The sequence below is a fragment of the Heterodontus francisci genome, chromosome 8, assembly GCF_036365525.1.
Source record: "Heterodontus francisci isolate sHetFra1 chromosome 8, sHetFra1.hap1, whole genome shotgun sequence".
In the NCBI taxonomy this organism is placed as follows: Eukaryota; Metazoa; Chordata; class Chondrichthyes; order Heterodontiformes; family Heterodontidae; genus Heterodontus; species Heterodontus francisci.
In genome coordinates this window covers 24,073,692-24,329,736 of record NC_090378.1, presented here as the reverse complement: position 1 = coordinate 24,329,736, position 256,045 = coordinate 24,073,692, and the positions used below count along the sequence as shown (strand labels likewise).

The following is a 256,045-nucleotide window of genomic DNA, read 5'->3' as shown; positions in this document are numbered from 1 at the left end:
CAAGCCTGCAAGAGCAAATCAGCTCATCCCACTCCCTGCTCTTTCCCCATAGCCTTGCAAATTTTCTCTCCTGTTGTTTATCCAATTCCCTTTTGAAAACCATGATTGAATCTGCTTCCACCACATGCTCTGGCAGTGTATTCCAGCTCCGAACCACACATTGTGTACAAAACCTTTTCTTCATGTCACCATTCACCTTAAAATTGGCGTCCTCTGCTTCTCAATCCTTCTGCCAATGCGAACAACTTCTCTCTATCTACTCTGTCCAGACCCCTCATAATTTTTGAACATCTCTGGCAAATCTCCTCTCAACCTTCTGTTAGGAGAACAGCCCCAGCTTCTCCAATCTATCCACGTAACTGAAGTCCCTCATCCCTGGAAACATTCTCGTAAATCTTTTCTGCACCCTCTCTAATGCCTTCACATTCTTATGAAATTGTGGTGCCCAGAATTGGACACAATATTCCAGTTGAGGACAAACCAGTGTATTGTAAAGGTTCACCATAACTTCCTTGATTTTTGTAATCAGTTCTCCTATTTATAAAGCTCAGGACCCGCTAGGCGTTTTTAACCACTTTCTCAACCTGCCCTGCCACCTTCAATAATTTGTGCACATGTATTCCCAGGTCTCTCTGCTCCTGCGCCCCATTTAAAATTGTACCCTTTATTATCTATTGACTCCTCTCGTTCTTCTTACCAAAATGTATCACTTCACGCTTCTCTGCATTAAATTTCATCTGCCATGTGTTTGCCCATTCCACCAGACTGGTTCCAGGGATGAGAGACTGAGTGTGGTGGAGGCAGATTCAATCGTGGCTTTCAAAAGGGAATTGGATAATTATCTGAAGAGAACAATATTGCAGGGCTGCAGGGTAAAGGTGGGGGAGTGGGACTAGCTGAGTTGTTCTTAAAGAGTCAGCATGGACACAACGGATTAAATGGCTTCCTTCTATGCTGTAAGTGCCTAATATTGATTGGAACCTCCTTAATGCAAATAGTTTGGATGGAGCAGTTTTTGTCAGGTGTGTCCAGGAAGGTTTCCTGACTCAATATGTAGATAGGCCGACTAGAGGGGAGGCTATGTTGGACTTGGTGCTTGGCAACGAACCAGGCCAGATGGCAGATCTCTCGGTGGGAGAGCATTTCGGTGATAGTGATCACAACTCCCTGACCTTTACTATAGTCATGGAGAGGGACAGGAGCAGACGGGATGGGAAAATATTTAATTGGGGGAGGGGGAATTACAATGCTATTAGGCAGGAACTGGGGAGCATAAATTGGGAACAGATGTTCTCAGGGAAATGCACGACAGAAATGTGGAGGTTGTTTAGGGAGCACTTGCTGCAACTGCTGGATAGGTTTGTCCCGATGAGGCAAGGAAGGGATGGTAGGGTGAAGGAACCTTGGATGACAAGAGATGTGGAACAGCTAGTCAAGTGGAAGAAGGAAGCTTACTTAAGGTTGAGGAAGCAAGGATCAGAAAGGGCTCTAGAGGGTTACAGGTAGCCAGGAAGGAACTGAATAATGGAATTAGGAGAGCTAGAAGGGAACATGAAAAAGTCTTGGCGGGTAGGATTAAGGACATCCCAAGGCGTTCTACACTAATGTGAGGAACAAGAGGATGGCCAAAGTGAGGGTAGGGCCGATCAGGGATAGTGGAGGGAACTTGTGCCTGGAGTCGGAGGAGGTAGGGGAGGTCCTAAATGAATACTTTGCTTCAGTAATCACTAGAGAGAGGGACCTGGTCGTTTCTGAGGGCAGCGTGAAACAGGCTGATATGCTCGAACAGGTTGATGTGAAGAGGGAGGATGTGCTGGAAATTTTGAAAGACATGAGGACAGATAAGTCCCCGGTGCCAGACGGGATATACCCAAGGATATTACGGGAAGCGAGGGAAGAGTTTGCCGCGCCTTTGGCGATGATCTTTGCGTCCTCACTGTCCACTGGAGTCGTACCAGATGATTGGAGGGTGGCAAATGTTATTCCCTTGTTCAAGAAAGGGAATAGGGATAACCCTGGGAATTATAGACCAGTCAGTCTTACATCGGTAGTGGGCAAATTATTGGAGAGGATTCTCAGAGACAGGATTTATGATTATTTGGAAAAGCATAGTTTGATTAGAGATAGTCAGCATGGCTTTGTGAGGGGCAGCTCATGCCTCACAAGCCTTATTGAATTCTTTGAAGATGTGACAAAACACGTTGATGAAGGAAGAGCAGCGGATGTCGTGTATATGGATTTTAGCAAGGCGTTTGATAAGGTTCCCCATGGTAGGCTCATTCAGAAAGTAAGGAGGCATGGGATACAAGGAAAGTTGGCTGTCTGGATACAGAATTGGCTGGCCCATAGAAGACAGAGGGTGGTAGTAGATGGAAAGTATTCAGCCTGGAGCTCGGTGACCAGTGGTGTTCCGCAGGGATCTGTTCTGGGACCTCTGCTCTTTGTGATTTTTATAAATGACTTGGATGAGGAAGTGGAAGGCTGGGTTCGCAAGTTTGCCGATGACACGAAGGTTGCTGGAGTTGTGGATAGTTTGGAAGGCTGTTGTAGGTTGCAACGGGACATTGACAGGATGCAGAGCTGGGCTGAGAAGTGGCAGATGGAGTTCAACCTGGAAAAGTATGAAGTGATTCATTTTGGAAGGTTGAATTTGAATGCAGAGTACAGGCTTAAAGACAGGATTCTTGGTAGTGTGGAGGAACAGAGGGATTTTGGGGTCCATATCCATAGATCACTCAAAGTTGCCACCCAAGTTGATAGGGTTGTTAAGAAAGCATATGGTGTGTTGGCTTTCATTAACAGGGGGATTGAGTTTAAGAGCCGCGAGGTTATGCTGCAGCTCTATAAAGCCCTGGTTAGACCACACTTGGAATATTGTGTTCAGTTCTGGTCGCCTCATTATAGGAAGGATGTGGAAGCTTTAGAGAGGGTGCAGAGGAGATTTACCAGGATGCTGCCAGGACTGGAGGGCATGTCTTACGAAGAAAGGTTGAGGGAGCTAGGGCTTTTCTCATTGGAGCAAAGAAGGATGAGAGGTGACTTGATAGAGGGGTACAAGATGATGAGAGGCATAGATAGAGTGGATAGCCAAAGACTTTTTCCCAGGGTGGAAAGGGCTATCACCAGGGGGCATAATTTTAAGGTGATTGGAGGAAGGTTTCGGGGAGATGTCAGAGGTAGGTCCTTTACACAGAGAGTGGTGGGTGCGTGGAATGCACTGCCAGCAGTGGTAGTAGAAGCAGATACATTAGGGACATTTAAGCGACTCTTGGATAGGTACATGGATGACAGTAGAATGAAGGGTAGGTAGTTAGTTTGATCTTAGAGTAGGTTAAAGATTCGGCACAACATCGTGGGCCCAAGGGCCTGTACTGTGCTGTACTGTTCTATGTTCTATGTAATTATTCTATGATTCTATGTCCCCTTGAAGTCGATCATTATCCTCACAGTTTCCAATACTCCCAAGTTTCATGTCATCTGCAAATTTTTAAATTGTGCCCTGTGCACCCAACTCTAGGTCATCAAGAAAAGCAGAGAGAATCCTAGTACTGATCCCTGAGGAACTTCACTGTATACCTTCCTCCAATTCGAGAAACACTCAGCCAACTTTGTACCTATGCTGCCACTGTCCCGTTTATTCCAAAGGTTTCAAAACTGGCTAAGAATGTTGTTATAGACAGATGAGAGATGATAGCGATGGTTCCGCCTTTTTTCGGCTAACAGAAGACAGCATTTTTTTTTTAATGTTCCAACCCGAGTGCTTTGATTGTCAAGAACAGACAAATGACAAGTTTTCTTATAAGTTTTAAAAGATAAATGTTTATTATTCAACACCCGAAATATACACAACTATACCCACTCTCCCACTCACACTGATACACACATACACTCAAGAAGAGATAGAGGTTATAAAGTAACATGCCTTTAGGTCTTTTGAATTTTTAAACGTTCTCTGTTGCACTTACTTTTCCCTGGGGTGAAGACTTGTAATGGTGCAAGCCTGAAATCTTTTTCCTGGTTCACTGAAGACAAACTTGGGAAGTTAAGAAGGATGGATGCACTGTTGCAAATTTCTCATGCCTTGGTAGTCAAGATACTGTGGTGAAACCCTGGTACAATTGCTCAGATGGGGAGTTCAAGGTCAACTCCAGTCTCTGCCTACATGCAGCTTAAAAGCTTGTGGTGTTCAGCAGGGTCCTTTCTCTTTGACGGCACATACGTTTTCCTCTCTGTTTTTCTCTGCCCAGAATATTTTATTAAAACTCCTTATGAGAAACCTAGTTTCTGTCATGTGACCAGAAAACTCTTCCATTGAATTCATAAATGGTTTCTGATTTTTTGGCCATTGTCAGACAATGAAGTTCGGGTGTCACTCAATCACATACCATCTTGATAAAGTAGAGCTTTGCATACCCATTCAAGCTTAGAGTCAAAAAGTGCCTCAGTATTGTTAATCCAATTGGTTGGAGAAATGCAGCTATTACAAAGGGCCATTTGCTTCTTAATAACCTCTCAACGATATGTCCAGAAAGATTGTTTGTATTTTAATGACTTTGCCAAGACATGTCCTGACATGAAAATTAGTTTCATGTGTATCGGCCGGAAAGAAAAGGTCACTTGACCTCTCAACTCTATTTTGTTTTACAGGAAAGGTGTCCATTTCAGGTTTATTTATTAAGTTTATTTTATAGTTCATAAGTTCGTATTGCCTGATAATGTGACCAATGCATAAGCACTTGGTATTGTGGTATTTTCAATGACTTGCAATGGAAGACTGTGCACACTGTGTTACATTCAAAGGATGACATAAGATGACATTATCTGAGCACTTTAAAAGGACAGTTCTGTGTGTTGACATTGCACCATTCATTTCCAGATCCTGCTTGCCAGGTTTGGTATTTTAATTTAGCATCTAGTGCACCTGGTCAGTTGGTGTTAACCCCACAGCAAGTTTTGAAAATAATTTACACAGATCTAGATTGGGGTGAGATTTCTGGGTTAAGAAACTTAGAAAAAATTAGGTCAGAACTCAGTAAAAGATGAGTTCAAAAGTTATAACAATCTGACCATCAACTGGAACATTTATTGGGAAAGACACAAGTAGAACCATACCGATGGCTAGTCCCCCTTTCAAAAACCTAGCAATTATAATGATTCTTCTAAGAAAATTAACCAGAATTATTTTTAAGCCACAATACACCCAGCAGTTTATTGGATGCATTCTTTGTTCCATTAAAGAATTTGTACTCCAACCTTATTAATAAGCGCCAGCAAAGGTGCGTTATTATATGTAATATTTTAATTCCAACATTTGATTTTCTCTTCTATCATTTGACATGTTTTAACAGTTACTGCGGAGAACAACAATGGTAACACCAGACTCTTACCTGGGTAAGAACCTCACAGTGCACTTACACTTCAATATTCTGCATTGAACAGGAATAAATAAAATACATATGGAGAAAAAACACATGTACAAGGCTTAGCAGTCAGGACATCTTTAATTGCAATCTGAGCAGGCAGGCCCACATTGCAGAAAATGTGTTTTTCAATTCATTCTTGGGATTCGGGCATCACTAGCACTTTTTACCCATCCCTACTTTCCCCGCAGGTGGTGCCAGACTTTTTTGTTGGACTGCCATAGAAGTTTGATACATCGGAGTGGTTTGCTAAGCTACTTCAAATTGACAGCTAAGAGTCAACCATGTTGATGTGAGATTGGAACCACATATAGGCCAGACTGGTTTCCTTCCCTGAGGAAATTAGTGATTCACTTTTACTGATATCAGCATTCAAAAGAAAAATTCCTTGTTTTTAAATGGAATTCAAACTCTCAAACTACCATGGTGGGGCTTGAACTCAAGTTGTCTGAAATATTAGCCCAGGCCTCTGAATTACTAATCCACTAACACTATCACTATACTACCATGTCCACTTAAAGCCTTGCAAAGGAATTCCAACGCTGAAAAAGTCAAAGCAGGTAATTTACAATCTGGTCTCTCTTTAAAATCTGACCGTCCTGGTGAAGTTTCTACTGTTTTATAAACTCCAGGTTAAAAATGGTTTGTGAACAGTTTTGATTGCCATATTATAAAAGGTACTGCAGAAGGTACAATTATAGATTTAATAGAATGCAACCAGAGGTTATACCCTTCAGGAAAGATTGAAAATATTTGGACGCTTTACTGCAAAAAAGAGGTGGCTAGGGGGTGGCCTGATAAAGAAAGATTTGCATTTATATAGCATCTTTCACAACCATTGGACATGCCAAAGTGCTTTACAGCCAATGAAGTACTTTTTGAAGTGTCGTCGCTGTTGTAAGGCAGGAAATACACAGCAAACTCCCACAAAAAGCAATGCGATAATAACCAATTAATCTGTTTATGTAATGTTGATTGAGGGATAAATATTGACCAGGACACTAGGGATAGCTCCCTTGCTCTTCTTTGAAATGGTGCCATGGGATCTTTTATATGTACCCAAGCAAGGAGATGGGGCCTCAAGTTTAATGTCTGATCTGAAAGACAGCACCTCTGACAGTGCAGCATTCCCTCAGTACTGCATTAGAGCGTCAGTCTCAATGGTTGTGCTCAAGCCCTGAAGTGGGACTTGAACCTAGAACTTGTGATTTAGAGACTGAACCACAGTTAACATATATGATAGATGTCGTTAAGATTATGAAAGAGTTTGACAGTGGAAACAGCTTCTCTCTATCTACCTCCTCCTCCTCTAACCAAAAAAAAGGACTCTGGTGTGTTGATAAGGTAAGCTTTTTATTTAAAAAGTTCAGTCCGTCGGATTGCTAAGCGAACAAGTTTTGACTTTTTTTTTTCGTTTGGTTTTTCAGTAGATTTGTTGGGAATCTAGAATAGTGGGAATGGAGGTTAAGGCAGTTGTATGTTCCTCCTGCAGAATGTGGGAGGTAGGGGTCGCCAAGAGTGTCCCTGCTGACTGCATCTGCGGGAAGTGCACCCAACTCCAGCTCCTCGCAGACCGCATTAGGGAACTGGATCTGGAGCTGGATGAACTTCGGATCATTCGGGAGGCGGAGGGGATTATTGACAGGAGTTACAGGGAGGCAGTCACACCTCAGGTAAAAGAAGTAGGTAGATGGGTTACCGTCAGGGGAAGGAAAGGGAACCAGCAGGCAGTGCAGGGATCCCCTGTGGCCGTTTCCCTCAACAACAGGTATACCGTTTTGGATACTGTTGTGGGGGACGACTTACCAGGGGTAAGCAATGGGGTGCAGGTCTCTGGCACAGAGTCTGTCCCTGTTGCTCAGAAGGGAAAGGGGAAGAGGAGCAGAGCATTAGTCATTGGGGACTCCATAGTTAGGGGAACAGATAGGAGGTTCTGTGGGAACGAGAGAGACTCACGGTTGGTGTGTTGCCTCCCAGGTGCCAGGGTACGTGATGTCTCTGATCGTGTTTTTGGGATCCTTAAGGGGGAGGGGGAGCACCCCCAAATCGTGGTCCACATAGGCACCAACGACAAAGGTAGGAAGAGAGATGGGGATTTAAGGCAGAAATTCAGGGAGCTAGGGTGGAAGCTTAGAGCGAGAACAAACAAAGTTGTTATCTCTGGGTTGTTGCCCGTGCCACGTGCTAGCGAAGAGAGGAATAGGGAGAGAGAGGAGTTGAACACGTGGCTGCAGGGATGGTGTAGGAGGGAGGGTTTTGGTTTCCTGGATAATTGGGGCTGTTTCTGGGGTAGGTGGGACCTCTACAAACAGGATGGTCTTCACCTGAACCAGAGGGGTACCAATATCCTGGGGGGGAGATTTGTTAGTGCTCTTCGGGGGGGTTTAAACTAAATCAGCAGGGGAATGGGAACCTAAATTGTAGTTCCAGTGTACAGGCTGTTGAGAGTAGTGAGGTAGGGGATAAGGTTACAGGGACGCAAGAGGGCACTGGCAAGCAAGAACTTGGTTTAAAGTGTGTCTACTTCAACGCCAGGAGCATCCGGAATAAGGTGAGTGAGCTTGCAGCATGGGTTGGTACCTGGGATCCTGATGTTGTGGCCATTTCAGAGACATGGGTAGAGCAGGGGAAGGAATGGATGTTGCAGGTTCCGGGATTTAGATGTTTCAGTAAGAACAGAGAAGAGGGTAAAAGAGGGGGGGGTGTGGCATTGTTAATCAAGGAAAGTATTACAGTGGCAGAAAGGACGTTTGAGGACTCGTCTACTGAGGTAGTATGGGCCGAGGTTAGAAACAGGAGAGGAGAGGTCACCCTGTTGGGAGTTTTCTATAGACCTCCGAATAGTTCCAGAGATGTAGAGGAAAGGATAGCGAAGATGATTCTCGACAGGAGCGAGAATAACAGGGTAGTGGTTATGGGGGACTTTAACTTTCCAAATATTGACTGGAAATACTATAGTTCGAGTACTTTAGATGGGTCTGTTTTTGTCCAGTGTGTGCAGGAGGGTTTTCTGACACAGTATGTGGACAGGCCAACCAGGGGCGATGCCACATTGGATTTGGTACTGGGTAATGAACCCGGCCAGGTGTTCGATTTAGATGTAGGTGAGCACTTTGGCGATAGTGATCACAATTCGGTTAGGTTTACCTTAGCGATGGGCAGGGACAGGTATATACCGCAAGGCAAGAATTATAGCTGGGGGAAAGGAAATTATGATGCGATTAGGCAAGATTTAGGATGTGTAGGATGGGGAAGGAAACTGCAGGGGATGGGCACAAACGAAATGTGGAGCTTATTCAAGGAGCAGCTAATGCGTGTCCTTGATAAGTATGTACCTGTCAGGCAGGGAGGAAGTTGTCGAGCGAGGGAGCCGTGGTTTACTCAAGAAGTTGAAGCGCTTGTCAAGAGGAAGAGGGCGGCTTATGTTAGGATGAGACGTGAAGGCTCAGTTAAGGCGCTTGAGAGTTACAAGCTAGCCAGGAAGGATCTAAAGGGAGGGCTAAGAAGAGCAAGGAGAGGACACGAGAAGTCATTGGCGGATAGGATCAAAGAAAACCCTAAGGCTTTCTATAGGTATATCAGGAATAAAAGAATGATAAGAGTTAGAACAGGGCCAATCAAGGATAGTAGTGGGAAGTTGAGTGCGGAATCAGAGGAGATAGGGGAAGCGTTAAATGAATATTTTTCGTCAGTATTTACAGTAGAGAAAGAAAATGTTGTCGAGGAGATTACTGAGATACAGCCTACTAGGCTAGATGGGATTGAGATTCACAAGGAGGAGGTGTTAGCAATTTTGGAAAGAGTGAAAATAGATAAGTCCCCTGGGCCAGATGGGATTTATCCTAGGATTCTCTGGGAAGCCAGGGAGGAGATTGCAGAGCCGTTGTTGTTGATCTTTATGTCATCATTGTCGACAGGAGTAGTGCCGGAGGACTGGAGGATAGCAAATGTTGTCCCCTTGTTCAAGAAGGGGAGTAGAGACAGCCCTGGTAATTATAGACCTGTGAGCCTTACTTCGGTTGTGGGTAAAATGTTGGAAAGGGTTATAAGAGATAGGATTTATAATCATCTTGAAAAGAATAAGTTCATTTGCGATAGTCAGCACGGTTTTGTGAAAGATAGGTCGTGCCTCAAACCTTATTGAGTTTTTCGAGAAGGTGACCAAACAGGTAGATGAGGGTAAAGCCGTGGATGTGGTGTATATGGATTTCAGTAAGGCATTTGATAAGGTTCCCCACGGTAGGCTATTGCAGAAAATACGGAAGTATGGGGTTGAAGGTGATTTAGAGCTTTGGATCAGAAATTGGCTAGCTGAAAGAAGACAGAGGGTGGTGGTTGATGGCAAATGTTCATCCTGGAGTTTAGTTACTATTGGTGTACCGCAAGGTTCTGTTTTGGGGCCACTGCTGTTTGTCATTTTTATAAATGACCTGGATGAGGGTGTAGAAGGGTGGGTTAGTAAATTTGCGGATGACACGAAGGTCGGTGGAGTTGTGGATAGTGTCGAAGGGTGTTGTAGGGTACAGAGGGACATAGATAGGCTGCAGAGCTGGGCTGAGAGATGGCAAATGGAGTTTAATGCGGAGAAGTGTGAGGTGATTCACTTTGGAAGGAGTAACAGCAATGCAGAGTACTGGGCTAATGGGAAGATTCTTGGTAGTGTAGATGAGTAGAGAGATCTTGGTGTCCAGGTACATAAATCCCTGAAAGTTGCTACCCAGGTTAATAGGGCTGTTAAGAAGGCATATGGTGTGTTAGCTTTTATTAGTAGGGGGATCGAGTTTCGGAGCCACGAGGTCATGATGCAGCTGTACAAAACTCTGGTGAGGCCGCACCTTGAGTATTGCGTGCAGTTCTGGTCACCGCATTATAGGAAGGATGTGGAAGCTTTGGAAAGGGTGCAGAGGAGATTTACTAGGATGTTGCCTGGTATGGAAGGAAGGTCTTACGAGGAAAGACTGAGGGACTTGGGGTTGTTTTCGTTAGAGAGAAGGAGGAGGAGAGGTGACTTAATAGAGACATACAAGATAATCAGAGGGTTAGATAGGGTGGATAGTGAGAGTCTTTTTCCTCGGATGATGATGGCAAACACGAGGGGGCATAGCTTTAAGTTGAGGGGTGAAAGATATAGGACAGATGTGAGAGGTAGTTTCTTTACGCAGAGAGTAGTAGGGGCGTGGAACGCCCTGCCTGCAACAGTAGTAGACTCGCCAACTTTAAGGGCATTTAAGTGGTCATTGGATAGACATATGGATGAAAATGGAATAGTGTAGGTCAGATGATCGGCGCAACATCGAGGGCCGAAGGGCCTGTACTGCGCTGTAATGTTCTAATTCTAATTCTAATACCCTTATGAGTAAGACCAGAACTGGGGACATAAATATAAATTAATCATTAATGTATCATAGGCAATTCAGGAGAAACCTCTTCACCCAGAGAGTGCTGAGAATGTGGAACTAGCTACTACAAAGAGTAGTTGAGGTGAATAGCAGAAATATATTTAAGGGGAAGTTAGATAAGCATGAGGGTGAAAGGAATAGGATACATTGACAGAGTTAGATGAAGAAGGGTGGAAGGAAGCTTATATGGAACATAAACCTATTGGGCCAAATGGCCTGTTTCGTTGCTGTTAAATGTCTCTTTTAATTTCAAAGTATTAACTATTTTATTAATTTTCCACATGAAAGTGTTTATTCAGGTTGGGGTGTGGATGTACAAGTAATCACTCTCCAGTATCTTAACCAAGTAACCATTCTTAGTGTGTGCGCAGGGTACTTGACTGTGGGAGGGTACCAGAGCAAATTCTGATCAACCCAGGTGCACTTTGCAGCACAGGCCACTGATAAGAACAAGCTGGTTTTCCCCTCTGGAGATCAAGGCCAATTGTACCACCACAGTAGTTCAATCAGAAAACCATGAATTTGAATCGTGGAGCTTCTATATTCAGCCACAGACTATTTTCATCAATTTAACTGTTGGGGTAGATATTAATCTCCATTTAGAACATCTGGAGTACCAGTCACATACCTTGCCCAAATGGCCATTATTCCTGTCTGAACTTTGACAATGTGTAGGGTATCATAGCCAAGTCTGACCCTAACACAATAACCATATATATGCACTTTCAACAAGGAACTCTAGATAATGATCAGGAATGGAAACTCTGGCCTATTTTCCTCTTCCTGTTGGACTGAATGTCTTACATCCAGTTCTGGATGAGCTGCAATTTCCTCCTGTTAAACACTGAAACCATAATTTTCAGCCCCTGCCACAAACTCTGTACTCTTGCCATCAATTCCCTCCGCCTCCTTTGCCATTGTCTCAGCTTCTCTATTCTATTTGACCCCAAGCAGCGATCCCATCCCATATCTTCTCTATAATAGACCTCTTACTTCCAGATCTGTAACACCACTGCTTCACCCCCACCTTCAGACAAAACCCTTATCCATGCCTTTGTCTCTTTCAGATTTGACCATTCTAATGTTCCCCTGGCCATCCATCCATCCTGCAGCCAGCATAGTTTTCAACACAGTCATAATTCCACAGCCATCTAGCCCATGCCAAGTTCAATTCAGTAACCTACACTGGTTCCCAGACTCCCAATACCTCAAACTTGAAACTCTCACCCATGTGTTTAAATCCTTTTGTGTCCTCATGCCTCCATATCTCTAATCTAATCCAACCCTACAACTTCGAGAACTTGTCATTCCTCGAATCTGCCTATTGTGCATCCCCCACTCCTTTTGCCCCATCATTGACAGCTGTGCCTTCAGCCACCTAATCGGCAGACTCTGGAATTTGCTCTCTAAACATATTTTTGGCTCCCACTCCTCCTTTAAGACCCTTCTTTAAAATCCACCACTTTGACTGAGCTTTAGGTCACCACTCTGAACATTTTTTTCTTTGGGTCGCTGCCAATTTTTATCTAATTACGCTTTAGTGAAACATCTTAGGATATTTAACTACATTTAAGGCATTCTGATAGGGGGAGGTGGTGGCATCGTGGCAATGTCACTAGCCTAGTAATCCAGAAACCTGGAAAATACTCTGAGGGCATAGGTTCAAATCTGACCATAGCAGCTGCTGAAATTGAAATTCAATTAAATTCAACTGATTAATGAAAAATCTGGAATTGAAAGCCTTGAAACTCCACCGATTGTCATAAAAACTCATCTGGTTCATTAATGCTCTTAAGGGAAGGAAATCTGCTGTCTTTAGCTGGTCTGGCCTATATGTGATTCCAGTGGAAACAACAATGGCAGATGACCCCACAAAGTCCTCCTCACGAACATGTGGGGGCTTGTGCCAAAATTGGGAGAGCAACAGCCTGACACAGTCATACACATAGAAACATCCAAAGTCCCAGACATCACCATTCCTGGGTGTGTATTGTCCCATGGGCAGGACAGACATACCAGAAGAGGCAGCACAGTGGGTTACAGTCAATAGGGAGTTGCCCTGGGAGTTCTCAACAGTAACTCCAGCCCCCATAAAATCTCATGGCATCAGGTCAAATATGGGCAAGGAAACCTCCTGCTCATTACCACCTCATGTGATGAGTCAGTGCTCCTCCATGTTGACCACCACTTGGAAGAAGCACTGAGGGTGGCAAGGGCACAGAAAGTACTCTGGGTGGGAGACTACAATGTCCATCACCAAGAGTGTCTCAGTAGCACCACTACTGACTGACTGGTGGAGTCATGAAGGGCATATCTGCCAGAGAGGGCCTGCAGCAGGAGGTGAGGGGAAAAACCTACTAGACCTTGTCCTCACCAATCTACGTGTTGCGGATGCATCTGTCCATGACAGTACTGGTCAGAGTGACCATTGCACAATCCTTGTGAAAACAAAGTCCTGGCTTCACACTGAGGATATTGTCCGTTGTGTGGCACTACCACTGTGCTAAATGGGAGAGATTCAGAACAGATCTGGCAGGTCAAAACTGGGCATCCGTGAGGCACTGTGAACCATCAGCAGCAGAATTGTTTGATTCACTCCATGTAATATCAAAAATGGCTGAAGGCACTGGATACTACAAAGGCTATGAGTTCTGACAACATCCTGGCTGTAGTTTGAAGACTTGTGCTGCAGAACTAACTGTGCCGCTAGACAAGTTATTCTAGTACACCGACAACACTGACATCTACCCGACAATGTGGAAAATTGCCTAAGTATGTCTTGTACACAAAAAGCAGGGCAAATCCAATCCAGCCAATTACTGCCGCATCGGTCTGCTCTTGATCATCAGCAAAGTGATGGAAGGTGTCACCGACAGTGCTATCAAGCACCGCTTAAACAGCAATAACCTGATCACTGATTCTGCCAGGGCCACTTGGCTCCAGACCTCATTACAGTCTTGATCCAAACATGGACAAAAGAGTCGAATTCAAGAGGTGATGTGAGAGTGATTGCGTTTGATATCAGGGCAGCATTTGACTAGGGGTGGCATCAAGCAGCCCTCGTCAAGTTGAAGTCAATGGGAATCGAGGGAAAGCTCTCCACTGGTTGGAGCCAAACCTCACACAAAGGAAGATGGTTGTGATTGTTGGAGGCCATACATCCCAGCCCCAGGACATTGCTGCAGGAGTTCCTCAGGATAGTGTCCTAGATCCAACCATCTTCAACTGCTTCATCAACGACCTTCCCTTCATCATAAGGTCAGAAGTGGGGATGTTCGCTGATAATAGCACAATGTTCAGTTCCATTCATAACTCCTCAGCAATGACCATCTCCCCTTGCCATTCAGCGGCATTACCATCGCTGAATCCCCCACTATCAACATTCTGGGGGTCACCATTGAACAGAAACTGAACTGGACCAGCCATATAAGTACTGTGGCTACAAGAGCAAGACAGAGGCTGGGAATTCTGCAGTGCGTAACACACTTCCTGATTCCCCAAAGCCTGTCCACCATCTACAAGGCACAAGTCAGGTGTATGATGGAATGCACGCCACTTGCCTGGATAAGTGCAGCTCCAACAACACACAGGAAGCTCAACACCATCCAGGAAAAAGCAGTCCACTTGATTGACACCCCATACACCACTTTAAACATTCACTCCCTCCACCACCAATGCACAGTGGCAGCAGTGTACAAGATGCACAACAGCAACTCACCACACCTCCTACTATGGCATCTTCCAAACCCGTGACCTCTTCCACCCAGAAGGACATGGGCAGCAGACTTGTGTGAATATCACCATCTGCAAGTTCCTCTCAAAGTCACACATCATCCTGACTTGGAGAAATATTGCCGTTCCTTCACTGTCGCTGGGTCAGAATCCTGGAACTCCCTTCCGAACAGCACTATGGGTGTATCTACACCCCAAGGACTGCAGCGATTTAAGAAGGCAGCTCACCACCACCTTCTCAAGGGCAATTAGGGATGGGTAACAAATGGTAGCCTTGCCAGCGATGTCCAAATCTCAAGAAAGATTTTTAAAAATCCAAATGAAAATCATTGTTGTTCCTAAACCAGGGATGTTGGGACAAATTGTGGCACATCTGTTGTCAGCTGTTCAAGAGCAGCTAGCTCAAAATTCACTGAAAATCTTCCTTGAATGGACTCCTTGACTATCACTGGATAACCTCAATGAACCTTCGGGGAAGCCAACCAATCTACTTGCAATAGCGGGACAGTGGCGTCGTGGTAATGTTACTGGACTAGAAATCCAGAAACCCAGACTAATGCTCTGGGGACACGAGTTCAAATCCCACCATGGCAGCTGGTGAATTTAAATCTAATTAATAAATCTGAAATTAAAAGCTAGTCCTTGAAACTACAAGATTGTTGGAAAAACCTATCTTCTTTACTGATGCCCTTTAGAAAAGGAAATTCTTACCCAGTCTGACCTACATGTGACTCCAGACCCACAGCAATGTGACTGACTCTTAATTGTCCTCTGAAATGGCCTAGCAAGCCACTCTGTTGTACCAAACCACTAGTTGAAGAATAAAACTGGACAGACCATCTGGCATTGACCTAGGCATTGGAAACGGCAATGTTTGCAGTCGATCCTGCTAAGTCCTGGGGACTTGTGCCAAAATTGGGAGAGCTGTCCCACAGATCAAAGGTGTCAGCACAGTGGTATTCAGTCAGGAGGGAATTGCCCTGGGAATCCTCAGCACTTATTCTGGACCCCTTGGCATCAGGTCAAACGTGGGCAAGGAAACCTCTTGATTATCACCTACTGCCCTCCCTCAGCTGATGATTCGGTACTCCTCCATGTTGATCAGCACTTGGAAAAAGCAATGAGGGTAGAAAGGGTACAGACTGTACTCTGGATGGGGGACTTCAATGTCCATAAGCAAGAGTGATTTGGTAGCAACAAGACTGAGTTGGCCAAGTCCCGAAGGACATATCTGCCAGCCTGGGTCTGTGGCTGGTAGTGAGGGAACTAACAAGAGGGAAAAACCTACTTGATCTTGCCCTCACCAATCTACCTGTTGCAAATGCATCTGTCCATGACAGTATGGGTTGGAGTGACCACCGCAGAATTCTTGTGAAGCCAAAGTCCCGTCCTCACACTGAAGATAACGTCCATCGTGTTGTGTGGCATTCTTCTTTGGCCTCCTTGTCTCGCGAGACAATGGGTAAGCGCCTAGAGATGGTCAGTGGTTTGTGAAGCAGCACCTGGAGTGGCTATAAAGGCCAATTCTAGAGTGGCAGACTCTTCCACAGGTGCTGCAGATAAAATTGGTTGTCGGGGCTGTTACACAGTTGGCTCTCGCCTTGCGCTTCTGTCTTTTTTCCTGCCAACTGCTAAATCTCTTCGACTCGCCACTATTTAGCCCCGCCTTTATGGCTGTCCGCCAGCTCTGGCGATCACTGGCAACTGACTCCCACGACATGACTTGTGGTCAATGTCACAGGATTTCACGGTGCGTTTGCAGACGTCTTTAAAGCGGAGACATGGACGGCCGATGGGTCTGATACCAATGACAAGCTTGCTGTACAATGCGTCCTTGGGGATCCTGCCATCTTCCATGAGGCTCACATTGCCAAGCCATCTCAAGCGCCGCTGGCTCAGTAGGGTGTATAAGCTGGGGATGTTGGCCGCCTCGAGGACTTCTGCGTTGGAGATACGGTCCTGCCACCTGATGCCAAGGATTCTCCGGAGGCAGCAAAGATGGAATGAGTTGAGACATCGCTCTTGGCTGACATACGTTGTCCAGGCCTCGCTGCCGTAGAGCAAGGTACTGAGGACACAGGCTTGAAACACTCGGACTTTTGTGTTCCGTGTCAGTGTGCCATTTTCCTACACCCTCTTGGCCAGTCTGGACATAGCAGCGGACGCCTTTCCCGTGCACTTGTTGATTTCTGCATCAAGAGACTGGTTACTGGTGATAGTTGAGCCTAGGTAGGTGAACTCTTGTGTGGCACTACCACTGTGCTAAATGGGATAGATTCAGACCAGATCTAGCAGCTCAAAATTGGGCATCCATGAGATGCTGCAGGCCATCAGCAGCAGCAGAATTGTATTCAACCACAATCTGTAACCTCATGGCCCAGCATATCCTCCACTCTACCATTACCATCAACTTTGGTTCAATGAGGAGTGCAGGAGGGCATGCCAGGAGCAGCACCGGGCAAACTTAAAAATGAGGAACAGAACGAGGCTCTGCAGCCCCTGCCATATCCAGTTGTGAATGGTGGTGGACAATTACACAACTAACCAGAGGAGGAGGCTCCACAAATATCCCCATCCTCAATGTTGGGGGAGCCCAGCACTTCAGTACAAAACACAAGGCTGGAGCATTTGCAACCATCTTCAGCCAGAAATGCCAAGTGGATGATCCATCTCGGCCTCCTCCTGAAGTCCCCAGCATCATAGATACCAGTCTTCAGCCAAATCGAGTCACTCCACAAGTTATCAAGAAACAGCTGAAGGCTCTGGATATGGCAAAGTCTATGAGCCCTGACAACTTGTGCTCCAGAAATAGCCGCACTCTTAGCCAAGCTGTTCCAGTCCAGCTACAACACTGGCGTCTACCTGACAATGTGGAAAATTGCCCAGGTATTGTCCACAAAAAGCAGGACAAATCCAATCCGGCCAATTATCATCCCATCAGTCTATTCTCGATCATCAGCAAAGTGATGGAAGGTGTTGTCGACAGTGCGATCAAACGGCACTTGCACAGCAATAACCTGCTCACCAAAGCTCAGTTTGGATTACGTTAAGGCCAATGGGCTCCAGACCTCATAACTGCCTTGGTCCAAACATGGGCAAAAGAGCTGAATTCAAAAGGTGAGGCAAGAGTAACTGCCCTTGACATCAAGGCAGCATTTAACAGAGTATGGCATCAAGAGGCCCTAGCAAAACTGAAGTCAATGGAATCAGGGGAAAAAACTCTTCAATAGTTGGAGTCATACCTAGTGCAAAGTAAGACGGATGTGGTTTTTGGAGGACAAACATCTAATCCTCAAGACATCGCTGCAGGAGTTCCTCAGGGTAGTGTCCTAGGTGCAACCATCTTCAGCTGCTTCATCAATGGCCTTCGTTTGATTATAAGGTCAGAAGTAGGGATGTTCACTGTTGTTTGCACAGTATTCGTGACTCCTCAGATACTGAAACAGTCCATGTCCACAAGTAATGAGTTCTGGACAACATTCAGGCTTGGACTGATAAGTGGCAAGTAAAATTTGTGCCAAACAAGTGCCAGGCAATGACCATCTCCAACAAGAGAGAATCTAATCACCTCCCCTTGACATTCAAGGGCATTACTATTGCTGAATCCCCCACCATTAGAATCCAAGGGGTTACCATTGAACCGTGGCTACAAGAGCAGTAAGTCGCCTCCTGATTCCCCAAAGCCTGTCCACCATCTACAAGGCACAAGTCAGAAGTGTGATGGAATACTCTCCACTTGCCTGGATGGGTGCAGCCCCAACAACACTCAAGAAGTTCAACACCATCCAGGACAAAGCAGCCCACTTGATTGGCACACCATCCACCACCTTAACCATTTACTCCCTCCACCGATGCACAGTGGCAGCAGTGTGTATCATCTACAAAATGCACTGCAGAATCTCTCCAAGACTCCTTCGACAGCACATTCCAAACCCTCCATTTCTACCATCTACAAGGACAAGAGCAGCAGACACATGGGAACACCACCTTCCAAGTTTCCCTCCAAGCCACACACCATCCTGACTTATAACTATATTGTCGTTCCTTCGTGTCACTGGGTGAAAAACCTGGGACTCCCTTCCTAACAGCACGGTGGGTGTACCTAAACCACAAGGGACTGCAGCAATTCAAGAAGACAGATCACTAATATTCTGCTCACTGTTAAACTAGTAAGAATATCTGAAGAGTCAGATGGGTTAAAAGAAAAAGAAACGGGAGCTTTATTAAACATGTCTTACTGTATAGTTTACATCTTCCAAGCCTGTACATGAGGGCTCCACACACGTGGTGTTACATCACTTCCTGTGATGAGGTATACAGCATGGTTAACATATTTAATCCAGTAACAAACCAACGTCCAGTATACCACATCATACTACGTCTGCCCCCTCCCCCCCGCCCCTCAAGTCTCTGGCTTCCATTTTTTATAAAGGCAATCGCTGTGGTGCTTTCACAAGTCTACCATCGTGCCACCTTTTCCTTTGAAGGGGATTGATGTTTCAAGTACTCTGAATAATCTCTCTGACTCTGCTGTACAAAAGTGGAATTGGTAGATGCCTCAGGTTCATCATTCAGGTTGTCTTCTGGATTGGTGGATGAATGCACCATCTCTGGTCCATTAGATTTTGGAGATAACTGACTTCCCTGGATAGGAGGCTGCTTCTGTATTGTCACCAATGCACGTCTATTTCATCTCAATATACCATGCTCTGTCTGGATAAGGTTCTACCTTGGATGTGGTGTCTGCTCTACCACTTCTTCATCCCTATTTTGGTCTTAGATCCAAACTGGCTCTCCTGGTTGGATGTCTGGTAGGTTTTATGCTTTGTGACATCTGTCATGATTCGACCTTTAATTGGAATGATCTCTATCCTCTCTCTCTCTCCCTCACTTTTTCCAAGTCATCAATTCTTACTTGTGGCATAAGTGTGTGTGTGAGAGTAGGTAGTTGAGTTTTCACATTTCTTCCCATTAGAAGTTCACATGGCGCTAACCCATTTTGGAATGGGGTTGAACAATAGCTCAAAAGTGCAATTTAAACATCCTTGTTCTTTTTCAGCAATGCTTTTACTGTACACACTCCCCTTTAGCTTCAGCATTGGCCTGAGGGTAACTTGGTGAACTGGTGGTATGAACAAATCCATATGATGCTGTGAACTCTGAAGTATTATTGGCAAACTGTGGTCCATTGTCTGAAATTACAAGGTCTGGGATTCCACGTATTGCGAATATCTCCTTCAACGATGTAAACACTGCTTTAGAAGTTTGACCCTGCAGTTGCTTGACTTCTATCCATCTTGATCAACTACAATCAGGAACGTTTTAGCTCTGTATTCAAAAGATCCTTCCCAAGATGTTTCCATGGTCTTGATGGAAAGGAAGATGACATCAGTAGTTCGCTTGTCTCCTGACGATGAATAGCACAAGTGACACATCTTGATATCATCTCTTCCAGTGATTTTGAAAGACGCAGCCACCAAACTGAATTGCTTGTTCTGGCTCGACATTTTGTGATGCCCAAATGTCCTTGATGCAATTTTTGTAGTATGTCTAGTCTCAGAACTCTTGGAATGACCAATCTCTAATCATAAATGAGTAAATCATCGACTACATGGAGATGTCCTCTCTGTTGATAGTGCTGTCTGCAAAAAGGATTGTGTGGCATGTATGCTGACCATCCTTTTACGCAGTACTCTCTGACTTGAGCACATTCTTCAACCGATTTCTGTGCATCTCTGATTTCATTCATTCAGTCTCCGAGTTGTGGTTGTTGATGCAAATGTTTCTACCTCTTCAATATAGGATACATCATCGGGTTCAGGTCTTGCAACTGGGATACGAGATAATGCATTTGCTGTGATCTGCTGCATTCCTGGGACATATTCTGTCTTTGCATCGAACCTCACAATCAATCTGAATCTTTGTACTAGTGGAGGCATCTTTGCTAACTCCTTTGCATTTAGGAGAGTTACCATTGGTTTGTGGTCTGTCTCTAGCTTGAAGTTAAGACCGATAACATAGTCTGAAAACTTTTCACAGGCCCATGTAGCCGCTAATGCTTCTTTCTCTATCACTGCATATCTCTGCTCAGTCTCTGTCAGTGAACTGGATGCGTAGTAAACTGGTCTGTGCTTTCCATCTGTCTGTATCTGAAACAGTACAGCTTCCAGTCTTGTAGAAGATGCATCTGCTGTGATGATAGTGGGTAAGCTCAGGGTCACAGTGAGCTAACACATCCAGTGATGTCAGCATTCCCTGGATTCTCTTGAAAGATCTCTGTTGTGCTTCCTCCCAACACCTGTATTGTCTTTTCTTAACAACTGACGTAGTGGCTCATTGACGACAGCTAGGTTGGGCAGAAACTTTCCCACTTGAATCACCATTCCCATAAATCTCTGTAGCTCAGTCACGCTCCTAGGCGCTGGAAACCCCTTGATTGTTCTTGTTCTCTGTGGATCAACTCTTATGCCAGATCCATCCATAATATGTCCAAGGAATTGGCTGCGAGAATTCACATTTGTCATTGAGTGTAAGTTCTGCTTTCTCTAGTCATTGCAGTACTGCTCTCGCTCTAGTGTCATATTGTTTCGAGTGGATTCATGAATCAGGACATCATCCATATGGCATATGCCGCCATCTAGTCCTTCTAGAATGCTCGACATTGTCTTTTGGAAAACTTCAGGTGCTGACGTGATACCAAGGGGTAGTCTGTTGAAACAAAACCTTCCAAAGGGGATGATGAAGGTTGCAAGCAATTTAGACTCTTAATTGAGGGGTAGTTGCCAAAGTTGCATCCAGTTTCATGGAGATTGAGCTCCTCCCCAGTTTAGCCAAGCTCTCATCTACAGATGACATTGGATGGACTTCACATTCCACTGCTTTGTTCAGCTGTGTGAGAGCAACACAGATTCGATAGATCCATTTGGTTTTTGTACAGGAACCATACCTGAACACCAGCTTGTAGGCTCTGTCACAGGCAGAGTTACTCCTTGCTTCATCATAGAGTCGATTTCTTTCTTTCCCTTTGGCAAGAGTGGGTGAGGAGCTTTCCCATGTGTAAACAGACACACTGGCTTTGCTTCTAGCCATAGGGTTATATGGTATGCTGTCTTCAGCTTCCCTAGTCCTGTGAACAGCTTTAGGGATTCAGCTGTAAAATTTCTGGGCTGATTTCCTCTGCTTTCCAGTTCCTCCACTCTGCAAATCAAATGCAAGTTGGTGCAAGCTTTCCTGCTCAAGATTGAACCATTTTGAATCACATCTAATGTCTCTGTGACTTCTTTTTCCCAATATTTTAGGGTTGCCCTCAGTTCCCCCATGACTTAGAGTTCTATTCCATTTGGCCTCTATAATTTCTTGTTTGATGGTTGAAGGATGTTCTTCTCTAACCAGAGTTCAGTATCGGAAAGAACTGAAACTGCGGCTCCGGTAACTAATTTAAAGTGCGTCTTGTTTCCCTCTACAAGAATTTCTGGACTCTGGCAACTTCCGCTTAATTGTTGAATCTTTCGCAGGAAAGGTCTCTCAACATCATGAATATCTTCTACTTAATGGATTTTTCCACCTTTCAAAGGTTTCCCTTTTTGTATGTTCTGTATCAGCCTTTTGCTACGGCACATGGCTTGGATGTGGTTCCTCCTCCTGCACGAATGGCATTCGGCCTCTTTGGCGGGACAGTTTTCCTGCTTGTCTCTCGGCCATCCCTACCGGTTAATCTGGGCTGTTGCTAGATGCTCCTCCTGTCTCCCTTGCTTTTTGCTGCCATCTTTCCCTTTCTTATGCCTAACAAACTCAACTGAATCGGCTGCCCTCACGACGGAACACCCCGTCACATCAGACAATGGATAGTTTATTTTCTGACCTCCACTTGTCTGCTCAGTTGGATTGCCTTTGCAAGGGTTAGATCATCTCTTGACTGCAACTGGTCAGACAAGGCATCAAACACTCCCAACAAGAATTCTATCGCTGATCAGCTCATCCTTCAAGCCACCATACTCTCAGTCTTTTGCAAGTTTGTAGAAGTCATTAATAAATGCATCCACGCTTTCCACTTGACACTGTGTGTTTGTTAAATTTGGCACGCTGCACGATATATTTTCTCAAATTAAAACATGAATTGAGTGCTTTGACTACTTCATATGTGACTCCCTCCTCGTTGATACTTTGCATTACGAGATCATCTGCACAGTCACCCATCGCATACAACAGAATACTGACCTGTTCACTGCTTGGTTTCATAGCTAGACCTGATGCGGTGCAATACCTGGCAAATCTTCCAATACCACATCAGCTATGCCTCAGCTTGATTCAGGCCCGCAACTTTTTCGAAGCTTTCTGGTAAAGGTACGGACTTTTCACCATTCTTGTTCACCGTTGCCACCATATAATATGCTGCTTAGTGTTAAACCAGTACAGAATATCTTAAAAGTCAGATGAGTTGAAAGAAACGGAAGCTTTATTAAACACATCTTTACTGCCATAGTTTACATCTTCCAAGCCTGTACATGAGGGTTCCACACACGTGGTGTTACATAACTACCTGTGACGAGGGAGACAGCATGGTTAGCATATCAAATCCAGTAACAACCCAATATCCAGTATAACACATTATAACTACAATCACCCCCTTCTCAAAGCCAATTAATTAGGGATGTGCAACAAATGCTGGCCTTGCCAGTGATGCTCACATCTCATGAAATGAATACAAATGATAATTAATGTAATTTCTGACTCTTTTGGTGCTGTACATCTGTGATGAACTGCTTTTCATGTGATGAATCACACGTACATGCCATGCCACTCTCATTGACAGAGTATTTCCACTGAAATCTAAATTAAAGAATTGCAATTACTTGCAGCTAAAGGGTTGTTTGCATTTTGGCTGCCCACAGCTCTGATAGCTTACTTAATCAATTATGAAATATGCTTCAAGAAAGTGATGCAGTTTTAATCGTCTGGTCAAGATCCTTCCATTCTACAATGTAAGCATTAGTGAACCTCCTGTGGTATTCCTCGCTGTAAGTCAGAGGGCACTGGGGTGGGGGGGGGCCGGGGGGTGTAATTCTGACTTCAGCTGAGAGTAAAATGCGCGATATCAGCTCGTCCACCCGCTGAACATCTCTCCCTTTTAATGTGAAAAGGAAAAATCAGGCTGTGCTTAATGGGTGGTCAAGTAGATACTGCGCATTTTACATTCTGGACTTAAATCAAAAACTATGTCACTCTGGATTATATCTTGTAATGCATCAATTATACGAAAGCACTGTTGAACGACAAAAAAAAATTAACTTCCTGTAATTTTCAGTGCAATTCGTTGTCTGCCCCTCTACTTTTGCTTGCCTTTCCATGTTTGGCTCCATGATTGAACACTTTTTTTAATGTCTGGATTTATCCCTGTTTCTTTCCCTCTGTTCCTTTCTGCAAGTCTACCCTTATACCTCTCCTAGTCTTTTTTGTACGCGCCTCTCAACAGTTTGCATCTTCTTTATACATATTTCTTTCTGCATCTCTGGTACTTGGCACGTTTTTTAGACTATCTGCCTGTTTTATATCCCCCTTTTCCGCTCATCTGCCTTAGAGCTGAAGACAGCCCAAACAATGAATGATCTCATCGCTCTGAGTGGGGGAGGTGAGACACGTGTCGGAAGAAAGCATGCGGCTGGAGCTTGCGGCTTGGATTAACAGCTCTAATGTACCAATTATTCATTAGTAATGTAATAGTGCGCGTCATCTGCAGTTGATGTATATTACTGTTACACTGCGCAGTGTTTCATTAGTGTTCTATATTACTGACCAGATGCAGTTTTTCTTGCAATCATTATTGCTATCCAGGAGAGGCAAAATGCAAGAGCAATGTGGAGCTGAGAACACTCACAAGGCTAGAAACTAGGACGAAAGGGAGGTAGCAAGGTCCCTGCTGAAAGAAATTAATAAAGTTAAGAGCTTAAGCATGCCTTTTGGTGCATGACTAAAACTCTTATCTATTAGAGCAGTGCAAATCATTGTACTTCCTTCAGTAAAATCAGAGACCATGATCCCCACAATACTACAATCACTATCCAGAATGTCCCAACCCCAACTCCCCAAAAAGTAGGATGCATGTTAATAGGTTAAACACTGTTTCCTAGTCCACTTTATTACCATGCACCCTAATTTTCTTCCTACAGGTAGATTACATACAAACATGCATCAAATTAGGAGCAGGAGTAGGCCATTTGGCCCCTCGAGCCTGCTCTGCCATTTGATAAGATCATGGCTGATCCTAATGTGGCCTCAACTCTACTTTCCTGTCTGCCCCCCATAACATTTGACTCCCTCGTCTACCATGAATCTAACACAGCCTTAAATATATTCAATGACCTAGCCTCTACTGCTCTCTGAGGAAGCAAATTCCTCAGACTAATGACCCTGAAGAAAAAATTTCTCCTCATCTCTTATCTTAAATGGGAGAAATAGTTGGTACAAATTCCCAGTTTTCCTCAGTCATTTACTGTACAAAACTTGAGTACTGCTGAAACAGGACAATCGCAAGAATAACCAATGCAAGGGAAAACTACTTATGCTGCATAAGAGTGTGCTGATTGGTTGGCAAATGAACTCTGATTCGTAGAGGTGCTGCCATGGAGAATGCACCAGTTTAGAGTGACTGACAGTTAACTGCCAAGCTTTGTTGGAAATTTAAACCAGGAAGCTTGACTCTAATTGGTTAAGGCATTGTCTTAAGGAATGAACCAGCAAATGGCTGTCACTTATTTTGTTCAGCTGAAACAGGCGTAATGTTTGTACATGTCTGTCTACAAAGAACAGGGTCCTATGTATTAATATACATAGTTTCCGGTACACGCAAATGCACCACACTGTGAGCCCTACTGACAATCTTAAATTGGCTGTAAGCGTAATTCCTAGCACACTGTGGATTATTTAGCAAATGTTGTCCAATTGTGGAATCACATCTAATGTTGGACACTGGGTTTTGAGTTTTGCAAGCATGGGCTGGTTGGGTACGGCCCGTACCTTGTCCGTTGATAACAGCAGAAAGGATATGTTGTTTGATACGATCTGACAGTCTTTGGGACGTACGGCCTACATACCTAGCATCACATTACTCATTTGAGAGATAAGCAGGACCTCTTTTTGGCTTGACAGCAGCATCCTGTTAGTGGTGAGCACATGTGTTGCTGCTGCATTGTAGCAGCGTGAAACAGCTAGCTTTACCTGTTGCTCAAATTTTTGAGATACATTATCCTTCCACGGTAATGATGTAGACTGGGCACTTTTCAGGGCCGATAAAGAGAGCCTTAGGCTCATTCATAAGTTTACACAATATACAGTGAGAAACAATCTGATCTGGGTAGCCATTGACATGCAGGATGTCTTTGAGTCTCCCTATTTCAGCATCAAGCTTGCATGGTGAGCAAATGGCTTGGGCCCTATTTACAAGGTTGCTGATATGGCCTCTTATTATGCATGGAACTGTAAGAATCCCAACATGTGTATTGACCAGTGAAGGTAGATCTGTGGTAGACCGTGGTAGAGATTAATAGATTTCTCAACTAATACGTCATGGAAAGGGAGCTCATTTGACTTCTCCATTTCAAAGGTGAATTTGAGCGCAGGATGGAGCCCATGAAGAGGCGTAAGGAAATTATTGCATGCAGCTGCAGATCATCTACATATCAGAAATATGCAAGAGGTAGGAGGTTAGGTGTCATTCCATCAAAGCCACGTTTCTCATGGAACCCAACAAAAATGTTTGCGAGAGCTGGGCCAAGAGGGGATCCCATGGCAACACCATCTATTTGGGCATATATGGTGTCATTAAAACTGAACTCAACTGCACAAGTTGCCGAGTTCATAAGTTCAATGAATATTGATTCCTGCAATGGCGGTGGGTCTAAATCGCCATGATACAGTGCTGCAGCACAAATATCTATGGCTTCCTTAAGTGGTACATTGGTGAATAGGCTAGCAATGTCAAATGAGCACACGGCGTTGCTATCAATATGCAAGGCCTGTATGGTCTTTGCAAATGTGAAGGAATACTTCACTGTGTATGTTGTTTGATACGATCTGCCAGTCTTTGGGACGTACAGCCTATATACCTAGCATCACACTAGCATTGAAATTTATATATAACATTACTCATTTGAGAGATAGGCAGGACCTCTTGCTCAAAACTGGTTCTAACAATTCGCCCAACCATTTGGCCAATTCATGTTGTGCAGAAGATAAGATAAGGCGTAGAAGGACATCACTTTTGTGTGTCTTTGGCAGCCCATACATATGTGGACGCAGCAAGCCGTGAGGATGAACCCTGTCATATAGATCACCCAGCAGCAATTAACGACGCCACTAAACACGTAACAAATCTCTCTGACCATGTACTCTTAAAGTGAGGAGTTTGTTCTTGCGCATGGTTTCAATTTTGGTGGGCCTTCATCCCAAATTAAACAGGAAGAGGTATTTGCTGAATTCAAACTCTATTCCCAAATTTCCCACCACAAACCAGCATCCATTGAAGATACTGAATCCTTGAAAGCATGCCTCGCTGATCTAGCGCATGCATATTGCGGAATTCAGAACGACATGTCTGATCTCCACATGTAATGCGAATGTCCGACAGTGTTGCAAGGCCTTAAGACCAACCCGGACATACACATAAGTAAACCTGACAAAGGGATGGGAATAGTCATCCCTAGTAAGCGTGACTAAAGCAACAAAATGCACACCATTCTTAATGATGGATCCAAATTAGTTTCCGTTGGACCTGCCGCTCAACATGACCAGACAGCCTTGCTCGAAAGTAAGCTTAAAAAAAACACTTGCTGGACTTGTATAAGAGCAATGAGCTGCTGGATGATTTATATTACAGGGTTCGTCCTCATGGTTTGTAAGTTATTGTTTTCCCTTACATTGGTTATTCTTGCGATTGTCTTGATGAATGCAAGACGAAAAGCTTCGGCAACATATCTCTATTTTCAGCAATTTTCCTCATTGTAGCCAGGCGTAATAATAGCAACTTCTCAAATACCACAAGCAACAGTGTAAGGTGATGCAAATTCAGAATCCAGGAAATACCAGCAGATAAGCAGTGGGGGCTCGGTGGAACTCCAATCCATAAGGAAAGGTCTTCACAGTTTCAAAGTTTTAAAGAATTTTCAAAGATAAAATAAGAAAATCAATGGCTAAATTTTGTAAATTAGAATGTTGTTTGTTACAAATTTAATTGAAGAGTTTATTGTTATGATCCCATTAGTGTCCTTTAACTTTTAAAAAGAAAGTTGAATTCCTAGTTATTACTGAATTATACTACAAGATTTCACACTTTAAACAAAATACTTTACTAGAGTTAAACAAAGCAAAACACCACTAACACTACAATTTGAAAATACATACTTTAATCTTAAAGTCTTAACAGAACATGAAGACATATACTTTAAACTCTAAATCTCAACAGAACACTTCAGTTTGACTGTTACTTCCACCCCAAGAGTTCCCAGGATCTTGGCGATTTGCTCACTTCTCCTGGGACCAATCCAAAGTGTACCACAGCTCTTAGGAATTCACTTTGAATTAGAATTAGAACATTACAGCGCAGTACAGGCCCTTCGGCCCTCGATGTTGCGCCGACCTGTGAAACCATCTGACCTACACTATTCCATTTTCATCCATATGTCTATCCAATGACCACTTAAATGCCCTTAAAGTTGGCGAGTCTACTACTGTTGCAGGCAGGGCGTTCCACGCCCCTACTACTCTCTGAGTAAAGAAACTACCTCTGACATCTGTCCTATATCTATCACCCCTCAACTTAAAGCTATGTCCCCTCGTGTTTGCCATCACCATCTGAGGAAAAAGACTCTCACTATCCACCCTATCTAACCCTCTGATTATCTTGTATGTCTCTATTAAGTCACCTCTCCTCCTCCTTCTCTCCAACGAAAACATCAAGTCCCTCAGCCTTTCCTCGTAAGACCTTCCCTCCATACCAGGCAACATCCTAGTAAATCTCCTCTGCACCCTTTCCAAAGCTTCCACATCCTTCCTATAATGCGGTGACCAGAACTGCATGCAATACTCCAGGTGCGGCCTCACCAGAGTTTTGTACAGCTGCATCATGACCTCGTGGCTCCGAAACTCGATCCCCCTACTAATAAAAGCTAACACACCATATGCCTTCTTAACAGCCCTATTAACCTGGGTAGCAACTTTCAGGGATTTATGTACCTGGACACCAAGATCTCTCTGTTCATCTACACTACCAAGAATCTTCCCATTAGCCCAGTACTCTGCATTCCTGTTACTCCTTCCAAAGTGAATCACCTCACACTTTTCCGCATTAAACTCCATTTGCCATCTCTCAGCCCAGCTCTGCAGCCTATCTATCTATGTCCCTCTGTACCCTACATCCTTCGGCACTATCCACAACTCCACCGACCTTCGTGTCATCCGCAAATTTATTAACCCACCCTTCTACACCCTCTTCCAGGTCATTTATAAAAATGACAAACAGCAGTGGCCCCAAAACAGATCCTTGCGGTACACCACTAGTAACTAAACTCCAGGATGAACATTTGCCACCAACCACCACCCTCTGTCTTCTTTCAGCTAGCCAATTTCTGATCCAAAGCTCTAAATCACCTTCAATCCCATACTTCCGTATTTTCTGCAATAGCCTACCGTGGGGAACCTTATCAAACGCCTTACTGAAATCCATATACACCACATCCACGGCTTTACCCTCATCCACCTCTTTGGTCACCTTGTCAAAAAACTCAATAAGGTTTGTGAGGCACGACCTACCCTTCACAAAACCGTGCTATCGCTAATGAACTTATTCTTTTCAAGATGATTATAAATCCTGTCTCTTATAACCTTTTCCAACATTTTACCCACAACCGAAGTAAGGCTCACAGGTCTATAATTACCAGGGCTGTCTCTACTCCCCTTCTTGAACAAGGGGACAACATTTGCTATCCTCCAGTCTTCCGGCACTATTCCTGTCGACAATGACGACATAAAGATCAAGGACAAAGGCTCTGCAATCTCCTCCCTGGCTTCCCAGAGAATCCTAGGATAAATCCCATCTGGCCCAGGGGACTTATCTATTTTCACACTTTCCAAAATTGCTAACACCTCCTCCTTGTGAACCTCAATCCCATCTAGCCTAGTAGTCTGAACCTCAGTATTCTCGACAACATTTTCTTTCTCTACTGTAAATACTGACGAAAAATATTCATTTAACGCTTCCCCTATCTCCTCTGATTCCACACACAACTTCCCACTACTATCCTTGATTGGCCCTAATCTAACTCTAGTCATTCTTTTATTCCTGATATACCTATAGAAAGCCTTAGGGTTTTCCTTGATCCTATCCGCCAATGACTTCTCGTGTCCTCTCCTTGCTCTTCTTAGCTCTCCCTTTAGATCCTTCCTGGCTAGCTTGTAACTCTCAAGCGCCCTAACTGAGCCTTCACATCTCATCCTAACATAAGCCTTCTTCTTCCTTTTGACAAGCGCTTCAACTTCTTTAGTAAACCACGGCTCCCTCGCTCGACAACTTCCTCCCTGCCTGACAGGTACATACTTATCAAGGACACGCAGTAGCTGCTCCTTGAATAAGCTCCACATTTCGATTGTGCCCATCCCCTGCAGTTTCCTTCCCCATCCTACGCATCCTAAATCTTGCCTAATCGCATCATAATTTCCTTTCCCCCAGCTATAATTCTTGCCCTGCGGTATATACCTGTCCCTGCCCATCGCTAAGGTAAACCTAACCGAATTGTGATTACTATCACCAAAGTGCTCAGCTACATCTAAATCTAACACCTGGCCAGGTTCATTACCCAGTACCAAATCCAATGTGGCATCGCCCCTGGTTGGCCTGTCTACATACTGTGTCAGAAAACCCTCCTGCACACACTGGACAAAAACTGACCCATCTAAAGTACTCGAAATATAGTATTTCCAGTCAATATTTGGAAAGTTAAAGTCCCCCATAACAACTACCCTGTTACTCTCGACCCTGTCGAGAATCATCTTCGCTATCCTTTCCTCTACATCTCTGGAACTATTCGGAGGTCTATAGAAGACTCCCAACAGGGTGACCTCTCCTCTCCTGTTTCTAACCTCGGCCCGTACTACCTCAGTAGACGAGTCCTCAAACGTCCTTTCTGCCGCTGTAATACCCTACGTGATTAACAATGCCACACCCCCTCCCTCTTTTACCATCTTCTCTGTTCTTACTGAAACATCTAAATCCCGGAACCTGCAACATCCATTCCTGCCCCTGCTCTACCCACGTCTCCGAAATGGCCACTACATTGAGATCCCAGGTACCAACCCATGCTGCAATCTCACCCACCTTATTCCGGATGCTCCTGGCGTTGAAGTAGACACACTTTAAACCAAGTTCTTGCTTGCCAGTGCCCTCTTGCGTCCTTGTAACCTTATCCCTGACCTCACTACTCTCAACATCCTGTACACTGGAACTACAATTTAGGTTCCCATTCCCCTGCTGAATTAGTTTAAACCCCCCCGAAGAGCACTAGCAAATCTCCCCCCCCCCAGGATATTGGCACCCCTCTGGTTCAGGTGAAGACCATCCTGTTTGTAGAAGTCCCACCTACCCCAGAAACAGCCCCAATTATCCAGGAAACCAAAACCCTCCCTCCTACACCATCCCTGCAGCCACGTGTTCAACTCCTCTCTCTCCCTATTCCTCGCTTCGCTATCACGTGGCACGGGCAACAACCCAGAAATAACAACTCTGTTTGTTCTCGCTCTAAGCTTCCACCCTAGCTCCCTGAATTTCTGCCTTAAATCCCCATCTCTCTTCCTACCTTTGTCGTTGGTGCCTATGTGGACCACGACTTGGGGCAGCTCCTCCTCCCCCTTAAGGATCCCAAAAACACGATCCGAGACATCACAAACCCTGGCACCTGGGAGGCAACACACCAACCGTGAGTCTCTCTCGTTCCCACAGAACCTCCTATCTGTTCCCCTAACTATGGAGTCCCCAATGACTAATGCTCTGCTCCTCTTCCCCCTTCCCTTCTGAGCAACAGGGACAGACTCTGTGCCAGAGACCTGTACCCCATTGCTTACCCCTGGTAAGTCGTCCCCCGCAACAGTATCCAAAACGGTATACCTGTTGTTGAGGGAAACGGCCACAGGGGATCCCTGCACTGCCTGCTGGTTCCCTTGTCCTTCCCCTGACGGTAACCCATCTACCTACTTCTTTTACCTGAGGTGTGACTACCTCCCCATAACTCCTCTCAATAACCCCCTCCGCCTCCTGAATGATCCGAAGTTCATCCAGCTCCCTAACGCGGTTCTCGAGGAGCTGGAGTTGGGTGCACTCCCCGCAGATGCAGTCAGCAGGGACACTCTTGGCGACCCTTACCTCCCACATTCTGCAGGAGGAACATACAACTGCCTTAACCTCCAGTCCCACTATTCTAAATTCCCACAAATCTACTGAAAAACCCCCAAAAAAGTCAAAACTTGTCTTAATTTCTTAACTATCTTCCAAGGTATGAGATTTCCTGGGAATTCTCCCACTAGCATCCATTAGACAATCCTCCAGTTCTCTTCCAACACCTCCTGAATATGGACTTCCCAGCTTGAGTATGGACCTGCCTCAAAACAGAAACAGCCCTGGTTCCCGATGGCCGCTTTGCTCCTTAGCCTAGCTGCTTTCAATGCCAATAACTTTCTCCGGGAACAACAGCCTGTCTGAAGCCAACAGCTTTCCAAAAGCCAACTGCGTGTCTGCATCAAGCACACAGAACAAAACACCAACAGGCACCCACTGCATCATCTAGCTCCATAGCAATGTGGTACACATGAAATGTCCCAGATAGCAATTTAAACTAATTATTCCCAACTCCAAATCTATGTTCTGGGAAATCATATGAATAATTCAAACCCCTGATCGAGGCAGCTCCAGACACACCATCTCCATCAAGAAGTTCAGAGGGGTTCCCATTGTTTAGGGTCTTCACACTTCCCATTATGAACTTACTAACATAGGCCACCCTTTGACTTATAGCACCCGAAGTTTGTTTGCCAGCTTCTCAAACCAGGGGCTTTTAATTGTCTTGCATTAAAAAAAATTCAATTCCCAAATTAAAAGTTACCTCTAGAAAATTAATACAAACCATGAACCAAGTGATTGTAACAATATCAAAAGGCAACAAGGACACCAAAAGCAGTTGGAATAAAATATACTACACCAATTTAGTTCAGCAAGCTTGTGAATGAAAAACTAAGAAAATGATTGGTCAGTTGAGTGATTTATTTATTGATTTTCTTAGCTTAAAGTGATTGTAACTGGTTCCTGAGTGAAAAACAATCAGCACAAACTACTAAAAAGGTGTGTCAATTGAACGTGATTTTTTTTTTGCCTCAGATTGCATGAAACCTTTGAGATATGACATTATGGGCCACATGCGAGGTAAAATATTTAAAAATATATAGACAGGATAGAGGGGTTGTGTTACTGATGCTTTTACTTAGATAATGGAGCTCTCTACACTTGAGCACCTAATTTTGATTTACAATAGCTTTTCTTTAAAACATGACTGATGTACAGATAAGGGAATATAGATGTAGTACATTGGGATTTCCAGAACGTGTTGAATAAGACGTTTCACAGGAGGTTTGTTACAAAAATTCAGACATATGGTTATGGTTATGAGGAAATGTAGAAACATGGACTGAGGGAGTAAATAAAAGGGTTATGGTTAATGGTATTGCTCAGATTAGATAGAGGTTTTAGGCAGTCAGTAATGGATTCATTTTTTCTCAGTATGTGCAGATGATTTGGACTTGAGTACAGGGAACACAATTTCCAAATTTGCTGACAATGCAAAAGTAAGAGTCGATAAATGGGGAGGTCTGTAAAAGACTGAAGAAAGTGGAAAAAGTGGTAGATGCAGTTTAATACAGATAACTGCAAGTTAATCTGTGTTTTGGAAGGAAAACGAAAGAAATTTTGACAAAGAGAGAATATGAGAATAGAATGGCAGTTAACATAAAAGAGAACCCAAATATCTTCTTTCATATATAGTAAGCGGGTCGCAAGAGGTGGGGTGGGGCCTATTGGGGCAAAGAAGATGATACTTGCTTCGAGGCAAAGGGCAAGGCTAGAATACTTGATAAGTACTTTGCATCTGTGTTTCCTAAAGAAGTGGATGCTGACAAAATATCAGAAGTAGAGATGGTTAGAGGAAATGGATGAAGTGAAAATGGATAGCCAGCCTATCCAGTACATCCTGCCTATGGTTAGGGTGCTTGTATCGCTTGTATTGAGAAGGGTTTGCCATAATATTACAATATTCCCTAGATACAGCGAAGGTGTCAAGGATTAAAGAGTGGCAAGTGGGACACCCTTATTCAAGAAAGGGTGTAAGGAGGTTCCTAGTAACCACAGGTTGGTCAGTTTAACATCTGTGATGGGTATGGGTTTAGAAACAATAATCAGGGGGAAAAAATCAACAGGCACTTGGAGAGTCTTAAATTAATTAGGGAAAGTCTGCATGGATTTGTAAAACATTGATTGTGTTCGACTAATCTAATTGAATTTTTTTGATGAAGTAACAGAGAATGAAGGGAAAGCAATGGATGTTGTCTATATGGATTTTAAGAAAGCACTGGACAAAGCACCACATAAAAGGCTGTGGATCATGGAATAGGATAGTCATTGTCCGTTTGAATAAAAAATTGGCTCAAGGACAGAAAACAGCAAGTCATGGTAAATGGTTGTTTTTCAGACTGGAGGATGGCAGTGGTGTTCCCCAAGGGTCAATGCTAGGACCACTGCTTTTTTTGATAGATATATAATATATATATATATATATATATATATGCATAAAACCTTTGACATGTGACATTATGGGATACACGCTAGGTAAAATATTTTTAAATATATAGACGGATGTATTAGGTTTCAAATGGAGGGACTGTGTTACTGAGGCTTTTACTTAGATAATGGAGCTCTTCACTTGAACTGATTTTGATTTACAATCGTTTTTCTTAACGTGACTGATGTACAGATAAGGAAATATAGATGCAGATTGGAATAAAATTGGAATACAGAATAAAATTTCAAAATTTGCCATTGATACCAGTGAGGGGATATCAATCGACTGCAACAGGAAATAGACAGATTAGCAGCATGGGCAGACAAGTGGCAGATGGAATTTATAATAGAGAAGTGTGAGGTGATGCATTTTGGCAGAAGGGATAGGGAGAGGCAATACAAACTTAATGGCACAGTTATAAAGAGCATGCAGGGACAGAGGGACTTGGGCACTCATGTGCATAGATCTTTGCAGGTAGCAGTATCCATAGAGAGTGTAATTAACAAAAAATATGGGACCTTGGGCTTCATAAATAGAGGTATTGAGTACAAAAGCAGGGAAGTTATGCCAAACCTTTATAAAGCACTGGTTAGGCCACAACTAGAATATTGCATTCAGTTCTGGTCACCACTCTTTAGGAAAGATTTGAGGGTCCTCTAGAGGGTGCAGAGAATATTTACCAGAATGGTTCAAAGAATGAGGGATTTTAGCTACGAGGTTAGGTTGGAGAAGCTTGGATGGTTGTTCTAGTTGCAACAGAGATTGAGGTGAGATTTCATAGAGGTCTACAAGGTTATGACAGATTTAGATGGTTATATAGGGTAGACAAACAAAAGCTGTTCCCATTAACCAATGGTACAAGAACTAGGAGCCACAGATATAATATTTTGGGAAAAAGATACAAGGGGATGTGAGGAAAACATTTTTTACACAGTGAGTGGCAATGACCTGGAACACTCTGCCTGAAGTGGAGACAATGAATGATTACAAAGGGAAGTTGGATGTGCACTTGAGGGAAATATACTTGCAGGGCGACAGGCATAAAGCAGGGAATGGGGCTAATTGCTGTAGAGAGATGGTATGGACATGGACTCAATGGGCCGAATGGCCTCCTGTGCTGCATGACGGTCAAATAAATGCTGAAGGGTGTATAGAAATACTGCAAATACCCAATTCCTGAAAGGCATGAATGCAGGTAGGTAATAAAGCTACATGGATTTTATAAATAAGGACATAAATTACAAGAGCAAGAACAAAATGATGGCATTGCTGAAAGGATGTTAAAAGCCATAGAGAACATACAGCATAGATTCACTAGGATGATACCAGGGATGAGAAACGTTTGTTGAGAGTTGAGGCTATTTTCACTCAAGCAGAAAAGGCCAACAGTTGTAAAAGTGAAGACAGGATTTGATAGAATGAATAGGGAAAGACTATTGAATACAGAACATAGAACAGTACAGCACAGTACAGGCCCTTCGGCCCACGATGTTGTGCCGAACCTTTAACCTACTCTAAGATCTAAGTAAATACCTACCCTTCATTCTACTATCATCCATGTACCTATCCAAGAGTCGCTTAAATGCCCCTAATGTATCTGCTTCTACTACCACCGCTGGCAGCGCATTCCACGCACCCACCACTCTCTGTGTAAAGAACCTACCTCTGACATCTTCCCGAAACCTTCCTCCAATCACCTTAAAATTATGCCCCCTGGTGATCGCCCTTTCCACCCTGGGAAAAAGTCTCTGACTATCCACTCTATCTATGCCTCTCATCATCTTGTACCTCTCCATCAAGTCACCTCTCATCCTTCTTCGCTCCAATGAGAAAAGCCCTAGCTCCCTCAATCTTTCTTCGTAGGACATGCCCCAGGCAGCATCCTGGTAAATCTCCTCTGCACCCTCTCTAAAGCTTCCACATCCTTCCTATAATGAGGCGACCTGAACTGAACACAATATTCCAAGTGTGGTCGAACCAGGGCCTTATAGAGCTGCAGCATAACCTCACGGCTCTTAAACTCAATCCCCCTGTTAATGAAAGCCAACACACCATACGCCTTCTTAACAACCCTATCAACTTGGGTGGCAACTTTGAGCGATCTATGGACATGGACCCCAAGATCCCTCTGTTCCTCCACACTACCAAGAATCCTGTCTTTAAGCCTGTATTCTGCATTCAAATTCGACCTTCCAAAATGAATCACTTCACACTTTTCCAGGTTGAACTCCATCTGCCACTTCTCAGCCCAGCTCTGCATCCTGTCAATGTCCCGTTGCAACCTACAACAGCCTTCTACATTATCCACAACTCCAGCAACCTTCGTGTCATCGGCAAACTTGCTAACCCAGCCTTCCACTTCCTCATCCAAGTCATTTATAAAAATCACAAAGAGCAGAGGTCCCAGAACAGATCCTTGTGGAACACCACTGGTCACCGAGCTCCATGCTGAATACTTTCCATCTACTACCACCCTCTGACTTCTATGGGCCAGCCAATTTTGTATCCAGACAGCCAACTTCCCCTGTATCCCATGCCTCCTTACTTTCTGAATGAGCCTACCATGGGGAACCTTATCAAACGCCTTGCTAAAATCCATATACACCACATCCACTGCTCTTCCTTCATCAATGTGTTTTGTCACATCTTCAAAGAATTCAATAAGGCTTGTGAGGCATGAGCTGCCCCTCACAAAGCCATGCTGCCTCTAATCAAACCATGCTTTTCCAAGTAATCATAACTCCTGTTTTTGAGAATCCTCTCCAATAATTTGCCCACTACCGACGTAAGACTGACTGGTCTATAATTCCCAGGGTTATCCCTATTCCCTTTCTTGAACAAGGGAACAACATTTGCCACCCTCCAATCATCCGGTACTACTCCAGTGGACAGTGAAGACACAAAGATCATCGCCAAAGGCACGGCAATCTCCTCCCTCGCTTCCTGTAATATTGTTGGGTATATCCCGTCTGGCCCCGGGGACTTATCTGTCCTCATATCATTCAAATTTCCAGCACAACCTCCCTCTTAACCTCAACCTGTTCAAACATATCAGCCTGTTCCACGCTGTCCTCACAAACGACCAGGTTCCTCTCACTCGTGCATACTGAAGCAAAGTATTCATTTAGGACCTCCCCTACCTCCTCCGACTCCAGGCACAAGTTCCCTCCACTATCCCTGATCGGCCCTACCCTCACTCTGGCCATCCTCTTGTTCCTCACATAAGTGTAGAACGCCTTAGGATTTTCCTTAATCCTACCATTGTAAAGCAGAAAATGGAGCAGCCAATTTGCACACAGCAAGATCCCACAAATATAATAAAGGCCTGGTTATCGATATATCACAGTCAATTTTGGGTGTTGGTTGGAGGAGAAATATCAGCTGGGACACCAGCAGAGTTCCCCGGCTCATTTTCAAATAGTGCCATAGGATCTTTTATGACCAGGTGAGAGAACAGTGTTATCCAAAAAAGATGGCAGCTTGAAGAATGTAGGATTTGCTTAAGTACTACACAAAGTGCCAGCCTGGAATGTGTGTTCAAACCTCTGCAGTGGAACTTGAACCCATAACCTTCTGACTCAAGGGGAAAGAGTACTACCACTGTGCTGCGGCTGACATGTATTGCTCTTCTCTCCAATCCATAAGATATATACATATATTACTTTGATATGCAACATCATAAGTTGCCTTTGTTAGTGAAAAGCTGGGTACCAAGATTCCCCTGTCTATTTTTAAGAATGCAACACCAGTTCAAATTATACTACAGCAGCAGGACAAAGAAACATGGATTCTGATTAGCCAGAGGTGAGCTGAAACATACTATCAGGAAGTTCTTTATACACTGGAATAGCCTTCCAGATGGGGTATTGGGGGAAAATGAATGGTTTGTCTCATCCACATTTAGTTTGTGACATGCAAATTAAGTGGAATGGTTTAAAATGGGTTATTTAGACCAGCATTTTTCTATGAAACTTTGGGTGGGCCAGCACGAGAGACCAAGAACACCCAAAACCACAAGCAAAGCTGTTACACAAACACAGCAACTTCTGTCAATAGGTTCTAGGAGTATTATCAAACCTGATTTAATTTCAAAAAAGAAAAGAAAAACATTAGTTAATAGAATAGATTGTTAAACATGACAAAACTCTGTGGAATACATTAATTTATTTAAACAGTTCTCAAGAAAGTATTTTAAACAGTATCTCAACAGTGTTTTTAAAAACAAGAATCAAAGATCAACATGTGCATAAAGATCATTAATTCAAAACCTTGGCTGCTTTCACCCTACATTCTACTTTGCCTGGCAACTTGTCATTTACAATTTTAACCAGATCCTCACACACTGTATACAACTTGAAAAATTTTATGTGCAAGAAAAAACCCTCCTTCAATTGTTCACCTCTTTACTCATATTTGTAGTTTTCCTCACAAAAAGCAGCATATCTAAAAATTACATACAAAGCAAATGCATTACATTACAAACTGGATAACAATCTGCTCCACTTAACTAACTGCAGATTTACAGCTATGAAAAAAGTAGCTTTTCTATTACATTCTAGCACTTTCACAGTTAAGTAGCTGTAAAAATTAAGACAACTCAGATCATACTTAGTGCCTACTTGTAAGATTACTCTACATACCATTGCCAATATTATCATAGTGGTTTGCTTCAGAAATGTACAATAAACAAGATTATGTGCCACCATGTTATAGGGAATTGAGACTGCCAATTTATAGTGAACTACACTTTAAAAACACACATACTGAATACTAGGAAGCATGTATACGTCAGAATTTTTTTTCAATTAGTTTTTAAAATAATCATTTAAACCAAATTCTCCTGAACATTTAATGGTCACTACAGTGGATTTTTGTTAACTCTGCAATCAGTCTGCCAGAAATTATATTCACTTACCAAGAATTCACAGTGAAACAGGAATAAAAATTTTCCGTTACACACTGTCGCCTTTTTTATTGCAATGAAAGGTTTCCACATATTTATCAGCTTTAGCCAGTGACTCATGTTAACCATTGTAAATGGTAGATAATAGTCAGACAATGATTTATGTGGTTGGCATGTGCAATTTGGTTACAAACATTGTAAAATGTTATATCAGAGTGTAAATGTAAATATGTTGTTTCCAGCAATTAATACAATGGATATAGACAGAACATAGTTTCACATTTGTAATTTCAATATAGGCAACTGAACCAGATGCTAGCAAACAGATTTGGGTCAAAGCACCAAATCATATCTGGATAGTTCATCACACTTTTGCTCAGTTTTACCTAAAATTCAATTTTTCAAACTAACACAAATGGTCCTCTCTGCAGCAAAGATAAACCATACAATATTTTAGCTGATTTCAAAAGGTACTACTGAGAACAGTTGTCTTTTTTTCTGCCACTTGATAAAATTCTATTTTAAATGGCCCAAAAATCAAAATCTTTTGAATTTGAGGAATATTTCTGGTGGATAATTCCACAGTTGGTGGGTTTGAAATTGGTTAAAGATTATATATTTATTACAGCACTGGAAGAACTACAGTCAGGTTCACAGATTGAACATGGACTTCAACACAAGAACAAAGTTTGCATTACATGCAGCTTTAAGTATTCTGGGGAACAAAATCTGCACTTACGTTACTGCTCAACAAGATCAAAGTGCACATGGTTTAGGTTACATAAAATATCCACAAGTGTCAACATAGTCACACACTGGCTCGTGTGGCCACATCAGATTCCAGGACCTGCACAAATATTCTGGTTAAACCAGAGCTTCGAATGAACTTGTTATTCATAAGTCAACCAGAATGAAAAAAAATTACAAAATTCTGATTAAAAAAATTCATTTCAAATAAATTGTTAACCAATACAAATCTTTAGTATTAAAAACAATATAAATAATGACTGAAAATTTTAGTTGCACAATTCCTCTGGTATGGTATATTTATATACTAGGTATGACAACATCAGCAGCTGGAGTACCGAGAATATACAAGTCAATCAAAATTGATGAGCTGCCATGAGCCTGCAACAAATGTTAGCCTTGAGAGACACGACTGGAAACAATGACAGTCAGCAGATTTAGGCACTCTTCTGTTAAAACAGTTGATTTAAGGCAGCAGCTGTATAGTGAGATAGTGATAAAATAAAGGTTGGTGTGTCTTCAGAGAGCTCACAATGCACATCTCTCAAGGTTTGTGCCCAATTGTGTCTCTTCAGTGAGCCATGTTTGTTTTCCTGAAGTCATGCTGTTTTTCAGTTGTTTCCATTGTCTTTTGGTCTTCATTGATCAATCCAATACACACAAAAAAAATGCAGGCCAAAAGCAAGGAGGGAGGAGAATTCATAAACTATACACAGACACCAATAAAAAGATGCACGTACTGTTTTGTCAGAGCTCTTCAACACTGGTAATCAACACACCACTATTACCATGCAGTACTGGGAGCAGCACAAATGAAAAAAATGGAATGGAACTACGAATGTGAAATATTAAAAGGGATTATGCTAGATAATGTGGGGATTGCACAACAACAAAACAGACCAACCACAGTACAGTCTAGACATTTCTGAAGTGAATATTTAGTGTGATTTAGGAAAGCATGCAATAGCATGTTAGGACGAGCATATAGGATGGCACAGGCAGACAGTACTATATTTTAAAAATACTATCTGATGGTAAAGCCATTTTGAATGTACTTCACCTGGGTCAGTTAAACCTTTGGCATTGATTAAGACCTATGAAATACTGTACTGTTGATTCACCAGGTACCATATGAACTGTAGTTAGAATGGTGTTTAATCGTGTTAGTAGCAAAGTCAACCAATATCAAACATGCAGTTTCCTCCTCCCTTCTCATCTACCAGCCTCAATCTTTCAGCCAGTGCCCTTTCCCCACCCAGAAAACAGCTGCATGCAACCTCCTTCAATGCCTCGCCCAATGTTTCAAGAACCCACACACCAATTCAGGAACCTGCAATCCAGGGGGAGGGAAAAGAAAGAAAGCACCATTACTAAATTCAGCTGGGACAAAGAAAAGATAAATAAATAAATAAAGGTAACAGGAGAAACTCTACAAATTTTAGATAGAATTTTTTTAACTATGCAACCCCAAAAGTACCACACTTGCATCCAGATTTTGAAAGATGTTAAGTTAAATTAGTTGAAGTCAAATTTTCATCTTGATAATTGGCAAAATACTCAAGTAATAACAGAACATTTCTTCGGTAAAATGGACATTAAGTTCTATTTAAAAAAATTAAACATGAATGTAATGAACACTTTAATGCACCCTCCCACCACCAATACTCAAAAGCTATTTATTGTGAGCCACTTATAAAGGTTTTTTGCTTGAACGTTACAAATTAATAAAAGAACTGTTAGTTTTAAAATCTAGATTAATACTTCTAAAGCTAAAGTTTATATTCCAATAAAAAGTCAAAATTCCTTGGTTTCAATAATGGATTAAAAAAATTATAAAACACCAAGAACCTTCACCTATATACATATATACAAAGGTTAAGGCATCAGGAATAATAAAAAGGATTAATGCTATCATTAACAATACTAGAGTTAAACTGTTTCCAAATACTATGACATGGAATAACCCAAGGTCTGCATTCCTGACAAAGGATAACTTTTAAGAATAAAATCTCAATTAATAAGTTCAGCTCACACGGTGAACAAAGAATTATGCAGTAGGAACACAGAAAGTTTAAGAATTCATACTCTTAATGTTTCTCCACTATTCCTTTAGTTATTTAAATTAATACATTTCCCACATGAGTATAACTGGATTTCCGCATCTTATATTTATATATAGGTCACTGCACCTTTACTGTTTTTCTCTAGAGTAATATCTACATATGATGTTGGCACGTAGCCTTCTTGTCCATTCTGTTTGCGTGCTCTTGTCCAGCCATCTCCTTTATCTTCTTCAATAACATACAGTACCTCTCCTTCTTGCATTGCTAATGTCCCTTCATTTTGACCTGCAAAAGGGGAAAAAAACAGACAAGTCCAAAATGTACTCACTGCAATGTCCTTCACTCAATGAGGATGGCATAGATCGAGGCCATTTGGTCTGCAGTACCTGTACTGGCTCTTTGAAAGAACTACCCAATTAGTTCCACTACCCCACAGCCCTTCAAATTTGTCCTTTACATCAGTAATATTTGTTAATTTGTGGCTGTTCATGGAAAACCATGGACTCCGTCAGTTATGTGTAACACAATGGATGAAGTTCTCAGTATACATGCTAAAAAAAAACCCATCAGATTCATGCAGGTGTTCCTGTATTTTTTTTTTAATGAGTAAGAGCCAAATGCCAAACAAAATGCTACAGATGTTGGTAATAGTCATAGTGATATGGTCAGAGTTATTACAGCACACAAGGAGGCCATTCAGCCTCCATCTCTGTAACCCAAATCCAGAAGCAAAAAGAGAAAAAGCTGGAAATGCACAGCAAGTCAGGCAGCATTTGTACAGCGAAAGAATTTAATCATTTCACATTTCAGGTACTAAGATTCTACCGCAGACTGGTCTGAGAAAGTGTCTTTACATCTTGAAAAAAGATAACTGATTACAGGAAGTCCACCTCCCGAACACCAGCAGCAAACAAATGTGTTGTAGGGCTCAATGGTCATGGCCCTGAAAATCCACAGCCACTCAAGGATACTCCCATTATCATTCCACTGTACTATCCAACATTTTGAAAATTATGACAGACAAAACAGCACCACAGAAACATAGAAGGAACCACAGGAGTTGGAAGACACACTTGGCTCAATGTACCTGCGTTGGCTCTTTGCTGGAGCAATCCAGAACTGCTCCTCACTGCCCTGGTCTCCACACACTTTCCACTTTTGTTGAACAAGTGAGTTACTTGAAACTTATCACAGACCTTCCCTTCCCATCCCCAGCACTTTCCCTGCCTCTGTGCATGCTTAAACACTGTTACATCTTGAACTTCTTGCAGTTCTGACAAAAAGGCATCGACCTGAAACACTGGCCGAAATTTTACATTGAGGAGGTGGCCCCGTCCACAGGCTTAAAAAAAAAATCAGGATGAGCCCGCCTCCGCCGGACCTGGAAGCCACACAGCAATTTTGTGGCCCAAGCTCTTAACTGGCCTTTGTCAGGACTTCTGCCCCTTTGTGGCAGGAAGTCCCGCCTCAAAGAGCTGCCGGCCAATCAGAAGGACTGCAGCTTCTCAGTCCAGCAGCGCCACCAGGAGCGGTGGCTACTGCTGGGACTGCAACCAGCCAGAAGAGGACAATAAACGGCACCCTTCAGGAAAGTAAGTGGGGTTCAGGCTTCACCAGGGATAATCGGCTCTGGCAAAGGGGGTGGGGGCTGGAGACGAGGGCAGTGGAGCTAGTTTTAGTGGGGGCAGCCCGTCCGTGGGGCACAAGGTGCCGGATCAGGAGGGCCCATACCTAGCTCGCAAGGAAGCAACCAAGTATTACAGGGCGGCCTCCTCAGGTGCTGAAGTACCAGTGGCAGCGGGCCATTTGTCACCTCCCCCGCCGCTGGTAAAATAGCAGCAGGGCGAATAGGCAACTCCACAGATGCTGCCACACCTGCTGAGTATTTCCAGCATTTTCTGTTTTCAGCAGCAGTTACAGGATAGTGGTCAGGAACAGGCCTTATGCTTTTATTGCCTATCTAGTTCAGGGGCACTATATTCCAATTATAGACTTTCTAATGTTGTTCTGGTTGATATCAGCTATGTTATCACAGACCCGGACTGCCTCGGACTGTATGGCTCCAAAAAAACCTAGGGAAAGGATGAAAGAACTGGTGTGAATACAACACCTTTCATGATCTCTGTGTCCCAAAGAACTTCAAAGCCAATTAAGTACAACAGTGACTGCATTTCACAAGTAATGGAGGGAGACGGCGTAGTGACAATTCACTGAACAGACTAATGCCCTGGGGACATGGCAGCTTGGGGAATTTAAATTCAATTAATTAATAAAAATCTGGAATAGAAAGCTAGTCTCAGTAATCACAGAATTGTTACAGCACAGGTGGCCGCCATTTGGCCTGACCTGTCTGCGCTGGCTCTCCGAAGGAGCAATTTACCTAGTGCTGCCCCCCCGCCTTCTTCCCATAGCCCTGCACATTCTTCCTTTTCAGACAACAATCCAATTCCCTCTTGAATGCCTCAATTGAACCTGCCTGCAACAGTCTCTCAGGAAGTGCATTCCAGATTCTGCACCCCCTTTAGAATTGTATCCTTTATTTTATATTGTCTCTCCATGTTCTTCCTGCCAAAATGAATCACTTCACACTTCGCTGCATTAAATTTCATCTGACTCTTGTCCGTCCATTCCATCAACCTACGTCCTTTTGAAGTTCTGGTGCCATGTAACTATCATCGACTGTCGTAAAAACCTATCTGGTTCACTAATGTCCTTTAGGGAAGGAAATCTGCCGTTCTTACCTGGTCTGGCCTACATGTGACTCCAGACCCATAGAAATGTGGTTGACTCTTAACTGCCCTCTGAAATGGCCTAGCAAATCACTCTGTTGTCAAGGGCAATTAGGGATGGGCAACAAATGCTGGCCTTGCCAGCGACGCCCAAATCCTATGAAATAATTTTTTTTTTAAATGTAGGAAAATACAGCGAAGTCCCACAAACAGCAATGATAAAAATGACTGGATAATCTGTTTCAATGATGTTGACTGAGGAATAATCTGTTGGTCAGTACACCGGGAGAACTCCCCTGCTCTTTTCCAAATAGTGCCATGATTCTTCTACATCCACCTGACAGGGTGTTGGTTTAACTTCAGCTCAACAGTACAGCATTTCCTCAGTACCGCAATGAGCATCAGTCTAGATTATGCCCGACATCCTAAAGTGGAGCTGGAACCTACGACTTTCTGTTTCAGAAGCTAAAGTGCTACCACTGAGCCAAGACTGACACCTGGTAAATTCAAAAAATGTTTTGTAGAAATCAGTTTCCATTTGGGGTACTGCTTAAACTCAAGAAAACAAACATTCAAAACAAAAGGAGACCGTTAACCAAAAGGGCGATCCACAATTACTTACAGAATTCATGAATAACATTTTTATGGGCCTCGATGGCCTTCTTAACTTGACTAAAAGTTGGATAGATATAAGTAGCCATCTCTTTCAGAATTCTATAACATTACAGATGCACAAATTTAAAAAGCCACCATACTAATGGAGAATGTATAGATGTACTGTACCAATGAATTTCGTTCTCTATGTGCTGCTGGCCTTGTACAGATATACGTTTGACACCAAAAGATCAAAGGATGCTGCTGAACGATATTGAAATTAACACCACTGAAAGTCACACATGGAGTGCTGAAAATCCTCTCTTTTTGGCAGAAAATCTGGTCTAGAGATGTGGAGACATCCTTAGCATGACATCAGCATAGTGCAACTTTCTTTAATTCTTTAATACTGCAAAACTGTCCTTGCACTAGTCACCTAGTGACTAGTAAGGTTCTGAATCCTGCTATTCTTTACTACTGTGATATGTATTGCTTTGCTGAAATGACTACTTTCTCTCAGAAAGAATCGCACACGAACTAAACTACTGGAAGAGCTACATATACAGTTTAAAGCCAGACCTTATGTAGGTCCAGCTCACACTAAACTACTGCATTTTCATTTGATGTGGCAAGTTGAGTAAATAAAAGGTTAAAATTTGAGATTTACTGCCAGACATTATGGGCCTGATTTTTAACTATTAAGTTTTGAATGAGTTAAAATCCTACCTCTTTTTCAGCAATCAGTACATTTTTGAGTTTCATGTTCTTGTTTTAAAATGATTATAGGATTGCACTCAAAATAATTTATGTTGTCAATATTATACAAGAAGCAATAATTAGAGCAGATATATTGACACCATAAAATTGGTGTCAGCCATGGCTCAGTTGGTAGCACTCTCCTCTGAGCCAGAAGATTGTGGGTTCAAGTCTCATTCCGGGACTTGAGCACAAAAATCAAGTGATACTCCAGCGCAGTGCTGTACTGGTGGAGGTGTCTTCTTTCGGTTGAGAAGTTAAACCAAGGCCCTGTCTGCCCCCTCATGGCACTATTTCGAAGAGCAGGGGAATTATCCCCAATGTCCTGGCCAATAATGATCCTAATAATAATAATAATAATAGTAATAACAGATTATCTGGTCATTAACACATTGCTGTTTGTGGGAGCCTGCTGTGCACTAACTGGCTGCCACCTTTCCTATATTACAACAGTGACCACACTTCAAAAGTACTTCATTGCTGTGAAGCACTATGGGATGTTTGGTGGTTGTGAAAGGCACTATATAAAGTCTTTCTTTTTATAAGAGAATTTACAGCACTTAAACAGGCCATTCAGTCCAAAGTTCTATGCTGTTGTTTATGCTCCACACAAGCCTCCTCTCATCTTGCTTCGTCTCACCCTATCAACATCCTTCTATTTCTTTTCCACTCCTGCACTTATCGAGCTTCACCTGAGACACATCTGTGCTATTTGCCCCAATGACTGCATATGGTAGCAGGGTCCACCTTCTAACCACACTCTGGTGGATGAAGCTTTGCCTGAATTCATTATTGGAGGCTGTTATATTTAGACTTGTAGCTTTTGACTCCCCCCACCAGTTTAAACAACTTCGCTGCGTCGACCCCATTATAAATACCCTTCATAATTTTAAAAACCTCCATCAAGTCATCTCTCAGCCTTCTCTAAAGAGCCCCAGCCTGTTCAGTTTTTCATGACCATTACCGGCATCAATCTTGCAAATTTTTCTTTTTTTTAAATAGAAGCTTCTACAATGCCTCAATATCTTTTTTTAAATATGAAGATCAGAGCTGAGCACAGTACAAAGTGCAATCTAACCAAAATTCTGTACAATTCCATTCCTCTAGAAATGAAGCCAGGTGCTTTGCTTTCTTTTTAATGGCTTTGTTAACTTGCATTGCTACTTTTAATAATTTGTGAATCTGTACCTCTAGATCATTTTGCTCCTCTACCGCATTTAGATTCTTATTTTCCTAAGAAGTAGGTAGCCTCCTTATGCCTCCCACCAAAAGACACCACCTCATACCTCTGTGGCATTGTACTGGATTTTTACAAGCTCTTGGACTGCTCAATACCATGCTCACTTTCCAAATCATTACATTGGATACCACGTTACATTCCATTTTAACTCTTCACCCACTCCCACACTCCGATCCTGGCTCAATTCATGGAATGCTTCATGTCTCCAAACATTTAGTCAAATATAACCCATGAAGGAGAACAAAGTAATTTATTAAATCTAGATGTCATTTGAATTTATGCAAGTTATTCAATAAATTGGTACTTCATTGCAACAGGTAATGACTAATTGGAAAATATATTTTACCTTGAGAATAAATTATAAATTCTATTAAAATAATTCAGAAATGGTCTTAAAATGTCTTGGATCATGGATTGATTTTCAAGATTTACAGAAACAATATAGATCAAATAATGCCATTTTTTATGGAAAATGTTTGGGTTTAAAAATAAGCCTCTCAAAATTCAGACCATATGAAGATCTTACCATCAAATGGGTACAGAGCTTTGCAATGGCCAACAGCAGGTAGAGGCTCATCATCTTCAAATTCATCATCAAACTCAGCAGCACGATGTGGTTCTGGATATCTCTGGTTTGTTCTCTGTTCTTGATTTGGATCATCTGTGTAGCTCCCTTCAGGACTGGTGGAAGTGAAACCAGGCGACAAGAATTATTAAATGCTAAGAAACTTACCTGAAATACTTAAGTCTGTAGATGGTTATAGTTAAAATGCATTTAAGTCTAGAAATTAGGCAAACAGGTTATTCTTTAATTAACTAGCCTTGGAATTTGCACCAGTAGTAAATTTATTCCCTCAACCTGCATTTTACTTATCTAAGCTGTATATGGAAGGGAAGCATTGAGGGATGCAGCTTAGATTACTGTCTAGAATGGCACCAGTATCACACTGATTTTTAAGTAAATTTCTCAATTTTCCCCAGCCCGCCACCCTGAAAAACGCAGTGACTCCCACTGGGGTACAGGTCCACTTGTGCCAGTCACCTGCTGGTACTTAGTTCAATTGTCCATCCTTCAGACAAGAACTCAACACTGGCAAGAATTCAACATCAAGACAACTAACTCAGCACACCAGGGACCAAAGCTGGGTTTGTCCTGGACAGAATGGCTCAAACAGGTGAGCTTTGAGAAGCTCAACATTATTATAGGTTTTAAATGTCATGCAGTCTACATATTTTTAAAAGTTTGGACATTCCCAAATGCTGATATCACTTAAATAAGGGAGATCTTGCAGGTTTGGAGTTTTACAAAGCAACACCTTTGATACCCAACTACAAGTAAAAATGTTTGGCAGCTAATTGATATTATCAATGTTTTGCTGCTTTGTATACTCCCTAAAATGTTACTCATTTTATGTTTACTGTCATTAGTAACCATTCTCATTCTTTTTGCAGCAGTACATTTATACCAGCAATGGGTGTCAGAGCTGACACAAAACAGTCTCCCAAAATCTAATCACATTAAGCAAACTGCATGATAACAGGTTTTATTTCCCCATCTATAACTGAGATAGAATATACCGTCTATTGATGCCACAATATATGCTCCATGGTAGAAACAGCAGATGCGTTAATATACTTATTAACCACAGTGTTACAAGTTTCCAAGTACTAACCAGGCCTGAGTCTGCTTAGCTTCCGCAATCAGACAAGATCGGGTGTTTTCAGACTATATGACCTGTCCAACCTATTACAGGTTTTAAATCTGATGATCTTTGATGCTATCTAATTCTTTTTATATGTTGCAGTTTTGATTATCCAGTTTCTGTTGATTTGAACATTTAACAAAAGCTTGTAACTGGAGTCAATTTAGAGCTTTACTGTACAATTTATTGTTCAAATACTTGTTTTTTCAACTGACTAGATGACTAGTTTGCAGAAAATTGCAAAGGAAGAAAAGTAATCTATTCAGTATGCACTATTTTTAAAAAAATCAATGTAACTAAAGCATGCGAATTTTAAGTCTGTAAATTAAATGAATTGTTGATTTATTTTTAAAAAACCATTTGACTGAAACCAGTTAAAGTCCATTAAACTCTGAATGTTGTTACAACTTCATTAACAACTACAGTGGTTGAATGCATACCTCTCTCTCCCAGGTGTTCCATGATGGTTAACTTCAGCAGGTCGCTCGAACGTAGCGCCACCACTTAACCGCCTATCTCCTCTTCCAAATGTTCGGTTTTCAACCTCAAAGAGCCAAGTCTTAGAGAGATTGGTGCATTATCAGCTTTACGGTCAACTCAACTGATTATGGCTTCTGTTCACAGCAGTCTACTTTAACACTGCCCATATAGGTCATAATAAAATAATTAACTGGTTAAATAAATGAACAACTTTAGCCCACGCTCCCTTAAAACACCTTCTAGGGTGGAATCGCAATTATCAGCCCCCAGTCCTCCCCTTCCACCAAAAGGTATTCAAAGTTCCACTGCAAATGACGGAGAATGTCCGAACCTAGGACAAGTAACTTGTTGTGACTAAAGACCCTGAGACAAATCCCACTACTTTTAGGCGATCGTGCAGGTTCCCCAGTCAGTTTCATTATTTATTGCCACTTTAATTCTAATCAGAAACATGGGGCTGGAATTTCAAAACGAGGTTGGGAACAGGATGTCGAGATAATTTCCAGGTCCGTGCCTCAACTGCGTCACTCACTTGATGCTATTTTGAAATGTAAATGCCCTAATTGGGCAGGAGGTGAGCTCAGTGCCCTATTAGTGGCTCTGATCGTCTCCAGGAGGCGGAGCTGCCTACAGAGCGGGAGCGGCCTGTGCTGCCTTGCCAAAAGAGCTGGCAGCTCCTCAGAGGGCCAGCAGCGTAAAAGATGCTGACGTTGTTGAAAAATGAAATAATAAGGTAATGTGCAGAATCCCAAAGGGCCCCATAATTTTTAACCTCAAAAAACAGTTTCCCTTCCCCTGCTGTGAACTCAACAGCTGTGCACTAACATGCACCAGACTGTTCAGGTTCGCCGGAATCCAATTTGAAAATTCTAGTCCTGACCTCCCTGGCCCCTTAACAGGCTCCTATAGGAGCTTAATGGGCTGTTAATTGGAGGTAAGCGGGTTGGTTTCCCTGTTCCCTCACCCTGCCCTCACTTTAAAAATTGGATCCTGTCCTGGAGGAATCAGAATCCGGAGATGCCCTCTGAAAATCGCATCTGCACCTAATCCCAGCTCCGCCGGCCTTTGAAATCCCAGCTCTTGGTTTTAACATGCCAGTGTCCTGCAATATTCTGCCCCACCCAATAGTCAAGCAGGTTTCTGGCTGGAACAATAATCAGCAGCTTTACAACAGCACTGTTTAAAATTAGAGTCTGAAGTATAGAGCCTGAACTGAAGAGCCAGCGTGCAGAGCAGAGTGCATACCAACCGCTGCAGGAATCCAAAACAAAAGCAAAATACTGCAGATGCTAGAAATCTGAGATATACACAGAGGGCTGAATTTCACACCACCCCAGCGGGTCGGATGGTGGCATGGGAGCGGCGATAGCCACCGGCCTTTCCGTGCCCCGGGGGGTGGGGGTGCCATGGCAGTCGGGCACAGGGTGCTTGATTGAGGGCCGCCCCCACTTCCCAACCCACCTCCGGTGGCCCAAGATGCCCCCCCCCTCCCCCCAAACGACTACCCTTTTGGCTGGCAGCACACTGAGGCAGGACCTCCTCCCTCAAGCGGGTGGAAGTCCTGCCTCGGGACAATTAAAGCCCAGGGACCGTAAAATGCAGGTCGGTTCCCCAGGCTAGGCGTAAGTCCCGTCCGCCTATGATAAAATCCAGCCCAGAAAATTCTGGAAGTACTCAGCATGTCCGGCAGCATCTGTGGATAGAGAAACAGAGTTATGGTTTCATGTCTGTGACCTCAGTGTCATCAGCTTTGATGAAAGATCACAGACCTGAAATGTTAACTCCATTTCTCTCTCCACCGATGCTGCCAGAAATGCTGAATATTTCCATCATTTTCTGTTTTTATTACGGCAGGAATCAGCTAGTTCTACAGACTAAGAGGAAAAGAAATAGCTGGCCCATCAAGCTTGTCCCATACTGCCATGGCACAATTTAAACATACCATGATCCCCACCTTAACACCCCCGCCCCAACCCCTCAATGCCAGCAGCACCATCAAGCCGTGCAATCTCCTTGAAGAGACAAATGATTCTGCACATGCTTAGTTTTACTCCACTCACTGGCTCCTTAATTCAGACTAGTTCTAAATCATGTTGTAATACCAACTATTACAGCAGTAGCCAGCTTCTTTACCATTCTACAGAAAGAGGCAGAATACCAGCACTTTAAAATACATTCCTGATTATAAGTGAAGTGTCAGTGAGGGAAAAAACTGACTGGGACTGATTCACACCCACAGTAAAAGTTTTCCGACAACAGCCTGTAATTTCTGGTCATTCTCCCACAACTGCCCTGGTCGGTTTGGCAATTTTATGTTAATTTCACTCTCCCTGCCTATAACCAGTATTTCGCTTGCTATTTGTGGCTGTGTTGCTTTGATCTGGTTTGATATGGAAATTAAATGCTGTTACGTAGATTTTGCAGTTTGCTGTGTGGTTTACTGAGGCTAAGTGGCTATGGAGCAGCTATGAGGTCAGTTTGAAGACACTACCTCCATGTTCACATTGCAATTGCCCCAGGCACTCCACATAACTGACATCACTAGAGTGACCTCGCACAGAAGGAGACCATAATAGAAGTTTTTCATGTCAGTAAGAAAATTGTAATTTATCGCAAAATTATTTCCTTTGATAAAAAGGAGAGTACTGTGATTAAAAATACTTCCTGTGGAGCTTACTTCCTCTCTAGTCATCTTGTGGATTTCTAATCCAAATCGCATAACTCAAGACATTTCCAGTTATGATGGAAGGTCAACGACCTCAATGCTAACTGTTCCTCTCTCTACAGATGCTGCCTGACCTGCTGTCCAGCCTTTCCTGTTTTAATTTCAGATTTCCAGTATCTGAAGTATTTTGCTTTAACGGCAGATACTCCAAAGTAGCTGAGTGCCCTTGTAATCATACATTAACAGGTACCAGGGACTACATCTCACACTGTCTTACTTTCCCTCTTAGCTTAACTCCCTCTGTCCCCCACCACTCCACAGCACAGAAATACTACAGTTGCCAGTCCATGCCTCATTTAATGCAGGTTGGACCAGGAATTGAACATAGTGGGGCTTGTTCCTGCATGCTCCCTTGTTCCAGGGTACTGAACAATAGGCCTTGGAAGTACAAGGCGACTGAAAATCCTGTTGGGTGAAACTGGTTAATTTGGCTTCATACCTCCCAAGCCCATCTTTTTCCAGTTTCTCCTAAATGTACTTACACTTGTATGGTTTCACTGAGCCAGGAGCCCTCTAGAGCTTATTCAAATGGACATTCTTCATTTGGGAGCATAGAGGCTGAATGTTAGCAATCACTTGAACAATATCTTTAAGGGGAATTGACATGTTAGCACTCAAATATAAAATCAACAAAATTAGATGAGTCACACAATTCCCAGAATACCCAATTCTTAAAAGTATTGAGCAATGTACAACACCGATATCTTTTATACAATAAATATATTGCTTTTCAAGTTACCTCATTCTTTTGAATCTCATGACGAAGTCGGTCAATGTTGCACATGGTCTCGGATATTTTTGGGTGCAAACTACCAGAATCACCCATCTGAGGATTTCGTTCATAAACATCTTTCATTTTATTTAAGGCATCTCTGGGGAATAATAAAATAGCATCCTGAGTTATATGGTTATTTCATGTAAAGTGCACTAAATATCATTAGATCTGCAACTGTCCCATTTCTACTTAACCTTTACACTTCCAAATCCTTATTAATAACTGCTTGGTTACATCAGTCTGAGTCAGCTGAAAAATCTACATGACTTTATATATGATCTATATTAAGCAGTATCTTAAATTGTTAAAGAAGCTCCACTGTTAATTATGCCTTTTTTCAGTTAGTGGAGTTTTAAACTGTTACAAAGCACTTACCTAGGCTAATTCAATAAATATGTAGGGATAGCAATGGTATATGTTGCCTGAATAGATTAAAGTGCTGCTCGTTGAGAATCCAGTTAATGACTATTTAAGGCAAGATATGGTCAGTACGACATTTTGTTCCCACACCCCCCCACTTAGACTCATATGTTAAGACTAGTTATTACCTTCATGTTGCATATATAATGAACAGTTTAAAATACATTTTGAAAAAGCTTCAGACTGCCTAACACTTTTGAATTAAACTCAATTTTCTAATTTCATCAAAACCCATTCCAAACTTCACCTAGACACAATAGTTCATTTACGTATAATTGATATTGTGTGGAACATGTTTCACAATGCCATGGCACCAGCTTAGAGCAAAACAAAGCTGTTAGTTTCACACTCTGTCCAGGTTTGACTATACTTTTCTTTAAATAAAGCAAGATCTGAAGTATCTTTTCCAACATTGAAGAGGTTAAAATGGGCTTTAAAACATTCCCAAGTGATCCAAACAATTAGGTGGGATTTAAAAAAATTTACTTGGCACCTGTTGCAGTCAGTGAACATATTAGGAAGCCAAAGTAGTACAAAGCCTCTACCTTAAGGCAGTCACACATAGAATCTGACCAACTTAACTCGAGCTATATTACATTGCTCCTATCAAATGTAAACTGTAGTATAATCAGCCTGTTAGCTAAAATGTGTCTATTTTTGCACCAATTAAATTGCTGAAACCATTTAATTGGCTGTGACACAAAGGAGTCTAAAAATGGATGTTTAGCACTTCATAAAATGATTTAACCAAAATTTGACATTCTTCAGGTAATCTAGTTTTCTTTAAAATTTATGAAACCTCACTACACTAGTTTTGAAATGTTTCCCTGCCCTCCCCCCACCCCCACGCTTGTTGCAACCAATTGCACAGGTTCAAGTACATGCTAAGTCTCACAGAGGAAGTTTAAGGATAAGGCACGAGACTGAAATCCAAGACTGCAAGAAGTGGTAATACTTGGATTGCTTCTTGTGCTCAGCACTGGACAGGTTGAGGAGAGGAAGATTAAGAAGGTCAACATGTGGCTGCAGGGCTGATGCAAGGGGTAAGGGTTCATATTCCTGGGGGACTGGAGCACTTTCTGGAACAAATATTATTTAATCCCTTTGGCATAGACCATCAGGGAGAAGGGGCAGGAAAGAGGTCCTGAGATAGGTTAAAGAAATTATAGAAGGCAAACAGGATATCAAAAAATTAAATGAAACCCAGCAAAAAACGAGGGTCAACGTACCTAAAAACTGGAGTGAGGATTGAGTGATACGTATCGGAAGCATTATAAGCATTAATAACTATGTAGGACAATAATACAGTAACTGTAAAGGAAACATAGCTTAAGTTTGGAGAGGTCTGAGAAATTAATATTTGCAGTTCTAACATTAACTGGTGAGATAGGAAGTTAAAAAATATGTTGAAGTGGAATTTTAAATGAAGAATTCTATCCTGACATTAGAATGTAAGGATGTCTTAGGGTTTTGTGGTAAGACAGAATCTATGTGGTTACGTTTGAAATCGGAAGGGAAATGGTATAATTCTTAGCGAGCATTACAGGTCACCAGTGGACGGATGTAATTGAAAGTGAGATCTTCAGACATTTCAGACACATAGGTAAGAACAACAGGGCAATAATACAGGGTGATTTTATATATCCCAAGATATATTGGAATAAAGATAATCCATGTGGTCAGAGTGGGGACGTTTATAGAATTTCAAAAGGACTACTTCCTAGAGCAGTACATTTCTAGTCCAAAAGCATTGCTTGATTTAGTTGTGGGAAATGAATGAACACAAAATTCCAAAATTATAAAAAGCAAACAATTTTCAATTGATAAAAAAATCAAGGTAGTATTTGTTAATTACTCCTTTTTCTAAAAGCTCAGTTTTTATTGTCTCCTTTAGTCTAATTTTCAGTTGAATTGCAAATAAATCTGATTTGCTTGCCTTTCCTGAAAAGGATTGTTTTTATTTCTCGTATGTCACTTAACGCTATATGGACTACTACTACCTTGTAACAGTATTTGGGCTACTATTCCTCTGGTGAATAATCTGCCTTTTGGACGTTTTTCTGCTCACTCACCTGGGTCACTCACCTGCAATCTATTTCCTGGAAACTACAAGTAAAGGCCAAAATAGCTCTGCCAAACTGGCATCTCAACTTACACTTACAGTTCCAGGCATTATTGAATGAACTTAAGACAGGTGTTACGACCAGGTGAGGAAGGAGTCTAGGGCTTTCCTCTCGGCCTTTTCCTGGTTTGGCCGTAACAGGATTTAACTTTTAAGGCACAGTGTTTTTAGCTTCCCCTCAGTGAGTCCTTGCTCACTGCTCTTTAATTGTAATTGTAAAAAAATCAACGACAGGTTTTCTCAGATTTAAACAAGAAAGGTATAAGTTTATTAACCTTAAAACTCGAACTCAGTTAAAACGAAGAATACGCGTCACGACCACGCTAGCATGCATACGTGATAAACACTCATAAATAGAGACAGAGGAGAAGAAAGAATTAAGTGGGGGGGAGGGGAAGGTTTGAAGCAGTATATGGAATTCAGCTACTGTTTTTGGGTTGGATGTAAAGTCTTTGATTGAGGTTAAGTCTTGCAGTTCTCGTTGGGGCCCATTTCACATTTTCAAACTTGTTTCACTAGTATTCTGTTTGAGGCTTAAGTTACTTCCGTGGGTCCCTGGAACTTTGCATGAGAGAGAGACACAGAGAAAAAGAGGGAGAGGGAAAGAAAGACAATCTGATCCTTTCTGTGTCAGGCACAATTCAAAAAGCCTCAGGTTGGCCAGCAGAGTAGTCATGTGACTAGCTCCTTGTATGAAACAGCCTCGCTTGCGAGGTTTTTGGATTTCTCCAAACTTACCAGACACACTCAGTGTTGGGAGGGGGGGGGGTGCAATGCTGGCTCTTACACATTCAATGACTCTCAATGTCTTTCAATCATTTATTTAGAGATACAGCACTGAAACGGGCCCTTCAGCCCACCAAGTCTGTGCCGACCAACAACCACCCATTTATACTAACCCTACAATAATCCCATATTCCCTACCACCTACCTACACTAGGGGCAATTTACAATGGCCAATTTACCTATCAACCTGCAAGTCTTTGGCTGTGGGAGGAAACTGGAGCACCCAGTGAAAACCCACGCGGTCACAGGGAGAACTTGCAAACTCCGCACAGGCAGTACCCAGAATCGAACCCGGAGCCCTGGAGCTGTGAGGCTGCGGTGCTAACCGCTGCGCCAAAAACACCTCTGGGTAATTGAATCCGGGAGTACTTCCATTGTCTCTCTGAGAAATTGTCTCTTGAAATGCAAGCATGTTTTCAGCCACTCAGTCCTGTGGTCTTTTAAAACAAGTCATATTCAAAGTCCAGTAACAGCTCAAATAGTGTTCCACATGACAAAATTAATATGTTTCCATTTGGCAGGTGTGGCTTCCGTCACACAGGACATTTTGTAGTACTGTCTATTATGTAGCTCAGCTATGCTGGAGGTTGATACTGTACCAATTCTTTGCATAATTTCATGAATTAATTCTCAATATGATGAGCAAATATATAACACATGAAATAAGAAAAGGCAATTTACTGGTCAATATACGCATTGGGATTCCTACAGCTCCACACGCTATAAGATTGGCCTCATCGGCAATCTCATAAATAGGGCCCGAGGCATTTGCTCACTGTGCAAAGCTATCCTGCGGGATTATGGCTACCCCTATGAGATCATTGCTCTTTGTGCATCACACGCACTTACGAATGGGCCTAAATCTACCAATTTCGGACCTGAAAAGTGCCCAGTCTACCTCAAATTACACAGGAAGGGTAAGGTATCTCAAATATTTGAGCAACAGGTGAAGCTAGCCTTTTCACACTGCTACTATGCAGTAGCAACACAAGTGGTCCACACAAGATCAGGGGGCAGGTTGTTCAACCTTGCCCGTCTAAGAGCGAAGTCCAAAGTACGGAAAGTCCTCATCAGGGAACTCCTCTTTGCTGATGATTCTGCTTTAACATCTCACACTGAAGAGTGTCTGCAGAGTCTCATAGACAGGTTTGCGGCTGCCTGCAATGAATTTGGCCTAACCATCAGCCTCAAGAAAACGAACATCATGGGACAGGATGTCAGAAATGCTCCATCCATCAATATCGGCGACCACGCTATGGAAGTGGTTCAAGAGTTCACCTACCTAGGCTCAACTATCACCAGTAACCTGTCTCTCGATGCAGAAATCAACAAGCGCATGGGGAAGGCTTCCATTGCTATGTCCAGACTGGCCAATAGAGTGTGGGAAAATGGCGCACTGACACGGAACACAAAAGTACGAGTATATCAAGCCTGTGTCCTCAGTACCTTGCTCGATGGCAGCAAGGCCTGGACAACGTATGTCAGCCAAGAGCGACGTCTCAATTCATTCCATCTTTGCTGCCTCTGGAGAATACTTGGCATCAGGTGGCAGGACCGTATCTCCAACACAGAAGTGCTCGAGGCGGCCAACATCCCCAGCTTGTACACACTACTGAGTCAGCGACGCTCGAGATGGCTTGGCCATGTGAGCCGCATGGAAGATGGCAGGATTCCCAAAGACACATTGTACAGCGTGCTCGCCACTGGTATCAGACCCACCGGCCGTCCATGTCTCCGCTTTAAAGACGTCTGCAAACGCGACATGAAGTCCTGTGACATTGATCACAAGTCGTGGAAGTCAGTTGCCAGCGATCGCCAGAGCTGGCGGGCAGCCATAAAGGCGGGGCTAAAGTGTGGCGAGTCGAAGCAGTTGGCAGGAAAAAAGACAGAAGCGCAAGGGGGGAGCCAACTGTGTAACAGCCCCGACAAACAATTTCTTCTGCAACACCTGTGGAAGAGTCTGTCACTCTAATATTGGCCTTTATAGCCACTCCAGAAGCTGCTACACAAACCACTGACCACCTCCAGGTGCTTACCCATTGTCTCTCAAGACAAGGAAGCCAAAGAAGACTATGCAGTAGCAACACAAGTGGTACTTTCCACTAACAGGATGCTGCCGTCAAGCCAAAAAGACGTTCTGCCTACTTCACGAATGAGTAATGTGGTATACGAGTTCCAATGCCGGTGCGATGCAAGATATGTGGGCCATATGTCCCAATGACTGTTGATCGTATAAGCAGCACGTCCCTTTAGTTATTCGCACTAGACAGAGTACTGATCATACTCAACCAGCCTGTACTTGGAAAACTCAGAACACAATGGTCTAATGTTAGATGTGATTCCGCAATTGGACAGGACTTACTGAACAGTCCCGAGTGTGCTAAGAATTACACTAACAACCAATTTAAGATCATCAGTCGAGCTCACAATGTGGCTCACTTGCGCTTGCTAGAAGCTACATAGGTTCATACACAGGGACCTGTCCTCTGCAGGGAAAGGAAACACGTTCAGGCCTTGCGTCTTTTCAAAAAGGCGCAAATGATCAATCAAGCTTATTCCTTCCACAGATATGAATGGTCTCGGCAATTATGAACTCAACAAATCGAAATCTCCAGTTAGCTGATTATAAATAGCTCATTAGCAAATTCTAAACTTTTTTGCCAATTTTCTCTCCAGACAGAGGACTTTAACTCAGCTACAGTTCCACAGTCACCAGCAATCCATTAGTATCTTACTCAAATGGTCTCATTTCATGTGAGAGCCTACAGGCAGGATATTTAACCACATGGGCCATAACCACTGAACCTAATTCTATCCTCAACTGACATTCACTAACTTTCCAGTGGGGATCACTAACTAGCAATCAGAAGCATTGATTGCTGCTGACTGTATTTAATGGAGGCGACAGAGGTCGCGCCCGCCAGCTGAAGAGCTGGTGAGAGCCCAGTGTCACCTCTTTGCCTGAAAGCCCACCACATTACATGCCAATCAGGCACTTAACTGGGCAGCAGCAGGCCTTCCTCAGAATCAGTGGCCAGCGGCTCTTTTACTGAGCAGTGCCACCGTGGAGGCAATAACTGCTGTCGGTAAGGCACCCACCCAAGGCCCAGGATCATAGACAGGCCCAGGCCACAGGCCAGTGATGGCCAAAGGGGTTTCCCAGGGTGGGGGGTCACGGGCGGTCAGCATCAAGGGCAGGGGGCTGACTCTCAGCGGCTCCCCCACTTCCCGAGGCCAGGTCCCTCGATCAGGCACTACGTCAGGCATTAATTGCCTCAATTGACGGCAGGGTGGCAAGGCCATCTACGGGCCTTCCTGCCATGGCCTTAATTGAGGTGGAGGAGGGAAGGAGGCAGGTTCCCCACCCGCTACCATTCCGCCCGAATAAATGCTTTCCCCGCCTTCAAACGGGCCACAGGGGCACAGCTTAAAATCCAGCCCCTTGGCTGCTTTTCAGATCCCTATCTCAAGGCACCGAGTCCAACTGCAGTACCTTAATTGCTGCCCCAGTGGACATCACCTAACCCAGCATTCACCAGGAGCAAATGTATGTCATTGTGGTCAATATGGTCTTGTTCTACACGTTTACCTACTAGCCATCATGGAAGCTTATGTTAATGTTTATAATCATATGCAGGTGGAGCGTGTTAATTAGGGTCTTACCTGAGTGTCTTTTTTACATAATGAGACATTTACTGAAACTGGGTGAAGGTTTAAATGAGGAGCTGCATGTTTGTAATATTTTTACTTTGAAAAATAAATGCAAGACTGAGTGAAGATTGGCTCCAATATAATCCTTCCACAACAAGCTTTCTGGATTATAACATCATAGCAGAGGATGGTTGCCTAAAGATGAAGGTTGGAAATCAAAAAAAAATAATTCACGTAGAAATCTAAATCCCAGTGGCTATTGTGGAAAATGGTAGAAAGCAAGTGTAAATTGTCAGGGTATGATTACCCTCCGATGTCCTGAGTCCGAACCGTATGACCAGTGGAAGAATCAAGTGGATATTTGGACACGGGTTATGCCTCTACCAAACAGGAAACAAGGTACGGCATTGGCGTTGTCACTTCCTACAAGAAGTAAAATAAGTAAAGTATTTTGTGAACTGGATGCTCATCAGTTGAATACCGAAGGAGGTTTCGATCTCCTGTTAGAATTCATAGATGATATTTACAAGATGCTCTATTAAATGCCTGTGAGAAACGGTCAGACTTTGATAGATTTCAAAAAACATAGTTATTCAGTGGAGGAATAGATCATGAACTTTAACAGACTGAGGAAATTAAATTTTGGAGATCGCTGGCTCAGTGCTAGCATTTAAATTTCTAGATCATGCTAGGGTGTTGCACATGGGCAGGCTCCTGGTTCTAAGTGGGGTCCGGTTCTCTGAAAAAGACTCCCTGTTGAATTAGATGTTTGCTGCCTAAAAAAAAAACTTTTCTGGGCAAACGGCGATTTCATGCAGCCTTGGTAGAACTAATGGGACATTCTGCGGTGTCAAAAAAATAGAAGACTCAGTGATTGCTGGATTTCAAAATGATCCAGATACTGAACACAGGCATTAGTACAATGGAAAGGTTGAAGACAGGAGGAATAAGGATGAAAGCACCTTTAACAGGTCTGACTATTACAGCGGAAGACAGGATTGGAACAGCAATAATAGGCGAATGAATCCCACGAATGCCCAAGGAACATGTGAAATATTATGATGCAATGAACTGCCCAAAGCAGAGAGGCAGGGTCCTTAAAATTACACTACACAGAATTCTGAGGCAGAAGAGGAAGATAATGATGAATCTGAATGAATTGTACTAGTCACAAGGAGTTTTAGTCCTGTGAAGAATGCGTTAGTTGCAGATTCATTCACTGTGTTAGATAGTGTTGACACATCGACAGTACGCGGAGCAGATTGGTTAAAATGTTATCTGGATTCACTCAGTAGTGAGGATCGACACAAGGTTAAAGAGTACAAAAGTACTACTTGCTTTAGGTTTGGTGACAACACATTGAAGTCACTGGAGAGTAATAATTCCATGTAAAATAGCTGGAGCAAACCACTTTCAGTATTGATGTGGTATCTAGTGAGATACCTTTACTGTTGAGTAAACCTTATATGAAAAAGATACAAATGAAACTTGATATGGAGCATAAGGCAATTGCTTTGGAAAGTCAGTGGATTTAAAGTTTACCCAGTCAGGGCATTATTGTATCCTCTTAACAAAACCGGATGTTTCTACTCAGTGTTCGAGAACTATTAATGGCACCTGGTGATAAGAATCAGAGAGAAAGCAAACTGTCTTAAAGTTATACAATTTGCTCACCCTTCTTGTCAAAGATTAAAAACCTTTCTAAAGGATGCAGGTGTGGTTGATAAAGAATATACGCGAACAATGTAAGAAATTAGTGAAAAGTGTGAAATCTTCTTATAGATAAAATCATGGAGAAATGTCTAGGGACCGGACGTGATGCACCAGCTAAGTTTCTGACTGATTAATGGAGGTGAATTTGCCAATTACGAGTTCAGAGACATGTGTGAACATTATAGTCATGAATACTACAGCTGATAGAGCCCACTGCTGAAAGGACTGTGAAAGAAATCATACACTGATTGATGAAATGCTGCATAAAATCTTAGCTGACCAATCAAACTGCAAGTTGACAACCACCAACTTAAGATGGTTGGAGGGTATAGTCCCTATCAATTAGTCTATGGGTAAAATCCCAAACTGCCTTCTGTGCTGTGCAACAGCCCTCCTGCTCTGGAAGGTGCTACAATTAGTTCCATTTTTGCTGCACATTTGAATGCTTTCCAGGCAGGGAGATGGGCTTTCATCAAGGCTGAAGTTTTGGAGAAAATTCAGAGAGCTCTGAGGCATTGAATAAAGCCATCTGAGGCAGAATTTAATTCAGGAGCTTTGGTCTATTATAAAAGAGAGTCACATGGAATGGAAAGGCCCTGGTAAGGTAATAGGTCGTGATGGCAAGGCAGTAGTTATCAAACACAGAAATCAAACTGTTAAGGCTCATTCCTCATGATTAATCAGGATTGATTACAAAATCTCAGAATTTGAGCAGTTGACAAAAGAAAACGAGGCACCTTGTACCTCAAAAATGCTCATATGTTTTGAGATGAAGGTCCTCAGGAACAGAATACAGTAGATCAAGGGTTGCATAGTGGTAATGTGAGCAATCACAACGCGCAGGACAGAGCTATAATATCTAAAGGCCAAGTAGGTTCTCGGATGACATATATTCCAGAGGGGTCTAGTGAGTGGAGGGGTGCGACAATTGTGGAACATGCATGAAAATTTACTGGCAAGTTTAAATATTGGTTGAATGTTCAGGATGATGGCCAAAAAGCAAGACCCATGGAGTGGCAGAATGGGGTGAAAGAGCAGAGAGTAAGAAAGTGCAGTGCAAGTTCCAATAGTAGGTCTGGAAGTGACTTGAGTCAGGAAATGATCACATACTGGAGAAAGAGCCTCTGATAGTGCGCAAGGAGATTGTACAGTCATAGTCCCAAAAGTACTAGTACAGACCACAGTTTGAACAGATTACACAATGAAATGAAGGCTGAAGAGAAGACTCTCAGTAGAACTAGAAACAGAAGTCCTCATGACCGTGAAGTTTTGGAGGTCACCAATAAACTAATGAGAGGCAAAACAAAAGGAATTAGAGAGTCGGAGAGCGTTTGGTGTTTATTCTGAAGTACCAGATAAGGGACAGCCAGCCTTGTCACATAGATGAATTTGTACTGAAAAAGTCCTTGCGGATGGGACTTAAGACTAGTTAGTGAGACTAGTTGCGAGGGGTTTCGAATAGCGACTGTGAGATACAGATGTTAGAATGGACTCTCCCACAGCTGGAAAAGTAATCATATGTTTTTAGCTGTTTTGGCCACATATTCATGGGAGTGCAGATCCATCGACATAAAAGCTGCATTTCCACAGGGTGATACTTTTCAGAGAGAAGTGTTTCTGAAATCACCTAAAGAGGCAGCAGAAGCAGAAGGAAAACTATGGAAAGCTAAACAAATGCGTCCATGGCCTCAATGATGCTTCCAGGGTGGGGCATTTCTCAGACAGATGTGTTTTGCTGAAAATTGGGTGTGTTCAACTAAAAGCAGATCCTGCAATGTTTTATTGGTATCATAAAGGGAAACTTTCAGACATCTTCATATGAATGTTGATGATTTCTTATGGGGTTGTACTGCAGAATTTGAGAAATGTTATTAATAAGATTAGAGTAGAAATTAAGATTGGGAGTCAGGCTTGTGGGGCTTTTAAATATATTAGTTTAGATATTAAGCAGAGTAGATCTGGAATAACTTTAAATCAAAATCCTATTTAGAGAGTGTTACTCCCATCCTGGTTAATTGTGCTAGGTCATCACAGAAAGATGGTGATATATCTAAAGAGAGAGTAATTGTGAAGCTTGATTGGGCCAATTAAACTGGTTGTGCCCCCATCTAGATCTGATGCTAGTTTTGATGTGTTGGAGTTAAGTACTATGATGAAACACCCAAACGTTGAGAATGTTTTAAGGGCAAATAAAACATTAAAAAATTCAAATCTGGAGAAACGTATAGTTAAATTCCCATCCTTAGGTGACCCAAAGAACATGTAACTAGTCATTTTTAGTGATGCTTCACATGCTAATCTTGCTCATGGGTATTCAAGTGCAGCTGGTTTCATAATATTTTGATGGGTGAAAATGGGAAATCTCGTCCTATAGCTTGGGAGGCTAAGGAAATAAAAAGGGTTGTTAAAAATACTTTAGCTGCAGAAACACTGGCTCTTGTGCAGGCAGTGGACATGGGGTTCTATTTGTTAAATATTTTAGATGAGATTCTGTACAAAGGGCATACTGAAGGTAAGATACCCATTGAATCTTTAGATAATTGTTTCTTGTGGAATAATGTATCCTCTACAAAACGTGTGAGTGAGAAAAGGTTATGGATTGACATTGCTGGATTGAAAGAAATGCTGGAGAGAAAGGAAATCTCCAAAATTCAATGGGTATATGCAAGTCATCAACTCTCTGATTGTTTTACGAAAAGAAATGCTTGTACAGAATTGTATTCATACACACTCTGTAACCTCATGAACAGGCCCAGCCCTTACTCTACCATTACCATCTAGCCAGGGGATCAACCCTGGTTCACTCTCAGAGCAGCACCAGACATACCTAAAAATGAGGTACCAACCTGATGAAGCGATAACACAGAACTTCTTGCATGCCAAACAACGGGAGCAGTATGCAACAGACACAGCTAAGCGATCCGACAACCAACTGATCAGATCAAAGCTCTGCAGTCCTGCCACATCCAGTCGTGAATGGTGGAGGACAGTTAAACAACTAACAGGAGGAGGAAGCTCCACAAATATCCCCACCAATGATTGGGGAACCCAACACATCAGTGCAAAAGAAAAGGCTGAAGCACTTGCAACCATCTTCAGCCAGAAGTGCCGAGTGGATGATCCATCTTGGTCTCCTCCTGAGGTCCCCAGTGAATTCCATACATGCTACATGACATCAGGAAATGGCTGAAGGCACTGGATACTGCAAAGGCTATGGGTCCTGACAACATCCTGGCAATAGCACTGAAGGCTTGTGCTGCACTCATAGCCAAGATGTTCCAGTACAGCTACAATGCTGGAACGTGCCAAACAACGAGGAACATTTCCCAGGTACGTCCTATCTACAAAAAGCAGGACAAATGCAATCCAGCCAATTACTGTTCCATCAGTCTACTCTCGATCATCAGCAAAGTGATGGAAAGAGTCGCTGACAGTGCTATCAAGCACCAGTTAAACGGCAATAACCTACTCATTGATGCTCAGTTTGGGTTCCGCCAGAGCTACTCGGCTCCTGACCTCATTACAGCCTTGGTCCAAACAAGAGGTGAGGTGAGTGATTGCCCTTATCAAGGCAGCATATGACCAAGTGTGGCATCAAGGAGCCCTAGCCAAATTGAAGTCAATGGAAATCAGGGGGAAAACTCTCCACTGGTTGGAGTTATACCTAGCACAAAGGAAGAGTGTTGTGATTGTTGGAGGCCAATCATCTCAGCTCCAGGACATTGCTGTAGGAGTTCCTCAGGATAGAGTCCTAGTCCCAAACATCTTCAGCTGCGTCATCAATGACCTTCCCTCCAACAGAAAGTCAAAAATGGGCATGTTCACAGATGATTGTACCATGTTCAGTACCATTCGCAACTCCTCAGAAACTGAAGCAGTCCGTGTCCATAGGCAGCAAGACCTGGACAACATTCAGGCTTGGGTTGACAAGTGGCAAGTTACATTTGAGCCACACAAGTCCCAGGAAATGACAATCTCCAAGGATAGAGAATCTAACCATCTCCCCATGACATTTAATGGCATTCCCATTGCTGAATCCCCTACTAGCAACATCCTAGGGGGTTAGCATTGACCAGAAATTGAACTGGACCAGCCAAATAAATACTGTGGCTACAAGAGCAGGTCAGAGGCTGGAAATTCTGTGGCAAGTAACCCACCTCCTGACTCCCCAAAGCATGTGATGCAATGCTTTCCACTTGCCTGGATGAGTGCAGCTCCAACACTCAAGAAGCTCGACACCATCTAGGACAAAGCAGCCTGCTTGATCGGCACCCCATCCACTGCCTTCAACATTCGCTCTCTCCATCACCGACATACAGTGTGTACCATCTACAAGATGCAGTGCAGCAACTCACAGCAACTCCTTCAACAGCACCTTCCAAATCCAGGAGCTCTTCCACCTAGAAGGATAAGGGCAGCGGGCGCATGGGAACACGCCATCCTAACTTGGAACTATATTGCCATTCCTTTACTGTCGTTGGATCAAAATCCTGGAACTCCCTCCCTAACAGCACTGTGGGTGTACCCGCACTACTGCAGTAGTTCAAGAAGGCAGCTCACCACCACCTTCTCATGGGCAATTAGGGATGGGCAACAAATGCTGGTCTTGCCAGCAACACCCACAACCCATGAAACAAATAATAAAAAAATGTTAGGGGTCCTAGAGGAGGGGCATCTCTCAATGTAATGCTTTGTACAGAAGATGCAATTTATTTCAATTTGTTTTGCAATGTTCATGCATGTTAAACTCTAAGTTTTTTTATTTAAAGAAAAAGTGAATCTCTTAATTGTGTTTAATCATATGCAGGTGGAGGGTGTTAATTAGGGTCTTACCTGAGTATATATAAGGAGACATTTACTGAAACTGGAAGGTTTGAGTGAGGAGCTGCATGTTTGTAATCTTGTTACTTTGAAAAATAAATACAAGGCTGAGTAAAGATTGGCTCCAGTATTATGCTTCACCATGTTTTCTGGAGTCTAACAGCTTATATGTTCTATTTAAGCCAGTGCACTCAGATCACAAAATAAAGTCAATTTACTTTTAAAACTAATTTTAAAATTTTACTCCTTTTAGCAATCACACCCTACTTTTATGTCATATGGTCTTAAAAATTAAAAACATTGAGGTTTTTGTCACTTTAACTTGTCACAAAGCGTCAGCGCCAATAGAAACATGCAAAGTTACTTCTGTACTGTTTGTTTTTAACTTGAAAGTAAACCTGTCAGTTACCTATCTTGTAATATCTATAACTTCATATTGAAGTTTTTATTGTTACAGTTCAAAATAAGATGTTTAAACTGCTATTTAACCTCATTAATACTGCATTTTTTTGTGGTTTGTCCGGACATGTTACACATTGCTTGTTTGAATTTGATTCATTCAGAATTATAGAAGGGATTTACAATTTTCATTACTTTAACACCTCCCAGACAAGTACAATATAGTGAGCCTCAGACCTTTGGTCCATTTCTTTCTGCAATTCCTTGTTAAGTTCATCAATCTTCTGTTGCAGTTTCTTTCGCCTCTGTTCTGGTGGCAGATGACTAAAGTCTTCTGATGTAGTTCCCTAAAACAAAGATTGAACCAATGGTTACTGTGTGCTTAACATTGATTCTGTACCTTGGTGTTGAATTGCCTTGCATAAATATAGAAGCAGTGACATCCAACGCAAAGCTTAAACCAACTCTACATTAACAGATCATGATTCTTAGGTCAAGTGATTTGCTGCAGCACAAGCCATGACAAATACTGCAAGTTTCTACGCTTAACCTAGTGTAGTGAGATTTGCTGCTCGAGTACCATGATTTTGCCAAAACGCTCTGGAGGCAATGTAAATGTGCTTTTTGAGCAGTCCTATCAATAAAAGATCACTTGCCACAACAAATCATATGTCCTAATTTTAAAAAAATACACACCAGAGAACCAGTTCAAAGATAACATTCATTCTGACACTTGTACATTTCAAATGTTGCAATGCAATCACTGTTGTTTTATGGACATGAGTCTTGATCACTACAGGTATTTAAAATGTTGCTCTCGATTAAGGCCACCTTTTTAAAATAAATACTTGTTGTCATGCAGGCCCCCAACTTCCAAGAATGAGGCATATTAATTTTGTCATATGAACATTGATTTTAAACTTGCTGGGAGGAGAAGGCCTGTTACAAGGGCTGCCAGACACTTAGCTGAAAAACATTTGCATACTAACAGAGAGTGCTTGTGGAGACAAAAGGACCATTCCCTGACACATTCAACCCACAATAGATTTTGATCAGTTGACATTGAAGGCATAAGGAATAGCATTCCAAAGACTGCTAAGGTGATACAATCCACAAAAGCCAGGACTGGTTAAACATGAGTAACTGGCTGATCCAGTGTTTTTGGAACTAGCCACAGAGTTTTTGAACTGAAAAAAACTGTTCGCTCCTGGAGTGAAAAGACCTCTCCTGTCTGCTCCTATCTCTTTCTCACAAGCCTCTGGACCCACTGAGGACACATGAACCTAAAGAGAGAGAAACGTCTCCTACATCGAACAAGGTTTGACAAGAATACTGGGCCCCAATGAAAAGCAAGACCTCCCTACAATCAAGGACTTTACAGCAAGCTCAAAGAGCAGTAACCAAAACCATCTTCAGATATTGCCTCAAACTTTTCCACTTTATTTCTTCTGCTCTTTTCTGTCTCTATCTGCATGTGTGTATCGTGTATGCGTGTCGCCCATCAGTAGACGTTAACCGAATTTGAGTTTAAATTTAATAAAGTTCAACCTTTTTTCTTTAAATGCAAGAAAACCTGTTTGGCTGTTTTCTTTGGCTTATTATTGGAAGTTAGTGAACAATGGATTTACTAAGGGGGAGCTAAAAAACGGTGTGTATAAAATTAAACCCTGTTACGGTAAGACCAGGTGAAAGCTGAGACCCCTTTCTCACCTGGTCATAACAGTTGGTTTGTCTTAAGACGCAGGTGCATCATGTCCACATATTCATTTATTTTGTCACAGCAGTATTGCATTGTAACCCATCAATGAACTGTTGTGTAGAAATATTATAGAATATATTACAGAAAAGAATATTGTAGGTGCTAATTCTAATAATTAGTAATATGTCAATACACAGGGTGAAAGAGACAAGAGGTAAGCTGAAGACAAAGTAAAAGTCTAATTACTTTAGCTGTAGTTCTGAAAGGTGGGAGGGCTAGGAAACACAAAAGTCTTCTGCGCCAATAATTCAAAATATGTGTACATTTTTAAATGGAACAGTGAAACAGAGCATTTTTGGAGCTGTGCGGAAGTTCCCAGACTACTACTGCATAGGTATTTGGGACAACAGGCTTGACTCCTAATCAGGATGATATGGGTTTGAATCATGCAGTTATCATTTGCCTTGGTTTACTTTATTGAGTTTTTCTACAGTTCTTGGTCAGGGTGCTAGATGTTATCTCACATGCAGGAAGTTCTTTATCATGGAGGAAAGGGATGAAAAAGAGAGAGAGCGAGCGAAGACACAAATGACCGCATGCATTATGATGTACTCAAATTTTTCAGCTGACCATGAAACAGCAATGAGAAGGACCAAGAAAAATACCAAAGCTCAGATTCACTGCCATTAGGGGTTCAATGATAAATGATGGACAATGGGCTTAAGAAAAAGGGAAAAGAATAAAAATGGAAAAAGATGGTGTTTTTGAAAACACAGTGCACAAGCTCAATACCAACAAATGCATCAGATATTTTCACATGCCAAGGATGGGGTTGGGGAACACTTTGTGGAAAATTTTCAACTTGCTGTCCAGCCATAAAACTGCTGTTACTGATTGGCTGCCCATTATAGAAACCACCCAATTTTCACTTCCACTGCATGAGCAGCAAACTGAAAATTTACACCATCAAGTCTTTAAAGGAAGGAAAGCAACACAATTTAACCAATATATTTACAGCAATCGATGTAGATTTAACAACTGAGCCTGAGATTTTCAGGTGTAAGCTTTACCGAATATTGCTTAAAAATAGATTAGCAGAACAAATCATTCAACCTTAACTAGTTTAAAAGACACTTCAACCATAAACACTTCCACAAAAAGATGTTAGAGAAATCTTTGGTTCAAAGTGACGCTTACCAGCTTTATTGAAAGCTTCACAGTTCATATGAAAAGAGAAAGGAATCATTACAAATGTTCTAAACTTACACCAACCATATTTCTAGACAGGTGTATAAACAGCATTAATACATTTAAGCTGCTGCATCCCTATGTGACTTGAACACTCCAGTTTCTTCTCAATCAAAATATACTGCAACAAATTTTGTTTTGTGGCAAGTTAGCTGATTGAGGCCTCTGTTCTTTGGATGAAGGAGCAGAAAATAAATCAAGGTTCCTAACTTAATCATAGCACTGTTAGAAGTGCACATACGTGGATTGCTGGGTGATGGGGTTCATCTGTAGTGTCCTCGCCAACAATTCCCCCCACCCCCCGCCCCCCTCCGACCACCGCACTTCTGTAATTGACATTGTGTCAAGTCTCATGTGAATAATGTTCAGTTGGAAATCGTGGGAAAAACTCTTCTGTGGTTGGAGTCATATTATGCACAAGACAAGATGGTTGTAGTTGTTGAAGGCTGATTACCTCAACCATAGGAAATCACTGCAGTAGTTCCTTAGGGCAGTGTCCTACATTCAAACATTTCGGCTGCTTCAACAAGTATTTATATAACACCTTTAATGTAATAAAACATCCCAAGGTGCCTTACAGAGGCATCATAAAACAAAATTAAACAAAAACAGAAAATGCTGGAAATACTCAGGTCAGGAAGCATCTGTGGAGAGAGAAGCAGAGTGAGTGTTTTAGGTAAATGACCTTTCATCAGAATGGGCAAAGGTTAGCAATGTAATAGATTCTGAGCAAGTGATAGGGTGGGCAGGGAACAACAAAAGGGAAGGTCTGTGATAGGGTGGAGGGCAGTAGAGATTAAATGACAAAGATGTCATGGAACAAAGGGCAAAGGGAGTAGCAATAGTTGTAGTAGAAGACAAAGCATTTTTTGAGAGTGTCAATGGCAAAATAATGAACAACTTTGTCCGAAAGCAAAAACATGAAAAACAAGTTGAAGACTGTGTCATGGTCTGAAATTGTTGAACTCAATGTTGAGTCCAAAAGGCTGTAAAATGCCTAATTGGAAGATGAGGTGCTGTTCCTCAAGCTTGCATTGAGCTTCACTGGAACACTGCAGCAGGCAGAGGACAGAAATGTGGGCATGAGCAAGGTGGTGAATTAAAATGGCAAACAATCGAAAGCTCAGGGTCATGCTTGCAGACGGAGTGGAGGTGTTCGGCAAAGCAGTCACCCAATCTGTGTTTGGTCTCCCCAATGTAGAGGAGAATACAGTATACTAAATTGAAAGTATTGCAAGTAAATCACTGCTTCACCTGGAAGGAGTGTTATGGGCCTTGGATGGTGACGGGTGATGAGGCAAAAGGGCAGGTGATTGCATGGGAGGGTGCCGAGGTGTCGGGGTGATGGAGTGGACCAGAATTTTGCGGAGGAAAGGGTCCCTTTGGAATGCTGACAGGGATGGGGGGAGGGTAAGATGTGTTTGGTGGTGGCATCAAGCTAGAGGTGGCAGAAATGGCAGATGATCCTTTGGATGTGGAGGCTGATGGGATAGAATTAAGGACAAGGGGAACCTTGCCGCGGTTCTGGAAGGGAAGGGAAGGGGTGAGGGCAGAAGTGCAGGAAATAGCTCATACATGGTTGAGGGCCCTGTCAACCAAAGTGCGGGGGAATCCTCCATCAAAAAAGGAAAACATATCAGAAGTGCTATTGTGGAAGGTTGCATCATCAGAACAGATGTGATGGATGCCAGTTCTGATGAAAGGTCATCGACCTGAAACGTTAAGTCTGTTTCTTTTCCCTAGGAAACAAAAGATGTGTCTGGATAAGGTATAGATTGAGACGGCTGCAATACTAAGTAAAGGGGTTAAACAAAAACAAACAAGGTTGGAGGGGGGTGGGAGAACAAACCAATAAAAAATGTTTGCAAGCATGACCTGAGCTTCCTGTCACTTGTCATTTTAATTCTCCACCTTGCTCCCATCTGACCATTCTGTCTTTGGCCTGTTACAGCGTTCCGATGAAACTCAATGCAAGCTCAAGGAGGAGCAGCACCCCATCTCTCGATGGGGCACTTTACAGCCTTCAGGAGTCAACAATGAGTTCAATCATTTTAAATCATAACCCCTGCCCCCAATTTTTTCCCCTCTTCTTGTGTTTATTTTTGCTGGTTTATGTCCCCCTCCCAGGTTCTTTCTTCATCCCTTCACTTTGTGTTCAGATGGCTGCTATACTGCCATCTACACCTCGTCTTTTGTTTCTCTACTTGGCTATGTACCATGAAACCTTTGGTCATTTAATGCCTCCTGCCCTCTGCCCCACCACAGACCTTCCCTCTTGTCGTTCTTCAGAATTTTTTTTTTAAAAAAGGTGTGAAACTTGTAAGCGTTCAAAGAGACTTGGGTGTGCTTATACAAGGAACACAGAGAGTTAGCATTCAGGTACAGCAAGCAATTAGGAAGGCAAATGGCATGTTAGCCTTTATTGCGACGAGTTTGGAGTACAGGAATAAAGAAGTCTTACTACAATTGTACAGGGTTTTGGGAAGACCACATCTGGGAGTACTGTGTGCAGTTTTGGTCTATATTTAAGAAAGGATGTACTTATATTGGCAGCAGTACAGCGAAGGTTCATTAAATTAGTCCCTGGGATGAAGGGGTTGTCCTATGATGAGAGACTGAGTAAATTGGACCTATACTCTCTGGAGTTTAGAAGAATGAGAGGCGATCTCATTGAAACATACAAGGTTCTGAAGAGGCTGGATAGGGTAGACACAGAGATCGTTTCCACTGGTCAGGGAATCTAAAACATGGGGGCAGAGTCTCAGGATAAGGGGCCGATCATTTAAGACCGAGATGAGGAGAAATTACTTCACTCGAAAGGTTGTGAAACTTTGGAATTCTCTACCCCTGAAGGTTGTGGATGCTACATCGTTGAATACATTTAAGGCTAGGATAGACAGATCTTTGGTCTCTCAGGGAATCGAGGGATATGGCAAGCAGGCGGGAAAGTGGAGATAAAGCCCAAGATGATCGTACTGAATGGCGGAACAGGCTCAATGGGCCGTATGGTCTACTCCTGCTCCTATTTCTTGTGTTCTTGTACCTAGTACACACCAAAAGTACCCATTCCTACAGTAGAGGATGGGAGAACAGAAAAGTGGTAATAACCGATAAAGAAATGCGAAGAGATTTGCTTGAAATAGTGTCATGGAATCTTTTATATCCACCTAAGAGGGCAGGTGGGGTCTCAATTTAACGTCTAGAGGACTTACTTAGAACTGCACTGGACTGTCAGCCTATATTTTGTGACAAGTCTCTGGAATGGAACTCTGAATCTTCTGATTCAGGGGTGAGAATGCAACAGCTGACAGAATATGCTATTGCTGTTTTATAATTATCATTGTATATAGAAGAAAATGTTTGCAAGCACTTAGAAGATGCAAAAAAGACCTGGAGTTTTTTTTTTAAATAAAGCAGATTAGTTTCCGCCAGGTAGTGCAACAGACCTGAATTTGGCCAAACCAAAAAAAGATCACACAGAGGCACAAGTTTCGTCGAGCATAAATTGAATTTCTGCAATCTTTAGCACTGGTTTAAAAAAAAATGCGCTGGAAGCAGGCTTCGCCCACAAAACTGGCCACACTTCCAGATTGAAATATCAGGCTTTTTTTTTATTCCTTCATGGAATGTGGATGTCGCTGGCAAGACCAGCATTTATTGCCCACTAGGAGGTGATGATGAGCATGGCGAGTTTCTACTGATTGTGCCAATTTGTAACCATTCGAGGAGGCTTTTCAAATTCAGTTTGCTTTTTTTTTAAATTGCAAAGGCATTAGTAGATATGTTTTAAAAAATTTTAAATATTAAACATTTAATTTACTAAAAAAGAAGTAGCGTACACCAAACTAGAAAATGGTTCAGTGTTTTTGAATTAATTTTCAATGATTTAAAATTAGATTACTCACAGGTAGAGGACTAGATACTTGTTAAAAATGCTTATTTTTTTGTGATAAAACCATCAGCTGTATAAATAAAACTGCACCAAGTTACCAATCTTAAATATGTGAATTAATATTTTTTAATGCAAGATGAGGAAAAACAGCTACATTCTATTACGCTGTCCAATGGCACTGATTCACGGAAGAGTTTAAGTTTGCTTTTATGCAAATTGTTTGAGTGGATACTTGAATACACTTTGGAAAAATCAGCCCAATTTGTCCTCAGATTGCCGAATGCGCCCAAGGTGGATACTCTACTCCAGCCACTGTTGGTTTAAGATGTTAACTAATTGGGTAATCTGAAACCAGCTTGTTTTGCAAAAGTATCAATTTCACTGAGCTACTCTGAAAAGTTGAAAGTCAGTATTTAGTGAATGTGAATGTTGTACTTGTTTCCATTATCAGTACTACCAGGTGTCCTGGTTAGTGTTTATTCTTCAGCCAACACCGCTAAAAAAAAAATTAGCTGGTCATCATCACAGTGCTGTTTGTGGGACCTTGTTGTGCACAAATTAATGTTTGCTACAACAGTGACTACAGTTGTAAAGTACTTCATTAACTGAGAAACACTTCCAGGACATTTGAGGTCATGACAGGTGTTATATGAATACAAGGGTTGTTTTCCTTAGAGCAGAGAAGGCTGAGGGGAGACCTGATTGAAGAGTACAAAATTACAAGGGGCATAGATAGGGTAAATAGGAAGAACATTTTTCCCTTAGCGGAGGTGTCAATAACCAGGGGGCATAGATTTAAGGTGAGGGGCAGGAGGGTAAGAGGGGATTTGAGGAAAAAGTTTTTCACCCAGAGGGTGGTTGGAATCTGGAAGGCACTGCCTGAAGGGGTGGTAGAGGCAGGAACCCTCACAACATTTAAGAAGTATTTGGATGAGCACTTGAAATGCCATAACATACAATGCTACGGGCCAAGTGCTGGAGAATGGGACTCGAATAGATAGGTGTTTGATGGCTGGCAAGGACACGATGGGTGAAGGGCCTGTTTCTGTGCTGTATAATTCTATGACTATGACTCTTAAGCTTTTTTAAAAACTTACATTTACTGAATTGGCATAGGCCAGCTGAAGAAAAAGTATTGCACTTCAACTGAAATACCAATTCTCAAAACCCTGATACACTTGCATGTTATTTCTTAGAGGTTGGAAACATTGTCTATATTGGACCACTTGGAAAGGGATGCCGCAACTTCAAATGCCACAAAATTCAGCACGACACATTTCAAAATCACATGCAAGCTTTCAATACACAGCATCTTACCACGTAGTCACAAAGAGCAAGTAAAACAGTTCTTCTGTCCGTTTTAATGTACCTTCAGTGAAGGGAGCTGTTGGACAGTAGCTATCACAATAAAAACCACCAAAAACAGAGGTCATTGACTCATGCTTCACAGTTGTACGGTCAGCCAAGAAAACATAACAGGAACTAGTATGGACCTATCAGTCTGAAGGGCCTGTTTCTGTGTTGTAATACTATGCAATAGAAACAATATTCAGCATTAAAAATTACTTATTTTTCTTCTATCTCTGATAACAAATGAGTCCTTACCTGGGATGATCAGACACACACATCCCTCTAGATGGGGGTACACACACAAAAAGAAAGAAAAAAAACACTATCTGTCATTCTTTTTGAGCTGCTGTAACCAACCCATCAGGTAAAGGCCACAGCAAAATAATGAGCTATTATGAATTCCCCAAAATTTGGTACTAATGTTTTGCAGCAGAACAGGAAAATACAACAGATAAAAAAAATTCTGCTACCATACATAGCACAAGTTGAGAGGTAAGAGGTAAGGCATATTTTGCCTAAATTAACAGCAAATGAAATAATGCAAATGCCTGTGAGTCTTACGTTGTTTTATTCTATGTGTTTTGTACTCAAAGCACATTGTGAACCATTCTAGTGGTAAATTCCCTATGCACAAATCATGCAATTTTATTTCATAAAATACAATGATGCATAAAACAAAATCACAGTAGAATCACACAAACTTGCTTTTACATTTGATACTGAATCATAAATAAAATAGGGCTTTTATGGTTAGCAGTGAAATCTCAACAGTTACTTGCATTTCACTGCACCTGTCCATTATAGAAATAAATAATGCAAATAGAAGCAGCTGCAATTTGAGTCCAAAAGGTCATAACCTTAACATAGTCCCAAGGACATTTTTATGGACCAGTAACATCTAAAATTGGCAGAGCTGCTAGTGAGTAAATGTTAACCACTAATGATTAAGGCCATACCATTTTTATTTACCTGTCGAACTAACCATGGAAGCCCTTGTAGAAACCTGTACATCTATCAACCACATGCTGCAATCCAAACAGCTGCAAACGTTGTTCAAAATAAACCAACTTACCCCCCTTTTGAAATCCTTGAAAGAAGGAATTCTGGGTTTCACTGTCTTTATCTCATTCATGTAGTAAGACAGTGGATCCCTGGAAAACTTGGGAGACTGGGGCCCATAAGGAGCAGTGGATGAGCAAGAACTGGTGGGGGAGAGATGAGGGAATGGCAACTAACATAAAAACAAAAAACAAAAAATGAACTACAAACTTAAAAGAATGAAGACAAAAGGCACAAGAACCAAAAAAAAGGTTCTAGGTGTTAACATTAATTGTATTATTTTAGGTGTTTTGCTTAGAAGTTATGTGCAATAATGTGCCAAAGGAACATAGGTTTTCATGAAAGGATAAGCTACATGGGCTGAATGGTGTCACATAAGAAAATAGCAGGAGTAGGCCATTCAGCCCTTCGAGCTTGCTCTGCTATTCAATGAGATCATGACTGATTACATTTTCCTGCACTATCCCTGCATCCCTTGATGTTTTTAATATGTAGAAATCCATCAACCTCAGTCCTGAACATATTCAATGACTGAACCTCCACAGCCCTCTGGAGTAGAGCATGACTACCCGACACAAACCCGATGAGACCCGACAACATGTGTCAGGTTCGGGTTGGGTTGCTCTCCTGGGTCTGGCATTCGGGCTCGGGTCGGGTTGGACACACTATCACCACCTCTGGTATGCGGCTCCAATCGTAATGTACTTTTTAAATCAACCTTTCAAGTCCAGTTACAGTTTTTGTTGCTTATCTGCACAAGCTTAAAAAGTGAAAAACGGAAGCTAGGTTAACTGAACATTCCGGTGGTTGGGTCAGGTCGGGCGCAAGAAAAAATGAAAGGACTCGGGCTGGGTCAGGCTCGGGTTGGATGTGGTTCTGTCGCGCTCGGGTCGGGTTTCATTTGCAGACCCAAGCAGGCCTTTACCCTGAGGCAGAGAATTCCAAAGATTCACCACCCTGAGTGAAGAAATTCCTCATCTCAGTTCTAAATGGCCTGCCCCTTATTCTGAGACTATGTCCCCGGTTCTCGACTTCCCATCTATTCTTTATGATTTATCGGTCAACTGAAGTGGGATGTGCATAAAGTGATAATAAAAATAGAATGCAAAAATCTAACAGGATTCTCACCTCTCCAAATTTTACTAACAACCACAATCTAATCAAATGAAAGGAAATATCAACAGACCACAGAAGGGTCATATGCTACTGAATTGAAAGAGGAAAAATAGCTTTATTTTGTGTATATGCATTTCGCTGATCACATGAAGCAATCAGCCTGAAATATGTTAACAGTGTAGCATTATGCTGTATCATGTATGTCAGCACAAAGGTAGAAACAATAGATGTTGGAACATCACAAGTGAAATGACAAACATGTTGAAGTTCAAACTAATATAATTATTCACTGTTGAAAAGAAAATAAACTTTTTAGCAAAATATAGATAAAATTAACATTGGGAGTGAAATTGTTATTAGTTTAGCAAAATAGTTATTGAGGGCTCTAACAGTAACTTAGCAATAGCAGAAATATGGACCACTTAAATGTATACAAAATGGGAATTTATTGATCAGAATTACTTTTATTGTTTTTCAATGTGAAATGTTATTTATGAAACAATATCACACCATAATTTACTACAGGAGCTACAAAGAACATAGGAATACAAAAGGCTCTCGAGCCTATTTTGCCATTCAATTAGATCATGGCTGATCTGTACCTCAAACTCCATTTACCCACTTTTGTTCCATATCCCTTGATACCCTTACCTCATTAAAATCTATCAATTTTGGTCTTGAAAATTTTAATTAATCCAGTATGCAGTCTTTTGAGGGAAGACAGCTTCAAAGTGTGTGGAAAAAATGCTTTGTGATTTTACCCCTAAATGGCCTAAGCTCTAATATTCTGGATTCCTCTATCAGAGGAAACCATTTCTCAGTATCTACCCCATCATTATTATTTTAAACACTTCAATTAAATCATCCCTCAACATTCTAAAGTCAAGGGAATACAAATCAGGTTTATTCAATCAATCTGCATAATTTAACCCTTTAAGCCCTGGTATTCTGCTGAGTCTGCACTGTACACCCTCCAAGACCACTATAACTTTCTTGAGGTGTGGTGTCAGATGGGATCTGAAAAAAGCTCTGTACAATTGAAGCCCCCTTGGGATAAAGGCCAGCATTCCACTGGCCCTTATTGATTATGTTTAATACCAATACACTAGCTTTTAGTGATTTATGCACATGGATACCTAAATCACTTTGCTCCTCTACAGCTCCAAGTTTAACATACTCTGATTTGTCTTTCTCAGATCCAAAGTGGATGACCTCACACTTCCCCACATTAAACTCCATCTGCCCTAGTTTTCCCCACACCTGTCAACAAGCCCTTGTAATTTCCTGCTCCTATCAACACAACTTACTTTTCTTTCTAACTTAATGCCATCTGCAAACAGATACCTAACTCTCTATTCCTTTAGACAAGTCATTAATACATATGGTGAAAAGCTAAGGCTTCAGTATGAATTCCTAGGACCACCAATTGTCCCATCCCCCACAAAGAACGTTTCCTTTATCCCTACTCAGTCTCCTACCTCTCGATCAATTATCAACCCATGTCTCAAGGTTACCTTCAGGGGGTGGGGGGGGGGGGGGGGGGGGGGTACTATAGCGTAGTGGTTATCTTACTGGTCTAATCCAGAGACCTGTAGTACTAATCCAGAGAATGTGGGCTGGATTTTATATCAGTTGGACAGGAGTTGGCCACCGCATAAAAGAAGTTGCCAAACCCGCTTCCAACCAGCCCGGGGATCTGTCCCGCATTTTACGGGTCCCCGGGCTTTAGTTGGTCTGAGGCGGGACTTCCACCCGCTTGAGGGAGGAAGTCCCACCTCATTGAGCTGCTGGCCAAACATTGGGCCGGCAGCTCTTAGCCCTAGCAGCACCACCGAAAGCAGTGGCCAGGAGTGCAGGTAAGTTTGGTTTACCCCGCCGGGATAATCGGTTGCACCCAGGCGAGGCAAGGGTGGTCATTTGAGGGGCAGGGGGAGCATCTCGGGTCCTGGGGGTGGTTGGGAAAGTGGGGGCGGCCCTCAATCGGGCACCCTGTGCCCCTGTGTAGAGATCAGGGAGGGGGATTGTGATATACTTGGAACATATTAGCATTGAAAGGGAGGAAGTTTTAGCGGGCTTAAAAGTGGATAAATCCCCAGGCCCAGATGAGATGAGGCAAGGGAGGAGATTGCAGGGGCTCTGACACAAATTTTCAAATCCCCTCTGGCCACAGGAGAGGTACCAGAGGACTGGAGGACAGTGAATGTGGTACCATTATTCAAGAAGGGTAGCAGGGATAAACCAGGTAATTATACGCCGGTGAGTCTAACATCAGTGGTTGGGAAACTATTGGAAAAAATTCCGAGGGACAGGATTAATCTCCACTTGGAGAGGCAAGGATTAATCAAGGATAGTCAGCATGGCTTTGGCAGGGGGAGATCGGTCTAACTAACTTGATTGAATTTTTCGAGGCGGTGATGGGATGTGTAGATGAGGGTAAAGCAGTTGATGTAGTCTACATGGACTTGAGTAAGGCTTTTGATAAGGTCCTGCATGGGAGATTGGTTAAGGTGGTAAGAGCCCATGGGATCCAGGGCAATTTGGCAAATTGGATCCAAAGTTGGCTTAGTGGCAGGAGGTAGAGGGTGATGGTCGAGGGTTATTTTTGAGAGTGGAAGCCTGTGAACAGTGGTGTACTGCAGGGATCAGTGCTGGGACCCTTGCTGTTTGTAGTGTGCATCAATGATTTAGACATGAATACAGGAGGTATGATCAATAAGTTCGCAGATGATACGAAAATTGGTGGTGTCGTAAATAGTGAGGAGGAAAGCCTTAGATTACAGGACGATATAGATGGGCTGGTAAGATGGGCGGAGATGTGGCAAATGGAATTTAATCCTGAGAAGTGTGAGGTAATGCACTTTGGTAGGACTAACAAGGCAAGGGAATATACAATGGATGGTAGGACCTAGGAAGTACAGAGGGCCAGAGGGACCTTTGTGTACTTGTCCATAGATCACTGAAGGCAGCAGCACAGGTAGATAAGGTTGTTAGGAAAGCATATGGGATACTTGCCTTTATTAGCCGAGGCACAGAATATAAGAGCAGGGAGGTTATGATGAGCTGTATAAAACACTAGTTAGGCCACAGCTGGAGTACTGTGTACAGTTCTGGACAGCACACTACAGGAAGGATGTGATTGCACTGGAGAGGGTGCAGAGGAGATTCACCAGGATGTTGCCTGGGCTGGAGCATTTCAGCTATAAAGAGAGACTGAAAAGACTCGGGTTGTTTTCCTTAGAGCAGAGAAGGCTGAGGGGAGATATGATTGAGGTATACAAAATTATGAGGGGTATTGATAGGTTAGATAGGAAGAAACTTTTTCCCTTAGCGGAGGTGTCAATAACCAGGGGGCATAGATTTAAGGCAAGGTGCAGGAGGTTTAGAGGGGGTTTGAGGAAAAAAATTTTCATCCAGAGGGTGGTTGGAATCTGGAACGCACTGCCTGAAGAGGTGGTAGAGGCAGGAACCCTCACAACATTCAAGTAGTATTTAGAGGAGCCCTTGAAACGCCGTAACATACAAGGCTACGGGCCAAGTGCTGGAAAATGGGATTAGAACAGTTAGGTGCTTGATGGCCGGCACAGACACGATGGGCCAAAGGGCCTGTTTCTGTGCTGTATAACTCTATATCAGGGCCCACCCCTGGGGCGCTTAGAGGCCGCCAGCTTTCACGTCACCCAGACGCCCACTTGTCACGGGTAAAATCCCCATGGAGGCAGGCGATGGCCATTAAGTGGCCACTTAAGGGCCTTGATTGGCCTGGGGCGGGCAGCCCATTTCTTGCACCCCTTGCCCCTCTAAGCCCACGTAAAGTGAGGTGGAGGCGCGAGCGGGTTAGGAAGGCCTCCCAGAGCCTCCTGTTCAATTTTACGTCACCCACTGGCTCGCTGGGGTGACGTAAAATTCCAGCCTGCGAGTGCGAATCCCACCATGGCAAATTGAAAGTTCTTGAAATAAAAGCTAGTATCAGTCAAAGTGACAATGAAGCTGCCAGATTGTCATAAAAACGCAACTAGTTCATTATTATCCTTACCAGGTCTGGCCCATATGGGACTCCAATCTCACACCAACATGGTTGACTCTTAACTACCCTCTGAAGTGGCTTAGCATGCCGTTCAGTTGCATAACACTGCTTGTGGTGCTTCAAGGTGGCCCCACCATATCTAGGGATGGGCAATAAATACTGACCTGGACAGTGATGCCCACAGCTCGAGAAAGAATTAAATAAAATTCTGTGCGCTCACATTTTTGTTAATAATCTCTTGTATGGAACCTTTACAAATGTTTTCAAAATGTTCATACAGACATCATTCAGAGGCAATCCCCTATCCACCATGCTAGTGACTGCCTCAAAAAATTCAACTGGATTAGTCAGACATGACTCAGCCTTCACAATTCCATGTTGACTCTCTGACCAGCTGATGTTTGCCCAAGTGCTCAGTCACTCTGTCCCTGATGATTGATTCCAGTAACTTCCCCACAATGATATTAAACTGACAGGTTTGTGGTACCTGGTATCTATAACCACCCCCACTTTAATTGTGGGGTAAACATAAATGACACTTTTTTTTGGTTTCAGAATAGATTACAGTGCTACAATCATATACACAACTTGTATTTAATATAGTGTCTTTAACATATTAAAATGTCCCAATGGCACTTCACAGGAGCGTTATAAAGCAAAATTTGACACCAAGCATCTTAAGGTGATATTAGGGCAGCTGTCCAAAGGCTTGGTCAAAGAGATAAGTTTTAAAGAGCATCTTAAAGGAGCAGAGAGAAGTTGAAAGGCAGAGAGGTTTAGGGAGGATATTCCAGAGCTTAGGGCCTAAGCAGCCGAAAGCCCGGCCACCAACGGTGGAACAATTAAAATTGGGGACCCTCAAGAGGCCAGAACTTGATGAGCGCAGATATCTGGGGCTGGAGGATATTATAGAGATAGGAAGGTGCGAGGCCATGGAGGGATTCGAAAACAAGGGTGAGAATTTTAAAAATGAGGCGTTGCTTAATTAGGAGCCACTGGAGTTCAGTGAGCACAGGGGTGATGGGAGAATGGACGGTGCGAGAAAGGACATGAGCAGCAGAGTTTTGGATGACCTCAAGTTTACAAAGGGTAGAATGTGGGAAGCTGGCCAGGAGTGTGTTTGATTAGTCAAGTCTTGAGATAACATAGGCATAGATAAGGGTTTCAGCAACAGTTGAGCTGAGGCAGGACGATGTCAGGTGATGTTATGAAGGTGGAAATAGGTGGTCTCAATGACGGTGTGGATGTGTGGTCAGCAGCTCATCTCGTAAGACACCAAGGTGTGAACAGACAGGTTCAGCTTTAGACCATCGCCAGGAAGAGGGACAGAGTTGGTAGCTACGGAACAACTTTTTTTTTTACAAACTGCTTGCTCCAAAAAAAAAAGAAACAACTTTACCTTGCTTTTCTTGCCAAAAAGCCATAACTTTCCTTTGCTTTTTCCTGTCATGTACTTCTGGTCTCCCCTCATCTCTTGCCTTTGTGCACTCAGACTGCCGTCTGATACAGTCCTATAAATATTCTGGCTGAAGTCTTCAAATGGAAAGTCTCCAGGAGGTTCAAAACCCGATTTAAAGGATTCTACCACTATCAGAGAGTCCTATGAAGACAGAAGTCCAAATTAAGTATAGCACACATTTCTTTGCTTCCTTTACCAAATTTCTTCATTCCTGAAGGCATTGCATCCTGCTGAGAGACAATTCCACACACACCACACTCAAGTGGCCATTCTTTACTTGAGCTTGATAGCATGGACAGCCTTTTCTACGATAGGGCCATCAGAGCCAATCCCAATTTTGACCCCGTCTTCACACAATGTCCACATACGCCCTACGGTGTCCACTGGTTAATGATTAGGTGCAGAAACATCCAGGGACTTTGAGGCACTCCTACAGCTGACCTAGCATTGAAACAAGAACCATCTGGTTTGCCACACATCAATTTAACAAATGACCCATTGTGGGAGCTTCCACCAAACTCTTAGGGAAAAGCATAATGCTTGTAGCATGTTCAGCATTTCTTTCTTATAACAGTAAAGCTTTAAATTTCTTACAAGCAAAAGAAAGACACAATATCCAGATTCAGTGCAAATTATAGTCGATCAGATTTTTTAAATTACCCATGATAGTGGCAAATGCAGTTCTGCTTTATCTATCAGAGGATAGAGATCTTTGATTAAAGCCTTTTATAATTTCACTTCACTAAATAGAACATGGGCTTGTATCTCATTTCAATGTTAAAGATTAGGATCCCTCTGCCTGCAAATTTATTTTTGTTAATTTATTGCTAAACTGGAAATATATTAGTCACTTATCTGATTGTTAAATTAATTTTATCTACCTGTGCTGTCTCAGGCAAATTCTATCAACCTTGCTGTCTCAAGCAGGAAATATCTATCAAACATGCAATTTAAAAAGGGGGTTATAAATGTAAGCACTTTGATAGGTGGATCATTTTGAAAGCAATTATATATTTTGTAATTTATATTTTCTGCTCACCACAAAACCCCACTCCCAACATGCCAGCCCCACTGTACTAGCTACTAGTTTTACAAATTGTCCTGCAACCTGGAGGGTGGATCAGTCCGCATTAGGCCTCTCAACACTAAACTAAGAGCAGAATTTTGTACAACCATTTAAAGCGGGAATGGTGTCATTGGGGGGGGGGAGGGGGAGTGGTGGTGCTGGTGGGGCGGAGAATTGTATCGGAAGCATCCACCCAGAAATCCAGCGTAGTGAAGTCTGTTCCAGATTTTGAAAGAACCAAAGCGGAATGGATGCCCCAATACGATGGGAATACATTTTATATTGTAGAACACTTACTTCAAATACATTAGCATCTCACTCGCAGTGATTTAATTGGGGTGGGGGGGGGGGGGATGTTGCGTGTGATTAAGTGGACAGCGGGCAGCACTCACATGACTTCAGGTTCACAACCATTGACAGCTGACGTCACTGAGGTGAAGCTTCAGTGCCACGACGGGGAGGTAGTCATGGCCACCAGTGCACAGGGGGAGAGGGGGGTTCGAGGGCCATTTTCGGACTGCTGTGTGCTCTGCAAGGGATGGTTGGAGTCTCAGGGGCTCTGCAAGTAGGGGGTTTGAGTTTGGTTGGTTGTATCTGGTGAGCAATCTGTTGGGCGAGATATGTGGTTACCCATACTGCTGGATGAGAAGTTTGGCCATCTGAAAGGGTGGGCACTGAGGGCCAACAGGCATTCTGCCGGGAGACATAGCAAACCTCAGTTGCCAAGGCAGGGTCATCTCTGCATTAACACCGCTCTGGAGGCCCAGTGGTCACCTGGCATGGGTCTCATACACCCTGCCTTTTTGGACCCCGTGGCGTGATGCGGCACCTCCGAAGGGAGGGTCAAGAGGCAGCTGTGCATGCCCATGAAGCTCCACGACAAGAGCAGCAGCAACTAGCCATGCCAAGAAGGACCCACCTGCGACAGTGTGTGTAGCGGACTCGGATCTGCTATCTCCAAATGTCTGAGCAGCATTGTCAGCAACGACTATGTCTCTCCAGGGAGGCAGTCATCAACTTACGTGCCCTGCTGCAGGACAAGTTGCGACCTATGGGATTTGGGGGTCACCCTATGCCAGTGGCGCTCAAGATCACAGTGGCACTCAACTTTTACGCAACTGAATCATTCCAAGGATCTACCAGGGATATGTGTGTCTCATTGGCAGCAGCCCACCTCTGCATCAAGTAGGTGACCAATGCCCAGTTCATGATGGGGGGGGGGGGGGGGGGGGGAATACCACGCACAGCACTAAACTGACCCGGACAGACAAGCATTACTGGATTTCCCGAAGTGCAAAGTTTAAAATAGACTGCATGCATGTGGCCATCAAGGCTCCAACAGACCAGCCAGCTGCCTTCATCAACTGGAAGGGCTTCCATTCCATCAACGTTCGACTCATCTGCGACCACCAAAAATGTTTCCTGCAGGTGTGTGTACCCGCTTTCTGGGAAGCAGCCACGACACCTACATACTTCGACAGTCCCAGGTGCCACAGCTTTTCAGGGCCCCCGCTCGCCTTCAGGGACGGATTCTCAGAAACAAGGGCTACCCATTGAAGATTTGGCTGCTTATGCCTGTGTGGAGCCCTTGCAATGCAGCGGAGGAGAGGTACAACAATTGCCACGGCTCCACCCAAGTGACCATCGAGCAGGCCATTGGGCTACTGAAGTTAGATTCTGCTGCCTTGATTGATCCGGTGGAGCCCTGCAGTATCACAGGAGTCTCGTGTATCATGGTGGCCCTCTGTGTTTTGCACAATCTAGCACTGCAGAGGGGGGAGGCCTTGCATGACAATCAGATGTCTAAGCGACACTCTTCCACCAATGAGGAGGATGCGGAGGAGGGAGAGGAGCAAACAGCACTGGATGTTGAAGCCTTTGCACCAGAGGCCAGGCACATTGAGCGACGTGCCAAGGAGGCAAGAGACAATCTCATAATTACCCACGTTCATCCACCCTGATGTCCATTCACAGAAAAACCAATACAGACTCACCTCAATGAATGTAGTCTAAAGCCTCCTTTCTATTTGTGTTCTGTGACTTGCACCCAGCTGAAACATGCACTAGCGCCCATGGGAAATCATATGTAAATGAGGGCTGCGTTTACATTAGCATTCCGCTACAGGGGAAGGGTGAAGTCAACAGCTCACAATTAAGGCATAATAGAATAATCACTTTTACATAAGATTGTTAATGGCTTGACCAAAAGAACTTTATACTGATCACCATGTCAGATGCAAACACCTGTGAACCCCCAAGTGTGTCTAGATGCTTTTCTTTATATGTTTGCGAGTGCTTCTATGAGGTGTGAGCCCAGCAACAGCAGCGGAGGTGGAGGTAGGCTGATGATCAGGCTGCCCCTTGCTATGTCTCGACTCCAGTGGCTATCCTATGGATGCCTGAGGCCTGGAAGGCCCCGGCTACCTAAGTGCAGGACTCTCCTTCGGCGTCATGGCTGCTGGAACTGGGCTCACTGGCGAAGGGGCTGAGGAGCCGCTGTCCACATTTTGAGTGCCCTGAGGGGAGCCCCCAACTCTGGAGGCAAGCCTCTGCTCCTCCTTTCAAGGCTCACTTGACTCTCCCTGCTCACCAAAGAAGGATAAGGAGTTGGAGAAGGCTCCAGGCGCCTCGTCCTTCTCTCACCTTGCTACCGCTGCATCAAGCTCATGGCCAAGGTGATCGTGTGCAGATCTGCACGCACCTGTGGGATCTGGCACTCCATGAGGGTTGCCAACTTCTCGATGGAGGAAGCCATGCTCTCACACACCTGAGACATGGCAGCAGTCATGGCATGGATGGACTCCTCCATCGCCCACTAATGGCTGCACATGGCCTCTGGCACCTCTGCCATGTGTTGCCTTACCTCTCTGCAACTCCAGCATACCCTGTGCTATCGACATCAGAGGCTCAACCTGGGGCCCTGGCCACCCACAATCCTCTGAATGTCAGTGGCCTCGGCTGTCTCAGCTTTAGCCAGCTGCTCGGGCGCATGTGCAGTGCTCTCACCAGCTTGTGACCCTGTTTCTACAGCTGAGCAGAAACCCAACAAGGTGAAAGTATCTGCGCTGGCGGAAGGTGCAGGAGAGTCATGGGACGGTCAGAGTGCTACGCCTCCTCAGAGGTGGACGGCTGTCCTGCTTCTGCTGGAGTCTCCTGCAAACACTGACTTACATGAGAGAACAAAAACATGTGGATTAGGCTGTGCAATCTTAGCATGCCAACCATCCATGATGTGCATCTCCAGAAGTGATCTGTAAGTCAGTGGAAACCAATCCTCACTTCCTTGCGTGAATACTCCAGCCGCTTCATCTGATATAGCACGGCTGCCCTTTGTCCCTGCCAATTCCAAAGCCTCTTCCTTGGCTGTGGCAAAAGGCTGAAGATCAGGTATGTCTCCACCTGTTCGGGCTGTCTCCTTCCTGTTGTGGACCCTCTTGTCCTGCTGGAGATAGTCATTCTTCACAAAGAGATCAACATGAATGTCCTGCTAGTGGCAGCCCCTCGTTCCTTACTGGGGTATCACATATAGCTCATGCTGCCACCCGCTGTCAGGGGAATTAATGGAGATGAGCTGTGAAAGAAGGCCTGTGGCCAAGATGCAGCCTGCATCCGTCAGGATGAGGTGATAACCTTACTCCTTCTGCCATTGCTGTGATACTGTCACCCTCCCCATGCCCTGCTTTTTCCTGCATAGCCACTTGCAATCAGTAATAAAGACAGAGTGTAAGGAGCACTTACCTTGGCAGAATGCAGGAGGTCCTTGACCCTCTTGCGGCACTGCACCCAGTTTCAGGGGGTTACCCCATAGCTGTGAACCTCCACAGCAAGTTCCATCCAGGCTTGCTTTCTCAGGCAGAAGAACCACTAGACAAGAGAACCTCCCACTTTTCCCTTGCAGCCTGGAAAAGGATCTGGCGGGAGGCATCAGTAAACCGTGGGGCCACCCTGTGCCTTGGCTCGGCCATCCTGTGGGGTCCGCCAGAAGTTGGGGGGTGCAAGAGTCACTCCAACACCAGTTTCAGCAGTCGACAGGAAACAGATGACTTTAAGGCAGCAATGAAAGCACGACTGGCAGGGCTTTAAATATGGCGCCAGCATCTGCTCCAGAGTCATCTGACTCCATAATCGGCATTTTGCCTCCCACCCCACCCCGTGATTTGTTTTTGGGCAACGGGGGAAGAAACGGCCCCACACCCTTACTTGCAAAATGGCTGCCCATCGTGTGATCACAGTGGGCAGCCGCCCAAATGGGAACGTCACCCATTTCTGGGCTTGCTGCTGGGACTGGTAGCAGGCTCACTAAATTCAGCCCCTACGGTACAATTAACTGACATTGAAAAAATATCTGAGATTTTAATTATTTCATGTTTTTTCATTGTAGCCCTCTACAATACTTACTTTGCGATCATCCACAGATTTTGCAGCGCTGATCATTCCCTCTAAACATTTATTGATAATTGGAATAACTCTACGCTCAGCTTCTGCAAATCCTCTGTAACACTCACTTAACTTGACAATTCTTCTCTCATCCATGTCTTGTAGATTCTGCAAAATTAAGTTCTCATTTAGGATACATTGTAAACACGTCATACTAACGATGAAGTATCATAATTCTTGGGATAAAATATCACCAATGACAAGTGGCATTTTTAAAACACCGTGTGGATGGGGACCTTTCAAAGAACTTAAACATTATGAGGATAAAACAATGATCATCAAGCTGGAAAAGCAAAGGAAGAAATTGTGACGGCTGTGTTGGATTCTGTGTAGAGCACATAATGCGCTTTGTGTAGGGACTTCAAAGTCCATCACCAGAGTAGCTCGGTGGCATCACTACTGACCAAATTACCAGGGTCCCGAGGACATAGCTGCTAGCCTGGGCTTGTGGCAGGTGGTGAGAGAACCAACATGAGGAAAAAACCGACTTGACCACATCCACACCAATCTACCTGTTGCAGATGCATTTGCCCATGACATTATTGGTAGGAGTGACTACTGCACAGTTCTTGTGGAGACGAAGTCCCATCTTCACATTCCATCGTAGTGTGTGGCACTACCACTGTGTTCAATGGAATGGATTCACATAGTTTAAGTAAAATGATGACATTTTAAAAAAAAGGAAGAAAGTGGCAAGAGGTAAATAGGAGATGATGGAAATTTGGAGACTGAGGATGGATTCCTAGAGTACACCAGAGGTGACAGTGCAAGCAAAGGAGAAGCTACAAGAGGCAATTTAGTGCCTGCATCATTATAACAGAGGGAGGGAGGGAAGGAGGGATATGAATTTTAGAGGAGAAACAGTGGAGTTGAATGGAATAGGTGGTGGTGTCAAAGGTAGGAAGAATGACCCCCTGGTGAGCTACCAGAAGGAGTCTTCTGGGTACAGCATAGTGGTTATGTTATTGGAGTAGTAATCCGTAGGCCAGGACGAATAACCCAAAGACAAGAGTTCAAATCCCTCCATGGTTGCTGGGGAATTTGAATTCAGTTTATTAAATAAAATCTGGAAAATATCTTCATTTGCTTTTCTTTCAACCACCTATCTAATCTATTCTTAAATGTTGACATGATCTCTCCTTTAGTCATTAACTCTAGCAGTACATAGCAAAGCCCACAACACTTTTGATACAAAATTCTCCTTCTCAGTCCTAAAACTCACGTCCACGTTCCCTTCTTCTAGACCCCTCAACCATCTGTATTCACACACAGGAAGTTCAGTCTAGCACAAAACTATTTTCATGCATAATACCAGCTTGGTATTAAGAAAAGTTGACACCAGTGACAATTGCATAATTGGATAACATGCTCTCCAAGACAAGCCTGAATAGAACAGTCAGTTGAGGTTGGGATTCGGACTAGAAGTTTTAATTCCGGTGATGACTTAAGCCTCTGCTAAAAACTAAATATCTACTTTGATCTATTAATGATTAAGTTGAATTTTATAGACCTACAGATTTTCTCCTACTTTTAGCATGTTCAAATCACAACACAGAAAGCAGAGAGAGGAAAACATACACATTTAACACAGATGGCACACAACATCCAGGAAAGAATGTAAAGCAACTAAATTACCTTAAAAATCTGAGGCATGATGAATTGGAAATGCTTCTGCTGTTCACTATTGAAGTTCTGCAGTTGAGCAGCATATTCATTTTTACTGTCATCGGCCATGTGGGTTCGCAGGTTTAATTGTTGTTTTGCCTGGGGAGTAAACAGATAAGACTGCTAGCCAAACTGCTTATTTGTGTTCTGAACGTCTCACATCATACTTTTCCGTCTTCATTGTCAATCATCTTAACATTTGCTTTAAGTTGGAGACACCAAGATAGAGAAGCTTGAGGGCTTTTCTACAATCACCTTGTCAGATGTAGCGAAGGTGGTCAATTGGAGGTGGAGGTGGCTTCTCCTTTCCACATGACAGGTTTCACTTCAGCAAACCTCCCAGCTTGGTGTCAGCGACAAATTAATAGAACTCAAACATTCCGATGGCAGATTTGAGCATCTGATGGTGGATATTTGAACCCAAGACTGCAATAGTGTGAAGGTACTACTAGGTCAACCATGACGCAACCTCTCAGAACGCTTAAACTAGATTGCAATCGTTTTTAAACAGGGAAAAAAATCATTAAAATAAAATATAAAATCACTATCAAATGGTAAGAAAATCAGCATGATCTATCTAATTTTGCAAAGAATGGATTTCGACATTTCACTTTTCTATTGTTATACTGGGTGATAAAATGGGCAGTGGTACAGCATTTTTCCAACTGACCATGTTCATCACCAGTCTGTAGAAAATACTGAGCAAAGCAGAGTATCTCTTGGCAGCCTATGAAGTGATACTTGTTCTTTGGCCTCCTTATCACGAGAGACAATGGATACGTGCCTGGAGGTGGTCAGTGGTTTGTGAAGTGGCCTGGAGTGGCTATAAAGGCCAATTCTAGAGTGACAGGCTCTTCCACAGGTGTTGCAGAGAAATTTGTTTGTCGGGGCTGTTGCACAGTTGGCTCTCCCCTTGCGCCTCTGTCTTTTTTCCTGCCAACTACTAAGTCTCTTCGACTCGCCACATTTTAGCCCCGTCTTTATGGCTGCTCGCCAGCTCTGGCGAACGCTGGCAACTGACTCCCACAACTTGTGATCAATGTCACAGGATTTCATGTTGCGTTTGCAGACGTCTTTAAAGCGGAGACATGGACGGCGGGTGGGTCTGATACCAGTGGCAAGCACGCTGTACAATGTGTCTTTGGGGATCCTGCCATTTTCCATGTGGCTCACATGGCCAAGCCATCTCAAGCGCCGCTGACTCAGTAGTGTGTACAAGCTGGGGATGTTGGCCGCCTCGAGGACTTCTGTGTTGGAGATACGGTCCTGCCACCTGATGCCAAGGATTCTCCGGAGGCAGTGAAGATGGAATGAATTGAGACGTCGCTCTTGGCTGACATAAGTTGTCCAGGCCTCGCTGCCACAGAGCAAGGTACTGAGGACACAGGCTTGATACACTCGGACTTTTGTGTTCCGTGTTAGTGCGCCATTTTCCCACACTCTCTTGGCCAATCTGGACATAGCAGTGGAAGCCTTTCCCATGCGCTTGTTGATTTCTGCATCGAGAGATAGGTTACTGGTGATAGTTGAGCCTAGATAGGTGAACTCTTGAACCACTTCCAGAGCGTGGTCGCCAATATTGATGGATGGAGCATTTCTGACGTCCTGCCCCATGATGTTCGTTTTCTTGAGGCTGATGGTTATACCAAATTCATTGCAAGCAGCCGCAAACCTGTCTATGAGACTCTGCAGGCACTCTTCAGTGTGAGATGTTAAAGCAGCATCGTCAGCAAAGAGGAGTTCTCTGATGAGGACTTTCCGTACTTTGGACTTCGCTCTTAGACGGGCAAGGTTGAACAACCTGCCCCCTGATCTTGTGTGGAGGAAAATTCCTTCTTCAGAGGATTTGAACGCATGTGAAAGCAGCAGGGAGAAGAAAATCCCAAAAAGTGTGGGTGTGAGAACACAGCCCTGTTTCACGCCACTCAGGATAGGAAAGGGCTGTAGTAACTGTATATAAAGGCACCAATTAATAAGCACAAATTTCGATATTACAATATAAGATGGGGCATCCAAGAGGTGGCCCACAGGCCAAAAGCATCCCATAAAGCCCCATCTAGATTCTTTGGGCTGTATTTTACCAGCGCTCTAAGGACAGCCTGGGAGGCTTGGTGGGGGGCGGGGGGGGAGGGGGGGGAGGTTGGTGATGGTGAGGGAAGGTGGGGGGTGGAGTGCCTGTGAATGGCATTTTAGCAGCAGTGGGGAAGGTGGAGGATGGCCTTCCAACCAAGAGGTCAATTGAGCCACTTAAGTGGCCAATTAAGGACCTCTTCTCACCACCACTGGCATTTTACCAGCAGCAGCCTCCCTGCGGGCTCAGGGACAGGCCCTCAGAGGGGGCACCCCAGCAGCAATGGCAACCCTCACCTCGCCAGGGCCTGCTGACTGGCCCTGGTGACCCCAGACCCCCAGCGTCTTCTCAGCTAGGTGCAGTCCCAGCAGTAGCCACCACTCCCGGTGGTGCTGCTGAGACTGCTGAACTGTCGGCCCTCCGACTGGCCGGCAGCTCTTGGATGAGGAGTTCTCATCCTTTAGAAGGGACAGGTTAAATTAGTTGCCAAAGGGCCGAAAACGCAACTGGGGGTCCCACAAACGGCTGAGGCAAGTTTGCCCCTGGCTTTTGGGCCTGTTGTTGGGGCCCCTGGCGCACTGACAAAACTCCGGCCTTTGTGTGACATGCCAATTGTAACTTCTGTCCAGCTTCAGTTTCTTAAACTTTCTGAGCCACTGTGGACTTCCGTAGAAACTTCTCATTTTTTCTTGTACATCAGTGATCTCTCGCTTTTTTTTCTTGCAGGGACAGTCTTACTTTCTTCATGCAGCAGGTATCTGGAGCAGCTCCATAGTGGAAGTACGACTTCAAACCAGCAACCAAGCTGAGACTCTACAGGCGAAGAAATCAGTTTGTGATGGACACATCCCTGCAAGCCTCCTGTGATTGATGCCACCATAACAATTTAACAGAAGTTAAAATACCCTATACCTAGGGGCTCTATGCCAGCACAAACTTGACTCAACATTTTTTTTTTTACAGCAGGCTTTTAACTTTTGCTAGAAAATGTACTATACTTTGGAAAAAAATACTCCCTTTGCACTTTCATTAAGGATCAAAATAGCTCTTTTATGTACAAAATTGTAGGTTAAGAATAGAATTTCAAAGCCAATGATGTGCGTGTTTGTGCTAAACATAGTTTAATTGCATGTAGTAAACTGGCACAACAAAGTTAAGTGTCAACGTTTCCAACATGTTCATGCTACAACTCAACGAAAGCCATTTGTCAATTAACCTGCCGCTACATAACTTCAGCCATGCAGGAAACATACTTAATGCTGTTCCGTGGTGAACTAAATTCACACTACTAATTTTATTTGAATTCACCAATCCCTGACCCCTCCTATTATTTAACGAATACAACTGGCAAATTAGTAAGCTAAGAAAATCCAGCTTTGAAATGGTTTTAAATACATATAGAGAAGACAATAAATTTCCAACCTTCTCAACATCTGCCTTTGTTGCATTATGATCAGAGTCCAATCTCTCGTAACACATTTGTGCCTTTTCAGTCTCTTTGCATTCTCTCTCAAACTTCTTTTTACTCTAAAAGGGAAAAAAAGACCAAAATTAGATGACCACTCTACCAATTTAAAACTTCATAACAGCTGGAAACTATTGGAAGAATTATTAGATCAAAGTTTACCCAGAATGACCATCAAATCTTAATGAAAAAATAACAACGTAGCACATTTTCAAAAAAACAGCGTCAGAAAATGCTAAATACATGATGATCCACGAGCTCTAGAATTAGTTTTTGACTTGCTGTTTAAGGCTGAATGTGGCCAAAATTACTTACATTTTATATATGAATGATAGAGCATTAACCTGGCAGTACAGAGCCTTCCTTTTCAGTTCATATCTACAATCAAACCATCGAGCAAGATGACTACATTTTTTTTTAATACACAGGTTAAGTGCCACTAGTCATTACATTAAGATTACTAAAATACAAGTTTAGTTCATAAGTAATATTCTGTATTTGCTGCATCTTGCTAGTCTCTCTAAGAACCCATTTCACAACATATCAGTTACAATGATCTACGCAAGGATTGCTCTTGTTTAATCATACTCCATGCAAGAAAAGCCTAATAATGGCAAAGTGGAGCATTGTTAGCGGATTCATCCAAAAACTAATTCAAGGAAGACAAACTACCATTAACTTGGTCCTGGTGGCTGTTTTAATCTGAGCAATGTACAGTCATCTGAAAAATTCAATATCTACATTTTGTGCTATTATCCTTTCTGTATAAAACTAGAAATGCAAGGTACTGAATATAATGAACAGCATTTTCATTTTCTGGCCCCACCATGGAATTCAATGTAGTCAATCACTCCAACTTCCCCAAAGCTTTTCCTCCATGGCCCATCTCCACAATTGATCCAATCCCAATTGCTCCAATATTCCAGCACATATCCATCATTGTCTTCCCTAACCACCCACATACAATTACAGGAGTACCAAGATTTCAGTCTTGGTTGCCTCCTTTCCTTGTTTACATGTTTCCCCTCAGCAACAGTAGCCACAGGCAATAAATTACTTTTGGCCATGTGCCCTATTATCTCATGTGGCTCGGTGTCAAATTTGCTTTATAATGCTCCTGTGAAGCACCTTGAGGTATTTTATTACGTTAAAGGCACTATATAAATATGTTGCTATTGTTGTTGCTTACTTCCACATCCTCAAAATCACCTGCCTATGACCATACTTCATTACCAATGTCACTGAAACCCTGGTTTCTGTCACCTGCAAACACTACTTTTTCCAAAAGCCCTCCTCTGGAGCTACCCAAACTTTACCATGCAGAAACTGCAACTTGTCCTAAACTGTTCACACCCCATCCTGCTCCAAGTTCTCCTTACCTATTAATCCTGTCCTCCTCAAACTCATTGGCTGCCTGCTCACCAGTACACTGAATTCAAAATCCTTACTCACAATTCATCTGCATCATTCACCCATCCTAATGCTTCAACTTCATACAGCCTCTACTGTTTGGTCTTGATTTAGTCCCATGTGCATCCTCTGTGCCATCCACTTCACATCTCTCCACTTAAGTTGTCCATCTTGCTTCATCTGACCACACCTTTAAGCATCTCCTTTTTTTCCACTCGTGCTTTTGGTCATTTCTCCTAACACTTCTGCTTCTCAGCACCATTTTGGATTCAGAAATTTACCAGGGAGGATCTGAACTTGTTTTTCGATAGGACGACAGAGGAACATCCCCATATTGAAATAAATTAATGATTAATACCAGCGTCTGAAGTTAGCTCATTTTGCTATGAGAAATGTGAAGTGAACTTCTGTAATCGCTGCTCAATTTATAAAGTAGTTCTCTCCAAAATTCAGTTTAGAGGAGAAAAAAATGAAACTTACATTATCCATCTGTTTCCAGCACGAATCAAGATACTGCTGGGCTTTACGTCCTTCTTGAAGATGCTGCAAAAAAAAACCAAGCTCTATTTGTTCAATCACGAGCACAGACAATTACTTAAGCAAACCAATACCTATGTTACAACTCTCATTATCCCATTTCTACATGAGATTATTTTAGGTGTCTCAGTCTATAATTTCAATCTGATTACAGGTTTGTGAATTTAGTTTTCAATTCTATTCCATGTACATGCAGCTCACCATCACCTCTCAAGGGCAATTAGGGATGGGCAATAAATGCTGGCCTAGTCAGCGATGCCCACATCCCATGAACGAATAAAAAAAAATTATCCTTGGATTATCCACCAATGAAAGAGCAGTACTGACATCTAATATTTCCTGTTAACGTCTGCCATCATTTGTGTTCTTTAATGCCGGTCCTAACTGAAGTTCCATACTTGAGATTCTTGAGCTATTTACTAGGGAAGAGCAGCTGAGGTGGATTCCTGTTGCCTTCCTTATGGTTTTTATCTAGAGTACCTTCTTCCAGGTGGGCTGTAACCAAGGCTCAACAGTCCCACCTACCCTTTACAATGGGGGCAGAGTTCTCCCACACCCATCAGAAGCAAGTATCTCTGCTGGGCAACAATCCAGTATTCATTCACTGTCTGGACCAGGGCCCAAGTCCAACCCTTCTAATTCTGAGGCAGAAATGCTAACACAAAGCCAAAGGATCACGCCTAATATCACTCCTAAGCGCAGTAAATCCAAAAGGAAAAATCCCAATAGCATAAAGTGCAATAGTAGTGACTGCTCCAACTCCTGATCTTGTGCTGATCGCTTTGCATGCTGATCAGTTGTCGGAGAGCAGCCACAGGCAGGCACTGAACATTATTATGTCAGTTTTAAACAATGTACAGGTATTTCAGTAGCAGCCTGGGTGAGCATGAGACTGAATGGAATGCCAAGATCATGACAGTTGACTGAAACCACGCAATTACTTTAACATGTAATGTATTATTTTGACATAAGGTAAAATTCAATGGAAATTTATACAAGAGACCAGGACCAAGTGAAAACTTCAATGCATCTGATTCAATACATCAAAGTCTGATACTATACAACAGATATTATACAAAACATTATCTTTAGATGTATTAACTTCTAGCCATAGCATGGCAATTGAATGACTTTTTTAAAAAAAAAGTTGTATTGAGCATTTAAATCCAGTGAACTAGGAATATTTTACACTTTCAAGAGGAATTATACAGACTTTAGGTGAATGGGATGTAGTTTGATACACTGTAAACCTATGCCCACATCAAGTATTCACTGTTTAGATTTACAACAGCCATGAACTGGTTTCTTGGCACATTATAGACGGGACAAGAAGTGACATTTCTTTTACAAAGTAACTCCTGACAATGCAGCGGCCCGCTGATGTCATCAGAGCACTCCAAGCTACGCACATACGCAAACTGTCTCCTGCGCTGAGATGCTGCACATGCGCGGCCTACGTCATGCCTTGCCAGGACTAACTGGTGCATGCGCAGGAAAACGGGCTCTCCCCAACCACCTACCACCCACCCCACCACTCCAGCCTCTCACTCGACGGCCGCTCTCTGTCCGCTTCCCGCCCCCCCTTCCCTTCTGCTCACTCCCCGCTTTCCCTCCCACCCCACCCCTGCGCTCTGCAACCGCTCACTCCCCACCCCACCCCCGCTGCCCCCCCATCCTGCTCTCTGGCTGCTCGCTCCACGCTTCCCCCCCCCACCCCCCAGATGCTAGCTCTAGGTCGCGGGCCGCGCCACTTCCCTCCTCTTGGCCACTCGCTCCAACATTCAATGGGTCCCCACAACACAGCGCAAAGAAGCAAGACGGGCTGCAAGTGGTGATGTAGGAGCAAGTAGCCGAAAGGAGGGAAGCAGCTTCACCCGCAGCCGAGAGCTAACATCTGGAGGGATGGGGGTGGGGGGGAAGCGAGGAGCGAGCGGCCGGAGAGCGGGATGGGGAACGCGGCCAGAGAGCGGGATGGCATTGAAACCTCACTGAATCATGAAGGGTGTGCACCACTGTCAGAGGGCCTGCCCTTCTGATGAAATTTTAAACAGCGTAAAATTCTCCAAGTATCAAACATGTCCAATGTTTGCTGCTATGGGTCGAAGTTATTTTTCTGTGATAAATTAAGCGGCACTATCTTTAATCCTGGCAGCTGCCTGATCATCACAGACAGTGACGTTTCAGTGACGTTTCAGTCACCAAACAGCCATCAGGAGCAGACATCCAGCGAAGCTGAGGCCAACTGTCGGCCTCTACCAGCACCCAGGGTAAGGTTATGTAAATCAGCATGGATCAGGAAACAAACCAGGAACCTTTTTGACTGTATGAAACAACTGTTTACAGAATCAACTCTGTGTGCCATTGGGAAGAGAAGAGTTTATCAATAAGATTATATTTAAGTGAGCATTTGCTAAGTCAAAGGAAAATTCCTTGACATCAGCTTTAATAGTGTTACTGCAAAATGCTACTTTACATAGTTGGACGGAGGCACATACGAATAGGAGCAGGAGTAGGCCACTTGGTCCCTCGAGCCTGCTCCGCCATTCAATAAGATCATGGCTGATCTGACTGTAACCTCAACTCTACATTACCGCCTATGCCCGATAACCTTCCACCCCCTTGCTTATCAAGAAACTATCTACCTCTGCCTTTAAAATATTCAAAGTCTCTGCTTCCACTGCCTTTTGAGGGAGTGAGTTCCAAAGACTCATGACCCTCAGAGAAAAAGTTTCTCCTCATCGCTGTCTTAAATGGGCAACCCCTTATTTTTAAATAGAGACCCCCCTAGTTCTAGATTCTCCTGCATCCACCCAGTCAAGAACCCTCAGTCTCTTACTCTTCTAAACTCCAGGGATACAAGCCTAGCCTGTCCAACCTTTCCTCAGACAAACAACCCATCCATTCCAGGTATTAGTCTAATAAACCTTCACTGAACTGCTTCCAACGCATTTACATCCTTCCTTAAATAAAGAGACCAATACTGTACACAGTACTCCAGATATGGTCTCACCAATGCCCTGTATAACTGAAGCATAACCTCCCTACTTTTGTATTCAATTCCCCTCGCAATAAACAATAACATTCTATTAGCTTTCCTAATTTCTTGCTGTACCTGCATACTAACCTTTTGCAATTCATGCACTAGGTAACCCAGATCCCTCTGCATCTCAGAGCTCTGCAACTCTCACCATTTAGATAATATGTTTCTTTTTTATTCTTCCTGCCAAAATGGACAATTTCACATTTTCCCACATTATACTCCATTTGCCAGATTTTTTCCCACTCACTTAACCTATCTATATCCTTTTGTAGCCTCATGTCCTCTTCACAACTTAATTTCCTACCTGTCTTTGCGTCGTCAGCAAATTTAGGAACCATACCGTTGGTCCCTTCATCCAAGTCATTTATATAAATTATAACAAGTTGAGGCCCCAGCTCCACTTGCCCAGATGGGTGCAACTTCAAAAACACTCAAGAAGCTCAATACCACCCAGGACAAAGCAGTCCGCTTGAATAGCACCCCATCCACAAACATTCACTCCCTCCACCACCAATGCACAGTGGCAGCAGTGTGTACCATCTACAAGATGCACTGCAGCAACCAAAGCTCCTTCGACAGCACTTTCCAAACCCGCGACCTCTACCACCTAGAAGGACAAGAGCAGCAGACGTATGGTAACACCATCCTGACTTGCAACTATATTGCCATTCCTACACTGTTGCTGGGTCAAAATCCTGCAACTCCCTTCCTAACAGCACTGTGGATGCACCTACCCCACGTGGACTGCAGCGGTTCAAGAGGCAGCTCACCGCCACCTTCTCAAGGGCAATTAGGGATGGGCAATAAATGCTGGTCTAGCCAGCGACATCTACATCCCAGAAACAAATAAAAAAAGTCTTGTATCAATACAGGAGAGTGGATTAAGCAGCTTGAATGATCTTTTCTCATTTAATGCTGTCTTATACTGTTACACAGTAAGCAACGCCATGTTTGAGCCTCTCCAATCAGGTTTCCACCATACCACAACATTTTGGTTGGCATCCTTCCACCTACGAAAGATGATGGACAAAAAGCAAACAATCCATTTAGGTGGGTCTCTTCTCTTGGTGCACCTTTGCTGATGGCTGTGAAGGCCAATCTTTAAGAGACAGGTTTTGCCATAAGTGCTGCACGTAAAGCTGCCAAGTGACGCTTTTTTTTTTGACGTTGGCGCCTGTTGCCAAACTGCTGTAGCAACTGGTCATCGTGGTATTGTACAGTCCACAGGATATGTCGCCATTTCCCTCTTTTGCCAGCTAATGACTCCCAAGTGCAATAGTCGACATTTAGGGCCTTCCTGACCATCTGGCTCCGGTTACCTCACCATACAGAAGATGCTTTGGTGTGTGACTGCCTTCCATTCTGCAGACATGTCGGATCCACCAAAGCCACCTCTGTTTGATTGGTGCCAACACACTTGGGAGCTCTGCCTTTGAGATGCCACAACACTAAAACAGCCCTAATCAAAGTTACAAATAGATGAGGATGAATAGTGCATCATAGTCACAATCACAAAGTCACAAATAACACGATTGTGACCACGGTGCACTATTCCTCTTCATTCTTCTCAAACTCTCCAGAGCCTTCAACATGGTCTATCATGCCATTCTCCTCGCCTCTCTCTTCCCTTGTCCAGCTGATTAGCTCCACGCTTACCTATCCAGTTGTAACCAGATGAGGGCAGTCCCAAAGATTCTCCTGCTTCTCTTCCCATCCAGCTCCATTAATGCTGGACTCCGCTAAGGATCTATCCTTGGTCCCCTCCTATTATTCATCAACATGCTGTCCCTCAGCGACATCATCTGAAGACACAATGTCAGGTTGCACCTGTACATCAATGACACCCAGCTCTACATCACCACCACCTCTCCCAACCCCTCCACTGCCTCCGCTATCAAGCTGATTATCGAACATTCAGTCCTGGATGAGCCACAATTTCCTGCAATCAAATACAGTCCCTGCCACTTACAGTAGGTGTGTTGGTGTTAATGTGATTTGCTCACTACACACAGTGCACCGTGAAACCAATCAGGTAAGCAAGGTTTATTTTTAAAACTGGAAATAGCCACTTAGCAACTGCTTCTTCTAATTGTCAGTAACTGCATTCAGAATCCCATCCAAGGTAATTGCACTTTAACGAGGCTGATTAAAACTGCTTGAAGATCTGACTGAAATCAGCAAAGCTTTTTCCAATCGGAAAATACAGGTAAATCAAGTGCAACTGAACTTCCTGAAATCATCAGCACACGTAATACGTTATAAGCAGCACCTTTGTAATTGACCCCAACAGCAATGGAAATGTTAGCATTATCTGCCTATGATAAGTGCGGATGGTGCAAGTGGCAGGGACTGCATCAGCAAGACTGACGCCACTGTATTCAGCTCCCGCCTCAGCGACCGTTCCCTCGCCATTGATTCCATCCCCTTCTCTGCCCATAGTCTCGGCCTGAACAAGAATCTTCGCAAACTTGGCATCCTAGTTGACTCTGAGCTGAGCTTCCGAACCCATATCTTCCCATTAAACACTACCTACTTCCACCTCCATAACATTTCCATCTTTCGCCCTGACTCAGGTCATATGCTACTGAAACCTTTATCCATGCTTTTGTTACCTTCAAACTTGACTCTCCTAGTTGGCCTCCATCTTCCACTCTCCATAAACATGAGCCCATCCAAACCTCTGTTGTCAGTATCCCACTTTTTGCTTCTTTCTTCGAAGTTGATGATCTTGCATTGGGCATTTCTGGCCAAGATGTTCCAAGCCTACATGATGGCATAACTAACTGCTGGTAAAGGCCCAGTCCCACATGCAACCACTAACCACCACACCCCCTCCCCCAAACACCCCCCATCCCACAGGGAAGCTCCAAAAAGTAGTTGAATCCTGATCATTGCACCTGGGGAAAGGGTGTTCCAAAGGAGGGGTGTAGGACATATTTCAGGAAAATTGTCCCTAAACTCTCTTTAATATCAAGCCACCTATGGAATATTTCTCCATTCATAAACTAGGTTGAACATTTGACATTTATTCTGATGAAAGGTCACTGACCTGAAACGTTAACTTTGCTTCTCTCTTCACAGGTGCTGCCAGAGCTGGAGTATTTTCCAGCACTTTTGTGTTTTTATTTCAGGTTTCCAGCATCTGCAGTATTTTGCTCTTATTTGACATTTATTTTTGGTCACAGAACCATAACTGAAGAGCATTCTCTTTTCAATGCTAATGTCAAATAAAATTTGCAATTCACTCTGTGCTAGCAGGAACTAGAATTAGTAACCAGGGGGCAGAGTTAAGGTAAGGTGCAGGAGGTTTAGAGTGGATTTGAGGAAAAGATTTTTCACCCAGAGGGTGGTTGGAATCTGGAACGCACTGCCTGAAGAGATGGTAGAGGCAGGAAGCTTCACAACATTGAAGAAGTATTTAGATGAGCACTTGAAACACCACAGCATACAAGGCTACGGGCCAGGTGCTGGAAAATGGGATTAGAATAGTTAGGTACTTGATGGCCGGCACAGACACAATGGGCCGAAGGGCCTGTTTCTGTGCTGTATAACTCTATGACTCTATGACAAGAGCAACGAGGCAGAGGCCTAGGGACAATGATCTGAGTTTTGAAAAAAGACTGGATAAACCTAGCTTTTCAGCTCGGAAAGGCAGCATCTGAGGTAAATTTATGGATGTATGCAAGATAGTTGAAGGAATACATAAAGGTAAACCAAGATTATTTTAAATTAAAGAGAGAATAGGACAAGGGAATGCAGATTTAAACAAACAAAAATATAAATGTTGGACTAATATCAAGAGTGATCAATCTCTGGAGATCCAGGTAGAGTACTGGATGCAACTACCCTCAATGCATTTCAGAAACAATTGGGTGGTACAATGGAGAGACATTGGGATCTTTCAGGACAGATGAATTTGGATGGGTTGCCTGCCTCCCTCATCCATAACTATACTGGGATTTTAGGTGAAAGATATACATTAGTCGATTTGCCCCTTACAACCAGAGGTCTTCATTTCTTTCCACCTAATGATTGATCAAGAAAGAATGCAGAACCTGAAATTAGCGTGAAGTCTACATCGCATCATATTAAGAAAATAAATGAGGGAATACTCACTGCTTTCCTTTCCATTTTCAGCTCATGAGAGTACCTCATGAGCTCTCCATAGACTCTGTGGCCTATTTCTTCAGCAACAACTTCACGTTGGCCTGCATAGTCATTAAGTTCATTGAGAACTTGTAAGAAGGATTGACAATAGGTAAATCTGCAGAAAAACACAATAATTAAAATTAGTGTATGCAGAAACATTATCAAGTGGCTCTCCTGGGTATGGAAAGTGATACCATTTCATAAAACAAAAATTTAAAGAATCAATATCAACTCAGTCAAATTGTGACTCTTTTGTTATGGTTAATAAGAAAGATGCGTTCCTTGTTACATTCTACCGAATTCACTAATGTCTCCATAAATTGCTAATACAGGAAAAGCAGTATCATCAGCCTTAGGGAAAACACATTTAAAACTGGGCAATAAAGTGACAAACAACTTAGAGTAGTCATGTAATTGAGCAAACAAATGGGAAACTAAATTAACCATTAAATGTGAAACGTCACACTGGGTGAAATCTGAGCAACATTAAACATACATTGAAGACTATGAATTAAGGCATAACTGGGAAACAGAGATGGGAGTAGTGGTAGACTTGTCACTTTCAACATCTAGACGTTATGGAGAAGCAATTAAAAATGTAAACAGAATATTGGGATACTTGATCAGAAAAGTGAAGTGCAAATCCTTTTCATCACAAAGACCACCTCTTCCACCACCGTCACAATGCCTCCACCCCCAACTCAACTCATCTGCTTTCATCAGAAGATACTGTAACCTATTTATGTTTGGGAATTAAAACAGAAAGTGCTGGCAATACTCAGCCGAGCTCTGCTGAAAGGTCACACACCTGAAACGTTAACTGTGTTTCTCTCTCCACAGATGCTGCCAGACCAGCTGAGTATTTCCAGCAGTTTCTGTTTTTATTTCAGATTTACAGCATCTGCAGTATTTTGCTTCTATTGTGTTTGACAATTGTATTGGTCTTCGAGAAGTTACTGAGTGAATAGCAAAATAATGGTACAAAATATGCAAACACTCTTGACCCATGAAGTTTAGAACCAGCGACCTCATCCATCACAATCAAGAAAAGTGGAACACCTAGTGAGTACAATATTGCACTGCTTTCACAGGAACCTAAGAATTGCAACATGAGAAAGGACCTAGGCCCACCTAGTTTGCCTTCTACCATCTTGATAGTTGCATGATCCAATAAAGGAGTTGTTGACAAACCATATCAATCTGTATCAGTAAGTTTTCAATAGACCCAGAAATGACATGCAGAAAACGCAAGTGGTGGAGGACTTCGGGAACCATAGGTTAAAACCTTTTTCCTCCCTAGCATGCTATACTTACCAAGTCATGTTTCCCTGTATCACAAAATTTTATTTCCTGAGAGAAATCTATCTAATTTGCATTTGACTGAATGGCCCTTTTGCATGCTGAAAATTATTGCCTTTCGGCACCAACAGGAGTATGGATGGCAAGACTCCCAAGCCAGATAGAGAATTTAAAAACCTCTAGGAATAACTCACTAACTGGACTGAGACTCCACAGCTTCATTGGTCCTTTATTCCAAGGCTGAATGTCATGTCAAGACCATAAATCACATCATTCCAGGGTTCTCCATGATATTAATTACCAGTCCTAAATGGCTGTGGCGAGAATAACCTTTAATAATGTCATACATCCAGCAATTTCACAATCACCATCAAGTTCAATGAGGAGCCTCAAGGCAAGAATGAATTTTTTTGGTGAGGCTCATGGCAGAGCAGCACAAATCATCCATCTTGTTACTTCACAAATTGCAAGATATTTTACAAATAGCATGCAGCGCTTATGCATCATTCTAATGGCACAACTTTGCAGCAATTTCTAGCCCAATCTATAAAACAAACAGTACAGGGGAGTGTACAGAACTCAAACTTTTCTTCCTATCGGGGACTATTTTAATCAAAAAGCCGAAGCACATGGATCAGAGAGCCAACTCGTCCAAGTGAAGTTGCTTTCAAATTCATTTGATCACTGACTCATGATCTGGCAAACAGACGAAGCCAGCTTATGTACCACTCACTAAATGCATCCAACTAGCAAATGGTCTGCAATACAAATATTCTTTTCTTTTGAAGCAGGGAGCCTGGCCAAATTTCGAAACTGATGAGCCAAGTGGAAGAGATATACAAGCCAGTTCAGCCTAAACGAAGGAACCAGATATAGATACAGGGCTTTGTTTAGTCTGGGCCAAAAACGCCAGAGGCAGACACAGGCTCTTAAATGTTGCAACTCAGACCCTATAAGGCCTGGAACAACTACAAAAAGTAAATGTTCAACTGTTTCAAGTATACACCATCAGAACTAAAATTCAAGACTGTTAATAACTTGACCAGTCTGCTCCAGCAACATGGGCCAGATAGTGACGTCACCTATTTCATGAGCACAAGTTTGAGGCACAAAGAATTGCAATGAGGAGATCACGCACAAGCGCTGCAATTCCATATACTGGCAAATGCTTTGTGCAGATTTCAGCTTTCTTATATTCAGGTGTTTCACGGTTATTCTTTGTGAATATTATCTTCTGATGGTGCAACAATCAAGTCAACTGTGACTTGCAATAACTTGCATTTATAAAGTGTTGGTAACATAAATTTCCTCAATATTTCAGAGGCACAATCAAAAAGATGGATGCCAATTATATACAAATAAATAGTATTGAAGCATAATTTATTTTGGTTCCAAATAACAAAACATTTCAAAATGTTGAAAGATGCACCAAGGAGGTGTCAAAAATCAAACTTGTCTGGAAAGCATGAACTCATACCCACACAGGAAACATTCTACACTATCAGGACTCACTTATACAGTCAAAAATTTCTAAATTCACTGCAAAAACCTTCTTCAGCGTTTGGCCCATAGGAAGTAGAAAATTGTGGACAGTGTAAAATGGGCTGCCTCCGAGACAAATGGTCATGGGTTGAGGTCCTACTCCAGACACTTGAGCACATATCCCAGGTTAACATTACAGTACCGAGGGAGTGCTGGACTGTCAGAGCTGCCATCATTCTGATGAAGCATTAAACAGAGGTTCCGATTGCACTTCCAGGTGGATGCAACGTAAAAAATCCCATGACACTATTCAAGAGCAGAGGAGTTCTCTCTGGTACCCTGGCCAATACTTCTCCCTCAGCCATCACTAAAACAGACCAGATCATTATTTCATTTCTTTGGTGGGACCTTGCTGTGTGCAAATTGGCTGCTAAGTTTTTCTTTTTTCTAAGTTTCTCGACATTTTAATTACTAGATTTTCAAAGTATTTAATTGGCTGCAAACTTCAGGGACATCCAGAGGTTGTGAAAGGTGCTATATAAATGCACATTCTTTCTTTCATCTTCTAGTCGCAGTTTCAAAATTTTGGCAAGTTCCCTTCACATCCACTAAAATTAATCACTTTCATTAGACCTGCACAAGGCTACAGTTTTAAAAAACATTTCTGAGATCCAATTTAGAGAGCTCAATTATTTGGTTGCCTTGTAGTGGCCTTGGTTAAAGGCCTTTATTAGGACTGTTATGACAGTTTAAGGTTTTTTGAATTGACAACATTTTTAGGACCGTGTCAGCTTTTTCTAAGAAGCTGTTTGTTGCTTTCCAGGGTTTTGTAGGTTGGCACTTATTCATGCAATTATATTCAAGGTTGTTTGTGTGTCTGGTTTTGTGGGGACTTGCAATGAATCTCAGAGAATCTATATTGTGTGTGATCCAGTAGCTTTACTGGTTTCTGTGCTTTGCCTTGTAATAACACCATTCTCTTCACCCAGTGAGGTCTACCAGACAGAAGCTGTGTTTGTGTGGATAACTAAATTTTACAAGGTGTTAGAAGTCTTATAATATCCACCAAAAGCAAAATGAAAAGCAGTGAGAACCTATGTAAACTATTAATCCAAATTGAAATGTTCTCGTTATGCGAGGAAGTATAAGGCAGTGAAAACATTCATATCACACAGTGCAAGACAGAATATAACCTTCTGCCCTTAACATTCAATGGTATTACCATCGCTGAATTCTCTACCATCAACATGTTGGTGCTTAGCACTGACCAGAAACTTAACGGGACCAGCCATAAAAATACAGTGGTTACAAAAGCAGGTCAGAGGCAGGGAACTTTGCAACAAGTAACTTACTTCCTGGCTCCCCAAAGCCTGTCCACCATCTTACAAGGCAAAATTCAGGAGCCTGATGGAATACTCTCCACTTGCCTGGATAGTGCAGCTCCAACACTCAAGAAGCTCAACACCATCAAAGACAAAGCAGCCCATTTGATCAGCACCCGATCTACCATCTTAAATATTCACTCACTCCACCATTGGCATACAGTGGCAGCGGTGTGCACCACAACAACTCACCAAGGCTCCTTCGACAGCACCTTCCAGACCTGTGACCGCTACAAGAACAAGGGCAGCAGATGCACGGGAACACCAGCATCCACAATACTTTACTCTTCTATTAGTGGAAATTCCTGGTAGGCCTTGAATGAATGTCTGCAGTTAAATGCAAATTCGACATTTTATGGATCTCTAACATTGCAGCAGCTTATTCGGGAGCAGAGAGTGCGAGCGAGTGATCAGCTGGGAAGGTCAGTTTCAAAGTAAACTTAATTTCCTTTTGTTTTCGGCGGAGACCAGGGGGCTGCTGGGTAAGTAAAACCCTATAGATTTGGGCCGTTTAAAATAACTTGCCTTTCATTGCAGCAGCTTATTCGGGAGCAGAGAGTGCGAGCAAGTGAGTGATCAGCTGGGAAGGTCAGTTTCAAAGTAAACTTAATTTCCTTTTGTTTTCGGCGGAGACCAGGGGGCTGCTGGGTAAGTAAAACCCTATATATTTGGGCCGTTTAAAATAACTTGCTTTTCATTGCAGCAGCTTATTCGGGAGCAGAGAGTGCGAGCGAGTGAGTGATCAGCTGGGAAGGTCAGTTTCAAAGTAAACTTAATTTCCTTTTGTTTTCGGCGGAGACCAGGGGGCTGCTGGGTAAGTAAAACCCTATATATTTGGGCCGTTTCTGAACCCGAGACACGACACAGGTAGTGTCTCCCACCCGCCCTCCTCCTCTAACCAAAAAAAAAAGGACTCGGTGGTGTGTAGATAAGGTAAGGCTTTTTCTATTTCTCTTTTTTTTATCGTGTGATTGGCAAAAAATTTTCGTTCCTTTTTCATTTAACTAAGTTAAGCTTAAGATTAAAAATGGCAGGAGATCTCAGACCTGTGTCATGCTCCTCTTGCTCAATGTGGGAGCTCAGGGACACGGATGATGTCCCTGACTCCTTCACGTGCAGGAAGTGTGTCCAGCTGCAGCTCTTGTTAGACCGCATGACGGCTCTGGAGCTGCGGATGGACTCACTTTGGAGCATGCGTGATGCTGAGGAGGTCATGGATAGCACGTTTAGCGAATTAGTCACACCGCAGGTTAGGATTGCTGAGGGAGAAAGGGAATGGGTGACCAAAAGGCGAGAAAGAGCAGGAAGGCAGCGCAAGAGTCCCCTGCGGTCATCTCCCTCCAAAACAAGTATACCATTTTGGATACTGTTGAGGGAGATGGCTCACCAGGGGAAGGCAGCAGTAGCCAGGTTCATGGCACCGTGGCTGGCTCTGCTGTTCGGAGGGGCGGGAAAAAGAGTGGAAGGGCTATAGTCATCGGGGATTCGATTGCAAGGGGAGTAGATAGGCGGTTCTGTGGTCGCAAACGAGACTCCCGAATGGTATGTTGCCTCCCAGGTGCACGGGCCAGGGATGTCTCAGATCGGCTGCGGAACATTCTGAAGGGGGAGGGTGAACAGCCAGTTGTCATTGTGCACATAGGTACCAATGATATAGGTAAAAAACGAGATGAGGTCCTACAAGCAGAATTTAGGGAGTTAGGAGCCAAGTTAAAAAGTAGGACCTCAGAGGTAGTAATCTCAGGATTGCTACCAGTGCCACGTGATAGTCAGAGTAGAAATGAAAGAATAGTCAGGATGAATGCGTGGCTTGAGAGATGGTGCAGGAAGGAGGGGTTCAGATTTTTGGGACATTGGGACCGGTTCTGGGGGAGGTGGGACTATTACAAATTGGACGGTCTACACCTGGGCCGGACTGGAACCAATGTCCCTGGGGGTGCTTTTGCTAATGCTGTTGGGGAGGGTTTAAACTAATGTGGCAGGGGGATGGGAACAATATGAGGAGGTCAGTGGACAGTAAGGAGGTAGTAACGAAAGCCTGTAAGGAACTAGATAATGAAGTCAGCGTGACTAAGGGGAAGAGTAGGCAGGGAGCAGATGATGAAAGCAAAGGGACTGGTGGTCTGAGGTGCATTTGTTTTAATTCAAGAAGTGTAGTAGGTAAGGCAGATGAACTTAGGGCTTGGATTAGTACCTGGGAGTATGATGTTATTGCTATTACTGAGACTTGGTTGAGGGAAGGGCATGATTGGCAACTAAATATCCCAGGATATCGATGCTTCAGGCGGGATAGAGAGGGAGGTAAAAGGGGTGGAGGAGTTGCATTACTGGTCAAAAAGGATATCACAGCTGTGCTGAAGGAGGGCACTATGGAGGACTCGAACAGTGAGGCAATATGGGCAGAACTCAGAAATAGGAAGGGTGCGGTAACAATGTTGGGGCTGTACTACAGGCCTCCCAACAGCGAGCGTGAGATAGAGGTACAAATATGTAAACAGATTATGGAAAGATGTAGGAGCAACAGGGTGGTGGTGATAGGAGATTTTAATTTTCCCAACATTGACTGGGACTCACTTAGTGTTAGAGGTCTAAATGGAGCAGAATTTGTCAGGAGCATCCAGGAGGGTTTTCAAGAGCAGTATGTAAATAGTCCAACTCGGGAAGGGGCCATACTGGACCTGGTGTTGGGGAATGAGCCCGGCCAGATGGTTGAAGTTTCAGGAGGGGACTACTTTGGGAATAGTGATCACAATTCCGTAAGCTTTAAAATACTCATGGACAAAGACGAGAGTGGTCCTAAAGGAAGAGTGCTAAATTGGGGGAAGGCCAACTATACCAAAATTCGGCAGGAGCTGGGGAATGTAGATTGGGAGCAGCTGTTTGAAGGTAAATCCACCTGTGATATGTGGGAGGCTTTTAAAGAGAGGTTGATTAGCGTGCAGGAGAGACATGTTCCTGTGAAAATGAGAGATAGAAATGGCAAGATTAGGGAACCATGGATGACAGGTGAAATTGTGAGACTAGCTAAGAGGAAAAAGGAAGCATACATAAGGTCTAGGAGGCTGAAGAAAGACGAAGTTTTGAAAGAATATCGGGAATGTAGGACCAATCTGAAACGAGGAATTAAGAGGGCTAAAAGGGGTCATGAAATATCTTTAGCAAACAGGGTTAAGGAAAATCCCAAAGCCTTTTATTCATATATAAGGAGCAAGAGGGTAACTAGAGAAAGGATTGGCCCACTCAAGGACAAAGGAGGGAAGTTATGCGTGGAGTCAGAGAAAATGGGTGAGATTCTAAACGAGTACTTTGCATCGGTATTCACCGAGGAGAGGGACATGAAGGATGTTGAGGTTAGGAACAGATGTTTGATTATTCTAGGTCAAGTCGGCATAAGGAGGGAGGAAGTGTTGGGTATTCTAAAAGGCATTAAGGTGGACAAGTCCCCAGGTCCGGATGGGATCTATCCCAGGTTACTGAGGGAAGCGAGAGAGGAAATAGCTGGGGCCTTAACAGATATCTTTGCAGCATCCTTAAACACGGGTGAGGTCCCGGAGGACTGGAGAATTGCTAATGTTGTCCCCTTGTTTAAGAAGGGTAACAGGGATAATCCAGGTAATTATAGACCGGTGAGCCTGACGTCAGTGGTAGGGAAGCTGCTGAGGGATAGGATCTATTCCCATTTGGAAGAAAATGGGCTTATCAGTGATAGGCAACATGGTTTTGTGCAGGGAAGGTCATGTCTTACCAACTTAATAGAATTCTTTGAGGAAGTGACAAAGTTGATTGATGAGGGAAGGGCTGTAGATGTCATATACATGGACTTCAGTAAGGCGTTTGATAAGGTTGCCCATGGTAGGCTGATGGAGAAAGTGAAGGCGCATGGGGTCCAAGGTGTACTAGCTAGATGGATAAAGAACTGGCTGGGCAACAGGAGACAGAGAGTAGCAGTGGAAGGGAGTTTCTCAAAATGGAGACGTGTGACCAGTGGTGTTCCACAGGGATCCGTGCTGGGACCACTGCTGTTTGTGATATACATAAATGATTTGGAGGAAAGTATAGGTGGTCTGATTAGCAAGTTTGCAGACGACACTAAGATTGGTGGAGTAGCAGATAGTGAAGGGGACTGTCAGAGAATACAGCAGAATATAGATAGCCTGGAGAGTTGGGCAGAGAAATGGCAGATGGAGTTCAATCAGGGAAAATGCGAGGTGATGCATTTTGGAAGATCCAATTCAAGAGTGAACTATACAGTAAATGGAAAAGTCCTGGGGAAAATTGATGTACAGAGAGATTTGGGTGTTCAGGTCCATTGTTCCCTGAAGGTGGCAACGCAGGTCAATAGAGTGGTCAAGAAGGCATACGGCATGCTTTCCTTCATCGGACGGGGTATTGAGTACAAGAGTTGGCAGGTCATGTTACAGTTGTATAGGACTTTGGTTCGGCCACATTTGGAATACTGCGTGCAGTTCTGGTCGCCACATTACCAAAAGGATGTAGATGCTTTGGAGAGGGTGCAGAGGAGGTTCACCAAGATGTTGCCTGGCATGGAGGGCACTAGCTATGAAGAGAGGTTGAGTAGATTAGGATTATTTTCATTAGAAAGACGGAGGTTGAGGGGGGACCTGATTGAGGTGTACAAAATCATGAGAGGTATAGACAGGTTGGATAGCAAGAAGCTTTTTCCCCAGAGTGGGGGATTCAATTACTAGGGGTCACGAGTTCAAAGTGAAAGGGGAAAAGTTTAGGGGGGATATGCGTGGAAAGTTCTTTACGCAGAGGGTGGTGGGTGCCTGGAACGCGTTCCCAGCGGAGGTGGTAGACGCGGGCACGATAGCATCTTTTAAGATGTATCTAGACAGATACACGAATGGGCAGGAAGTAGAGAGATACAGACCCTTAGAAAATAGACGTCATGTTTAGATAGAGGATCTGGATCGGCGCAGGCTTGGAGGGCCGAAGGGCCTGTTCCTGTGCTGTAATTTTTTTTGTTCTTTTGTTTTTTATTACTATCTCTAAAGAAACTACCACCTGCAAGTTTTCCTCCAAGTCTCACATCATCCTGACTTGAAACTATATCACCGTTTCGTCATTGCCACTAGTTCAAAATCCTGAAACTACCTAATAGTACTATTGGTATAACTACAGCACGAGGACTACGGCAGTTCAAGAAGTCAGCTCACCACCACCTTTTCAAGGGCAATTAGTGATGGGTATTAAATGCTGCCTTTGTCAGTGATCTCCATATGCCAAGAATAAGTAAAAGCAACCACCTGTACTGTAGGTGAAAACATCAAATTGTTCCCAGGTGAGTTAAGTCAAGTTAAATTGAAGAGTTATATTACTGTCGTAATTTAATTTCTCCGTGCCAGAGGAATGGCCAAGTTGGGAGAGAGATTGAAAGATTACAGAACAGTGCCAGGGCTATTTGAAGGAGATTAAACAAATAAACATGTTGATTTCCTATATGAGTAATAAAGCACAGGATATTCAAGCATTATTTAACCTGACAGATGATGAATGTAAAAAAACATTTTACAGGAAAGAGAAAGCTGATGGCAATTTCATCAAAAAAAATGTGATATATGAAAGGGTAAAAATCTCAAAAGCTAACAGCATCCAAAGAGAGAGCTTGTAGAGCATTCAGAGTAGCTGAATGCTGGAGTACAGATGAGATGTGGCAAAGAAGAAATGATCAGAGACAAACTAGCAATGGAAATTCCTGAATAAAAACAGAAACTGCTGGAAATACTCAGCAAGTCCAGCAGCATCTGTGACTAGAGAAACTGAGTTAACCCCAACCTGAAATATTAACTGTTTTTCACTCCATGGATGCTGCCAGACCTGTTGAGTATTTCCAGCATTTTCTGTTTCTATTTCAGATTTCCAGCATCCACAGTACTTTGCTCTTCTATTAGTGGAAATTGACTACTATGTAAATAAATGAAAATTTATATACTTTGCAAATGGCATGCAAACTTTGGTAAAGCTTTCGAAGCTCACAAAATCAAGGGCGAGCACTAGAGTGAAGAGGTCACACTACCAGTTGATGCATCAAAGACAAAGATATTGATGCATCAATATAGTTGCTATGATCCTCCAACATGACAAATGTATGACATAAACTTCACACACACTGACCAAAGCTAAAAAATAAAGAAATAAACTGTACAAAAATAAAGATGTTCATTAATTACTGTGAATGAGGGTTGGAAAAACTCCACCAATATCATCTGTTGACATAGAGCCAAAGTGGAAACCAACAAACCCCTTGACAGTAGCATGAAAAAGCCATTACCTGAAGTACCATAACTGTAGAACATGACTTTTAGGGCCTGATTTTCCTTCCAAGGTCAGGAAACAGACGGACATTGGGACTGTTTCCGGGTCCTGATCCTGCCCCTGGGGGGAGAAGAAGTCACAGGCCCCGATTTTCACAGGGGTGGACTGTTAATTGGGTGAAAAGGGAGTTGGATAGTCAATTAGCAGCCATAGAGGCGGGACTGAAAGAGCTCAGGCTCTATTTGAACCCACCATGGCAGCCATTACCGTGGCTATCACGTTAGAGACTTCCCTGCTGTATTACACAATGAACAGAAAAGGTAGAGGGCTGCAACCTGGGACAGAAACAGAAATGCTGGAAATACTCAGGAGATCAGGCAATATCTGTGGAGAGAAAAGCAGAGTTAATGTTTCAGATCAATAACCTTGAATCAGAACTGGCAAAGGTTAGAAATGTAATAGGTTTTGAGCAAGTGAAGGGAGGTGGGAAAGAGGAACAAAAAGGAAGGTCTGTGATAGGGTGGAGGGCAGGAGACATTAAATGACAAAAGGTTTCATGGTACAAAGCCAAGTAATGAAGCAAAAGACATAGCTGGATGAGATGTAGATGGCAGGATAGCAGCAGTCCGAAAACAAAGTAAAGGCATTAAGAAAGAAATTGGGGGGTGCAAAGAAGGAAAAGAGAAAAGGGGGACAAAAATAGGGCAGAGGTTACCATCTAAAGTTTTGAACTCTATGTGGAGTCCGGAAGGCTGTAAGATGCCCAGCTGAAACATGAGGTGCTGTTCATCAAACTTATATTGAGCTTCTTTGGAACGCTGCAGCAAGTCAAGGACAGAAAGCTCAGAGTGGCAGCAAGGTGGGAAATTAAAATGACAAGTGACATGAAGCTCGGAGTCATGCTTGCGACTGAACAAGGTCACCCAGTTGACATTTAGACTCCCCAATGTAGAGCAGACCATATTGCAAGCAGCTAATACAGTATTCTAAGTTGAAAGAAGCACAAGTACATCGCAGTTTCACTTGCAAGGAGTGTTTGAGGCCCTGAACGGTGGGAAGGGAGGAGGTGAAAGGGCAGGTGGTACATCTCCCGCACTTGCATGGAAAGGTACCGTGGGAAAGGAGGGGGGTGTGTTAAGGGTGACTGAAGAGTTGGACGGTCACTTCAGAATGCTAAAAGGGGAGGGGGAAGATGTGTTTGGAGGTGGTGGAAATGGTGGAGGATGATCTGTTGAAAACGGAGGCTGGTGAGATGGAAGGTGAGGACAAGGGGAACCCTATCATGGTTCTGAGAGGGAGGGGAAGGGGTGAGAGTAGAAGTACGTGAAATAGATTGGATATGGTTAAGGACCTCGCCAACCAAAGTGGGGGAGAATCCTCTGTTGAGGAAAACGGAAGGCATATCGGAAGCACTAGCATGGAAGGTTGTATTGTCCGAATAGGTGCGATGGAGATGGAGAAACTGGGAGAAAGGAATTGAGTCCTCACAGGAAGTGGGGTGTGAGGAAGTCAAGTCCAGATAGCTGTGGGAGTCAGTGGGCTTATAGGACATATTGGTTAATAGCCTACCCCCAGAAATGGAGACAGAGAAGTTGAGGAAGGAAAGAGAAAAGACTCGGAGATGGACATATGAAGGAGAGAGAAGGGTGGAAATTGGAAACAAAGTCAATTAAATTTTCCAGTTCAGGGCAAGAGCAGGCAGTGACACCGATACGGTCATCAATATACTGGAAGAAGAAGAGGTGAGGGAGGGGTCCGGAGTAGGACTGGAATAAGGAATATTCATATCCTACAAAAAGACAGGCGTAACTGGGACCCTTGTGGGTACCCACAGCAACACTTTTAATTTGGAGGAAGTGAGTGGAGTTGAAGGAGAAGTTGTTCAATGTGAGAACAAGCTCTGCCAGGCGGAGGAGGGTGGTGGTGGATGGGGATTGTTTGGACCTCCAATCTACGAAGAAGTGGACAGCCATCAGACCATCCTATAGCGAGATGGAAATGTAGAGGGATTGGACATCTATGGTGAATTCGAGATGATGAGAGCCAGGAAACTGTTGAAATGACGAAGGGCATCAGCAATGTCACGGATGTAGGGGAGAAGAGACTGGACAAGGGGAGTAAAAATAGAGTCGAGATGGAAAAAAATCAATTCAGTGGAGCAGGAACAGGCTGAAACAATGGGTCAACCTGGGCAGTCTTGTTTGTGGTTTTCTGAAGGAGGTAGAAGCAGGCTGTTCGGGGTTGGGGAACTATGAGGTTGGAAGCCATGGAGGGAGGTTCTCCAGAGGAGATGAGGTCTGGTGACAGTCCTGGATACAATGTAATGATGTTCAGTAGTGGTGTCTTGGTCCGGAGGAGGTAGGAGGAAGTGTCAGAGAGTTGGCATTTGGGCTCTGATAGGTAGAGGTTGGTGCACCAGACAACGGCACCACCCTTGTCAGGAGGTTTGATGACTATGTTCGGGTTGGACCAGAGAGAATGAAGCACTGCAAGTTGAGAGAGAGATAGGTTAGAGCGAGTAAGGGGTGCAGAGAAATTGAGATGGCTGATGTCACGCCGACAGTTCTCATTGAAAAGATCGAGGGAGGGTATGAGACCAGAGGGAGGGCTCCAGGTGAAGGCAGAATATTGGAGATGAATAAAAGGGTCCGCTGAGCGGGGGTATGACTCTTGGCCAAATAAGTGGGCGTGGAGATGGAGGCGAGAGAAGACCTCAGTGTCATGCCAAGCTCCAAATTCATTGAGGTGGGGACTTAAGGGGATGAAGCTGAAGCCTTTTCTGAAGACAGATCTTCCCAGTGGTTGACACTACAAACATCCCACAGATATCAGATAAGCAAGGAGCTAATGGGAGGAAAGATCTTGTAACAGTCTCTATCACAATGCCTGGAATTCTCTACCCCAGAGAGTTGTGGAGGCTAGATCACAAAGTATTTAAAGAGGAGGTAGAAGATCTTTGAAATATCAGGGAGTTGAGGGCTATGAGGAGCTGGCACGAAACAGGAGTTGAGATCTGGGGCAGATCAGCCATAATTTTACCGAATGGTGGGGCAGACTTGACGGGCCGAATGGCCTACTCCAGTTCCTATTTCTTATGTTCTCATTATTCAGAGTCAGGAAAGGGAAGGTCAGAGGGTATCGTGTATACATAACAAGGGGTGAAATTTGAAAAAGAGATGGGGTCAGAGGTAGGGGAAGAAGGATCCAGAGGGATGTTGGTATGCATGAGTTATTGAAGCTTGTGATCCTTCACAACTGATAGGAAGATAAAAAGTCTTTCGTTAAAGCGCCAGATGAGAAGGTTGAAATGAAACTGTGGACCAGGACAGCTTTGAGATAGAGTCGGTGCTGCTCAGGAAAGAGATCGGGGCCCTCACTTTGCTGATACCAACCTGGAGGTCCTCCACGAGGCAGTGAGGTTGAGGAAGGAGGCCCTCTTTCCCGAGGGTGGCAGCAGTAGGTCACCCTCCAAGATCAAGCAGGTCTGGATCGAGGTAGCACAGACCATGAGCAGACAGTGTGGGGTCCGGAGAAACTAGGTCCAGTGCAGGAGGAGGTTCAATGACCTTATTTGTTCTGGCAAAGTAACTGCAACACCGAACCCTGTGGGTACTCAACCTTCAGCAGACATTCCAGCTGAGAAACCTAAGGGCGCATGCTGCTCCTGAACATGGAAGGAATGTGCACCGAGGGAACTTGGTGACATCTCAGCAAAGCTCAAAGTCATAGCACCATTGAGGACTTGCTTGCATTGATACATGTAGCTTATAAATATGAGCTGTTGGCACCGGCCAAACAGACCAGCAGTGCCTTGGCTCTCATTTGTCCTTACAAGAGAAAAGGGCTCACATTGCCCACAAAAAGGGCCCACACAGGAGGAAGGCTCTCCACCCTTCACATCATCACCACCATGGAAGCAGCAGCCATGGAGGTCGCCAGGGTCACTGACCACAAGCAAGTTAGGAAAGGTGAGATGGGCATCCCTGGTGGAGAGGGTGAAGAGAAACTGGAATGCATAGATTAAGGGGGGCATTGCACTCTATCCTGTCTGACAGCATGCTGAAGACTCAGCTGCGTTGGGAAGCCTCAGCACTGCTGAAGCTTCTGCTCTCCAAGGCAAGTTCTCATGATCTCTTCTTGTGTCTCCCATAGGTTCTGACATGGAGGCACCAAGGCAGATTCCTGTACAATCAAAGAGCCAAGCGTTGCCAGAGCAGACCTCAGACCAAGCACTGTCGCAGCTTATAAGCACAGCATTCAACAGCTCAGATAGCCAGCCAGCTGGGCGAGTCCTCGTGCGATTACATCACGAGTGTGCAGGTGGTGATGAGATAGGCAGAGGCAGCTGTGGGCAGTCCCCCTTGGATGATGGAGCAGAGGCAGGGTCACAGGAGTCAAAGGAAAGGAGGCTCTACTTAGACCAGCAGCAACAGATGCACTCCCACGTCAGAGTTCCTTGAGGCAGTGCACGGTCATGGGCTGAGAATGGAGGATTCCATTCAGCTCATGTGTGCCACCATGGCTCAGGGCTTTGAATGCATGAGCTCCTCCATAGAGAGAGTGGCCAACCTCATGGAGAGCCAAATGCAGAAGCACAGAGAGTGCATGTAGAAACTGCGCAATGACATTCACAGAGTGCATGCCACACTGTGTAGCTTTGATCGGCCAGTGGCACTGGTGCTGCAGAGATATTTGGAAGGGATGCCAGTTGCATCCCAACTAGTTGCCCCTTCCAGTCATCTGAAGCAGCAGCCAAGGACTGAAGCATTGACAGAGGAGGATGAGGTTGCCACTCCTCATGGGGCACCATCATCAATGACCTCCTTGACCCCTAACCGAGGGACCATCGGTGCAGAAAGGCCCAGTTAGGGAGGCGGCCCCTGCATTGACGCCAGCTGAGCAGTTTCTAGCACCTCCATGATTAGGACGACCACCACGTGCATCTCAGTCGCAAACAGAGACGAGTGAGCAGGCTGCCTCCACCTCCTTGGAGGCCAGTAGGGGAGCACCGCGTAGAAGTGGCCGAGAGCAGAGGCCACAGTGTCAGGCATGGCAGTGAGTGGGTCACTGGGATTTGTTGCACCTGCAGCTGAGCACTTTTCCTATTTTTCAACACAATGTAAATCTAACAGGTCAGATGCGTGAGCTCCTATATTTTAAATGGCGGAACAAGAGGGATGAAGTGGCAAAGGCAGCAAGGGTCCTTGGACTGCACAGTGAAAACTCTGGACAGATGTGCATCCTTCATTGACAGTATGGGTGGATCTGTTCCAAGCTGCACCCTCAATGGAAGTGTTCTCGTAGGCAGCTCAAAGCGAGTCCTGGGTTAGAAGGACTCAGTTGAAACATGCCGGGATCAGATGATCCCTGATGTTGATGGCAAGTTGACAAGAACTTCAAGTCCCTCGACGGGTCCAAGCACATCCTTGTGCAGCAAAAACAGTGTGTTCTGCAACTTCCTCCTCCTTTTCCACATCCTGTTCCACTGATGAGCTGTGTCGTTCCAAGGACTCACCCTCTTCAAAGTCCATACCTCTCTGGAGGGCCATTTTATAGACAGCACAGCAAACTACCATGTGCGAAAACCTTGCAAGAGTGAACTGCAGGGCACCACCTGACCAGTCCGGGCACCAGAACCGTATCTTCAGGAGCCTGAGGGCCTGCTCAATGGTGGTCCTTGTGAGAAGATGGATTTGGTTGTAGTGCCTCTATGGCTGTGTCTTGGGGTCTTGTAAAGGGGTGATTAATCAGCTGTTCAAGGGATATACCCCTTGTCCCCTAGAATCCAACCACGCAGCTTGAGTGTGGAATGAAGAACTGTAGCAGCCTGGACTGGTGGAGTATTGGCAGCTGCCAGGATAGCGAGCTCACACTTGTGGGAAGTTCGTCTGGTCGCAGACCAGTCGAATGTTGAGCGAGTGGCAGCACTTCCTGTTGATGAACCTTACTGGGTGGTCACCGGTTGCCTTAATAGCCACATGGGTAAAATAGATGATGCTCTGCACCTGTGGGAATCCAGTGATGGACGCGAAACCCACTGCCCTTTGTGCCTGCGAGGTCCCATCTGCTTGGAATTGAATGCACTGCCCAGTTCTGGCAAACAGGGCATCAGTAAACTGTGAGCTGCAGTGGTTTGCAGTAGTTTGTCAGATGCCTCCAAGGTCCGCAGCTGATCCTTGGAAGGAGCCAGAGGCAAAGAAGTTCAAGGCCACAGTGACTCTGACGGCAGGACACGGCAAGCAGCTTTGCGAGATGTGAGGTCTTCGGTGCCGAAAACACAAATCTCTGTGACCATCTGACTGGAGAGTCGCAGTCTCCTGTAACACTAGTTCTCAGACATGTCCAGATAGCGCCATTTGCAGTATATCCTGTGCTGAGAATCCTGAGGGTATGGCTTCTGTGTCCTTCCTGCCCAAGTCCTCATTCTCTGCCCCAGTTACGCGCGGGGCTCTGCCCATCATGCGGAGATGTTGCGCCTCATCACCACTGGACCTTAAATATGACAGTCGTGATCCCATTGCCAGTTACTGCCTTCCTTGCTGTCAGTTGGCCTCCTAATTGTGGTTGGAAGGCTTGCCCCTTCCTCTTATGCCCAAGTGATGCCAGGAGGGAGACGACCCCCTGCACTGACCAAGCATGCAGTGAACACTCTCCCAGCAACCTGCGCAGACCCTATGGCTACTGTGTACCAATGGTTGAGTCCCCTTCTGCACTGTTCTTCCTTTTAGTTGCCCAGATAATTCCCTGGGGTGGCCGTAACTGGCTCCCTGCTGCGTTGCCACCTCCATGCATCTGGTCCGCCCCGAATCAGCGTGCAGCCCAAGTGCCCCCATCAAAATCTCAATATGATCCTCAAAGGGTTCTCAATGAGCTCTTTAATTACCTTAATTGCACTTATTAACGGATCGGGCAGGTTCTCTGGGCCAGCCTCCCCCTGCCCTGATGAAACTCACTAACAGTGGGAATGGCCGCCTGCCTCCATTCCCACCCCCGGGAGGGACCAAAAAATCCAGCCCTTAAACTCCAAATGTACAACTTGAATGTCCAGCACAAACTAGGGAAAGGAATCCAAGCTGGCACTCACTCTCCAGAACCTATTATACAAACAATGAAAAAATAAATAGCATTTATCTAGCACATTTAACACAGTAAAATGTCCCATGGTGCTTCACAGGAGCATTATCAAAACAATTTGACATTAAGTGTCATAATGAGATAGCAGGACAGTTGACCAGCTTGGTCAGAGATAGATTCAGCCTGGTAGCCATTTCCACCACTTACCCAATACCCGTGGGAAGTCGCCCCATACAATTTATACCACTTCAAGTTGACATCCTATCCAAAATGGGCAGGGGGAAATATCAGGTAGGAAGAGTCCATGATTTAAATGAGGCCTGGCTGTTAAAATCAGCATGTTCTCGTGGGTAGATGAAAAATTAACTTGCCAGCCTGGGAAGTGAAATCCAGGCATAAGAAACATTGTTAGTCGTTTTTTTTTTAAACTTGCTGCCTTTGTGTGACCTTTCTTATATATCTTTCTTGTGAGCTTTCTCTTACAGAAATCAAGAAAACTAGTAAAAAAGCTGGTCAACAGCTTCAAAATAATCTTCACAATAGATGTAAAATTCAACTTGTTGCTTTATTTCTGAAATAAGGATTAAGTATTAATTCTCACTCCTACAATAAGTAATGCAAGCTTTAACTGACCCTTGTCTCTCATATTTGACAACCCTGTATTTACTTTGCAAATACAGTCTACAGGAATCATTGGTCTAAATTTAATGTTACCCCTAAAATTAAAAATTTACTTCTGTACCAGATAAGGGCAACTTGGCCAAATGCATAAATTACAGGAAAATGCAACTTTTCCATTTAAAGATTCAGCCATATTTTTTAAGATCCACTCAAAGTTTAAGAAAATAGTACAATTCTATGTACAAGTGTGACAATTAAGATAAATTGTTTAACATTGAATCATGCCAAATAATGAGATACTGCATTGCAGCCTAACACATTGGCCCAGGGAATGCCGAGGTGAGAGTTCATATTAGTCATTCGCCATATAATAATGCCATCAAGCGGAATGTCACATGCACCTCATGGCAGCCAATGTCAAAGCAGCAGTGTTGCACGGCTGGGGACAGGTCTCCAATTTATTTATCCACTGTCTTCACTGGGAACATCTGCAGTTTGAGGAGAACAGGAAAAATGCAACAAAACTGTCGTATAAAAAAGCTTATTAAGCAATCTTCAAGATGGTTAAGAAAATAAAGTCCACATCGAATAGATCAGCAATTAACTTCTAGACCTTTGCTATATAACGAACTTTCTGGAAGGTTTATAACAAAATGACAATAAAAGCCTCACGATGAGGGATGTATTTACCTTACAAAATGTAGCGCCATTTTGCCACATTTATTTAACTTGTTGCAACAACTGTAACTGTTATGGCACGACCGCTCAAGACAAAACCCCCCAATCAAAATATATGATTCTGATTGTGGTGGGAGCTGTCAATTCAGTCCCATCACTCCACAGGTCGCATAACATATACCTACAAGCTTTCCCAAATCAAAGAAAGCAACAGCCAAATTGAACAAACTGGTAACCCCCCCAACCACCACCCCCCCCCCCCCCCCCACCGAATGAGGTGTACCAAACAGGTATCTTTAGCTCAACAAATTAACTGTTCATTCAAAAGACTAAAATCTTAAACACTACTGTTATTTCTATTTTTAAATATTGTTTTATCGTAAAGTCCTTGCAGATTTACGCTTCCTGACAAACAGTCTGCTGATTTAAAGTCCACTCGCAATCTTACAGGGTCCGATGAAGAAAGGAAGTTCTTCATCGATAGGCCATTGAGTAATTCAGTTCAACATTTGAAGCTTCAAACTCTTCTTTCCAGCTATGACCACAACAGATCAACAATTTGCAACCACTTTCAAAAGAATCAATCTGGCTTAACTTTTAGAATTTTGAGGGGAAAAAAATAGCCTAAATTCGCTTCCTTCATGTTTAAATTGACTGAGAGATCTCTCCTTCATGTTGGCCCAGCCGTGTCTGTCAGAACAGTCTCCCGAGTGTCTCTGCAAAGCCAGTTTTTTCCAGCTAGTTGCAAAGTTAAACAGCAACATTGTATGTCTCTGAATGGTGATATCCAGGGCAACCAAGATACACCTTTACTCGGTGACTTCTCAAGCTGGCTGCCTTAAAAAAGTGATCTTTTACAGTCTTACAGGCGCGCCACATATTTCCCGAAAAAAACAACAGGATCATGACATAACAAAGACTATAGTAATAATGCATTTTACTTTATCCAAGAATTTCCTTAAAGAATCCTTTACAAGATTTGCTAAAACAGTTTCCCCCCACTATATTTTCTCTGCTCGTCTTTTGAAAGCACCTGTTCAGGTATATTCTCCTGGTAACCCTCTGCTACCTCACTAAAGTTGCTACTTTTCTCCATAGGAGTGTGAACAGCAAGCTACCCCAATGTATACAAGCACAGCATTCTCATGCAGTATTTGACATGTTCATTTAAAAATCGCTACAATTATCTGCATATCTGTGTTGATTTTAATTATGGAAACTAAAGTGACAATGAGACTCTGGGGAATTGATGAGTTAAAAATATATTAGTATTTATTTCCAGTTAAGTCACAAATCACCACCCTTTCCCCTTTCCCCCCAGTATTAGTAACCAAATAGTGCTAGGGAAATTAATGGGGTTAAAGGCTGACAAATCCCCAGGGTCTGATAATCTACATCCCAGAGTACTAAAGGAAGTTGCCCTAGAAATAGTGGATGCATTGGTGGTCATCTTCCAAAACTCTATAGACTCTGGAGCAGTTCCTACAGATTGGAGGGTGGCAAATCTAACCCAACTATTTAAAAAAAGGAGGGAGAGAAAACACATGGAAGTACAGACCAGTTAGCCTTACATCAGTAGTGGGGAATGCTAAAGTCTATTATAAAAGATGTGATAGCAGAACACCTGGAAAGCATAAAAGGGACTGGACAAAGTCAGCATAGATTTACGAAAGGGAAATCATGCTTAACAAATCTACTGGAGTTTTTTGAGGATGTAACTAGTAGAATAGATAAGGGAGAACCAGTGGATGTGGTGTATTTGGATCTTCAGAAAGCTTTTGATAAGGTCCCATGTAAGAGGTTAGTGTGCAAAATTAATGGGATTGGGGTAATATATTGGCATGGATTGAGAATTGGTTGACAGACAGGAAACAGAGAGCAGGAATAAACAGGTCTTTTTCCAGGTGGCAGGCAGTGACTAGTGGGGTACCGCAGGGATCAGTGCTTGGGCCCCAGCTATTCACAATACATATATATTAATGACTTGGGTGAGGAAACTAAATGTAACATTTCCAAGTCTGCAGGCGTCACAAAGCTGGGAGGAAATGTGAAATAAAAACAAGAAATGCTGGAATCCCTCAGCAGGTCTGGCAGCATCTGTGGAAAGAGAAGCAGAGTTAACGTTTCGGGTCAGTGACCCTTCTTCGGAAATGTGAGCTGTGAGGAGGATGCAAAGAGGCTCCAATGTGATTTGGACAAGTTGGGTGAGTGGGCAAATGCATGGCAGATGCAGTATACTGTGGATAAATGTGACGTTATCCACTTTGGTTGTAAAAACAGAAATGCAGATTATCTGAAATGTTGATTGATTGGGAAAGGGGTAGGTGCAACGAGACCTGGGTGTCCTTGTACACCAGTCGCTGAAAGCAAGCATTCAGGTGCAGCAGCAGTTAGGAAGGCAGATGGTATGTTGGCCTTCATTACAAGAGGATGAGAGTACAGGAGCAAGGATATCTTACTGCAGTTATACAGGGCCTTGGTGAGACCACATCTGGAGTACTGTGTGCAGTTTTAGTCTCCTTATCTGAGGAAGGATGTTCTTGCCATGGAGGGAGTGCAAAGAAGATTTACTCGGCTGATTCCTGGGATGGCAGGATTGACATATGAGGAGATATTGGGTCGACTAGGCCTATATTCACTAGAGTTTAGAATAAGAGGGGATCTCATAGAAACCTATGAAATTCTAACAGGACTAGACAGGCTAGATGAGGGAGGATGTTCCCGATGGTTGGGGAGCCCAGAACCAGGGGTCACAGTCTCAGGATACAGGGTATGTCATTTAGAACCGAGACAAGGAGAAATTTCTTCATTCAGAGGGTGGTGAACACCTGTGGAATTCTCCACCGCAGAAGGCAGTGGAGGCCAAGTCATGAATATATTCAAGGAGGAGATAGATATATTTCTTAATGCCAAAGGGATCAAGGGATATGGAGAGAAAGCAGCAACAGGGTGCTGAATTAGATGATCAGCCATGATCTTTTTTGAATGGGAGAGCAGGCCCGAAGGGCCGAATGGCCTACTCCTACTCCTATTTTCTATGTTTTAACTGGTAACGACTTTTTTGATCAAAATTCTAGAAGAATTTCATTTTAAGTAAACAGCTTCAATTTAATAAGTTTAAAGGTCTCCCAAGCATTACCTAGCAAGTACTGACTTAAACAGGCCAGAAGGCCCCAGGATTGATTCCTTATTTTTGTAAGCTTGTGAATGTCACCCAGAATTGCAGCTGATAGGCAACAATTGGTCACAGTGTCTCTTGATTGGATAGAATACATTGGCCAAGGTTCTCACTGATGACTGCTATGTTGCTGGAAAGTGCTGTACAGACATTAGGTGAAAACAGGATGAGGCTGACACACATTGCCTAATTCATACAAGAAAAGTTGTAACTTATTTGAGGTACTGAAGGCTGCTGCCACCCATGGAACTGTAACCCAACAAGAGTCAGCACTTTCAAGACAGGAACTTGTCAGCAAAATTAAAGACAATTTAAGAAATCTAAATATGCATGAGTAATTTAATCCACAAAACAGACTTGGGCTATCAAATATGGGATATTGGTCCGAAGAGACTGGACGGACAAAACTGTATAAAATATATGCCAATCAGTACAGCTCAACAATTCTTATATAACATCTTAGTTTTCTCTTTTTCAGGGCTTTTCTTCTTCAGACCTGCATTCCTCAATCAGGGAAATGATCTGAAAGGGGAGGTAGAGCAATCCAGGTTGATAGGCTCAAATGTTTCCTGCCACTGCTCTGTGGAAATGTATTTGGCTTTTGCTGGGCATTCCCAGGACTGTGGTAACCTTAAGTAACAATTTTTTTTTTTAAAGTGCATCTGTGTATCCACATGTCAAAACTTGCTCTTTGTCATGTCTTTACCTGGGTTCTTCATCTTTGCTCGAACGCTTTGGACCATATTTCTTAACAAGGTTTCTGTAAATGGGAAAAAAGATACAACATTAGTACATGTTTCATTGGCTATGAAATGCTTTATACCATTTGAAAATTTTAAAAATGTTAAAGAAGTGCAAGTTTGTTCTTTCTTTCAATGGCTGGGATAGCTGCCTAAGGTTTTACAAACATGGGTTTTTATATCAACAGCAGGCCAAGTTAGAGAATTTGCAGATAATTTTAGGATTTGCTATCAATAACTGGGGGGCATTGTATACAAGTCTAAAACTGAGTCCCTGGGAAGTTTAATATTTGTAACTGGTTCCACATATTATAACAAGCTGAAAATTACTGGTGTAAAACATATGATAGTAACTGAAGGGGAGAAATGTGCATTTTATTATGGTAAACAGAGCGTGTGTGCGCACATGTCTGTGCGAGTGAAAGAGAAATTATATTGAATAAAGTACTTTTTTTTTTAAAAGCTGTCTCCATGCTTAAGCACTGCCTCTGTCCAATTTTGGACTGAGCAAAAGGTGTTTTCCTACTTTTAACAAATACTACCACCCAGAATGGAATATCTTCCGATCACCGTTTACGTTTTGACAGTATTGCACATGGACAACGTGCATTTATACTTCCTGCTCTCACTTTCATGTGATATATATATACACACACACACATATATATATATATATATATATATATATAAAAAACATTTACCAGGTGACAGATTTCTGTTCAAGTTTGATGAATATTTCTTTTAAATAATTGAGAATACTTCAGATTCTCAGTAATGTAATAGGCAATGTTTGCTGACAATACAACCACTAGGTGGCGTAGTACTAGCACATGCTTCTCTTTGCTGCTCCTTCCTGCGCCCATATGCGCACCGCTCGCTCCCCACTGCCCTCCCTTAGCCACTCGCTCGGACCTCACCTCCTGTCCCGCTCTCCAGCCGCTCGCCCACCACTTCTTCCCTCCCCGCCTCCCCACTCTCCGGCCGGTCACTCCCCGTTCCCCTCCCCCCTCTGATCTGCCCTGCTTCCCACCTCTCGGCCACCCGCTCCCAAATTTGGTTGTTGCCTGCCGCGCCGCCCGAAGAAGCAAGCGGGCTTCGAACGGTGACAGGAGACGTGGGAGCAAGCGGCCGGAGAAAGGGTGAAGCAAGGGGCGAGCAGCCGGAGAGCTGGATGTGGGGGGTGTGTGTGTGGGGCGGGATGGAAGCGGAGGGCGAGTGGCCGGAGAATGGGGCGGGGGGGAGGGGGAAGCAAGGAGCTCGGAACGATCGGCTGTTGGGAGGTGGGGGCAGTGGCAAGGTCTAAAGCGAACAGCCGAGGCGGGGAGCGCAGCCAGTGGGGCGGGAGGAGCAAGTGGCTGAGGGAAGGTGGCAGGGAGCAAGCGGTCAAGCGGGGTGAAGAGGCGATGGAGGCAGCTATTGAGGGGTGAGGACGTCATCGTGTGGTGACGTCATGCGCACATTCATACTGACAAGCTGGCAAATGTTCGCTCGCACTGATGATGTCCGCGATCGTGCTGTGCATGCTCTGCTTTGTCAGGAGTCACTTTGAATGTGATAATGATTACACTATGAAGTACATTGTGCAATTACATACAAACATATGAAGGAGAGGAAAAGACCATGTGGCCCATCCAGCTCAGTCCATCCATATATGGTACAGCTATATATATATATAATCAATCTGCCCCATCAGTCACTTGGGAAGAGGAGAGCAAAGAGGGTAAAACTGTGTGGCCAACATAGGAAGAAACTCATTGCATGAACCAGATCAAAGCTCTCCCTACACATACTGCATTTGGGGTGCATCACAACCAGTGCACGGTAAACCTTCAGTCACTCACACTGATATAAAGCTGTCAAATGTGTATTGTATGATCATCCTTTTGATAAGTTAGCTCTGGCACCAAAGTACAGAGCATATAGGGATTTATTTCCACAACCTTTCAAATCAAAAAAAAAAATTTGATTGTAACTGGCTGGAAATTTGAGTTGATAAAGGAGTCTGGAGAGAAATGAGGCATCTGCGACCTCAGGTGAATGATGAGAACAGCACCAATGAGATTTAAGGATTCAGAAAGAAAGAGGAAGCCAGAAGGTGGGTGAATTAGAGTTAAATCAACTACAGAAAGAGAAATAGAGGGGGAAGATAGATTGGATTGAGAGAAAAGGAACAAAGGAAAAGTTTTGAAAAAAGCATTTGAAATTTGATATTTCAAAAATCTCTAATAATGGACTACTGCAGAAGTGAAATTGAACAGTTGGTAATGCATTAAAACAATACTTATACTCTTGATTACCAGACTTAACTTTCTATGGCAGTTTAATGAGCAATTAAAGTGCAAATCCAGCAAGTTCTTAAAAATAACGGGAGACTGAGGCCAAGATGCTGTGCTGTTTGCACGAAACAAAACGACAGTGCAGTGTAAATCGACAAGCAAGCTCTCAAGGTTCACAACTCGCGGCGTAACTTTTAATCTCCTGAATTTGCTGGCCAATTTGCACATTAATAAAGGTGCGCATCTTTAAAGTCCTACTGTTTTTCCTAGGTCCAGCCCAATATACTGTTTTTATTCAGTAATTAACATTTTTTGATACTTAATCATTATAGAAATGAGGTGGTTGAAATGATTAGTTCTCAAATGGTTGATTGTTTAATGAATTCACCCAAACCTTTGCTACTTGAATCAATCAAGATTAACTGAACGTTCAAAACAGTATCCCTTTCTGGGAATTCTTATTTGGATCCTTTACTTTTCTCTCTACAAAATTTAATGGCCGAGGTTTTGTGGTCAACGTTGACAGGATGACACTCACCAGTGACCTCGACAAAGCTGCCCACAAAGATTTCGCCAGCACCAGAGCACCAATTTCCTCTATTCTGATGTGGCTTTGAATCTGGTGCCATCTATAGGGGATCTATGGCATCCAGCAACAGTGATTAGCCAACGAGATTGAAGAATTATCGCAGACAGCAAATCAGGAAATAAAAAGCATGGATTGTAGTTCATTTTGTCATCATTTAACAGAAAAGTGAAATAAAGATTGAGACATACGCATGGGATTGAGACAGAAGTTGAAATATCAAAATTTAAAGAAGATTAAAAGAATTAAAACTCATGGAAGTTTCGCATGTTATTCTGAGGGGAATGACACTCCACACTTATAAAGTTAGTTTTTCAGGGCCAAGAAATTGTTCAGCACATCATTAAATACTCAGTTACACCTCATTCTAACGTGATAAAACGCCCCGTGGCAGTTCACAGATGTATTATTTTAAAAGTGATACCGAGCCATATAGGAGATATTATGTCAGATGCCCAAAGGCTTGGTCAAAGAGTAGGTTTCAAAGAAATGTCAGAGAGGTAGAGAGGAGTAGGGAGGGAATTCCAGAGCTTAGGACCTTGGCAACTGAAGATGCGGCCACCAATGGTGGAGTTATTAAAATCAGGGAAGCTCAAGAACGCAGAATTACACGAGTGAAGATATCTGAAGATTGTGGGGCTGAGGATTACAGCGATTGAGAGGGGTGAAACCATGGAAGGATTTGAAGACAGGATGAGAATTTTAAAATCAAGACATTGCTTAACTGGGAGTCAATGTAGGTCAGAGAGCTTGGTGCGAGTTAAGACACAGGCAGAGTTTTGGATGACCGCAATTATACTGAGGGTAGAATGTGAGGCGCCAGCCAGGAATGATTTGGAATAGTCAAGCCTAGAGGTAACAAAGGCATGACTGTGGGTTTCAGCTGCAGATGTGCTGAGATAGGGGTGAAATTAGGTGATCTCTTTCTCTCTTTGGCCTCCTCGTCTCGAGAGACAATGGGTAAGCGCCTGCAGGTGGTCAGTGGTTTGTGCAGCAGCGCCTGGAGTGGCTATAAAGGCCAATTCTAGAGTGACAGACTCTTCCACAGGTGCTGCAGATAAAATTGGTTGTCAGTGCTGTTACACAGTTAGTTCTCTCCTTGCACTTCTTTCTTTTTTACTGCCAACTGCTAAGTCTCTTCGACTCGCCACACTTTAGCCCCGCCTTTATGGCTGCCCGCCAGCTCTGGCGATCGCTGGCAACTAACTCCCATGACTTGTGATCAATGTCACAGGACTTCATGTCGCGTTTGCAGACCTCTTTAAAGCGGAGACTTGGACGGCCGGTGGGTCTGATACCAGTGACGAGCTCGCTGTACAATGTGTCCTTGGGGATCCTGCCATCTTCCATGCGGCTCACATGGCCAAGCCCTCTCAGGCGCCGCTGGCTTAGTAGGGTGTATATGCTGGGGATGTGGGCCGCCTCGAGGACTTCTGTGTTGGCAGTACAGTCCTGCCACCTGATGCCAAGGATTCTCCGGAGGCAGCGAAGATGGAATAAATTGAGACGTCGCTCTTGGCTGACGTACGTTGTCCAGGCCTCGCTGCCGTAGAGCAAGGTACTGATGACACAGGCTTGATACACGCGGACTTTTGTGTTCTGTGTCAGTGCGCCATTTTCCCACACTCGCTTGGCCAGTCTGGACATAGCAGTGGAAGCCTTTCCCATGCGCTTGTTTAATTCTGCATCGAGAGACAGATTACTGGTGATAGTTGAGCCTAGGTAGGTGAACTCTTGAACCACTTCGAGAGTGTGGTCGCCGATATTGATAGATGGGGCATTTCTGACGTCCTGTCCCATGATGTTCGTTTTCTTGAGGCTGATGTTTAGGCCAAATTCATTGCAGGCAGCCGCAAACCTGTCGATGAGTCTCTGCAGACACTCTTCAGTGTGAGATGTTAATGCAGCATCGTCAGCAAAGAGGAGTTCCCTGATGAGGACTTTCCGTACTTTGGTCTTCGCTTTTAGACAAGGTTGAGCAACCTACCACCTGATCTTGTATGGAGCAAAATTCCTTCTTCTGAGGACTTAAATGCATGTGAGAGCAGCAAGGAGAAGATGATCCCAAACAGTGTAGGTGCAAGAACACAGCCCTGATTGGAAAGGGGTCTGATGAGGCACCGCTATGCTGAATTGTGCCTTTCATATTGTCATGGAATGAGGTGATGATACTTAGTAGCTTTGGTGGGCATCCAATCTTTTTTAGTAGTCTGAAGAGACCACTTCTGCTGACGAGGTCAAAGGCTTTGGTGAGATCAATGAAAGCAACATAGAGGGGCATCTGTTGTTCACGGTGATATTAGAGGTGGAAATAGGTAGTCAGTGATGGCATGAATGTGTGGTCAGACGCACATCCTCGGGTCAAATATGACACCAAGGGTTCATACAGCTTGGTTTAGTGTCAGATTGTTGCCTGGGAGAAGGATAGAGTCGGTAGACTGGAGTTTGGAACAGGGACTGAAAACAATGGCTTCAGTCTTCCCAATATTTAACTGGAGGAAGTTTCTGCTCATCCAGGACTGGATGTCGGATAAACAGTCTGATAATTTAGCAAAAGTGGAGAAGATGGTGAGATAGAGCTGGGTGCTGTCAGCATACATGTGAAAACTAATGCTGTGCTTTCGGATGACGTCGTCGACGAGGCGCAGCACATAGATGAGAAATACCAGGGGGCCAAGGATTGATCCTTGTTGAGGGGAGGGGGCACACCAGAGATAATGGTGCAGCAGCAGGAAGATCAGCATGGAACCAGATGGGAGCAGTCCAGCAGAGAAACGTTGGAGAAGGAGGTGTGATCCATGGTGTCAAAGGCCATAGACAGGTCAAGAAGGGTGAGGAGTAATTGCTTACCTTTGTCACAATCACACAGGATGTCCTTTATGACTCTAAAAGTCATTTCGGTACTGTGGCAAAGACTGAAACCTGACAGGAGGTATTCAAACATGGACAAGATGGGCATCGATTTCGGAGGTGACAACATGTTCAAGAGCTTGAGAGGAAATGGAAGTTGGGGATGGGACGCTAGTTTGGAAGGATGGTGGAATCAAGGGTTTTTTTTGAGGAGAGGGGCAAATGACCGCAGATTTAAAAGGAGAGCGGGACAACGCCTTAAGACAATATTCAACAAGACACAATATTTTCAATGGTTTTTACAGTGAGAATAGTGCATAAAAAGTTGAAGTTCACATCAATCATTAAAACTGTGTTGATTGCATCTGCAAAGACTGCAGCAATGCACCCTGTGGAGGAGCAGGGCACTACTGACAGCAACTTCCAGAATTCCACATTTAACTGCACATGTGCAGTGCCAGAAGTTGCTGTCAGTAATGATGGTGAGCTCCAACAGTTTTGCCATTATGATAACTGCAAAGTCCAGGCAAGTATCTTTTTTACCCACATTCGAATTCAAGTCAGTTTCTCTTTGAACCAAAAAAAACAAAGCCCAATTTAGTTGCAGAAGGCTGCATCTACAGGCACTAACTATTCTGGTACTAAGCAACTATTCACTTGCCAGCAGTAATCTAGATGCAGCCTTGGAAATATCTCAATAATTCTATTCTCTTCCATTTTCAATTTATCATTTATAGAACTACTGAGAAACAGGTTTAACTCTAAACGTTTGCCATCAAACAACATTCATAACACTGATATTATCCAAAACAAGCGATAAAAGACATTATTACCGTCCCCAAAAGCTTTTGTAGTTTGGGCTGATTAAAAAGTGCACAGATCGAACAGTTTGATGAATTGACTGTGAGGGAGCTGTGTGCTATGACCATGCTTTACACAGCCAACATGTGCCACCATAGCAATGGGCCAGGCTTGAGTTTATCATCCTTACTGTGCTGCAGATTGGACTATTAGGTCAAGCATGAAGGTTACTTTAACAGTATTTATACTTAACCCTACTGAAATTCACATAAAATTAGTGTTCCCTTCTTAGAGGGGGAAAATTAGTGTCAAAGCAACAGTCTCCAGGAGGAAAACAACCAAGTCACAACAGGATATCTTAATACACCCCATGTACAAAACCAACTCCTCCTTTCATCCAACTTTTGTCTAAGGGTGCCACTTTTGATCCCTCCTGAGAACTCAGCAGCACTGTGCAGACTCAACTTTCTCCCCACCTCTTCTGCTGATTTCCTCTGCATCACAAAGACCATAAACTTCCACTTCCATAACATTTGTTGCCTCTGTTCCTACCTCAATCCATCTACTTCTGAAACCCTCATCCATGCCACTGCCACCTATAAACATTTAAATCAACACCCTTAGCTGGCTTCCCGTCCTCCACCCTCGAATATACTTCAGCTCGTCCAAAATTCTTCTGGCCATATTCTATTTTGCGCAAAGTTTCACTCACCATCACCCCAGTCCTAATAAACAACACTGACTCCCAGTCCCCTAACAGTACAAATTTTAAACACTCATCCTTGTGCTTTTCGGCCATTGGGGATGGACAACAAATGCTGGCCTTGCCAGTGACACTCACATCCCATGAAAGAATTTTTAAAAAAATCTCTCCATGGCCTCACCCCTCCTTATCGCTGCAACCTCCATCAGCGGTACAACCCACAAACTCCATGCGGCTGACTCCCAAGTCATTACACATCACCCTCTTCCTTTGCCCAACTATTGGCGGACAAGCATTCAAGCCTGCTAGGCTCCATGGCCTGGAATTTCCTCAATAAACGCCTATGCCTCTCCTTTCCCTCCTTTGAGGCCTTGCTTAAAAGTCAATAACTTTGGTTAAGTTTGTGGTGACCACTGCTAATCTCTTTCTTTCCCCCACAGTATCCTTTTTTAGCCTCTACTCCTGTGAAGCACCTTGGGCCACTTTTCTACATAAAAAGGCAATCTTTAAATGGAAGTTGCTGCTATTGACAGAAACAATCCATCACCAGCATCGTCTTGTGAGATTTCTGGCACTAATGATACAAGTATTCCTTCATGTAATATCTCTAGCTATAGAATGAACATTCCAAAGTACACGTGTGCCTTGTCTTAATTCTGATAATTAAAATAATTTACATTTTGATTTGTTGCCGGATATCCTTATTCCCATCCTTTTCAGTAAATTAACGATTTTAAAACTCAAAAGGAAGTTAATCACAATGGATTTTTCCTCTGAGAGATGTTTCAGTTATTAAAAAAAGGTTCTACCCATTCTTATAAACCTGATGACGTGTTCTTGAGCCCTTGTGTAGTAGCTGTTAACCCTTTCAATACCAACATTGCTCCTCTTTCCAAAGCGTCAAGCAGTCTTTCTCCACAAGGGAAGACAAGAATGTTGGGATAAAAGTACAGAAGACCATTCTTTGACAAAAATTACATACGTAACAGAACATCTGATATTCCACAGCTATTGCAGAATGGCAACAAAAGGAAATAATGGGAGATACTAAATCACTAGAAAATTCCAAGCCCACTATCCTACTCTTTTGAATAAATGATTCATTCGAATGCATCAGGGTGTGCTTGCAGCCAAATTAGTCAGCCTAGCAACAGAAGGTATTCAATTCATGGCAGGAACATAAAGGTGATTGGCATGTTCAAAGGATCAGCGAATTAAGCTTACCTAGATCACTGGGAATGATTGCAACATATGCAGCATTATCCTCATTAAATTGCCAGTAATAGCCTTGGAGGCATTTACTACACAGAAAGCAGCCATTCGGCCCATCAATTCCATGCCAGCTCTTCACAGAGCAATGCAGTCAGTCCCACTCCCTGGCTTGATCCCCTTAGCCCGACATGTCTACATCTCTCAGGTGGCCATCCAACTTCCTCTTGAAGCCTCCATTTCCAACACCCTTGTGCGCAGCGAGTTCCAGGTCATTACCACCTGCTGTGTAAAATAAATGCTTCCTCATATTCCTCCTGCATCTTTTGCCCAAAACCTACAATCTGTGCCAGTAGTTTTCTTCCATCAAGGCCCACTTTAAAACTCCTTCGGCTGTTTTCCGTCTTTAACACACCTCTGTGACGCATCTTAGGATCTTGACCACAATAATTGCAAGTGGTTGGCTTTGCTCTTGTTGTTGAATCAGAAATGTCAAAAGTACTAAGTACTAACTGAATCAGAATAAGTACACTTTGGGACCCTATGACGTGGCTAGATGAATCCATCTGATGGGCTGCCTCCTTGTGAAGTGATTGCTCACAGGGTCAAAACACAGAAGGGAATAGTTATAGAGTCATAGAGTTATACAGCACAGAAACAGGCCCTTCGGCCCCTCGTGTCTGTGCCGGCCATCAAGCACCTAACTATTCTAGTCCCATTTTCCAGCACTTGGCCTGTAGCCTTGCATGCTATGGCATTTCAAGTGCTCATCTAAATACTTCGGGGCGGCACGGTGGCGCAGTGGTTAGCACCGCAGCCTCACAGCTCCAGCGACCCGGGTTCAATCCTGGGTACTGCCTGTGTGGAGTTTGCAAGTTCTCCCTGTGTCTGCGTGGGTTTCCTCCGGGTGCTCTGGTTTCCTCCCACATGCCAAAAGACTTGCAGGTTGATAGGTAAATTGGCCATTATAAATTGCCCCTAGTATAGGTAGGTGGTAGGGAAAATATAGGGACAGGTGGGGATGTGGCAGGGATATGGAATTAGTGTAGGATTAGTATAAATGGGTGGTTGATGGTCGGCACAGACTTGGTGGGCCGAAGGGCCTGTTTCAGTGCTGTATCTCTAAACTAAACTAAACGTTGTGAGGGTTCCTGCCTCTACCACCTCTTCAGGCAGTGTATTCCAGATTTCAACCACCCTCTGGGTGAAAATTTTTTTCCTCAAATCCCCCTAAACCTCCTGCCCCTTACCTTAAATCTATCCCTCCTGGTTATTAACCCCTCCGTTAAGGGAAAAAGTCTCTTCCTATCTAAGCTATCATTGCCCCTCATAATTTTGTATACCTCAATCATGTTCCCCCCTCAGCCTTCTCTGTTCTACGGAAAACAACCCTAACCTTTTCAATCTCTCTTCATAGCTGAAATGCTCCAGCCCAGGCAACATCCTGGTGAATCTCCTCTGCATCCTCTCCAGTGCAATCACATCCTTCCTACAGTATGATGCCCAGAACTGTACACAATACTCCAGCTGTGGCCTAACTAGCATTTTATACGGCTGCATCATAACCTCCCTGCTCTTATACTCTATGCCTTGGCTAAAGGCAAGTATCCCATATACCTTCCTAACCACCTTACCTACCTGTGCTGCTGCCTTCAGTGATCTATGGACAAGTACACCAAGGTCCTTCTGACATTCTGTACTTCTTAGGGTCCTACCAACCATTGTATATTACATTGCCTTGTTAGTCCTTCCAAAATGCATCACCTCACACTTCTCAAGATTAAATTCTATTTGCCACAGCTCCGCCCATCTTACCAGCCCATCTATATCGTCCTGTAATCTAAGGCTTTCCTCCTCACTATTTAAGACACCATCAATTTTTGTGTCATCTGTGAATTTATTTATCATACCTCCTATACTCACGTCTAAATCATTAATGTACACTACAAACAGCAAGGGTCCCAGCACTGATCCCTGTAGTACACCACTGGTCACAGGCTTCCACTTGCAAAATCAACCCTCGACCATTACCCTCTGTTTCCTGCCACTAAGCCAATTTTGGATCCAATTTACCAAATTTCCCTGGATCCCATGGGCTCTTACCTTCTTAACCAATCTCCCATGTGGGACCTTATCAAAAGCCTTACTGAAGTCCATGTAGACTACATCAACTGCTTTACCCTCATCTACACATCTAGTCACCTCCTCGAAAAATTCAATCAAGTTAGTTAGACACGCTCTCCCCCCGACAAAGCCATGCTGACTATCCCTGATTATTCCCTGCCTCTCCAAGTGGACATTGTTCCTGTCCCTCAGAATCTTTTCCAATAGTTTCCCAACCACTGATGTTAGACTCACCAGCCTGTAATTACCTGGTCTATCCCTGCTACCCTTCTTGAATAATGGTACCACAATCACTGTCCTCCAGTCCTCTGGCACCTCTCCTGTGGCCAGAGAGGATTTGAAAATTTGTGTTAGAGCCCCTATCACCTTCCTTGCCTCACAACAGCCTGGGATACATCTCATCTGGGCCTGGGGATTTATCCACTTTTAAGCCCGCTAAAACATCTAATATTTCCTCCCTTTCAATGTTAATATGTTCAAGTATAACGCAATCCCCCTCCCTGATCTCTACACCTACATCGTCATTCTCCACAGTGAAAACAGATGAAAAGTAATCAATCATTTAAAACCTCACCTATATCCTCCGGCTCCACACACAGATTGCCACTTTCGTCCTTAATAGGCCCTACTCTTTCCCTGGTTATCCTTTTGCCCTTAATATACTTATAAAATGCCTTAGGATTTTCCTTTACCTTGCCCGCCAATGTTTTTTCATGTCCCCTCTTCGCTCTCCTAATTAATTAATAGTTGGTAGAAGTATTACACATATGCATATCTCCAAGAGTTCTCAAAGCTATACTAACTTGATTTTTAAAAAATGATGGATATGATTTCTTGATTTTGAGATATGATTAATGTATGTTATACTAGTCTGAAATAAGGCCAAAATATAGAAAGTTAAAAACTTGCATTGGTTCAATAATAACCCCTTTTCCAACACTGTGCAGGCGGCACAGTGGCGCAGTGGTTAGCACCGCAGCCTCACAGCTCCAGCGACCCGGGTTCGATTCTGGGTACTATCTGTGCGGAGTTTGCAAGTTCTCCCTGTGACCGCGTGGGTTTTCGCCGGGTGCTCCAGTTTCCTCCCACAGCCAAAGACCTTGCAGGTTGATAGGTAAACTGGCCATTATAAATTGCCCCTAGTATAGGTAGGTGGTAGGAGAATTGAGGGAAGGTGGGGATGTGTTAGGAATATGGGATTAATATAGGCTTAGTATAAATGGGTGGTTGATGGTCGGCACAGACTCGGTGGGCCGAAGGGCCTGTTTCAGTGCTGTATCTCTAAATAAAATAAAAAATTAAAATTAAATAAAAAAACAAGCCTCCCAGCTATCAAGGTTCATTGAAGGATTCCTAAAATTTTCATGGAATTTTAGTATTATTTTCTCCAGCATTAAGAATTTGGTGAGTGCAACATTGGTTAAAAAAGGTACAAAGATGAAAATGAATCTGCTTCCTCATCTACAGTTATCTTTTTTTAGGGGTTCTTTGTTAACATTCCCACACATCTTCAGGAAACTTAAATCAGCCCCATCCCTCCCACAATCACTTTGGGTTCCTCAAATTCCAAGACAGACAGAATAAATTGCCAGTTTTACCACTACTTTTCCAAAGGCAATGGATATTTACATCCTCAGATGTGGGAAAGTGTCGAGCAGGAGAATTCTATATCAGCACTGAATCACATCCCCCTCTTCTCCTGTCTTTTAATAGCCTATAATCTAATCCTATAGTACATTGCCAATGAAAACGCTGTGGGAGATTTATTGTTTTTCAACATCCAAGTGGTCTTTTCTCCAAACTAATTTCTACGGCACAGACCATGAATCTCACATTGTGGGGCGATGGTTTCTGGGATTCTGTGCAAAGGCATTTAAACACTTCTCCCATCTTCTGGACCAGGACTCCATTCTACCTTACTCTCCCTGCAAAATACTTACAGGTGCAGGAACTTTGTCATTAGCTCTGTGTGGGAATAGCAGTCAGGAAACTTCTATTTTGTGCTCCAATCTGGGTGAACACCCAACCTACCCCTCAGTGCACACATCATCCATTTCCCCTGGATTTCCTGCTTTATATTCTTCCTAAAGCTCTTCTTTAGGCTTAATGTCAAGTTTTGCAACTCCACAAAGGCCGTCTAGAACAGCATCAGTCTATCCTGCATCAATCGTTCACATTTCTGCAGAGCTATAAGAAGTCCCCTTTCTTACCAGCTACCAGTCTAACCAGCTCTCCAGACACAAATCATAATGTGTTCCCATCTACTTAACTTCAATGTCAAACCTGAATACTTTGCTTTCTTGGTCAAAGCTGAAACTTTCATAAGGAAATAGTGTATCTAATGGATCTACCTTTTTGGTATGACTTTTTTTTCCCCTAGTTTTATTATACACTTTTGGTTTGCTGTTCAAGGCCTATAAAATTTATTTCTGAAAAGGTTTAATGGAAAACTGTACAAAGAAAGCACATAACAGCCAAATATCAAATAGATCTCTACGGATCAAAAGAAAATATTTTAAAACTAAAAATTGATCTTTGAAAATACTAAAACTACAACTCCAAATGCATATGAAGGCTACTTTAGAAATATTTTGGTCTACATGGCCAAGGATAACAAAATTATTTGGCTTCTAAGCACAGTCTTACCTTAACTGTTTTGCATAGCTTTGTTCTATGTCTAGTCTCTCTTTCACAAATTTACTATATCTTTCCAAGAAGTCAATTCCCCACTGTGTGTGTTTCTCTATATTGTCAAATTGATCCTAAAAGAAAAAGGAGATGGGTATTAGTTGTCACATAATAAACAGATCAGAGTCATATATGCTCTTAGCTTTACCAAACATGAACTTAAAAAAAAAACAATGAATTGAAGCAAAAATTCAGATTTTGAATGACCAGGAAAAGGACTCATAACATTGCACTATTTATATAATTTAATCAAACCTGCAAGCTCGCGGTGAATGTTCATTCGTTACTCTGATTGATATCATCCATTAAAGATAAATTGTTGGTCGCATTCCAATATATTAAAACACAATGAATGGACAAAACAACCCTCTTACTGACAACTCTTCTGTGGGATTTTCTCTTCAGTTAATACTACCATAAAAATTTGAGAGATTTATGCTTCTTAAAAATGCATTAAAAAATTGTAAGCAGATATTTGAAGTAATACAAATGTTTGTGGAACAAAGTGGCACATGTTAAAAGTACTGGGATGCAATTCTGTTAACACATGAAGCAAAGAAGCAACAAGTGCACATTTAACATTATTCACACTTCTCACTAGCAAAGTCAATGTAAGGTTTCTAAAATATCCTATCTTCTGCTAAGTGGTGACAAATTGTACACCACTTTTGCTCTAAGTAACAAAGCAATAGGCAGGAATGGATAAAAACACGGCTATCAAATTTCTTTCAAAACTTGTACACTATCATTACAAATAACGTTTGTGCTACTTATTTACAATTTGCAAACATTTAGTAGACTAACCAACAAACCCTTAAGGGCAATGGTCAGTTTTATACTGGGTTAACACACACATGTGTGTCTTGGCTTTTTAGTCAAGATCAACTAGAGTAAAACAGACTTTTGACTCAAAGTTAACTCTTGATCATCATGGCAATCAAAAATCAAAACTGTTTCACCAATAGAGACCATTACAAAGTCTAGCTCTCCAATAAAACCAGCATCAAGAAATGTTTTTTTTTAAAAAAAAAGTCATTAAAAAGGTCATTATTTATCAAACTCAACAGTTTTTTTTTTAAACATTAGGGCGGCACAGTGGCTAGCACCGCAGCCTCACAGCTCCAGCGACCTGGGTTCGATTCTGGGTACTGCCTGTGCGGAGTTTGCAAGTTCTCCCTGTGACCGCGTGGGTTTCCACCGGGTGCTCCGGTTTCCTCCCACAGCCAAAGACTTGCAGGTTGATAGGTAAATTGGCCATTGTAAATTGCCCCTAGTGTAGGTAGGAGAATTGAGGGGATGTGGTAGGAATATGGGATTAATGTAGGATTAGTATAAATGGGTGGTTTATGGTCAGCACAGACTGGGCGGCTAGTTTTTCAGCTGGCATGGACACGACGGGCTGAATGGCCTCCTACTGTGCCGTAATTTTTCTATGGTTCTAAATGGGAGGCAGGATTAGAAATTGGAAAAACACAACACTGTGAAAGCTGTTTGAATTATAATCCATCCTGAAAGCTACATCAAAATAAAACTAAACTTCGATTCAAATTCAAAATTCGATTTCAAAAGAAAAATGTTTTTCCCTGAGAGTAACAGTCTTACATCCTCAATTACTTTGCTCAACAATGTAAATATCATGCAAAAAAAATGGGAGAATGTGGATTTTCCAATCTGAAAGGTGGCAAAGGCCTGCCAGGACAGGCACCACATACACACAACTTTGCTATGGCCATAGAAGATATGCGAGGCAGAGAAATTTTTTTTTTTATAAAGTACTTTGTGTGGAGCAATCAGGAGCACATTTTAAGTTTAGACACTCATACCACACGAATCAATAAGCATGCACCATCTTTCTCCAAGATTACCTGATGAATATTATTCACTTTTTGTATCAGTACAAGATTCCAGAAATAGTAAACCCCACAATACAGTTAGCAGTACCTAGGACAGGGGTCTCCAAGCTGCGGCTCTGGAGTCGCATGCAGCTCTTTAAACATCTCATTTGCAGCTCCCAACCTTTTGCAGTTGGATCGCATTAACATGAAAGAAGTCTTTAACAAATTAAGTCAAATTAAGAGCTATGTTTTTATTGTGGGGATAAAAAGCTAATTATGCCACACTTTACAGTTTCAAATGATTGTTTAAACAAAAAATCATTGTGCTCCAAATAAATTTGTTCACAGGGTTACACAATGTCTTGGGTTCGAGGAACAGGTTTTATGGTTGAGACCATTATTGTTTCTAATAAAGCTGAGACAACAAATTATGCTGAATGTGCTTTTAGAAGCTATATTATTCAATAGCTGAAAAAATGGTCTGAATTCTATGCATCTTGTCATAACTTGTTTTAAAGATGACTTTACTATAACAAGATTATAGTAAGCAAAATGCCAGAAACACAGTAATTCAGAGTTAGGTCTTAATTTTGAATTTTTTTTATTGATACATTATTCAATGTGTATTTTATTTATTATATATGCAAATTATGCATTCTACCACAGGCACTTGGCAATTTGCCAAGTATTTGGTTTCAAAATGCTAAAATTTTGTCTTGCAGCTCCCAATTTTTGGCAAGTTTTTTTTAAAAAGCTCTTTGGGTAAAAAAAAAAGGTTGCTGACCCCTGGCCTGGGTGCATAAAGTTTATGTTTTGCTGGACTGGATTAGCCAATGTTTATGCTCTTCTACTGGGTCAAAGATATAGACCTGTAGATACACTTGTGACATTTCTCTCAGTAAGTACAAACTGAATTTCCCAGCATCCCTTGTAAGTATTCCCATTTACCAGAGTAACAGACTTCACATAACTAAGATGTAAAAACTTACTTCAATATGAATCATGAACATTTTTTTCCTAATATGTTGTAGAAACCATAGCGTTAAAAAGTTCTTACCAATCACCCATCCACCAGCCTACTGAAAAATCAAAATTAACAGGAAAGTTGAAAATGTGCAAACAAAAAAACCTTGAGAATATCAAGAAAGATTTGCATTTATATAGTCTGAATTGTAGTCACCATTGTAACGCAGGAAATATGGCAGCTAATTTAGCTCCAAACAGCAATATGATAATGACCAGATAATTTGTTTCCGTTTTGTTTATTTAGAGATAAATATTGGCCAGGGCACCACAATAAAATCTCAGGAAGTGCAATGTATTCTATATTGGGTCAGAGTTGGAGTTTATGGAGAGATTTGAAAATAACATGCATTATTTAGATTACCCATAAAGTTACAAAGCTACAATTTTTAGTACTGCTGAAAATAGAGACATTTTGTCGAAGTTTTTCATCTTGCACTCATCAGGACAATTCTCAAGAATACCAATGTAAGGGAAAGCAACAAATTTATACTGTATGAGAAGAGTGCTGATTGGTTGGCGAGTGGATTCTGATTGATAGAGGTGTTGCCATGGAGAATGCAACATGCGGTTTCACGCTGCCACAATGCAGTAGCAACACGTGCGTTCACCACTAACAGGATGCTGCCGTCAAGCCAAAAAGATGTTCTACCTTTCACACAAATGAGTAATGTGATATATTAATTTCAATGCCAGTGTGATGCTGGTATACAGGCCATAAGTCCCTAAGACTGGCGGATCATATCAAATAACATGTCCCTTCTGCTGTTCACAATGTGCAAGGTACAGACCATACCAACCAGCACGTGTTTGCAAAATTCAGAACAGTGTCCAACATTAGATGTGATTCCACGATTGGACAACATTTGCTGAATAATCCTCAGTGTGCTAAGAATTACTCTGACAACCAATTTAAGATAGTCAGTCGGGCTAGTACTGGAAGCTACATATATTAATACACAGGTCCCTGTTCTTTGCAGGCAGAAAGAACATGTACACACATTGCGCCTGATTCAGCTAAACAAAATAAGTGACAGCCATTCGCTGGTTCATTCCACAGGGCAATGCCTTGACTAGATTCAAGATACCTGGTTTAAATTTCAAACAAAGCTTGAACAGTTAGTCACCATAAACTGGTGCATTCTCCATGGCAACACCTCTACCAGAGTCCACTTGTCAACCAATCAGCACTCTCTTCTCATACAGTATATATTTGTTGCTTTTCCTTACATTGGTATTCTTGGAAATTGTTCTGATGAGTGCACGACGAAAAGCTTAGACAAAATGTTTTCAGCAATACTCAAGTTCTGTACTACCAAACAACAATTTTTAGATTAAACTTCTGTCAATAGACAAATGAAGGCATCCAAACTAAATATTATTTGCTTCTGAATATTACAATAGTTTTTTTAGATGGCATAAACCTCAACTTGCTAAACCAAATAACCTGAACATATCACTCCATACAGTTTCAATTTAAACATCTTTAAGTACACAGCTCCATCCCCATTACACAAAATGTCATGATCCCTGAAGGAGATGGTGAGTCTTCTGCAGTACAAAACATAAAACTCATTAGAAGCACTGTGCCAGAAAATACTGCAACTAAATCTAAGCTTTGGTTATCACTAGATATTCTAGCTTAAAAAGCTGCTTATGTACATGTCCTTAAAAGTGTCAACCTCTTATGCTGATCACGCACAACAGCACAATGTCAGTTCGTGCTAATTGTTGTGTGGAAAAATTAAGGCTTGGTGCTTTGGTCATAAACAAAACATTGTGTCCCCATTTAATAGTGAACACTGTCTCGAGCATTTTATTTGCAATTATGATGTGGAACAGGAAGCAATGAATTTAATTACTTCCTCTTTATGCCACCATGCAATTTACTTGGACTTCAGTAGGTAATACGATCAGAATGTCATTTGAGAACAACTTACATTGAAATAATTCCTTCAGATTCAGAAAAAATATCAAAAATGTGGTTCACAAAATAATCAAGTTATTATACTAGAACAAAAAATATCGAATTTTTTAAACCACATAACAAAAGGATGACCACAAAAGTACTTTCTAAGGTTTCTAGACAAGATGTTCACAGTGGTAAAATGCAAGTCAGGAATCTTAGACTGACTAGAATACTGTAAGCTGTTTCAAGACTGCTTTTTTTTGTAAACTATGTTTTAAGGACTTGTAGTTGAATTATGAACATTGATTCATCTGGAATCTTGGAGATGCTGAATTTTGTGGGGTTTTTTTTAAATAAAAGAAGTCACCAGAAGGTTCCTGGATTTGGCTTGTAAACAAGTTTTACTGGAAGGCACGTGTCTGTGGATAATCATCCAGTAGGGGGTTGTTTTTGACTTGGGGAGATGTTTACATAGAAGTGACAGGTCAAGATTTATATCGGTCAAGAGGCTTGACTTCTGGACTATTTTTAGTTTCAGTTTGAATTAAAAATGACAGTTGGTTTTTGCCTGTCAGAAGACATCCCAGTTCATCTCTCTCTCTCATGAAAAGAAATCCTGCATGTCCAGTGTGTCAGTTTCGTAGTTCCAACTGTATTTGAAGAAACCCTGCATATCGAATGTGTGGGAACTGAAACCTTGTTGCGGATTTCTGATGTAAGACCTATCTGAAGCCTCTGTAGCTGCAATTCTTGGAAAGCCTACCCAAACTGATCTCCAACATCGCCTGGAAAGAACTGTTCCAAGAAGATCCCAGTGACAGCCGTCTATACGCATTTGGCCACCAAACCAAAACCAAGGACAAGTATTCTGGCTAAGTGTTTTTTTTTTGTTTTCTTTGTAACAGCGCTATAAATAACAATTCCTTTTAATTTTCCAGTTAACTGGTGTACGTCTCAGTGTGGGCTAAGATAAATAAGGGGCTTTAATATTTCAATGTGTGTGTGCATGTTTTACTTCATTATTGGTTAAGACTTGTTTAATAAACTAGGTAGGTGGTAGGGAAATATAGGGACAGGGTGGGGATGTGGTAGGAATACGGAATTAGTGTAGGATTAGTATAAATGGGTGGTTGTTGGTCGGCACAGACTCAGTGGGCCGAAGGGCCTGCTTCAGTGCTGTATCTCTAAACTAAATTAAACAACAAAACTATCAGTTCATTATAAAGAAATCTGGTTGGTGTGTTTATTCTGGGGAAAACAGAGTATATGATTGACCGTATCAGTAAGTGGGAAAATTTAAATATATGTTGTGATCTGTGGAGAAGTAGGACTAGAATAAATAGTGCACACCTCCCGCCTCGGTTGTAACAAACTATAAAGGACAATGTGTTACATTGAAGCACATTGCGAAGAAGCTTGCACCTTCAACATTTTGATTTAGAATTATTTCCCCCATACTTCAAACCAAAAAAAATACAGATTACACGTTTAAATAGGGAAACTGGCAAGCATTTAATAATAAATGGTCTAAAAATTTGAGAAAGGTTTTTACACTTATTCCCAAAATGGTATTTAAGATCATTGATGGACTAATTGTGCACACTTGCACTTGGGTTTAACACGCTTCAGGCTCAAGGTGAACATGGGTGGTGCAGAACAGCCAGATGGGGCCAACCCAGCTTCTCTGGGGATTTTTTTTTTTAAGTTTGGTGCCTTTACCTGTAGAGCTAGTATCCATTGATGATGTGTTCTCTCATTGGCATTAACCTACCCCTTCCCTTTTTTTTCCAACAGGGTTGCGTTGTGTGCTTCGAGGGCAGTCTGGTTGTATAGACGTCCAAGAAAGGAGCCTATAATTGCTCGATATTTTCCCAGTTCTAGGTAGACTCTATACTTTTTCAGTTTAATATATAGTCCCGCATTTATGAATAAGTTCAATAGGAAAGAATTTGTATTTACATAGCATCTTTTACAACCTTGCCACGCCTCAAAACACTCCAAAGTCAATGAAGTACTTTTGAATTGTACGAACATACGAATTAGGAGCAGGAGTAGGCCACTCGGCCCATCGAGCCTGCTCTGCCATTCAACAAGTTCATGGCTGAACTGATTACTCCACAGTTCCACCTACCCCTGATATCCTTTCACCTTCTATTATTCTATTATAACATTCTATTATCTTCCCTAATTACGTGTTGTACCTGCATACTAACCTTTTGCGATTCATGCACTAGGACGCCCAGATCCCTCTGCATCTTTTACCATTTAGATAATATGCTTATTTTTTATTCTTCCTGCCAATGTGGACAATTTCACTTTCCCACATTATACTCCGTTTGCTAGATCTTTGCCCACTCACTTAACCTATCTATATCCCTTTGTAGCCTCCTTATGTCCACAAGTTACTTTCCTACCTATCTTTGTATCAGCAAATTTAGCAACCATACCTCCAGTTCCTTCACCCAAGTCATTTATATAAATTGTAAAAAAGCTGAGGCCCTAGCACAGATCCCTATGGCACACCACTCGTCAGATCTTGCCAACCAGAAAATGACCCATTTATGCCTACACTCTGTTCCCTGTTAGCTAGCCTATCTTCTATCCATGCCAATATGATAACCCCCACACCAAGAGCTTTTATTTTCTGCAATAACCTTGGATGTGGCACCTCATCAAATGCCTTCTGGAAATCTAAGTACAATACTTCCACTGGTTCCCCTTTATCCACAGCACATGTAACTCCCTCAAAGAATTCCAATAAATTGGTTAAACATGATTTCCCTTTCATAAAACCATGTTGGCTCTGCCTGATTACCTTGATTTTTTCTAAGTGCCCTGCTATACCATTAATGAAATGTATTGTGGGGAGATGCGACAGCCAAATGTTCCCGTTAAGCTATGCAATTGAAAGGTCTTGTTCTGGGATAAATAATGGCGTGCACGGCCGTGCAAAATAATTGAAAGGGACGGCACATAGCATCTACATTTTAAAAGGGAAAATTGCTGAGAAGCCTTTTAAAAAAAAAACACACTGGTGGTTGAGGAGATAAATGTTAGCCAGGACATTGAAAAATATCCCTACTCTTCAAATAACATCATCGGATCTTATACGTCCACCCAGGAGAGAAGATGGATCATCTGAAAAACAGCACTTCTGACAGTTCAACGTAGGTACAAATCGGAGTGGGTTTGGAATCAGGACCTTCTGACTCTAAAATACCAAAAGATGCAAAATATTATTTAAGTATTACATTTGTAGCATTTCAAGGTTCAATGGGGAAAGGCCAGAGTCTAAGGCACTCCCACCCTGGTACACCGAGGGGCTGGAACCCGTGGAAAATCCCTTGGGCTGTATGCACCAAAGAATGTTTGGCAAAAAAATTACAGGTTATATTTACAATGTACATTTTAAGTACAATTTCAATGTACAATTTAAGGCCTGGACAACGTATGTCAGCCAAGAGCGACGTCTCAATTCATTCCATCTTCGCTGCCTCCGGAGAATACTTGGCATCAGGTGGCAGGACCGTATCTCCAACACAGAAGTCCTCGAGGCGGCCAACATCCCCAGCTTATACACACTACTGAGTCAGCGGCGCTTGAGATGGCTTGGCCACGTGAGCCGCATGGAAGATGGCAGGATCCCCAAAGACACATTGTACAGCGAGCTCGCCACTGGTATCAGACCCACCGGCCGTCCATGTCTCCGCTTTAAAGACGTCTGCAAACGTGACATGAAGTCCTGTGACATTGATCACAAGTCGTGGGAGTCAGTTGCCGACGTTCGCCAGAGCTGGCGGGCAGCCATAAAGGCGGGGCTAAAGTGTGCAGAGTCGAAGAGACTTAGCAGTTGGCAGGAAAAAAGACAGAAGTGCAAGGGGAGAGCCAACTGTGTAACAGCCCCGACAAACAAATTTCTCTGCAGCACCTGTGGAAGAGCCTGTCACTCTAGAATTGGCCTTTGTAGCCACTCCAGGCGCTGCTCCACACACCACTGACCACCTCCAGGCGCTTACCCATTGTCTCTCGAGATAAGGAGGCCAAAGAAGACATTTTAAGTGTAGTGAGGCACCTCAGAGTGTTACATACTTTATTGAAAGAAATTGAACTGCATTGCACTTTATGTAATGTCAAATTTGAACTGTAACGTAACGCACTTTTGGAAAATGTAATAAAGTATATTAAGAAATGTGTATATTATAAATGTATTTTAAGTCCGTACTTTTACCATCTGCATCCATGTTATTTTATTCATTTGGAAGGAATGGACAGTCCAGCCCTAAAGCAATTTCTATTCCATACTTTGGTCAACCAACAGGAGGACACATTGACTAATTCAGAAAGGAACCACAGGAAGCAAATGCAAAAATGTTCAGATGCCTGACATGAAGTTAAAGTAGTGGCCTTCAACACTTCTAGAATAGGAAATAGGTTATGACATCCTCCTCGTAAGAAACTAGAGTCAGCTTCTGTGGTATTTCTAGTGAGCAGCTCAACTAATGGCTTCCTCAATAATCTGCTGTTGCATCCTCTAAGTCATATTTCATTGTAACTATATAACTATTAAAACTTCCCTCAAGGAAGTATGCTTGAATCAACTTGTTTGATAAACATGCAAAGACCTGGTTGATGTTCTGAAAGGTGGCAATCTCTCTGCTGATGACACCATCTGCATTGAGTAGTCAACTCCCCTGCTGCAAGGCAAACAGCAGAACCATTGTTGGTAGATGAATTTGAGTGTGGTTAGTCAAATCGTGTGTTTACTTCATTTTCTCAGCATTGGAGTTAAGAAAGAATGGTCATGACATTTCTTGCCCATCTCTATTCTATATAATGGCAGCAAATCTTTAATTACAAACATCTGCCTCTTGTCTTGGCAATCACATCCTTGATGAGGTCAATAAGCAGTGATATGGAAAAAGCCTTTGGAAAACAGAAATGTACGAGAAAGCTCAGCTCCAATTGTCTTTGTCTTAAATTGTATCTGCCGAACAATAGGTCAGAGTTCTAGGTGGTGAGCTACGTGTAGAAGTCCAAATAGAGCTTAATCACTATTGCAAATCTGCAACTTCTTATTAGTGACACAACCAAATCCCTTCATGTCCTTCCGTGCTCCTATCAGTATCCAAATCACAAAATATGTCTTTGTTATGGTTATCTGCAGCTGAACCCCACTATTATGTCCATTTCATTTCCCCACCTGAGGCCAAGGGCTCATGTTGATATACAATTCTACAGGCACCAGTTATTCTTAGGACTACATTTCATGCATCTTTCTAGATAAGTCACCTTAGTGTAGGGACTGCACTGCTGAGCCCAATACTGTGCATACCAATCCACACAACTAAACTTTCCAAAAAGAGTCATTAGACATATGGCAGTACTCGATTGATCAGACAGTGACTGAGTTACCAACTTAATTTAGAATTTGATCTTACAGGATTTAAAACTTTTTTTTGGATGCAAGAAATAGGAGTTTTACACATTTTTCTTGGATTTTTTGGAGTGTACTCTGCACTCTAGACAACTGTTCTTGGTCACTCACGACGACTACAATGTATTGCTTCAATCTTGAATACCGATAAACAATTCTTTTAAACACATTCCAGTTAGCTCCATTAGCAATAGTATCTTTATACTACAGATATGCTGTAATGAACTAGGTAATAATGCAGTATTTTAACAGTATGTTTAACTGGTTACACCGGAACAGTTATTAGAATATAGTTTTGTATCATAATCCCAACCTTGACTCCCTGTAAAGTATATAATACAAAATGCAGAGCACCTGTGAAAGCTATGTACAAGGTTTAAAAACATAGAAGGATGTTTAATTTAGAACTACTTCACTTGGTTGTTCCCCCATGGTATGAATAGCCAGAAGAAGAAATATGGAAGGGGAGGGGACTGCAGACCAACAACAGCAGGGGGAAAAAAACACTGCTGGAAAACACCCAAGCAGATATTAAATTCAGCCCCCAAGCTAAACGAAACCAAAAGAACTATACAAGTTAAGTGAGTTACAGAATCCAAAAATACAAAGACATGCTCAAAATATTCTTCTCTTCCTCATATTTAGCTAGAAGGTGCTTTACAAGTCCCCTTTCAGGTTTATGCGGTGGTGGGCAAAATATGTAAACAGTCTGACAGAAATTCCTCTTTCACATTAGAACATAATCAAATTGCTGCTTTAATCTATTACAAAGGCTGCAAGGCGAATGCCAAAATTGAACCATCTAACTTTAGCAGAAATGGGGTCACCTAATTTTGCAAATAAACACAACCAAATGTGAACAGTTTTCAACATTAGAAACAAACCCAATATAAACCTAGGGAAAGAAATAAAATTGTAACTGATTTTCTGGACTGGTACCTATTTCTACTCAATGAAAAGCAAATGTACTGAAGCAATCGCCACCACAAGATTAAATTTAATGCAGAGAAGTGTAAATTGATGCATTTTGGAAGGAAGAATGAGGAAAGGCAATAGAAACTCAACAGTACAATTTTAAAGGTGGCGTAGGAACAGAGACACCTGGTGGTTCACATAAGCAAGTCTTTGAAGATGGTTGGGCAAGTTTACAAACCCATTTAAAAAAGCATGCTGGATCCTTGGCATAAAATACAGAAGATGAGAAGTTATGCTAAACATTTATAAATCACTGCTTCGGCCTCAGCTAGAGTACTGTGGCCAATTCTGGACACACTATAGGAAGGATGTCAAGGCCTTAGAGAGTGTAGAGGAGATTTATTTGAATGGCACCAGGGATGAGGGACTTCGGTTATGTGGAGAGATTACAGAAACTGGGACTGTTCCCCTTAGGTTAAGGGGAGATCTAATAGAGGTGTTGAAGGGTGTGGATAAAGTTAACAGGGAGAAATTGCTTCCAGTGGCAGGAGAGTCAATACCAGAGGACACAAATTTAAGATAACTGGTTAAAAAGTACCAGAGGGGAGAGGTGAGTAGTTATGATCTGGAATGGGTGGTGAATGCAGATGCAATAGTAACTTTCAAAATGGAATTAAATATATACTTTAAAGGGGAAAAAAGTGCAGGGCTATGGGGAGTGAGACTAATTGCATAGCTCTTTCAAAGAGCCGGCACAGGCACGAAGGGCTGCATATTGCAATAAGATCTGGTAGCTTCAGGTTTAAGAGATTTACAAAACGCCAACCCTTGATTTAGCCAATGGCACCTACAACCTACAATGCAGTTGCAGTATATAAGTCACGAAAGAGCACAATGACAGTCTAAAACACTACCGTAACAAAGAAACATGGAGGACAGACACAGGAGTTCAGCCAGTAGTCAATCGATGATGATATACTGAGCAGTTGTACAGATACAGCTCAAGTGCCATTGCGGAATTCCACAGGCTTCCTTTTTGCAAGCTGAAACACAAAGCATTTCAGCTAAATCCCTTACTTCCACTTATATTTGCCATTGTTGGTCCTGCTGGAAGACAGATGGACACACATACCACTGAGCCACCAGGTAGATGGCCACCTCCCAGGTGTGCGACATTATGCAGCATCTGTGCACTGCACCGATATGGTGTTGATTAACAACACAAATTTCTAGCTGGTCACCCTGGCCACCTTTTTGCAATTATTCCCAACTCCAGTCATTGGATATATTTTGCATATATAATGCATTCCCCAATACTTGCACTACAACAAATTTATGCAAAAGGGATACATTGTGGAAACTAGAATGGTTTTTTGACAAATGAAAAGGTAAATTTAAGTGGGAGCAAACTCAAGGAACAGCAAACATTTACAACAGGTAGACAAGTTCAGTGCAAATCTTAGATTCATCTGTGCCAAAATACTCAAACAGCTTCAAGTTCCAGTAAGAAACACCAGGTGGCACATAGAAATCTTTTCAAATGTGGTGCATCACTAATATCACAACATCGAACAGCAATTGTTTAAAAGCCCTATCCATTTCTAGTTATAAATATATCCATGATAGATATAAACTCAACTATCAGAAACTTCTGACGTCAAGTAGAGTGGTTACAAAGCCACAGAGAAGCATATTGGTTGTTTGGCGGCCCCTCCTGTTCCATTCCAACATCTGGCTGGAATTCACTAATGGAAATGACTCAACTGACTCGCCCACCTGCTGATTAAGACACGTAGCAGAAACTTGGGAGGGGGACAATTACTGAAGCAGTTTCTTACTGTCGTTCAATTCAAAATACAGCAAACAAAAGAAAGGCAGACTCTCAACAGAGCTGCCAGTATTACTTATTAACCTGCAGTAGTACACTAAGGTCATTCACTGGCCATTTCATCACTGAACCTTAAAATAAAATTGAGTGCTTCTGATCATAGAATGGTTACAGCACAGAAGGTGGCCATTTGGCCCGTGTTGTCCGTGCCAGCTCTCTAAGAGCTACTCAGCAAGGCACAGTCACCTGCCTTTTCCCTGTAGCCCTGCAAATATTTTCTCTTCAGATAATTATCCAATTCTCTTTTCAAAGCCATACACTCAGTCGGTACATTGTAGATCCTGACCGCTTGCTGCATAAAGAAGTTGTTCCACGTGTTGCCGTTGCTTCTTTTGCCACTCACCTTAAATCGGTCCCTCTGGGTTTCGACCCTTCTGCCAATGGGAACAGTTTTTCCCTAAATATTCTGTCCAGACCCCTCATAATTTTGAACACCTCCAACAAATCTCCTCTCAACATTCTCTAAGAACAACCCCAGCTAGCCACGTAACTGAAGTCTCTCATCCTCAGAACCACTCATGAATCTTTTCTGCACCCTCTCCAATGCTTTCATATCCTTCCTAAAGTGTGGTGCCCAGAATTGGACACAATACTCCAGTTGAGGCCGAACCAGTGTTTTATAAAGGTTCACCATAACTTCCTTGCTTTTGTACTCTATGCCTTTATTTATAAAACCCAGGTGCCCATATGCCTTATTAACCACCTTCGCAACCGGCCCCATCACCTTCAAATATTTATGCACATATACCAAGTTCCTCTGCTCCTGCACCCCCTTTAGAATTGTACCCTTTATTTCATATTGCCTTTCCTTGTTCTTCTTACCGAAATGCATCACTTCACACTTCTCAGCATTAAATTTCATCTGTCATGCGTCTGCACATTCCATCAGCCTGCCTATGTCCTCTTGAAGTCTATCACTATCTCTTCGCAGTCCACAATACTTGCAAATTTTGTGTCATCGGCAAATTTTGAAACTGTGCCCTATACACCCAAGTCTAGGTCATTAATATAGATTAATGAGTGGTCCTAGCAATGACCCCAGGGGAACCCCACGATATACCTTCCTCCAGTCAGAAAACGAATCATACACCATTACTATGTCACACAGCCAACTTCATATCTTGCCACTGTCCCTTTTTTTCCATGGGCTTTAACTTTGCTGACAAGCCTGTTATGTGGTACTTCATCAAATGCCTTTTGGAAGTCCATGCACACCACATCAACCCCATTACCCTCATCAACCCTCTCTGTTACCTCATCAAAAAACTCAATCAAATTAGTTAAACACGATTTGTCCTCAACAAATCCATCTTGGCTTTCTTTAATTAATCTACATCTGTCCTGTGATATCGAATTTCTTTAGAAATTAAACAGCATGTACAAAAATCCAGTTTTTCTGCAAATACTATAATTTTAATAGTTGTTTGTAGTCATGTCAGTAGATGCAGCTGATTGTATTCAACAGTACAATTTGCTGCATTTGTACTTGGAGGATTGTTCTGGCTACACAATGGAAAGTAGCAACATAGAACATGATATGTTGCTGATCTAGAAACCACTTTGGGCTCCATTTAACCTTTGCACAAGAATGATCAAGGTTACCACAGGATCCAAGTCAGGTTGATTTATGCTCATTACAAACAGCCCTACTTGGAGTACAATTTTTAGACAGTCAGCACTTTAAACATACACGGCTTGAACATGCACCAAAAAGTCTTGCCCATTTTAGAATAAAAACAAAGTGTTGGAAATACTCAGCAGGTCTGGCAGCATCTGTGGAGACCTAAAACATTAACTCTGCTTCTCTCTCCACAGATGCAACCAGACCTGCTGAGCATTTCCAGCACTTTCTATTTTTATTTCAGATTGCCAGCATCTGCAGTATTTTGCTTTTATTGTACATTTTAGAAACCTGTAGGTTCCAAATAGCCCAAAGTGCTCACTGATCTTTCAAACAGCAATTACACAAATGCTGATTCGTGTCCTACTGCATTGGCAAATAAACAGGAATGCAAGTCATGCAGTCAGCAGCTAAATCCATGAAACTGCTCTTAAGATGGGCAAGTTTTAACATGTACTGTAAATACACCTAAATCCTCACCAAAATACTTGTAACTAGACTGCAGTTATCTTCAGAAATCTCATCAGTGTCACCTTCATAGTTTAGGTTTGCACAGCCAGGCACAGTAACCTATTCTACAAATTACCAGCATAGTCTTCATCTCTACTGAAACCGATTCGGAAAGTAAACATAGCACCAATACTATAACAACTTGCATTTATATAGCAGCTTAAATAGAAAAACAAACTTTCCAAGGTGCTTCACACAGAAATGTAATGAAAAACTCCTCAATCACTTGGTTGGTTTCTTCAGTCTTAGGTATCAAGTGGGTAGATTTTCACCTTCACTACTTTGGACAGTAAACTGGCAGAGCAGATCAGCCAGCTGTTATAGAAGCAATCACTGAAATCAATCGAATTAAAATCAGGTAGCTTCTATGTAAGACAAGCTATCTGTTCACATTACTGCCCAGGCAGTGAAAATTTAAAAAAAACTACTCTAAATTTTACAATGAGGGTTTGTAATTTTACTTTACTTTTCTCAGTTTATAATGTTCGGCACTGCAGTTAGATATGTGATTAAGAAAGGGCGAGATAAGTATATATTTTTCATTGTACCAGGTGGCAACATTGTATGATATGCATTAGTCTTTTCAGGGAAGTAATTGTTAGTAATGGAAAAGATCAGTGCAGTGCAACACTGACAAATCTTAAATTTTAAAAGACACAAATTCTTGGATAGCACCAAATCATTGCAGCACAAACAAGAGACTTTTGAAATAAAACTTGAAACAGTGGAATGGTCAATGCAGATATCAGTGGTACACTCAGAATTTTAAAAACCTATAAATTTATTTCTATTACTCAATTGACACTATGGCTGGAATTTTACGCCACTCCAATGAGCCAGATTGTGGTGGGGGGTGGGGGGGGGCGCGGTGGCATAAAATGCAGCGGGAGGCTCCACGAGGCCTTCCCAACCCGCCCCCGCCCCACTTTACGTAAGGCAAGGGGGGGCAAAAAACAGACCGCCCACCCCAGGCCAATCAAGGCCCTTAAATAGCCGATTAACGGCCACTTAAGGGCCTTCGCCCGTCTCCACACAGATTTTACGCATGACAAGCGGGCATCCTGGAGTGGGGAAAAGCTGCCAGGTAAAAGCTGGCAGCCTCAGTGCCCTGGGGGCGAGCCCTGAAAGTCTGGCACAGGGTGGTCGATTGAGGGCCACTCCCACTTCTCCAACCACCCCTAGGACCCAAAACACCCCCCGCCCCCCCAAACGGCCACCCTTGCCTCGCCGGGGCCCGACCGATTATCCCTGGCGAGGCAACCAAACTCATCTGAAATCCCAGCTCCATGTCTTCATCTGCTGTCGGGTAGGCTGCAGCCCAAGCAGTGGCCACTGCTCCCGGTGGCGCTGCTGGGGCTAAGAGCTGCCGGCACGCTGATTGGGCGGCAGCTTAATGAGGCGGGACTTCCTTCCTCAAGCAGGTGGAAGTCCCGCCTTGGAACAATTAAAGCCTGGGGACTCATAAAATGCGGGACAGATCCCCAGGCGAGGCGGAAGCGGGTTTCCAATCGACATTTACGTCGGTGATGAGCTCCCATCTGCCCAACATAAAATCCAGCCCTACTTTTCCCTTAAATTTTCCATAATTCTTCACAAAATGCTGTCTGTAACTAACTTTCAGCCTGGTCACTGTATTCCCAATAATAAATAAAACCTCAAATTAAATGCTTCATATTAAACAATTAAAAACTAACAGAGCAATTCTCTTCATAGAAGTCACCAAGCAGAAGTGTTCAAGATTTGATTTGAACCATTCAAAAATGCAGGTATTTACAGATGTTAATAGGCCTCAAATTGAGTGCAAAATGCCCAAGTGAAACCACTAAGTGCTAAATTGAACCATTTTTCACCGACTTAAAATAAATTTACACATTTGTTTTAGTTGTATAATTCAATCCACAAACACCACCATCTTTAATCTGACCTACAATACAGAACGTAAGTGCAGTTCACAATTGATAAGTCTTTGGGTTCTTTCTTGGGTGAGGAAGAGAAGAACTAATGTTTTCTAAAATGTACTCACAGTACTCTCTCGTGTATAGTGCCATGCAGGCCCCACCTGCCAAGAATGAGGCATATTAATGTCGCCACATGGACATTAAATTTCAAATTGTTGCTGGGAAGAAGAGAAGGCCTGTTACAAGGGGTAGCCAGGCCCCTGATTGGAAAGATATTTTTGCATATTAAGAGAGAGTGTTTGGGAGCAAAGGAGCTATCCCCTGCTCCAATACAATCCACAAACAGACGTGGTCAAACCAGTTAGTCACATGACTAACCTGCTTGGCAGTCTGGGTTTGTTTCTGAATGGTACAGTTTTGAACTGAGAGTCTGCAGAAAGCTGTTCGTTCCTGGATTGAAAAGACCTCTCCTGGCTGGCTCACCACAGCCTCTCCAGTCTGCTCCCATCTCTTTCTCAAGGAACTGAATCCAATGAAGACACATGAATCCCAAGAGAGAAAAAGTCTCCTACAGCGAACAAGGTTTAAGAAGAATACTGGGCCCCAATGAAAAGCAAGATCTACCTACAATCAAGGACTCTACAGTGAGCTCAAAGACTTGTAACAAAAACTCTTCAGATAATGCCTCAAACTTTTCCACTTTATTTCTTCTGCTATTTTCTGTCTATTTGCATGTGTGTATTGCGTATGCATGCTAGCGTAGACACATCATGTATCCGTAGGTGTCAACCAAATTAGAGTTTAAGTTTAATAAATCTTTCCTCTTTAAACCTGAGAAAATCTGTGTGTGTGTGCTGGTTTCTTTGCCTTATAATTAGAAAGCGGTGACCAAGGATTCACCAAGGGGCAGCTAAAAACATGGTGTGTTTAAAATTAAACCCCGTTCCAGTAACAGCAGGTGAAGGCTGAAAGGGAACCTTAGACCTCTTTCTCACCTGGTCATAACAATAGCAAGAACAAAAATAAAACTGTGTTGAACTGCAGCTTTCAAATTGGAATGCCCTATTTATGATGCAAGCGATCATTTTACAAAAGTGAAACAAAAATGAATGTGCTTCAAAATTTGAAGTTTGAAAATGAGTGCTTGCCTCACAGTTGAGTTACCTTGCACTCAAGACATTTTCTCCAGGCATGCACTCACTTTCAAACTTCAAATTTTGAAGCACATTCATTTCAGGTGGATCAGTTTGATGCTTAGCCCAGCTACAAACCACATCATTTCTGGCCTGCAGCCAATATTACACAAGCAGAATTTGTTTGGGATTCAAGTCACAGCCGATCCTGTTCACATAAGGCTTTTAAAAATAATGGTCAGTACTTAAAAAATAACTTTAAATTATATTCAACTTGCACAATCTGTAGGGGAAAAATGTTATGAAAAATCAATTCATGCCTAAGCATTATCACAAATAAAACGACCAACAAAAGTTTCTTTGCAGGAGAGAAACACACTAAACCGAACGAGTGGGAAGGACAACAAATACAACTGTGACTAGTTACATGGAGGTACAGGGGAGGACCCACAGTGACTCAGTCTCAATTTTTTTCCACAATTTTAATTGTTGTATGTCAACACCGAGACCATTAATAAAATTAGATCAGCGCAATTACTTCAACTATTTTGAATTAACATCTAATCTCTGCCCCTTAGGATATACTTGGTCAGAAGCCAAAGGACAAAATAATATAAAAGGCTTCATCTATACAAGAGGAGAACAATAACACTGCTGTCCAGTTGATTCCAGCTCTGTTGCCTTGGATCTACTGCCAACACACAGTTTCTGTAAAAATCTGGAACAGGACTGTTGCAACTCGTTTAACATATTCAACTGAACTGATGGTTTCCTTTAAAAGTCCTATATCACTGAAACATTTCCCAGTGTTCCACCCAGATTTAACATATTGACTGAAATAAGTTGGCAATATAGTCTTGGTTACAGAATGAAGCCTTTCAATGGGTCAATTTAGAATGAATTCGCGCGTTCAGAATCCTTACTTGGGCCATAAATAAAAAGAAGTTCTCACAACAGTGTAAAACAGCTAACTAGCTAACATTATTAAATTCAATATTTGAAACATTATTTATTTCACATGTATCTATTATATTCATTTTTTACACTATTGGACAAACTAAATGTTTGGTTAGAGAGATGTCAGGTGCAAAAAAAGCTGCTTTCACTATTAACTGCTGCCAGCAGATTGAACAGGAACCATTATTCTGTTACAAAAGTACTTTCTCATAAACCTTCAAAACCTGATGAAATAATTGAGTAAGGACACACTGAGTAAGATAAACAGACTGCACATTTTGGGCAACAAGCTAAACTATTGCTGAAGACAAGTTACTGTCACCACAATTAATATTTGTTTAACAATTCATTGGAGGGGATCACATCATTGTAACATTTTGTTATTTTATCGGCTCACTGTCATCTCTGTAATATAAGCTGACATTTCAACGCCCACTTAGAACAACCTTACATTGGATTACCTTCTCTCAGCTTTCTATCCCGACCTCCAAAAATTTTAAGACAGTCTATGGTCAAAAGAATTCTCAAGTTCAGCATTAGGAATTTATCCAGATAATACAATACCAAATGCCTATATATTCTAAGAATTGTAAAATACATTGCAGATTTTAATACTTATAACTATAACCGTGCTAAATTTTATGGCTGTGTTTGCTGACAACGCAACTACTAGGTGGCACAGTATTAGCACATGCGCAAATGCAGCCTCTTCCACTGAAACGTCACAGTCTGCTATGTTCGGGCAGCTGCCACGATTAAAGATAGCGCTGCTCAATTTATCACAGAACAACTTCAACCCGAAAATCCCCTCAAAGGTCGTCATCGCCGCCTCCATCCCACCCACAACAGTCCCCTGCTCCTTCCTGCCATTCCTTCATTTGTATAATTTCTTGGATGTCTCCTGCTCAACCGCTTTAATTTTTTTTTGACAAAGACAGAAGATCTCTGGTATGATACTGCCATTGAAATTTGGAATGTGAAGCAACTTTCTAGGGACGGCAAAGTCAACATTTACACTGTGAAGTTCATGGAGGAAATAACTTTGAATTTCTGCCCCACCCGACCCCCACCTCCATTCCGCAATCTCCCAATCCACACATTCACACTCACTACAGCCTCGCCATTTCTCCTCCCCCACCCCCAACTCAGCCGCTCGCTCCAGACCTCGCCACTGCTTCCCCACATCCCCTCCCCTTGGCTCATTGTTCCCCACTCCTCGCTTCCTGCCCCCATTCACCCCCACCCCCTCCCCGCTCTCCAGCTGCTCACCCCCAGTTTCCTCCAACCCCCTTCTCCAGATGCTAGCTCTAGGCCGCACCACTTCCGTCCTCTTGGCCACTCGCTCCCACGTTCGATGGTTCTCCGTGCGCCACCCGAAGAAGAAAGGCAGGCCGCAAGGGTGAATTAGGAGTGAATGGCCGAGAGGAGGAAAACGGCACGGCCTAGAGCTAGTGGCTGGAGGGGGAGGGGGGTGGAAGAAGCGGGGAGTGAGCGGCCGGGTGGGCAGGAAGCAAGGAGCAGGGGACAATCAGCTGAGGGGAGCGGGGGGGGAGCAGTGGCGAGGTAGAGAACAAGCAGCTGAGGGGATGGTGGGGGTAGGGTGGAGAGAAGTGGCCAGTGGGGAGGAGGGGGTGAAAGCGTTGAGGCCTGGAGCGAGTGGCCAAGGGGGCACAGCAGCTAGTGGGGCGGGAGTGAGTAGTTGAGTGGGGGGAAGTGGGCAAGGAGAGCGAGCAGCTGATGACATTTTCAAGCGCATGCACCAATTAGTCCTAGCAAGATGCAGCATCTCACTGAGAGCAGGAAACTTTCTGCGCAATCGATTAACAGGTCAAAAAATAAATTCACACATCACTTACCTCTGTTACTTATAAGATAGTGCTTTTCTCAAATTACTTACTACATTGACCCAAGTAAAAACAGCACAAAGGAATTGTACATGAAGCACTTTGGATCTTTCTGAAAAGACTTAATAAAGCAATATACAAATGCAAGTTCCTTTTAAATTCATCTCCAAACAAGCTGTAGGCTAAATCCACCACCAAGGCTGTTCATCGATGAGCAAAAAAGGATGGTTGCTTCTGCAGATGATGCATAATCCTAGTATTCAAGCTCCCAGATGAAAATGTGCTAAAACATACAAAATCTACTAAGTAATTATATTTTTAAATTTTTATTCTAATCGCAAATTGTAAAATAATGATGTATTAATTCTGCAACAGCTATGTGGTTTATTACTGCATTTTACTAGAGGTGCTAGTTCGGATATAAAAATGCAGCTCAGCAATTGTTTTCATGTTGCATATGGATATCTAAATCATCCCCACAGACAGCCTACAGAAGAAAATCACTTAACCATAAACTGCTCTGCAATCAACTGGAAAGTCTAAGTTACTGATTCCACCGAACTCTCAGATATGCTTTTATCTTACGGCCTCAAAAAAAACTACAAATCAGCAAAATAAGCCAAGTAGTCTGAAAAGCAGTCCGTCCACCTCCAACCCCAGGAATCAATATTCAGCAAAGGTGCTTTCACTCCTGAATTAACTCCACGCCAAACAGATTTCCTTATATTAGAACACAATGATATTGCAATGGTGTTTCAAACTATAATAAATGAGTTGGTTTTAATTGCATATGTCTCTACTGTAACTAAAAATGCAGTGCAACACTACTTATACTTTACCTGCTCAATGCAGACACTTTAGCAAGGGGATAGAGATAAGTTTCAACTGTCGGAGGACAGGATAAATATTATTTATACAGCATATGCTTTTAATTAATCCATGGTTATGACGTTGCTGGTCAGCAATTGTCAGGGCCCGGTTCTGCTGCCAAGAAAAAGACTTGCATTTATGAAACACCTTTCACAACCACTGGAATGTTCCAAAGCGCTTTACAGCCAATGAAGTACTTTTGGAGCATAGTAACTGTTGTAATGCAAGAAAAGCTGCAATCAATTTGCACACAGCAAACTCCTACAAACAGCAATGTGTTAATAACCAGATAATCTTTGTCATGCAGATTGAGGGATAAGTATTGGCCACGAGACCGGGGATAACTCCCCTGCTCTTCATCGTAATAGTACCATGGAATCTTTTACGCCCGAGCAGACACTCGGTTGAACAAAAGATACCTCATTGAAAGACAGTACCCCAGACAGTGCAGCACTCCCTCAGTACTGCACTGGAGTATTAGCCTTGATTTTTGTGCTCAAGTCCTGGAGTGGGACTTGAACCCGCAATTTTTTGACTCAAGAAGTAACAGTGCTACCAACTGAGCCACAGCTGACATCACTTTCATTAGTTCAAAAGTACAGCTAGTTAACAATGAGACTAGTTCAGCAAAGATAAAGATTAGGTCTTAGCATTGACTCAGTGATAGCACTATCCCTGCTGAGTCAGAAAGTTCTTGGTTCAAGACCCACTCCGGAGACACGAGCACATACTACAGGCTGACATTTCACTGTGGAACTGAGAGGTTATGGCATTGGGGGTGCTGTCTTTCACAAGATTAAACCAAGGTTTCACTTGGGCTTTCATGTACATGGCAGAGATATGATAGCACTATTCAAAGAACAGGGGAATTTTCTGTATCCTGACCAACACAAAGGAATAAAGTCAAGCTCTTCAACAGTTGACAACTCATATGGGTTTGTGGCTGAGGATATGAAATAATTTAACAAGAGATTTGCTTGGCTTAACTTATAAAGTAAAGCCACTCACCACAGAAACAAAAATCACTTAAGAGGATGTGTTATTGCTGTCAAACCTGCAAAGATCAAAGACACTTAAAAAGCGTATTTGTTTACCAAGTGCATCCCTCCAAAATGGTTTCCCTTATTCATCAAAAGGGTTTTATTACCATAATGGACTGCAGTCCAGAGAGACTGTCTGGTTTGGGCTTTATGGAAAAGGTGAATTACTCATGATAGAAAGTGCTCTTGCAAATTAAGTTCATTTCTTGATGGCATGGATATTCAAAAAAGAGCAGTTCCCCACATAGGAAATTTTAAAATGTCTATCCCACACTGTTTTGTTTGGCACTTCTATTATTTGCATCACAGGAAAGCAATGTGTGCATCGATCCTTGCTTTTGCATTGCTCAAGTCATCTCTTTTATTCAGACTCTAGAATCATCAACTCACATCACCCCAATCTCCTGAGGCCCAAACTGTAGGAATTCCAATAAAAAGCATCTTAAGAATGAGCATCAGCATCTGAGTATTCCATTTCAGCATTATAAATAGCACTCGACTGTTCAAGTGTCCTTTCTCAGCAGCAGATATCTGCTATTCAGAAAATGAGACATGCATTTATCTTCAGCCTATTTATGCATCTCACCGTGTATAGACAGCGGTTCTCATTTAGAAATTGTATTTCACTTCAAATTAGTAATTTTGTGTTCTATGAGATGCATAATTCCAATTTTAACCAAGTGCTCAATACTTTATCAAAGCAAAGTAAATATAGTTACAGTAAATCCACATTATTCTAGACTAAGCCAAGAAAGTAGAACCAGAGGACATAAATGGAAAATAGAATAAAAGTTTGAAATAATCTACCAAGATAGATAAGAGACCAACAAAATTAGAAATAACTGTTACAATGTACACGATAATTACTAGAAGGATGGGACAAAACAGCCCTTCACTTGCTGCTCAAATTATTTAAAAAAAAACAAAATAGCCCAGATTTTGCAGTCAGTCATTGACAGAGAAGCTGTGCTTGCCGTTCGCTATGCTGACAGCCGTTCAGAATCTTAGCTGGCTTTTGAATAGCAACTTGCTGTCGTTGGGCACCTAATCCAGCACGGTGCCCTCTACAGGGCATCAGTGGCATTTGTGAGCAAGGTAAGAAACAGCATTGCTCTTCAACCAATCAGAAGATTCAGAATGGGTGAGGAAATAGGATTTATAATACAGAGCATGTGAAGTGGGGGCTGAAGACATTGGCTTTGGTCTTCCCAATGTTTCACTGGAGGAAACTGTGGCTCATCCAAGACTGGATAGATAAGCAGTCTGACAACACAGGCACAGTGGAGGGGTTAAGAGAGGTTCTGAGTAGGTTGAGGTAGAGGGATGGGTCATCAGTGTAAACGTGGAAGCTGACCTCGTGTCTGCAGATGACGTAGCCAAGCAGTAGCATGCAGATTAGGAAAAGGAACCAAAGAGAGATCACTGGGGGATTCCAATGATGTGGAGGCAGAAAGAGAAGACATAGCTGCAGATGATATGTTTGCAAATTGATAGGCAGGAGATGACCAAGGAACATTAATATTTCATGATCAAATAACAGAGGATGTCATTTGTGACTTTGGTTAGGAAATCTTTAGTACTGCGGGAGTGATGGAAACTTCATTGGAGAGAATGAAGCAAGAGAATCATGGGAGAGAGGTCAAAGATTTAAGAAGCAACAATACGTTCAAGGATTTTGGAGGGGAAAGCAGGGTTGGAGATGAGGTGCAGCTTTCAAGACCAGAAAGGTCAAGGGTGCTTTTTTTTTTTGTAAAGGTGCGAGATGACAGCAGTTTTGAAAGAGGGGGAAGATTACAATGTCAGTCAGCATGAAATCCAGCAAAGTAAGTTGTTCCTGGGCAATTCTGGCAGAGGACAGTGAGGATTAATAGCTCTTGATGTGGTCCAACCAGATATTGTTCAAACCAGTTGTCTGCCAATTGCATGCAAATCTGTACTCCTTGGACTTAAGGGAGCTAAGTTGCAGGTCAAGTCAAGGGAAGAAACTGGGATGAGACTGAATAAAGAGCTTGCTGGGAGAAGGGTATCAAAAAGGTGCAGTTCAGAGAATCTATGAGCAAGTGGACAGCGGCAGAGCTACCTTGATAAATAGCAGGCCAAAGGCTAGGCAGTTGAGAGTTCGAAAGTGCAGCTGTAAATAGCTTGTTTCTCGAGGGGCTGACGCAGAAAGAAGTCAGTTCTGAAGGGGGTTGCGGGCAGGGGGAGAGCCACAGGAAATGGTAGGAGAGAGTTAAATGAGGAAAGATTGAATAAACTTGGCTTATATTCAACTGGGTATGGAACACTGAGTGGTGATCCAATCAAAGTGTTTAAAATGCCGGTAAGCTTCAATAGATAGATGCAACTACTTCCTTTGGTAGGGGAAATCAAGAACAAGGGGATAAAATCTCAAAAATAGGGTAAGGTCATTTAGGAGCAAAATCAGGAAGCATCTTTCCACAAAGGTAGTAGAAATATGGAATTCTCTCCCCCAAAAGGATGTGGTTCCGACAAAGGAACTTAAGATTGATTTTTTTGGTTAGGCAACAGTATCGAAGATATGGAGCAAAGGTGGTTAAATAGAATTGCGGTACAAATCAGCCATGATGTAATGGAATGGGGAACAGGCTTGGAAATGACCTACTGTTGCTATAATATTTATATTAAATGTAAAGATCAATGTATTTCACATTTTAAACAAACACATGAACTCATGCAACAGATAACAATTTCAAAGACATCCGATGTGATGTTATTGTGTGTATCAACAGACAAGTGTTTCAAACACCATCCATCTAAATGGCAACAAATAGTATCTGAATGTTTCCTTTTTTCTGGCCAGGAATTTCAAAGCCTCTATAAAAGAAACTCAAGTTACTGTGGCTTAAAGACTTAGAACATTAAAGATGACAACTATGTTGGAGGCATCTCTTAGTATGTCACGAATAATTGCTTGCTACCAAGTCACAGAATCTTCTTCTTTGGCCTCCTTCTCTCGAGAGACAATGGGTAAGTGCCTGGAGGTGGTCAATGGTTTGTGGAGCAGCACCTGGAGTGGCTATAAAGTCCAATTCTAGAGTGACAGACTCTTCCACAGGCGCTGCAGATAAAATTGGATGCCGGGGCTGTTACACAGTTGGCTCTCGCCTTGCGCTTCTGTCTTTTTTCCGGCCAACTGCTAAGTCTCTTCGACTCGCCACACTTTAGCCCCGCCTTTATGGCTGCCCGCCAGCTCTGGCGATTACTGGCAACTGACTCCCACGACTTGTGATCAATGTCACAGGACTTCATGTCGCGTTTGCAGACATCTTTAAAGCAGAGACATGGACGGCCGGTGGGTCTGATATCAGTGACGAGCTCGCTGTACAATGTGTCCTTGGGGATCTTCCCATCTTCCATGCAGCTCACATGGCCAAGCCATCTCAAGCACTGCTGGCTCAGTAGGGTGTATATGCTGGAGATGTTGGCCGCCTCGAGGACTTCTGCCTTGGAGATACAGTCCTGCCACCTGATGCCAAGGATTCTCCGGAGGCAGCGAAGATGGAATGAATTGAGACGTCGCTCTTGGCTGACATACGTTGTCTAGGCCTCGCTGCTGTAGAGCAAGGTACTGAGGACACAGGCTTGTTACACTCGGACTTTTGTGTTCGGTGTCAGTGTGCCATTTTCCCACACCCTCTTGGCCAGTCTGGACATAGCAACGGATGCCTTTCCCATGCGCTTGTTGATTTCTGCATCGAGAGACAGGTTACTGGTGATAGTTGAGCCTAGGTAGGTGAACTCTTGAACCACTTCCAGAGTGTGGTCCCTGATATTGATGGATGAAGCATTTCTGACATCCTATCCATGATGTTCGTTTTCTTGAGGCTGATTGTTAGGCCAAATTCGTTGCAGGCAGCTGCAATCCTGTCGATGAGTCTCTGCAGACACTATTCAGTGTGGGATGTTAATGCAGCATCGTCAAAGAGGAGTTCCCTGATGAGGACTTTCCGTATTTTGGTCTTCGCTCTTAGATGGGCAAGGTTGAACAACCTGCCACTTGATCTTGTGTGGAGGAAAATTCCTTCTTCTGAAGACTTGAACGCATGTGAGAGCAGCAGGGAGAAGACGACCCCAAACAATGTAGGTGTGAAAACACAGCCCTGTTTCACGCCACTCAGGATAGGAAAGGGGTCTGATGAGGCGCCGCTAATTTGAATTGTGCCTTACATATCGTCATGGAATGAGTTGATGATACTTAGTAGCTTTGGTGAGCATCCGATCTTTGCTAGTAGTCTGAAGAGACCACGTCTGCTGACGGAGGTCAAAGGCTTTGGTGAGATCTATGAAAGCAACGTAGAGGGGCATCTGTTGTTCACGGCATTTCTCCTGTAGCGGCAAAGGGAGAACAGCATGTCAATGGTGGATCTCTCTGCTCGAAAGCCACACTGTGCCTCAGGGTAGATACGCTCAGCCAGCTTCTGGAGCCTGTTAAAGCTACTCGAGTGAAGACTTTCCCCACTATGCTGAGCAGGGAGATTCCACGGTAGCTGTTGCAGTCACCCTTGTTCTGATAGAGGGTGATGATATTGGCATCGCGCATGTCCTGTGGTACTGCTCCCTCATCCCAGCACAGGCAAAGCATTTCGTAGAGTGCTGAGAGTATAGCAGGCTTGGCACTCTTGATTACTTCATGGGTAATGCCGTCCTTCCCAGGGGCTTTTCCACTGGCTAGAGCATCAATGGCATCATTGAGTTCCGATTTTATTGGCTGTTCGTCCAGCTCATCCATGACTGGCAGAGACTGGGTTGCACTGAGGGCGGTCTCAGTGGCAACGTTTTCCCTGGAGTACAGTTCTAGGTAGTGCTCCACCCAGCGGTCCATTTGCTTGCGTTGGTCAGTGATTGTGTCCCCTGATTTAGACTTGAGGGGGGCGATCTTCTTGCTGGTTGACCCAAAAACTCTCTTAATGCCATCATACATTCCTCTGATGCTTCTGGTGTCGGAGGCCAGCTGAATATGACTGCATAGGTGTTGCCAGTAGTCATTTGCGCAGCGCCTGGCTGTTCTTTGTGCAGCGCTTCTGGCTGATTTAAGTGCTGCAGATGTCAACTCGCTGGGGGCTTTCTTGTAGTTCAACAGTGCAACGTGCTTAGCGACTATGACAGGTTCCAGCTCTTCGAAGTGAGATTGAAAACAATCTGCGTTCTGCTTCACACATTTGCCATAGGTGGTCATTGCTGAGTCATAGATGGTGTCTCTGATGTGGGCCCACTTAGTCTCTGCATCCCCTGTAGGAGTGATTTGAAGGGCTTTTTCAAGTGAATTTAGAAACTTATGCAACAGCTGTGGATAAGAAATTCTGCTTGTGTTGATGCGCGGGCAGCCCTTCTGCTTGGCGTGATGCAGCTTCTTTGGTTTGAGTCTAACCTTGCTGCACACCAGAGAGTGGTCGGTGTCACAGTCCTCACTGTGTAAGCTGCGTGTGATTTGAATGCTGTTTAAAGAGGCTCGCCTTGTGATGATGAGGTCCGGCTGGTGCCAACGACGTGATCTTGGGTGCCTCCAAGAAACCTGGTGACAGGGTTTAGTATGAAAGAACGAGTTGGTGATGCAGAGGTTGTGATAGGTACACAACTCAAGCAGTCTCTGTCCATTCTCATTCATCCTTCCAATGCCATAGAGCCCAAGGCAGGAGGGCCATGAGTAATGGTCGTCCCCAACCCTGGCATTAAAGTCCCCCAGCAGGAACAGATGTTCGGTATTGGGGATACTACTAATGATATTATGGAGTACCTCATAGAACTGGTCTTTAACTTCAGGTGGGGAGCAGAGAGCTGGAGCATAGATGCTGAGTAGGTGTACTGGACCAGAGGCAGTGAGCAGTCGGATGGACGGTATGCGTTCAGAGCCATTTGAAGGTGGCTCTATTATATTGAGCAAGGAGTTTCTGATGGCGAAGCCCACTCCACGCAGTCTTGGTTCTTCAGGATCCCTAGCCTGCCAGAAGAAGGTGTAGTCTTGCTCTTAGAGATCCGCTCACAGGGAGGCGTGTCTCCTGAAGTGCTGCAATGTCCACATTGAGTCTGCTGAGCGCGTTGTTAATGATGGCGATCTTCCGAGAATCAATTTGTGTTGGGTCTTCCGACAGGCCAGGACACATAGTTCTGACGTTCCACCTTGCAAAACGAAGGGCTGGTACCTTCTTTCCTTTTTTTGTCATGCTGTTTGGTGCAATGTTACAGTCCACTTGTCGGGCAGTAACCCTGAGCTCCAAGCACCCATTGAAGCAGGTGGACTGTGGCGGGACAGAAAACTGCCCAGTTTGAGGTGGGCGGTAGCTGTCCACTGAGATGCGATGACCTCTCCCACTGACAAAGGCAACCCGTGGCGTCCAATCTGTACGCCAAGTGAGCTGGGCTTATAACCCATATCTGCTGCCTTCCGTGTTGTTTTGGTCGCTGTGAGGCAACTATGAGGTGACCTCTCAGTGGCGCATGCCTGGGCAGATGTATGGAGGTTGTGAGTTGCCCAAGCGTCTAAACCCCCCTCTTGGCCTTCCTGGTGGGGTCCAAAGGAGTGCAGATCACGACGTTTGGCACCGGTATGGCTGCAGGAACTGCCGGAAACATGCCAAAGGTGACACGACCACCTTCGGGGTTCCGCTCCGGATTTTCAGTTAGGGTTTATTCCCATAGCCTTGATCTCTCCTGAGACGCTCACAAGGCAGTGGGGTTGTTAGGGCCCCTGCTCAAGGATAGGTGGATGCCGGTGGGAAGAGGTGGGGGGGGAGGGGGTGCGAGGGGGTCAAGACATATGGCTACATGCAGAATGCCCCACAGACTAGTTCCTGATCCAGACATGCAGAACATGGTGCTGAAGGTATCTCTGGCTCTGCACAATACTCACTTTTGCTGCAGAAATTCTGGTGCATTTCCACATGCAAGAAAAAGAAATTTAATACATACAATATATCAGTAAATTCCAAACTTCACCACCATAAAAGTATGGGATGGTCACAAAAATGGGTTAAAAATCAAACAAATAAGAGGATTAAACCACAATCAGGATGTCTTGAAATCTGCACAATGGTAGTTTGGGATGGATGGGGAAACCACTGTTCATTAAGTCCACTCAAATTGAACAGTGAACTTTAAAAGCAAGGTTCATTTTCAGTGCTTGGTGTAACACAAAAATGCAGGCCAATTATTCTGTTTAAGGGAAAAGTTTTGGTAGGCTGTTGGCAAATATTATTGAAGGAGTCTGAATTACTTTTCTCCCTTTCCCCTCTTTCAACCATCCATTAAGACTAAATAAGGATTTTTTTTTTTAATTTTCAAATTTAGTGGCTTAAAGTAATAAATGCAGTCAAGGGAAGTCTTGCGGACTAAACACAGTTTGCCAGAATGAAGGAGGAAATAAGTGAAGGCATGGTTTTCACTTCTTTAATTATCTTCCCTTTCACCCCCTATTTTCATGAAGTCCCTGATTCTTGCTGGAGGGCAGTGTCACAAGCACCAGCAGCTGTCTAATAGCTTGCCAAAGTGGCTATTCTGCATAAGTGAGTCTAGATGCAGAAAGACCCTGAAAGGCACTACAGCTGAGCTCAAGCATGCTTCCACTCATCCAACACACACATGCATTACACAGTGCTGGTCCAGCATGAGACACAATGTTTAATTAAAACCTAAACAGGGCAGAATTTGCCTAACCAAGAAGAGTCACACCAAACCAGCTTGCGTACAAATAGCACTCAGCTGGACTGATAATGATCAAGCAGCATTTTTAGAAAAAAAATAAAAACACAAATAGCACTGAACATCATGACACCTGTGAATATACTGATTTTTAATTGTTATTGCCTCTGGTATTCAAAAACACAATATTCCAAACTTCCCAGTTAATATGGCTGCTACTCACTGGAAAAACATACTGAGCTACCAAGTGAGCTCATTTCACCGTTCTACAGGAATCCTGGTAATTTTATCTGAACTTTTGCAATATCGGGATTTAAAAATCAGTGAAGTCTGAGGATCTTGTGTACGTTTGTAGCAGGATTAAAAGGGATATATAACTTACTATATTTAATGGTTTAAAGTGGATGCAATTATTCAGTTTAGAGTAATGAGATGACAAATCAATTTCATATGCTCTGTATTATAATCCAATTTGATCACCCAATGCCAATCTTCTAATCTCAAATAATTATGTCTGTGACAGGAAACTTACCCCCCTCCCCCCCACCAAGATTACATCAGAGCATTTCACAGGCACTTTTTTTTTGAACTAATGGTAATTAGTTACACCATACAATTCACTGTCCTTCACTGGATATGACTATCTATCTGGCTGACAGCGATATTTATTTATTACCAAGTTTTCTAGGGCTGCTTTACTCTCATTTTCATCTTTATTGGCTAACATAATTAAAATTACACAATTAAAATGTTCTGCTGACTGAGTTAAAAGTCACGCTTTAGCAAGGAGTGTAAATATTACTTACAACAGATGTTGCATGTTAAAGATGAAGCTAATTTTGTTAAAATGTTGCAGCATGGGCAAGAACAGCAGGATTATGAGACTATGTAAAACCATCACAGGGAGGTGCTATTTTCTGACTAATGGAGGCTTTCAATTTGTAGAGTGAGCACTCTGTCTGGAAGCATCAATCTAGCTTCGGTGGTAATGCTCTTGATGGATAATTGAATTTAATAACCCCCACCTCAAAAGGTTAACCACTTTAAACTTCTGAGAATTGGTCCCATTTCATCTCGATTTTAACCGTCTATAAACGAAGGCATGGATCTTACTTATATTACATTTTTACTCAGGAAAGACAGAAATAAAAGTTACAAAAAGGGTGAAGTTTCATTTTCATTTTAAAACTGCTTACAGTTTTATTTTCAAAGCTACATAATCACAATTTATTCCCCAAGACCTACAGCCATTTAAAGAAACTCCTTACCATTAATTTGTCAAATATACCATCTTATATCTTATACCATCTTTACCTTCTATTGGACTTGTATTTCTGGTTTGTATCAAAGTTTAACAAAACATACTTCATTTTCAGTAATGTAGGATTTGTGTAGCAATTGACATGGTTTCTGCATTCTACTAATTATCTAGGATGCAATCCTACTTAGCTAATAAACCAATTTTTAAAAACAGGTTTCAACGTAAAATATCAACATGACTTCTTCCTAATCCACTTTAGTAATACTAAATTAATTTATTTGCATTATATTTTCCTCACAGTAGCTCGTATTGTTGATCTATAGAATTACTATGAAAAGCAAAGGTCTTATTATGCCAGACAAGATGTTCTGCAGCAGTTTAATATTGACCCTATTCTCTTGCTGCTCATAAATATGTAAAGACATGATCTCAGCCAGAAGAACCCCAGGGACATCCCTTGTCTCGACTCACCACAACCGATAGCAGAAATATCACAGAAAGCTTAACAGGGAACAAACTTATCAACGGTATCTGGGAAATTGTAGTATGTACAAACACTAAATAAATTGTTTATCAGCTTCTACCTCAGGCTTGATGTAAACTGGGAACTCCAGTTATACAAAACAGGACAGTACTTATTCATTTGATTAATTCATCTCAAATCTCCAGCCCTTCCCCCTCCCCACTTAAAGAAAATGGAGTACGAAGATTTATCATAATGCCACTTGAAGTGTCCACAGTTTGTTCAGTTGAACTGACTTTCTTTCCTTCACTGGATGTGGGCATCACTAACAAGGACAGTATTTATTGCTACCTTCTTGAACTGCTGCAGTTAGCGTTGTGTAGGTACACCAAAAGTGCTGTTAGGTAGGGAAGGAGGGAGACTAGTTTTGCTCCAGTATATTGTTGAGTAATATCCATATGAACAAGATCCATACATTGAGGCTTGGGATCAATTTTCTGACATCATGGCGAAATTGCTGTGGTTGGAATGATTGGTGATGAAAGTACTGGCATCACCAGATGGTAAACTTTCTTTTTGGAAAAAAAGCATCAGCACATCTTGCATCACACAAGAAATCAATCACCCCATTAAAAATACTAAAACGGAAATGCAATATTCAGAGATAACCAAATACTGAATTGTTGCCTCCCTCTTAATTGTGTCAATAAAACAAGCACTTTGTTTTTAATTCAGAAATCTTAAATGCTAATATATGGCACCAATTCAATATGTTCCTGATGGCTTCCAATACTACCCTATTACCATAAATATTTGTGTATAAGAATAGAAATTCTGTCGCCACTAAAAGTATGTATGACTGGGGTGGGGTGGGGTGGGGTGGGGGGGGGGGGGGGGGGGAGGCATGGGAAGAATCCACAGGTGATATTTTCCTTCAACCTTTTCTCCAAGTAAAGCAACTTCAGCCAAGGCAGTGGACACAGTAGAAGCACCATATCACAACAGTTATTACTCTGCTGCTCCATGACTATATCAAGCTTCTTTTGATCTCAGCATGTGAGATGCTGTTACAGCATCATTTATTGCCCGCCCTGAGTTGGGGGGTTAGCTTCAACAGGGATAGAAAACTGCAGAATCGGATCACACTCTTAAATGCCCTCTGAAATAATGGGGGAGGCAGTGGCATAGTGGCAACGTCACATTTCTTGTAACCAGAGGCCTAGGCTAATGATCTTGGGAAATCTGAAATTTGAATTCAATTAATAAAAATCTGGAATTAAAGCTAGTCTAATGGTGACCATGAAACCAGGGGGAGCTGCCCTGGGAGCCCTCAACATTGACTCCGGACCCCATGACGTCTCATGGCATGAGGTCAAACATGGGCAAGGAAAACTCCGCTGATTACCACCTACTGTCCCCCTTCGGCTGATGAATCTGTGCTTCTCCGTGTTGAATACAAATTGGAAGAAGCACTAGGGTAGCAAGGACGCAGAATGTACTCTGGGCGGGGGACTTCAATGTTCATCACCAAGAGTGGCATGGTAGCACCACTACTGACTGAGCCCTAAAGGACATAGCTGCTAAAGTGGATCTGCAGCAGGTGGCGAGGGAACCAAGAGGGAAAAAGCCACTCTACCGCGTCCTCACCTATTGCAGATGCATCTGTCCATAACAATACTGGTAGGAACGACCACTGCGCAGTCCTTGTGGAGACAAAGTCACATTGAGAAGACCCACCATCGTGTTGTGTGGTAAATGGGATAGATTTCGAACAAATCTAGCAACCCAAAACTGGGCATAGGTGAGGTGCTGTGGGCCATCAGCAGCACCAGAATTGTACTCAACCACAATCTGTGACCTCATGGACTGGCATATCCCCCCAGTCTACCATTACTATCAAGCCAGGGGACCAACCCTGGTTCAATGGTCCAGGAGAGCATACCAGGAGCAGCACCAAGCATACCTCAAATGAGGTATCAACCTGGTGAAGCTACACTACTTGCATGCCAAACATCAGAAGCAGCATGCAATAGACAGAGCTAAGCAATCCCACAACCAATGGATCAGATCTAAGCTCTGCAATCTTGCCACATCCAGTTGTGAATAGTGGTTATATAAATTAAACACTAACAGGAGGAGGCGGCTCCACATATATCCCCAACGATAGGGGAACCCCATCTCAGCCTCCTCCTGAGGTCCTCAGATGCCAGACTTCAGCCAATTCGATACACTCCCCATGATATGCTCCTCCTGCTCTATGTGGGAAATCAGGGACGCTTCCAGTGTCCCTGACGACCATGTGTGCAGGAAGTGTATCCATCTACAACTACTGGCTACCTGCATTACAGAGCTGGAGCTGCGGGTGGATTGATTGTGGAGCATCCGCGATGCTGAGGACGTCGTGGATAGCACGTTTGGCGAGGTGGTCAGGTAATGGCTGCACAGGCAGAAAAGGGATGGGTGACCACCAGGCTGAGTAGTAGGCACAGGCAGGTAGTGCAGGAGGCCCCTGTAGCCATTCCCCCCTCAAACAGAATTACCACTTTGGATACTGTTAGGGGGGGATGGCCTCCCATGGGAAAGCAGCAACAGCCAAGTTCGTGGCACCATGGATGGCTCTGCTGCACAGCAGGGGGAGAAAAAGACTGGAACAGCCATAGCGATAGCAGATTCAATTGTAAGGAGAACAGACAGGCGCTTCTGTGGCCGCAAATGAGATTCCAGGATGATATCTTGCCTCCCTGGTGCTCGGGTCAAGGATGTTTTGGAACGGCTGCAGGACATTCTGAAGGGGGAGGGTGAACAGCCAGTGGTCGTGGTAGATGTTGGTACCAACGACATAGGTAGAAAAAGGGATGAGGTCCTGCAAGATGAATTTAAGGAGTTAGGAGCTAAATTAAAAAGCAGGACCTCAAAGGTAGTAATCTCAGGATTACTTTTTGTGCCACATGCTAGTGAGTATAGGAACAGGAGAATAGACCAGATGAATGCGTGGCTGGAGAAATTGTGCAGGAGGGAGGGATTTAGATTACTGGGACATTGGGACCAGTTCTGGGGAAGGTGGGACCTATACAAGCGGGACGGGCTACACCCAGACAGGACTGGAACCGATGTCCTCACAGGGGCGTTTCCTACTGCTGTGGGGGAGGATTTCAACTAGAATGGCAGGGGGATGGGAACCTGAGCAGGAAGACTTGAGGAGGAGGAAACAAGGATAGAAACGAAAGACAGGAAACAAAAAGGCAAAAGTGGAAGGCATAGAAATCAAGGGCAAGAAACAAATAGGGCCATATAGTGCGAAATAATGCTAAGATGACTAAGAATGCAGAAAAGACAAGCCTAAAGGCATTGTGTCTCAATGCGCGGAGTATTCGCAATAAGGTAGGTGAATTAACCACGCAAATAGATGTAAATGGATACGATATAGTTGCGATTACGGAGACATGGCTGCAGGTTGACCAAGGATGGGAAGTGAACATCCAGGGGTCTTCAATATTTAGGAAGGACAGGCAAAAAGGGAAAGGAGGTGGAGTAGCGTTGTTAGTAAAAGAGGAAACCAATACAATAATGAGGAAGGATATTAGCTCAGAGAATCCTGATGTGGAACCTGTATGGGTGGAGCTAAGAAACACCAAGGGGCAGAAAACATTGGTGGGGGTTGCATATAGACCCCCAAATAGCAGTGATGTAGAGGATGGCATTAAACAAGAAATTAGAGACGCATGCAATAAGGGTGCAACTGTAATTATGGGCGATCTTAATCTACATATAGACTGGATAAACCAAATTAGCAATAATACTGTAGAGGAGGAATTCCTGGAGTGCGTATGTGATGGTTCTTGGACCAATACATTGAGGAACCAACTAGAGAACAGGCCACCCTATACTGGGTATTGTGTAATGAGAAAGGATTAGTTAACAAACTTTTTGTGTGGGTTCCCTTGGGGAACAGCAATCATAATATGATAGAATTCTTCATTAAGATGGAGAGTGAAAGAATTGATTCCGAGACTAGGGTCCTGGATCTAAATAAAAGGAAACTATGACGGTATGAAGGCATGAGACGCAAGTCAGCTATGATGGATTGGGGAACATTACTTAAAGGGTTGACAGTGGATAGGCTAGCATTTAAAGAGCGCATTGATGAATTGCAACAATTGTTCATTCCTGTCTGGCACGAAAATAAAACAGGAAGGGTGGCTCAACCGTGGCTTACAAAAGAAATTAGGGATAGTATTAGATCCAAGGAGGAGAAATATAAAATGGCCAGAACAAAGCAGCAAACCTGAGGATTGGGAGCAGTTTAGAATTCAGCAAAGGAGGACAAAGGGATTGATTTAGAAGGGGAAAATAGAGTATGAGAGTACGCTTGCGGGGAACATAAAAACTGACCTGTAAAAGCTTCTATAGATATGTGAAGAGAAAAAGATTAGTGAAGACAACTGTGAGTCCCTTACAGTCAGAAACAAGGCAATTTATAATGAGGAACAAAGAAATAGTAGACCAATTAAATACATACTTTGGTTCTGTCTTCACAAAGGAGGACACAAATTACCTCCCAGAAATGTTGGAGTCTAGTGAGAAGGAGGAACTGTATGAAATCAGTATTGTTAGGGAAATTGATGGAATTGAAGGCCGATAAATCCCCAGGGCCTGAATCTACATCCCAGAGTACTTAAGGAAGCGGCCCTTAAAATAGTAGATGCATTGCTGGTCATTTTTCAAAATTCTAGAGACTCTGGAACAGTTCCAATGGATTGGAGGGTAGCTCATGTAACCCCAACATTTTAAAAAGGAGGCAGCGAGAAAACAGGGAATTATAGACCGGTTAGCCTGTCACCAATAGTGGGGAAAATGCTAGAGTCCATTATAAAAGATGCAATAGCAGAGCACTTGGAAAACAAGGACATGATCGGACAAAGTCAACATGGATTTACGAAAGGGAAATCATGCCTGACAAATCTATGGAATTTTTTTTTGAGGATGTAACTAGTAGAATAGATAAGGGAGAAACAGTGGATGTGGAGTATTTGGACTTTCTGAAGGCTTTCGATAAGATCCCACATAACAGATGAGCGTGCAAAATTAAAGCACATGGGATTGGGGGTAAGATACTGACATGGATACAGAACTGGTTTTCAGACAGGAATAAACGGGTCTTTTTCCAAGTGGCAGGCAGTGAGTAGTGGGGTACCCAGGGATCAGTGCTAGGACCCCAGCTATTCACAATATATATTCATGATACAGATGAGGGAATTAAATGTAATATATATCCAAGTTTGCAGATGACACAAAGCTGGGTGGGAGCGTGAGCTGTGAGGAGGATGCAGAGAAGCTCCAGTATAATATGGACAGGTTGAGTGAGTGGGCAAATACATGGCAGATGCAGTATAATGTGGAGAAATGTGAGGTTATCCACTTTGGTGGCAAAAACAGAAAGGCAGATTATCTGAACGGAGATAGATTGGGAAAGGGGGAGGTGTAGCAAGACCTGGGTTTCCTTGTGCACCACTCGCTGAAAGCAAGCATACAGGTGCAACAGGCAGTTAAGAAGGCAAATGGTATGTTGGCCTTCATAGTGAGAGGATTTGAGTACAGGAGCAAGGATGTCTTGCTGCAATTATACAAGGCCTTGGTGAGACCACATATGGAGTATTGTGTGCAGTTTTGGTCTCCTTATCTGAGGAAGGATGTTCTTGCTATGGAGCGAGTGCAGCGAAGGTTCACCAGACTGATTCCTGGGATGGCAGGACTGACGTATGAAGAGAGATTGGGTCGATGCAGGAAGGATGTTCCCGATGGTGGGAGGAGTCCACGACGAGGGGTCACAATCTAAGGATAAGGGGTAAGCCATTTAGGACTGAGATGGAGGGATTTCTTCACCCAAAGAGTGGTGAACCTGTGGAATTCTCTACCACAGAAAGCAGTTGAGGCCAAATCATTAAATATATTCAAGAAAGAGTTAGATATAGTTCTTGGGGCTAAAGGAATCAAGGGATACGAGGAGAAAGCGGGAACCGGGTACCGAGTTTGGACGATCAGCCATGATCATATTGAATGGCGGTGCAGGCTCGAAGGGCCGAATGGCCTACTCCTGCTCCTATTTTCTATGTTTCTATATCAAGAAACAGCTGAAGGCACTAAATACTGCAAAGGCTATGGGCCCTGACAATATTCTGGCAATAGTACTGAAGACTTGTGCTCCAGCACTAGCCATGCTCCTAGTCAAGCTGTTCCAGTACAGTTACAACACTGGCATCTATCTGGCAATGTGGAAAATTACCCAAGTATATCCTGTGCACAAAAAGCAGGACAAATCCAACCCAGCCAATTACTGCCCCATCAGTCTACTCTCGATCATCAGCAAAGTGACGGAAGGGGTCGTTGATAGCGCTACCAAGAGGCACTTGCTTAGCAACAACCTGCTCACTGATGCTCAGCTTGGGTTCTGCCAGGGCCACTCAGCTCCTGACCTCATTGCAGCCTTGGTTCAAACGAGAAAAAAGCTGAACTCTAGAAAGGAGTGACTGCCCTCAACATCAAGGCAGCATTTGACCGAGAATGGCATCAAGGAGCCTTAGCAAAACTGGAGTCAATGGGAGTCGGGAGGAAAACTATCCGCTGGTTGGAGTCATACCTAGCACAAAGGAAGATGGTTGTGGTTGTTCGAGGTCAATCATCTCAGCTCCAGGACATCATTACAGGAGTTCCTCGGGGTAGTGTCCTAGGCCCAACCATCTACAGCTACTTCATCATAAGGTCAGAAGTGGGGATATGTAATCATCACTGAACAATGTTCTGTACCATTCACGACTCGATACTGCAGCAGCCAGCGTCCAGATGCAGACAGACTTGGACAACATCCAGGCTTGGGTTGATAAGTGGCAACTAAGATCTGTGCCGCACAAGTTCCAGACAATGACAATCTCCAAAAAGAGAGAATCTAACCTTCTCCCCTTGATGTTCAATGGCATTACCTTCGCTGAATCCCCCACGATCAACATCCTGAGGGGTACCATTAACCAGAAACTGAACTGGACCAGCCACATAAATGCCGTGGCTACAAGAGCAGGCCAGAGGCTGGGAATTCTGTGGCGAGTAACTCACCTCCTGACTGCCCAGTGCCTGTCCACCATCTACGAGGCACAAGTCAGGAGTGTGATAGAATACTCTCCACTTGCCTGGATGGGTGCAGCCCCAACAACACTCAAGAAGCTCGACACCATCCAGGACAAAGCAGCCCACTTGATTGGCACCCCATCCACCACCTTCCACATTCACTCCTTTCACCACCGAAGCACAGTGGCTGCAGTGTGTACCATCTACACGATGCACTGCAGCAACTCACAAAGTCTGCTTCGACACACCTTCCAAACCCACAACCTCTACCACCAAGAAGGGCAGCAGATGCATGGCAATACCAGCACCTGCAAGTTCCCCTCCAAGCCACCCAGCATCCTGACTTGGAACTATATCGCCGTTCCTTCACTGTCGCTGGGTCAAAATCCTGGAATTCCCTTCCCAACAGCACTATAGGTGTACCTGTACCCCAAGGACTGCAGTGGTTCAAGAAGGTGGCTCCCCCTCACCTTCTCAAGGGCAAGTAGGGATGGGCAATAAATGCTGGCTTAGCCAGCGACGCCCACATCCCCCGAACGAATAAAACAACCTTGACTGTGGTGTGATGCACTAGCGAACAAAATATTTGACGTGAGGTAATTAACTTCAGTTAGTTACCTAAAACATTTTTATTCATAGATTTAAACCATGTAAACAATGTCCAATGTGAGCCTCATGCGTGCAAGATTATGCTTCTGCAAAAGGCTATCTCATTGAGCTAAGGCAAGAATGTCATTATGTATTACCTGTTGGGGCTTGCACCTTATGAATCGGCACTTGAATAATTAAGATAGCAGGGCTGCGGGCACCTCTAGAACTAGCCCAATATAAATCACTTGCTTCCAGAGTGGGGGATGAGCTGAAAGAAATCCTTTCCATCGTACTAACAATGTTTTGAAATATGCAGAGCTTATTTTTCAGTGAAAATGTTGGTAAGAACATAATTAAAGCAAAATTACATGGTTGTCTGTCAATATCTGTATTTAAGATTCTAGTTAGCAATCTATACAGATGGTCAATATTTAAAGTCCATGACCTTTCATCAGAACTGGCAAAGGATAGAAATGTAATAGGTTTTGAATAAGTGAAGCGGGGGGGGGGGGGGCGACAGTGGAAGAAGAACCTGGCCTGGGTCTCTGGATTACTAGTTCAGTGACATTACCACTATGCCACCTTCTCCCCAGTCTGGAGTATGGTAGAGTACTTGCCACTTATCTGGATAAGTGCAGCAGTAGCAAGCTCAGTACCTTCCAAGAGGCCACAGTCTACTTGTCAATACCCTGGACACTAGACTCAGGATCCACCTCTGCCATCAATGGTGCACTGTGGCTGCAGTATGTACTATATAGAGGATGCAATGCAGCAGCTCATCAACCTTGCTCCATCAGCATCACCCAGCCTCACAACCTCTCCAGCTGAGAAAGAAGAGGCCAGCAATGCTGTGGGAACAACATTTAATTTCAGCTTCCACTCCAAGTCACACACCAGCCTGATTTGAACATATATGGTTGTTCCTTCATGATGTCTGTGTCAAAATTTGGAATTCCCTATCAGTATGGGTGTACCATTAACACACAGGCTATAGTGCTTCAGAGTGGTTTGCTAGAAATAGCAAATACAAGACATATTGCTATTGTATACAGCAGCTGTGGAGAGAGAAACAGAGCTAATGTTTTAGCTGGATGACCTTTCATCAATCATTCTAATTGGCAATTTCACAATGTTCGGCTTCAACTACGTGTGGTGCTATTCCAGGCTGGTGTGAAAGCACATTTTAAAATTCTAGAATAGGCATGTTGCGTACTTGATAAAGGATCTTTTTAATGGTCAGTAGAAGTGGATGGACCCACTGCATTTAAACATTAGAAGAGTTCTGTGCATGCATAATAATGATTTATTGCTAAGGTTAATGCAACAAGGAACTGGCAGTGTAGTTCAGGACTGATGGCTGAATATTGCACTATACAGGTACTGCTGAGTCTCGTATCTATGGTATAACAGTGACCTTATCAAAAGATTTTTTTGGATATTGTGTACGCTTACATTAAATTTAATTTATTGGGAGGGAAATATAAACCTAGAATTACACTGCACATTTACTGAGTGAAATTTCAGTAATTGCCATAGTACTTCAATATCATATTGCACTAGATATCAGTAACAAAACAAGGCATATAGCCAGAGCTTTCATGGTATATAGCCGGAGCTTTGTTACCACTAAGCTGTTTGTGTGCTTTCTTATTCTGATCTGCTTTGTTCAGAATAGAGAAATTGTATTGAATATTTAAAAACTTGCAAATATATTCAAAATACAGTACCTAGTTCATACATATTGGATAATTTTGGAAGAACCGCCTTTATTCCATGTTCTGGTGTCAAAGAATGCTTGCACGTATGGTATAATTCTGCACAAGACATATTTACTGTAAAGAGATGGGGAAGAAATTCTCCTCCCCTTGAATAGAATTCTCATTTTTAATAAACAAACATCAAATGTGTTGTAGAAAATATGTATCATATAAAAGAATTCTTGGAATACTAAATATAAAAAGGCATGTTACAGGCATGGCAGCTGGTGGAATTTAAATTCAATTAATTAATAAAAATCTGGAATTGAAAGCTTGTCTCGGTAATGGTGCCATGATACCATTGATTGTAAAAACCCATCTGGTTCACTAATGTCCTTTAGGGAAGGAAATTTGCCATCCTTACCTGGTCTGGCCTATATGTGACTCCAGACCCATAGCAATGTGCTTGACTCTTAACTGCCCTCTGAAATGGCCTAGCAAGCCACTCAGTTGTCAAGGGCAATTACCAGCAACATCCACATCCTATGAAAGAATAAAAAACTTAACCCTAATAAGAAAGGGAGAAACTGTGGGGACCAGGTGGTGAGTCACTCATCACTCATCTTGTAGACATGGGGTTGATGTGGCTCATTTAATTAAGCATATGGTCTGTGGTGATCCCAGAATGTTGGTAGTAGGGGACACGATAATGGTGGCACCATTGAATACGCAAGATTAGGAGTGGTTTCTTGTCACAGAAAGAAAGCTTGGCTGCGAATTCCATGGTCTCAGAAGGTGTAATAGCAGCTAAGTACTAAATTCATGACATGGTATTTGCTACAAATGCACCCTAATTCACAAAATCTTAATAAATTGCTTTAAAGCTCAAACCTAAAATTCATATACAGGTTTAAGCTATGCACAAATTCATTTTTAAAAAATTAACCCCACTGAGCAGGAGAGATGTATTCATTCCATTTAGATATTCACAATCACATTCCAAGGTTCGCCAAAAATCTGGATGTCAGTAGTAGAACATATCTAACTGCAGCCTCTACTTCTCTCATTCGAGCACTTTCAACAGGAGCCACTTAATATGTTGATTCTCCTAGCATGCTTTACTTAACAAGTAGATTGTAGCTAGGGGAAAAAATTGCTGGACCAAAGTATTGCATGCTGTAACACATTACCTAGGTCTAGCAGTTGCTTAAAAAGATTGGTTATTTGTTGTATATGGTAAAACCACACAGATTTATATAGTGTTGATTAAAAACAACAAAACAGACACTGAGCCTCTGCCATCTTGAGTCATAAGAGCATTAAGAAATAGTAGAAGTAGGCCATATGGCCCCTCGAGCCTGCTCCACCGTTCAATGCCATAGCTGATCTTCTACCTCAACTCCTTTCCGCACTATCACCACATACTGTTGATTCCCCTTGTACAGAAAAATCTATCTACTTGTCTTAAATAGTTTCATTGACTGAGCACCCACGGCCCTCTGGAGTAGAGAATTCCAAAGAGTCACAACCTTCTGCAAAGAAATTTCTCATCTCAGTCTTAAATGCCCAATCCCTTATTCTGAGTCTGTGACCCCCTAGTTCCAAGTTCTCCAACCAGGGGAAATATCCTCTCAGCATTTACCCTGTCAATCCCCTTAAAAATTTTACATGTTTCAATTGGATCACCTCTCATTCTTCTAAACTCCAGGGAAAATAGGTCTAATCTACTCATTCCAGAAATCAGTCTAATGAACCATAGTTCCAGTGTACTCCCTCTAAGGCAAGTATAATCATGCTTAGGTAAGGGTACGCAGTACCCCAGCTATGAATGAGTCAGACTAAATAATATACTGCAGCCTCCCCAATTTACTTCATTCGCCATGTAGTATGAAAGATGATTAGCCCAAAAAATGAACTGTACAGTCACCAAATCCAATTCACAACTTCTATTCAATTCAGAACCAATGGAAAACCAAGTCAAGGCCAAATAAGTGCTTTCTTTAAAAAAAAAAGCAAATTCTTCCTCTTAACCACATATTAAGGGATGTGCGAGGCAAGTTCTTTACACAGAGGGTGGTGAGTGCCTGGAACTTGTTGCCGGGAGAGGTGGTGGAAGCAGGTACGATAGCGACGTTTAAGAGGCATCTTGACAAATACATGAATAGGATGGGAATAGAGGGATACGGACCCCGGAAGTGCAGAAGGTTTTAGTTTAGGCAGGCATCAAGATTGGCGCAGGCTTGGAGGGCCGAATGGCCTGTTCCTGTGCTGTACTGTTCTTTGTTCTTAGAGGCCATGTAAATCACCTCCCTTTTTGTTTGTTCAGTAGCCAATAATCATCAACACACACACACACTGGGAGAAACACTGCTAAGCCTAGGACTGGCTGCAAAAGCTTTAGTCAAAATTGAATAGTGTCCTACTTTCACCAGTGTTAACTCAAATAGAATGGGTCATCATTTTTCACACCCACAAAACTCAATAGCAACAAATATTTACTATGCAAACTCTACAATGTTCAAAGCTGTTCCCATATATTCAAAATAAATCCAGTAGACAATTACAAATTGGTCTTATATTATCTCAGAAAATAAGCACTCTTCAATACTCTTAATAAAGTCCAGTAACAATAACAAAAAGTTCAATGGCTCCTAGGATTCTTTTACCATAAAAGAACTGTCAGAGATTGTAGCACAGAAATTTTAAAGTAATTAAATAATCTGTAGTGCTTCACTGTTAAAGACTTGAGAGAATACAGATAAACTGCTTCTCAACAGTCAGGCACAGACAAGGCCTCATTTTAACAGTCATAAAGGAAATGATTCAACATACAGATATTAAAGAATTGGGTATTTTTATCAGCAATTCTTTCCCATAACTTGTCCTAAATCCCTCTGATTCGCAAATGACAAGCTGTTGTATATTATACGCATCGCTCTCAGTCTACACGTCCATTGCACTATTATAGTTAGGCATTGTTAGTTGAGCAATTCCTAATGAACACCGCATGCTCTACAGAATCATTATGGGTGTGACTGCACTAGTAACCACAGAACAAAATAAAACTCATTTTCCTTGGCCGGGGGGCTTGTTGGGGTGGGGGCAGTGAGGGGTGGTGGGGGGGTGGGGGCAGTGAGGGGTGGTGGGGGGGGGGGGGGCGGAGGGGAATCCAATAAATTCACTTTATACAAAATACTGTTGGTATGTCATAACAAATACAGCTTTTTCAAATGCAGATTTACTAAGAGGCTGTTGTGAAAATTGGTACATATCCTAGAACTAAAAATCAAATGGGATTATTCAGATATATTTACACAATATAAACATGACTGGCTGTAAAGGGATATCAAGCTTAACATAACATTACAAGGCAACAGAAAAGTAAGTTGCTCTTGACAGCTGTGATGTGGTTTTCTATTATTCTACATGTAATCAATACATCAGAAGTAGCTATCAGTTGGACTATTCAGTAAGTGAATTTACTTGAATGAATTTCAAGGAAATAGCAGCACCTATATTAGGCATTTAGATTGACAGACAGAAGGGCTATTATGCGCTCAAACCTTTGTTCTTATGAAAATTACACTCTGAATAAGACAACTTGCCTCAGTCTGACAGGTTACTTCCTGAGGATTTTTGCTCCCAATTTTGAGAGTAAAATTAATGTTCTTTCATTCTCCATTTACTAGTACAACCACACCCGTTAACACTGGAGAACATGTGTTTATTAGGAAATGTTCAAGTACAAATGGGTAAATATGATAGTGTCTAAGGCATATCTTTGGGATCTGGATATAGAAAGTACGATTAAACCATCAGCTTCAGCGGCAGATAAAAAAAAGGTAGTGTTAATCATGTGGAATTAATCACGAACAACTTCAGCCAAAAATACACAAGAAAATGTATCTCAAACATAGTTTAAATTATTTGTCAAACTGTACTTAATGACTCAAGTTTAAAGAATCATTAATCCTTTTGTTGATCTGCACAGTAAAGTTTTACATGGTCTGCATTTAAAACAGGCTTTCAATACATCAGAATGAGTGCCCAATTGTCTAAACGCATTGCGACAGATCAATCTTGTGTGCTGTCACTTTGGTTTATTAACCATCCAAGAATATATGTCTGCAGTAATTAATTTCTTTTGCAATAGGTGTGAAACAGTTGTTTGCATGGGGAAAATGAAGTGGAAGTCTGTGCCCTTAAACAGGATGTGTTTCAAACCAGTGTCCAGTTAACCAAAATATTTAACATTGAGCTAATGACAAAAGAATCTGGATTGTGAAAAAAAACATGCATTGAACCAAAATCTCATTAAATGGGCTTCACTGTACAAGAATTCAAAGTACAAGAACTACTCATACATTGGTCCTAATGTAACTTCAGAATACAGGTTTAATGAGTTTTCTTAAAATCCCATGTCAGATCTGTAAGATGCAATGTGGATGACTGCAGTGAAATGTAATAATGCACTGTGTAAAATTGGATTACCTACTGTAAAATTAGATTACCTACCCAAAGTATGTTTTCCTTATCTGAAATGTTATTCAACTCTAAATGCAATCAGAAATTTCCCATCATACAACAGAAAGCAACAGTTACCCTGTTCCCTTCGCAGCTTTACTACGACTGTTTTGTGTTCTTCCTCATCCAAATAAACAAGGTCTCATTCTGAGCCATACCTGCCTTAAGCAGCGGGCACAGTAGCACTGAGTATTACAGATCATGCTTTAAAAAAAAGCAGCACGATGAAGGAAAAAGGGGTGAGCTTTGTACAAAATTGTCCAGGCAAGTATTAGGTTGCTTTGGTTGTAGAACCCTCACCTCTGAGTCAGAATTACAGATTCCAGCCCCACCTTCAGGACTTGACCTTTCAGCATTGAGGGAAGTGTGGTACTGTTGAAGGTGCTGTCTTTCAGTCAAACCATTTAACCAAAATCCCGCTGCTTGTTCAAGTTAACAAGATGATCCTGTGCCACTATTTAAATAGCGCAGGAAGTTCTCCTGATGCCTTAAACAACATGATCCCTCAAACAACTTTGCCAAGTGGCTTCCTACTGCACCTTATTTCTTTCCAGGATACTATACACACACTCAAAGTGAACTCAAATGCTAAGTCAGGAATGGAGCAAGTGGGGCATATGTAGCTAAATAACTTTTCAACAAAAGGAGTAAAACAGGTTTAATTATTTAATACTATACTCTGTTCTAAAAACAGAGTTTCTTTGCCAGCAGTGTTTAGTTTCACCAAAGACCAACCTGGCTCCTAAGGTTTCCTGCTTCAATCTCACTTAAGCCAGATGCTTAAACATTAGCCTTTCAAATACATGGACTCCATGGTGAAGTGCAAGCAGATTTAAACTGCATCAAGACTGCCTTATTCCGATTGAATGATCCACAGGGTCAGTTAATTTGGAAATGGTTTTAGCTTGGGTTAATTAAGAACCACCATGGACTTGTAAAAGGGAAGTTGTAACTTACGTCTTTGGGGGAATAATGGAGTACAATGATAAAGGAAATGCAATTGTTGCATATATGGATTTTCAAAAGGTGCCATGTAGGAGTCTTGTTGATAAAATTAAGGTATGCAGTATTAAAATGGTACAGCAGCATAACAGCTAAAGGGCAGAACTCAGGATTGAGGTTGATGAATGGTTTTTAGATTGAGGGATGGAAACTGTGGTGGCTTTCAGGGATGTTCAGTTACAGTACTTTGTGCAGTACTAGATGCCACATTATAGTAAGGACATTGAGGCTTTGGAGACGGCACAATGCAGATTCATTGCCTAGCATGAGAAATACAACATAAAGATTTGAAGAATAGGGTTTCACCTGCTCCCCCCTCCCCCCACCGATTAGAAAGCCATGAATTACAAGCAATACAATAGATGTGTTTAAAATTAAGAAACTATGGGACAAGATAGTTAGAAGTGACTGTTTTCAGTAGTTGAGAGGCCAAGAACAAGAGACCATAAATGCACTGCAAAAGATTTAGAACAGAGGGCAGGAGAACCTTCTTCAGATCGAGTTGCAAGGCTGTGGCATTCACCTCCAGGGTCAGCAGAATGTACATCAACATTCGAGATTAGATTAGATTAGATTGGTAGATGAAGGAATATGGAGACAGAGTGTGTACACATGATTAGAGCTATTTGCTTGTGTGGTAGGTAATAACCAACATTGATTGTTTCTATAATAAAAGCAAAATACTGCAGATGCTGGAAATCTGAAATAAAAACAAGAAATGCTGGAAATACTCAGCAGGTCTGGCTGCATTTGTGGAGAGAGAAATAAAGTTAACGTTTCGGGTCAGTGATCCTCCTTCGGAACCGGATTGTTTCTACCCTCATTGCAACTTCATGTTTCCTATGTTCATTTTTAGGATCACTGTTCTTCTCTAACAAAAAATTTATCCAACATTTATCTGTCCAATCTACTGTCATGGTCCTGCAGGTTTTTTTTCGTAATATGCGGTTTGCCTTTAAGGCTTGCAAGGGATCAGTATAGCTTTAAGAGCCGGCAAGCCTTGGGAGTTATAGGAAGGTGCATTTTCGTTGCCTTAGAAACAGCCACTTGGAGACTGCGATTCAAAGGGTGCATTCTCGAAACCATGGAAACAGCCACTGGGAGTGAGCCTGATGCGATACATTCGTGACAATTCAGTTTGAACACACAGTCAGACACAAACAGCTGTGATAAGCACACCTGAAAAAAAGCGCTCTACCATTTAAACTGAAGGAATAGAATTTTAGTCTGTTTAATTATTATCTCAAAATTCTAAAAAGTCAAGCCAAGACAGAGATCTCTGGTAATTTAAATTGAAGAAAGGGAAGTTAGGCTGTGACAATCTTTTATCCTTCAAAAACTCGAAAGTCAGACTGATTCTGTTGAAAGTGTTTACAAATCGTTAATTGTTGAAATTCGCGGGACGTCGGGCAGCATTGGACTGTAAATTTGAAAGGACTCTAATTTTTCTATTTTTAAATGTTCATAGTGTTTAATTTAATTCTTTTAATTCAAGAGTTAATTTGTTAATTTCAAAACACCTGGTTTGTTTAGCCTCATTCGGGGGTTAAATAGATGGTACAATTTGGTGGGTCTCTCTTTAATTTGGAAAGTTTTTAAATGATACGTTAGCCGATCTGTGGAATGATGGGATTGAATCAACAGTGCGTTGGTCCCACCACAATCAAAATCATATATTTTGATTGGGGGGCTTTGACAGGAGCGGTCAGTCGTAACACTACTAACAGGTCTATCTTACAATCGCAATATGCTCCCACATTTTGTCGTCTTTGCAGATTTTGATATTGTGCCCTCTACAGGCAAGTCCAAATCATTTTAATGCATCAACAATGAGAGGCTATATACTAGAAGATAGACTGGAGAAACTGGGAGTCTTTTCACTGGAGCAAAAAGGTTAACAGAAAATCCAATAGGGGGGGTTTAAACAAGATAAATGTTTCTACTGGTTGGAACTACAGGATATAAATTAAAGATCGCCAAAAATAAAAGAGCAGCAAGAACGGACAAAGGAATATGGGTAAAATGGCCTCTATGTTTCGAGGAGGAAACAAACAGAATATGCTGGAAATACTCAGCAGACAGCATCCATGAAGCCAATGATGCTGCCTGACCTGAGTATTTCTAGAATTTTCTGTTTATATTTCAGATTTCCAGTATTGTGGTATTTTGTCTCTTCTACGAGGAAGTTGTTCACATCCTCCATATTAAACTTCCTTGTTTACTTATATTAATTAATACTGCTGCAAAACCAAGGGAAAATGCCACCTTCAGGAAGTCATACACATGTCTTGCAGCCATTTTCGACATTCCCTAGCCTTAGTTTTACATCTATACAGAATACAATGCATTATTTACACACAAAGCTAGGTCAGTCTCCATCTACATCTCTCTGTTGCTAGAAATCATATGTGCATCAGTACATGATGTAAACAGGTTTCAGCAGTTGGAAAGAATCTGTGACATTTAACACTACCTTTTGAAAATCAAAACAACCAGAATAGGAACATTTTTCTACATGTAAATGATGAGAAAAAAGTATCAAGCTCATAACAGGCCCCTTATATAAGGGATAGAGAAAACACCCAATGCAACCATTGTAATTTTTCCCTATAATCAGAAAATTTCTAATTTTGCATGACGTTGAACAAATGAGGAAAAATATGTACTGATGAGACAAAAGTCTGCTGGAGTTGTTACCTGCAAGGATCTTACTGTGAAGAAAATTAAAATCACGCTCAAACCAATTCCTAATGGGTGTGCATCCTTAAAACAAAACTACCACTAATTTGGGAATCTTGCTCGCAGATACCACAAGAATGGAGGGCATAGGGAATGAAAACATGTCGTGGCAGTTAACTCTTCTGTGGCCTGGGTTAACGTACACTACTGTGACAGTTGAGCAGGAATTGTACTCTGTACCAGTCAGCTCTAGCTTGAGAGTGCTCGATGCAGACATTGAGTGCCCAAATGAGGAAACAATTCCACTTCTTTGAACATGTATCTCTTACAAGCATCCTATGGTACCTTTAACATAATAGAATATTCCAAATCCCTTCGCACAGCAAAAACAAAAACTGGTCAGCAATAAGAGTTAGGGAGCTGACTGAAGACATGGTGAGAAAGATAGATATTGAAGGAGGGGAGAGGGTGACAAGGTGCAACAGTTTTGGAGAGTATTCCGGTGTAAGACCAAGATGGCTGAAGATTCTGTAACCAAGGGCAGCGCAGAGAGATGTTCAGCAAGTCAGAGGTAAGGCTGGCACACAAGATTAAAGGAGGTTGCAGAGTTGACTTAGAGGACAGTAAGGAGAGGGTTCTGAATCTTGTTCATGGAGACATGGGAACCAGTCGAAATTTGAGCGACCAAGGTAAACAGGGCAACAAAGTTTATTGTAGAATTGGGCAGCAGAATTTGGCTGCACTGTAATTTTAGGCAGAGTAGAAAAGGGGAGGTTAACAAGGAAAATATTGGAATTGTTTAAAATGTAGATGACTAAGCAATGGAACAGGTTTTCAGTGACAGCAGAAATTGAGTAGGGGTGGAGATGCAACAGAGATGAAAATTTAATTTTTGTGGTAGCTAGGATGAATGGCTCGAAGCTTAGCTCAAGGCACCAAAGGTGAAAAACTGGGTTAGCAGTTGGAAAGGGGAATGAAACCACAGCAAGAGTGCAGAGCTTTTGGCACGAACTAATCTGAGTGACTTGGATTATGTCTGTTAAGTTGAAAAAAGTTCTTACTCAACTTATGGTTTGAATAAGCAGAAGTACAGTGATGGTCATGGAGTTAAAGGTTATGGCAGAGGAGAACTAGGTGTCATCAGCATACATTTGAAAGCTGACACCATGCTTACAATACAATCAAAGAGCTACAAGTAGACAAGGAAAAGGCGGCAGCTACAAATGGAACCATGGAGCACACCAACTTGACTTTGGACGATGGGAGAAAAAGGCATCGCAGGAGAAATCCTAACTGCATTGTGACAGGTAGCAATAGAAGCAAGTGAGGATAGTATCACAGAGCTGGACCACAAGTGAGAGAGGACGGAGCAGTCAATTGTCATTGACAAACAGGGTTAGTACACCATGATCACAGTCATACAGGACAGCGTTGGATACTTTTATATAAGTGCTCTGGATAGGGCAGACACTGGACGATGCCAACATGGAGCAGGTTTTAAATATGTTCAAGAATGTTGAGGAAAGGGATGTTGGAGACAATGGAGGGGTCAAGGATGTTTTGACAGTCGGAATAATGGCAGCCATCTTGAACAACAAATAGACAAAAAGAAGCCAATGATCAAGGAAAGGTAGTTGTGTGGTCAGGCGTTGGGTTGAGGCGAATTTGAGGGTTCAGGAAATGAGTCTCATGGTGATGGTGCACTTGATCAAAGGAGGTTGTGGAAAATTGAGGGTGAGTAATGAACATTTAAGAAGGGTATAACGGGGCTAGGGAGAAAGGTGCGATGAGTGACTCAGCTGAGCAGTTAGTCAATCTTCAAAATGAAAAAAACCATGACCTACTCACATTTTACTTGGAAGCAAGGATGGAGGGGTGGGGATGCGAAGAAGAGAAAGGTGGTTAGAGGTGATGATTTGTCATCAAGCAGGAGTTATCCAATGTTGCTTTTAACCTTCAAAATACACCTAGAAAGAGTTTTGTTACGGAGAGGGAGGCAAATTATTGCACGATGTGATCCAGCCAGATCTAGCAGGGAACAACCAGGCCAGTTATGCTGTAGATGTGTTCAAGCTTGTTACTCTCCTACTTAAGAACGTGGAGATAGGAATTGTACCAGAGGAATAGAAGACAGGTGACAGCCTTGAAGGAGGTAAAAATATTGAAAGCAGATACAAATAATATCCATAGCAGCAACTTCATGGTAGGTAGTGCCAGAGGAAACGAACTCTGGACTTTGAGAGGGTGTTGGGATGTGCAGGGAATTGTGGATATTGATTACTTTACCTTCTCTCTCAAAGATAGTCATTCACATACTGTTCAAAGAATATCTACTGGATCTCTCAACAGGTCAGTTGTTAATTGTACTCTTTTGTACAATGGTAAATCACACAGACAAGAAAATCCCATGTTCTCTCTTTAGTCTGCGCTGAATTAGTTGATCTTATTCAGGACAACAGAAAGGCACTATAATTACCTACAGCATTGCTGAGATAGACAAGGGTTTAAAAAAAAAGGCCAAGTTTCTGCATTCAATTGTCCAATGGCCTCCTGCAAGAAGACTCAATTGTGGGCAATAGGCAAGAAAAAAAACTTTTGTGAAAACATAATGCAGGTTCAGTCTTAACCTGCAATAGGGAGAAAAGTCGTACTTTGTGTTACTGTAATGACTGTCACATAGTATCATCTTTGAAAATTTGGTCACGTGGGAGGTCTAGATGCGGGTAGGAGATTCTTCAATCCCTTCTCCTTCGGGATGAGAATGCCTGCTGGTGACTGCCCTAATGCGATATTTTAGGCACCTGCTAGGAGGCACATACTCAGTCCCCAATTCTCCACACTCCTGTAAGGAATCATATTGCATCTGTTTGGCATCTTCCCCTCGCAGCAATCCAGAGATCTGGAATTCAGCAGAGCAGAGGAAGCAAATCTGCACATCTCCCCTCCCTAATCCGCAACACCACAACTTGCAGTCCAATGCACAGCACTACTATTGCTTCTTGTTTTACTATTTAAAAACTGCCATATAGTATGGCCATCAATAATACCTTCATTTCATAATGCAGACGACACTTTAAATGCCACACCTCATTTATAACATGTCCATCCTTGGTGCAATGCAGTTTTTGTCTAGCTCTCATACTGCTATAATTAATGTCATCAGTATTTAGATGTATCACGAGATATTTACATCATGAGGTTTAACTGTACAATTTCAAATATTGTATGTTAAATCTGCACAATGGTTTTTGAGTACCTACCAAAGTACATTATAAATTTCTCAATTGCTGAATTCAGAATTTCACTTTTCATCAACTGGATTAGACATTGTTTAGTAATGCTCACTTAAAAATTAACGAAGTATGTATAGCTGGTTATTGACGAGGATTCCCTTCCCTTCCTGTCCCACCCAAAGTCCAGTTACAGGCTTTGTATACATAAATTTTACAGACATAATTTCAACAATAACTGTGCTTTATAAAGCTTCTCTGTGGAAGTCAAGGCTCATCTTTTCAACTAGCATCCGAGTTCATGAATTGTGACCTCATTCTGTGGCAGACAAAACTAATTCACCAGACCGTCTGACAGCTCATTCATCACAGCTGAGACTCGGGCACTAGATTTTTGTGTCCGAGCATCATCACAATGGTTAATAGTGAATAAACTTGGTCTTCTTCAATCCCAAGCTGTTATATCTATGGCAATAACAATAGAGAGCATTCTTTATAAAAGAGCACTCTGATTTAAATCAATCCCGAAAGGCACCATGAAAGGGCAGGATCAGACTCTGTTATGATTTCCACGCCTCCACCAACATGGTCAAATTGAATACCAACACCCACTATGTCGACTAAGGAAGACTTTGGTTAAGTTACTGGATGTCTGCCAGATTCATATGATTCATCAGTTTCAGTACAGGAGGGGAGGATAATTTGTTTTCCCAAAAGGGTTGATTGCTGAGCCACCTTTTTAAAAACAAAATGAAATTCCACTTGCTGTTCCCCAATTTCTCAGCTTGTATGAGCACCTCCGTGGTATTTAATGCGGTTTATAAAAGAATGCATTTGATATTTCATATGCAAAGTTATAATACAAAACAGAACTGCAAGTCTAGAATTACTTCTTACTGTACTGTTATACATCCATTGCAAGTGGCCATTTTAGAGAAGCACCACTGCAGCCCACAATAAAGAACTGATCTGATGCAAGAGGAACTGCACTTTCTATACACTTTGATATATAATTCAAAATGTTTTTGTTTACATAGCTATAGCAGCAAAGAGCTACTTCCCTGACACATAGGCAGCACCAGGATTTTAATGCCTGGGATACTTGTGCCAATTTTTAAAAAGAGAGTGATCATGTCATCAGACAAGACAGCTATCTAACTCAACAACATGAAGGGAACTAAGTTAATGCTGCTGTGATACCTCATTTGTATAATCAGAGTTGTATTCCAAGAACATAGAGGCATTCCGGTTCCTGGGAGCACTACTACATGTGATGCATGCTGTATCAAATTTACCACATGTAACTATGCAGCATGAGCGATCCATTTTGCCCTTTCACATACACACTGAATCTACTTAGTGGCAAGTGAGCAATTACGAGTGCAAGTAAACACAGGACAGTTTCAATTCAAGTCTTAACACTAGATTCACTACTTGTGTAGACAAAGCAGCTCATTTACTAAAAGTTTTGAATTTTTCTATTCCTATTTTTATGCTGAACTTATGCCAATGTGGATATTCAACAACTTTAATTTAGGAAGTGCCTTTAATATAGTAAAATATCCCAAGACATGCCAGCAACGTAGAGGATATTGAGATAGGTGACCACAAATTCTGTACAAAGTAAAATTTAACAAAGATTCCACTGACAACATATAAGCAGTAGGCAAATGAATTCACATCAATCCAAAAAAAACTTCTCCACTGCTCCTCTTATGTAACTTTCTTTCACAAAAACGTGGGAAACCACTTAAATGATGGAAATTCTCCCATTGAAAGTTAAAACGAGGATCCTTCACTTTGCTTATGGTGAGCTGAGTTATCATGAAGCCTGACTCACTTACACAAACATTTTTATGGTCATTTCCCAGTGCACCAAAAGTTCTTGTGGAATGACCTCTGTACTGGAATCAATATTCATGTTGCAGACCTCCTGTTATCAAGGGAACTTTGAACAATGGAACTCACCATCCTCTTAAGGCAGTCAAGATAACGAAGTGAAATGGGTACATTTTATTAAGCAATTTCTTTAAATAATTTTTTTAAAATCACATTAAAAATGAATAAATGGATAGCTATATAAGCAAATGAACTAAATCTAATTTCCATGGGACAGAGATTTGTGGCATTTTATGGACACATTTAAAAATGTTTTTTTCTCCTCCCCATTTTTCAATAATTTTCCACTCCTCATTTATTCAAAGGATTTGATACTTTGCTGGGCACCCTGTTGTACCTCTCCGAAGTGTCCATTCTCCATGTGCAAGCATAGGCTGATTGTCAGCAGGGTACCCAATCATGTGGGGCCTCTCAGCCAACCTCAATCATGTCCTCAACTGACATCTACACGTTCCCCAAAACCCACTGAGAGAAGGGGCTGACAGGCGGCAATCAGAAGCAGGAATCTGTCTATTTTTTCCTCCCTCAGGCAAAAGCATAGAGTCCAATTATCACCCTTTTTCTTTCCAAACCAATTAATGCTAAAATCATTTATTTCTTCCTAATCACTTCGTCTGGAGATTAGTGCTGTGACTGCACTCAGCTTCAAACATTCTTTGCATTGGTCAGGTTTGCATTCAACATGTATTACATTTAAAAATTGGCGGCAAAAGTGTTTTTCCAGGGGGACACTGCCATGGTTGTTCCGAAGAACAAAAAACAGTGAAACAGGATGGTACCATTTCCACAAATCAATGACAGTTTTCAAAGTGGAGCCTACTTCATCGCATCAGTTATACATAGAATAAAACACTAAGATAATGTCCCTTTAAATCAGCTGAAACTTTTCCAGATGAAGAACCTGCAAATATTGATACAGTTCTACAATGTTCCTATCCAAATCCAAGAAACACAGTTTTAGTTACCCAAAGCAACAATACAGAAAATCTTCTTTAAATTGGTATTCAGTAACAAAGTGTGTGCCAACCTAGAAATACAGGGAAAATTATGAACAGAATTTTCAACACAATAAAAGCTAGAATTTAAAATTTTCCAGATATTGCTCATGACACTGGCAGATAATGATGGCCTTGCAGACAGCTGGGTTTCTCTCAGGGCCAGAGACTTCAGTTAGAAATCTTAACTTTTAGATCATTTTGGTACAGAAGCAAGAGTTTGACATATGAGGATTTACTTACACAATATATGACTAGTTCAACAGGAGACCATATAAAATGCAAAGAGATTGCGGTCAACTGCTTGCCTACATAACAGTCACTGCACTTCAAAGAGCAATTCACTTAATAAGGTGCTATGAGACGTTTAAAGTGAAAACCCACTGTATATGTTAATTATTCTGGGGTTAAAAGACATAGTAGTAATATCAGAAAAAAAATTATATTTTCATTAACTACAATATCTCAGAAGTACTTGGCTTCAATTTAAGAGCAGTCATGTAAATTAAACTATCCAGTCCCCAACTTATAAAAAAGGTTGGCATTCACTCCAGTTCTTCTGCATGTAACTAGTATCTCCAATTGACACTCTCAAAAGAACGATTCTAAAAAGATTTTGCTGATATGTCAAAATCAGCCAATACGTACCATTGTCGAATGTGAGGAACCATAGTTTTATTATTCTGAATCTATCAACCAATCGACATCCATGTTAGGCTGCAATAAGCCATGTTTATTACATTTAGTTTTCTACAGGCATGAGTGACAGTAAATTTTAAAAGAATCATTGAATGGTTACAGCATAGAAGGAGGCCACACAGCCAGTCAAGCTCAGATAAGCTCGCTGCAAGAGCAATTTAGCTAACCTTACTCCCCAGAGTCAGCATGGATTTGTAAAGGGTAGGTCATGCCTAACTGACCGGACAATCTTTCGAAGAGGTGGCTGAAGTAGTGGACAGGAGCCGGTCTATAGATATTATTTAGATGGACATTCAGAAGGCACTTTTGATAAAGTCCCTCATAAGAGACTGTTAGCTAAAATTGAAGCCCATAGAATTCAAGGCAAATTATTGACCTGGTTAGGAAATTGGCTGCGTGGCAGGAGACAGAGAGTAGGGATAATGGGCAGGTACTGTAATCAGCAGGATGTGACTAGCAGTGTCCAGCAAGGGTGTGTGTTAGGGCTTCAACTATTCATCATATTTATTAACGACTTAAGATGGTGGAACAGAATGCCACACATCCGAATTTGCTGATGACAAAGATAGGCAGCATTGTAAGCAGTGTAGGTGGAAGCATAAAATTACAGAGGGATATTGATAGTTTAAATCAATGGGCAAAACTGTGGCAAATGGATTTAAACAAAGGCAAATGTGAGGTCATACTACTTTAAGCCTGAAAGGGATAGAACAGGATACTTTCTAAGTAGTGAAATGCTAGAAGCTGTGGAGGCCCCAAAGACTTGGGAGTCCAGGTACATAGATCATTAAAATGTCAAAAAAGGTACAAAAACAAAATCAAAAGGTTTAATGGGATGCAGGTCTTTTATATCTAGAGGATTAGAAACAAGGGGGTAGAAGTCACACTTGAGCTACAAAAATCCCTGTCAGACCACACCTGGTGTACAGTGAGCAGTTCTAGGCACCATATCGTAGGGAGGATACACAGGCCTTGAAGGGAGTGCAGAATGTTACCCGAACTCGAAGGGTTAAATTATGATGGTTGTATTTCCTGGAATTTAAAAGGCTAAGGAGTGATTTGATTATCCTTTTCAAGGCATTAAGGGGAATAGGTAGGGTAGATAGCAACTAATTCCACTGGTTGGAGAGCTGAACACTATTCATCCATACCCCTCTGCCCTTACAAACTACTACCCCAACTCCAAACTCCCTTCCCCCCCCCACTTGAACTTGTCACCTCCCAATCAGCGCCACAACACAGAAATGGCCATAATCAAAGTCACAAATGGTATCCTCTATGACTGTGATGCACTATTCCTCATCATCCTTCTGAATGTGTCTATAACCTTTGATACCGTTGACCACATCATCCTCCTCTGTTGCCTCACCTGGTTCTACTCTGACCTATCTAGTTGCAGCCAGAGAATCTCTTGCAATGGCTTCTCTTCTCACCCCAGCACCCATGAACTCTGGTATCTATCCTTGGCCCCCTCCTTAGAAGAGCAGGGCAAGGCTAGAATACTTTTGAGTATTTTATATCAGCATTTACTAAGAAAGAGGATGCTGACAAAATATTGGTAGAACATGAGATGGTAGAGGTAATGGAAGGGTGAAAATTGATAGGAAAGATGTACTGGAAAGGCTGACTATGCACAGAGTGGATAGGCCATCTGGTCCGGATCACTTGCATCCAAGGTTGCTAAAGGAAGTTAAGAGTGGAGGCAGCAGAAGGGCTTAGCATAATCTCCCAATCTTCCCGAGATATGGGGACGATGCCATGGAATTGTAAAGTGGCAAACGTGCTAACTTTATAAGAGAAAGGGTGTAAGGACATTCATGTTGATGAAATGACTCCAGTGCTTTGAGGTGCCTCCTATACACGATCCGTTACAGTATGGGGTTGAAACATGGACAATGTACAGGAGGCACCACAAAGCACTGGAGTCATTTCATCACACTGCCTGTGGAAGACCCTACACATAAAGTGGGAGGACAGGCGCAACAACATCAGTGTCCTCTCACAAGCATCGAGGCTATGATTATCTGCCATCAGCTTCATTGGGTTGGTCATATAGTTTGGATGTCAGATACCAGGTTCCTAAAGCAGGACTTCTTCTCCCAGCTCAACCAGGGCAGACACACCAGAGGACGACAAAAGAAGCGCTTCATGGATGCGCTGAAAGTCAATATAAAGAAATGCAACATTGACATCAACTCATATGAACATACAAATCAGGAGCAGGGGGAGGCCACTCATTGATCTGATTGTAACCTCAATTCCACATTCCCGCCCACCCCGATAACCTTTCGCTCCCCTGCCCATCAAGAATCTATCTACCTCTCCCATAAAAATATTCAAACACTCTGCTACCACCTTCTGAGGAAGAGAGTTCTAAAGACTCACGACCCTCTGAGAAAAAGTTTCTTCTCAGCTCTGTCTTAAATGGTTGATCCCTTTATTTTAAAACAGTGACCCTTAGTTCCAGATTCTCCCACAAGAGGAAAAATCCTTTCCACGTCCACCCTGTCAAGAGCCCTCAGGATCTTATATGTTTCAATCAAGTCGCCTCTTAATCTTCAAAACTCCAGCAGATACAAGCCTAGCCTGTCCAACCTTGCCTCATAAAACAACCCATCTATTCCAGGTATTAGTCTAGTAAACCTTCTCTGAACTGCTTCCAATGCATTTACATCCTTTCTTAAATAAGGAGACCAATACTGTACACAGTACTCCAAATATAGTCTCACCAATGCCCTGTATAAATGAAGTATAACCTCCCTACTTTTGTATTCAATTCCCCTTCCAATCTATGATAACATTCCTTGAGCTTTTCCTGCTATAACGTCTAACAATAGCTTCTCACATTTTCCCTAAGTGGCCTGTAGTTTCCTGCTTTCTGTCTCCCCCACTTTTTGAATAAAAGCATTACATTGGCTATTTTCCAATCTAATGGAGCCTTCCCTGAATCTAGGGAATTGTGGAAAATTAAAACCAATACATCAACTATCTCACTAGCCACTTCTTTTAAGACCCTAGGATGATGTCCAGCAGGACATGGGGACTTGTTAACCCGCAGCTCCAACAATTTGCTCAGTACGACTTCCCTGGTGATTGTAATTTTCTTGAGTTCGTCCCTCCCTTCCATTTCCGGGATATAACCTGTATCCTCGATAGTGAAGACCAATGCAAAATGCCTGTTCCATTCATCTGCCAAATCCTTGTTTTCCATTATTAATTCCCCAAACTCACTTATAGGACGAATGCTCACTTTGTTAACACTTCTTTTTTAAATATCTATAGAAATTCTTACTGTTTTTATATTTCTCACTAGCTTTCTCTCATACTTTAATTTTTCCCTCCTTAGTCATTTTTTGCTGCTTTTTATATTCAGTCCAATCTTCTAACCTGCCTCCCATCTTTGCGCAATTATATCCTTTTTCTTTAAGTTTGATACTATCTTTAACCTTTTTAGTTAACCACGGATGATGGGACCTCCCCTTGGAATTTTTCTTTCTCGCTGGAATGTATCTATTACGTACGTGCTGAAACATCCCCTTAAATGTCTGCCACTGCATTTCTATTGACCTCCTTTCCTTTAACCTAATTTGCCAGTTCACTTTAACTAGCTCTGCTTTTATGCCCTCATAATTGTCTTTAAGTTTAAAATACTAGTCTTAGACCCACTCTTCGCTGCATCAAACTGAATGCAAAATTCAATCATATTATGATCGCTGCTGTCTAGCAGCACCTTCACTATGAAGTCATTAGTTAATCCTATCTCGTTGCAGAATATCAGGTCACATGTAGCCTGCTCTCTGGTTGGCTCCAAAACATGCTGCTCCAAGAAACTATCCTGAAAACATTTGATGAACTCATCGAGGCTACTATTTGTCCATCTGGTTCAGACCAGGCAATGGTCTCCCAGGGGACCATCACCCTGGACCGAACCAGATGGAAGCAAAATCTGTGGGAAGGATCCCAGCGTTTTCAGACCTAATGATGACAAAATGAAGACGAAAGAAGAGAGCAGCAAAAAGAACAAGCCATGATCCGAATTGAAAATACAGATATTCCACATGACAACAAATGCCTTACATGCCATAAAGTCTGTAAATCCCAAATCGGGCTCATCAGCCATCTTCGGACTCACGGAAGACAATCATCCCTGCCTGCGAGGGATAGCCAATAATAATAGTATGCCAATGTGCTTTGAATGATAATTTTCTTTAACCCACTGACTGGAGATCTGAATTTATATAGTTTTGTTTTTAAAAAAGACATTTGTAAAAAGACCAGCTAAAAGGATGACTTTTCTGGCAGCTTAAGATGGCTATCTAATTTGCAACACTGCATCCTACAATGCTTGTGGGGGCGGGGGGGAAAGTCAAAATTTCTGCTCATGCCCCAGCAAGAACCAAGACCCAGAAAGTTTAAAGGAACTAACTGTTCTTTTTAGCAAGAGAGAAATACTGCTATGTTTGAATGACTGGGACTGTCATGTGACAAGCCCCAGCCCTCTGTGGTTTTCAGCTCGTGTCTTTCTGCAGTAAAGATGGGAGAAGCAACTGGACTCTAACAAGTGCAGACTCTAAGGAAGATGATGGCTCGGTAACGTCTTCGCAGTCCGACATACTAAGGATCAGCAAATCCTTTTATGCTGGGCTGTACAACGTGAAGCCCACAGACAGCAAAGCCTCCCAGTCCTTCCTATCATCTATCACAGAGGTCTTAGATGACAGCATGAGGGAGAGATTGGACAAGTCGCCAACGGCCGTCAGGTCCTTCGAGACAAGTAAAACTCCCAGAAGCGATGGCTTACCGGTTGAGGTGTATGCGGCCCTGTGGGACTGGGTCGGCCCAGACCTGCTGGAAGTATACGAGAGTATGTCAGAATCCATGAGGAAAGGCATCATCACCCTCATCTACAAGCGGAAGGGGGAGAGGGCAGAAATCAGAAATTGGTGACCCATCTCATTGTTTAATGTTGACTACAAGATTCTGTCCAAAGTCATCGCCAGTTGAGTTAAGTCTGCTCTGGAGTTGGTAATTCACCCTGACCAGACCTGCACTGTACCCAGCAGGAAGATCTCGGATAGTCTCGCGCTACTCAGGGATACGATCGCCTATGTACGGGACAGGAGGGTGGACACCTGCCTCATCAACCTGGACCAGGAGAAGGCTTTTGACAGGATATTGCACACATACATGATGGACTTGTTTTCCAAAATGGGGTTTGGGGAGAGAACCTGCAATTGGATCAAACTGATCTACATGATCAGTAGCGCAGTCTCAATCAATGGGTGGGAATCAGAAAGTTTCCCGATCCAATCTGGAGTCAGACAGGGATGTCCTCTCTTCCCTATCTTGATTGTTTGCTGTATTGAACCCTTTGCTGAGTCCATTTGGAAGGATCCGGGCATAAGAGGGGTGACAATCCCAGGCAGCGGAGGCACTCAGGTTAAAACTTCCCTGTACACGGACAACGTTGCAGTCTTCTGCTCGGATCCACTGTCTGGTCACAGACTGATGAGCATCTGTGACCAGTTCGAACAGGCCTCGGGAGCCAAAGTTAACCACGGCAATAGCAAGGCCATGTTTTTTGGGAACTGGGCTGACCGATCCTTTGTCCCGTTCACCATCAGGTCAGACTACCTGAAGGTGCTGGGGATATGGTTCAGAAGGGCCAGGGCGTGCACCAAAACCTGCAGGGAGTGAGTAGCCAGGGTACACCATAAGCTGAGCATGTGCCAGCAACAATCTCTCTCCATTGTGGCTAAGAACCTAGTCATCAGGTGCGAGGTGCTTACGGTGTTGCTGTACATGGTGCAGGTCTGGCCCATACCCCACTCCAGCGACATGGTGGTCACCCAAGCCATTTTCCACTTCATCTGGGGATCCAAAATGGACAGGGACACAAAGTTCAAACCTCTGGATAAGGACGGGAAAAATGTACCCAACGGCACCCTCATCCTGATTACCATCGTGTGCGGCTGCATCAAGCTGTGCGTAGAGCCCTAGTACGCAAACACCAAGTGTCACTACGTGCTGAGGTTCTATCTGTCCCCGGTGTTGTGAAGGATGGGCCTGGTCACATTGCCGCAGAACGCTCCATCCAGTTGGACCGTGCCATACCACCTATCCTTCGTGGAAAAGTTTCTGCGGAAAAACACCTTTGACCACCAATCCATCAGGCAGTGGTCTGCACGGAATGTCCTCAAGGCCCTATGGGAAAAGGAGATGGTGGATCCTGTCGGATGGTTCCCCGAGCAGACTGCGAAAGTCATTTGGCAGAATGCCTCATCACCAGAACTTTCAAACAAGCACCAAGATGTAGCTTGGCTGGTAGTGAGAAGAGCTCTCCCTGTCAGATCCTTCCTGCACGCCCAGAGTCTCACCTCCTCTGCACAATGCCCACGAGGTGGCTGTGGTGGGGACAGTTGCTCACCTTCTTCTAGAATGTGTCTTTGCAAAGCAGGTGTGGAAAGAGATGCAGTGATTTTTGTCGAGGTTCATCCCAAGCAGCTCTGTAACACAGGAGTCTGTGCTCTACAGGCTGTTCCCAGGGACGCACACCGAGATAAACATTAACTGCCGCTGGAGGACCATCAATTCGGTGAAAGATGCTCTTTGGTCTGCCCGAAACTTGCTGGTCTTCCAGCACAAAGAGTTGTCCACGACTGAGAGTTGCAGGCCGGCACATTCCAAGGTGCAGAACTACGTGCTGAGGGATGCACTAAAGCTTGGGGCAGCCGCAGCAAAGGCTCAAAAGGGGAAAGACCACTGTGTAAGGTCTCCCCGCCAAAGTGAACTGAGGGGCTGGATCCATGGGAAACCCCTCGGGCTGTATCCAGAAAATAGAGGTTTGTTGCAAAATGTACATGGCATGTAAAATGAAATGGAAGGGTTGTGAGGCAACTCACTCCTGTATTGAAGGAAATTGATCTCCTTTGCACTCCTCGTATTGTCAACTTGGTGCTGTTTTGTAATGTATGTTTTACAGATTATGAATAAAGTATATTTTGGGGAAAAAAATGTGCAGACTCTAAGTGGGGGTACCTATCTCTCCATTTCAGCTTGAAAGCTTTCAAATCCTGCCTGATGACTGACCACCTTTGCATACTCTGGCGACAATCAGAAACCCTGTTGGAGGAAATCATCCACATCGCTGTCTCCAACAGAACCACCAAACCAGTCATCTCCCTCTTTAAACTAAAAGCCTCGGCACCACCAAGTTCACCTAGAAGCCAGCCGAATCACCAAAGGCCACAGACTGTATACCCCTTTTTTCTATGGACGCTAACTCAACCAATCTACCTTTCCTCACTCTGTAGCCTATTTTGTGCGTGTAAACCTGCAGAGTGTGTGTGTGTGTGTGTGAGTGAAAGCTGGTACGTTGTTTATTATTTTTATTAGTTCAGTTTGGGTACAATAAAGTTAACCACTCTGTCTGAAAACCTGGCTGATTGATTGGTACTTGCAAGTTCTAGCAAGTAAGTAAACACCGAATGAATTGACCAGTACATCCACTTTAAGAAAGAATTACACTTATTGTGGTCAAACAAGGAGAGGGAAGAGAGGGAAAAGAGGGAAGCCCTTCGACCCCTCCTCACTTGACCTTAACAATAGTAAGGACAATCTTTAGTAACTGCAGGCCTGTCAGTTTCACATCAGTAGTGGGTAAGGTTTTAGAAACAAGAATCAGGGACAAAATCAACAATTACTTGGAGAGGTTTGAATTAATTAGGGAGAGCCAGCACAGAACTGTCAAAGACAGATCATGTTTGACTAATTTAATGGAATTCTTTGATGAACAGAAAAGGTTGATGAAGGGAAAGCAATGGATGTTGTCTGCATGGATTTTAAGAGAGCCTTTGACAAAGTACCACCTAAAAGGCTGGTTCACAAAATCAGGCTCATAAAATAGGAGGGTGAATGACAGCTTGGATTTTTTTAAAAATTGGCTTAAGGACAGAAAACAGCAAGTCATGGTAAATGGTTGTTTCGCATGTTGGAGGATGGTAGACAGTGGTGTTCCCCAAGGTTCAGTGCTAGGACTACTGCCCTTTTTGATATAAATAAATGAAAAAAACAAATAAATAAATGACTGGGATATTGGAATACAGAGTAAAATTTCAAAATTTGCCAATGATACCAAACTTAGAGGTGTAGCAGACAGCGAGGATAATATCACGACTGCAACAGGTCAGATAGGCTAGCAGAACAGACAAGTGGCAAATGGTGAGGTGATGCATTTTGCCAGAAGGGATAGGGAGAGGCAATAGACTAATTGGCGGCATTCTAGAGAGTATACAGGAACACTGGCTTGGAGATGCACGTGGATAGATCTTTGAAGGTGGCAGGACATATTGAGAGAGTAATTAGCAAAGCATAGAGGTTCTTGGGCTCCATAAATAGCAGCATTGAGTACAAAAACAGGGAAATAATGCTGCATCTTTATAAAGCTCTGGTTAGGCTACAACTAGAGTATTGCGTTCAGTTCTGGGCACTACACATTAGGAAGGATGTGAGCTTCCTTGAGAGGGTGCAGAGGAGATTCACCAGAATAGCTCCAAAGATGAGGAGATTGAGCTACAAGGTTAGATCAGAGAAGCTAGGGTTGTTCTACTTGGAGCAAAGGAGATGAGGGGAGATTTGATAGAGGTGTACAAGATTATGACTGTTTGAGATTAAGCAGACAAAGAAAAGATGTTCCCTTTAGCAAATGGTAAAAGCACTAAGGGACATAATTTAAAATTTTGGACAAGGGAAGAAGTGAGGAAGAATTTTTTTTTTACGCAGCTTGTGATAATGACTGAGAACTCGCTGCCTACAAGGGTGGTGGAAGTGGAGACAACGAATGATTTCAAAAAGGAAACTGGATGAGCACTTGTTATCCACCCTGTCTATACCTCTCATGATTTTGTACACCTCAATCAGGTCCCCCCTCAACCTCCGTCTTTCTAATGAAAATAATCCTAATCTACTCCACCTCTCTTCATAGCTAGCGCCCTCCATACCAGGCAACATCCTGGTGAACCTCCTCTGCACCCTCTCCAAAGCATCTACATCCTTGATGCCTTGTATGCCTGGTGCTGCTCCTGGCATGCCCTCCTGCACTCTTCATTGAACCAAGGTTGATCCCCCGGCTTGTTGGTAATGGAGTGGAAGATATGATGGGCCATGAGGTTACAGATTGTGGTTGAGTGCAATTCTGCTGCTGCTGACGGCCCACCGCATCTCATGGATGCCAGTTTTGCGTTGCTAGATCGGTTGAAGTCTATCCCATTTAGCACCGTTGTAGTGCCACACAACACGAGGAGGGTATCCTCAAGTTGAGACAGGACTCTGTCTCCACAAGGACTGTGTGGTGGTCATTCCTACCAAGACAGTCATGGATAGATGCATCTGCGGCAGGCAAATTGGTGATGACGAGGTCAAGTATGTTTTTCCCTGACCACCTGCCGCAGACCCAGTCTAGCAGCTATGTCCTTTAGGACTCGGCCAGCTCAGCCAGCAGTGGTGCTATCGAGCCACTCTTGGTGATGGACACTGATGTCCCCCACCCAGAGTACATTCTGCACCCTCGCCACCCTCAGTGCTTCCTCCAAGTGCTGTTCAACATGGAGTACTGATGGGTGGTGGTAGGTGGTAATCTGCAGATTACCTTGCCCATGTTTGACCTGATGCCATGAGACTTCATGGGGTCCGGAGTCGATATTAAGGACTTCCAGGGAAACTCCCTCCCGACTGCAGACCACCTCTGCTGGGTCTGTCCTGCCAGAGGGGCAGAACATACCCGGGGATGGTGATAGCAGTGTCTGAAGATATGATTCCGTGAGTATGACTATGTCAGGCTGCTGCTCGACTAGTCTGTGGGACAGCTCTCCCAACTTTAGCATAAGGCCCACATGTTAGTAAGGAGGACTTTGTAAGGTCGACAGGGCTGGGTTTGCTGTTGTCACTTCCAGTGCCTAGGTCGATGCTTGGTGGTCCGTCCAGTTTCATTCCTTATTGACTTCGTAGTAGTTAGATACAACTGAGTGGCTTGCTAGGCCATTTCAGAGGGCATTTAAGAGTCAACCACATTGCTGTGGGTCTGAAGTCACCAGACCAGGTAAGGACAGCAGATTTCCTTTCCTAAAGGACATTAGTGAACCAGATGGGTTTTTAAGACAAATCGACAATGATGACCATTAGACTAGCTTTAATTCCAGATTTTTTATTAATTGTATTCAAATTCCACCTTCTGCCGTGGTGGGATTCGAACCATGTCCCCAGAGCAATATCCTGGGTTTCTGGGTTACTAGTCCAGTGACAACACCACTACGCCACTGCCTCCCCCAAAGCTTGGGAAAACTAAAGCCTCAGTCGGTTGTCCATCCCCACCACAAACTCCATTCCCTCACCAGCGATTCCATTCCCCTCCCTGGCCACTGTTTTTAGGCTGAACCATACAGAATCACAGAATTTTTACAGTGCAGAAGGAGGCCACTAGGCCCGTGTCCGCACCAGCTCTCCAAAACAGCAATTCACTTAGTGCTTTCCCTGCCTTCTCCCCATAACCCTGCACATTCTTCCTTTTCATATAACAGTCTAATTCCCTTTTGAATGCTTCAACTGAACCTGCCTCCACCACACTCTGAGGCAGCGCATTCCAGACATTAACCGCCTGCTGTATGAAAAAGTATTTCCTCACGAAGCTGTCGCTTCTCTTACCCATTACTGTGAAGCTGTCGCTTCTCTTACCCATTACTGTAAATCTGTGCCCTCTTGTTCTCCATCTTTTCACGAGTACGAACAGTTTTTCCCTATGTATTCTGTCCAGACCCCGCATGATTTTGAATACCTTTAGCACACCACCTCTCAGCCTTCTCATCTCCCTTCTCCAAGGAAAACAGTTATAACTTCTCCAATCTATTTTCATAACTGAAGTTCCTCATCCCTGGAACCATTCTCGTGAATATTTTCTGTACTCTCTCCAATGCCCTCATGCCTTTCCTAAAGTGCAGCGCCCAGAACTGGACACAATACTCCAGCTGAGGCTGAACTAGTGTCTTATAGAAGTTCAACATAACTTCCTTGCTCTTGTACTCAAAGCCCCTATTAATAAAGTATACAATATCCTGGGCTTTATTAACTGCTTTCTCAACCTGTCTTGCCACCTTCAATGACTTATGTGCATATACACCCAGGTCCCTCTGCTCCGGCACCCACTTTAGAATTGTACCCTTTATTTTATAGTCTCTCCGTGCTCTTCCTACCAAAATGAATCACTTCACATTTCTCTGCATTGAAATTCATCTGCCACCTATCTGCCCATCCCACCAACTCGTCTATGTCCGTTTGCAGTTCTACACTATCCTCCTCACAGTTCACGATGTTCCAAGTTGCGTATCACCTGCAAACTTTAAAATTGTGCCTGTACACCAAGTTCTAGGTCATTAATATACATCAGGAAAAGCAAGGGTCCCAACACTGACCTCTGGGGAACTCCACTACAAACCTTCCTCAGTTGCTACCGTCCCTTTTATTCCTTGAGCTAGAGGTTTGCTCACAAGTCTGTTGTGTGGCACCGTATCAAATGCCTTTTGAAAATCCATGTACACTACATCCGCTGCATTGGCCTCATCAACCCTCTCTTAACTCTTCAAATAACTCCAGCAAGTTAGTAAAGCATGATTTTCCCTTAAACCCATGCTGGCTTTCTTTAGTTAACCGACATTTATCCATGTGACTATTAATTTTGTCCCGAATTTTTCTTGCTAGAAGTTTCCCCATCATCAAAGTAAAACTGACTGACCTGTAGCCGCTGAGCTTGTCTTTACACCCATTTCTGAACAAGGGTGTAACGTATGCAATTCTCCAGTCCTCTGGCACCACCCCTGACTCGAAAGACGAGTGAAAAATTATAGCCAGCGCCTCTGCGATTTACACCCTCACTTCCCTCAGTATCCTTGGAAGTATCTCATCCAGTCCTCGTGCTTTATCCACTATAAGTCCAGACAGCCTATCTAATACATCCTCCATCAATTTTAAACCCCTCTTGTACACGTCACAACTTCGATGACCCCATATCCGCTCCATCACCAAGAACACCTATTTATTCTTTGGTCCCCTTGTCTTGAAAGACAATGGGTAAGCGCCTGGAGGTGGTCAGTGGTTTGTGAAGCAGCACCTGGAGTGGCTATAAAGGCCAATCCTAGAGTAACAGACTCTTCCACAGGCGCTGCAGATAAAATTGGTTGTCGGGGCTGTTCCACAGTTGGCTCTCTCCTTGCGCCTGTCTTTTTTCCTGCCAACTGCTAACTCTCTTCGACTCGCCACACTTTAGCCCCGCCTTTATGGCTGTCCGCCAGCTCTGGCCATCACTGGCAACTGACTCCCACAACTTGTGGTCAATGTCACAGGACTTCATGTCGCGTTTGCAGGTGTCTTTAAAGCTGAGACATGGACGGCCGGTGGGTCTGATACCAGTGACGAACTCGCTGTACAATGTGTCCTTGGGGATCCTGCTATCTTCCATGCGGCTCACATGGCCAAGCCATCTCAAGCGCCGCTGGCTCAGTTGGGTGTATATGCTGGGGATGTTGGCTGCCTCGAGGACTTCTGCCTTGGAGATACGGTCCTGCCACCTGATGCCAAGGATTCTCCGGAGGCAGCGAAGATGGAATGAGTTGAGACGTCGCTCTTGGCTGATGTACGTTTTCTAGGCCTCGCTGCTGTAGAGAAAGGTACTGAGGACACAGGCTTAATACACTCGGACTTTTGAGTTCCGTGTCAGTGCGCCATTTTCCCACACCCTCTTGGCCAGTCTGACCATAGCAACGGACGCCTTTCCCATGCGCTTGTTGATTTCTGTATCGAAAAATAGGTTACTGGTGCCAAGGTAGGTGAACTCTTTAACCACTTCCAGAGTGTGGTCCCCGATATTGATGGATGGAGCATTTCTAACGTCCTATCCCATGATGTTCGTTTTCTTGAGGCTGATAGTTAGGCCAAATTCATTGCAGGCAGCTGCAATCCTGTCGATGAGTCTCTGCAGACACTCTTCTGTGTGAGATGTTAATGCAGCATCGTCAGCAAAGAGGAGTTCCCTGATGAGGATCTTCCATACTTTGGACTTCGCTCTTAGACAGGCAAGGTGGAACAACCTGCCATCTGATCTTGTGTGGAGGAAAATTCCTTCTTAAGACTTCAACGTATGTGAGAGCAGCAGGGAGAAGATCCCAAATAGTGCAGGTGCGAGAACACAGCCCTGTTTCACGCCACTCAGGATAGGAAAGTGGTCTGATGAGGCGCCGCTATGCTGAATTGTGCCTTTCATATCGTCATAGAATGAGGTGATGATACTTAGTAGCTTTGGTGGACATCCGATCTTTGCTAGTAGTCTGAAGAGACCACGTCTGCTGACTGAGGTCAAAGGCTTTGGTGAGATCAATTAAAGCAACGTAGAGGGGCATCTGTTGTTCGCGGCATTCCTCCTGTAGCTGACGAAGGGAGACCAGCATGTCAATGGTCGATCTCTCTGCTCGAAAGCCACACTGTGCCTCAGGGTAGACGCGCTTGACCAGCTTCTGGAGCCTGTTTAAAGCGACTCGAGCGAAGACTTTCCCCACTCTGCTGAGCAGGGAGATTCCACGGTAGTTGTTGCAGTCACCGCGATCACCTTTGTTTTTATAGAGGGTGATGATATTGGCATCGCGCATGTCCTGTGGTACTGCTCCCTCGTCCCAGCACAGGCAAAGCAGTTCGTAGAGTGCTGAGAGTATGGCAGGCTTAGCACTCTTGATTATTTCAGGGGTAATGCCGTCCTTCCCAGGGGTTTTTTGCTGGCTAGAGAATCAATGGCATCACTGAGTTCCAATTTCGTTGGCTGTTCATCCAGCTCATCCATGACTGGCAGAAACTGGGTTGCATTGAGGGCGGTCTCCGTGACATTTTCCCTGGAGTACAGTTCTAGGTAGTGCTCCACCCAGTGGACCATTTGCTTGCATTGGTCAGTGATCGTGTCCCCTGACTTAGACTTGATGGGGGGGGGGCAATATTCTTGATGTTTGGCCCAAAAGGTCTCTTAATGCCATCATACATTCCTGTGATGTTTCCAGTGTCGGAGGCCAGCTGAATACCACTGCGTAGGTGTTGCCAGTAGTTATTTAGTCATTTGCACAGCGCCTGGCTGTTCTTTGTGCAGCACTTCTGGCTACTTTAGGTGCTACGGATATTAACTCGCTGGGGGCTTTCTAGTATTTCAACAGTGCCATGTGCTTAGTGGCTATGACAGGTTCCAGCTCTTCAAAGTGAGACTGAAACCAGTCTGCATGCTGCTTCTCGTTTGCCATAGCTGGTCATTGCTGAGTCATGGATGGCATCTGATGTGGGCCCACTTGGTCTCTGCATCCCCTGTAGGAGCGCTTTGAAGGGCTTTTTCAAGTGAATTTAGAAACTTATGTAACAGCTGTGGATAAGAAATTCTGCTCGTGTTGATGCGCGGGCAGCCCTTCTGCTTGGAGTGACATAGCTTCTTTGGTTTGAGTCTAACTTTGCTGCACACCAGGGAGTGGTCGGTGTGGCAGCTGTGGAAGCTGCGTGTGATTTGGACACTGTTTATAGAGGCTCACCTTGTGACGCTGAGGTCCAGCTGGCGCCAATGGCGTGATCTTGGGTGCCATGAAACCTGGTGACAGGGTTTAATATGAAAGAACGAGTTGGTGATGCAGAGGTTGTGATAGGTACACAACTCCAGCAGTCTCTGTCCATTCTCACTCATCCTTCCAATACCATAGCACCCAAAGCAGGAGGGCCATGATTCATGGTCGGCCCCAACCCTGGCGTCAAAGTCCCCCAGCAGGAACAAATGTTCGGTATTGGGAATGCTACTAATGATATTATGGAGTTCCTCGTAGAAGTGGTCTTTAACTTCAGGTAGGGAGCAGAGTGTTGAGACTATTTTGGAGCATATCACTTCCACCCCCGTAATATTACCCATTGTTGGGGAAACCCTCCAATGCTTTTGATACATCTAGACTCGACTATCCCAATCTTCCGCCACCCATCTTCCATTCTCCATAAACCTGAAGTTGCCCAAAACTCTGCTACCCGCATCCTAACTCGCCCATCATCTCTGTGCTCGCTGACTGACATTGGCTCCGAGTCCAACATCTTGATTTCAAAATTCTCATCCAGGTGTTGAAATCCCTCCACATATTCACCTGTCCATATCTTTGTAAGCTCCTCCAACCAAGAACTCTACTTTCCTCCAAAATCTGGCTTCGTGTACCTCCACTTCTTTTGTTCTATCATCGGCAGCCGTGCATTCTGTCATCTCAGCCCTAAGCTCTGGGATTCCCTCCCTAAACTTTGTTACAATATCTAGTGCTCCCATTTTTGAAATCAATTTTATATATAGACCTCTGAAACCATCAAGTCGTAGAATTAAGGGCTATCCTTATGACTCATTAATCAGACTGCTGTGTGGGATTGAGCAATACAAACCAAGAGGTCCCAGGTTTAATCCTCGGTCCATGCCGAGTTAACTGATATCTGCTGAGACAGGAGCCATACAATTCTGCAGGCCTCTCACTGCTGACATCTAACCAATGAATCCTACTGCGAAATTAATCAGTGTGGACATCAGGTGAGGGCAGAATCCATCTTGATTGTGCTGTACAACCTCCCTACATTCAGCCCCTTACAAATACTTACAATTGAAGCTGTCACAGAAGAAATTGTCACTTGCATGAGAAACTGAAGGCTGTCGGAACCATGTGATTACAAGACCTATTACATGCAAATCACAATTTTATAGATTACAAAAACTATTGGCACTCAAAAAGATGCATGCCATAATTTCATGGATGTACTTATGTTTTGATATCGACAAATGCTATTGTCTGCAGTGTTAAGCTAATGCATGTTAGTTTCTCTCAAAGAATTGTGTATGCACTCTCCATATATGGATGCTTATTCTGTTCTTCGGTCATGCAAAGATCTATTTGGAAAAAAGAAATTACATGATCACTGAACGTGACCTGTGATTGCCGATACCCTCACCAACTGTCTGTTGCTAAGATTAGCAGCAACCACAAGATTCAATAGCGATTCAATGGAACAGTGGCTGCTTTCTTTTTCCAAGGCTTCTAGACAGTACAACTTGATCTCTGCCATGTTATCTCAAAGACCCAGGACTTTACTGCTACCTCACAGGTTTCCCCAAGTGCTTAGGGTCCACCCTTCCTCATCCTGCTCCCTTCAGCCAATCCTACCCAAACTATTTTACACAGAGGGTGGTGAGTGCCTGGAACTTGCTGTCAGGGGAGGTGGTGGAAGCAGGTACAATAGCGACGTTTAAGAGACATCTTCACAAATACATGAATAGGAAGGGACTAGAGGGATATGGGCCCCGGAAGTGCAGAAGGTGTTAGTTTAGGCAGGCATCAAGATCAGCGCAGGCTTGGAGGGCCGAATGGCCTGTTCCTGTGCTGTACTGTTCTTTGTATGGGCTGTTAGCTTTGGCAGGCCTGTACACCAGGCTTCAAATTTCAGATCTAGCCCATCTAACCAAGAGTGCCCATTTCCATCTCCACAAACTGTGGCATACAAAACAGAGAGGAAACAGAAAATTAGAGTCGGGGGCAATGACAAAGTGCACGAAAGGGAGAGAGACTGCGAAGCAAGTTTGTGATAACATACTAGCACAGGTGGCAGCTGATCCAAGGTAAAATCATTTACCAGTTATAGTTTCCTCTGCAAAACTGGCAGTGCAACATTTGAAAGGAAATGTTTTTGCAACAGCAAACTTCCCTCAAATACCCAGCACATGACATCATCAGACACGAACATATCTGTCCAAGTATCTGTAAAGGATGTTGCAATATTGACATATGTTACAAATACCACAAATATTCATACACATCACATGGAAAACTAAAGAAGGTGAAAGCACATGAAATAGGTCATGATTTAGATTTAAGTAAATGAGTAATATTTTCAACAATTCCTGAGTAATTTTTTTTAAATAAAAAGTACTATTCATATTGTCCTTCATGCAAGCACAAAAGAATGGACAAAGAATCAAAACCCTAGGACATGTGAAACAAGGGGGAAAAAAGACATGCTCTTTGAAAAATACCAGCTTACAAAGCATAACTGATCTAGTCAACTCTCGCATATAACCTAGATGAAAACAAATGCAGCATTCATTGGACAATTTGCCTCGGTTTAGAGCCACAGAAGTTTAGAGCACGAAAGACTAGTTAGCACATGATGTTTGCACTGGCCCAAACCAACTGCCCTTCCCTCTCCTCACAACAATGTATCTTCCTCTGTTTATCCAAGTGTCAAGGTCCATAGTGCAGAACAAAAAAAAGAGAGAAGGTTAAGTGAATTTGCAAGTACAGGAGTAGGTAAAACCTGAAATTATACTCTAACAAGTGTTTATAATTTTGTTATCGGTGTAATGTACACATTTTATGGATTGGGAAGAACTTAGGAGGAATACAATTAAATATTAAACTCAGAACAAGAGCCAAATTGATTCTGTTGATTTTACAACATGCACATTGGATTCTGATGAAAATACAGTGGGCAAAACTAAATACATGGCTGTTCTGTAAGAAAAAATCATGAGTACCTTAGTTTTGCAATGTTTTTGTACAGTATTGAAGATTAGTGTTTTAATGTATTTATTAAAACGGAATTATTTCAAGAAATAAAAGAGCACCAATCCAAACTGGCTACTTCAAGGTCTGTAATACAGAAAGCTCCAAAAAGGAAGATCAGTGATCACTATTAACATTTAATTAGCAAGTTCTCTTGTTAGTGCCTAATGTCAAAAAACAAGTGGTGCAGTTGACAGATAAAATGTGAATAACCAGTTTAAACCACAAATCTTCATCATAATATACAGTGACTGTGCTGAAGAGAATACAAGCACGAGCCAAACATTTCAAAATTGAACAATTTATATTTCTGGCAAGGCGTGAAATATGTTTTGTTTTTTTCCCAATGTGTTCAAGATCTGATGGATCCCACAGCCAACAAATGTTTTACTTTGAAGCAAGGTGTGGTGTGCACAATGTAAAGTCCACCATAAACAGTTCCCTGCCTACATTTTAGAAAAGCTCCAATATGTAATTTTGTGTCCACTATATACTGTTTTGTAAGTTCCTCAAGTAAAATTATGGGATGTGACACAATTTTCATTTTGCCTTGCCTTTAAATTTACTGAGCTGCAGTGGAATAGTTGGTCAAATAAAATCACTGTGCTCTGTTAAGTATACTCTAAAATTTCTGCCGTGTCTACAATCAAAATCCTTTGGCACTATTTTATCCACCTCCACTGGACCTAAAAATATAATGTAACATTTCAAAGTCAGAGAGTGTATTCCCATTTCCGGTCAAAACACTGACTGAGGTCAATTATAATAGATTTACACTATGCGTGGCAGTCAAGTGCTTGTTGTTCTTTACAAAGAGCGCCTTTACATGTCTTGTCATGATTTTGCATAGATTTAGTCAAGTAATATAGCAGGTATACAGAATTAGAATGGCAGCCATATCGCAGAACCTTTCTACAGAGCAGATTTGAATGTTCTCCCCGCCACCAATCATTTAAATAAGTAAATGCACCAGCCGGCGGGTACACAGATGATTCCCAGGTTTTATTGCTGACCTAAGCTAACAGCATTCAAGTTCTACAACTGAGCTCAGCATCCCTGGAATGGGGTTAGACAGAAAATTTCAGCCAACGTTTCTTTGTAGAAACAGCTTGAGCAGTAATGTCATTCATAATTGAACAACCACCTGATGCTCACTACCTTGGCGCATACACAAAGAATGACATTTGGATGGCCAGGGATAGTGGGTATGTCCAGAACTGAATCCTCTTATGTCAGCATAATCAGAAGCGGTAACCACACTGGTTTTTCTCCCTACCTAGACTGGAAACTGTTAGTGTTTCCACATACACTTTAGATGAAATCAGCTAATTTAGCACAGACCTGACATCATATTGGCTTGTGTCAATTATCCACCAGCTCATTTAAGGGACAGAGGTGGGGTGGGGGAAAACCATAAAATAATTCAGGAGCAAAAATGGTCTCTCACGTCTGCCAAAAATATTTGAAATGTTTAAACTTACTGGGCACGATGTTCCCAGTTTAAATTTGGTCAAGTCCTGCCTGTCATTTGTTAAATTAAAATTTTTTTTAAAAACCACAGGCAGCATTATTAGCTCAAAAATAGAGCAAACACAGAAACCATTGGTTGACATAATCACAAAGCATTTACTTTAAATTAATAAAGACCAATCTAACAGGAGTTATTCACATATGCTTAGCTAAATTTATAAACTGGTTTTATTTATGTGGGTGACAAGCAGTATCTCAAATGACCACAGAAAATAATTAGGATTTAGAACATACAAATTAGGAGCAGGAGTAGGCCACTCGGCCCCTCAAGCCTGCTCCGCCATTCAACAAGATCATGGCTGATCTGATTGTAACCTCAATTCCACATTCCCGCCTATCCACAATAACCTTTCACCCCCTTGCTCATCAAGAATCTATCTACCTCTGCCTTAAAAATAGTCAAAGACTCTACTTCCACCGCCTTTTGAAGGGTAACTGATGGATGTACTATACTTAGATTTCCAGAAGGCATTTGATAAGGTGCCACATCAAAGATTATTGTGGAAAATAAAAGCTCATGGTTTAGGGGTAACATTGGCATGGGTAGAAGATTGTCTAGCTAACAGGAAACAGAGTAGGCATTTTCTGGTTGGCAAGATTTAATAATTGGTGTGCCACAGGGATCAGTGCTGGGGCCTCAACTGTTTACCATCTATATAAGTGATTTGGATGAAGGGACCGAAGGTATGGTTGCTAAATTTGCTGATGATACAAAGATAGCTAAGTAAGTAAGTTGTGAAGAGAACATAAGGAGGCTACAAAGGGATATAGCAGGTTATTGTTAAGCAAGTGCCGCTTGATAGCACGGTCAATGACACCTTCCATCGCTTTACTGATGATCGGGAGTAGACTGATGAGGCAGTAACTGGTCAGGTTGGATTTGTCCTGCTTTTTGTGTATGGGACATACCTGAGCAATTTTTCACATTGCCAGGTAGCTGTACTGGAACAGCTTAGCTAGGGGTGGGGCAAGTTCTGGAGCACAGGTCTTCAGTACTATTGCCAGAATTCTGTCCGGTCCCGTAGCCTTTGCAGTATCCAGTGCCTTCGATCGTTTCTTGATATCACGCGGAGTGAATCGAATTGGCTAAAGACTGGCATCGGTGATGCTGGGGACTTCAGGAGGAGGTTAATGTTTCATTTCCTTGAATTTTCTTTATAAAACCAATGGTATTTATACAAATGCGACAATTGTGTACAACAACGTCCCATAAATAACAAATAGAATGGATAACCAGTCAATCTGCCTTTGATAGCGTTGCTTGAGAGGAGTATTGGCCAGGACACTGGAAAAAACTCACCTGCCTTTTTGCACATAGTGCCTTGGGATCTTTTGTCCATTTGAATAAGCAGACAAAATGCCCTCAGCCTAGGTTCTGTTGCTTGAACCCACAACCTTGTGACTCAGGTGAAAGCCAAGCTGACTAAAGAAACTTTCTTGCATGTCTGTAATCTAACTGCCATTGACTGCTTACTTCCACCTCTGTAACACTGCCTATTATCTCTGACCATACCAGAGACCATCTGCTGAAATCCCCATCAGGACTTTGTCAGTTCCAGCCTCAATTATTCTAGATTCTTTGCTGGCCTTCCTATCCTTGCTTTTGCAAATTACAGCTCATCCAAAAGTCTGCTGCCTGTATTCTCTCCTGAACCAAGTCCCACTCGCCTGGCATCTTGATCCTCACTGCCTTACATTGATTCCTGGCCCCACAGTACCTCAAATTTTAAATTCTCATCTTTCCATTTAAATTCCTTCCTAGATTCACCTCTCTCTTCCTGTTTGTTAACACTTGAACTCGTCGTTCTTCCAACTCTGGCCTTCTGGCCTCTTGTATATCCTCTCCCTTTACCCCAACACTGACAGACATGCCATTGGCTGCATAGACCCCATGCTTTGAAATTCCCTTCCTAAACCCCTGTGCTGACTTCGCTGTTCTCAGTCAGGGTCGCAAAGGGACGTTACAAGTGGCCTTTTTGATCCTAGGTTAAGCTGGAGCAAACCAGCTAGGCCTTCCACTCCTGCGCGCACATGGATTTACATCAGATGGTTGAGTAGCCTGCCAATTTCTGCATGAATAATCATTTTCAGAATGGTTATGTACAAATTATTTGAAAAAGCACTGAAACCGGTTAGAAATAAAATGCTTAATTTGTACTGCTCATGAGAAAGTCTTTTCACCTCGAGTCATGAAGTCGTCCTTTGAGGAGAACATAATTAAAGAAAATCAGCAACCATGATTTGATACATTGTGTAGTAGTATGGCTGATTACTCCCATCATAAGTGCCTGGGGTTTCATATCTATACATATGAATCAGCATGTTAGCACTCTATTTTGACCAGTCATTAGCCAGTCCATGTCCATTTGGGACTACGACTGGAATAGTTATTGAGTTTGTTCAGCATGGCAATAACAAATCAGATGCCTTAAAGTACAACAGCAAAAGTTGAGTTGTTTCCTGAATATATCAAACTCTTGGGTCAAGAAAGAAACTTGAACTCCCTATAGTTAATGGCAATTTGATATGGTAATGTACATCTACCATATGACTCAAGTGCCAAAGTTTTATTTTGGTGAATTGAATCTGGAATTGACTGATTTTATTTGGATGTGGTACATTGCAGTCAGTATGTAGAGGCACAGTGATATTGAGATTTTTGTTTTGTTTTGCATGTGTACTATGGACCCCGCATATTTGAACATGGGAGAAGGCCATTCAGCTTCTTGAGACTCTTCCATCATGGCAGATCTGCACCTCAACTCCATTTGCCCGTCTTTGCTCGGTGTCCCTTGATATCCTCATCCACCAAAAACCTATTGATCTCAATTCTAAATATTTCAATTTACCCAGCATTCATAACCTTTGCGTGAGGAAATTAGATTTCCTTTATTCTTTGTGCAAAGTGCTTCCTGATTTCACTCCTAAATGGACTAGTTCCAGTTTTAAGATTGTCTCGTTTTCAAACTTCCATCACTATAGGAAACAGTTTCTCTGTATCTACCACTGAATCCCTTTTTATCATTTTAAAGACCTTAATTAGATCAAAACTCAAGGGAATATAATTCCAGTTTATGCAGCCTATCTCCATAATTCAGCCTTTTGAGCCTAGGTATTCAAGTGAATTTACACTAACTCCTCCCAAGGCAAATGTATCCTTTGAGGTTTTATGCTCAATACTGAAGGCAGTGCTCCATTTGGGATGATTATGTACAACTAAAGCATTAATTCATCATTTTGTATTCCAACTCCATTAAGATAAAAGATAGCATTCCATGAGCTTTTGTTAATGTTTTCTGCCTTGCACTAGCTTTTAGTGACTAGTGTACATGAATACCTAAATCCCGTTGCTCCTCCATGGCTCCTAATCTCTAGTCAGGAAAAAAATATTCCAAATTGTAGTTCGCTGATTCTAAATGGATGACCTCACATTTCTCTCCCTCAACTCTGTCTGCCATAGTTTTATGCACACACTTTGAGCCATTTATGGCACAGAAGAAGCCCATTCGTCCTGAAAGTTTATTTCCATCAAATGTCCAATTGCCTTTTCAAATCATTGTCTCTGCCTCCATCACCTTTGTAGGCAGTGAGTTCCAGGCCATTACCACTTGCTGCGTTTTTTTAAAAGTTCTTCCTTGCATCCCCTCTGCTTGTCCAAAACCATATTTCTGTGTCCCCGAGTCCTTGTAGCATCAGCTAATGGGAACAGTTTTTCTTTGTCTACCTTATCCAAACCTGTAATAAATCTTGTACACCTCTATCAAATCTCTCCACAATCTCCTTTGCTACAACCCGATTCTCCAAACTAACCTTGCAGCTAAAATCCCTCATCACTGGACCAGTTTGGTAAACCTCCTCCGCACTCTCTCAAGGATTCTGACATCTTCCTGAAATGTGGTGACCAGAACTGGACAGAATACACGAGTTGTGGCCTAACTAGAGCTTTATAAAGATTCTGCATAACTTCCCTGCTTTTGTATTCTCCCTCTATTTATGAAGCCCAAGACCCTCACATATACTTTGCAAACTATTCTCTCAATATGTCCTGCCATCTTCAAAGATGTAGATGCACATGCACCCCCAGGTCCCTGTGTCCCAGCACACTCTCGAGAACTGTGCTACCAAATCTATATGATGGTTCCACATCCCGTCTACCAAAATGCATCACCTCACACTTCTCTATTGAACTCCATTTGTCACTCATCTACTCATTCTTCTAGCTTATTTATCTCCTGTTATAGTCAATTTGCAACATTCTCACTGTTTGCCACTCCTCCCAGTTTGGTATCATGGAAAAATTTTGAATTGTTACCCTTTACTTCAATATCCAAGTCATTTATATATACACATATACATACACACACACACACATATATACATATATTCACACACATATATACATATACACATCTATCAAAAAAACCAGTGGTCCGAGCGCTGACCCTTGGGAAACACCACCGTCTACCATGCTCTAGTCTGAAAAACAACGAATTACCATGACTCATTGTTTTCTGTCCTTAAGTCAATTTTCTTTTAAATCTAAGCTGGCACTGACACTCCCATTCCATGAGCCTCAATTTTGTTAACCAGCCTTATGTGGTACTTTGTCAAACCCTTTCTTTGAAATCTAAACAGATAACATCCATTGTATTCCCTTCGTTAACCTTCTCTGTTACTTCATCAAAAAGTTCAATTAGGTGAGTTAAGCAAGGTCGGCCTTTCATAAATCCATGCTGGCTATCCTTAATTAACTCAGATCTCTCCAGGTGCCTGTTGGTTTAGTCCCTGATTATTGTTTCTAAAACCTTACCCACCTCCTGTTCAACTGACTGGCCACCTGTAGTTACTAGGACTGGACTTACACCCTTTCTTGAATAAGGGTGTCACATTTGCAAATCTCCAATCCTCTGGCACCTTCCCCAAAATCTAGGGAAGATTAGAAAATTATGGCAAGCCCTTCTGTTCTCTCCAACTGGACCAGGTGACTTATCCACTCATAGCCAGCCTTTCTTATACCTCCTGCCTCTCAATTTTCACCCCATTACCTCTACCATCTCCGCTTCTACCAATATTTTGTCAGTATCCTCTTCCTTAGTAAACACTGATACAAAGTACTCATTAAATATTCTAGCATTGCCGTGTGCCGCTAAGCATATATCACCCTCTGTCCCCAATAGGCCCCACCCCACATTTTACTACCTGCTTACTATTTACTATGCTATCAAGCAGCACTTGCTTAGCAGTAACCTGTTCACTGACGCTCAGTTTGGGTTCCGCGCGGGCCACTCAGCTCCAGACCTCATTACAGCCTTGGTTCAAACATGGACAAAAGGAGCTGAACTCAAGAGGTGAAGTGAGAGTGACTGCTCTTGACATCAAGGAACCCTAGCAAAACTGGAGTCAATGGGAATTGGGGGGAAACTCTCCGCTGGTTGCAAGTCGTACCTAGCGCAAAGGGAGATGGTTGTGGTTGTTGGAGGTCAATCATCTCAGCTCCAGCACATCACTGCAGGAGCTCCTCAAGGTAGTGTCCCAGGCCCAACCATCTTCAGCTGCTTCATCAATGACCTTCCTTCAATCATAAGTTCAGAAGTGGGGATGTTCGCTGATGATTTCACAATGTTCAGCATCATTCGTGACTCCTCAGATACTGAAGCAATCAGTGTCGAAATGCAGCAAGATCTGGACAATATCCAGTCTTGGGCTGATAAGTGGCAAGTAACATTTGTGCCACACAAGTGCCAGGCAATGACCATCTCCAACAAGAGAGCATCTAACCATCTCCCCATGACATTCAATGGCATTACAATTGCTGAATCCCCCACTATCATCCTGGGGGTTACCAATGACAAGAAACTAAACTGGAGTAGCCATGTAGCCACGTCATTTTTATAAGAGGTCAGAGGCTAGGAATCCTGCGGTGAGTAACTCACCTCCTGACTCCCCAAAGCCTGTCCACCATCTACAAGGCACAAGTCAGGAATGTGATGGAATACTCTCCACTTGCCTGGATGGGTGCAACTCCAACAACACTCAAGAAGCTCAACACCATCCAGCACAAAGCAGCTCGCTTGATTGGCACCCCATCCACAAACATTCACTCCCTCCACCATGACGCACAGTGGCAGCAGTGTGTACCATCTACAAAATGCACTACAGCAATGCATTAAGGCACCTTAGACAGCATCTTCCAAACCCACGACCTCTACCACCGAGAAGGACAAGGGCAGCAGATGTATGGGTATACCATCACCTGCAAGTTCTCCTCCAAACACACCATCCTGACTTGGAACTATATCGTTGTTCCTTCACTGTTGCTGGGTCAAAACCCTGGAACTCCCTTCCTGTAGTTATACCTACCCCACATGGACTGCAGCGGTTCAAGGAGGCAGCTCACCACCACCTTTGAGGGCAATTAGGATACGGAATAAATGCTGGCCTAGTCAGCGATGCCCACATCCCAAAAACGAATAAAAAAACCTCAGGACCTGATAAATACCTATATAAAACGCAGGGTTTTTTTTTCCCAGACTGGACTTGGAATGTTCCATTTAGCAACCCAACTTCAACTAGCAAAACTCAACTATGAAGCAAAGATGAGTTTCAACATTGGTGAAGCCTAAATTTTGCACTTCAATTTCCCTGGTTGCACTTTGCAACACTATTTTGTTTGGGGGGTGGGGGAGTGGGGCTACTATTATTTTAAAAACAATTTCTGCAGCTAAGGTCAAAACAACAAATCAGTAATCGCCACAAAAGGTATTATCACTTCTCAAAGCTTTCAGTAAAATCATCTGTTAGAACTATTAAATTTTTTGAACTAAATTGAGATATCAAAATTTCGACACACCAAGTGGTACAGTAAACGGGGGCGGCACAGTGGCGCAGTGGTTAGCACTGCAGCCTCACAGCTCCAGGGACCCGAGTTCAGTTCTGGGTACTGCCTGTGCGGAGTTTGCAAGTTCTCCCTGTGACCGCGTGGGTTTTCGCCGGGTGCTCTGGTTTCCTCCCACTGCCAAAGGCTTGCAGATGATAGGTAAATTGGCCATTGTAAATTGCCCCTAGTGTAGGTAGGTGGTAGGGAATATGGGATTACTGTAGGGTTAGTATAAATGGGTGGTTCTTGGTCCGCACAGACTCGGTGGGCCGAAGGGCCTGTTTCAGTGCTGTATCTCTAAATAAATAAACACTAGCCCTTCATTTCTGCCAGCTTGGTTTTGAATCCAGCACAAACAGATGGGATGATGAATATCTCTATTCCAGCAGTAGTTACAGATCTCAAAAGAAACAGGTTCTAACAGTCTCAATTTAATTCCCAGTGGATACATTCATAACACAAAACTATTCTCAAATTCAGCGCATTTATAGAGGTCACAGTAGGTAGTCTGAGAATTAGAAAATGGTGCACTGATGCAGTAATGAATACTTCTGGAAGATTGGGCAACAGTTATAATAAGAGCACAAATTTTGTTCTTCTTGCATTCGATACAGTGGAGGTTTTAAAACCAATTTTGGATACTCACCTTCCCTTCCTTATCTAAACAATTTGAAAGCTTCAGAAAGAGGAAAATATAAAACAGTCACTCTTTCAAACTGCTGAATAAGCTGAAAACAAGATTTTATTAAGCAAGAAACTGATTTCAAACATCCTTAAAAAACAGCTTAAATACTCCAGCTTGAAGGCAAAATTAAATGCAACCAAACTGCTAAGTTACCCATTCCTGGGATACTGATACTGCTCTACCCTTAAGTTCCAGGTAATGTAGCTTCCACTTATTGTAACCCAACACAGGTTGTTGACAGACATGCACTTTGATATTGATTTTCTAGCTCCTCTAGGAGGTTCTAAAATGTTATTACTTTACAGTTTCAATATTCAGCATTTCTACAAACTAATGCAGGAAACCCATACCATAATAAATATCTTTTCCACAATTACTTTCATGGATTAAAGATGAACTACAATTAAATTATACCAAGGTATATTGTCTGCTTTGTTTCAAATAAGCATATTCTTGCTGCTTGATATGTTCACTATATGGTAGTTATGCTCACTATATTAATACACGTACTCTCAGATGCCAATATTGACAATACCAATCAGGTCTGGCAGCATCTGAGTAGAGAGAAGCAAAGTTAGCGTTTCAGGTCTGTGACCTCTCATCAAAAATGTTCTGATGAAAGGTCACAGACCTGAAACGTTAACTGCTTCTCTCTCCACAGATGCTGCCAGACCTGCTTAGTATTTTCAGCAGTTTCTATTTTTATTTCAGATTTCCAGAATCTACAGGATTTTGCTTTTATTTGACAATACCAATACTGTCCATAGATAAATGAGGATCCAGAAATCACCTCTCATACCCTGTGCTTTAGATCCAGAATAAAAAAGTGGAACACAGTAGATAGAGATAGCAGGGTTGGGACAAAATTGGGTAATTTGCAGTCAAGTATGCTTCGGCAATTGCAACTGTTCTTTTAAGTCAAAGAGCACTTTCTCAACAGAAATTCATACTTTCTTTCTTCTAATTTTTTTTGTATTGACCAGCAAGCATACTTTAACTTTCCATAAAGGATGGCAGCGGTGGGGGGGGGTGGGGGGGGTGGAACCATTGCAACGTCAAATAATAGACTTCATCAGCTGCGTTGTGAAGCACGTACTTCACCTTCTTCCCATACATGCATACGATCTGCAACTGGAATATTGGAGAGCTCAAATTCACTTTAAAACACAGTTACAAAGCTGCTTTGCAACCCAGACTAATACCCCATTAACTTTACTTATTTGACACTGACAGCATGGCATTCAGCAGCAAGCAGATAAAATTAACAAAGCAGTGTCTGTCAGAGCTGGGAGATAACCCCCAAAGAAGAATGGGTAAGATCACCATCATGGCAAAATAAATAAATAGTGGCAGCTAATGCTGCTTCCATTGAAAGGGGTTTGGGAGTACTACGTGCTGTGTGCTGGGTGGCCATCTGGCTTTTAAAAATATAAAATCTGGTGACATCCCTTTAATGAAGCATTTTCCCATCTGCCATTTAAAATCAAACTAGGTAATACACTTCCTTAAGTCAACAATGCCAAGAAATTTCATTTCACACAGTAGTCCTGTGACCCCTCTGAATGAGATTTCAAAACAGTCCCAACTAGCTAGCAACTGCTCTGTGCTTCAGGTATGTACTGGACAAAAGTCACCAAGGCAGGATGTGGCCCCTACTTATGGTGACCTCCCATCTAGGAACTGGACTGAGACAGCCAAACTCAGTCAGCGTATAGAGGGGGCATTTATTCTGTCAATCAGTACTGTCAATGTCAGGTCGCAAAATCAAAGGCCAGCATAAAGTCCACTCCACCATGCAACCTACTCCCTTGCAATGTTTTTTTTAATACTATTAAAGTCTAAAATACTCAAGAAAACATATTACATGAACAAAATCCAGAAAGTTTCAGCTCGTTTCCAAAATAGTTAGAATGCTTTAAGAAATAGTTTTATATTCCAATAATGAGCAGAAACTTCAAAAAAATGTAATCTCCAAACAACCCAAACTGATTTTAATCTTCACACATCTAACAGTAATGAGTAGATGCTAGAAAGTTGATCAATGTGATGTTGAAATATTAATATAAAGATTGGAAGCATTAATAAAAAGTGAGCAGAGCCTAAAAAAAAACGTATGCTTATATAACACTGGTCACGTCTTTCCAACATTTCAAAGTGCTCACGAAGCGAAGTCTGTGTTACATAGGCAAACAAAGCAATCAATTCACATACAGCAATTAGATAAATGACTGGTTAAATCTATTACTGATTGAGGGAAAAATGTTGGCCAGGACACGAGGAGAACTCATGGCATTTTCTGAATGCAGCCATGGGACCTTTAAGCATAACCACAGGAACAGGCAGACAAGCCCTCAGTTTGATGCGTCATCCAAAGGACATCTCTGACAATGCAGCACAGGCTCAGTACCTGCCTGAAGTGTCAGCCTAGTTTCACAGGCACAAGACCGACAACAGCAGAATCCACAACCTTCAGAGAGGCAAGAGTGCTGCCAACTAAGCTAAGCTCATAGTCACTAAAGAATGAAAGCGCTGCAATTGGAAAACCACAATTTTTACATACCGGTTTTGTTTTTAAACTAATTTTTGTGAAGGCAACGTATCTGCTCATTCCCTCTTCATAATGTTATCCCCATCTCCTGAATGTACTGGGGTGTGCTTCTATAGATGTCACACAGACTATTTCTCATGTGCAATACTAAATACCAAGTACTTGCATCATAATTGAACCCAAAACCCACACATGTGCACTTTCCATTACTGGCCATGAGCGAGTGATAAAGAACAGGAAGCCTAGCTATTCTTTTCCCCTGCCCAGACCATGGGACTGGAGCCAACAGCAGTAGACTGCAGCTGTCCCAACAGAGATCAGCTAACCCAGAACAGCTTGGAGATCAAGTCAGGGACCTTCCAGATCTTAAATAAAAGCAAAATGCTGCGGATGCTGGAAATACACAGCAGCATCTGTGGAGAGAGTTAACATTTCAGGTCTGACCTTTCATCTGAACACTTCCAGATCTGTAAGGCTCAGTACCACACTAAACAATGCAAATCACCACTTGTACATCTAAAAAGGTACCATGATGGAGATTAGATTTTGGGCACATTTGAATATAGCTTTAGTCAAAGAAGGATAATTTGTTTAAGAAAAAAATCACTATTATATAGCTTTCAGCAGCAGAAAGGACTTTCCATGTTAGTCAAATTGCATTTTTGTTTTAGGAATACAAAGTAAAAACTGAATGTTGCCAGTTTAATTTCTTCTTTAAAATGCAAATGTGGTCTGGCAATCAATTCCAACATCTCTGGAAAAAAGGAACTAAATGTCAAATTCTGTTTTAAAAATATAGCTGCAATATAATTAATAGTGTCCTACAAAGGTAATGGCCCATCCAGTCACTGATGTTATAACCACTTCTCAAACGATGGCACCTCATTAGCACCACCTCTGCTCAGGCACTTGTTAACTGTGTTTATTCATATGCAAGTGGAGGGTGTTAATTAGGGTCTTACTTGAGTATATATAAAGGAGACACTTACTGAAACTGGGTGAAGGTTACAGTGAGGAGCTGCAAGTTTGTAATCTTTTTGCTTTGTAAAATAAATGCAAGACTGAGTAAAGATTGGCTCCAGTATTATGCTTCAACCAGCTTTCTGGATTATAACACTTTGGATGTCTAATGTTTCAGATGCCACATCATAAACATTTGCAATAGAATAAAGCTTTTTTTCCCCTTAAATGAATTTAAACATCAAATTACAACAAATTGAGCTTTGTCAATGGCTTAGCAAATCTATTAAGTGACCAGCTAGGAAATGCAGACAAGAGACGGTCCCAGGTTCAATCCCCAGTCAGTGCCAAGTTAAAGTCTCTCCCAAGACAGCAGCAAGCAAACTATCTCAGCAACCCGAAATACCAGGCTCAATAGGGGAAAACACCCAGGATTCCCACTACACATAGGTTCTGGAATCAAAAGCAAAATACCGCGGATGCTGGAAATCTGAAACAAAAACAAGAAATGCTGGAGTCACTCAGCAGGTCTGGCAGCATCTGTGGAAAGAGAAGCAGAGTTAACGTTTCGGGTCAGTGACCCTTCTTCGGAACCCGTGGCTCATGTTGTAAATTATTATGACTCAATAACTCAAAATTGTTGTATACAGCTTGTACTACTGGAGTTATGAATTGGAAAAGGTTTCTGTTCTACATCCAAGATTATAGAAGGAACAAGTTTTTTTCAGATTTACTGAGGTAAATAAATGTTGGATTGCAAAGTGTATTGTCAGTGTATTGTGAGAAACATACAACACATAATGGATAGTATGCACAAATAATTAAAACAGAAGTGTCAACATTAATGTACCTGTTTTACAAACTCTTGCATGCTTTAAGCTTTCCCTCAACTAGTTCTTACGACAGCTTCTCAGCCAGCTCTTTTATCAGTTATCTGCGAATGTGGCTCATTGTTCATTTTGCCAAAAAGTGCATCCATTTTGTTTATAAAAATCACATGGTTAAGAGTTGCATTATTTACAAATAAAACTGGAGAGAGCAAAAACATGGGATAACAGCAGTTTCTACAAGCCTAAAAATGCTTTGTAGTAACGAGTTAACACAATCCCTGCTCGCAGGAAATGTGGGCTACAAAACTGTAGCCTAAATATGCCAATCCACTCTCCTTGTATCTCCCTACTGGGATTTCAAAATTATTCCAATGTTGAAATCTGCAGCAGCTAATATTTCTGCATTGTTTAGCAATTTTTATTCAACAAATCCTGTGATAAATGTTCACATGATATTCAATCTACCAACATTTGGCACTTAAAATTAAGTTATATCACACAAGAACACTTCACTATTCCCAACTACATAGAATGTACAGCACAGAAACAGGCCATTCAGCCAAACTGGTCTATGCCAGTGTTGATGCTCCACACAAACCTCCTCCCACCCCTCTTTATCCATCCCTAGCAGCATAACATAGAACATAGAACAGTACAGGCCCTTCGGCCCACGATGTTGTGCCGAACCTTTAACCTACTCTAAGATCAAACTAACTACCTACCCTTCATTCTACTATCATCCATGTACCTATCCAAGAGTCGCTTAAATGTCCTAATGTATCTGCTTCTACTACCACCGCTGGCAGTGCATTCCACGCACCCACCACTCTCTGTGTAAAGAACCTACCTCTGACATCTCCCCGAAACCTTCCTCCAATCACCTTAAAATTATGCCCCCTGGTGATAGCCCTTTCCACCCTGGGAAAAAGCCTCTGGCTATCCACTCTATCTATGCCTCTCATCATCTTGTACCCCTCTATCAAGTCACCTCTCATCCTTCTTCGCTCCAATGAGAAAAGCCCTAGCTCCCTCAATCTTTCTTCGTAAGACATGCCCTCCAGTCCAGGCAATATCCTGGTAAATTCCTCTGCACCCTCTCTAAAGCTTCCACATCCTTCCCATAATGAGGATAATGAGGCGACCAGAACTGAACACAATATTCCAAGTGTGGTCGAACCAGAGCCTTATAGAGCTGCAGCACAACCTCGCGGCTCTTAAACGCAATCCCCCTGTTAATGAAAGCCAACACACCATACGCCTTCTTAACAAACCTATCAACTTGGGTGGCAACTTTGAGCGATCGATGGACATGGACCCCAAGATCCCGCTGTTCCTCCACACTGCCAAGAATCCTGTCTTTAAGCCTGTATTCTGCATTCAAATTCGACCTTCCAAAATGAATCACTTCACACTTTTCCAGGTTGAACTCCATCTGCCACTTCTCAGCCCAGCTCTGCATCCTGTCAATGTCCCGTTGCAACCTACAACAGCCTTCCACACTATCCACAACTCCAGCAACCTTCGTGTCATCGGCAAACTTGCTAACCCAGCCTTCCACTTCCTCATCCAAGTCATTTATAAAAATCACAATGAGCAGAGGTCCCAGAACAGATCCCTGCGGAACACCACTGGTCACCGAGCTCCAGGCTGAATACTTTCCATCTACTACCACCCTCTGTCTTCTATGGGCTAGCCAATTTTGTATCCAGACAGCCAACTTCCACTGTATCCCATGCCTCCTCACTTTCTGAATGAGCCTACCATGGGGAACCTTATCAAACGCTTTGCTAAAATCCATATACACCACATCCACTGCTCTTCCTTCATCAATGTGTTTTGTCACATCTTCAAAGAATTCAATAAGGCTTGTGAGGCATGACCTGCCCCTCACAAAGCTATGCTGACTGTCTCTAATCAAACCATGCTTTTCCAAATAATCATAAATCCTGTCTCTGAGAATCCTCTCCAATAATTTGCCCACTACCGAAGTAAGACTGACTGGTCTATAATTCCCAGGGTTATCCCTATTCCCTTTCTTGAACAAGGGAACAACATTTGCCACCCTCCAATCATCCGGTACTACTCCAGTGGACAGTGAGGATGCAAAGATCATCGCCAAAGGCACAGCAATCTCTTGCCTCGCTTCCCATAATATCCTTGGGTATATCCCGTCTGGCCCCGGGGACTTATCTGTCCTCATATCATTCAAAATTTCCAACACATCCTCCCTCTTAACCTCAACCTGTTCGAGCATATCAGCCTGTTCCACACTGTCCTCACAAACGACCAGGTCCCTCTCACTAGTGAATACTGAACTTTCTCCCTTTTGCGTTTGACAAGTTTCCCCTGAAATGCATCTACGCTATTCACAACTACTCTTTATGATAGCGAGTTACACATTCTAACCACTCTCAGAGATGTTTCCCCCGAATTTCCAATTTAATTATATTTATGGCCCCTAGTTTTGGTCTCCCCACATGCATTCCATACCTGACTGATGTTAAACAGAGTACATCACAGCTGATTTCTCTAGTACAATTAACCTAGAAATGCCATTGTTTTAGGACTATATGATATGTGTATCTAATAAAGTGGAATATTCCACCCTTGGCAGGGATTCCTTAGTTTGTATAGCTAAGAAAATGTTTCAATCGCTGTCACGCTCATGGGAAGTGCAGCGATGTAAATACAAACTAAACCTAAGAGTTATATTAAAAAATGAAAAATTTAAAAGATTGGTACACTTGCCTTCAAGAGGAGAGGCAAATTCATACGACACATACCTTTCACCTGCACTGAAATATACATCCATGTCTGCTAGAACTGAAAATTAACCCCGTCTGCATTGAAATTAAACAGCTCATCACACATGGATGTGAACTGTCCACAAAGTGAGTTAAAACAAAGGCATTAGCAGATGCTCCATCTCCAACTACAATCACTACGATGAGGTGTAAATATTCATCTTATCAAAATGGGATCAAGATGGGCTGAGATCAGAAGCCATTGTATAGCCACTCAGAAAGCAAAAGCCTAAAGTCACATGAATAAAACTAACACTTTATGAATTTACCTTTAAAGATAACCTTTTTGGAGAGCAAAGGGAGTCATCAGAACTTCAAGGTTAGCAGTCTAAGATCTCCAGCGACAGAGAGATAATCAAAATCCATCTTTAATTCTAGCACAAGGCTGAGAGTGGGCAAGATCATTTGAACCCTGATGAGACGAGTTGACAACCAACTGCAGCAGAGAAGTAAGAGTGCCTTTTGAACAACTCTTCTACCTGTGAAAACTGAGCTAAAAGAGTCCAGCACGATCTTCAAACTGAAGTGTTGTCTGCCAGGAGACTTCAGCAACCCAGCAAGGGCACGACCAGCAAACAGGCCTGCAACTTTAAAACTAACCTTCTAAGAGGAGCCCACAGGTTTTTCCTGAAAACAGCAGACTTTTACACCTTGAACTCTTAATGTCTCTTACCCCTTACCTTCTATCTATCTTTTCTTGGCTGTGCATGAGAGTGAATGTGTGTGAGTGGTGTTGCAAACATATTGGTTGATTATTGTTTCATAAATATTTAATCTTCTGTTTAATCTCATGAGAAAACATGTCATGGTCCATTTATTTGAACAAAACACGGGCTGAAACACTAATTTAAAACAAAATATTACCTGTGGTCAGTAGGGAGGTGACCAGTGAAAACTAGCCACGCCATTTCCCACCTGTCCATAACACACTTATGCCTGAGGCACTCAATTATAAGACTTTCACATTTAATAGAGCACACACAGATTGCATATATATGGTATACTGAGAAATTTCTAACAAAACCATTTTTCAATGTATGAAGAAATTAAGGACTGCATAGGAACACAAGAAATCAGCACAGGAGTAGACTGTATAGCCCCTCGAGCCTGCTCCACCATTCAATATCATGACTGATGTTCTGCCTCAACTATATTTTCCTGCCCACTCCCTATATCCCGTGATTCCGAGAAACCAAAAATCTGTCTCAGAGTCCATGCCATCTCTCCAAGGAGCTATGCAGTCAGTCCCACTCACCAGCTTGATGAGCAGGAGCCCTGCAAGTCTATTTCTCTCAGGTGGTAACCCAACTTCCTCCTGAAGTTGGTGATTGTCGCCACTTCCACCACCCTTGTGGGCTGCAGGTTCCATGTCAATATGGGCCAAATGGCCTCCTTCTGTGCTGCAAATGACTATGACTTAAATTATACTCAATGATGGAGCATTCACAACCCTCTGGGGTAGACAATTGCAAAGATTCACAACATTCAGTGAAGAAATGTCTCATCTCAGTCCTAAATGATCAACCCCTTATTCTGAGGCTGTGCATCCATGTTCTAGATTCCTCAGCCAGAGGCAAAAACCTCTCAGCGTCTACCCTGTCAAGCCCCTTCAGAATCTTGTACTTTTCAATGCGATCACCTCTCATTCTTCTAAACTCCAAAGAGTATAGGCCCAATTTACTCAGCCTATCACAAGACAACCCTTTCATTCCAGCAACCAATCTAGTGAACCTTCGCTGTACCACCTCCAATGCAAGTATATCCTTCCTTAGATAGAGACCAAACCTGCGCACAGTACTCCAGATGTGGTCTCACCAAAGTCTTATAAAACTGTAGCAAGACTTCCTTGATCTTGTACTCCAATCCCCTTGCAATAAAGGCCAACATGCCATTTGTCTTCCTCACTGTACCTGTACAGTAAATAGGTGAGGCTCCAGCCTGATCCTTGCACCACCCCACTAGTCACGGCCTGCCAACTTTAAAATGCCATGTTTATCCCTACTCTCTGCTTCCTGTCCGTTAACCCATCCTCCGTCCATGCTAACATATTACACCAACTCCATGAGCCCTTATCTTGTGTATTAACATTTGTGTGCCAGCTTACTGAATGCCTTTTGCAAATCCAGGTATACCACATCGGTTGGTTCCCCTTTGTCTACCCTACTAGTCACATCCTCTTAAAAACTAATAAATTTGTCAACTACTATGGTTTTCTAAGTGCATTGTCAAGACTTGCTTAATAGAGTCCAGCATTTTCCTGATGACTGATGTATGGCTAAATGGCCTGAAGTTCCCTGTTTTCTCTCTCCCTCCTTTCTTGAATAGCGGTGTTACATTTGCTAACTTCCAATCCGCTGGGATCATTCAAGAACCCAGGGAGTTTTGGAAAATCATAACTAGTGCATCCACTATATTTGCAGCCACCTCTTTTAGAACCCTAGGATGCAGGCCATCAGACCTTGGGGATTTGTCAGCTTTTAGTCCCTTATGTTTCTCCAACATTTTTTCACTGCTGATATTAAAGCTCCTCACTCTTATTAGCCCTTTGGTTGCCCTCTATTTCTAGTATGTAATTTGTGCCTTCAACTGTGAAGACAGTCACAAAATATTTGTTCAACGTTGCAGCCATTTCCTCATTCCCCATGATAATTTCTCCTTTCTCTGTCTCCAAGGGCCTCAGACCTACTGATGTAGATATGTAGTCAAACTGGATTCGAAGAAGTTGATGCTCAAAAATAACCCTGCCATTCTTTTGACAAAAAGGAGTTGCTCCATCAGAACCACTTTAAAACATCAACCAGATAAAACAGATGAACAGGAACATTTGTCTGACTTTATTTTCCCCCTTCTGCCATATCTATCAATTCTTCAAAGAATTGTGTGCTAATGACAATGTGGGAGCAGGAAGACAGGTACAACTTGGAAAAGTTACTGATCCCTATACAACAAAACTTGATCAACTTATGCACAGCTGAAGCACCTCAGGTTAAATTATGTATCAGTTATATTGGCTTGAATTATGCAAAGACATCACAACTGGGCTACTGAGATGCAAGCAATTGCTACTGAAGTTCAATGGTAGAAACATAATTCAATGGCATACAGTGCAAGTCTGTCCACACTATGGTCAGGCGGATGGCAGCAATACATTCATACATGTAAAGAGGAATTGTACTGGCCTCCTTGGTACTTGCAAGAAGATCCTTTGTATTAAAAAGTCAAGCTTCAAGATGACATTGTCTGCAATTGCAACAGAGTCAACCCTGTGAGTCAGAGTCAATAATCTGATATAAAAACAAGAAATGCTGGAAATACTCAGCAGGTCTGGCAGCATCTGTGGAGAGAGAAGCAGAGTTAACGTTTCAGATCAGTGACCCTTCTAATCTGATACTAGAGTCAGGCAGGCCTGCAATACTTCAAAGCACTACAAATGACTGGCCAGTCAGCCTTGTTTATTAATAGGGCTGGAAAAGAAAGACCAGTAACTGGGAGCTAGGATGTTCACTATGTTCTAGTCAATGGCCAAATCCAGCCACTGGACAAGCAACAAAGTTCATCTAAGAATGTTTAAAGATGCTTAAACTCTAGGACATACATATGTAGGAATCCCTAAGCCACAGCCATAGCTCATGCCAAACAGCACAAAACTGTCTGAAATTAGTTATGTAGAAGTGAATGTCTACTCTATATTAAGTAAACAAAAACTTGTGATTTTGGTAACATTTGATCCTTAACTGGGATGCTGATGTTGTGATGCCATCTTTAAAAATAATAAGTATCAATAACATTGAGAGAAATTTTTTTTTTTTAATATATTCATCAGAAATGCTACTTTCTCTGCTTTATATCTACTTACCAAATCTCAACCTTACCATCAGGATTCTAATAAATTATTTTTTTGATGACATTTCAAACTAATAAAATAGGAAAAATCAAGTTTTATTCCACTCCCTATTCACGTGACATAACGTATGGAATAAAATGTATCCCTTCTAATTATACACTCCAACAGTCCTCCAGGCCCAACAAACAGCACAGACCAAGAACAGCTCAAACTAACCAATGCTAAGTGATCCCACAACCAACGGATCAGGTCAAAGCTCTGCAGTCCTGCCACATCTAGTAGTAAATGGTGGTGGACAAGTAAACAACTAATCAAAGGATGAGACTCCACGAATATCCCATCCGAAAATGATGAAGCCCAGCACATCAGCGCAAGACAAAGCTGAAACATTTGCAACCATTTTCAGACAGAAGTGCTGAGTGTATGATCCATCTCAGCTTCCTCTTGAGGTTCCCAGAATCACAGATGGCAGTCTTCAGCCAATTCAATTCACTTCACATGACAAAGAAAGGGCAGAGCACACTGGATACAGCAAAGGCAATGGGCCCAACAACATTCAGACTGTAATACTGAAGACTTGTGCGAGAACTAGCCCCACCCTTAGTCAAGCTGTTCCAGTGCAGCTACAACAGTGGCATCTACCTGGCAAAGTGGAAAACTGCCCAGGTACTTCCTGTTCAATCCCATTTGCAACTCCTCAGATACTGAAGCAATCCTTGTCTGCAAGCAGCAAAACCTGGACAACATCCAAGCTTGGGCTGATAAGTGGTATGCAACATGAATGCCACACAAGTAGCAGTCAATGTCCATCTCCAAGACAGAATCTAGCCGTCTCCGCTTGACAGTCAATGGCATTACAATCACTGAATACCTCACCATCAACATCCTTGGGGGGTACCATGGACCAGAAACTGAACTGGAGTAGCCATATAAAGACTGTGGCTACAGCAGCAGGTCAGAGGCTTGAAATTCTACTGAGTAACTCATCTCCAGACACCCTAAAGCCTGTCCACCATCTACAAGGTACAAGTCAGGAATGTGATCGAATATTCTCCACTTGCCAGGATGTGTACAACTCTGACAGCATTCAAGCAGCTCAAACCATCCAGGACCTAGCAGCCTGTTTGATTGGCACCTCATCCACCACCTTTAACATTTACTAATTACACCATCCACTCTCCATGTCTGCAATATGTACTATCAACGAGATACGCTGCAGCAACTCATCAACGTTTCATCGACACAACCTACCAAACCCACCACCTCTACCACCTAGAAGAACAAGGGCAGCAGGTGCAAGGAAATACCACCACCTCTAAGTTCCCCAAGTCACTGTACCATCTGCCGTTCCTTCACTGTCACTGAGTCGAAATCCTGGAACTCCCTCCCCAACAGCATTTTGGGTGTACCCACACCATATGGACAGCAGCACTTCAAGAAAGCAGCTCCCATGATCTTCCCAAGGGCAAATAGGGATGGGGCATACATGTTGGTCTCACCAGCAATGCTCACTTCCCATGAACTCATTGAAAAAAGCTACCATCATCAGCCATCCCTCAACCACAAGATGACACACGTAGAAAAACACTGGTATAGACATGATGGGCCGAATGGCCTGTTTCTGTGATGGAACATTCTTTAATTCTTTAAGTACCAAGGCCAAAAAAAGCATCAAAATATACTGAGTTAACATTTTCCCTCATTCACGATACTATAAGTGATCGACTCAAAACCTAACATAGCTTTTCCATAATTTGGTTAATAATGGTCCATGTATTTTGGTTATTCAGAGTATCTAAATATTCAAGCCTCCTTTCTGTGTACACTGTCCATAGAGTTTTGCTATTAATTTAATGGCAAATATTCAGACTCTTAGTTACTTTCAAATTTTAAATCCAGAAACAAGAATATGTTTTCTGAAAACTAATAGGAAAAATATTTAATGAATCCGCTGATACACTAGGCTGTTGGCTAAGTTCTTTTAAAAATAAACTGTTCACACCACCCCCTGCTCCCTGGCACTTACTGGAAGCTTCACTTCCATAAGCTGCACCAACACACTCACACTACACTCAAGCAGCTCTTTTTGCTGTGCAAAACCAGGCAGCAAGGAGCAGAAGATTACCTGAACATGGGAGACCTCACAGTCAAGACTGGATCCTTTCCTTACCTGATGCACACAGGCAGCTTCAAACAACCTTCACTGTACAACTCACCGGCAGTTTCAAACGGCATTCCCTGGACAACTCACCGGCAGTTTCAAACGGCATTCCCTGGACAACTCACCGGCAGTTTCAAACGGCATTCCCTGGACAACTCACCGGCAGTTTCAAACGGCATTCCCTGGACAACTCACCGGCAGTTTCAAACGGCCCTGGACAACTCACCGGCAGTTTCAAACAGCATTCCCTGGACAACTCACCGGCAGTTTCAAACAGCATTCCCTGGACAACTCACCGGCAGTTTCAAACAAATATTCACTGGACAACTCACCGGCAGTTTCAAACAAATATTCACTGGACAACTCACCGGCCGTTTCAAACAAATATTCACTGGACAACTCACCGGCCGTTTCAAACAAATATTCACTGGACAACTCACCAGCCGTTTCAAACAAATATTCACTGGACAACTCACCAGCCGTTTCAAACAAATATTCACTGGACAACTCACCAGCAGTTTCAAACAAATATTCACTGGACAACTCACCAGCAGTTTCAAACAAATATTCACTGGACAACTCACCAGCAGTTTCAAACAAATATTCACTGGACAACTCACCAGCAGTTTCAAACAAATATTCACTGGACAACTCACCAGCAGTTTCAAACAAATATTCACTGGACAACTCACCAGCAGTTTCAAACAAATATTCACTGGACAACTCACCAGCCGTTTCAAACAAATATTCACTGGATAGCAATCTGGAGCATGGCCCCAGCTGATTTTCCCCACTGCTACTGTGACTAACTGTCATACCTGTATAACTGTTCCAGGTGAACTCACCTAACCCAACACAGGCTATAGACTAAAAGCAAAATACAGCAGATGCTGGAAATCTGAAACAAAACCAAAAAATGCTGGAAATACTCAGCAGGTCTGGCAGCATCTGTGGAGAGAGAAGCAGAGTTAATGTTTCAGTTCAGTGACCTTTCATCAGAACAGTTCTGATGAAAGGACACTGACCTGAAACGTTAACTCCGCTTCTCTCTCCACAGATGCTGCCAGAACTGCTGAGTATTTCCAGCATTTTTTGGTTTTATTACAGGCTATAGACTGATTGGCACAATGCTAAACAGACCCAAATTGTGAACTGTGCTGGCACAGAGTTACTGCATTAGCTGTGATTGGATAAAATATCAGTCATGTGATGTGGGAGTCACTGGCAAGGCCAGCAATTACTGTCCATCACTAACTGTTCTCAAGAAGGTGGAGGTGACCCACCTTCTTGAACCGCTGCAGTCCATGTGCTATAGGTACAGCTACAATGCTGTACAGTAGGGAGTTCACCTCTAGAATTCAGCTCTTTTGTCCATGGTTGGACCAAGGCTAAAATGAGGTCTGGAGCAGAGTGGTCCTGGCAGAACCCAAACTGAGCATTGGTGATTAAGTGCCATTTGATAGCACTATCGGCAACACCTTTCCATCACTTTTCTGATGATTGAGAGCAGACTAATGGGCAGTGGTTGACTGGATTGGATTTGTCCTGCTTTTTGTGGACACATTATAACTGGCCAACGTTCCACTTGGCAGGTAGATGCCAATGCTGTCGCTGTACTGGAACAGACTAATAGGTATTAAATGGATCAAATTTATATGAAGAAAATATAACACTCGCTGCAGAGATTAAATTAATTTTCAACAATATGCAATTATATTACAATTATCTCTGGACTTCAATTTAATTTTCCTCCTTAATAAATATTGATTGCTGATAATCTTATAGGGAATTTGTCTACTCCATTAGCTAAACTAATCTGAATGGGTTAAGACAGATGGTGAGCATTGAGAATGAGGCATTGAGTGCAGCTAATTTTACTTTGGAATGCAAGCTAGCAAGATTAAAAATATTAAAATATTTATATGTAGGATTCAAATGCTATTCGTCTACTGAAGTTTGTCTGAGAAAGGTCTTGACTACATATCTTGATACTGTATTTTTAATTATTCAGCATGTTTCTAAATCCCTCTGGTTGAGAAATTCAGTCTATGCTCTATCTTTAACATCAACATGGACTGTTTGTTTTAACATATGGTCTCCTTACCAGGGGCAATTTAGATAAGTTCAACCATATTTCCCTCTAGTACTTATGTTCTCTCTGGTGTAGTGCTTTAATATACTGCACATTAGAAAAACAAACTAAATTTGCACCTTTTTCAGCTGAAACAACAGTTCCTTAGTTTTCTTACTCGTTCCTCTTCCCCATTCTGACACATAATTCCCCAGACACTTTTTACTTTGTCCTTTCTTGTAACATTTGGACCCAACTTCCTGAAGTAGTTCTGTTCTCCTACAAAATGTATCTTGAAATTGTGGAGGAACAAACATTTTCAAATCAAGCGGGCATGTCAACATCCACACAAAGCGATCGCAAACCAAATGTAACCAATATATTGAGCATAAATCATTAAAGAACTACAGTGACTTGTTTATTTGCTGTACTAAAACTTATGCAAAGTCGTTAAACGGCCACCATCTGTACATAATCGCCAAAGAAAAAATCCACAGTTGCTCGTAACAACTGAGTTGAGAACTATGATTTAAGTTTTTCACCAAAATTTAAATACTGTGCCTGCTGATCTACTCAGAAAAACAGAAGAAATAAAAATGCGATGTAGTTCTATGTCACCCTCCCGCTCTTATTTACACAAAACAAACGACAGCACAAAGGGCATGACACGATCGAACAAGTGACCGTTTTGGAAGCTGCAAATCAAATTCAGTTCAAGGAGATCCATTAAAAACGTGTCGTGCAGTAAAAACGTAAAGATTTCAGAATGGGCCACCTTATGCCAACGTGATGCAGTCTTCCCTCAAACATCTACACTCAATGTAAATTTACTGGTGGAGAGAGAGAGAGAGAGAGAGAAATCCCTCAATTGTCTGGTCTGGATATTCCCAGTCAATCTCCAAATACATTCAGATAAACACACGAATAATCTCAGTGTGCCTGCCAGCTCTTCCCTGTCTCTCTCCCCCGCAGCCGCCCAGTATTGTTCCAGCACCAAAGGAGGGCTCGTCCTCCCAGGAACAAATAGCAACACAATGAAGTGAGCCGAGAGACTGGCTGCCAACCGTCCCCCACACCTCAATCTACCACAAATAAACAAACACAAAAGAACCTCCCTGGTAGAAAACTGCCCTACTTTCCTCACAAGCTCAGGTGTGAGCGACACTTCGGAGCCGCCGTTTTTTTTTTCTTTATGTAACAAATCGCACACAGCAACCTGCCTGGGAGAGACAGACAGACAGACACACCCCACCCCCACCATTCAGCCGGCGGCGAACTGGCCGTTTGAAGACCATGAGCACCGAACACGGCTTCAAGTCGATCCCCCGCCCCTTCCCCCGGCTGTCAGCCGCCGTTTGCCGTCGATGCGGCGGCCCTGAGGCGAGGGGAAGGGGGTGTGAGGAGAGGGAGGGAGGGAGTGGATACCGAGTATCCAGTTCCTCGCCCTGCCAAGCAGCCCGGGCCAGCCACCCGGACCCGCTCCGCTCGGCCTCCTCCATCCAAACCGCCGGCGAAAATTAAAATTAAAAAGCCTCACTCACCCAAAGTTCCGTCCCCCAATGCATGGCTGCCGGCTGGTTCTTATCCTGACCTCCCAAGAAGAAGCTGACGGCCCCCCCTCACCCCGCCCCCCGTGTACGTGTGTATTAATTTTAAAGCCACCCTTCAGTCGCCTCTTTCTCCTTGTCCTTCTCTCCAGGCGAATACTTCATTTACATTCGCGGTGGAAGCCGGGATGTTGGAGGACTCGGCTGGGCTGAGATTTGAGGTTGAGGATCTCGCCCAGGATCGATCCAGAGCCAAGAGAGGAGGAGGTACTGACTCATTGGGGTGGGTTACCAATATTCATTTACTCTGCACACAATGATTCAGGCAGGCAGGTCAGGAGTGTGGTTGCCACAAAGATACTCTTCCTTCTCTTTGCATTTCACAATTTCCCAACTATGCACGAAAAAAGATCCACCTTTTTGTAGCCGTACAGGACTAGGTGTTCAATGAGTCTTTGTTCATCTGCAGGTTAACAGAATGTGATATCAGATATGATTTTTTGTAAAGTAATCTACAGCATAATGCAACAAAATACCTTGCGGACCTGTCCCTACTTTTCCTGACACAGTGTTGTTTTAAAGCAAGTTCGAAAATGATAAATACAATCAGAAAATGCTGGAAATAGTCAGCAGGTCAGGCAGCATCTGTAGAGCGAGAAACAGTTAACGTTTCGTGAGGATGACCTTTCATCAAAGCTGTGAAAAGTTAGAGATGGTAATAGGTTTTAAACAAGGAGAAGGGTGGAAAAAAGAGCAAAAGGGTGGAGAGCAGGAGAGATTAAATGACAAAATAGTTGGTGATGCAAGGCCAAAGGGAGTGGTAATGGGACATGTCGAAAATGATAAACACAGGTTAGTAGAGAAAACCTGCCGCCATGTCTATGATTACATACACCAGTTACCTCACATTCCACACAGAAAGGAGACAACTGCAGAAACTTAACCATTCCCACACCGTGTAACCCTCTTGAGGATTACATCCAATCCAATTTGAATACAAGAACACAGAAATAAATTGCAATGCATGTACAATATATTCAAACATTTATTCCTTTCCACATCTTCATCAATTAGGCAGACTTCACTAAAAGTTACAGACCTTTTAATGTTGTCACCTTCTACAGAATAGTCAGCCCCTTGGCTGAAAGGGAAGCAGTGAAAGAGAGACAGGTATGGACAGGGCACTGAGCTGACACATGGTGAGATGTGTTCGTTACTGAAAAAAGTCGATAACTTCCAAGCTAAGTTGATCATGATTTTCACAGATAACAAAGTCTCTCACTTACGATGCTATCCAATTCTTCAATTTGCCAATTACTACCAAGCTATTATGGCAAAACATCATGGTTAACTTGAAAATATGTCAGAAAAGTAGAAAATGATAAAATACATTTCTTAAATATCCCAGTCAGCAACATCAGTTTTCTATAAACCATAAATATGATTTTGATATAATATTGTAGTTCAGTTTGGAAAGTTGAAGAAACCTATACTTTCTAGACTCAGCACAGTGTAAAACATTGTTTTAATATTTCAAATAAATAAGATTGTTTTCATCGGGGGCTTCATTGTTTTCAGGTTGTCACACAGGAATTGGCTGCAAATAACCAGTTTTACTAACAAGGGTTTTCTCAATGGGTATGACCAATACTCATTGTTTACAATAAAAACAGAAAATGCTGAAAATATACTCAAACCTCTCAGACTCTTTTATAATATTTTAAAATCCCTACTCATAGGCTTATAAATCAAAATATAAACAAATAATATTACTAAGCATATAATTAGAAAGAAAATCCAGTTTCTGCAAACAGACAGGGATTGTGTTTTAGAAAAAGAGACATGTACATTTAAATCATCAAAAATGATACTTTGAAAGTCATTTTTGAATTTGATTTATTTACAATGATAAAAAGACATCTGCAGCTACATTGAACATATCAAATTTCTGATTAACACACATGTTCCATGTTCAGAACTATTTAGAATTTTTTCTATGTACGTTTTGGTCATTGTTCACTAACACTACTGATGTATGATATTGCCAGGTTTTATAATCACATGGGATTAAAAATGATATAAAAATGGGAAAATGGCGCACTGACACGGAACACAAAAGTCCGAGTGTATCAAGCCTGTGTCCTCAGTACCTTGCTCTATGGCAGCGAGGCCTGGACAACATATGTCAGCCAAGAGCGACGTCTCAATTCATTCCATCTTCGCTGCCTCCGGAGAATCCTTGGCATCAGGTGGCAAGACCGTATCTCCAACACAGAAGTCCTCGAGGCGGCCAACATCCCCAGCTTATACACACTACTGAGTCAGCGGCGCTTGAGATGGCTTGGCCATGTGAGCCGCATGGAAGATGGCAGGATCCCCAAGGACACATTGTACAGTGAGCTCGCCACTGGTATCAGACCCACCGGCCGTCCATGTCTCCGCTTTAAAGACGTCTGCAAACGCGACATGAAGTCCTGTGACATTGATCACAAGTCATGGGAGTCAGTTGCCAGCGTTCGCCAGAGCTGGCGGGCAGCCATAAAGGCGGGGCTAAAGTGTGGAGAGTCGAAGAGACTTAGCAGTTGGCAGGAAAAAAGACAGAAGCACAAGGGGAGAGCCAACTGTGCAACAGCCCTGACAAACAAAATGTTCTGCAGCACCTGTGGAAGACCCTGTCACTCTAGAATTGGCCTTTATAGCCACTCCAGGCGCTGCTCCACACACCACTGACCACCTCCAGGCACTTACCCATTGTCTCTCGAGATAAGGAGGCCAAAGAGAGATAATCACATTATTCTACACTTTTTATTTTATTCATTTGCTTAATATTTAGGTATCTTTTATGTTTGATATCTCAGTCCAACTACTCATTATTCATGTAGGAACCTCAATTGTCAGGAATCATAGATAAGCTGATCCTGTTCATACATGCGCTCCTTCAGCAGCATTTTCTGAATAGTTCAATGTTCTTTTTCACAGCCCAAATACACAGAAGACAACTGAAAGGCTCATGTGGTCCCATGGTTAGGCATTATGTTTTCATCTGGGTGGGCTTGTAAACAGGAAGCTGGTTCTGATCTATTGTCAAGAATGTTCTTCCACAAGTTTGAACAAAAGGTTCATCTCAAAGAGTGCTCCAGTCTTTTATTTATTTATTTTTTATTTAGAGATACAGCACTGAAACAGGCCCTTCGGCCCACCGAGTCTGTGCCGACCAAGAACCACCCATTTATACTAACCCTACAGTAATCCCATATTCCCTACCACCTACCTACACTAGGGGAATTCTAAATATGCTAGAAGTATACAGTAGATCAGTCAGCATCTGAAAAGAGAGGACAGGTTAATATTTCAGATTTAGACCCTTCATCTAAACTGAAACCTGGAAGCAGTCAGAAATCCTGTTGGCTGTCACAGAGCAAAAGTCTATGGGTTTAATGGCCGACAGACACATTTCTTTTGAAAAGCTGCAAGAGGTGAAAAGAGGCAGATGAGAACAATGGCAACTTCCATTTATATAACACCTTCAACATAGTTCAATGCCTCAAGGCGCTTCACAGGAGTTTTAACAAACAAAATATGACACCAGGTCATATAAGGAGATATTAGAACGGATGACCTTAAGCTTGTTCAAAGAGTAGTTTTTAAGGAGAGTCTTAAAGGAAGAAAGAGAGGCAGAGAGGTTTCAGGAGGGAATTCCAGAGCTTAGGGCCTAGACCACTGAAGACACAACATCAGTGGTGGAGCAATTAAAATCTAGGATGTGCAAGAGACCAGATTTAGATCTTGGCGAGTTGTCGGGCTGAAGGAGCTTAGCGACTTGGAGTGGCAAGACGATGGAAGGATTTGAAAACAAGGATGAGAATTTTAAATCATAGCATTACTGGACTTGGAGCCAACGTAGGACAGCAAGCACAGGGATGATAGATGAAAGGGAATTGGTGTGAGTTTTAGATCCGCTCAAGTTTATGTAGGGTGGATGATGGGAGGCTGGCTAGGAGATATTGAAATAGTCAAGTCTAGAGGTAACAAAGGCACAGATGAGGTGAGGCAGGTCAAAGTCAGGCGATGTTAGGTAAGTGGAAGTAGGTGATCTTGGTAATGGAACAGATATGTAGTCGAAAGCTCATCCTGGGGTCAAATTGGACACCGAGGTTGTGAACTGTCTGTTCAGCCTCAGAGAGTTGCCAGGGAGAGAGATGAAGGCAATAGCCATGGAATGGAATTTGTAACAGGGATTGCAGAAAATAGACATACAAAAATCATCCCAATGAAGCAATGTAATTTCACTGAAAGAACTAAAAAGGCTGTGAAAAGACATTGGAAAGATGCACAAAAGACACCCTCCAAAATGAAGTTGAATGGTGAAAGGTAAAATAGGCAAGAAAAAGGAGATAGCAAAGTTCCTAAAGTCAATGTTCAAACCAAAGGGTGGTAGAAGAGAGGATGTGCAGGACAAAAATTCAATACAATGCCTGTCATCTGTTTGGAGCCTAGTTGGAACATTGTAAGAGACCAAAGACAGAAGGATTGGAGTGGGAACATAAGGTGAGTTGAAGTGGCAAGAATGCTACAACTGGCCTCAGCAACCAAGGGCAAGGATTTGGAGAGAGGGGAAAAGAAAATCAACTCATGTTCCCACTACTGATTGCTATCCAGTCACTCCTGCTGTGAGCAGATTGAGCTTGGCTGTGATGCCCTATTTCAGTTGAATAGTTTCTTGTTGCTTACTGTTTAGATTACACAAGGATAGCCACTTGGGTGAGGTATCAACAGCTGGCCAGAGCCAGTATAATTTTATCCCAGGATGGATCAATGCTTTCAGTTGATAAGGTTAAAAAACAGGCCCACTTAATGCAGAGTTTTTGTACTGTTTACTTTTTCCTGTTTACGTAAACAATATTTGACAGAGTTAAGATTGTGGCATTAACATATAAATTACACTTTGAATGCAGCATGAGCACTAAAATTAATTATTGTGTGTCAAGTGATTTGCATTGATTTGATGCAGATGTATCAATTCTACAGACCCTGCAACTTTCTACACATAAAGTATCACTTTCACATGAATTACCATTAATTCTCCCACTATTTCACATTTGTGTTATATTTTCAGCCTATTCAGTCCACACCAGAAACTATTTAGTCACAAGCTGTATTCACACTTATACCAGGAGTACATGTTCAATAAAAAAACATGGTGGCCACCTAGTGGAAAGTAGAAGCACATTAAAGCATTCTGGAGTATAACAAAACTGTGGATTTTATACTCGGTTAGGAAAATGCAAGTGTCCAAGTGCTTTGAAATTTGTTTTGATTTTACAGAGTGAGGAACATAAAGTAATTAATATTACTAAAGGAAAGATACTGGATAAATTAATGGGACCAAAAGCCAAAAAAATCCCCTAGATCTGATGGCCTACATCCTCAGGTTTTGAAAGTGGTGGTTGCAGAAAAGTGGATGCATTGGTTTTGATCTTCTAGTATTCCCAAGATTCTAGAATGATGCCAATGGATTGGAAGGTAACAAATGTAACCCCATTATTCAATAAAGGAGGGAGAATGAAAACAGAAAACTATAGGCCTGATAGCCTGACATCAGTAGTAGAGAAAATGCAAAAACTTCAAGACATGCTAAAAGGGCACTTGGAAAATCACAATATGATTAGGCAGAGTCAACTTTGACAAATCTATTGGAGTTCTTTCTGAGGGTGTAACTAGCAGGGTAGATAAGGGGGAACCAGTGGATGTAGTATCTTTGGATTTTCAGAAGGCATTCAATAAGGTCATAGAGTCATTATGGCACAGAAGGAAGCCATTCAGCTGGGTCAAAATCCTGGAACTCCCTTCCTAACAGCACTGTGGGTGTACCTACCCCACATGAACTGCAGCGGTTCAAGAAGGCAGCTCACCACCACCTTCTCAAGGGCAATTAGAGATGGGCAATAAATGCTGGCCTGGCCAGCGATGCCCACATCCCATGAATGAATGAATAAAAAAAAAAGTCCAAGCCAGCTCTCTTTAGAACAATCCAGTCAGTCCCACTCCCCTGCTCTTACCTGAAGCCCTACAAGTTTGTTTCCCCCAAGTGCCCATGCAATTTCATTTTGAAATCATTGATCGTCTCCACTTCCACCACCTTGTAGGCAGCAAGTTCCAGGTCATTACCACTCGCTGTGTAAAAAAGTTCTGCTTCACATCGCCCACTGTATCTCTTGCCCAAAACTTAAATCTGCGCCCTCTCGTCCTTGTGCAATCAGCTAATGGGAACAGCTTTTCTTTGACTACCTTATCTAAACCTGTCATAATTCTGTATATCTCTATCAAATATCCCCTCAATCTCCTTTGCTCCAGAGAGAACCACCCCAGCTATTCCAACCTAACCTTGTAGCTAAACTCCCATATCCCTGGAACCATTCTGGGTAAATCTCCTTTGCACCCTCTCAAGGACCCTGATATCCTTTCTAGTGTGGTGACCAGAACTGGATGCAATACTCTAGTTGAGGCCTAACCAAAGCTTTATAAAGGTTCAGCATAATTTCCCTGCTTTTGTACTCAATACCTCTATTTATGAAGCCCAAGAACACATGTGCTTTTTTAATTACTCTCTTAATATGTCCTGCCATCTTCAAAGATTGATGCTCATGACGCCCAGATCCCTCTGTTTCTGCATACTCTTCAGAAGTGTGTCATTAAGACTGTACTGCTTCTCCTGTCCCTTCTGCCAAATGCACCACATCACACTTCTCTTAAGTTCTATCTGCCACTTTTCTGCCTATTCTGTTAGCATGGATGGAGAATTGGTAATGGACAGCAAACAGAGAGTTAGGATATTTAGATTTAGATTTTAGATTTAGATATACAGCACTGAAACAGGCCCTTCAGCCCACCAAGTCTGTGCCGACCATTAACCACCCATTTATACTAAACCTACACTAATCCCATATTCCTACCACATCCTCACCTGTCCCTATATTCCCCTACCACCTACCTATACTAGGGACAATTTACCTATCAACCTGCAAGTCTTTTGGCTGTGGGAGGAAACCGGAGCACCCGGAGGAAACCCACGCAGACACAGGGAGAACTTGCAAACTCCACACAGGCAGTACCCAGAATTGAACCCGGGTCGCTGGAGCTGTGAGGCTGCAGTGCTAACCACTGCGCCACTGTGGAGTGCCACAAAGATGAGTGCTTGGGTCTCAGCTATTTACAATCTATTTAATGACTTGGGTGAGGGTACTGAGTGTAATATATGCAGGTTAACCAATGATAGAAAGCTAGGCGGAAAAGTAAGCTGTGACGAGGACATAAAGAGGTACAAAGGGATATAGGTGGTGGGAAATTATCCACTTTGGTAGGAAGAATGGAAAAGCAGATTTTTTTTAAAGGTGTGACTAATAAATGTTGAATGTCAAATAAAAACAAGAATGTTAGAAATACTCAGCAGGTCTGGCAGCATCTGTGGAAAGAGGAGCAGAGTTAACATTTCGGTTCAGTGACCTTTCATCAGAACTGGCAAAGGTTAGAAATGTAATAGGTTTTAAGCAAATAAAGCAGGGTGGGGCAAACGATAACAAAAGGGAAGGTGTTGATAGGACAGGGTCACAGAGAATAACTGACAAGGTGGTCATGCAGCAAAGGCAAAGGATGTGTTAACGGTGTGCTGAAAGACAAAGCATTAGTGCAGAGAGGGTGTTAATAGACAGAAAAATGAACAGTCCTGCCCAAAGCACAAACATGAAAAAAACAGTGGTCAGGCCCATTGTAAAAAAAAACGAATGATGAAACAAACTAAAATAAAATTTAAAAAAAAGAAAAAAAACTAAAAATAAAAAGGGGAGCCCGTCATGCTCTGAAATTATTGAACTCAATGTTCAATCAGGCTGGCTGTAGTGTGCCTAATTGGTAAATAAGATGCTGTTCCTCGAGCTTTCGTTGATGTTGACTAGAACACTGCAGCAAGCCCAGGACAGATATGTGGGCATGAGAGCGGGGCGAGTGTTGAAATTGCAAGCAATCGGAAGCTCAGGGTTATGCTTTCGGACTGAACGGAGGTGTTCCGCAAAGCAGTCACCCAGTCTGCGCTTGGTCTCCTCAATGCAGAGGAGACCACATTGTGAGCAGCGAATACAGTATACTAAATTGAAAAAAGTACAAGTAAATTGCTGCTTCACCTGAAAGGAGTGTTCGGGGCCTTGGATAGTGAGGGGAGAGGAGATAAAAGGGCAGACATTACACCTCCTGTGATTGCATGGGAATGTGCCATGGGAAGGGGACGAGATGGTGGGGGTAATTAGGAGTGGACCAGGGTGTCGCGGAGGGAATGATCCCTTCGGAATGCTGACAGGGGAGGAGAGGGGAAGATGCATTTGGTAGTGGCATCACGCTGGAGGTGGCGGAAATGCGGAGGATAATACTTTGGATGTGGAGGCTGGTGGGGTGGAAAATGACAACAAGGGGAACCCTGTCGTGTTTCTGGGAGGGAGGGGAAGGGGTGAGGGTAGATGTTGAATGTCCTTGTACAAGAATCACAGAAAGTTAACATGCAGGTGCAGCAGTCAATTAGGAAGGTAAATGGTAGGTTAGCCTTTATTGCAAGGGGATTGCGGTATAAGATTAAGTAAGTCTTCCTGCATTAATTGTTGCTTTGTTGAGAGCACACCTGTAGTGCTGTGTACAATTTGGTTTCCTTAGTCAATGAAACATGGCAGGGGGAGGGGCGATGCTGGTGTGGGAGCAGTGGCACAGTTTGTGGGAGGGGTGGGGGGGGAGGATGCAACAAAGGTACAACAGACTGATTACTGGTCTGCCCCAGGAGGAGAGATTGCATACAATAGGCCTACATTCTCTGGAGTTTAGGGCGGCACAGTGGCGCAGTGGTTAGCACCGCAGCCTCACAGCTCCAGCGACCCGGGTTCAAATCTGGGTACTGCCTGTGTGGAGTTTGCAAGTTCTCCCTGTGTCTGCGTGGGTTTCCTCCGGGTGCTCCGGTTTCCTCCCACATGCCAAAGACTTGCAGGGTGATAGGTTAATTGGCCGTTATAAATTGCCCCTAGTATAGGTAGGTGGTAGGGAAATATAGGGACAGGTGGGGATGTGGTAGGATTATGGGATTAGTGTAGGATTAGTATAAATGGGTGGTTGATGGTCAGCACAGACTCGGTTGGCCGAAGGGCCTGTTTCAGTGCTGTATCTCTAAATGAGGGGTGATCTCACTGAAACATATAAAATTCTTACAGGGCCAGACAGGGTAGGTGCTGAGAGACTGTTTCCCCTGGCTGAAGTGTTTATAATTAGGGATCATAGTCTCAGGATAAGGGGTTGGACTGAGATGAAGAGATGAACAGAGGGTTGTGAATCTTTGGAATTCTTTATCTGAGAGCTGTGGATGCTCCATCATTGAGTATATTCAAGACAGAGATCAATAGATTTTTGAACACGAAGGAAATCACTACCTTGCTCTACGGCAGCGAAGCCTGGACAACGTATGTCAGCCAAGAGCGACGTCTCAATTCATTCCATCTTCGCTGCCTCCGGAGAATCCTTGGCATCAGGTGGCAGGACCGTATCTCCAACACAGAAGTCCTCGAGGCAGCAAACATCCCCAGCATATACACCCTACTGAGCCAGCGGCGCTTGAGATGACTTGGCCATGTGAGCCGCATGGAAGATGGGAGGATCCCCAAGGACACATTGTACAGCAAGCTTGTCACTGGTATCAGACCCACCGGCCGTCCATGTCTCCGCTTTAAAGACGTCTGCAAACGCGACATGAAGTCCTGTGACATTGATCACAAGTTGTGGGAGTCAGTTGCCAGTGATCGCCAGAGCTGGCAGGCAGCCATAAAGGCGGGGCTAAAGTGTGGCGAGTCGAAGAGACTTAGCAGTTGGCAGGAAAAAAGACAGAAGCGCAAGGGGAGAGCCAACTGTGTAACAGCCCCGACAACCAATTCTATCTGCGCACCTGTGGAAGAGTCTGTCACTCTAGAATTGGCCTTTATAGCCACTCCACGCGCTGCTCCACAAACCACTGACCACCTCTAGGTGCTTACCCATTGTCTGTCGAGACAAGGAGGCCAAAGAAGAAGAAGGGAATCAAGGGATATCGGAAAAGGGCAGGACTGTGGAGTTGAAGTAAAAGTTCAGCCATAATCTTATTGAATGGCGGAGCAACCTCAATGGGCCATCTGGCCTTCTCCTGCTCCTATTTCCTACATGCTTAAGCCTGAAAATATATGTATTGCACAAGTGTGATGTTTTTCCAGAACTGAGTTTGAGTGCCAAATGAAACTAAAATATGAGCAGTTTGGTTTTATGTGGTGCCCAATGGGAACTGGCCGAAACTCATTTTACTTTGGACTCCTACCACTACCAACAAGAGTAACACTAAAATTGCACCCAGGCCTGAGGGGTGAAATGACTGAGCCACTGTGCTATCCACAATTCATTCAAGCACAAGGAGTAGATCCAAACTAATATGGATTCAAGAAATTTTGACTTTCCGATAACTTTCAGAAGAAATATCTGGCCAAAGTGAATAGACTTGGGAACAAGCAAGAAGTTACAAATTATATTAACTGGAAAGATAATGAGGTTAATCAACAGATTTTTTTCTCTCTCACCAACTGTCTTCTCTCCATTTGCTTCCTGAAGTCAAATATTGCCATGTATCCACTTAAGTCAATGCCCTTCAGCATTTCACCCAAGTGACCATTATTCACATATGAGCACTGATGGTCAATGTCAGCGGGCTTTTGACCAGGTGATATCACAGCCAAACCCAATCCTGTTCCCACGTAAAGTCCCCGTATGCATTTCCAGCAAAGGGATCATTAGATATCAATCAGAAATGGGGACCCTGGCTGATTTTCGTTCCCCTAATCCAAGGGTGCAAAAATAGTTAACGCAGCCCAGGCCGGTGAATCAAATCTGGTGATTTTCTCGCTCTATATGGCTCAGCTACTCAGTGGAAGAGATTACTGAGCCATCAGGTGAGTTTGAAATAGAAATATATGCAATGCAGCAGTTTTCACCAAATGAGCAGTCCTGGAATCTATCATGTGACCTTCTATTCATAATGTTTCTAAATTACTTTGCAAAGGATACAGAAAGTAGAATCACTGTTTGCAAATTAAAATGTGTTTTGGGTTGCAGCAATTTGAAGAAAAGGGTTACATTTACAGAGAGGCTATCCAATAATCCAATTAAGTGCAAGCTTTAAATGTCGGGTGAAGACAAGTTATGGTGCCTTTCAGAGGCAAGTTGTTCACCAACACTCACTACTCAATCAAGAATCAAGTTGAGCAAGTTATGAGTGAGCATCAAATTTGAGCTTCAGAATCTTAGGGGTTTTACATTAGATAATTTCTTGGGTTCAGTGTCACTCTTGTGAAATCTGATCATAAGGTCCACTTACCTTTTCTGCCCAATATTTAGTGGAAAAATTCCATGCCTAAGGATCATAACAGACAACCCTTACTCGACACATAACCTGCTGGAATGCATCACATGGTGGCACGTTGAATCTCCTCTTTTTACAGAATGTTGATTGAACACAAAAACGTCTGTCAAGCTGAAACCCAAGCTTCTGGTTTAGTTACATAAAGTATGAACAAGCGGTATACAGTTTAACACAGTGAGAATATCTACTTCTGTACTCTCCTCATTCTATGAAAACTACAAAGACACAATTTGCAATAAAATTGCGAAGTATAACAATGTATAATGGCAATAAAAACATGGGTACAACATAGACTAGGAACACAGATCTTAGTGACTTTTCTAGTTGACAAACCATTAAAAGTTTCATCACATTATACAGCAGAGATTGCAAAGACAAATTGTGCCTATAGGCAGATATGTATAATACAAATCCAAGAAGACAGTAAGCACTCTACAAAACAACAGCCGGGCCAGATGTGCAGAAATGTATTCAGTGGTGTGCACTTTTACAAAAAAGATTAAAGGCAATTAAAAAGTATTTAGAATACTGCAAAGAAGTGCTTCTGGGTTTACGATGATGGAGCTATGCTGAAAGATTAAGGATCCAATTATGTTCAGACTGAAAAAGTGGGAAGTTTTTTAAAAAATGAAGTGGATAAAGAAGGGTGGCTGCTGGAACCAAGACAGGATACCCAGAGGATATAATCTTAAACTTTGGCCAGTACAATTATTCTATGCCAAGACTGTTACATAGCACAATAGACACTTAGTCATTTGAAGTATTGAAAGGGGATATAGATAGATTTCCAATTCCATGGGTGGTAGAATGATGAGGTTAAGAGATAGAGAAAGATGAAAGTAGTATCAATGAAGTTCCTTAAAAAGACCTCAGTGATGGCATGTTGAATGACATGATCTGTTCATATATGCTCATCACCAGATGCTAATTCCTTTCCTTCAGCTGTCTGAGATACATAAAGAAATTAAAAACATCCACCTCGAAGAACGTTATTGACCTGGTCATGAGAGAAAAGCTGGCAATGGTAGCTTTAGTTAGCAGATGAAAGTATCCAGGAAAATATTTTTAAAAGATTATATTTATTCAAAATTATTAGAGATATTTCCAGCTTTAAAGCTAACATTCAGGAGCCTCTCAGTAGTAGTTCATTGGTTAACAAAGGGTTTTGATGAAGGATTGGCACTGAGCATCCGAGATTAACAGGGAATATTAGGGACTCAGTAACAAAAGCAGCATTTACAAGTGAGTAAAAGGTTAATTATTGAGTTTAGGAACTCAACCACAAAAAGCAATAACAATGAGTTTTTTGAATTAAATAACAAAAGAGTCCTTCAATAACAAAGAAAGCATTAATATACAGGCAGTTAACAGAATTGTCCCTCTTTTTAGAGGGAATATTAACATATGAAGTGCTGTTATTTTATGTGAAAAGGTGTGAAAATATTGAATATTAGTACATAATAGGAAGGAAATTTATTGCCTGTAAATTTATATTATACTTCAAAACCAGTCTTTTTAAAACGTCAATAATGTATTGTGGCAATAAAGAATGGTACTCATGAATGGGAGATGACATCATCTATGACAAAAGATCTTTCCATGCTGTTTTATTTTGGCAATGTTAAGTGGCAGAGTTGAAGGCAACACTGAGGACAGGTAAATCTCATCAATTTGGTTGCTTGGAAGAAATTGCATTCGGGTACCAACAAGCAAATAACAGTTTCCCCGTAGCTTAATACAACAAAAAATGTGATTCAATAATTAGCAGTTTGGCCTCATCACAAAGTGAACTATGAATTATCCATTTTTTCAAACAATGCTTAGCTAATTCTACTATCTCCTCTCATGCCATCTCCCAGCTCATATCCATAAGATCCACCTCCTACTCTATTGACCCTGTTCCCACTAAACTGCTGACACCAAAACTTCCCTTCCCCCATGCTAGCCGATAGTGGAGGTAGAGTCCCCGTCACGTTTAAATCTTCTGTTATTACCCATCTCCTTAAAAAAAGACCTCTGTCTTTGCAACTACTGCACCATCTCTAAGTTTCCTTTTCTTTCTCCAAAATCCTCGGACATGTCGCCTCCCAAATTAATGCCCATCTTTCTCACAACTCCATGTTTGAATCTCTCCAATTAAGTTTCTACCCTATCACAGCACTGAAACAGCTCTAATAAGTCACATATCACATCATCTGTGACTGTGGTGCACCATTCCTGTTTGTCCTCTTGATCAGTCTGCAGTCTTTGATATGGTTGACTACACCATCCTCCTCCAACGCCTCTCTTCTGTTGTCCAGCTGAGTAGGACTGCTCTTATCTGGTTCCGTTCCTGGTCATCCAGTCATAGCCAGAGAATCTCCTGCAATGGCTTCTTTTCCCACAGCTTTATGAGATGTTTAAACTGAGGCTCAATCTCATCTCTCAGGTGGATGTAAAAGATCCCGTGGCCACTATTTGATGAGGAACAGGAGAGTTTCCCCTAGTGTCCAGGCCAATATCAAACAATATTACTAAAATGAGCTTATCAAATAATTATTAAATTTCTGCTTGCTGTGTGCAAATTGATTGCCACAGTTCCTAAATTACAACAGTGGCTACACTTCAAAAGTACTTAGTTGGCTGTAAAGTGCTTTGGGACATCCAGGCTCTATATAAATGCAAGTTCTTTCTTTTACCTCTGGAGTTGCCCAAGGATCTATCCCTGGCCACGTTCCATTTCTCATCTACATGCAGCCCCTCGGCAACATCATTCATACAGTGCACTGATGACACCCAGCTCTTCATTACCACCCACTGTCATGACCTGTCTAACATGCAGTCCTGGATGAGCTGAAATTTCCTCCAATTAAACAATGGGAAGACTGAAATCTTTTTCTTTGGAGCCAGCCACAAACACATTGTACCCTCGCCACTGATTCCATCCCCCTCCTTGGCCACAATTCCATGTTGAATCAGACTGTTCATAACTTGGGTATCTTATCTGACCTCAAGCTGAGCTTCTGACCCCACATCTTCTCCATCACAAAGACCGCCTACTTCCACCTCTGTAGCATTGCCATTTGCACTCCTGCTTCAACTCATCTGCTGCTGCAACCTTCATCCGTGCTTTTGTTACCTTCGGAGTCGAATAATCCAATTTCTTCCTGGCAAACCTCCCTTCTTCCTCCCTGCATAAACATGAGCTTATCCAAAATTCTGCTGCCTGTATCCTAACTCAGACTCATCTATTCTAATACAGTCCTGCTTGCCTCCCTTAGTCCATCCCTGTGAACTTCAGCTCATTCAAAATTCTGCTGCCCGTGTCCAATTCCACACCAATTCTAACTCACCCATCACCCCTGTGTTCACTGACCTACATTGGCTCCTGGTCTGGCAATGCCTCGATTTTACATCCTTGTGTTCAACTTCCTTCATGGCCTTGCCCCTCCCTGTCTGTTACCTCCTCCAACCCTAACAGTATGGCCACCAATGGTGGTGCAAAGGAAATGGGGGATGCACAAGAGCTCTGCATTAGAGGAAAACAAGGTTTCTTGGAGGGTTGTAGGCTTGAGGAAATTACAGAGATTGGGACAGACAAAACCACGAAGGGATCTGAACACAAGGATGAGAATTATAATATTGAGGGACCAGGAGCCAATGCAGATCAGCAACGACAGGAATGATGGCAAGTTGGAAGTGGTGCAGGATAGGATATGGGCAGCAGAATTTTGAATGAAAAGTTGACAGAGGGAGGGAAAAGGCAGGCCTGCAGGAGAGCATTAGAATAGATGAGTTTAAAAGTGAAAAAAGCATGGATGAGGGTTTCAGTGGGAAGAGAGACCAAGGTAGCAATGGAGACAGATGATATTATGGTATTGGAAATAGGCAGTCAATGATGAAGAGGACATGAGAAGCAAAGCTCAGCTTGGAATAGCAAGATTACAAGCAATTTGATTTAGTCTGATAGTGGCTGGGGAGGGGTATGGGGGAATCATTGGCAAGAGTATGGAGTTTGCAATAGAACCCAAAGATAATGGCTGTTAATTATCTTGAGGAAGTTGTGGCTCATTCAAAATTGGCAGACAACACAGAAGTAAGAAAGAGGTCAAGAAGAGGTAGAACTCAGTATCAGTGTATATCTGGAAGCCAATTACATGGATACAGATGATGGTACCAATGGGGAGCATGGAACAAATAGATGGGTGCTAAAGATAGTTCCAAAGGGGGATTCCAGGGGAACAGTGAGAGAGCTGGAAGAAAAACCATTGCTGGCGATGTTGCTCTGCTACAAGTGGATAGTTAAGAGTGTAACCAAGCAAAGGTAGTTCCAGCAAACTGGACAATGAAGGAGACACACTGGATGATGATATGGACAACCACGCCAAAGGTTGCAGAGATTGAGGAGATTGATCAGACAAAGTGAATGTTGTTTTGAATTTGGATAGGGATGATTAAGGTTGGAAATCTGATAGAAGAGATTGAAACATGGAGTTGCAGGTGAGATGAACGCTACTTGGAAACAATAACAGATTTAAGAACTACAGAGAGAAAAGGAAGTTCAGAAAAGGGATAAGATTTTGCAAGGGCAAAGGGACTGAGGATGGGCTTTTTGAAGAGGAAGTGATGCCAATGGTTTTGAAAGGGAAATACAGTACTTTTGAGAAATAAAAACAATGGCTGTTACAGTCTAATAAGTGAAATAAAAAGATTGGAATGAGGCTTAATTAGGAATATGGCGCATTGGTTGATAAAAACAATTGTTTGCCAAAATTGTAATTCTAAGCTGAGGCTTTCTACTTTGAGGGATGTGGGTACACATCCCAACTGTTTGATAGAAAGTCTGTTCATTTCTATACCACTTGGGAACAGAGGTGCTTAACTATGTGCACACTGAGGATTATTTAGCAAATGTTGTCCAATTACGGAATCACGTCTAATGTTGGACACTGTTTTGCGTTTTACAAGCATGGGCTGGTTGGGTACGGCCTGTACCTTGACTGTTGCGAAAAGCAAAAGGGACTCGTGTTTGATATGATCCGCTGGGGGGGGGGGGGCGGGGGAATAAAGCACGGGGAAAGAGAAGGGGGGGAAAGAGAGAGGCGGAGGGGGGGAAAGAGAGGCGGAGGGGGGGGAAAGAGAGGCGGAGGGGGGGGAAAGAGAGGCGGAGGGGGGGGAAAGAGAGGCGGAGGGGGGGGAAAGAGAGGCGGAGGGGGGGGAAAGAGAGGCGGAGGGGGGGGAAAGAGAGGCGGAGGGGGGGGAAAGAGAGGCGGAGGGGGGGGAAAGAGAGGCGGAGGGGGGGGAAAGAGAGGCGGAGGGGGGGGAAAGAGAGGCGGAGGGGGGGGAAAGAGAGGCGGAGGGGGGGGAAAGAGAGGCGGAGGGGGGGGAAAGAGAGGCGGAGGGGGGGGAAAGAGAGGCGGAGGGGGGGGAAAGAGAGGCGGAGGGGGGGGAAAGAGAGGCGGAGGGGGGGGAAAGAGAGGCGGAGGGGGGGGAAAGAGAGGCGGAGGGGGGGGAAAGAGAGGCGGAGGGGGGGGAAAGAGAGGCGGAGGGGGGGGAAAGAGAGGCGGAGGGGGGGGAAAGAGAGGCGGAGGGGGGGGAAAGAGAGGCGGAGGGGGGGGAAAGAGAGGCGGAGGGGGGGGAAAGAGAGGCGGAGGGGGGGGAAAGAGAGGCGGAGGGGGGGGAAAGAGAGGCGGAGGGGGGGGAAAGAGAGGCGG

At 42.8% G+C, this 256,045-nt stretch overlaps 1 protein-coding gene across 3 annotated transcripts; it reads right to left on the bottom strand.

Annotated features, from left to right (window-relative positions):
* Window positions 1-38,569: 38,569 nt before the first annotated feature.
* On the bottom strand, window positions 38,570-239,047 carry fnbp1l (formin binding protein 1-like). Of its 3 annotated transcripts, XM_068036810.1 has the most exons (15): window positions 238,883-239,047; window positions 138,659-138,774; window positions 125,430-125,483; window positions 102,698-102,845; window positions 95,485-95,547; window positions 93,552-93,656; window positions 90,029-90,157; window positions 88,355-88,501; window positions 82,831-83,031; window positions 67,281-67,390; window positions 53,096-53,228; window positions 49,592-49,710; window positions 47,975-48,129; window positions 42,256-42,414; window positions 38,570-41,396 (listed from the first exon to the last, which is right to left on the bottom strand). In XM_068036810.1, exons 1-15 carry the CDS (start codon window positions 238,904-238,906, stop codon window positions 41,389-41,391), a joined length of 1,671 nt encoding a protein of 556 aa, XP_067892911.1. In that variant the 5' UTR covers window positions 238,907-239,047; the 3' UTR covers window positions 38,570-41,388. The 3 variants fall into 3 exon arrangements, with proteins under 3 accessions (XP_067892911.1, XP_067892910.1, XP_067892912.1); XM_068036809.1 differs by having other exon boundaries at window positions 38,570-42,414; XM_068036811.1 differs by lacking the exons at window positions 125,430-125,483; window positions 138,659-138,774; window positions 238,883-239,047 and adding an exon at window positions 120,454-120,510 and having other exon boundaries at window positions 38,570-42,414.
* Between the last annotated feature and the right edge of the window lie 16,998 nt (window positions 239,048-256,045).

Bases quoted from the DNA above. Each gene is read 5' to 3' on its own strand.
- fnbp1l (XM_068036809.1), bottom strand. From the start codon at position 238,906: ATGCATTGGGGGACGGAACTTTGG. The intron at 90,158-93,551 runs GTTGGAAATTTA...TTTACTCCCCAG, and splicing joins CAAAGGCAGATGTTGAGAAG to GCAAAACAACAATTAAACCT. The intron at 67,391-82,830 runs GTAAAGTTGTTT...TCTTTGTTTTAG, and splicing joins TTTTTGGCAAGAAAAGCAAG to GGAACTACATCAGAAGACTT.